This window comes from Myotis myotis, unplaced genomic scaffold (assembly GCF_014108235.1).
Source record: "Myotis myotis isolate mMyoMyo1 unplaced genomic scaffold, mMyoMyo1.p scaffold_m19_p_8, whole genome shotgun sequence".
Lineage (NCBI taxonomy): Eukaryota > Metazoa > Chordata > Mammalia > Chiroptera > Vespertilionidae > Myotis > Myotis myotis.
In genome coordinates this window covers 73,603,912-73,880,611 of record NW_023416390.1, presented here as the reverse complement: position 1 = coordinate 73,880,611, position 276,700 = coordinate 73,603,912, and the positions used below count along the sequence as shown (strand labels likewise).

The following is a 276,700-nucleotide window of genomic DNA, read 5'->3' as shown; positions in this document are numbered from 1 at the left end:
AAGGGAAGTCGCAGACCAGGTATAATATGTGATAAACTAGGGCAGTGATGGCGAACCTTTTGAGCTCCGCGTGTCAGCATTTTGAAAAACCCTAACTTAACTCTGGTGCCATGTCACATACAGAAATGTTTTGATATTTGCAACCATAGTAAAACAAAGATTTGTATTTTTGATATTTATTTTATATATTTAAATGCCATTTAACAAAGAAAAATCAACCAAAAAAATGAGTTCGCGAGTTCGCGTGTCACCTCCGACACGCGTGTCATAGGTTCGCCATCACTGAACTAGGGAAATGGCAGTCAATGTAGTGGTGGGCCTGGTCTAGTCATGCAGATTCAATAGTATGACTGCAAATAAGAGGGCCCTAACTCTTAGGCCCAACTTAATGGCACTCTCTGTATCCTAAACTCCTACCTACCTCAACCGAAGCAGAGCATTGTATAATATTAATGATTAAAGTGGAATTATTAATGTTCATAAGTCCTTCAAAGAGGGCCCATAGTCCCCCAAAGGAAGATTAAGCAGAATGCAAAATCATAGATGAGGAAGTGAGTCCAATTCTCCTGAAACAGGAAGTATCTTTTCTACAACCTTAGAGACGTGTATCCACAAAGTTAGCAATAGACACATGTAAAGGATAGTACGTTTCTACCGTCTTCCCAGCAAAAGTAGCCCATCACTACAACCTGCTTCTGTTTTGCAATATGCTTTGGTCAATATTTTCTTGCTCTTTTTTTAAAAACTGAGTTTATTGGGTGACAGTGGTTAATATAATTATGGGTGTCCAGTGTATATATATATAAAAGGCTAATATGCTAAGTGTCCCTCTGACTGTCCAACCAGTCACTATGACGTGCACTGACCATCAGGGGGCAGACGCTCAACACAGGAGCTGCTGTGACTCGCACTGGCCATTTACAAACAAACGGCACCACAGACCTGGCACCAACAAAGCAACATTCAGCTTCCCTCCAGTGAGAGGCCCTGCCATCACCCCGGAGCAACACCCCACCAAATCGCAGCCAATGCTGCCAACACCCAATGGCACAAAGTGCAGCCCAGCCCCGCAACATTCACTGTGGGTGCTGGGTAATGTCACATATCAGTACCCGGCTTTTTCTCCCTAGTGAGTAGCCCCGAGTTTTTTCAGCCCAGGAATGTGACTTGCTTTATAGCCAGGTGCAAACATTTTACATTAACAGAATGTCTGTGAAGTGTTTTCCCGTGCCTCATCTCATTTGAGCCTCACAGAAGTCCTGGAGTAAGTAGATAGGAGTCTCTGCAGAATCCTTTTTTTTTTTTTTTTTAATTAGCCAGAAAATGGAGATTTAGAAAGTTTAGAAACTTGACCCAACTGAAAAGAAGAAATGGTGGACCTTGAAAATGACTTAAGTTTTTCTCACTGCGCAGAATATAGTCAAACACTGCTGCAGTTAAATATTTTACCCTTTGTTCTCCCTGTGTGATCAATAATAATCTGCTTAGTGTTGATATTTATTGCTGTATTGCTGACAATTATCTGAAAGAGAAGTTGTGGTGCTTCATTGGGCTGGAAAAAGTTTAAGTCAGAAAGCAGGTCTAATTAAGCAAGTCTATTCTATAGATATAAAGCACTAAGTTGATTTGTGCATGTGCAATGCATAGAAAACTCTTGCTGGTGCCATTCACGTGTGTGTTACGATCTGTCGATTGTGAATTTGGTTGACACTTCTATTATAGAGAAAGGGCAAATAGTGATATTAAAATATTTCTTCTAATTAATTTTCTTTCAATGTGCACGAATCCATGCACCGGGCCACTAGTTCTATATAATAAAAGGGTAATATGCAAATTGACCAAATGGCAGAACGACCAGTCACTATGACACACACTGACCACCAGGGGGCAGACGCTCAATGCAGGAGCTGCCTCCTGGTGGTTAGTGCACTTCCACAGGGGGAACACCTCAGCCAGAAGCTGGGTTCATGGCTGGCAAGTGCAGCGGCGGTGGTTGGAGCCTCTCCTGCCTCTGTGGCAGCACTAAGGATGTCCGACTGCCAGCTTAATCCCACTCCCTGCAGGAAGAGGTCCTAAGCCCTCAGTCAGATATCTCCCAAGGGCTCCCAGACTGCGAGAGGGCGCAGGCCAGGCTGAGGGATCCCCCCCTCCCCGCCTAGTGCACAAATTTTGTGCACCGGGCCTCTAGTAACTCTAATACATCATCTCTATACTGTATTGTGTGTCCACCACTTGAAGTCAAGTCTCCTTTCTTCACAATCTATCCCCACTTCACCCTCTTCTACCTCTCCCCGCCTCTCCCCTTCCCCCCTCTCCTCCCCCCCCCCCCCCCCCCGCTTTGATCAATATTCTCTTAAGCTAGTAAGAAAGCTAACGGACATCTGGAATGGGAAATTGGTCTTTGAAACCTGTTGATAAACTAAACTAAAAAAAGGCATGTTTGGAGAGCTGGGATCAATATTTTTTAAATAATAATTTTTAGGTTTTACATAGCTATAGTTTGGTTTCCAATGTTCTAGAAAGTCAATGGTACCTAAGAACATCATATTAGGAATAGTAATAATATGCAGTTTCCACTGATTATGACTTAGTCACGATGTTCATAAAATTCTGACTCCTGCTGTCACTCAAAAGTAGTCTATACAGGTACAGACCCAGAATGTCTGAGTCATATTCTGAAATATACGCTCCTACTAATATTTAGTCTGAATTTCCTTGACATAAATGACATCAAAAGATATCAACATAATGATCAGGTATAAAGTATTAGTGTGGTTTTTTCGATACCTACCAAAAAAGTAACAAAAGTATTAATTGTGTGAGGAAAGCCCATCTTGGTTGGGCAGTCCAACCACAATACTCGGCAGGAAGATTAGGCTCTTCAACATCGCTTAATAGCACACATCATTACTGGCATAAGAACCACTGACTGTCACTGGGTTTGTGGGTTCATGGATCTCTAAGAGGTTATGTTTATTACCGAACTGCATTTTTATTTATTTTTTTAATATATTTTATTGATTTTTTACAGAGAGGAAGGGAGAGAAATAGAGAGTTAGAAACATCGATGAGAGAGAAACATCGATCAGCTGCCTCCTGCACATTTCCTACTGGGGATATGCCCGCAACCCAGGTACATGCCCTTGACCGGAATCGAACCTGGGACCTTTCAGTCCGCAGTCCGACGCTCTATCCACTGAGCCAAACCGGTTTCGGCACCAAACTGCATTTTTAAAAGATTGTTTCCAAAATATTCTTTTAAACCCAACTTTAAAAAAAAAAATTAAAATGAGGTGCCATTTTTCCAAATAGGTTTGGTTAGATAAGTGTTTCTCAACCTGGGGTGCTTTAGCTCCTCCTTTCTCCCACGGGACAGTTGGCAATGTTTAGAAATGTTTTGGTTGTCAAACTGAGGAGGAGGGTGTTACTGGTATTGGCAGATAAAGGGAGAGATTCCACTAAACATACAATGTACAGGGTAGACCCATACAACAAAGGATTACCTAGTCTCAGACGTCAGTAGAACTAAGATTGAGAAACCCTGTTTTAGATGAAGGCTATATGATGCTATTAAACCAGTATAAATTGCAAATGAGAAAAACGTTTGCTACTAACTTTTAATATTACATTTGTTCCAAGAAAAAGTAACTACTGTTAAACCTTGAGTCTCAAATGTTTCCCATCTGGAACAATTCAGTTCTGGGCCTGACAACCCTTTCATGCTCAAACAGCCTGAAAACAGGCATCTCTCAGGCCACAAAGGAGAGAATGTGCCAGTATGAATCATTTTACTGCTAAACATTGCATTATTATCTCAGGAAATTGTGCTGTGAATATTTTGTTAATCCTCACCATTTATTTTTAGAGAGAGTGGAAGGGAAGGGGAGAGAGAGAGAAACATCGATGTGAGAGAAACACATTGATTGGTTGTCTCCCACACACACCCCGACCGGGTCCAGGGATAGAGCCTGCAACCCAGGTATGTGCCCTTGACAGGAATTGAACCCATGACCCTTCAGTCCTCAGGCCAATGCTCTAATCACTGAGAAAACCGGCTAGGACATGAATATTTTAATTTTTTGCATTTGTTGCTGGTGAAATGGGCTATTAGTACAATTTTAAAACTTAAAGAGTCATTAAGAGTGTTATTGTTGCTAAGGGTGTGAAAGAAACAATGATCACGGGCAATTAAAGAGGGAGAGAAACTGTTGTTGATTTGGAGAAAGGAAAAGCAGCTGGTGACAGCATTTTGGAGGCAGTGATATGTGAAAAAGTGAAGATGCTGCATACTGACCTGAAAGACACCCCTGAAACAAGTGCTGAAAGTGATCTTTTTAAGGCTAGCAGGGGGTAGTTAGATAAATTTAAGAAAAGTGTATAGATTAAACAGTACATTAGACATCTATAATAATAAAAGGGTAATATGCTAATTAGACTGGATGTCATTCTGGATGAAGCTGGGGCTGTGAGGGAAGCCCAGGTCCCAGGTGCCTGCTGGTGGCCAGAAGGAAGCCCGGGTCCTGGTGCCAGAGGGAGCTGATGCCAACAGCTGGGGGAAGGAAGGCCTACTCTTGCATGAATTTCATGCATCGGACCTCTAGTACTGTATATAAGAAAGATTAAAACAGAATTATTTGGGGGTCTGGAACAAATTAATTCAATTTACATTATTTCTAATGGGGGAAATGATTCCATTTACAAACAAATCACTTCTCAAACAGCTTTCCAGAACACATTAAGTTTGAGAACCCAAGCTCCACTGTAGTCCAATTTACTTTTATTTATTTATTTATTTATTTATTTATTTATTTATTTTACTCCTCACCTGAGGATAGTTTTCCATTGATTTTTAGAGATAGTGGGAGATATTTACAAAATCCTTTCATGTGCTTTATTCTCATTTGCTGCTCATAGCTCTGATGAAGTCTTTTTTTCCTGTTTTACTGTCAAAGGCACTGTTGTGCAGGAAGAGGCTCAGTAAATCAAGGAAGGTCACACAGATTCAAATTCTGGATGGAAAATCCAGTGACTTTTTTGCTATCCTACAGTTGGAATATTCTTTTGTGTTTTGTTTAATTTGGGGTTAATCCTCACCCAAGGATATTTTTTCCATTGATTTTTAGAGAGAGTGGAAAGGAGGGATGGAGGGAAGGAGAAAGAAATAAAGAGATATGAAAGAGACACAGCAATTATTTGCCTCCACACACGCTCCAACTGGGGCCAGGATCGAATCTGCAACCCAGGTATGTGCCCTTGACCAAGAATTGAACCCATGGCCCTTCAATGTGCAGGTGGACACTATCCACTGAGCACCACTGGCCAGGCCTGTGATATTCTTAGGAACATTATATAAAGAGGGATTTAAAAATTTTAAAATTATTGTGCATCTATGGGAATATGATTCCAGGAGACAGATGTCATATGCTCTAAGAATGAAGAGTGGGAGAGAGCAGGGCATGGGTTGGGCATTATGTAGGTGGGAAGCAAGTATGGGAGGTAAGAAGCAGAAAGAACAATGAGATTAGTCAAGTTACATGGAGGAGCCCACACAGATTCCTAAGTTTAAAGTGACTACTTCCCTGTGAAAATCATTCTTTCCCCTTTAAACAAGATAAGGCCCCTATCTATCAATCTATATATAAAAGCCAAGCAACTGGAACAACCGGAATGACCAGTCGCTGTGACGCAGGCTGGAGCCAGCCAACCAGCCCAATGGGGGCAGGGCTGGCCAGACAACCTCCCGTGGCCCCTCCCCCCCGCTGGCCCCGCCCCTGGCCAGCCCCACCCCAGATTGGCCCCACATACACTGATTGGGGGCGGGGCTGGCCTGCCAACCTCCCTTGGCCCCACACCCTGGCCGGCCCCAATTGGCCCTGATCGGGGCGGGCCAGCCGGACCCCACCCCTGCACTAATTCATGCACCGGGCCTCTAGTGAAAATATAAAATGAATAAATGTACTGAGTCAAACCAGAAAAATAGAAACCACACTCATTTCTTCCAACAGAGAATTTGATAGAAGGAATCTATTGCACAGGGAGGTGTTGGGAGCACAGAAGAATCCAGGCTTTAGCAACCACAGGAAGCCATTACACTATTACACTCTTTTTTCTTTATTTTCCATCACTATCCCTCCATAGTCTCTTCCACCTTCCCCTTCTGCAATTACCACACCATTGTCTAAGTCAATGAGTTTCTCTCTCTCTCTCTCTCTCTCTCTCTCTCTCTCTCTCTCTCTCTCTCTCTCTGTATATTTTTACTGATTTCAGAGAGGAAGGGAGAGGGAGTGAGAGATAGAAACTTTAATGATGAGAAAGAATCACTGATCAACTGCCTCCTGCATGCCCCATACTGGGGATTGAGCTTGCAACCTGGGCATGTGCCCTGACCAGGAATGGAACTGTGACCTCCTGGTTCATAGGTTGATGCTAAACCCTGAGCTACACCTGCTGGGCACTCTTTTGTTTTCCTCAATACTTCCTCTTCCAGCACCACTCCCAACAGCTGTCAGCTTGCTCTCTGTGAGTCTGTCTCAATTTTACCTGTTAGTTCAATTTGTTCATTTGATTCCATCTGAGTGAAATCATATGGTACTTCTATTTCTCTGACTGGCTTATGTCATTTAGCATAATGTTCTCTAGGTCATCCATGCTTTGCAAAGGGTAAAATTTCCTTCTTTTTTATGGTATATTTACACGGTATATTCCACTGTGTAAATGTACCATAGCTATTTTATCCACTCATCTGCTGATGGACCCTTGGGCTACTTCCAAATCTTGGCTATTGTCACTGACATTGCAATTAATATTGGGGTGCATATATTATTTCTAATTAGTGTTTCTTCAGATAAATTCCCAGAATTGGAATTGCTGTGTCATAAGTCAGTTCCATTTTTAATTTTGAGGAAACTCCATAGTGCTTTCCACCGTGGTGGCACCAATCTGCATTCCCAACAACAGGGCACCAGGGCTCCCCTTTCTCCATATGCTCCCCAACTCTAGCCTTTTGATGTATTGAAGATAGCCATTCTGACAGGTGTGAAATGATATCTTATTGTGGTTTGAATTTGCATTTCTATGACGATTAGGGACATTGAGGATCTTTGCATATGCCTATTGGCCATCTGTATGTCCTCTTTGGAGAAGAGGATCTTCAGGTCCTTTGCCCATTTTTAAATTGGATTGTTTGTTGTTTTGGTGTTGAGTTGTATAAGTTCTTTATAAATTTTGGATGTTAACCCCTTATTAGATGTATCGTTGGCAAATATGTCCTCCCATTCATTGGATTGTCTTTTCATTTTGTTGATAATTCCTTTGCTGTGCAAAAACATTTTAGTTTGATGTAATCTCATTTGTTTATTTTTCCTTTTGTTTCCCTTGCCCAAGAAGATATGTAAATATATATATACTAGAGGCCTGTTGCACGAAGAGATTCGTGCAATAGGCCTTCCCTTCCCTTGGCTGCTGACACCAGTTTTCCTCTGGCACCCAGGACCCAGGCCTTCGCTCTGGCTGGGCTCCGGCCAGAGCCCCTCCCCCAACCTCCCCTCCCAGCCATCAGGCTTCGCTGCTCTGCCCATCCCGGGGCCGTGAGGCCTCGCTGCTCGGCAGGCTTCGGGTATGTTTGGCTTTGCTCCACCGCTTGAAGCCTAGTATGCAAATTAACTGCCATCTTTGCTGGCGGTTAATTTGCATATCGCCCTGATTAGCCAATGGGAAGCATAGCGAAGGTATGGTCAATTACCCTTTTTGTCATTTATTAGATAGAATGAGAGATGTCTTAGATTTCCTGCCTATGTTTTCTTTGAGGATTTTTATGGTTTCAAATCTAACATTTAAGTCCTTAATCTATTTTTACTTTATTCTTGTGTGTTGTGTAAGAAGGTGGTCTAGTTTCATTTTTTTTCATGTTATGTGTCCAATTTTACCAACACCATTTATTGAATAGACTGTCTTTAGCCCGTTGTATGTTTTTGCCTCCTTTGTCAAATATTAATTGATATAAGGGCATGGATTTATTTCTGGGATCTATTCTGTTCCATGATCCATAGTTTCTTTTGATGCCAGTACCATGCTGTTTTGAGAACTATGGCCTTATAAATTCATATTAGGTAGTGTGATTCCTCCTACTTTATTCTTCTTTCTCAAAATTGCTGTTGCCATTAGGGGTCTTTTGTGGTTCCATATAAGTTCTTGAGATATTTGTTCTAGTTCTTAAAGTATGTAATTGGTATCTTGATAAGAATTGCATTTATTCTGTAGATTGCTTTGGGTAGTATGGACATTTTAATGATGTTAATTCTTCCTATCCACAAACACAGTACATGCTTCCACTTATTTGTATCTTCGTCAGTGTCTTACTAGTATAAATTTTCAAGTACAGGTCTGTTACATCCTTGGTTAAATTTATTTCTTGGTTAAATTTACATCCTTGGTCAAATTTATTTCTAGGTATTTTATTATTTTTTAAACAATTTTGAATGGTATTGTCTCCTTAGTTTCCCTTTCTAATAATTCATTATTGGCATATAAAAAATGGTTTCTGGATATTTATTTTGTATTCTGCTACTTTACTGAATTCATTTACATTTTTTAAAAATAAATCTTTATTGTTCAGATTATTACAGTTGTTCCCCCTTTTCCCCCCCATAGCTCCCCTCCACCCAGTTCCCACCCCACCCTCTGCCCTTACTCCCCACCCCCACCCCCAATGTCCTCATCCATAGGTGTACACTTTTTGTTGCCAGGTCATACACATGGAAAATGTAGCGATTTCCATCCGCACCGTGTCCCTGTGTTCAGCCACACGGGGACCGTCTCAGCCTCACAAGGGCAGTTGCCGCCTCACAGGGGCCATCTCAGCCTCACAGAGACTGCCTCGGACTCACAGGGGCCGTCTCAGCCTCGCCAGGGCCGGTGCAGCCTTGCAGGGACCGGCGCAGCCTCACAGGGGGCGCCGCATCCCACGTTGGGGGTGAATGTGCGAGACAGAAGCTCCTCTCGCTGTCTCTCCTGCTTCTCCCTTGCATATCGCTGATGTTGGAAGTTTCTGAGAGCAGTCTGCAGGTTCTGGACATCATACTTCAACTGGTCAACACAAAGTTTGGCATTCTGTCTTTTGTTGGGTGGCTCCTTGCTGGACAAAAACTCTAATCGTTCTTGCTGGCTGAATATCTGGTATGCTTGCTTGGATTTTGTTTTCTACTAAGTGCACAGACTGCTTGTCTGCCGTCTCCTGGCGTCCCATGTGAGACTGGATCTGGTGGACCTGCTTGTGCGTTTGCTGGTACAGTGGTTCCATGTTTCCAGCCCAGCCGGGTCTGGTTCCGGCTTCCTCCAAACCTGATTCTGCTTCTTGAGTGTGTCCCTTATGGGTGCGAGGAGTTGAAATCTGCAGTTTGTTGGGTTAAGCTGCAAAAGCACAGGTGGTTCCTTTTGTGCCACTGGCACAGCTTGGGCGGGGATATAAATTGAGTAGGGCGGGGTCTCAGGGAATCACCAGGGAGAGCAAACAGCAATGGCGTCTCCGCGACTCCTCGCCTCTCCACGACTCCGCGTCTCCATGTCCCCGAGTGCTGGCGAGCAGCTCCACGGGAAAGCCACTCTCACTTTCCAACCCACTGCAAGGCCGTCACACCTCTCCCTGTAGGGGTCTGGGACCTCAGAATCCCGCCCCAAACAAGCTCAGTGGATTTGAGAGTTTGTAACCCCTTTCAACTGAAAAAAACCGCACATCCAGTTGCAGCCCGCCTGGCGCGCAACTCTGTACCTCTGTTCTTGGCGCCTCTGCAGATCCTACTCAGTCTCAATGCTCTTCTTTCTTTCCTTCCAGTTGTAGAACTTCCACTGGGTCAGCTTTCCCATAGTTCTGAATGATAGCTATTTTGTCTTATAGTTGGTATTTTCAACGTTGTTGTGGGAGGCAGCATGCACAGGTCTGTACCTTATGCCGCCATCTTGGTTCTCCCTCATTTACATTTTTAACGAGGCTGGAGAGAAGAGGTGCCAGGGTCCAGAGCTGAAACATCAAATTTAGAAGAAAGAAGGAATTTGACAAATGAAGCACAATAATATTGAACTCTTCTTTTTTAGATTACTATGATACTTTGAAAAAAGCCATGTATTTTATATGATAACTTAAAATTATGCAGAGCCATATTTTTTGCAATCTACTAAAGACTTATTTCTTAACTGTTAGGTATTACACATGTATTTACTTTAACATATGCATCAATATTAAAGGAGTTATGTTAATGTCATGTAACTTTAATGTAGCATTTTAAAATCACCTTTCCTGAGTCCTCCCTACACCTTCTTAATTTCAACTAGCAACTTGATCATTTGCTGTTTTCAAAAAGAACTGATTTGGGGCAGTACATTCCTGGACCATCCAAAGTAACAGTAAGACAATTACTGCTGAAAAATGATAGCCAAAGTGGCAGAAGTACACAATGGAAAACCTTTCATATACCCAATAGGAACATATACGTGTACCTTTTATTATTCCCCTTGGAAGAATAAAAGAAAGGTGGGAAAACTTAAGAATATTGTCTATGTGATTATAGTTAAATAGAGGCCCAGTGCATGAATTTGTGCACCAGTGAGGTCCTTCGGCCTGGCCAAAACCAGCTCTCCAACATCCCCTGAGGGGTCCCAGATTGCGAGAGGGCGCAGGCCAGGCCAAGGGACCCCACCAGTGCATGATCGGGGCCGGGGAGGGACGCGGGAGGTTGGCCAGCTGGAGAGGGACCATGGGAGGGCTCCAGGGTGTGTCTGGACCATCTTACTCAGTCCCGATCTGCCGGATGCCAGCAGCAAGCTAACCCAGTGGTCGAAGCATCTGCACCCGATGGTCAATGCATGTCATAACGAGCAGTTGAGCTCGCTTTCTGACCCACGGCAAGGCCGTCCCGCCTCTCACCGTAGGGGAGATATCATTAGCTTATTATGCTTTGATTGGTTGAATGGATGACTGGAGGACTGGACACTTAGCATATTAGGCTTTTATTATATAGGATAGGACAAGTGGTCATATATTCTAAACTTAAAATGAACTATATAATCTTATCCCTTCTACTCTGAAGCAATCAGCAGCCTTAATCATTTATTTTAGAATATTAGAATGTTGTGTTGTCTCTATTCACCACCTCAGAATCATTTGTTTCTAAGAGGAGGCTAGGAGGGATTTATTTTGATCACTGTTTTTAAATAGAACATATGTTGGTGGAAATCTTACACATAATATGTTGTGGCTACTTTTTTCTCTCTTGGTAACAGGGAGGCTTGCATGCATCTGCAGTGGGTAGTGGCAAAAAAAAAGTTTGTCATTCCTCTAAGGAGAGCTTCCTTTTCACCTCTCCTGTCTCTTGCCTTCCACTGTTAGTCCTTTTGTAAAGGATTCAGGTGTAGTCCTGTGAATAACAGCCAAACAATTCCTGTAGTATCTAATCTTACCCTTTTGCCCAAATTCAAGCCAGGCCTTAATAGATATGGTCAAAGAAAGAAAAACATTATAGGATTTAGAAATACTAATTACAGCACAAAAAAACAAAACAAAAGAGCAATCTGCACCCCAATGACTCTGCTTTTCACTTTGCTCTGAAATAGATTTGCCACCACAGCAGAAGGCTTTCAGAATGTATACTTTTGGAGTGCTAAAAAGATGTCAGGACATTATAAAAATTGGGCAAAAAATGAGGAAAATGAAAATAACATGCAATTGAAAAAGAGTAGTAAAATTAGAGGCTTTAAATTTGATAATTACCGGAGATGATAACAGAAGTTTGAGTCAGTAGAAGACAATGTTCAGAAATTGTCCCAGATCACAAGGACAAGAATAGAGAGATGAAAATAAAGGTGATTCAGTTTAACTTCTAGCAATAATGAATTAAGTGGAGTGCCCGGCACTGTGCTGAACATGTTTACAGTGATAAACAAGGTACAGATGTTCCATGTCCTCAGGAAATCTACACTCTTTTTTTGAAAATATGTTTTTATTGATTTCAGAGGGGAAGGGAGGGGAAGAGAGAGATAGAACATCATGATGTTTGCCTCCTGCATGCCCCCTACTGGGGATCCAGCCCATAACCCGGGCATGTGCCCTGACCAGGAGTTTAACCAGTGACTTCCTGGTTCATAGGTTAATGCTCAACCACTCAATTCAGCATGTGAATTGTGCTGCACATATAAGAGCTTCAGCCTTGGGGTGGCGGGGGAGATCCCACATAGCCTCCTGATGAAATGCTGTCTAAATTGAGACAGTGGAAGTCAGGCGCCTAGCGGGAGTATTGTCCAGCTCATTGTGTAAAGCCTCAGAATTTGGCCAAGGATTATATGAAGCACTTACAGGAATGAAAGAAACATGGCTATATCCTACTGTGTGAAGGGAGGAGAAGACTAAACCAGTCGGTGAAGGTCATGCTTTTTTAAAGGCCTTATTAGAGGAGTCAAACTTAACTATGAGTGCTTAGGGATTTTAAGTGGGGTTCTGTCATGATAATCTAAAGGGGAGAAAGTGGGGGGATAGGAATTAAAAAAACTAGATCTTCAGATGGATTGTAGGAGGCTCAAAGAGGGTAGAGAGGCCCTTTGAAGAGGTGAGGAATGATAGTGCTCTGTGCTGGGCTGGAAGCACTGGGCTGGATAAAGGAGAGATCTGAGAAGAAATACTGAGAGAGCTTGGAAATTAACCAACTGCACATGTTAGAAGGGAGAGAGGAGTCAAGGTGACCTCAAGTTTTTTATTTGAGAAATTGGATGGAGAATAGTATGGGTCACTGACATAAGAGAACAAAGGGTACAGCAGTTATGGGAGGAGGGAGTTATTTTGATTTGGAGCCTGTTGAGTTTTCAGATCCTACTGAGCATTTGGTTGGCTATGTGAATCTTCAATGTGGGAGAGATCTGGGTTATGAAGTCAGGAATCCTCGGTATACAGGTGATAATCGGTGTGCGTAGGCTCAGGTGAAGAGAAGCAAGGCAGGGCAGAGACGGACAGGAGCAGCTGCTTGCAAAAGAGGGTGAATGATCCCAAAGGTAAAACCAGGAGAGTGTCCTCAGATGTTGGAAGAGGGAATGTTTCAAGAGAAGGAATGGCTAACAGTGTCAAATGCTTTTGAGCAGTCGAATAAGAAGCTAAAATACAAATTTAATTTTTGAGAGAGGAAAAGACAGGAGTCTTTAGAGAGGGAAAGAAGTAGGATTGGAGTAAGGAAATGGATGCTGCAAATATGAAACATGGGATGTTGGCTAAGATGGCAAAGAGGAATTGTAGCAATGGGACAGAGTTTAGGACTGGTTTCTTGTTTTGGTTTGCTTTCCTTTATGGAGGGAGAAGTGTCAGTATGTTAAGGTAATGATAACAATAAGGTAATGATAAGGAAAATAGAAAGCAGAAGGAATTAGTGAGGTCCTAGTCAGGAGAGAAAAGAAATGGAAACAGATGCCAAACAAGTTTGTCCCTAATGTGTGAGGGAGAAATTCATGAATGCAGAGTGACCTCTCTCTCTCTCTCTCTCTCTCTCTCTCTCTCTCTCTCTCTCTCTCTATATATATATATATATATATATATATATATATATATGCAAATTAGGCCAGGACACTGCAATGGGTCACGACCAGACAGGAGGAGGTTGCCCACGCAGGTGAGGCCCAGAGTGGAGATGGAGACAGGCACAGGGGGGCCCGGAGCAGACACAGGCAGGGGGGCCGAGGAGGCCTGGGGCGGAAGTCAGGTGTGGGTCCCGGCCGCCCGGGCGGGGCACCACCTCGAGTGATTTCAATCGCGCGCTGGGCCTCTAGTTTATACATATGTTTTTAGCCTGAAAGCTAATATATTGATTTTATCCTTTTTATTATTCCTTGTGAAGTTATATATTCAGAATAAAGGGCGTGGGTGATGAATTTAAAACAGGGGTCAGCAAACTTACTTTGTAAAGGACTGAAGTAAATATTTCACCTGCTCAACTATGCCATTTAGTGTGGAAATAGCAATAGACAATATGTAAATTAAATAGTGTGGCTGTGCGCATTGGAACTATGTAGAAAAGTACACAGAGGGATGGAATTGACTCCTGCGCTATATTTAGTTTTCTGAGTCTATAGGTTTGAATAGGACAGAGGAGTTTTGGGAAAATGTGGAGAAAAACTATGAATGACCAGGCTGAGACTGGTGGCCATGACATCATAAAGGATAAGCTGAGGAGACCAATGTTTTTATAATTGATGTTACCACATACATAATTGGAATAGAAGCAGTGATTAAAGATGTCAATCATTTTCCTTAAAAATATGTGAATTTTACAAGTGAGAAAATGTACAATGCTCCAGGTAGTATTCATGAACAGATATCCAAACGCAGGCACGCCAGATCACTGGCAAAATGGAAAGATAAGTGGTATGAGCATCAAAGCAATAAATAAAAATTTAAAAGTTATATATCTCTGATAATACTCTAAGTGAAAAAACATTTTGACTCAAGCACTCTTAGCTATTACCCTCCCTGCAGAGGGGCTGCCTTGCTCCCTGAGGAACCCTGGCTGGTGTAGAAATATGAGCTATAGAATGTAAAATATAAATGTTACAAATATAATTGTGAAAGTGATCATCTATCTATAATAATAAAAGTGTAATATGCTAATTAGACTAGACAGCCGAACGGGGGCTGAGGCAGAGGTGGTTAGAGAGAGAGATAGAAACATCAATGATGAGAGAGAATCATTGATCAGCTGCCTCCTGCACGCCCCCCACTGGGGATCGAGCCCACAACCCACGCATGTGCTGTTGACTGGGACCCTTCAGTCTGCAAGTCGATGCTCTATCCACTGAACAAAACCAACTAGGGCTGTATTTTTATTTTTTTTGAATTTATTGGGGTGACATTGGTTAATACAATTTTACAGGTTTCAGGTACAGAATTCTATAATAAATCATCTGTATATTGTATCTGTTGTGCCCAGATTTCATGATTCCCAAGAACCCACAGGGAGCCAGCGAGTCCGATGCAAAAGCAAAGAGTCATTCATTTCAAACCTAGGTTTGGCTCCCCTGCCACACTCACCGATGCAACGGTAAGCTCCAGTGGCCGAGAGAGAGAAAACTCTGTGTGGAGAGAGGTTTTATAGGGGTTTGGGGTAAGGGGAGGAGAAAGGACTGTGGGCCCTGTCGATTGGCCAGGCACAAGTCGGTGTCTCATCATAGTGATGGCGTGCACTTCCCTTGACTATCTTCCGGGAAGAAGCTTGCTGAGCACATGGCCAAGTTAAGATGGAGGGCATAGCCCTTACCCTGGGGCAAGGTGGAGGGCGTAGTCCTCGCCCTTTCATTCCCCCCTTGTCTTGGAACTTCCGGCTCAATCATGAGACGGACTGCATTTCTATTCCACTGTTGCTAGAGGCCCATACTGGGCACACAGAACTATCAACTGAACTATCCCTATAAGCTTAACAAATGGCCCGGTGGAAGGGAACTGTTGGCATAAAACCTTCTTTCTATGCATAACCATGCCTCAGACCTTCTATTCTAAACAGACTTTTTCCAGCTTTACTACCCGACATGGGCATGGTGACTCAGGCCTGCAAGACAGTATTACAGGCTGCCAACTGTTAGCTGTCTCTCAACAGAGACCAAAACCTGATGGGCACCCTTCCCTGCCCAGCTGGGCACCTGCCCTCTTGGCAGCTAGGCACCCTTTACTTTTGGGGGTCACCCCACACAGCTCCATTCCAGGACAGCCAACCATTTGGTGATGAAGTCTTTCCGGATGGACCCAGGTCGCGACGCCGTCTACCTTGAGAGCGGTGGGGGTCGTCAGCACCACAGTGTAGGGACCCTTCCAACGTGGCTCTAGGATCTCCTGGTGGTGCCTTCTGACGTGGACCCAATCTCCTGGTCTGTGCTGATGAGGAGTTGGGGTTGGGCTGGTCGCGGAGGCGCGGCCAAATGTCCTCGTGCACCCTCTGGAGCCCTCTCAAGGACAGAGATTGTTAAAGAAAAGCCACCCAGTCCTCGCCAGTCTCCGAGTCAAAGTCCTGATGGCTTCTAGGTAACCCTGTTTATCAGCTACAGCGCTCTGCTTTTTTTTTTTGCCTTTCTATCAGTTCCCTTTGTGGCAGAGCAGCAACCAGGCCTCTTTCAAGGGAGTGCATTAGAAGTGGGTATCAGCCCCTCCTTTGCTAGCAGCAACAGGTACCAAACCCTTGCAGTACATTTGACCAGCTTCATTCCTGCCCACCTTTACAGATTCTAAGGCCCATTGTTTTCCTTTAACCAGCAAGCTAAATGACACTGGCCTGTATTATTTAATTCAGCACAGGCAGGGGGAAGGGCCCATGGAATCTCTGCCCTGAGGAACTGTGAGCCCCACCCTTAAATGTCCCAATCAGACTAGAAAAGCCACAAATACCTTTTAAATCTACCCCAGAATTCCAAAATCCCAACCCAGCACTGAATATCACATAGCAAATCAAAGTTCCCAGCAAACAAACAGACAGAGATGTTTACTAGTTAGGCGGGCCTAATCCACCTCTGACAGAGAGCAAGCGCTCTTGGGGCAAGCGTGTGCCTTTTTTTCCCACAGACTTCCACACTTACATGAACAAATAATTATACCCAAGTAGACATACAAACATACACCCTTTCAGTGAACAAGTACCTTTACAGTCTTGGGATCTTGAGCAGATAACAGGAACACCACCCAAGTCCCCTGATGGGGGCCTGACAGGAACAGATGTGGAGGCCTCCCTTTCCCACATCCCAGGACAGGATTCTTGACCTATGTCTCATCCAGATAGAAACGGTACTCATATTGAACAAGGAAATCAAGACTAAATAGGCACGATAACTAGATACATTCCCCATTAAGAACTTCGAGGTACATGCCACATTTATACCACAAAATACCAACAAATCAGTTTCAGTTGTGTCGAGATACAGAACAAGTCCCTAAACAGAGGCAGTAGAAAACTGCTTAGGAATGCTTCTTTTCTACCTTTTTAAAAGATAGGCCAGATTCGAACCCTTAGCCAGTCCGAGCTTTGACTTCCCTCCGGAAGTCCCAGAGATGGTGAATACCATCTAGAAGCCATTCCTCCAGATACAGGACAAGTACCTTAGAGATTCTTGATAATCTACATCAGTAATCCATTCACACAATCCCCCAAAAGTTAAAGAGGAAGGAGAGAACCATTCAATGTCCTTCAAGAGGATTTCGGCGAAACAACAAAATCGACAGATTTAACACATTGGAAAACCAAGGCCAGAAGTACCCTCAGACATTTCAGGGGTACCAAGGAAGGAGAAGTTAGGCCACGTCCAGCCCTTTTCACAATCCACCATCAGTGACCAGTCCCAGCTCACTGGTCTACCATCCATTTAACATTTCTTTTTTCTCCCATCATACGAAGGCCATGCTTTCCAGGTAGCTAGAACTTTTAAACCACAGTTTCTACCTGAAATAATTGTACTTTACTTTAGAAATTGGGTTACTGCTATCCTGGCATAGCTGCTAAATTTCAAAATGGTCACAATTTTCCTGCTGGGGAATTCAAGAAGCAAACCCATAACTATTAAGGCCAAAACAGTCTTGGGTTTTTATTCTGTACACAGCAAAAGGTCAAGTTCAGCTCAAAACTATGCGCACTCGTTTTTAAACTGGCCTTTTCCTTTACATGTGCACAGAAATCCTGGATGCATTTATGAATTTGTAAAAGCTTTTCAATTCTCTATCTACAAGCCCTTTAAGAAATACAAGCTCTATTGTCGGCCCTTATAAAGCCAACTGCTCAAAACATTGGTCTATCATACCACTAAAATTATATTAAGACCATGATTGCTAATTTAGCATTAAATAAATCTGGGAGGCAGGCACACTTTCTGCCCCATCTGCATTTCCTTAGTAAAACTCCGCCTTAAAACTCCACCCCTGAAATCCCATCCTGCCTCAGTGAGCAGACATTCCTTTTGTGATTGACTAAGTCAGAGGGAGGGGCCTGCTGTTCCAAGATGGCGGCCCCCAGGGGCACGGCATGCCATGCGGCCAACATGGCGGCTGCCAAGTCAGGCAGCTCAACATTGTGGCGGTCTAAACTGTTCTCTGACAGAAAGGATGATTTCCTCATTCTCACAATAAACAAGGGAAGAGCAAACCAAAACCCCTAAAAGATAGATGGCCAACATTATATTGCAGAACTTTTTAAAATCTTAGGTAGCAAATTAAATACACTAGCCCAAAACCCTATCCGAAAACAGACGGTGCGCACATTAGTTTTAAGCCAGCTTTTCTCCTAACACGTGCACAGAAATCCCAGATGCGTTTACTTGGGGAGGGGGTGACCTGTTTCCACAGGCCCTCACTCAGGCGGTTGCCCGACCGCCACACAAAGGAGGGGGGAGGGCAATCCCCCTCCCTCCACACTCCCACACTTTCACCAGACATTCATTCAGACTTTAAACAATCCATTCAATTCCTAACAACTTCCCAACTCCTGAGGGAGCTCTAAAGCTTCCCCCAATCTCCTTGAAATGATCAATCACAATACCCAAAGGAGCAGTCTGAGTCCATCCCATAACATCCGTCCAGTACAAACACAGAACACTAAACAGGGCCCGAAAATACAGGCTTCCAACTCCATGGAAGCAACTAGACGTTGGCCTTACGCCAAACCGGCAGGAGCGACCTGCCTCGTCTCAAATCCGCGAGGGGCATATCCATCCCTCGTGAGGGGCATATCCATCCCTCCTGGGGTGAGGGGCATATCCATCCCTCCTGGGGAGCGGAACGTCTTCCAACTCTCCCCTGCCTGTGGTCGTTCACGGCGCGTCCGCCTAGACCCCTCAGGCAATTACAGATTCCAGAAACGAGCTCACACTGAACAGAACATACAACGACACACACATACCGCGGTCAGTCAGACTCTTCGGATCGGGAGTCCCTCGATGGTCTTGGGAATCCCGGACGAGCCCCCAAATGTTGTGCCCAGATTTCATGATTCCCAAGAACCCACAGGGAGCCAGCGAGTCCGATGCAAAAGCAAAGAGTCATTCATTTCAAACCTAGGTTTGGCTCCCCTGCCACACTCACCGATGCAACGGTAAGCTCCAGTGGCCGAGAGAGAGAAAACTCTGTGTGGAGAGAGGTTTTATAGGGGTTTGGGGTAAGGGGAGGAGAAAGGACTGTGGGCCCTGTCGATTGGCCAGGCACAAGTCGGTGTCTCATCATAGTGATGGCGTGCACTTCCCTTGACTATCTTCCGGGAAGAAGCTTGCTGAGCACATGGCCAAGTTAAGATGGAGGGCATAGCCCTTACCCTGGGGCAAGGTGGAGGGCGTAGTCCTCGCCCTTTCAGTATCGTGTGTTCACCACCCCAAGTCATCTCTTTTCATCAACATTTAGCCCCCTTACCCTCTTCCACCTGCCCCAACCCCTTTTCCCTCTGGTAATCACCATACTGTTGTCTGTGTCTATGAGTTGTTTTTTCTTAATCCCTTTACCTTTTTCAGCTAGCCCTGCAAACAATCCCTCCCCCCTTTTTTTAATATCAGTACTGTAACACAAATTTCATCAGCCATGTTTCAGACTGAATTATGTGTCTGTTACTTCTAGAGATAATATATTACAAAATTGTCAATATGAAGAAGTGTTCAAAGGTTATGAAAATTGTATGAAAAAGTTTAGTGTGTGGCAGGTAATTAATAAAAACATTGTGCTTATGTTAATTTTGTGATTTCTTTATCAGTTTTTATAAATTTATAATTTATCATCTCTCATTCAAAATAAATATTGACTTTTCTAACAAATTTTGTATTAATAACTTAGTTCTTTTTTTTCTTTCTTTAAAAATGCCCCTCCACCAAATTGTAGAAACTTCAAACCTCACAAAACTTGAAACCTCCCCAGACAGTGAGATAATACAGGTTAGAACAGTTTTTCAAAAAAGGGATATTAATTCACTCCTAACGCTGCTAAGAGCTTCTGGTTAATCACTAAACTTGAATAAACCATTCCACAGATGCGGCTACTCTCAGAAATTGACTCTTTACTTTTAGTACTTAGCTATGGACTCTTAATTCTCCAAAATGGATCAGCTCTGTCCTAGAGCAGATGTTGGCCAAAGCCTTTGGGTACCCTTATGCTTAATGACTTTTCTCTTTCAAATTAGCGTGAGACCTGTCAAGCTTTTTATTTCCTCCTTGCAAACTGGGGTCACAAGGACACAGGACGCTGAGATACCAAAAGAAAAATTTGTGATGTTCTGGTCCTTTTAATAAGAAGACCTATTGCTTTAAGTAAAGAGTTTGTCTTAATTTGTCTCTTCCCTTTTACCCCCTTTAATATAAGGTAACCCTAGGAAAATCTCTTTATGTCTTACAAATCAGAAATGGGGCTTGAATTATTTCTGAGATAAAAAACAAAGAAACAAACAAACAAACACACACAGGTGTCTTTTGTTTCAGTGATTATGAATGAAATCACTGACATTGTGGAAATTCACAATGCAATATTTCAAATGCAAAACTCTTGTTAAGAATCTGTTCAACTCATTCTGTGTGACAAGCCTTCAAGAATCTTTGTAAACTTCTGTAGATCTGTCATTAATTATACATTGGAAATGGAAAGTTAGGAGCAAACTATATTTTCACTGTGATCTTTTTGTTTTCTCATAATATTGTAAAGAGCAAGCCAGCCCAATAGATTTATTTAATATAAGACCAGTTCTCATTTAAAGACCTACATTGTGTAGTTTCCTGTGACCTTCTCCTACATTCAAAGTTTTGAAGATCAATCTCTACCTTCTTTTTTTTTTTTAATATGGATTTTTTTTAAATTAAATCTTTATTGTTCAGATTATTACATTTGTTCCTCTTTTTTTTCCCCATAACTCCCCTCCTCCCAGTTCCCGCCCCACCCTCCGCCCTCACTCCCCACCCACTGTCCTCATCCATAGGTGCACGATTTTTGTCCAGTCTCTTCCCGCATCTCCCATACCCCTTTCCCCCTCAAGAATAGACAGTCCATTCCCTTTCTATGTCCCTGATTCTATTATAATCACCAGTTCATTCTGTTCATCAGATTATTTATTCACTTGATTCTTAGATTCACTTGTTGATAGATGCATATTTGTTGTTCATAATTTGTATCTTTACCTATTTCTTCCTCTTCCTCTTCTTAAAGGATACCTTTCAGCATTTCATATAATCCTGGTTTGGTGGTGATGAACTCCTTTAGCTTTTTCTTATCTGTGAAGCTCTTTATCTGACCTTCAATTCTGAATGATAGCTTTGCTGGATAAAGTAATCTTGGTTGTAGGTTCTTGGTATTCATCACTTTGAATATTTCTTGCCACTCCCTTCTGGCCTGCAAAGTTTCTGTTGAGAAATCAGCTGACAGTCGTATGGGTATTCCCTTGTAGGTAACTGAGTTTCTTTCTCTTGCTGCTTTTAAGATTCTCTCTTTGTCTTTTGCTCTTGGCATTTTAATTATGATGTGTCTTGGTGTGGTCCTCTTTGGGTTCCTTTTGTTTGGGGTTCTCCACGCTTCTTGGACCTGTAAGTCCATTTCTTTCACCAGGTGGGGGAAGTTTTCTGTCATTATTTCTTCAAATAGGTTTTCAATATCTTGCTCTCTCTCATCTTCTGGCACCCCTATAATTCTGAAATCACTGACATTGTTGGTATGCTTGAAGCTGTCCCAGAGGCTCCTTACACTATCCTCACATTTTTGGATTCTTTTTTCATTCCGCCCCTCCAGTTGGGTGATTTTTTCTTCCTCGCATTTCAAATCATTGACTTGATTCTTGCGCTCCTCTGGTCTGCTGTTGGGAGTCTGTATAGTATTCTTTATTTCAGTTGGTGTATGCTTAATTTCTAGTTGGTTCCCCATCATAACATCGAGGGTCTCATTAGTTTTCTTGTAGATCTCATTAAGTTTATCGGCGGCTTCTAAACAGTTCTTGAGAGACCTTAAAAGTGTGGTTCTGAACTCTATATCTTCCGTTGACAATTTTGTCCTGTTTCTTTGTCTCCGCATTTTGTTATGCTTTCTTGGTGCACCCCCTAGTGGTCTTTGTGCGCAGTCTTGTAGTTAATTGTTGTAGCTAATACCAGGGAGGGTTTGACCTCCAGGCCAAGTAGCTGTGAGAATCAGCTGTGTCTGCAGTGAGAGAACTTCTGTCCTCTAGGGAGGTGCTAATCTAGCCTTTGCCTGAGGCTATCCAGCAAATGGCTCTGCACAGGGCTTGGGCGGGGCGGGTCGCACAGGATCAACAGGGTGGGCCGGAGAGAGCAGTTATGGCGGCTCTCAGTCCTGTCCCCAGGGGCTCTGCCTCTCTGAGTCCCAGCACCCGCTGCAAACCTCGGAGAGAAAGCTGCACTCGCTCTGACCGAAGCCAGACAGTCCCGCTTCTCCCGTTTGAGTCGGGTCCCTAAAGACTCGCCCGTATCTGGAGCTCAGAGTCTGTGACTCCCTCCCAATTGAAAACGCCAACCGCGCCCTCCGCCGCCAGCCCGCTCCGCGCACTCCGCACCTCAGAATTTGACTTCAGCACTGCGCCTCCTCTGAGTGTCCGTATGCGTTTCTCTTTCCTCCTAGTTGTAGGACTTCCACTCAGCCAGTGTTCCTGTGGTTCTGGGTGATGTCCGTTCTGTCTTTTAGTTTCACTTTTGAAGTAGTTGTTCAAGGCAGCAAACTCCGGCGTTAACCTATGCCGCCATCTTGGTTCTCCTCCCAATCTCTACCTTCTTAAGGGAAAATCTCTTAGTATTTCCCTGGGAGAAAAATTGACTTTCAAATGCCATAAATAGTAAGGAAAAAGTAGATGAACGTAATCTGATCAATTTAAGGACGATCTAATTATTTTCAATTTCACTGTCATCTTTATCAAGGCTGAAACAATTGGTCTTTTTAATAAGAAGACCTATGCTCTGATTTCTCAACTCAAAAAAGCACGTTGAACCAACTTCCTGAGCTAGAAGCCATGAGGGTGAGAAGCCAGAAGAGCAAACAGATGACGCGGCAGCATCTTGCTAATCTGTAAATTAAATGTTCCTCACATGGTCTATCCTTCTGCCTGAATCAGACATCTGCTCGCTTGCGTTTTCCAATCAGGCAGTGTTTCATTCCTTCACTTCCTCTAAAAAATGTTTCTTATTTTCAGATTTGTGGTAGGTCTTTAAGTGATGGCTATATTTATTCTTTTTGCAGCTCTTGGTTATAATAAGGGGTATCTTCATCTCTCATCTACATTGAAGTTTAGTGATTTCCTATCTTTCTGGTCAATGTTTGTGCCTCTCAGGGTTTTGAGTTAAATATTGCCAGCTGATTTTACCCCATGCTCCATGGGGTGCTTAAAATTAGTACTACAGGGAAAAATTGCTCCCACCCTTATCTCCATCCAAGCCTAATGTTCCTTTTAATGGTTGCTGTGTCTCCTTCCAGAATATCTTTACCTCAACATAAGCAAATAAAAATATGCATTCAGTTTTCTTTTTCTTGCAAATAAAGGTGTTATACCATACTCACTGTTCTGTGCCTGGCTTTTTGAAAAACGTAATAACTTATTTTATGTCTCATCCTTTAAAAAAAACCCAAGTATATAAATATTCCACTGTAAGAGTATAATATGTCTTATTTTATTGGCCCCGATTGACTAATTTTTCAGGTTGATGATAATTTTAAGATGACTATTAATTCATTGGAAAATACTTTGCTGTTATAAGCAATATTTTAACAAATAAGACTGACATTATAAAAGGTGAACTGGATTAAGAAGAACAAATTGCCATTTATAAAAATAGTTAAGGGAATGTAAAGTACAGTATAGGGAATATATAGTCGATAATATTTTAATAACTATGTACAGTGTCAGATGGGTACTAGTTTTATTGGGGTGATCATTTCTTAAGTTATGTAAATGTCTAATCACTATGTTGTATACCTGAAACTAATATAATATTGTATGTTAAGTGTAATTGAAAAATAAATTAAAAAATAAAATTTAGAAGAATAAAAAGGATAATTGCTAAGAAGAAAAGGACTGACATTATATCCTATGTGTGCAGATTTATGATTAAGATATATTTAAAAATATAGATATATATCTCAAAATTGGAATTGTCCAGTCAAATGGCAAATGTATTGCATTTTTAATTTAAATTCTTTATTGTTTAAACTTTAAAGTATTACATATGTCTCCCCTCCCCCCCCGACCTCTCCCCAGGCCGTTCCCATCCCCTTGCATATGCCTTTACCCCACTACTGTCTGTGTCCATGGGTTATGCTTATATGCATGCATACAAGTCCTTTGGTTGATCTCTTACCCCCTCCCCCCACTCACCACCCACCTCCCCACTTCCCTCTGAAGTTGGACAGTCTGTTTGATGCTTCTATGTCTCTGGATCTATTTTTGTTCATCAGTTTATGTTGTTCATTATATTCCACATGAGTGAGATCATGTGATATTGATCTTTCTCCAACTGGTTTATTTCGCTTAGCATAATGCTCTCCAGTTCCATCCATGCTGCTGCAAATGGCAAGAGTTCCTTCTTTTTTACAGCAGCGTAGTATTCCATTGTGTAGATGTACCACAGTTTTCTAATCCACTCAACTGCTGATGGGCACTTAGGCTGTTTCCAAATCTTAGCTATGGTGAATTGTGCTGCTATGAACATAGGGGTGCATATGTCCTTTCTGACATATGGGAGTTCCAGTTTTAACTTTTTGAGGAAACGCCATACTGTCTTCCATAGTGGCTGCACCAGTCTGCATTCCCACCAGCAGTGCACAAGTGTTCCTTTTTCTCCACATCCTCTCCAGCACTTGTCGTTTGTTGATTTGTTGATGATAGCCATTCTGACAGGTGTGAGATGGTACCTCATTGTCATATTGATTTACATCTCTCGGATGATTAGTGACTTTGAGCATGTTTTCATATGTCTCTTGGCCTTCCTTATGTCCTCTTTTGAAAGGTTTCTATTTAGGTCCTTTGCCCTTTTTTGATTGGATTGTTTATCTTCCTTTTGTTAAGTTGTATCAGTTCCCTGCACATTTTGGAGATTAAACCCTTATCGGAGATAACACTGGCAAATATGTTCTCCCATGCAGTGGCTCTCTTGTTGTTTTGTTGATGGTTTCTTTTGCTGTGCAGAAGCTTTTTATTTTGATGTAGTCCCATTTGTTTATTTTCTCCTTAGTTTCCATTGCCCTAGGAGCTGTATCGGTAAAGATATTGCTACGACATATGTCTGATATTTTGCTGCCTGTGGATTCCTCTAAGATTTTATAGTTACTATATTGCACTTTTGAGAGTTATAGCCATGTTGCCTCCATAGGGTCAGTTTGTGCTCCAGCCAAGCAATGAATGAAAATGCCTTTTTCCTACAGCCTCACAAACATATGTTTGTGAAATGGTTGAATTCTTGTCAATATAATAGGAATAAAGTAATATTTTAGTATGTCTTCAATTTGTATTTCTATTACTATGAATAAAGCTTAGATTTTTTTTTTTTCATTTAAGGAACATTTTTTTCTTTCCCTGTAAAAAGCCTATTTATTCATCTCTTTTCTCCCTTTACTGTTAAGTTGTGGGTCTTGGTCTTATTATTTTCTAGAAGCTCTTTAGGAAGATTAGCAATATATTTCTAATATAAATTTAAATAGTTTCCCCATTTAATTATTTTTATTTTGACTTTGCTTATATTTTTGTTTTTATTGAATAATTTTTATTTTTATGGAGGTGAATATACTCATTTTTCCACCTTTTCTTTAATAGCTTCTAGTTTAAATCATAGTTAGAAAGCCTTACTCTAAGTTTATAAAACATCTTTCTCAAGTTTTCTTCTAGTCAAGTGCCTTTATTTTTAAGAAAACATTTAATTATTTGGTCCTTACGGGATTATCAGGTTGTAGGGTGTAAAATTAAACCATTATTATTTTTAGGTGGCTATTTGATTTCCCAGCATCACGTGCTGAAAGTGCATCAACTCCCCAATCAGATGCCACTGTTTTATAGTCTATTTCGGATATTTATTTTATTCCACTGTCTACCCTTGAAGTAATATCACTGATTTCATCATAAAAGGCTTTATTATCTGTTTTAACATGATAGTTCTAGAAACTTTTCAAAAAAATTTAAGCTATTTTCCTTATTTCCTTTTCCATATAAACTTTAGAATATTCTTTTTTCTTAGTTTGTAAAAAGGATCCTATTGATACTTTTGAGATTATATTATATTTCTAAATTAATTTAGCAAGAATTGACATCTTGTTATTTTTCCCCCCTAGAAGTTATATCTTTCTTGTTGCAATTAGAAATGGGCTTTTTTTCCTATTACATTTTGTAACTTGTTTCAGGTATATATGAAATCTATTGATTTGTGTGTATTAATTTTCTACTCTACTACCTTATTGAATTCTCGTACTGCTTATAGTAGTTTTCAAGTTAATTTTATTTTCCAAGTATATAATCATATCATTTACAAACAGTGATAGTTTTATCTCCTCCTTCCCATTTTATATAAGCAATGTATGAAAATATTATCATTGTATAAAGATGCAAACATACAGAAGTATTTTTAATCGCAAACAAGAATCCTTCCTAACTTCCCCCACCATCTTTCCCAAATGTAACCACTGTTCATCTAAAGCTGTGCCGGCCTGTTTCCATAGGTATGTATGTAAAACTGCCCATAGTTTTGTTTTTTTATATTCATATTTGGAATGTACTTTATATACTCTTATTTTATGTAGATGTCTTAAAAATGTTTTTGAAAGAATTGCAGACTTAGAAGCTGCAAGTACAGAATAAATAACTTACTTTCCTAGATTATTTGAGAGGAAGTTACTGACCTGGTACTCCACAACCTGTATAGAAATTCAGTGTGAATTTCCTACATACAAGGATGTTATCCAATAGAATTATCTAAATAAGGTACTCAACACCAATACATTAAAACTGTAATCTGAGACTGCAGTCTTCATTTTGCTAATGTCCCAATATATTCTTTATGACAAAAGCATCCACTTCAGCATTGCATGTTATACTTAGTTTAATGTTGCTTTTACTTTGTAAAATGTCCCTCAATTTGGAGTTGGTTTGATCATTTTTCCTCACGATTAAATTCAGGTTAGACACAGGAATATACTGGTGGGAATTCAAAGAAATAAATCCATTCTCCTCATTGTTTCTTACCTGGTGGCATGCGACTCCCCTTTGTTCCATTACTGCTTATATTCACCTGGATCATTTCATTAAGGTGCTGTCTGCAGGCCTTTCCACTGGAACGTTACTCTTCCATCCTCGTGTAATCTCAGTTGACCCTTAAACAACATGGGCTTGAACTGCATGGGTCCACTTACATGTGAATTTTTTTTCAATAAGTAGAGTTGGTCTTTCATACCAACGCGTTTTCTCTCTGTGGATTCCACCAACCTGGGATTGAAATAGTATTTTCACATTCCCAACCGCAGTTTCCTTACCGCAGGTTGAAAATACTGTTTTTAATCTGGGGTTGGTTGAGTCTGAGGATGCAGGTGGGAAGAACCAACTATAGATTCAAAAATTATACTTCAGGGTTTCGACTGAGTGGGGCTGGGTGCACCCTTCCCCCCACCTCCACCCCTTAGTGTTCTTCAAGGTTGAACTAGATGTAGGCCATTTGTGGGGAGTTACTTTGAAACCATGCAAGTATCCGCTCTTCATGAAACTTTTTACGTATTCATTTATGTGTTTATTTGCCTCAGTATGAACACGATTTTCTATTTTTATCCAATGGGTTATAATCCATTCCTATCACTTCTTTTAATGGTCACATTGCCCCTGATTTGGTCACCCTGATTACTCATGCTGACTTGTGTGCCTTTTTGTCTCCTGATATTCACTAAGCACTTCCTTGCTCCCTGATACAGCAAGAGGTTTCAGACTTATATTTCTTCTGCCTCAGCCTGAAAATCATTCTTCAAGTAACCCCGCTTCCTTTCAGTGGAGAAGGGTATTTAGAAGCCAGGGTCTGAGAACTTGGTATGCTTAGTGCTACTGGTGTATCCCTGCTCCTGAATATATGTATATGTGTACACACACACACACACACACACACACACACACACACACACACATGCATATACATTTTTATATCTTTACTTCCTTTTTCTATATTTATTCTATTTCCATATGCATATCGAAAACAACGGTTTGCATTGACACTTGCACATCCAATACCAAATCCCACACGTTTGTTTTCTCCCTTTGGTAGTTATAGACCCTTCTTGGCTAGTGAGAAAACTGCTCCCATTATCCTCACTATGTGTAGTTATTTGATCACTTTTCCTGAGTGTAGTCTCCTCTCTCTCCCCCACCCCGAAGTTCACATCTTCCCCCCACCCTGTTTGGACTCTGACCTCCCACTCTGGGCCACTGCAGCTCCTCCTTTCTCTGGTGTGGGCCCCTACCTCGTTCCACCCCACTTGTAAGGTCTTAGTAACATCCCATCTTTATTCCCGAAATTGGTAATTTCTGTTTTATCTCTTCTCATCTTGATCAGATTTGCTCAGGGCTTATCAATTTTATTAATCTTTCCTAAGAGTGAACTGATTTTGCTGATTTGCTACTTTTTGTCTTCTACTGCATTGATTTTGATTTATCCTTATTATTTCCTTTCTTTTATGTACTTTAGGTTTGATTTTCTCTTTTTTGCAGCTTCTTAAGGTAGAAGCTTAGATCATTTGTTTTATATTTATCTCTTTTCAAATATAAGCACTATAAATCTCTCTCTAAGCACTACTTTAGTTGCCTCCCGCAAGATTTGATAGATTGTGTTTTTATTATCTCTTAATTTGAAATATTTTCTAATTTCCCTTATGATTTATTTCTTGAATCAAGTATATTTAATTATCAAGTTGTTTAATTATCAAGTACCTAGGAATTTTTTTAGATATCTTACTGTTATTGCTTTTTAATTTAATTCCTTTGTGATCAATGAACTTACTCTGGTTTCATTTCAAATTTTTCACGACTTGTTTTATGGCTGAGCACATGTCTGTCTTGGGGAATGTTCCATGTGTACTGCGCAGTTATTAAGTGTAGTGTTCAATAAACCAAAATGTCAAGTTGGTCTTGGTAAAAGAAAATTTTCCACAGACAATTTACTAGTAGGCTTTTATTCAGTGATTCATGAATTGCACAGCATACAAACTAGCAGATAGAAAAGAGCTCTAAAGAGCTGCACAAGACAAGAGATTTATAGATCACAGTGAGCAGGAACCAGGATGTTAGTGGGCGTTCGCTGGCTGGAGACGTGGAGCAAAGTTAGGTACCTTGTGCTGAGCAGACGACCAGTGATTGGTCAAAGTAGGCCTTTTTCTGGGAGACCTGAGCATTGAAACATAGTTAAGTTTTGTTTTGCTGGCATTACACTTATTATGAGCAGCACCATCTTGGGCCTACTTCAGATATGTTAACAGTCTATTCCTTATATACTTAATACAGTACATATACATTTTATTTTTGTATTTGTAGGAAGTAGGAATCTATTTTTTTTCAAATGTATAGCTAATTGTTTTAATACCCATCACAATTTATTTGAAATGCCACTTTTTTTTTTCTTTATTTTATTTTTCCATCCCCTCTTCCACCCTCTTCCACCTTCCTCCACGCCCCCCCAACAATCACCATAGAGTTGTCTATGTCCATGAGTTCTTTCTCTTTTTTTTCTTTTTTGCTCAATACCTCCACTTTCCCAGAACCCCCCCTCACCTCCAACAAACTGTCAGCCTGATCTCTCTCTATGAGTCTGTCTCTATTTTGCTTGTTCAATTTGTTCATTAGATTCCATATATGAGTGAAATCATATGGTACCTGTCTTTCTCTGACTGGCTTATTTCACTTATCACAATGCTCTCCGGGTCCATCCATGCTGTTGCAAAGGGTAAGATGTCCTTTGTTATGGCCGAGTAGTATTGCATGGTGTAAATGTACCACAGCTTTTTTTATCCACTTATCTACTGACTAGAGGCCCAGTGAACAAAATTCCTGTACTGGATCGGGGGTGTCCCTCAGCCTGGCCTGCACCCTCTTGCAATTTGGGATCCCTCAGGGATGTCAGGCCTAAACCAGCAGCCGAACATTCCTCTTACAATCTGGGACTCTGCATGCACCAGTGACCATACTTTTCATACAGGTAAAAGGCATCTTGCTGTTGTATGGACAACTACATTTTTTTGGCCTGATTATAAAAAGTAGTACATAGCATGATCCTTCTGAGGTAGTAGTACCATTCTCCCCATCTTATGGGTGGAAAAACTGAATCAGAGAGAAGTTAAATAATTGGCTTTGTCACACAGTTATAAGTGTCAGAATCAGGGCTGACCACAAAATGTGCAAGCTAGAGTCCATGCATGTCATCGCTGCATCATCATGTTTTTTCAGTGTTAGAGTTGCCTTGCCAGGGTTTAATTTTTAAATCTAAGAGACTGTTCCCAATATATAGGGTAGGGTCCCTAGGCCTGGCTGGCGATCAGGGCCATCTGTAGGGCAACCAGTGGGTGAGGTGATTGGGGGGACTCCGCTGGCACCTGCCTTGGCTGGCAGCCTGGTGCTACCCACTGGCTGGCCCCACCCTCTGATCACAGCTGCTGGTCACCTCCCTCTTGGGGGGCCTCAATGCCTGGGGGCAGCTCCTGTGTTGAGCATCTGCCCTCTGGTGGTCAGTGCACTTCATAGAGACCAGCCATTCTGCTGGTCGTTCTGATATTCAGTCAATTTGCATATTAGAGTTTTATTATATAGGATGGGCATTTGGGCTGGTTATAAATCTTGCCTATTGTAAGTAATGCTGCAGTGTTTTTAGTTACTTCAGATATATTCCCAGAATAGGATCAATGGGTCATAGAACAGTTCCCTTTAATCAACATCTCCCTCTTTTCTTCGCTCCCCCATCTCCCCAGCTCCTAACAACAACCATTTTACTCTCTGTTTCTTGGAGATCAACATTTTTATATTCATTTATAAGTGACATCATACAGTATTTGTCTTTCTCTGTGTGAAGTATTTTACTTGGCATCATGTCCTCCAGCTTTATCCATCTTATAAACCACACATAGTTTTCTAACTTCTCTTTCCCTTTCCCATGAAACCTTCAATGTTCCAGGGAGAGGGTGGGCTCTTAGTGGGTCTGAAAGTCAAGTGGAACTGAGCTGGGGTATAATTGTATCAGACATGTAGGAAGAACGATTGGGTTGCTTTCAAATCTTGGCTATTGTAAATAACACCGCAGTGAACATAAGGGTGCAAATATTTTTCTGAATTAGTCATTTGGGTTTCTTTGGATAAATTCCCAGAATTGGAATTGCTGGGTCATAAGGCAGTTCCATTTTTAATTTTTTGAGGTGACTCCAAAGTGCTTTCCGCAGTGGCTACATCGATCTGTATTCCCACTAACAGTGCATGAGGGTTCCCCTTTCTCCACATTCTCCCAAACACTTGTTGTTTGTTGACTTATTGATGATAGCCAATCAGACAGGTGTGAGGTGATATCTCATTGTGGTTTTGATTTGCATTTCTCTGATGATTAGTGATGTTGAGCATCTTTTCATATGTCTAGTGCCCCTCTGTATGTTTTCTTTGGAGAAGTGTCTATTCAGGTTCTTTAAACATTTTAAAAATTGGATTGTGGTGTTTTTTCATTTCGTGTTTTTTTTGGGGGGGGTGTTGAATTATATAAATTCTTTATAAATTTTGGATATTAAGCCCTTTTCAAATGTATTGGGGAATATGTTCTATTCAGTGGGTTGTCTTTTCATTTTGTTAATGGTTTTCTTTGCTGTACAAAACTTAATCTGATGTAGTTCCATTTGTTTATTTTTTCTTTTGTCTCCCTTGCCCAAAGAGATATATCAGAAAAAATATTGCTATGAGAAATGTTCGAGATCTTACTGGCCACTATTGTCAGTCAGGTTCCTATGGTAGTGAGCCCGGGAGCCAGTGAGCTATACTGAACAGAGTCCCAGGGAATTGATGACTATTTGCAGTATCGTACTTATACCTGGGCCAGAGGGGTGTCTCTCTGAGCCTTCTGTATTAGAGGGCCCACATATCATGTCTCTGAGATACCAAATGTCTTACCCCATATCCTTGAAAGCATAGTTGGTTGTGACAATTTTGGAATTGAATAACTGCCAACTTTGGAACCAGACACTACTTTGGAGCTTGAGAAAGATTTGAATTTGAGGAGCACTTAGTTAAGAGAAAAGGCAAATAAATTATTTTGTCCAATCTTTCCTCTCTGCTGCCATGGCATGAATGCACTAGATTTTTGCTGAATGAAGTATCTTTTCCTTGTCATGTCCAGCATTCATTTTTTGGTTTCTCTTGGTGTTCCAATTTGTGGTTTAGAAGGGTCACAAGAATTAGCACTGAATCCATCACAGAAGAACACTTTGTAATATAAAAAAATTCCAAGTGTTTTGTCTACACACACATACATAGACATATACATGTATTTATTTATTATTAAATTCATTAGGGTGACATTGGTTAATAAAATTATATAGGTTTAAGTGTACAATTATATAATACATCATCTGTATATTACATTGTGTGCCCACCACCCAAAGTCAAATCTCTTTCCATCAAAATGCACTCAACCCCTCTACCCTTCACTACTCCCCACCTCCATTTCCCCCTGGTAAGCACTATACTGTTGTCTGTGTCTTTTGGGTTTCTGTTTGTTTGTCTTGTTGGTTCATTTGTTGCTTTTAGTTTTATATCCCACGTGAGTGAAATCATATCATTCTTAATTTTTCGCTGTCTGACATTTCTCTTGACATGATATACTCAAGGTCCACTCACGTTGCAAATGGCAGTGTTTCATCTTCTCTTATGGCGGAGTAGTCCATTATATATATGTTTCTTTTTTTCAGATCTAGCCCACTGGGATTAATAATTATTCAAAGTTTGTATATATATTCTTTTGGGATATCACTGCCGGGATAGCACTATTGGAGAAGTGTCTATTCAGGTTCTTTGAACATTTTTTAAATTGGATTGTGTATTTTTTTCTTTTCTTTTTTTTTTTTTGTGTGTGTGTGTAATATGTAAATTCTTTATAAATTTTAGATATTAAGCCCTTTTCAAATGTATTGGGGAATATGTTCTCCTATTCAGTGGGTTGTCTTTGCATTTTGTTAATGGTTTTCTTTGCTGTGCAAAACCTAGTTTGATGTAGTTCCATTTGTTTATTTTATATGTATATGTATATGTATATGTATATGTATATGTATATGTATATATATATATGTATACTAGAGACTCAGTGCATGAAATGTGTGCATAGGTAGGGTCCCTAGGCCTGGCCAGCGATCAGGGCTGATCTGTGAGGGACCAGCGGGGTGATCGGGGGGGCTCCCACTGGCACCAACCTTGGCCAGCCGGGCGCCACCCAATCGCTGGTCCCGCCCCCCACCACGTGTTGCCTCCCTCTGAGGGGTGACCCGCGGGGTGATTGGGGAGCCCCCTGCTGGCACGCACCTTGGCTGGCCTGGGGCCTGTGGGCTGGGGGCAGCTCCTGCGTTGAGCATCTGCCCCCTGGTGATCAGTGCACATCATAGTGACCAGTCTTTCTGCTGGTTGTTCTGCCATTAGGTTGATTTGCATATTAGGGTTTTATTAAAGCCTAATATGCAAATAGACCTAACGGCAGAACAACTTGTTGCTAATATATATATATATATATATATATATATATATATATGCCATATCTTCTTTACCCAGTCATCTATAAAGGGCCACTTGGGTTGTTTCCATGTCTTGGCCACTATGAATAATGCTGCAGTGAACATAGGATGCATATATCTTTGCAAATAAATGTTTTCAAAATTTTCAGGTAGATGTCCAAAAGAGGGATTGCTGGCTCATATGGTAGCTCTATTATTCTTTTTTTCTGTTGTTATCCTCACCTGAAGATATTTTTTTCCATTGCTTTTAGAGAGAGTAGAAAGGAGGGAGAGAGAGAGGGAGGGAGGTGAGAGAGACACATCAACTGGTTAACTGGTTGCCTCCTGCACGGGCCTGGACCAGGGGCTAAGAGCAAACCCCCAACTCAGGTTATGTGCCTTTGACGGGAATCCAACATGCAACCCTCCAGTGCATGGGCTGTTGCTCCAACCTGAGAAACACCAGCCAGGGCCTCTATTCTTAATTTTTTGAGGCCCCTCCATACCATTTCCCATAGTGGCTGTACCAGTTTACATATACACCAGTAGTGAATGAGAGTTTTTTTTTCTCCACAACCTCTCCAACACTTGTTGATAATAGCCATTGTAACAGATGTGAGGTGGTATCTCATTGTAGTTTTGATTTTTATTTCCATAATAGCTAGTGAAGTTGAGTATCTTTTCATATATCTGTTGGTCATTTGTATGTTTTCTTGGGAAAAGTGTTTGTTCAGGTCTTCTGACCAATTTTTAATTTGAATGTTTGTTTGGTGTTGAGTTCTTTATATATTTTGTATAGTAACCCCTTGTTGGAGCTGTTGTTTGCAAATATCTTCTCCCATTTGATTGTTGCTTTTTTGGTTTGTTGGAAGTTGGTTTTGCTGTGTTGAAGATTTTTATTTTATTTATTTTTAAAATATATTTTATTGATTTTTTACAGAGAGGAAGGGAAGGGAAAGAGAGTTAGAAACATCGATGGGAGGGAAACATCGATCAGCTGCCTCCTGCACATCTCCTACTGGGGATGTGCCTGCAACCAAAGTACATGCCCTTGACCGGAATTGAACCTAGGACCCTTTAGTCCACAGGCCGACGCTCTATCCACCGAGCCAAACCGGTTAGGGCTGTGCTGAAGTTTTTTAGTTTGATATAGTCCCATTCATTTATTTTTGTTTTTACTATCCTTGTCTTTGGGGTCAAATTCATAAAATCCTCTCTAAGACCAAGGTCCATAAATTTATTTTTATTATTAACATATTTATTGATTTCAGAGAGGAAGGGAGAGGAAGAGAGAGACAGAAACATCGATGATGAAAGTCATTGATTGGCTTCCTTCTGCATGCTCCCTATTAGGGATCAAGCCCACAACCCTGGCATGTGCCCTTGATCAGAATCGAACCCGCTGCCCTTCAGTCTGCAGGCCGATGGACTATCCACTGAGCCAAATTGGCTAGGGCCCAAGGTTCATAAATTTAAATCATAAAATGTATTGTTATAATCAAAAGAAAATAAACTATATGTGAGTTACTAAGCAAAGTGACATGTCAACACAATATCAAAATAATAATTAAGAGTCAGAAACAGAAAAGACATTAAGGAGAAGAAAATAATATGTTTAAATAATTTTTAAACCAATTCTTAAGAAGGCTGTCTTCTGGCTATTATAGATTATGATATAGTCCTGTTCAAAGAGATATTTGAACAACTCTGAGAACATACTGCTATTTTCAGTTTTCTTTGTAAACATCTCAATACTAAAATATTTAAAATAAGAAAAACTTAAGAAATGTGGAATAGCTCTAAATATTGCTTTAAATAATGGCCAAAACTGATATGGTATAGCAATTTTTATGATGACATTAAATATAGTATAACTTTTTCTGTAATAATTATACATTTTCATATGTAAATGAATTATGTTTGAACATGGTCTATAAAATTCATGGATCATATCTGAATCTAGGCATTGATTTAAGCATTTTGTTGAAAATACCAGTTGCTCTTGCCTCAGCTAAGTGAAGTTTCTTAAGATTAAAATTCATTAAAACTACTTAAGAACAATACTCACTCAAGGAATTTGGTCTGATTTAGCAATTCTGTCAATAAAACACAAATTATGTGAAAAGCTTGGTAACAACATAATTAGTACATTTTCTGAAATTAAGGCAAGAAAAATAAATTCTATAGAATAAATACATGATAATTTATGGACTATGTATATCTTTATTTCGGTACTTATTCTAACATCCCCAACCCACAGAACACCCAGGCAGATTATCTTTGATATTTTGCTGACTTTCAGTCAAATCAAAACCAAAGCTTTCCAATTTCTCTTTAAATGTTGTAGTAGTGAAGGTATATTTGTCAAAATAGGAGAACCGAATATATTTTAGTTAACAGTTTGTACCATGAAATATAACTTTGAAATAATTAGACAAATGCTGGATGGGCTCTATTTGTATTCTTACCTGAACCCTGCAAATGTTCAGGGCAGGTATTGTGGTTATATTAGTGACCTTTCTGTATATGCAATGAACAAGTCATCTTACACATATAGATCGTACAGCAGAGGGAGGCAGGGGTCTGCTGGGAGTGAAGGCAGGGAGGGGAATCCAGAGAACTGCATTGTTTGTTTTTCTGCACAAGCATCAGGGTGTTTCAAGTCCCATGGCCTGACTCATGATATTTTTTCTCTCAGAAATAGCCTCTCCTCTATATTCTCTTACACGCTTCCTATTCCTTTTTTATGCGCCAATGTTGTGCATTGAATTGTATCTCCCAAAAAGATGTGCTGAGGTGAATGACACGGTATGGTGAAGTTTCCTGTTAGGAAATAGGTCCTTGCAGTGGTAGACAAGGTAAGAAGAGGCCATACTGAATGAGGGTAGGTCCTACATCCAATGCCTGGTGTCCTCATAAGAAGGCCATGAGAGACAGTGAAGAAGGCCCCCTGGTGGGGCAGAGGATGGAGTTTCACTGTCAGAAGCCAAGAGATACCAGGAATCAGCAGAACCAGAAGAAGGCAGCTTCAGAGGGAACATGGCCCTGAGAACACCTTGATTCCAGATTTCTAGTCTCCAGAAATGTAAGACGATGAGTTTCTGTTGTTTTAAGTTACCCAGGTTGCATACTTTGTTAAGGCCACTCTAGGAAACTGCTACAAACATCGTGGTGTTTCAAACGTGTGGGCCTGATTCACGAGAAACACCCTCTCCTCTTTGTCCTTCAGGTCCCACTCCCTGCTCCTGAGTGGACTTCGGAGGCAGCCCAGTCCCGGCTTGGCTTCATGCTGTCAGAGGATGGGGGCTCACAGTAGAGAGGGTGATGCTGCTTCTTCGAACCTGGCATGATAATGTTGGTTTCCCCTTGCAATTAGGAAAGCACATGTGCAGTCTCCTAGCAGCAGCCAGTCCTCTGATATGTCCCTGGTATCACACTGTCAACCAGTCAGACTGCGGGAGCCAGAGCCTGACAGCGGTGGATTCCTTCCAACTCCACCTCTTTGGAAGGTGGCAACCTGGGCCAGCAGCTGCCCATGGTCTAAGGACAGATGTCCTGACACCCATTCACCTGGACAGCAGAACAGCCCGTTGGCCTGTGAATGGCCCACTAGAGGCCCTGGCTCAGCTTCCCTGGGCCCCTGAGGCTGAAGTCTCCAGGCACCTGCCTGCATTTATTTCAGGAGCAGCATTTTCCAAAGGACCCCGGTGTCAGAGCTGCTTGTGTGGGTGACACTAGGTGTAATCGCCCACTCATGTTCTCAGATGAAGTGGTGATTAGGCCAATTGTATCAGATCAGTTTTCGTTTATGAACAATGGCAGCTGCGGAGCATGTCTTTGAAAAGTCTAGTCTAACAGATGACGAAAGGACACTCTTTTATTTTTTTGGGAAATGAGAAAATAGATTTGGACCCACCTCGTGAATTATATTTCATCTCTCCCTGGGTTTCAATGGCAAGCCTAACGGAGCAGTGTGTGGAAAGCAGCATTTTAATCTGGAGGGAAGGAGTTTGTCCGCTCAACAAATTGACATTCTCTTCTCTATAAAGCACTTGAGCTTGAATATGCAAATGATCCTCTAGTAGGAATTATCACTAGTCATTTTTTTTCCTCCACAAAGAAATAATTGAAGAACATTGTGTAGATGACAGACAGCATTAAGATTCATCAAGTTTCAATTCTTTGGATCTGTCAGCTTGTCAGAAAGCAGATGTCTGATTCTGGGGCTCTGCTGGTGAAACATGGGACTCTTTCTCTTCATGCACAATTTAGTCACCTCCTATAATTTGCTTTGAAACGAGCAAGCTCTGGCATGGTACATCTTCTATTTAATGGGCAATATTACAAACAAGATGAAAAGAAATGGCTGTACAGCTCTTGTCTTTGCAAATTGAATTTGGCAAGAAACTACCACAGGCCATTAATGAAGTTACTAGATATATTATCAGGACTGATCACCAAAGTCTGGGATGGCATAGTTTTTTTTTTTTTTTTTACAAGTCTCGTAAAAACGTAGGGGAGAGTTTGTCATTCAGACACCAACAGTAACAGAGAACCAAGGATGGATTCCAGCAAACCATGGGGTCAGTGTTAGATGCAAATGAAAGGAGATCACTACTCAGCATACTGTTCATTGCTAACTTTGACTTTGGGGACAAAGTTGAGATAGAGTTGGAGTATCTTTACATTTGAAAAGTTTTGCTGCTACTATTAATGTTAATAACAGTTAGCATTTACTGAGTGCAGCCATTGTATTTAGTGTTTTTCATTTACTCCTCATAGTGATAACAGGAGAGAAGTAATACTGTTATTTCCGTTTTCAAATGAGTAACATGAGGGTTTTAAACGTTAACTTGCCCAAGATCGACAGCTGGAAAGGGCAGAGCTAGAATTCAATCTGTGCCCCCCTGACTCTGGAGCCTGCCTTTTTAGTCACTGGGCTCAGTAGCTCAGAGTAGGGGTTGGGAGTGGGGGGCGGGAGGGTGGGCAAGGGGGAAGGCTTCTGTGTTAAGAACCTCTGTTTATGAAGCTGATTCTCTCGGTCCCCTAATCTAGATGGAGGGGAGACACACACCTGCAGGAAATGGATGGTGTGCATTTGACTCTCTGGTTTCTGCTCTCTCTGGGGAAGATGTTAGGTGTGTGATAACTGATTTTTAAAAAATCACAATATCAAACAATGTTTTTATTGATTTTAGAGAGAGGGTAAGGGAGAGGGAGAGAAAGAGAAACATTGATATGAGAGAGAGAGATCAGTGGGCTCAATCCTGCATACCCCCAGCTGGGCATTTGTCCTGGCCAGGGAATTGGACCAGCAACCTTTCAGAGCACAGGACGAAGCTCAACCCACTGAGTCACACTGGGCAATATTGTGATTTTTAAATAAATATATGTTTGGTCTTCCTTCACATTACTGGCATAGAGCTACTAACATCTTTGGAATTTCCGAGTGATAAGAGGGATAAAGGTGTTTTAATATTCCTAAGGAACTCTTTTTAGCTACGCTCGGGTTTATGTTAATGAGGTGACGTTTGGAAAGCTACTAAGGGTGGGGGCTGGTTGCCAGAGAAATCAGTCCTGTGATTAGAAGGTTGGAATTTTCAGTCTCCTGCATTCCCAGGAAGGGTGAGGCCCATGGTTCTCAACCTTCCTAATGCCGCGACCCTTTAATACAGTTCCTCATGTTGTGGTGACCCCCAACCATATTTTTGTTGCTACTTCATAACTGTAATTTTGCTACTGTTATGAATCGTAATGTAAATATCTGATATGCAGGATGTATTTTCATTGTTACAAATAGAACATAATTAAAGCATAGTGATTAATCACAAAACAATATGTAATTATATATGTGTTTTCCGATGGTCTTAGGCGACCCCTGTGAAAGGGCCGTTCAACCCCCAAAGGGGTCGCGACCCACTTGGCGACCACAGATTGAGAACTGCTGGGTTAGGGGCTGGTGGTTAGATCAATCACCTAATCATTTAATCGATTATGCCTGTGTAATAAAGACTACAGACACAAAAGGATGGCTTTAGCTTTAAACTTCCAGGTTGGCGAACATGTGGATTTGGGAGAGTGGCAGGCCTGAGAGGGCATGAGAGCTCTGAGCCCTTTCCCACATACCTCCCTCTGCCTCTCTTCCATCTGGCGGTTCTTCAGTTGTATCCTTCAATAATAAACCGAGGATGTAATAAGTACAGTGGTATTCTGAGGCCTGTGAACTGATCTAGTGAATTAATCAAATCAAATAATTGCCTACAAGGAGGGGACCTTTGTAACCTCCAATCCGTAGCTAGTTGGTCATATACACAGGTGATAACCTGGACTTGTGATTGGCGGCAAGAGGGTGGGGGGCGCCAGTCTTGAGGGACAGAGCCCTTATTCTGTGGAAATCTATGCTATCTCTGGATAAACAGTGTCATAATTAAGCTGGTATCAAACAGGAATTACTTGGTGTGAGAAAAAACCCTACACATTGGAAGTGGTACCAAAACTGTAGGTGTTTTGGTTAATTTGACTGTAATGCAAAGTTTTCTATGACAGGTAATTCCAAATGACCCACCTCCAATATTCCCAACTCTCTTCTTCTTGTCACTTGCTTTACCCCCACATATTCTATTTTCCAATTTTGTTTGCACTAGATGAGGGGTAAGCAAGTGGCCCACTTCTGCCCGTGAGAAAGAACTGTAAGTCTGCTAGGGGCATGCTGTGCAAAAGTTTGTGCTCTTCTAATTATAAATGAGGAAGAAAAGACCATTCATTGATCCCTGAACCAACCCCCTTAATTGTCTACGCTAGGGCTTTGTTTTATGAGAAAAATAACCCTGATTATTCTGTCTAATCCTGAGACTAAGTGCAGAGTCTATGTCAGCTCCATATAACTCCCAACTTTGGTTTCTCTTAGCTACATTAAAGATCCGTGCAAGTATGAAGCACCAGAGGTTTACTTTCCTTGATACATATTCTACAAAATGTCTAAACCAGTTGCCAGCTACTGAATGACTTTTGACAAGAAGTGAGTCACTTCCAGACTGAGCGTCACCTGAAACATCTCCCTCAGTCTACAGGAGCAATCCATCCAGTTACTCTGATTTATATAATTGCACACTTTCCTCTGGCTGCAGCAGTTTAGAATTGGCCATTTAACCATTGTAAGCTAATCTATACCTGGGATGTAATCTCTCCCACATCATGACTGCAGTGAAAAACCTAGACAATCATGTTTCCCTATATTTCTATTCCTCATCTTTTTCCTGGATCCCAAACTATATTTTCCAACATTTATCTGGATGTCTTACAGGAATAACAAACCTAAATGTCCAAAACCTACCTTCCCTCACACATGGGCTGCTTCTGACTCACTGTGTTAGTGAAAGGTGAGTTAAAGCCGCTCACTCATTTGCCACGTGCCCTAACTCTTCTCTCTCACCACTCATTTCCACTCTATAAGCAAGGCCAGGCATCTTCCTTGCTGTCTGTCTCTGAAGCTCCTCCCTCTTCTCCCCCCACAGGTCTCCACTAGCTTCCATAGGGCTGAGGGAGGCCAGGGATCGCATGTCACACGGCCCAGGTGCAGATCTGCTGGCTACACTCTGTCTGGACTTGGTCAAATTCTTTTTCTTCTCTACATCGCCTCAGTTTGCTAATCTGTGAACTGGGAATAATATTAGTATGACGATTAAAGGAGAGGATACATGGAATAGGGTTTATAACCGAGTATGGCACGTCATGCGTTTTAGCCTAAAACCCCCCAGAAGCCAAAGGCCTCGTTGGTCTTGGCCTCTCTGTCCTGTGGCCAGTACAGCAGAATGGATATGAGGGAGGGTAGGTGGCAAAACCGCTGCAATTGATAAAAGCTACAAGAACTGTCAGGAAGATAGTAGGGCTACTCCCCCACCAGATTTATGGCTTAAAACCAGTAGAGACCAGCTCGATCCAACATGGTGATACATTTCAGCTCGCAGCCACCCCTAGCCTGTTATCTGCTCATTGTACCTCATTAGCGTGCTATGCGACATGCTCGCACCCCTGGGATCAGAAGTGGAAAGTCCATCTAAGGATCCCTAATGGATGACGGAGCTCCTCTGAGAATCTCCACCCCTTTCCTGGGGAGACCCCGAATAGTGCTCCCCCACATTGAGTACCCCACCTCCCAATTAAATGAACGTCAATGAAGTACGCAAATCCCACTGAAGAGGGCTGGTCTGTCTGTGGAGTAGCCCACTCGCCATCTCACTGAACTCACTGTCCCTTTAAACTCTATGCTGGCCACTGTTTGAATTCTCTCCTGCATGCAGCCAAGAACCGCAGTGGGTCGCGGGCCCTTGGGTCCCTGGAACCCTAGCACATCTTCCGTAGATGGTGTATAACAAGTGCTCAGCACTGTGCAAGGATGGAGTCAGAGTTCATTGCTACTATGATTCCTCTCCAATCTAGTCTCTGCAAGCCTCCTGGGTGTGGACAATTGTATTATTGTTCAGAACTATTTCTTTCTTTCTTTTATTGTTTTCTTTTTGTTAAGGCTTACCCAAGGATATCTTTTCCATTGATTTTTAGAGAGAGTGGAAGGGAGGGATAGAGATAGAGAAACATCGATGTGAGAGAGACACATCGATTGGTTGCCTCTCCCATGTGCCTGGATCGGGGCTGGGAATCCAGCCTGAAACTGAAGTGCGTGCCCTTCACCAGAATGGCACCTGGGACCCTTTGGTCCGGGGCCGATGATCAAACACTGAACCAAGCCGGCGAGGACAGTTCAAACTGTTTCTGCCTATTCCTGAGTGTGGGTGGGATTCTCTCCTGCTCTGGTGTCAGGCTTGGCTGTGTGAGTTGCTTTGGTTAATGAAACGGCAATATCTGGCGACATGTCCAAGCAGGGGCTGTGATGGCCTGAGTGAGTTTTTCTTTCTAGTTACCATTGCTTATGTGTGTGTGATGAGAACATCTGAGATTTACTTTCTTAGCAACTTTCAAGTTTAAAATACAATTGGATCCCAAGAACTTAGGCATCTTATTGCTGAAAGTTTTTGCCTTTAACCAACATCCCCACCCTGACCCCTGCCCCAGTTCCTGACAACAACATTTTTACTCTGTTTCTCTGGGTTTTTTATTAGATTCCAAATATAAGTGAGATCATACAGTATTTGTCTTCTCTGTCTGGTGTATTTTACTTGGCATCTTGTCCTCTAGCTTTATCCATCTTGTTGTAAATCACACATGGTTTTCTAACTTCTCTTTCCTTTTCCCATGAGACCTTCAAGGTTCCAGGTGGAGGGTGCTCTCTTGGTGGGTCCCAGAGTGAAGCCAGGTGGAGCTGAGCTGGGGCCTGATTGTATCAGACATGTAGAAAGAACGGTGGGGAAACAAACCTGCCCCGTTGTAAACCACTGCGATTTTGGCACTATTATCCTCGCCTATCCTGGCTGATCATTCAGACACACACATGTGAATATACTGCTCCCCATTAGCTACAAAATTGGGGCACAATGTCCTTAGTGTGGCATACAGGAAACTTTAACATTTGCTCTCAGATCACTTCCTCAATTTACCACTTCTGCTAGTCTGTCCTGAGACCTACTATGTTTGAGCCACACAAAATTTTTTAATATCTAAACATCAGTCTTAAGACCTGTTTCTACTTCTCTCTGAGGGCCTATCTCTCCTTAGCGCCTGACTTAAAAAACACACACAGAAATGCTCCTTAAAAAAAAAAAATATATATATATATATATATATATATATATATATATATATATAATATTTATTGATTTCAGGGAGGAAGGAAGAGGGAGAGAGAGATAGAAACATCAATGATGAGAGAATCATTGATCAGCTGCCTCCTGCACCCCTCCCATTGGGGATCGAGCCCAGACATGTGCCCCTACCTGCAACCAAACCGTGAACTCCTAGTTCATAGATCTTTGCTCAGTCACTGAGCCATGCCAGCTGGGTCCAGAAATGCCTCTTGACTTTAGTGCGTTTAAGGCAGGATTTATAGCCACTTGTTAAGTGGTTTACAGCATCATTGGGAGGACTAAAGGAACTCACTGTAGGCAGAGCTTCCAGGGGAGACTCACAACACCGCACCACAGACCTGGGCTGACAGGTGAGCTGCTGCTTCAGCCGCAGTCATGGAACTGCCTTCCCGCCTGGAGACAGCCTGCACAGCTGCCCCCTCCAACACCAAGCCCTTTCCTCAGAGAAGCACCAGCAAAACCCAGCTCTTCACTACACCGATTCCTTACTTAGGTCTCCCATAAACACATGTGATTGGCCAAATCCAAATCACACCCAGACCACCAGCCGCAAGGTCATGTGAGAAATGTCATTTTTACTTCTTAGGCCAAACAATATAGGAAGACATCCTGGAAAAAGGTTGGAATAAATGTTAATTGGATACTTGCACATTCTTCAACATGTAGTTTATTAACATCTATAGTGCTTCACCTTTGTTATGGACTGAATGTTTGTGCCTCCCCCAGTCATATGCTGAAGCCCTAACCACTGCTGAAATGGTATGAGGAGGTGGGACCTTTGGGAGGTAATTAGATTTAGGTGAGGTCCTAAGGGTGGAGTCCCTGGGATGGGATTAGCGCCCTTATAAACAGAAAAAGAGACCAGAGTGCGCGTGCTCTCTCTCGCTCTCCCTCCTGCCTCCCCCTCTCCCTCCCTCTTTCTGGCTTGTGAGAGGATACAAGGAGATGACCTTCTACAGTCAGGAGAAGAGCCCTTACTGAGCCCTGCATCCTACTGAGACCTTGACCTTGGACTTTCCAGCCTCCAGAACGGCAGACTGTGAGAAGCCACCAGGTTATGAGCAGATGAAGACAACCTTCCAACATTCAACGAAGAACCTTCATGAATCTTGCCTCATGCAGGCCCCTTGGATACGTAGAACATGGATTGTTATTCTCATCTCCAAGGTGAGAAATCCGAGGCTCAGCAAGTCCCGGTGAAACCAAGACCAGGACTCAGTGTTCCTAGATCCTAGTCCAGTGCACCGCCCTTCCCCTCCCCGCCCCCCCCCCCCAACCCCATGCACTCAGGAATCTGAATTTCACAGAATCTTAGGCCCTGGGAATTTGAAAATTTAGTGACAACTGCAGCTTCGGCATTATCAGCGATGGAGGAGAGCTCCCCGGAGGAAAAGCCAGCCCTCTGACAGGGTGGGGAGTGTCAGCCCAGGGAAAATAATTAATCCTTCAGTCCTCTGATTCCTATTAGGATAGCGTTTCTCTCATTTGTTATCTTTAAATGAGTAAAGTTGGCACTATCAGAAAAGTGGTTCTTCCTCCTCGGCTGGCTGGGAAGTTGGGGGGGAAGCAAAAATATTTTCCACATTTTGATTTTCACTGGAAATTTTTACTGAAAGAGATAAGTCTTTGTGGACCACTCTTACACCTCATAAATCCTATTTGCTGTAATACACATCTAACCAGAAAAGAGAATTATTGATTTTCCTTGGAAATAATGAAAAGCCAGTAATCTATTTATGCCTACATGCATGTGCAGTGTGAGAACCTTTCTATAATATTTTAGATGGCCCTTCCAGAAAATGATTGACTTCTAGGCCAAATAAGAAATGAATTTTAAAATTCAAGAACCTGAAATATTAATTTCAGAGCCTCTAAATCTAGAAATGATTGAGTCCTGGAATGTCAGAGGTAAAGGAAATCTCAGAAATGATCTATCTAGTGGATTTTAACCAAATTTAGAGTAAGAAAGCTTTGTTCAAATGAAATGTTATGGAAAACCTCCCAACCAGATAAAAACAGAGCTGTTCTGAATGAAACGGGGCAAGACGGCCAAGCCTGATATTTGTGGCCACTTTCTCACAGCACTCCCACTGCACCCACATCTCCAAGGAAACTAAGGAAACTGAGGCTTCAAAACACAAGGATTGTCCAGTGCCGGCCATGTAGACAGGACCAGCATTGACATTTGAACCCAGGCCTTCTGATTTCCATGTTCTTCCCTGGAAAATCTCCTGGGACAATGTTTTCTTCTGTGACTGGTGACTTTTGCAGATCTCCCTTTGCCTCCTTCTCAAGCCCTCATCCTACTTCTCACAGTGGCTGAAGGAGCAGTTGCTTTTGCTAGTACATTTACTGGGATTAATATCTTCATGTTGCCTTCCAGGCTCAGCCACTGTGTCAGACAACAGGGGTGCATTAGTGATGAGACATTGTCCCGGACTATAGGGGAAACCCAGAGAGAGCCAGAGAAATGAAAAGCAAAGACACGGACTTTAGAGCAAATTCTAAATACTCTTACCTCCTGGGACATGACTTCTGTGCTTGGCTCACCCTCTTCCTCTAGGGCAGTGGTTCTCAACCTTGGCTGCACGTTAGAATCACCTGGGAATCTTTTTAAAATCCTGATTTCTGGGCCTCATCCTCCGGAAATTCTGTTTCTTTGTTATGGGGTGGGGCCACAACAGAAGTTCATTAAAGACTAGAAAATTGGCAATCCTGAATGCTCTGTGCTATGTTACCCCAAAGTTTATGTTACTCTTTTTCACTTCCCATCTATCAACAATCAAGTTTCATTTAAGCAAAATTAACATAGCTCAGGCTAATCTAAGGAGAACTATTTGGTAATTGGATTTTTCTTAGATATATTACCACACCATGATACTTGGCATGATTTTTACTAAGCCTTACACATTTCCCCCTCAATTCTGAAAACTATGGATTTTTTTCCTCCCTTGTGAATATCCAACTCTACCTTAAAGTTTAAAATCATTAAAGAAACAGAAAAGCATTTCAACCCTTGAATGTGCAATAAATATATAGTTCAAGTACTACCCATTTTGCAAGCAAGCAGGATTCCAGCCATCAATCAACCTGTAGTAACTTTTAGTTCATTGTATTTTAAGGCACATGAAGTGAAAATGGAGCTGAAAAAGTGCCTCAGTAGCCACATCATACTTAACTAATTTTGCCAAAGGACTCACCAGAATTTGCTCCTAAGTTCTCAAGAAGAATAGGCTTGTCCTTTTATAGATTTTCCTCTTTGAATGTTCCCAGTCATCCTGGTGAAATTCTTATAATGAGATTTTTCCTCTTTCTTTCTACAGTGGGGCCTTGACTTACGAGTTTAATTCATTCCGTGACGGAGCTTGTAACTCAAATTACTCGTATGTCAAATCAAAAAGTGAACGAGTGAGACACGTGATGCTGGGCTGATGTTGTGGCATTCACTGTGACGTTCGCTGCGCCAACTAGCGGTGGGGTATCTGAAGCTGGCTCGTAACCCGAATTTTAGCTCGCAACTCAAAGCAAAAAATCTGCTGAGAGACGGCTCGTATCTCAAAAAACTCGTTAGTCGGGACACTCGTAAGTCAAGGCCCCACTGTATTTCTTTTTACTATGTTATAAAAGTGATACATATTTATTACAGAGACTTTTGGAAGAAAAAAATATATATTCAAGAAATCCTTAAAATCACTGTTATATTCTACCATTCAGAGATAACTACTCTCACCTTTGGCCTTTGGGTTCCTTTCCTTTCCTTTCTTCTATATGTAACATATGTTCATACATATATGCTCACACAGTTATAAAGAACATAAGAGCATACTATGTACAGACACCTTTTGTGTTCTGCTTTAGTATTTTAAAATCTGTTGATTAGCATTTGTTTTCTTTTCTCTCTTTTAACATCAATGCCCCAGCTTTTCCAGATCTCATTCTTCCCGTTTACTACAGTGGCCCCCTCACCTTCCCACCCCCATAATCTGTCCTCAATTCTGCAGTCAGAGGCATTTTTCTACAATACGGTGCTAAGCACACCACTCCCTATTTTAAAGCCTTTGGCAGTTGCCTTTGCCTACCAGATAAATGCAAGTTCCTCTTAGTTTCCTACACAATCTTCGCCTCCTTACTCAGACCTATCTTTTAGTTACAACCAGTTGCCCTCTCCTTCCATACATTCTATGCTGTTGCAGCATTTCTCAAAGTGTGGCTCATAGACCATTTGCTTTGGAGTCACAGACATTTTAAACAATGCAGAGTCTTGGGTCACACTCCAGGCATCCAGAGTCAGAAACTCTAGATGTGGGTACCAATATGTTGTGTTTTTAATAAGCTTCCAAGTAATTTTTGAAAATCTACAACATAAAACTTCTCTTCTAAGAACCCTAATAGAAAAAAACACAATAAATTTGATTGTTTAAAGCTATTTCCTATCAATTATATATTTGATCATCATTTTATTGCCTTGATCCCACAGATGAGGAAATCCACTATACAATATGAGGAAATCCACACAGATTATTATTCAATTCATCCCACAGATTATTCAATTCATCCCACGGATGAGGAAATCCACTATACAATATGAGCTTCTTACTCTGCTCTGTAAAGAGAATGACTGCCCTTGGTGAATGGTGGTTCTTCCTAGACAGCATACCCCCCATCACTCACCTCTTCAGTAAACGAGGACTTGATTGGTCAGCACCACATTGCAAGCACCTAAGATGCTCTGCTTAATTACTTCCGTTGGCCTGATCAAGGGTCAGACTGTTAACAGATAGGAGAGGGCCTCTTCTCCCCTAGTTGCTAGTGGCGGTGGATTTCTTGCGATATCCCAAGAAAAATAATTTTCTGAGACTTGCGTGGGATGATGAGATATAGTAGAAAGCTTTATTTCCATGGAATTATACCCCTGGGTTTTCAAAGTCCCATTTCCCTTAGTCCAGTTATAGAAGTGCAGTTGGAGCTTCAGTAGGGCTAAAATCAGAGCCAGTGTTCAGAGTTTTCTTTCCATGTCTGCACAGTCCAGTCCAGCATCAGGCTAGCTTAGCTTGTGTTTGCCCGCTGCAGCCCATCAGTCCATTGCATGTGGTGTCCGCAGAATGCAGAGAAGCAAAGAGTGAGCTGAGCACAAGAGAGAGAATACCTTTGTTTAGGAGATTATGTATTCCCAACTTTCTGGGCACTTGCAATGGCCACGCCCATTCTGGCTAATGATTTTTGTTTCCAGATGAGATAGACAGGCAAGTACGTTCCCTATGTCACTGAACTTTACTGGGCATGCATCTATCTTTTCTTTGTTGGATCCCTTCCTCCAGTGTTTTGCAGGGAATAGGCTGGTAGTTCCCTGGGGAGTGCAAAGTTACAGCATTCTGGTGAAGCTGCCCAAATTACATGCCTATAATGTCTGACCTTCCCCCCTTTGCTCCTTTCCTATGATTAATAACTAGCTAATTACAATGGTATCACGACAAGACGTGCCAGGGAGTTAGAGCTCCCAGGGGCTAATGACTTGTGTTTAAACATGATATACATATATTTCATAAATCACAACATAATTATGCTGAATGAAACCAACTAGATTTAAAAAAGGATATGTGTTTTTTATTCCAATTATAGAAATTGCTAGAAAATGCTAATCTATAGTACTGAAAGCAGAACCATAGCTATCTGGGGTTGGGGGATGGGATGGACAAGAGGGAATGGAGGGAGCAAGTGAGTGATTAAAATGGGCACAAGGAAACTTTGGGGATGATGGGTATGTTCATTATCTTGATTGTGGTGATGGTTTCATGCGTATAGAAATATGTCAAGTTATATTGTGCACTTTAAACATGTGCAGTTTGTTTTAGGTCAGTTTAACTTCAGCAAAATAAAAACACACACACAACTTTTCAAAGGTTTTGATATAGGTACATTCAATTAACATACCAATTAGTTCATTTAATTAATTCCCCTTCTGTTTATAGCAAGACTCAACATAATCTAATTGTGTTATTCCTGAATATGTGCCCCTCAGATAGGTGACTGACTCAAAATTAGGGATCATTTATCTTACTTAAGTTACAAGAAAAAAAAAGGCCACAATCTCCTCTCACTTGCAGCCTTCTTTTCTAGAAGTAATATCTCATATTCATAGAGTGATTTTTATTTTTATTCAAATTCTTTTAAAATCTATTAAGTTTATTAGTTCTTTCTGGGAGAAATCCGTAGTCCACAGATGTTTACCGATTCACAACAAGGTAAGTACAACAATTTAAAATAAGAGTATAGGAACTATTACAGCAAGTTGAGAGAGTAATTTTACATATAATAAATCTAATAATAAAACTGGGGCTGTATTTATATCTTTCCATTTTATTTTTTCTATCCTATTTTTTACATTAGAAATTATTTTAATGAGCAACATATGACTTTTCATTTTGAAAAATAGTTACACAGTATATTGGTGTAGAAAAATGTGGCTCCAAAATAAAAAGAGCAATTTTTAAACATAGTGACCTCTGAACTGCACATGGGAAGGATATACTTACTAATACAGTAAGGAGTAGTTTCCATATAACACAACAGGTCAAGTGTGCTGGGACTGGCATCACACTGTTGGGGCTTTCTTTCTGCCTCTCCCACTTATTGTGATTTTTAAAAACTACTTACTCTGTGCTTTTTTTATTAACTGTTCAACAATAACAATTTTATAGTAGTCATCATCAAACCTGCCTTATAGGGTTTCTATGAATATATGAAAACTAGTGGCCTGGTGCACGAATCCGTGCACATTGAAAGGAAATTGGGAGCCCGTGCCCATGTGCCTGGGGAGTTTCCACATCCCCGTCAGCTGACAGGAAGTTATGTGGGGAATCTGTCCTCCTCCCCACAGCTTCCTGAAGAAATATTTCCAAATGTCCCTTCTGCTGCCAGAGTCGCTCCTTGCTGGCCAGGAGGTCCCCAATGGACACCTTGGGCCATGTTGAACGCTTTCCACCAGAGCCAGATGAGAGATGCTCCAAGGTGAACAATACAAAGTTGGGGATATTAGGGGATCTCTGTTGCCCAGGCCCCCGCCCTTCAGATCCATCTCTGACTTTTAGCCCAATTGTCAGTAGCCACCTTGTGGCCACTGTTGTATTTCTGTCTTCCGCTGTAGCTCCGGGATAATCGGTAAGGGATGAGATTTGATCTCGATGCACGAGGCAGAGTTCCAGGAGCCCGGTGGTGATATTAGGCTCATCCTGGTTACTCTGAGTGTCCACACTTTCAACCGTTCTCAGGAGGTTGTAACTGCAGGCTTATGGGGTTCGAGGGATGTAGCGGTGTGCTAAGCGACACGTAGCTGGGGAGGAGCCCGAACTGGGGCCAGGCGCCCCACCACTTCCACTCACTCCGGCCCTGCTGTGTCCGCTGCTCCTGCTCAGGAGTGCTGCTGCGAAGGTGGGAGAGGCTCCCGCCTCCATATCTGTGCTCCCCAGCCATGAACCTGGCTTCTGGCTGAGCAGTGCTCCCGCTGTTGGAGCACACTGACCACCAGGGAGCACCTCCTGTGTTGAGCGTCTGCCCCATGGTAGTCAGCTTGACTCATAGTGACTAGTCGACTGGTCGTTCCTGTTGTTTGGTCTTAACAGTTGCTTAGGCTTTTATATATATATAGATTGCTTAGAAGAGGATCTGGCATGTTGTAGCTGCTCAATAAAGGTGTTATAAGTTAATAATTTTTAGAAACAACTAGTCACATCAAGAAAGCAATAAAACACCTGGACTCCCTTGCATTAACATGTCCCAATTAATTATGAGTATTAAATAGAAAATGACCTTTTCAGAGGCAGGTGCTGTATCATATCAATCTTGGCAGCCTTAGTATCTACACCAGTGGCTGGCAGTTGACAGAGATGCCTGGAGCACTCCTCCCTGAGCCTTAGCAATGCCCGTCTCTTCTTGCCATTCAGCCTCGACTTTCAAAGTCATTGCACCGCCCTGGCCATGCGGCTTGCGTCAAGACCCCCAGGACCACTGAGTTAAAAGTAGCTCATCATTCCCTATCACTCTCTGATCTATTATTTATTACCTGGTTTATTTTCATCACATTTGTGATCACTGCCCCAAATTATCTTTTCCTTTATGGAGTTACTTAGCTACTTTTTTTCCTCTTGCCACTAGAATATAAAGTGTATGGACTCAGGAAACTTGTTTGTGTTTTTATTTGCTACTTCCTCACATCAGTGCCCAGAACAGTGTTAGGCACATGGTACTTTATTTTGTATTGTATTTTATTTTTTTAATATATTTTATTGATTTTTTACAGAGAGGAAGGGAGAGAGATAGAGAGCTAGAAACATCGATGAGAGAGAAACATCGACCAGCTGCCTCCTGCACATCCCCCACTGGGGAAGTGCCCGCAACCCAGGCACATGCCCTTGACCGGAATTGAACCCGGGACCCTTCAGTCCGCAGGCCGACGCTCTATCTACTGAGCCAAACCGGTTTCAGCTGTATTGTATTTTAAGTGCCTGTTCACTCATAGTCAATCACAAATTAACAAAACAAAATAAAGCAAAATGTCAGACACAAAACTGTCCCTCTAGCACAGATGTCTGAGAGCCTCGTTCAATGGGACTTGTTTACTGTTTTCACATGTATATAAACTGAGCCATGGTGTGTCCCGTGACTTGCCCAAAGGCTAACAGGTAGTCATAAACCTATAAATAGCCTTCAAGAATTTAGAGAGAGGACCTGATCCAGGAAGAGTGATATCATCGTAGCGACTATAGTTTAATGCAGACTTGTGTGTGGTAGACAGGAAGGCATCGGCCAAGGCCATTAGTTCAGTTCTCTCTGTGCTCTATTGTTAAAGATGGCCCTGCAGACATCCATTTACTAAACCTTTGCTTTTCCATCTCCATGTGAGTTGGTTCCCTGCCCTTTGAAGTGCCAAGTCCCCTCTCCTCCCCTCTCCCTTAGCTCCAGGATGGCACGTAAACCTCACTGCCCAGCGCCTCCTTGGGTGTCCATTCTTATGGCACCCTGCATGTATACTCAGATCACAAACTTTGGAAATGTTCTCCTGTTCAGTTGTCTCTATTAAATTTGATTGTTAGCCCAGCTGGAACTTAGAAGTTTGTAGGAAAGTTGTTGTTTTTTTTTGCTTTGTTTTTGGTGCTCTCACAACTGGCATAAAAGCCTGGATCCTGGCTGTATGTTCTTTATTCTCCTCTGTGAGGAATCCCTTGCCTTTAGCAGGCTTACACACAGAGCTTCTTAGATTGTACAGGTGTGTGGGTGTGTGAGTTGTTAAACTTTTTCATCGCAGATGCCCAACAATTTGCCAAGATGCGAAATGTTCCCCCAAACCAGTGCAACCACTGACACCCTGACACTTGTGCTGAAACAGTGGGCTCCTGTCTTCGGCTCTTGAACAAGGCCAAGGCTTTTCATTAGTACCGGGTTTGCTTCGCTAACTAAACATGTCTATTTGGTTTTAATATATCAGGCTTTGCTATGCAGAATTCAATTAAACTGTCAATCATCTCCCCATATTTCATATTGTTTCCTTTGGGTAAGGGCCTGTGTGATGTTGCACACATGCCTCGTCAATAACACAGCCCTCTGGACTGAAATCTGCTCAGGACTTAAAGTAAGATGTCAAATTAATTGTACCGAAATAATGAGTTAGCACCAAATGCTAATTAAATATTGATGAAAGCCATACTTTCAATTATCTTCATTATAGCCCCATGTTTTATGTAGGCATTAAGTGCTTGCAGTGCTGGTATGCCTGGCAATTAGCTGCGCGCTATTAGAAAAAGTGGGAGTTATTGCTCTCCAAGTTAAAAGCACTTAGAAACCACTTGGAACATAGACGCTCAGAAAAAAAAGGCAGAACTTTTCTTTTTCTGAAAATGTTTGAAATTCTATGAATTCTGTGCTGCCCCATTGCAGGATTGGACACTGCGTTAGTTGACTGGGCTGATGAGCAGTCAGCGGCCCCTTGACGTTCCTGATGAGCTCTGCTGAGTCAGGGCTGTTTCCACTCCAGTTCACTTGCGGCAGCCTCTTCTCCTCAGCGCCTGCACAGCCTTCCCCCCTTCCCTGCCTGTAGGTGAAATGCCTGCCCTGGGGAACATGACCATTATTACCACTGATTGAGTGGCGATTAAGATGGGCAGCCCCTGCACCGCCTGCATGGGAATCGCCTGGGTTACTAAGTCATGTGTGGATTCCTCAGCTCCAATAGGTGACCCTGAAGCATAGTAACCTCCATCTTGGGTAAAAACTGCTGTTTAAAATTTTAACCTGCTATTCTGGCTTCTGTAAACGCTTGCTTGCTTAAATAATAGAAAAAATAAGACTACTCCCATTCCAGAGAGGCAGTAAACTATGCCCCAGAGAGAGTTGTCAGTGCTGGTGCCAGGCCAGGGCTTGAGATCTGGTCTCACGGCCCTGTCCCAGCAAACAGGACTTTTTCTCAGAAGGTCCGGAAGTCTCATTCCAAATTTGGGAGACAAAGAGCTGAAAAACGTATAAATAAGGAAGACTTCCAGAATTTGAGAAGCAATAGTTCCTCTGGGCCCACTAGCGCTAGGGAAATGAAAAGGACTCCAAATAAATTTGGCTTATTGATTAAGGCGTCTTCTGATTTACAATATAACAACAACCCCACAGAGGAGGAGGGGGCCGGGGGTGTGAGTGATACAGTTTGACAACAAGTATCTAACCCAGCATTTTTAACCCTGCCTGCCTCGTACCGTGGTCAGCAAACTGTGGCTCTTGAGCCACATGCGGCTCTTTGACCCCTTCAGTGTGGCTCTTCCATAAAATACCACGTGCGGACGTGCATGTACAGTGCGATTGAAACTTCGTGGCCCATGCACAGAAGTCGGTATTTTGTGGAAGAGCTACACTGAAGGGGCCAAAGAGCCGCATGTGGCTCATGAGCCGTGGTTTGCCGAGCCGCAGTTTGCTGACCACTGGGCCCTAGTAGAATAGACCTGGGGTTTTTAAAAACATATTGACTTGATCTTAATTAAGTAGGACCACAGTACATATGTGTATGTGTGGACATGCACACACAGACACACTCACGTGATTCTAAAATGTAGTTAGGGTGGGGAACCAGTATAATGGATTCTTCAGCAGTATGTACACTTTGCCCTTCTTTCTACTTAGATGGTTTTCTCCCTTCTGTGTTTGAGAGTGGTTCTGTTGTTGAAGACTTCTGGCTTCTGGCATCGTCTGAAACAGGCGTGGGGAACGTCTGGCCTGTGGGCAAAATGAGACCCTCAAAATCATTTGGTCTGGCCCTGCCACGGCATTAGGGGTGAGTATATTAAATGTTTGACCAAATATAGCAGGCTAATTTTTAAGTTGATAATTTTGCATGGCCCACGAATGATGTTATAAATATCCAAATGGCCCTTGGCAGAAAAAAGGTCCCCCACCCCTGGCCTAAAACATTCTGCACTGTGGAACATGGCTTTCATCACTCCAACTCCCCCAATGGCTTAGAGCTTATCAATAATTAGAAAAGGTATAAAACATGAAGCTGTATGGCAGTATATAGTAACAAATTAACACAGAGACCATAGACTACACTGAAACTGGAGTAGGGTGGGGACTGGAGGGGTGATACAGGCTGTAATGACCAGAAGCTGCAGGGAGGAGAATGGCCCTGAAGCAAAGGGAGAATTTGCACAGGGAGTGGAGTTATATGATTAAAAGAATGTAGTGGACTGTTTGCTATCTCCAGGTATGCAGAAAAATTTAAAAAAAAATCTGAGAGAGACTAAAGACCTGTGGACCAACCCAAGATTTCATCCAGGTGACAGCAAAGGTAACCTAGTCCACAGAGCAGACTGGAGGGCTTTGAGAAAGAATCAAGTTGGTTTCTGCTCAAATTCTGTTGAGTCTGCAGTGTATTAAAATATTGATTGCATGTGTGTCTTTTGGCAGTGCTAGTGATTTGTGGGGACCTGTACCTCAGGATCAACAACAAATCTGTGGGATTTTATCTACAGCAGAGGTTGGCAAACCACAGCACGATGGCCAAGTCTGGTTCCAAGCTTGCTTTTGTAAGTTTTAGTGGATCATGGCTGCTTTAGCAATACAATGGTAGAATTGAGTAGTTGTGCCGGAAAATTTTGGCCTGAGAAGCTAAACGTATTTATTACCTTGGCCTTTAAGAGAAAATTTGTTGATTCCTGATCTAGAGAAACTGAGGAATGAGAAATTTACTTTCTAGTGCAGCATAACTTTAGAGATATACTGATTTAATTTTTTAAAATTCACAAATATGTGGAGATTAAGAAACATACTTCTAAAAAGTGACTGGATCGAAGAAGAAATAAAAGATGAGATCAAAAGATATACAGAGACAAGTGAGAATGACATACAACATACCAAAACTTCTGGAATGAAGAGAAAGCAGTAATAAGAGGAAAATGTATATCCTTATAGGCCTATCATAGTGAAAGAAATTTTAGGGATAAAATAGGCAGGTTTAGGGGGTTTTAGGAATAAAGAGGGTCCATGGGGGAGGAATGCATAGGTGAGGGCTTAGAGCAGCCAAAAGACATACATTCACAGAGAATAGAAAAGGTGCCACAGGGTATGGGGAAAAGGGAACAAACTTTCATGGAGGATAGAGAAATGTTGACAAATGACAGAAAGAGGAAAACAGATTTTCACGGGAAACAGAGAATTCTACCACTGAAAGGGGAGAGAATGAGGGGTCACCACGTGGGGTTTGGGCTTTGAAGCTGACATTCTGCAAAAAGAGTGACTCATTAGAAGAGCACAGGGTCATAAAGTGGGGAAGGGGCCCAATTAGAAGGGAGCGTGAAGAGACAAAGAATTACAGCATTTATACACCTTCCAAAAAGGGGCTTTGTAGGTTACCTCCTTGGGGTTCCCTCCCTACATGAGAGTTTGTATTTGCTTCCAATAAATTTCCACCCTTTTCATCTACTGTCTTTTGTCTGTGGCTTCATTCTTTGGATCCATCTAGACAAGAACCCGGGAAAGAAATCATCCTTGCATCCTGCTCAGGAAAACAACCCAAATCAGTAAGAAACAAGAAAAATCTCAATTAAACAACATTACATCTTAAAGAACTAGAAAAAGAAGAATAAAACAGCCCAAAGTCAGCAGAAAAAAAGAAATAATAAAAATTAGAGTAGAATTGAATGAATGAAAAAGAATATATAAAAAAAATAATACAACAAAGAGCTCAGTTTTTGAAAAGATTAGTAAAATTGACAAACCAAGAGAACAAAAGAGAAAAGACTAAAAGAAACAAAAACAAAAACAAAAAACCCACAAAAGCAAAATTAGAAATGAAAGAGAAGTTACCACAAACATCACAAATATACAAAGGAGCATACTAGAATACTATGGAGCTCTATATGCCACCAAATTCAATACTAGTAATCTAGAAGAAATATATAAGCTTCCTAGACTGAATCATGAAGAACTAGAAAAATCTAGAGAGCGATCAACAGTGAGAAAATTGAAACTGTGAATGAAAAAAATGGGCCACATGCTAACCTGACAAACTCAGGGAAGGCCTGCATGGCGGTCTTGCAAACTCAAAGACCTAAAGTAACCACAAAGGATGGTCTGAAATTAAACTTTAACTAAAAGCAGTTATGGTGGGTAGTCACAAACTCGGCCGGTATTTTCCCTGACAAAGGTCAACCTTTACGTTATCTGAGCCTATTATCTTTTTGCATCTAGTTCAGTGGTTCTCAACCTTCCTAATGCCTCAACCCTTTCATACAGTTCCTCATGTTGTGGTTACTCCCAACCATAAAATTATTTTCTTTGCTACTTCATAACTGTAATTTTGCTAGTGGTATGAATCGTAATCTAAATATGATATGCAGGATGTATTTTCATTGTTACAAATTGAACATAATTAAAGCATAGTGATTAATCACAAAAACAATATGTAATTATATATGTGCTTTCCGATGGCCTTAGGCGACCCCTGTGAAAGGGCCGTTGGACCCCCAAAGGGGTCGAGACCCACAGGTTGAGAACCGCTGATCTAGGATAACATACCCTTTGAAATGTCTGGGTAACTTGTAACTTCCCTTTTCCAGACCCCTCAAAACACAGGCACTGCTTTGCCAGAATGGAGACCACAAATCCTCTCATTGTTATTGAGCTAATTGTTGACGGTTAACTATCCTGTACCCACCTAAGTAAAAGAAGTGTGTTTCTATCATTTTATTTTTCATCCAATCTCAGAGGTTTTCCCTTTTGCTTCCTCTCCTCCCCCTCATCTATCACCAGTGGATTTCATATAACCCACTGATGTCTCCTTCTTTGATTGTAATGTATAAAAAAAGGTAAAAAATGGCCATTCTCTGGAGCATTATCCCAATACACTGAGATTCTGCTTCCTGGCAATTGTCGACACTTTTGCTCAAATAAACTCACACAAATTCTTTACAGGTTTGAATGTTTTTTATATTAACGAAACCATCATCCAAAACCTCCCCCAAAATAAAAGTCCAGCACCAGATGGCTTCACTAGTGAATACTACCAAACATTCAAAGGAATATATATATATATATATATATATATATATATATATATATATATATATATTTCTTGATTTAGAGAGGGAGGGAGAGTGAGATAGAAACATCAATGATGAGAGAGAATAATTGATCGGCTGCCTTCTGCATGCCCCTATTGGGGACTGAGCCTGCAGCCTAGGCATGTGCCCTGACCAGGAATCGAACTGTGACCTTTTGGTTCATAGGTTGACATCCAACTAACGAGTAACACCAGCAGGGCAGGAATGACTTCTGAATGATAAGTCTGTCAAACTTACTGCCTCAACATCCTTTGGTAGCTCCTCTAGTCTTGTAATACCTCCGTAAATAGTCCCTTTATTAACTTTACTCCAAAATACTTTGGAGTAAAGTATTTACTTTGGAGGGTGGTTTTCGGTTTCCTGCTGGGATACTGACTGATAGATACATCACCTAAACTTTTAAAGCACTGCTAGGAGCCAATTCCAGCATGACAGCAGGGCTGAATCATCTGGAGTGGCAAGGGCATGTCCCCAAACCTGAAAAGGGGTGATTGTGGCTGCCAGACTGCTCAGGACATCTTAATCTACATGTTATTGCCTCCTACTGGCCAAACACCTGACCTGCCATAGGCTAATTCCCCCAATCTGACAATGGATTCTGTAAATGAAACCTGACCCTTTGAAGTGTATATCTCCACCTTGCCTCAGGACAATTTGTGTTAATAAAAAGCATGGGGTCCTGAGACGAGGAGATCTTAGTTCCTTTTAGCTAAGCATCTCTGACCCCCATATGCCTTTCAAAATTATGCTTCGTCTCTGGACTCTTTATTAAGTTACACACAGCCCCTTCTCCAGATTGCTGAACCCTTCTTGATGCTGGAACAAGAACCCCGGCAAGAACCATTTTGAAAGATGAACTTTAGTAATTCTACAATTATGGCTCCAAATACATGGTCCCAGAAGGCAGCCTTTCTCCTTCTCAATTGAATTAAATACATGTTATTGAATGCACCAGGGATCAGGCACTTTGCTAAGTGCTAGGGAAGAACAGTGAACAAGAATAATGAAGAAGAGGCCATGGTCTGAGCAAGCTGACAGTCTAGTAAAAAGGACAACACTTTGCTTATACAAGTTATATACCCATTGTTTATCATTGCATCCACATTGTACCTTGTGTAAGTAAGGTTGCACCTCAAGGCAACATCTATTAAGAAGTACATGGCCTCTAGATATAGTTACTCTACCATAGACCATGTTGTTACCACTTTATAAGAAAATCGAGTAAAAAGAATATTCGATAATTGGTTGTTTTATTGACCTGTGCTTAGACTAAGATGCTAACACTCACCATGGAACCCTCTATGTGGATACTCAGAGAAGAGGTACATGAAAGTCAATTGAGAAAGTGTGGGGATGAAAGAGTTCAAATTTCTAGTTGGGTCACACCAGGGTGTGTTTTAAAATGTTTTCTCCTTCACTCTACCCGCTAGTATCATTTGTGAGCTAATCGCATCTTGCCTGCTTTCCCCCATCCCTCACTGCAGAGAACAGAAAGATCATCATTATTTTATTTGCAGCTGATAGAATTTTATTATATTGAGTTAGAAAAGACCTGAACAAACAACTCCTTTCTGATTTTTGCCAGAAAAAAAAAAAAGGTAACAGCTTATTTCTTAACTAACATTGTTATTTTGGTAAATGTCCTTTGGTAAATGTCCTTTGCTTTATTGCAAATTCACTTTATATATTTTCCTTGGCAGGCCTTTTGGAAATAGTTTGTGTAGTGGCGCCCATCAGGAAACGGCCTCGCTGATAGCCAGGCCATTGAGAGGTGCCTGTTGGAGAGCTTGTTTGGGGAAGGGGAGCAGCCATGTTTCTTCTTTCTCCCACTGATTTTCACGTTCAAACCATTATAACCAGGTTTGTGGAATAAAATGTTGAGGATCCCAAAGTTCACTATTCTATATACTGGAATGAATTTAAAATAACCTCTGTTAACTATTGTTAACCTATCCTTAATAGACTTGTTTCAAAAGGATTTTCTTTCACATCATTTTATGTGATTGCACAAAATTCTATTGCCCAGATGCACCTCGATATTCTTAACCAATGTCCCAAATAAAATTTTCAGTTGTTTTTAGTATTTCCATACTAATAACAGTGCTTCAGTGAATATTCCTGGCACTCAATCTTTGTGCTTATCTAGGACTAGCTTCTTAATACTGCAACAGTGAATAAGCAAAACCTAAAGACTTTTCAAGATACTGCTTTTGAGAAAGGCAGACTATGAAAAGTTTCCTTTCCTGCATACATTTTGCCTTGGATAATAAAAAACAAAAACCCTTTAAACACTTTTCCCCCCTAATTTTTTAGGTGGAAAAGTGTATCTCAATTTATGCTAATTTGGTTAATGATGAGAATGAAAACCATTTTCACATATTAGCCATTTAGCTTCCTAACCTTTGTCCCACTCTCCCTCTTGTACCAGCTTCCTTCTTTCCTCCTGCCTTTTATTCCTTCCTTTTTTTCTCCCTTCCTTCCTCCTAATGGCAGGTTCATGCTCATGGCAGACGCTGTAAGTGGGCTTTCCCAAGGTCCATTCTCCTCTTCTCTTTTAGTGAAACAACTTCATTTTAATTCAGGGCTGTCATCTGCTAAGTAGAATTACAATAACAGCAACAACTGTATTTCTCAGCTTACCTTGCAGCTAGGTTTGGCCATATGTCGCAGCAGTTCTGGCTAATAAGACAGATGGAACCTCTGGAAAGGACTTTGGGGAAAGCCCTCTAGAATGGGGTAGATAAACCAGCTTGTTTGTTCTGGCTTTTGGGCGGTGGCCTTCCTTTGCAGCCTGACATAGACTGCACTGCTGCAGGCCTTTCCACTGTGAGGTGAGGGGTGAGCCACCCTGTAGCGAAATCACACCGGACAGCTGACCTCCAGATTTATTTTACATGAAAACAATAAAACTTCCATTTGCTTAAGCTATTCTAGGTTAGGTGCTTATTAGGTGCCGCTGATAAAATGTTTTCTGTCCATATTTAATTGTAAAGAAAAAATATATATATGAAGAATGTATATGTATTTTTAATCCTTACCTGAGGATATGTTCTTATTGATTTTTTAGAGAGAGGAGAGGAGAGGAGAGAGAGAGAGAGAGAGAGAGAGAGAGAGAGAGAGAGAGAGAGAGAAACATCAATGTGCGAGAGAAACATTGATCCATTACCCTGACCGGGACTGAGCCCTCCACCTAGGCATGTGCCCTGATCAGGAATCAAACCTGCAACCTTTTCAGTGTATGGGATGACACTCCAACCAACTGAGCCATGAGGCCAGGGCTGAAGACTATAATTTGATTATTCACCTAAAAGAGGGCTTTAGACATAAAGTGTATGAACACCTTATTTTATGAGTATTGCCATCATTTCTTCTTATCTTTTTTTGTGTGGTCTATTTTAATATTAAAAAGTTCTAGTATTAAGTTTATCAGTCTTTTGTGTTTTTTGTCTCAGTGTCACATTTGGGAAACCTTCTCCAGTACATGATTATTCACTTACATTTTCACTTAAAACTTGGTTTCATTTTTTTTACATTGAAAAACTAGGATGACATATCTCCTGTTCTCCCCTTCCCGGCTCATGGCACACATTGCTAATTAATTCTGACGCACATTCTTAGTGAGCAGCCAAGTAGGCTGCAAATCCTTTTTAACACCATCTTCCAGACCTCTACTACCAAGCAATAAAGTTTCATGTAGCATAAAAGTAATTTCCCATCCTTGATTTACAGTATTTTTAAAAATTTTATTCATACAAGACACCTTACATACTTTCTTGGACAAGATGGAGCATACATAAATATATAGGTAGACTGATCTACTGGTACCTTTAATAATATTGGTCAAGCATCGTTGAGGTCAGACAACCTGCTGTTAATATTTATAGACTAGATAAGAAGCTGAGAAGAGCCTTTTTTGTAATTACGTAGCTTCCAATCTAAAATGAAAGTCAGTATAATTCAAATGATGATATCCCTCAAGTGACAAAATCACTGACTTATCTAACTGAATAAACAATTATTTAGATAGACACATGTTTTCTTTTGGCCTCTTACTTCCACAATATAGTCTAGTGTTTGGGGATTCTGAATGTTGGTGGAGGAGTCTGGGTCCCTGGCATATTCTGAACCATGCCATTTTAATGGCAGGACTTATGGGGAGATGAGCATCTTTGCACAATAGCTCAGAAATAGGAAGTAGTAATTAACAAATTAGAAGCAATAAGTACAAATCTTTAGGAAGCAAAAGGTTCTTCAGAAAGATTTGAGGAACTAAAAGAAAGTGGAGCATCAGTAGACCCTAAAAATAAGTTATTGGGAATGTGGACTTTACGAGTTATGGAGATTTGTCTTTGACCTTAAACTTGGCCCATTCCTTAATTCTCCCTTTTGTAACCTGCCCACCTCTTAACATGCGACAGGCTGATAACTATTATGCTTTTCTGTTTTGCTCTCTCCTTGGAATGCAAAGGGGCACTGCAGTTATAGTAGATGCCCATCAAATTTAAAGGAAATACTTTTTAAAATATGCATTCTATAGTTACTTTAAGGTTTACTGTATATTATTGGGCCCTGCAAGGAAATGCCTAGACAACCTCTAACAGCTTCCCTTTAGCTAGTGTCTGCCGTGCTGCTAACTGAAATGAGTGGCTGGCTGCTCTGATGTTATCGATGGTGATACCACCGCATAAAGTAGGAAGAAATAAATGGGACTGGGCTTCATTGGTTTAATCTCTAGAAGAATCACCGAGCTAAGAAGAGAGGTTGTGGGAGGGGATCAATAGTTGACAAATGAAAAGAGTCTCAGTCAGTTGGAAAGGGCATTTATTTTCCCGTGACGTAGAGGAATAAATCATTGTGGAATCCCACAACTCGGAGTTGTCTTTTGCAAAACAACAGTCTCTGTTGTGTGTGTGTGTGTGTGTGTGTGTGTGTGTGTGTGTGTGTGTGCGCGCGCGCGCGCGCGTGCCTTTAAAACTTTTGAATGCTCTAGTACAAATTTTCTTACTACATTGTAAACTCAGGAAAATAGAAATATAACTATATAAATTGATTCTGGAAGAAAAGCAGATCTATCATCATCGCCATTGTCCTGACCAAGTATTTAGGTAACATGTAAATTATGTGGAACACTGCTAGGTACCACGGGATGCATAATAAAATGTGATTCCTGTTCCTGTCAAGTATTTTGCCTTCAATAAAGTAGCTTATTGCCTACTAGCAACATATGGTCTCTATGTTCTTTTCTATTGAGAGATTTACCTCAAATCATTATGGTTCTCTCACTAATTCTTTGTATAAGTCAAATTTATCTTCACTTTGGGTTGCATGTACATAAAATACATTTATTTGAACTATATTTTGGGGTCATTCCACATCTGCCCTTCATACTCTCCATCCATTCACTGTATTCTGGCTCGTGGCTGGTGTCTGCCACTGTGTTGCTCTGTGCTCTGTGAGGCTGAGCTCTGTGGACTCCTTTTCTTGGACCATCTTGTTGATTGACTTCTGATTGGGTTTGTCAATGGGAGGTGCCATCAGATGTGAATGAGGGCGAGAAAAGAGAGATCCCGACATTAATTTCTTTCCTCTGCTCTTCTTTGGGCAGCAGCTATATTCCCTTAATGACAGCTTCCCCTAGGCCGGGCAGCATTTTCTCACTGCTCCAGCTCTCAGGGGCTCTCCGTGCACTATTCCTCCCTTTACTTCTTAAGCCTCAGGTGGTAATGGCTTCCAGCTGTTGCTCATTTGTGGGTGCCTCACTGTATTTATCAGTTTTTATTGTGGCAACAAACAACTGCAAATTTTCAGTAGCTTAAAGCAACAGACGTCTGTTTTTTGCTCATACATGAGGTCTATGGGTCACCTGTGGCTCACATTCCAAGTGTCCTCTCCTTCCTGATGCCAAGCTGGAAAAATATGAAGTTTTCATGACAGAGGGCAGAAACTCAAGAAAGCCCAACCGGAATTCCACAATTGTATGCAGAGCCTCTGCTTAGATAGGGCAAAGGTCAAGTCTATTCACCGCTATGTGGCCAAAGCATGTAACATGGCCAAACCTAAAGTCAAACAAATGAGGACCTGGACTTCTCCCATAGGATCTCAGACTATCTGGGTGACCTATGTTTTTGCTAGGATGGTATCACATCCATAGTAGACATCAATAAGCATTAGCTCCCTTTCCCTGTAAAGACACGTTCACTTCTACAATATTATGACTTGAGCTGTTCTTTCAGTGACAGTGGAGTGGAATTATGACAATGATAGGTCTCATTTGCTACCTATAGGTGCCATAGGGGTCCTGAGAGTGAGTTGACTTCCCAGAATCTACTGGGAGCAGAATCTGAGCTTAATCCTCTCCATTAAGATTTGTAATTTCTGCTTTGATTCACCAAATTCTGCAAAATTGTTTTATGTTGCTTGAAACAATTCTTGTCAAAGAGTAAATGACATAAAGAGAGAAGGTGAAGGGTGTCCCATTACTCACACAATCCTGTGTGTATTCCATTTGTGAGTTCCTATGGTCCTATGGAGCCACACTCTATTTCTCATGTAATTTGCTTAGGAAATGTTCTTAGCACCTTTTAATTCCAGTCAATTTTTTTAATACATAAGATATAATGGTATATTTATTATATTTACCTTACTGTAATAATTTCAACTACATGAAAAAATACATATGTGAATCTATATACACATATCCATATATAGGGATAGAGATGAGAAGAATAATATAAGAATAAATATATTTAATTTATTAGTGATGGGACTAACATGGGTAATATTTTTAAATTTTTCACATTAGAAAGTGATTTATTAAATTTAAAAAGGAAACAATAACCAATTAATGCATGGTAATGTTTCAACTAACCAGATACACAAATGGGAGCATCCTGGAAAACTGAAGAAAACATTTTTAGTCATTTAAAACACTTCAAAACATATTAATTTATCTATGTAGAATACATAAGAAAGTTACCCTGTGTTTTTCCTCTGGAGAGGGAATCAAAGTGGCTATAGAAAAGCGGTAGAAGGGTGGTCTTCCTTGTTGGAACCTTTGGAATAATGATTCCATTTAAGTGTGTTACTAACAAAAATAAAGATAGAAAAGAAACATATGCTTCTTCCCTGTCTTCGCAGGTTAAGTAGAATTAGCACAATTCTGAAATTGCTGTTTTATTACCTTTTAAGAATTCTCCACCTCTATCTTACATGGGCCATTTGTAAAATGTATGTTTTTAAGTAAGTTACTCTCTGTGATACTTTTCAATGCAACTTACCATCGTGTATATGTTGCTTAAAAGGCAATAGCTTTGTCTGGGTATATTGTGTATCTGGTTAGTATAATATGTGATCTCAAGCTTTGGTGAACTTCTTTTGCGGGGGCGGGGGGGGGATGTTAGAACACATGGAGAAGTATAAAAATGAGGCAAATTCAAAGTTGTGCATATGAAATTATTACTGCAATGCTTAGCATTGACTGAAAGGAACAATTCAAATAGATGGAGATGAGCATGGGCTAGAACATCGATAGGGAAGACTTTATGCAACATTTGTGTTAGGGAGGTCAGACTGAGGTGCAGTAACAAACCCATCTTAGCAATTCAGTGGCTGAGAGGATATAGCGTTTGTTTATTTCTCATGTAGCAGTCCAAAGCAGGCTTTGGGTTAGCAGCACGGCTCTCTTCCATGGTCGGAAAGACACTCAGGTGGGCGTTTGCTTTGCCTCCTTCACTGTGCAGCATCTCCGGCCCCTCAGGGCATCTCTCTGAGACAGCCGCAGGGGAAGAGCAGAGGGAAGCATGAGGGCACTTCCATATGGGTCTGTAAATACGAGTCCAGGAGGCATACAGAGCGTCTCCTCTCAGATTCCATTTACCACAGCTCAGCAACAAGACTGCATGAGACAGAGGCATGCGATCTAGTTAGCGGGCCATGTCATTGACATTTCTATTGCAATGGGAGAAAGAGGAGGGTCCGTTCTGATGGACAGCTGACAGTCTCTATCACAAATATGGAACATCAGTGACTTGGAAGAAGAGGAGAAAGAAGGACTTTACCCAGGCAGAAAGAACAATAAGAATCACCCGGCTGTTAAATCTCATCAGGTCTCTTTTATGTGATAAACAAAACTTATTCTAGATGTTTTCTAAAATTGTTTCCAGCTTTCAAGTTTCTGTGCTTCTGGGAGCTAGCATTCAACGGGCATTGTGTTCAGCCGGAGCAATGCATTTACGTTGAAAATGGTGCAAGATAGCGTTTACATTACGTGGGTAGATTGGGGTCTTGAATAGTCACTACATTGCACTGGAAAATTTTAAATATCAAGCGACAGATGCTGAACATAGCATATACTTTGCCAGGTGCTATGGAGGTCACGAGGAAGCTAATGCAATGTTTTTGGATAATAGATTTCGTACTACTTGTGGGGAGCTGAGTTGGATAAAAAAAAAAAGGAGATTGAAAATGAAGGATGGGATATGTTCCCAGGGTTCCAGACTTCACAGCATGGCATGGGAGATAGAGGTGAGTATGAAATTACACTCGAATGTCATCTACAGGATTTTTATGAAGAAACCAGTCTCTAACATGAGCTTGTTTCCCTGTGATTTGTCTCCTACAATTGAAAATATTAAATTTCCATCCTTTGGAAGTTCTGATTAATTATCTTGGGGTTAACTATAGTTTTGCTGCAAGTAAAAGTGCATAACTCCATCTCTATTTTATAGACTGATTAATTTAAAATTCTTTATGTGGTAGAATTGGACCTTTAGGGAATTAAGACATTCCACACAATTTACCTATTTCTTTGAAAATACATTATCAGGTGTTATAATCACTTAAAAATTCTGTCAAATGTAGTATTCAATGTAGCTACTGGAAATTCTTAGTGAGATATACCTATAATACTCAGGGTTCTTATCTTTCAATATAATGGCTTCATCCTAACTTTATTTTTCCTTAGTTTTAGATTTTAAAAATTTTGTGTTTTTAAAGAAGTTATGATCCTGAAGGTTTTAGAGAGAGAGCATCTCCAGCCATTTTCATGTTTAGCTTTGGCCTCCGGATCATGTCTTGATATAAGCTCACTGCAATTATTTTTGTTTTGTCTTGAATATCTGCCTTAACTTAGCTTTCTTGTGTAACGTACAACCTGGGACTAGGAGTCGAGGCACCTGCATTTCAGTTGGGTTTGTCACTCACTGCTGGGCGTGTCCTTGACTCTGATGGGGCCTCAGTTTCACTTGCCTGACAAAGGAGAAAGTTGAACTAAGAGACAGTGCAGGCCGCACTCTCTGCAATCTTACTGTTCCACGTGTGATCACTTTTTCCATTTGGTTAACAATCTTTTAGTTTAATTTTTTGTTTCTACTTTTAATTTTTCAAAAATTTTTGTTAATCCTCACCTGAGGATATTTTATCCCATTGATTTTTAGAGATAATGAAAAGGATGGAGGAAGGGGAGAATGAGGGAGAGAGAAACATTGATGTGAGAGAGACACATCAATTGGTTGCCTCCTGAACCTACCTTGACCAGGAGAGCCAGAGATCTAACCTGCAACCCATGTACTTGCCCTGGTCTGGGAATCAAACCCACAATTCTTTGGCTCTAACCAATTAGCTACCGGCCAGGGTTAATTTTTGTTTTTAAAAGTGTCCATTCCTTTAACTTTTTTTTTTTTTTTAACAATGTATTGTCAGAAGTCCATTTGAATCACATACCCTAGGGTGCTTATTTACTATGAAGATTCTTAATTCCTATAACACTTTCACTAAATCAGACTTTCTAGGGAAGTTCTTTTTAATGTTTATGCAAGTCTTACGAGGATTTTGTTAAAGTGAAAACTCCAATTCAGTGTCTGGGCTGGGACCTGAGAGTCTACATTTGTAACAAGCTTACAGCTCATACTGCTGATCTGCCGACCACACTTGGCAAAGCCATAATGGCAGGTCCAACCCAGCAGAACCTCATCTTTAATGCAGACAGATTTAGCTCAATGTGAAATGTTTAAAATGTAGCAAGCATGCCTAAATGTAGCATGCAGCGTCTGGGTCATATAAAGTAAAGAAGAAAAGTGTTTTACAATAAAGATGAAGGACTTGAATGCCATATATATCAAGTGCTCTTAGGAGTGGCCCTACCAGAGAGCCACACTCCTTGCTGCTGTTACTTTAGATCATGAGAATGGTTGAAATGCCAAGTACCATGAAGTAAGGAAGTGCTTCTTCTTTACTGGCTGCAGCCGGCCTGCTGTCCACAGGATCGTTCTCTCATTTCCCTTCTACGGGTTTGACAGTGTGTGTGGCTGGTGTGACCACATTGGACTCGGCCATGGGAACATGGCCTCTTTCTCCTTCTGTGTGGTGATGTGTAGAGACCGTTTCTGCTGAGGGGTGCAAAGGTCTTCAAACTAGTTTGCTCTCTAGTAAAGCAGGTCTGGAGAGCACCTGAGAAGACGCCTGGCGTCACCCTGAGGATTAAATTTCTGTTCGTGTTGTTTTTCTAAGTTTTGAAAATTTTTTACTGAGGTATATTGATGTGTGACATTATCTTCATTTCACGTGTATAATCTATTAGTTTAACTTTTATTTTTAAAGGGTCTGTTCCTTTTAATTTAAACACTTTGTGATTGGGTGTAAAATTTGTCTTACATGAATATCCTTGAATATCCGTTTCTTCCACTGCAGTGTGCAAAGGCAAAAATGGTTTTGTAGAAATGTGTGCATTTGCATGTTGAAATGGAATCTGATTTATATCGTGCCAAGTGCCATTACTGACAATTATGTAGCCTTTGAAATAAAGATATGACTTAAAAATACATGTGGCATATGTTCTACTCCAATTTAAAAATATGCCTAGGGGAACTTTCTTTTTTTTAAAAATCCTGCTGAAATCTAAACTGGTTTAGTGTTTTTTTTCTTTGTATGGATGTAACGTTTATGTCACTCAACTTTGGAACATCAGATAGCTTTAAATTTCATTTCATGTTATAATAATAATATGATTATAATGGCAACTCACACTTAAGGAGTTCTTACTAGATGCCAGGCTATGTGCCAAGCTTTAAAGCAATAATCCTTTTACTCTGCTTTATAATCTCCATAGTTGAGCTGCTCTGTTTAATAAGTACATATGGAGAATCTTAATGCTCAGTTGGTATTACGTGTGCACACACACACACACACACTTTCACACATGCCAACATACAGATGTATATGCACACACAATAAATACTTGTGAGGAAAAGAAACAAGAATATTCTTTAAGAAAATACCCTGAAGTCATGTGACAGATTTAGCAAATTATTTTTATTTACATAGAAATGTGTGCACATACTTTCTCTGTACACAGAAAATTCTAAGTGTATATATACATCTATGGTTCCCACATATCTTACAATAAATAGTATTTTAATCTTGTTTCTAGATGAAAATAAAAGATGCCTCAAAATATTTCACACCAACCACAAAATTACAAAAACACCTGATGAACTCAGAGCAAAAATTTCAAGTCTGCACTACCACACACTAAGCCTAGTACAATTTTTACAGAAAGACAAAAATGAAACACGGCGCCGAGAGCAAGGAAAGGAAAAGGATGGAGATGCAAAATAGACAGCAGAGCTGTTGATTTTTTCAACAATGTGCTGGGAGCAGTTTTGTTGGTTGGGACTGGTTTTCCTTCAGTCCTCAATTTAATGCTTCATTTTAACTGATATTTTACAGATGGGGGGAGGGAGTAAACATCTAAAAATTAACATGTAAAAAAAAGTAACCATTCTATGAATCTTATGAGTTCTAAAAACCTTTTCAATGGTCACCCAGCCCCTCATTCTGTGCTAATTCTGTTCTACCATCCAGGCTGACTGTCCATCCCTCAGAGACGACAGCAAGTACATCGACTGTGTAGAAACATTAAGTTTTAAATAATTTCAAAAGCCTGATGAGTCAGGTATCTTGATTATTAGTGCTTAATAATAATTGGCCGTGTTTAAATAGACTCTTTATTTTCACATGGAATCTTCCATTCAAATAATTAACAATGCAAGGAGAACGTAACCTGGGAGGCTGGAAGTAATGAATCCATAACCCTGTAACCTCCTTCCACTTGCAAGTTTCCTCCTTCTGCAGCCTGAGAAACATTCACTTTCTCCCCATTCCAGAGTTGTTCTACACACGTACAGAAAAATCATATACCAAATGAATAGGAAGAGTTTGTAGGTTAGAGGGTGAATGCAGAGTTATGACATTTTTTACAAGCTCTCACAGCACTGAATTTGGCAAAAGATTCTAAAAGCATCATGATCTTCATTATTGTTGAATTGACTTACAATACCTCCAGGTTTGCTTTCCCAATACACCAATATTACTACTCAGATGAGAATGATAAGGGCGGTGACCAACATAGGGCTGTTTGAATCACACTCACCAACTCCAGCTCCGATAATAATGTATTTAGTTGCACTGTTGGACTGTAACTTCACACACGAGTGTTGAAACAAATTTCACCCCTTCATCTCTCATCTCAGTAACCGCACAGATGGGGGGTGGGGAGTGGGGGGAAGACAGCAATAAAAAAAAAAAAATCCCATGTCAGAAGTGCAAGTCACCTATCAAATACAATCTTCTCAGTGACTTTACTGAATCTGCTATTTTTAAGGTAACCGTCCAAAACATAGTTCAAGGCAGGCTCGTTTCAAGAGCAATGTTTATCACATGCATAATTCGATTCTTTCTCGTTACATGTTGCTACCACTGATGCTTCTTTTAGGGAAACAATATTCAGAGGCCTTCACCATCCTACGTGAAAATGATGGCTTCATAAACAGTTAGACTCTCCCGATTAAGGTACTTATGATCGAAACAAACACACTTTACATTGAAAGATGTTTCATTTCCTTTTCTTTCTTTCTTTTTTTTTTAATTTGTAAACCTCTTGGGGAACTAAGGTTCACTGCCATAAACAGGATCCTTTCCCCTGAAGAGCTGGCGTGGTTCTCGGTCATTCTAATGAAACACAGACCCGTCCCTCCTTTCCATCACTGCGGACGGATTCAGCCAGAGGACAGGTAAGGGGTCTCACTGTGGTAATTGTAGTCGGGGCAGACCTTTTGCACGAGTTTGTAATCGACGCTGTAAAAGGCAATGTAAATGCAAATGACCTTGAAGGGCTTGGAGCACAACCAGGACACGTGGCTCTGCGTCTGCTCCTGGTAGCAGATCTTGGACGGGTCGAAGTTGCACAGGGCCGTCTTCTTCGCCCGGTCTGTTTTCTCATACTCGATGCGGCAATTGAAAGCTTTGGATTCCTTGGTCTCCAGGGAGGACTGCGGGGACACTTCGAACTCCACCACTTTGGAGGGGGGCACCAAGCTCACCGACACGTTGCCCAGGCCCGTGGAGTTGTGTCGGAAGTAAACGCTGAAGGTCCCATTGCCGTGGTCAACGATTTTCCCCGTGATCAGCAGGTTGAGTTTAACGGTTTTAATGTTGGAATGGAAGTCACCCCAGCCAAACATTTTCTTGAATTTTCCCGTTTTGACTATCGGCCTCCGTTTAGTTCTTGCCAACGGTTCCTGGGCCTCGGTGATGTTGGCCAGCCAGTCCCAGAAGGTGTCCAAGCTGTCCGCGTAGGCCAGGTGCCCGGGCTTCGGGGCCGCAGGCGGTTTCACGAACAGGCGCAGGGGGTTGAGGACCCTCGAGTGAACCACGCTGCCCACCAAGGTCCCCGGGCCATCTTTGTCCTCCCAGTCCAGCCCGTCTGTGGCGTGCACCGCCGTCTTGCTGTCACAAAGTAACTGTGGGAAAGAAAAGAGAAGAAGTGCATTTGAGGTTAGACTTGGAGCACACACGTACTAAAAAGCCAGAACACCCGGGAAATTCTGGCAATATAACTCCGATTCCTGCTCAGTAGCACTTGGCGCACACAGCTGGCACAGCGGTGTAAGAGGACGAGCATTCAATTCAAGCAAGTACACCCTCAAGTACAGACATTAAAATGGTGGATCTACGAAGAAGATGCTTCATTTTAACGGGTTGATGTGATTTTACTCTGTTTCCCCATCTTTACAATTCTGTCTTTCCAGACTGGGGGAAGACGTATATTTTGGTCTCTTCTTTAATAAAACCATTATATTTGTGATGCCTTTTCTTTCAGGTAGAAGACAAATCTGGAATGTTGAAGGTTTCTCTCAACGAGCTAGACACCATCTGGATAGAAGATATAGATGTCTTAAATATGTTTAGACATATTAATTAAGGATATTATTATATTCAAAGACAGGTCATATAATCTCATGGCTTTTGATATAATTCCATCTCAAACTCCGTAACAAAAAAGGAGCGTGGCTAATAATAGAGTACTGTACAAAAGTTTTAGCTGAAAAAATATAATTTCAAATTTAGTTGCCTTTATAGAAACATAAATTAGAAATGTATAATCTGAATTAATAGACTGTATATAATGCAATACATTTTATTACAGCTGAATTATACTCTGAAAGATAGAATTGCTAAAGAAGAGTTATATGTACACATGGCTTCTAGACTCCACAGTATTTTGGATCTAATCTACACATACTTTCTCTTTAGGTTCTTTTGTAGTAGTGTAACCATCTCTGGGATTTCTAAAAAGCATTAGTGAAGTTCAGTATAGATTTTGAGGTACAGAATCATAATATATGAAACTGTTGCCTGGAGTGAATATTTATAAAAGAGTTATAAAGCCTGGAAAATAGAGGTTTCCAGTGGAAACACAGATAGCCTCTTATCTCTAATGGCACCAGCCAAGCTGGTGATGATTCTTGGGAAGACTGTCAGCATGATGAAGAGGATGAGACGGGACTGAGACGGTGTGTATGCACTGTTTGCCCAAGCCTTTCAAACGTGGCAAAGCACCTCATGAAACTAGTTTCAGATTATTACAAAAATTATTGCTTTCTACCAATTTTGAAAAAAAAAAAGAGACATAGCGTGGGTTATAAATATTGTACTCAACTGTATGGTAGAGTTTAATAACATGTTATCTTTTATAAGTTCTTAAAGGTTAAGAAGTTCAAATTCTAATAGAGCTTTGTGAAAAGTGTGTTCACCTATGCCTCATCCCCCAAATCACTTTAGAGTAGGAATCCAAGGGCTTAAATGTATGTGTAGGCTTTCTTATTTTTGCTTTCGGAGGAAAGGCTCATAATATATTTTGGCCTCTTTGATTAATTTCCTGAAGACTTTGCTTCCTCAAGTCTAGTATTTTTTAAGGTTCTTTTCACTTAACTTACTGAGGTTTGACAGAAGGGCAAATGGATATGATGTACTTTCTTACTATTTTGAGAACCTAAATCCATACTTCCTCGTCTTAGGGGCTTACACATCTTGAGTTGATACTTCTCTCTGTCTGCTAGTGTTGAAAGGCTAGCATATTCATTAGGAAAAGAGGGAGGGATCTGGCTCAAATATGCTGAGCATTTCTGATACTGTAACCAGCTTTCTGATTTTGAATACTCTTAATTATGATGTGCACAAACCCCGTTCAAATCAGAGGGTGATAGCCTGCGGAGGAGCGCTGGCCCCAGGCATGACTTGAGTTTCCCGAGAACGGATGCAGTCTGGTGCAAGAGATGTGCCCAGGCCTCTCTCCAGCGAGACCCAAGGACACTCAGGCAGATAAGAAACCCCGCGATGATCAAGGTCCAGTTTCTCTTCTCTGTGATGATTCCTGTTGCCCAGTCTGTTATCTATTTTTCACTATTTCCAGTATTCCATGTGCTCTGCCCTGCTTGGTCAATGGTGACAGACACACCTCCCACTTACTGAGAGCCATAACTTTTCCTTGATTCCAACTTCCTACTCTATTCCCTCATGCTTGCCTCACTTTCTGTCTCTCATAGGGTAAATCTTTTTTGACATTTTCCTCTTTTAGCTTGCCTTAAAAAAAATCTAAATTCTTACCTTTGCACACATTCTGCTGATTAAATATTTTTTCACTCCCAAGTATGACAATGTTTGCTGCCAACAGCAAAATGCTGGGACTCCCCTCCAACCCCCTTGTTCTTAAAATTTTTTTTACATTATACATTTTCCTGCCTGGATCACTTTTCTTGACTTAGCACATTGCCCGATTTTCTCCTTACTTTCCTATTATTGAAAACCTATAAACATGGAACCCATCATTCAAGGACAAGTTCACAATCATGAAGAGTCTTAAGTTAATGGGCCTTGGCACATTTTGGAATACAGGACACACCTCTTTCAGAGATAGACATTGTGAGATCCTTCTCTTTTTTTAAAAAAAATATATTTTATTGATATTTTACAGAGAGGAAGGGAGAGAGAGAGTTAGAAGCATCAATGAGAGAGAAACATCGATCAGCTGCCTCCTGCACACCTCCTACTGGGGATGTGCCTGCAACCAAGGCACATGGCCTTGACCGGAATCGTACCTGGGACCTTTCAGTCTGCAGGCCGACGCTCTATCCACTGAGCCAAACCGGTTAGGGCTGTGAGTTCCTTCTCTTATCTCCAGGAATTATGTGGTGGTTCTGAGATTATTCAATGATGATAAAATAAAACATGGCCATTTACTGAGGCTTTTAAACATTTTTTGAAGATTTTTTTTTGTGGTAATTTACTCTGTAACAACTTGACTCAAACATATGTTACTCACCCTAATAAATGAGTGTAAAAAAAAAATTCCAAGTTCATCAAATAGCTCAATTAGATGTGATTATTTTCTTTTAGAAGAGCTCCTGAACTCTTCAAAAAGGATTCTCCATATGAGAATTTAAAACAGAATTTGATTTCTACAAAATAAATTCTAACAGAATACTTTTCAGGTCCAAACCTGCCCCAAAAGCCCTTGATTTTAAGGTTGGCCTTTATAAAAAAAAAATAACAAAATTTAACTATTAACACAGATCTATAACTGTTCTCTGTCCCAGTGAAAATATTCACTGACAGCTCCTATGAAACATGTATGCATATCTAGTTTAATTTTTAAATATGTTTTTAGAGAGACAAAGGGAAAGGCATAGAGTAAAAGAAACATTGATGAGAGAGGAACATCATCGATTGGCAGCCTCCTGCATGCACCCCCGCTGGGGATCGAGCCCGGGGCCTAAGAATTCAACCGGCAACTTCTTGGTTCCTGGGGCGACACGCAGCCACTGCGCCACACTGGCCAGGCTATTTCAATGTTTTTCCTTGCCCTCCTAGACCATTAGATTTCTCACTTGCTTTGACAACAACGTTAAACAAGTTGAGAAAAGCTGTATATAACTTCATCTATTTAATTACTTTAAAGTACATGGACATTTCTCACAAATATGGATTTCCATATCTAGATCCAAATCTCAAGAATCTATCAGATAATGATGTATTATTAAAAGAGTAAATATGTTTCTAGTTGTTTTAAAAAGCTGACAATTGCAGCTCTCTCCCAACTTTCTCTCCCTTTCGTATAACTTGTTCAGCCTTCCCCCCTGGAATATCTCCTTAAAATTTGTGCATCACCACTGCCAGGGCACGCTCTCCTATGGTCGTATGACCCAAGACCCCAAGGCTCATGCTTCACCTCCAAAGACCTCATCAGGGATGACTGGGGTTGGGTGAGCCACAGTCTTGTGCCCCACACAGTCACACACTCCCAGCATGGAAGCAGCATGGGAGAAAGAGCACAGGACTTGGTGCCTGCTGACTCATCACCCCTCGCTTAAGTGTTTGATGTGGACCTCCGTTTTTCACCTATCTGTCCTTCGCTGGTTGATGGTAAGGACTAACCAGAAGAACAGATGGAAATTACGGAGCCTAATGCCTGGCAAAGGCATTCGATGACTGATGGCTCTTGCACGGTCCAATGGACAGCCCCGTGCCTCCTATTTAAGAATTGTCTTCCGGAGGCGTGATGAATTCTCAGGCCTGAGGCCACTGATTATGGTTAATCAAAAATGTGTTCCGCGCCATAGGCTACATTAATGACCGAGTAGAGGTCTACCTGCTTGACCCCGGGGCATCCATCAAGTTTCGCCCTGTTTCCAGGCTCACCGGCACGTGAGGCACACCCAGGCGGCAGGCGCCGCTGGGCACTCAAGGCCAACAAATGCGTTTGTGGGTTTTTGATCTCTGATTCCAACCTATCAAGTTAGTCAGCAAAGGGAGCGGAAAGTACACCATGCACACGGCGAACAGCCACAATGCCCTCATTCTTTGACAATTTCTATGCTACAGCTCTCGGGGGGAGCTGGGGGCTGTAGGTGTTTCTGAACCTGTTGGCAAACCAGCCTGTCCAAGGCGGTTGGCTGTTTTCTTTAAAACGCATGCCTGTATCCCACTGGTTACTTTTGCACCCGCTGAGACTCTCTATGCTAATATCAGCATCACTGCTGTCTTTGTCCCATCATATTACAATAATAATGCAAAAAAACACACATTTAAATGCAAGCACAAAATTCAGTTTCAACAAGGAAGAAAAAGAGGAATTGCTGTGCTTTATCTGTTTGAACATTCCCTGATTTCAACACATTTATCAAAGCTTAAGTAATTTATGTCTTGGCAGGGTGTATCAATTTCACAAAGCACACACATTACCTAGATACAATGATATCATATTAGTTTTTTTCTGCATCTTACAGAAGAGCTCAAAAAGATTAATAAAAGCTCAAACCTTCATCAATTAAATGAAGCAGGTGGAAGGAAGGGAGAATATGAATAAGACTGTATTTCATTTCAGTTCTTTTGTTTTTAGTGGGGGGGTGGGGAGAGCTGACAGGTTCAAATCATTCATCATAACAAGCTGAAGTTGAATTTCACTGATAATTAAATGCATTTTCCCCAAGAGGCAGAGAAGCTGCGATGAATTTTATAGTAGCAGATGTGAGAACTGTCACAAATTATGGAAATAATTTATAAACTAAAAAGCATCTTCTTCTGTAAATACTATGTCAGAAGATCCCTTTTCAACCATATCTGCTAGGCATTTTTCAGTAAATGTTTTATTTCGGAAAAATTTTAGTTTACAGAAAAGCTATATTGTACAAAGAGTTACCATAAACCCCGCACCCAGTTCCCTATCCTGTTAATATCTTACATTATAATACATTTGTCGCAACTGATGAGTCAATCTTGACACACTATTGCTAACTAACGTTCCTACTCTACTTATAGATTTCCTTGTTTTTTCCTTACTGTCCTCTGTCTGCTCCCGAATCCCCTTGAGGACCCCACATTTGGTTCTCATAAATCCTGAGGTTTGTCTTAGTTTCTCAGTCTCTCCTTGTTTTCAATGAACTTTAACGTTTTGAGGAGCACTGGTTAGGGTTGTGTAGAATGCCCTTCGGTGTGAGTTGGTCTGATGTTTTTCTCATGATTAGATTGGAGTTATGGGTTTGGGGGAGGAAGAAAACAGATGTGTCATTTTTGTCACTTCATCTCAACAGCACGCCAGCACCATGACATCATTGTGGGTGTTCATCTCGATCTTCTGATGATCCTTCTTATTTATTTATTTATTTATTTATTTATTTATTTATTTATTTATTTATTTAAATAATTCTTTATTGTTGAAAGCATTACACATGTACCTCCCCGCCCCACCCCCTGCACCCCCCGGCATTGATCCTCTCCAGCCCGCCTCCACCCCCTGTCCCTGCCCCAGGACCTCACTGGCCCATTGTCTGTGTCCATGGGCCATGTATGATGATCCTTCTTTTAAAGTTTGCTTTCATAATTCTCACCAGGCTTGTGCATTGTTGTTATCATAAGCTGAGTTTAATTAACATAAATCCAAAGACACTTAATTTAGGGTTGGTTAAAAATAAGTCAGGAACCTTCAAGCATAACTCTTTACCACGTCACGGAATAATTTGGGATCACCTCATTTTATTTGTTATTTAGGAAATTATACATTACTTATAAATTATGCTGGCAATATTACGTGCAATCACTGTGTCTGTCACCATCGATATTATTATTATTACTTAATATTAATTTCTACAAATTGGGGCCCCTTTGATAATTGGTAGCTTAATAAAGAAAAGCTTATTCTATAAGTTCATACTTAGAGCTGGCATTGCTTTCTGATTGTAGTAGATCCAAGTGCCCCTTTTCTCAGTTTGGAGCGAGTCCCTTGTTCTCGATTCTACACATCCAGTGAGTCAATATCAAACTTCAGATGGGGCATCCTTTGCAGGTCCCCCTGTTTGCCAAGGGGAATGGGGTCAATGAAAGAAAGCCTCACGGAGGGGTGCTCTATACTCACAGTGCTCTGGCTGCAGCAGGACCATGAGTGCTACTTGGTTTCTCTTGGGATCTGGGACAGTCAGACCTTTGCCATAATTATGATAAAACCCTTCGCTATTCATCCATCATCATGATAGCTTTGTTTCTTCCCTGTAGCTGCAAGAGGAGGTGGGTCCCAAACTGTGGGGGAGGAGTGGGGAGAGGATGGGTATTGGGAGAGAAGAGAGCTTTTCTACAGCCAGTGGCTCATAGAGGGGGACTTAAAGGCATTTAAAGCTTTGAACTTCTGAGGTTCTGATTTCATTCAATAGATACGATACCATGGTCAGCCCAGGTAGCTCTATCCTATACCAGCCCTAACAGGTGGTGCTTTTCTCATTTGAACAACACCCGTGGAAGATACATCACCCCCCGCCTGCTGTCCCAGGCCCTGTTTAACGATTCTAACTGACACGTTTCTTTAACACCTATTGACCCCTCACTCCCATGGTCGGGGAGCAGGAGAGGCTTGAACTTTCTCAGCATCTGAAACTTTGCACTTGAGGCTCACGGCCTCTCTTGACTCTAACACCCCTCACTTAAGAAAGTGGGAAGCCTAAAACAGTTGGAAATATTTCCACAAGAATATGATTACGTTTTGCAGGAGTAAGTTTATTGTTTCACTGACGTTAGCCTTTACCCGCAATCATGAATGCTACTGCACGCCTGCATCGAGCTTGCAAATTATCGGACTGGGAGAAAAGGGGGAAGTCTGTGTACAGTAGAAAAGAAACTCCAGTGGCCGAATTGACCCAGGGAAACTGTGCCAAGAGTGAAGGAAGGAATGAAAGAAACAGGGCAAAACAGGTAAAAACCGAAGCAGGAAAGAGCAAGGGACGAAAGCATAGTGACTTGATGTACTGGAAGGAGCTGGGGTCGGAATACTGGCATGGAAACCTGGCACTGTCCCTTGTGGTCCCTCACCCGGTGCGAGCCACATGCCCTCCCTGCATGTCGTCTTCTCAACTGTAACACGGTGGGAGGGGAAGGATGGAGCTGCACTTCCAAAGAGATGAAGGAGGCTGTGGGGCAGAGAGTGAACTAGAGTGAGTCAGGGACTTGCAAGGAGGTGAGTTCTGTAGCTTAGAGAAGTGAGGAGACCCAAACTGTGGTCATAAATGCATGCATTCATTTAAAAATATATATATATATATATATTTATTTCAGAGAGGAAGGGAGAGGGAGAGAGAGATAAAAGCATCAATGAAGAGAGAGAATCATTGATTGGCCGCCTCCTGCATGCCCCCTACTGGAAATGGAGCCTGCAATCCCAGTATGTGCCCTGAATGGGAACCCTTGACCTCCTGGTTCATAGGTCGACGCTCAACCACTGAGTCAAGCCCGCTGGGCTGCATGTGTTCGTATTTAGTCACTGATTCAACACAGAGTTCTCGAATGCCTTCCAGGCGCATTATTTCTGCTTGATGCTCTGGGAGCACACTGCTGAACAGGGCAGATATACTTCCTATCTTCATGGGGTTTGCAGAAGAGCAGGAAAATAAAGAACATTAAGTGAATACTCATCATAAATAATATCTCACTGATTATAATTGTCATGTACAGATATCAGAATAAGAGAGCAGGGAGCACTAGTCCTAAACAGAGAGGCAACAGTGCAGGGGCCGAACAGAACTGAATAATTAATATCTTTATTCTGACGATAGTTGATAATGAATGAATTCATGACAAGAAAACAAATCAATCTTGGTATTTATATTCCTTTTCTCTTGTTCCAAATTGTTTATCGATTTGTTTATAATTACTGATGAGAGTGTGATAACATTATAAGACAGTAGTTATATTTTTTCTAGAGAAAGGCTATTTTTTTTTCTTTTCAATTTTTCCAGCTTTATTGAGATAAATTGACAAATAAAATTGTATTATATGTATTTGCAGTATACCATGTGATGACTTGTTATAGATTCATGTTGTGAAAGGAATCCCACTATCGAGTTCATTAACACATCTTTCACCTTGCCTAGTTCTTTCTTATTTTTGTAAAAACCTTTAAGAAAGGGTTCTTAGCAAATTTCAATTATACAATTCAGTATTATTACTTATAGTCACCATACTATACAGCAGATCCTCAGAACTTACTTATCTTGTAACTGAAAGTACATGGCATTTCTCTTAAGCATAAATCGGCTCCAACATTCAGTTGGTACTTAACCCTGACTTGGAGGTGTAGTGCTCAGAGGTGGCCCCTTAGTGGGCCTTGTCTGTCACCCCCAAACCTCCTAAGAGCTGCTACAAATTTATAGTATCTAACCTTGGGTTCTGGGGAAGTTAGACCTTTGCCATAATTATGGTATAACCCTTTTCTATAATTCTATATAATTAATGCAATAGATATCAGTGCTTCTTGATAATAAACTAAATATGCTCTGGATAAATAACTATATTCTGAAATAATGTAGATTTGTCTTTATGTTTACAGGTGTGTTAAAATATGCTAAAAGACAACAAATCTGGCCAATGTCTAGGATTTTCTGAAGAACTGATGAATGTTGTAAATGAAGGGTAAACAAAACAACCTAACACTTTTCCATAATCATAGCATTGAACAGGCAGCTATGCCTCAAGTGGTGTTTTCCGTTTTCTGTGTTTATAATGATTATAAACAACTTACAGCCTATACTGGTTTACCATGAAACACTTGCCATAATAAACGATGCATAGGTTGAGTAGATCACCTACCATTAACAACGGAAGCCATCCCCATAACTATTTTACAGTATACCAAATATTTAGTCCTCTATTCATCAAATAAAAATATGAGTTTCCAAGATCAGGCAAAATGAGCTGAATGCTCCAAACTTGTAGCTTTGTACCAAGCTGGGAGAGTTGGCTTTTCCTGATAACAAGACTGGCATATGCTACAAGAGATAAATTGATACAGATCTGTACAAATATTTTTAAAGGCAGCTGGCTTGCCCCTCTAGGATATCCTGGAAGCATTTATTAATGTTCTTTCAGTGTGACAATTATTGCTAAGTGCCCATTTGGAAGGATATCTGGTTTGTTTAATAGATCTGTTTATAGTGTTATTCATGATGTAATCTATGGAACTAGCAATTAATTATTTCACTGGGGGTATTCGTTTAAGCCAAGGACCCCCAAAGTGATCACTGTTATACAATCTAGAGGTGGCTTGCAGATCCATTATAGCAGAGGAATTAGAGAACCAATAATGAAAGGCGGTCTAACGCCTAATATGTGTTGCACACAAGTAGCTTATATAATTGGATTGCTTAGCGATTCTGTCCTGTATCCTGTAGTTAAAACTAAAATGACAGCCTACTAAAAAAAAAAACAAACAAACACACAACAGAACAAAACACAAACCCTGTCATGATCGAACTCAGCACCCCATTAAATTTTTTGCTTGTAAACAAATCTTGGAAAGCATTTTCTCTGGGTAGAAATTTTATAGACTATCATCCCCACTGACAAAACAGGAACATGTATCTACTGCACAACACGCAATGCCATGCTGATGATTAGTGGGATGGCTTGTCCTAGGCTCATATTTCTGGGGCTCCATTACAGAACTGTCACGGCAGATTAAAAGAAGAATGGCACACAGGGAATAATGAAGGATGACAGACTCAAACATATATCAGTGCATTAATTGTACCTATTAATATTTTGTGGCATAATATGGCATTGTTTCAAAATTCATTTTGCAAGTTGAAAAACAAATGATTGCTTAGGAGAAGAAAGCTAAGCAGCGGACATCCTTTCTGCTGAGAGTAGCGAATTCATTTACCTTCCAGATATCTTTTAATAGCTACCCTTTACAATTTCCTAAATTGATACAGGAAACATAAATGTGAAGACAGAAGTCTTAGCGGTGAGAGCCAAAAAGCTAGGTTGCAATGCTTGGCAGTAGCTTTATTGCTAAGGTTAAATATGGCAATTCTTATTTTATCTTGATGACAGTAATCTGGAAAATCAATGAAACAACCTCTGCAGAAAATAGTACACACGCACACACAAACACACACACATGCACATGCACACACACTTTGACACACAGAAATATCATGTGCATACACTTATACGTGTACGTGCACATAATTTATATAAACATTTAAGAAAAATGGTGTGAAAGAAACCTTAGATTTCATTTGCCTTAGCAAGCTGAATAAAAGGGGCTCCTTAATAAATTATTAACAGGCTAAATACAAATGTTAAAGATGCCTTGTAGTAGGGGGCTGCTATACTATCATAATATCATAAATATTGTGATACGGCCTTGCTTCCCGAGTAAAATAGGATCAGATTGCAGTCTCATTTAATGCCAGTTTTGAAAGTCAAGCAGAGTACTCTTTTGATAATCCAATAGATGGAAGCTGTCCTTTCGCTGTTAAGGAATAAATAGCTTAACATGGTAAGTGGCACTGTCTGTTTTCACCCGTGTGTCCTTACAAACCCCACTCAAGTTTTCAATGAGTGAGAAGAGCTTCAAGTGACAGAACACAAAAATACCTCTGAAACACAATGGCCCGGGAGAGACAGCATGAGTCTGTGTCTTGACATCTAAAAGTTGGCATTGAAAAAGGAGAGTTGCAACAGAGGGAAGAGCAGTCAGATGAGGAGTGGAAACGACAGGTACTGAATGTCTATTGCGTGTAGGCAGAGTCCCAATGCAGGATGAGAAAGCATGGGTGGGCGTGGTACCATGGACGCAGGGCAGGAGACAGGGTTTAGGAGACCTGCACATGTGTCTATTACCATCAAATCCATCTGATAATTCAATCTTCAGGTACCAGTAATCTGGCAATTACCATATGCTGCCTGCGATGGTTATTTTTAAGTGTCAACTTGGCTCAGTTACTCAAACACTAGTCTAGGTGTTGCTGAGAAGGTATTTTGCAGATGTGGTTAACATCTCCAATCAGTTGAATTTTTTTTAGTCCAAAATGTCAGCACCTCCTGGTTACATTCTTTCACCAAACATGACATTTATTAATTTAAAATATTTTTTCAAACTTTTTTAGATACATAGCATATTTCGCTTAAATGTAAACATTCAGGCTGTGGGGATTTTTACAGAATCCTACATAGATGTGCTGCTTTATTATGACCCAAAATAACTATGTTTTGTAACATCAGGGACAGTTCCCACACTATAAAATACCTATTTAATAAAAAACACAAATGCATAGCACTTGTGCATATGAAACTGATAACTGTGTTACAACTACTTTTGCAATTATCATTCCTGACATGGATACTGAGAATTACAGCATCTTCATAAGCAACCTCAGTGGGTTCTTACACCTCCTTTGAGAGGTGTGCAGGGCAGGAAATAGCTTTAGAGAGCTTAAGGGCTTGTCCACGGTCCAAGTTTTGAGAGGCAGCAATACATCTAGAAATCAGGTCTCTCGTATCAAGTCACTGCTCTTTCCACCCTAACACTCTAATGGGCCTGATACCCAAAACAAAACAAAACAAATCCTCAATCAATACAATATAAATAATATAACACATGTGCCTTATAAATAACTTTTTTCTCATTACAAAGTGAAAAGTTTACTCTAGAAAATGAATAAGAAAACTGAGGAAAATTAAAGGCTGATAACAACTGTTCATATTTTAATATTTAACCCTATGTTCTTCTATGTAATATAAATAACACATATTTTATATGTAATCTTTAATTATTTATAAAGAACATATGTAATATTCAGTTGCATAATAGCTCAAATACTCTATAAGAAAAAAATCTTGCTATTACTAAGAGTAAAATCTAGATTCACGTCAGGGTCAGTTTCCTATAGAGCTCTCCTCCCTAAATCTTGAGAGGACACTCAACTGGTCTCTCATTTGTCACTTAAGTCCAAATCAGAGGGATCTCAGATCATTCTGGGCAGAAGCAAAATCCCTGTGCTCTGGGCCAGCTGGGGAGGCAGCCCCACCCTCAGAGCCCAAGGACTCTGGTCAGCCCAGGTCTTTGCATCTCCAGGTCTGTATTCAGAGTCATTCTTTATTTTGTCCCTCTGCACTTTCCAGTCCAGGCTGGCGACATCTTTGGTATGAAATTCTTAAAATCTTGTCAATATCCTGTGTAATTCACCAGGGTCCAAGCCACCACCAAGGGTGACCTCCACACACCTTCCAGATACAGCATCTCCCTTCCTGGTTCATGCTGAGATGGTTGCTGGGATCCATGTGTCATACACCTGGGTGTCTTTAGCAAAAGTTGTCCAGTCACACCTTTGGTGCTTTTCTCCAGATAACTAGCTGGACTCTAAGTAAAGGAGATTAATCTTAATGTTGTGGGTGGGCCTCATCCCCTCAGTTGAAATGTTTTAAAAGCAAAATTGAGGTTTCCCCAGAGAAGAAGAAATTTTGCCTCAAGACTACAGCATCAAACTGGAGAGTTTCCAGGGCCTGCCCTGTGGATGTGGGACTTGTCCACCCCACAGCTCAACAGCTGCAAGAGATAATTCTGAAATACAGTTCTTTAGATAAGTATTATCCATCTATCTATCTATCTATCTATCTATCTATCTATCTATCTATCTATCATCTATCTATCATTATCTATCTATTATCTACCTACCTACCTACCTACCTACCTACCTACCTACCTATGATCTATGTACCCTACTGGTCCACATCTCTGGAAAACTCTGATACACTGCCTTTTGACTTAATATTTATGTCCATATGTGAATATCTTATATTCATGACTCAAGGGTGCCTCTTGCTTTCTTAGGTTGTACACAGAACCTAGCAGGTGCAAACTTAGGGTCAAGTGGTTCCATGTTGTTCCCAGAATAAACTGTGAAAATTTAGTTCAGCTACTTGTCACATTGTTTACTATTATATTAATTCATTTTTACTTGATTTTCCTCTTGTAAACTCCTGGATGACAGCTACTATGTCTTGTTCACCTTTATGTCTCCAGCACTTGTCACAGAGCTCAATTCACAATCAGTGCCCAATAAAAACTGAATACATCAATCTGACTGGCACTGCATAGCATCCTAGGTCTTTCACAGCCTTTTATTTCCTTAGGCTTTACTCTTAGGCTACTTTGGGAAATGTTTTAAATCTTAAATAACACCTTGCCAATAAAGAAATCAAGTGGGAAAAATAGTAGAGATGGGAAATGAGGAGTTACAAGTTGGGAGAATGGAATGGAATAATAAGTAATACTTTGATAGAATAATGAAACATAAATAAAAACATTTAAAAATAATGTTTGAAAAAGTTGGTATAATTATTAAGAGAATTCACTTGTAGAGTTTTATAAACATGACTGAATTCTATTACTTTCAAGGGGTAATCATTCCCATGATGTCTTCCATGATGTGTAAGCTGACATTAACTCACAGATTTGTACCTTTACCCTAGAGTTTATTTGGAGTTCAAGCTCTATAGATCTAGCTTTCTAACAGACAATTTCACTTGAATTGAACCATGAAAGTATACAACTCAAGTTTTGCACTTTGTAAAACACAATATGATTGTTCCATGATACTGTAAGTAGCAGTTAAAAATGAAAAAGGACATTTTTAAAAATTGGGTATCCAAGAAGGAAGGCTCTTAACTGAAACACTTCCTTATATAATCTCTACTGGGTTGCATTCTGTTTGTACAAGCCCATGAACTTTTGTGCCTTGCTTACAACTGGCACAGTAGCTACACATACTGGAACTTGGCTAACATTGGTTGAGGCTTCTTTCTTGGTGTTCGCAATCATTTGCAAGCAAGTTCAGAATCAGTCTCTTCTGTCTCTCTGGCAATCTTCCAGTAGCCTTCTCCCAACCTCCCACGCCTCTCTTCATACCTGGTGCAGAATCCTAGGGAAGGTCAAACAGGATTGTCCTGGGGCTAGGAGGTAATTCAGAACCGCAGGCAGTGGCCAGGCTCTGTCTTACACACATTTCTTGTCAAGCCACACACATTAGGCATTGGGCCCAGTGAGTGTTCTAAGTTCTGGTTGTGAACCTTTAAATAGCTTCCTATTATCTAGTGCAGTGTTTCCACACTGAGCAATGATACCTTTTCCCCCTTAAAGTAAGCTTTGGTAGAATCTCAGTAATAGTATACAAGAGACACCAATGTTATTTATTAATGCATAATTATGTATGAGTTCAAATGTGAAACAATTATTATAAGCTTCATGAATGAGCAATGAGGATCTTAAACATGAAACCTCAAATTAGAGGTAATAGATGATTGTTGCACTCCTCCACAAAGTGTCTTTGACCATCTGATGGACTTGGTAATTCACTACCTTTGGGGCTCTCACCATTATATTCCTACTAGAGGCCTGGTGCATAAAATTTGTGCACCTGGGGGGGGGAGGTCCCTCAGCCCAGCCTGTGCCCTCTTGCAGTCCAGGAGCCCTCAGGGGATGTCCTTAGCCCTTAGGCCTAAGCCATCAGTCGGACATCCTTAGCACTGCCACAGAGGCAGGAGAGGCTCCCACCATTGCCACTGTGCTCGCCAACCTTGAGCCCGGCTTCTGGCTGAGCAGCGCTCCCCCTGTGGGAGTGCATTGGCCACCAGGGGGCAGCTCCTATGTTCAGTGTCTGCCTCTTGGTGGTCAGTGTGTGTCATAGCGACTGGTTGTTCCACTGTCAGGCTGAAACCGGCTCCCTGACATTCCCCAAGAGGTTCTGGATTGCGAGAGGGTGCAGGCCGGCCGGGGCAAGGGATGCCACCAGTGCAAGATCAGGGCCAGGGAGGGATGTGGGATGTGGGTTAGCCGGAGGGACTGTGGGAGGGCTCCAGGGAGTGTCTGGCCCATCTGACTCAGTCCCCATTGGCTGGACACCAGCAGCAAGCTAACCTACTGGTCAGAGTGTCTGCCCCCTGGTGGTCAGTGCATGTCATAGTGACTGGTCAACCAGTTGACTGCTCCCCGGTGGTCAGTGCATGTCATAGCGAGCAGTTGAGCAGCCTTAGCATATCATTTAGCGTATTACACTTTGATTGGTTGAACGGCTAACTGGACGACTGGACACTTAGCCTATTAGGCTTTTATTATATAGGATAATAGCACTGAACTGGCAAGTCTCCCTTCATGAGGCTGTTAAAGACAGGGAGATTTTCTTATTCTCTGCTATATTACCAAACCCAGCACAATATCTAGAATGAAGGAGACAAGTTTAGCAAACAAATGTTGCTGAAAGAGCATAACTCTCCCCATAAAGTGCCAATATCATTTCAATGTTAGCTAAACAACTTGGTTACATTTTCCCTTGAGATTGTATGTATTGCAAAATCATAAAATATTTTTAAAATTATTGGGGATCAAATTCATGATGAATAACTAACTGGGTTTATTTTTTTCGTAGGGACCCTGAAGAAAAAAAAAAGTTACACTTTAAAAAGAAATAAACAATTCCTGATGGGGTCCTGGCCGCTTTGGCCCTTGGAGACTTGAGTATGCTCCCAGTCTCTGGGATCCAGAAGAGAAGGGTTTGGTGCTTGGTTGAGGTCAGATCCAGGAAGGGATCTGGAAAAGGGATGTTGTGGCTCATCCTATTTAAACAGGGAATGAGAGAGAAAGATTGCTGTGGAGAGTATTCTTGGGTGTCCAGGGAAAAACTTGCACAGCATCTTGTGATTTGCCAGAAAGAGAGTACGCTTTTCCAGGAGTGTCCACATATTAGAGAAGGACTAAGAAAGGAGTTATTCAGAGAAGTTACAGTGTTGTGGGAGAGCTTCATTTTTCAGACTACAACCTAAATCACAGATAAGTGCTCCATTTCGTCCAGGACATGCTTAACAAGCTATCAAATAAGTCAGAATACTTAGTAACCAATGGAAATCTCCCAATGTGTTACTGGGAAGAGGAGCAATCAGTGATGCACTAGGTCAGTGACGGCGAACCTTTTGAGCTCGGCGTGTCGGCATTTTGAAAAACCCTAACTTAACTCTGGTGCCGTGTCACATATAGAAATTTTTTGATATTTGCAACCATAGTAAAACAAAGATTTATATTTTTGATATTTATTTTATATATTTAAATGCCATTTAACAAAGAAAAAAATCAACCAAAAAAATGAGTTCCCGTGTCACCTCTGACACGCGTGTCAGAGGTTCGCCATCACTACACTAAGTCTTTATTTACAAACTAAAGGCCTGGTGCACAAAAATTTGTGCACTTGGAGGGTCCCTCAGCCTGGCCTGTGCCCTCTCACAGTCTGGGACCCCTCAGGGGATGTCCACCTGCTGGATTAGGCTCGCTCCCTGGGGGATCGGGCCTAAGCTGGCAATCAGACATCCCTCTGGCAGCCCGGCAGCCCTCCGCGGATGTCCACTTGCCAGCAGGGAGCAGACCTAAGCTGCAGTCAGACATCCTTAGCGCTGCTGAGGAGGCAGGAGAGGCTTCCACCACCACCGCTGTGCTGGCAGCCATCAGCCTGGCTTGTGGCTGAGCAGAGCTCCCCCTGTGGGAGTGCATTGACCACCAGGGGGCAGCTCCTGCATGGAGCATCTGCCCCCTGGTGGTGAGTGTGTGTCATAGTGACCAGTCATTCCCAGTTGTTCTGCTATTAGGGTCAATTTGCATATTACCCTTTCATTATATAGGACTAGAGGCCCGGTGCACAAAAATTTGTGCACTCAGGGGGGGAGGGGGGGGTCCCTCAGCCCGGCCTGTGCCCTCTCGCAGTCTGGGACCCCTCAGGGGATGACCACCTGCTGGCTTAGGCCCGCTCCCCAGGGGATTGGCCCTAAGATGGCAATCAGACATCCCTCTGGCAGTCTGGCAGCCCTCAGGGGATGTCCACTTGCCAGCGGGGAGCAGGCCTAAACTGCAGTCGGACATCCTTAGCGCTGCTGAGGAGGCAGGAGAGGCTCCCACCACCACTGCTGTATTGGCAGCCATCAGCCTGGCTTGTGGCTGAGCAGAGCTCCTCCCATGTGAGAGCGCCCTGACCACCAGAGAGCAGCTCCTGCATTGAGCGTCTGCCCCCTGGTGGTTAGTGTGTGTCAGAGTGACCAGTCATTACCGGTCCTTCTGCTGTTAGGGTCAGTTTGCATATTACCCTTTTACTATATAGGATAGAGGCCTGGTGCACGGGTGGGGGCCGGCTGGTTTGCCCTGAAGGGTGTCCTGGATCAGGGTGGGGGTCCTGCTTGGGTTCCTGGCCAGCCTGGATGAGGGGATGATGCAGCTTGTCACACACCCTTCAGGGTGGGGGTCCCCACTGGGGTGCCTGGCCAGTCTGGGTGAGGGACTGAGGGCCGTTTTCAGGCTGACAGGTGACTGAAGCTCCCAACCTCTCCTTTTTTTCTTTCTTTTTTTATTCTGGGATTTATTTACCTTCTATGGCTGTCACTGGAACTGAGAGCCAGCTTTAGCTCTGAGGCTTGGCTCCAGCTCTGAGACCTCGGCTGCTGATAGCAGGTATCTGGGTTTGTTTGGCTTCTATAATTGAAACACTGTTTCAGCTCCAGCTCTGAGGCCTGGCTGGCTGAAAGCAGGTTTCTGGGGTTTGTTTAGCTTCTATACTTGCCACATTGTTTCTTAGAGTTGCAGCTCAGAGGCCGGCAGCGGCAGGCAGGGAACCTTGGCTTCCTCCATCACTGGAGCAAGCAAGCCTCCTGTTCGCTTCAGCTGCCTGGCTGCCGGCCGCCATCTTGGTTGGCAGTTAATTTGCATATCACTCTGATTAGCCAATGGGAAGTGTGTCAGAGGTACGGTTAATTACCATGTTTGTCTATTATTAGATAGGACTAGAGGCCCAGTGCACCAGAGAGCAGGGTGGGTCACTGCAGACTGTGGCATCAGGAGGTGGCATTTACACTCATATGAAGAGAATTAGCCAGAGCTCACTGTAGGGACAGTGCAGGAGTCTTGTAGGCAGAGGGGCAGCGTGAGCAAGGCCCTCATGGACAGACAGGGCTCCGTGAATTCCCAGGATTATGTGAAGGCAGTTAGTGGGGAGGAAAGGGCACAAGGTGATATTGGAGAAGTAGACAGAGGTCAGTTCACTGGGGAATCAAGTTGAGCATTGCACTTGTAGGAAGTGTTTAATAAATATTTGTTGTGTTTTCATAAGGTGAATATACTCCAACTGCAGAATTATACAGGTTAAGAAACTGAGGCCCTTAAAATTAAGAAAAAACCTCTAGAAATGAGGTCTTCACATTCGCAGTTGAATGCTCTTTCTAATATCGCTATAGTCTGTTAAGCACAAATTTAAACATGAAGCAGGGTCGAGATGTGATTACTCAGCATCTGAAGATGGTGGTGCCAGCTTCTATCTTGCACAGACCAAATGTAACTGACATGTATTAATTGACAGTCTTTCATCAGAATGTGTGACAGCTATGGAATTTTCCTGAGTCTATCTTTGTTGTAAAAGCAAATACTGCTCTGTGCCTAAATGCTCCCTCTTCCCCACACTCCTTTAGTCTAATTACCCCTTATGTTTTTGACACTGGGGAAGCTTTTCTTCACTATTGGGACCAAGTTATATCTCTCTAATATATTCATTCTTGGAACTTGAGCAGGCTTGGTAAGAAGCCAAACTGGAGAGACCACGTGTAGAGGCTCTGAAATGACAAGAAATGGGAAGGAGCCCAGAGGAGTCCAAATTTCTGGCCAGTCTTTCTAAGGCCCCTGGTGTGTGAGTGACGGCATCTTGGACCCTTCAGACCAATTCAGCTGCCAGATGAGCACCCGTAAGGGATCCCAGGGAATGCCACCGGGAGCAGGAGAATCAGTCAATAAGCCTGTCCACGTTTTGGATCCACAATATAATGAGATGTAATAAAATGCCTGTTGCTATATCACATTTTGAGGGTAGATATTTTAAAACATTTTTTCCATTATTTTAAAAATATGAAGTAGAGAACATACTTATTAACAATGTCCTTAATGATTCTTTTTGCTTGACATTAAACACGTATTCCTCCATGATTTGTGACATTCTTTGTAGATATAGCCAAAATAACCTTTATTGGTTTTTTTTACTTGATATGAGAGTAAAGCATGTTATTATTTATTCAAATAAAAAACCCATTAAAACAACCACTCAGAGACTCACAATTCTACAAATGTTTGCATAAAATTCCATTTTATGTATGTTTCTTTTATTCAAACAATTCCTCACTGTTGGATGTTCAACCTTATTATATTGTTGGACTTAAATTTTTTTAATTTTAACTTTTTATTATAGAAATTTTAACATATACACAAAAGAAAAAAGAATAATGTAATGAATTTCCATGTATCCATCGTACAAGTTCAACAATTATATACATTCTGTCAACTCTTTATGATGATAATTCTTAAAATGAAAGTTATAAAAAATATTGATCCATTTTGAGTTAAACTTTGTATATGGCTATAAATAGCAGTCTAGTTTCATTCTTTTGCTTGTGGCTTTCCAACTTCCCAGCACCATTTATTGAAGAGGCTTCCTTTTCTCCATTAAATGTTTTTGGCTCCTTTGTACAAAATTGTTTGCCCACATACATGTGAGTCTCTTTCTAGGCTCTCAATTCTATTTCATTGGTCTGTGTGTCTGTTTTTCTGCCAGTAACATACTGTTTGATTATTATTGCTTTGCAGTATAATTTGAAGCCTGGTAGTGTGACACCTCCAGCTTTGTTCTTTTTTCTCAGGATTGCTTGGGCTGTTTGGAGTCTTTTGTGATTCCACACAAGTCTGATGATTTTTCATTCTATTTCTTTAAAGCATGCTATTGGAATTTTGATGGGGATTGCAGTATATATTGGTTGGGGTAATATGGCCATTAACTTAATTAAAAATAATATTACAAACTTTTTTAATGGACAAAGCATTATTATGGCATGTGAGTACAAGGTAATATGCTTAATATGCTTTAGGGTCAAGCCTCCAAATTAGAGATTACGGCCTGCAAGATTTTACATGGCCCTGACCTTTAGTTCCCATGGCCTCAAATTCACAGGGTTCACCAGTACTTCCTGTTCAGTGTTGAAGGTAGTTTTGAAAATGCAGTCAATAGTTGAAACATGGAGATCATGTGTAACTCTGTGCAGTGATGGAGTAATAGCCACAGAGCACAGGTGACAGAGACCATCAGAACATTGTCCTGTAGGTGAGACTGTCTGTGTGCAGTGACCTGCAGTCTTAGCCCGGGTGGTTCAGCCCTGAGTCATCCTGATTTGTGGATCCCACACAAAGCCCTGGTGTCTACCTAAACCCTGCCTCTGGGATTTCACGGTCCTTGCTGAGGCAGGACCTTGGAAAGTCCACACCTAACCCCTGGGCTCCCCTGAGCATAAACACCTGAGCCAAGGCTGCTGCCATGACGTCCACAAGATTCTGAGGCTGTGTTCATGCCACCGAGGGACCAGTGCTACCTCCTCAGACACTGCGGGGCTTTGGTGCATTTATGTATTTCAGTGATATTGAGATATGTGTGAGCAGCTTTGATAACTGCCCTTCAATGCTGAGTTACCATCTATCTGTTTTGCTTTGCCTAAGAATTTCTATCTGTCTTCGGTCTTAACAGGGCACCATTTTGCCATGAAGGGAATGATTAAAGGTGAATTCTGAATGGACATCTCAGAGAAGAAAACGCACTGTTAAGCCAGGCCAACAGAGAGCAGGTGAAATTCTTAATTGCTGGCTTTCATTTATTTAAAATACTCAGAATGTATAGCATTTTAATACATAGCTTATTTGATCTTCAGATATATCTCACTTCTCATCTTGAAGTGACCTAATTCTAAAAAGCAACTGCCTCAGAATACGCGGAGATTTGTAATATTCATAAAGGAATCACACCAGCCGCACAGGATAAGAGGAGGAAACACTGAGAGGAGGCCTGAGTCAGTTGTCAAAACCTCAAGGAAGTCTTTTCTCAAATAAATTAAACATGTTTTCCGTCTTGTACTGTGCATGTCAGTGGAAATGTATATTTCCTTTTCATGCATATTCTCTTTTTAAAATAGGTTTCAAACAAGGAGTTAATGATTAATAACATTTAACACCCTTCTTGCCTCTTTTCTGTACCATCTCCTTTTCAATGTCTTTGCTTGATTGGCTTTCATGATTTGCCTCATGACTGTGCTTATGCTTCTCATGCTTCGTCTCTCAATGTAGCTAACACTGCAGAGAGCTCACCTGCTGGCCACCATGGTCAGTGAAAAGATGGCTGAAAAGTAGAAATGCTGCTCGCCACTTCCTCAGCAAGTGTGCCCCTGTAGGAGAGAACTCGCTGTTATGGAAGCGTGGCAGTTTCTCTACTAGTAGCCTTGATTCAGGTAAAAAAAATGCAAGGTATTCATATGCCTGTGAGTATGTTGGCTAATGATCAACTCAGATGCTCTGGCACCATTGACATCATCACTGGAATCAGGAATTACCTTCTGAAACCAACGATGAGAAACAGGATATTCAAAACTCACCTACAGCCTGGCTGCATTATGTGCACCTCTGAAGGATCATCTATGAATGGGTGCTACTGAGACAGGCTAAGCTTCTCTGAAATGGATGCGAACGCTCTTCAGTTATTGGCTAAGCCTCTCCCAGAAAAGTTTAAGGTTTCCATGGAGGCACTCCCCAAAGAGCTCTGCTCTGCACCTGTGCTGTCCAGTGGATGCCAGCCCATGGGCACCTGGAAAGCAAAGGGCTCCGCTCTGAGTCTGCGTGAAGGACCAGCCCTATATAAGCAGGACCTGGCAGCAGTCTGGGGAGCCATACTCTTCGTTAGTGTGTGCTCCCTTGGTGCACCAAGATCCTTCCCCTTCTGCTTCCCCTTCGCCTTGTTTGCAGTAAATCTCTTCTTTTGAATCCGTTTGCCTCTTCTCTTGATTTCTACCTTGAGGTGGAGTAAGAACCCCTTTGCCGATGACAGTATGTGGTTGCCATATAATTTATAGATTCTTAATTGTGGCCAATTCTTGATGTGGTGTTTTTTTCTTTTTTAAATAAAAGATGTGATTTGATAAAAGGAAGGGATTTGTAACCATGATGGCTGCCCACCAACAGTACAGCCTGCTCCTATGATGGTGGATGGGTTGAACTGTGTTCCTCCGTCCCTAAAATGTTGAAGTCTACACTAAATGGAGACGTTGTGTAGACAATGCCTTTGACTGAGAAAGGACAGTGTGAAGATATCGCTTCTGCCCAAATAAATGTATATATTTCATGCAATTTGATCTAAAAATCCTAACAGGATTTTTGTAGAACATGAAAAGGTGATTTAAAGTTCAGTCTGTTTTGACCTCTTTTCTTAATATGTAAAATCTCTTTTTATTATAAAGATGTGAAACTTTTTATTGCCATATTTATTACAAGTAGTATATCACTTTGTGTTAGCATTTTAACTTCAGTAGTCAGATTCCCAATATCAAGAGATGTTTAGTATTAAAGAGGTAAAAACCACAATGGACATACACATTAAGGATAAAAACATGTAATTCACAAGACAAGTCATACAAAAAGCCAATGAATATTGTGATAAATAGGTAACTATCCATTTAAAATAATGACACATGTTTTCCAAAAGCTGGCATAGATTTTTTAAAGTAGAATTACCAATTTGAAGGTGGGAAAGTGCTTGGAAAAATAAACAGAAGCAATCTTTTTAGAGAGAAATTTAGGCACATGAATCAATATCTTTAAACACTGTGATAACCTCAAACCCAATAGTCGGTGTTTAGGAATTTACCGTAAAGCAAAATAATGCCCCAAATTATTGACATATGGAAAGACAAATAGAGCAATGGAACAGAATAGAGAGCTCAGAAATGAATCCACATATATATGGTCAATTGATTTTCAACCACTGTGGCAAAGTAATTAAATGGGGAAAGAATAGTCTTTTCAGCAAATAATACTGAAATGTCTGGATATCTGGATGGAAAAAAAAAATCAACCTCTTACGCCACACACAAGAATTGGATCTAATGGATCTTAGACTGAAATGTAAATGTTGAAACTATAAGACTTCTAGAAAAAAAGTAAATAATCTTCAAGACCTTAGTGTAGCAAAGGTTTCTTAGGATATAAAAAATGGAAACCATACAAAAGTTGATAAATTGTATGTCACTAGAATTAACAATGTCTGCTCTTTGAAAGATTCTATTAAGAAAATGTAAGACAAGCCACAGACTGGGAAAACATTTCCAAATACAAAGGGCTAATATCCAGGATATGGTAAAAAAAAAAAAAAAATCATTCAACTCAATAATAAGAAAAACAACCCAATTTTTAAGTATAGGTAAAACAGTTGAGCAAAAGAAGATATATTGCACTAAAAATATACAAATGACCAATTTACTCATTATAAAATTATCTATCACACTAGTCATATCAGGAACATTAAAATGAAATCCTCATGAGCTAGCACTACATACCCATTAGAGTGGCTAAAATGAAAAAGACTGATACATCAAATGGTGGCAGAGATGCAGATTAACTAAAACTTTTGTGCATTTCTGGAGGGAAAGTAAAAAGTAAAAGGCCATTTTGGAAAAGAGCCTGGCAATTTCATATGAACTTAAAGATAGACCTACACTAAGACCCAAATATTTTATTCTTCTGTATTTATTAATGAAAAATGAATATATATGTCCATAAACTCTTATACAAATATTTATAGTAGCTTTATTCATAATAGCCCCAAATGGAAAAGCATCCAAATGTTGAAATAATGGACAATCAAATATGGATAATTAAAGAATGGGTAATCAAATGGAAAATAAAAGCGATAAAAATTTTAGATGAAAATGCAATTCACTATAGAGCAGTGGTTCTAAACCTTCCTAATGCCGCGACCCTTTAATACAGTTCCTCATGTTGTGGTGTCCCCCAATTTCATTGTTACAAATTGAACACAATTAAAGCATAGTGATTAATCACAAAAACAATATGTAATTATATATGTGTTTTCCGAAGACCCCTGTGAAAGGGTCGTTCGACCCCCAATGGGATCGCGACCCACAGATTGAGAATCACTGCTATAGAGCCATATAAATGGAAATTTCATACAATGGAATACTACTGAGCATAAAAGGAACAAACTACTGATTTTGAAATTAAAAGAGGCAATATGTACTGTATGAGTCAATTGATATGAAATTCTAGAATGGTAAAACTAATCTATAGGCAGATCAATGTTTTCCTTTGACCAAGCGTTGGTTTTTTGTCAACAAAGAAATTGTAGAGAAGTTTTCAAGGTGATGGAAATATTCTATACCTTCATTGTGGTGGTGGTTATACATGTATGTACATTTTTCAAAACTCTTGGGACTGTACCCTTCAGTAATTTAATTATATTTTATGTAAATTATACCCCCTAAAAGTTGATTAAAAATTTAAATGATGCACACAATCTATGTAACAAGCATGTTATGGCAAAAAAAATATACAGTATATCCATTTAATCAAGGTATTAGACTGTATTTTGGGTGGGATTCATTAAAATAATACAAATAAAGAACATTCAATAATATTCTAAGTGAGGAAAATGATACACTTTTGTAAAGAAAGTTTATATATATGTTGAAAATTATTGGAAGGACATATCCCACAACATTAACTGGTTGTCTCAGGATAATGGACTCTTACTGTTTATTAATTTCTTCTTTGATATTATCTTTGTTTCATTTTCTACATTAAATCTACATTAGTTTTCTAGTTTAAAAAATGCATGTATTGAAGAAAAAATAAAAATAATAAACTGATAAATACACTAATTATCTTTAGAGAGAATATAACTGAGTGATATTAACATACAATAAAAAGTTCAACCTCATTACCAACTAAACAAATACAAATCAAAGAACAGATGCTTTTGACTAACAAATTAGCAAACATAAAATGCATGAAACAAAAATTATTTTTCAGAATGAGAATATCTACTTCTGTCCCTGACTGGTGTTGCTCAATGGTTAGAGTGTAGCTTGCAAACCAGAGTCACAAGTTTGATGCCTGGTCAAGGGCATGTTGCAGGTTTAACCCTTGCCCCTAGTTGGTGTGTGTGTGGGAGGCAATTAAATGTTGAGTCTCTCTCACATTGATGTTCCTCTTTCTCTTCTCTCTCTCTCTCTCTCTCTCTCTCTTTCCCTCTCCCCTCCCTTCCACTCTCTCTCTAAAAAAAAAAATCAATGGAAAAAATATCCTTACTCCTTGGGTGAGGATTATATATAAATATAAAAATATATTTATATATTCATAAATAAATATACATATATTTATATAATATATTATATACATTATAATACATTTAATATATAATTGTATATTATATAATTATATTAATTTTACATATTATAATCTATAATATAATTATATAATATACAATTATATAATATGCTTATATATTATAAATATATTGTATCTATAATATAATATAAAGGATATTTCCCCTACTTTGTTATGGTAATATAGATTACTAGAACATTTCTGGAAAGCAATTTATAATATGCACAAAAAGCCTTAAAATTATTGGTTCCTTTTGATGTAATAATTATAATATAATATATATTATAATATATAATATACAATTATATAATATGCTTATATATTATAAATATATTGTATCTATAATATAATATAAAGTATATTTACCCTACTTTGTTATGGCAATATAGATTACTAGAACATTTCTGGAAAGCAATTTATAATATGCACAAAAAGCCTTAAAATTATTGGTTCCTTTTGATGTAATAATTGCACTAGTGAAGTACTAGCCTTTAAAAAAATTTCAAATACCAATAGTGATGTATGCACAATGATGTTCATTACAGTGTTATTTACACCATAATAAACTGCAAACAATCAAAATCCCTAAAATTTAAGAAAGTTGTTCAGTGATGTTGGTACACTTGCTGAAAAGCTTATTAGCCAGCATTTTAAATGATATGGATTTTAATAACATGGTGAATGCTTACTTCTCTAACATTAGGTCGAAATAGCTATAAAATTATATATAAGGTATTGTTTCAAATACACTATATTAAAATGAATCGAAAAAATGAAGAATATCATAAAAATGCTCATGAACTGGGCAGAAAGTTCACTAAAATGTATCACCTATTTTTAGTGCATTTCTGTTTTTCAAACATAGTTAACAGTAAGCAGGTTTAGTAACTATTCCCAAATAAATTCTGGAAATAAAATATGCCCAGACCAAGGTTAATGCATTCAGGCAATTTACTATCAAAGAAGAATCATTTAGCCTCCTAGTGTCTAATGAAATTGAAAAGGGTAAAGAATTTTGGGAATCAAACCACTTCAATGCCGAGACAATACACAATAAGGCATTTAACAAATTTTATATGGTGCCTAGCATAATATCTGGGACATGATGGTTAATAACTGTGCATTACAATGAACAGAAATGAAAAATTTTTTTAAATGTATAGGAATGGGTACATACCTAGTACACAAACATATACAGGTATACATACACACGATACAAAGCAATCTCCCAAATTAATCAACAGCATGTAACAAAGTTTCAACTATAAATAGAGAAAATTGAAATGGATGAGAACTCGTTTTGCAGTTATCAATAAAATACAAATTTAATAGTTTTTAGGCAAAACTGTCTTCTTAAATGCAAGGGCTGTCCTCTAGCCCTGAGAGAAAAGAGCTTTGGAGGGTGCTTCCCCTTACCCACTCAAGGCCCAGGGTGGAGCTGTGAAAACAGGAAGTAAGGAAGCAATACAGGCTGGGTTACCAGCTGCTACCTTGTGAAGAGCCCATTAAAAAGAATCATTGTTAGCAGAGCAGGGGAAGAGAGGGCAAGGCATCCCCCTCTTTGTCAGAGCAGCAGCAAGTCCCTGGGATGCGAGGTGGCCTGCGGACAGCAGTGAGAAGAGATGAATAAAGATCAGGATCTCAGGTGGGGTGAAAAGTGACCATGGATCTTCCTGTGCCCAGTTTTTAAGGAGGATGGATGCTAGCAGGAGGGGGCGTTTTCTTCAGGCATTAGACTGAGTCAGAGTTTTCAGTGAGCAAGTATCCTACCTGATTCAGTTTCTTGGTGGAGTGCAAAGCACCAGCTGTGGACATACTATGTTCATGTTTATTTATTTATTTATTGTTAATATCAACTTTTAATCCAAAAATGTATTAAGACTAGAGGCCCAGTGCACGAAATTCGTGCATAGGGGGAGCTTCCTCAGCCCAGCCTGCACTCTCTTGCAATTTGGGACTGCTGGCTCCTAACCACTGGCCTGCCTGCCTGATTTCCCCTAACCATTCATCTGCCTGCCTGATTGCTCCTAACTGCTCGCCTGCCTGCCTGCCTACCTGATCGCCCCTAACCACCTCTGCCTTGGCCCTGCCGCCACTGCTTTGTCCAGAAGGACATCCAGAATAATGTCTGGAAGGTCGTTCAGCTGTCTGGTCTAATTAGCATATCACCCTTTTATTATTATAGATAGAAATTGAGGCTAGGGTGCCAATATGTGGTAGGTCTCCTCAATGCACATTCTATGTAGTAATGCAACACTGTTTCATTTCTGTGCTGGGTTTGTCCTTGTGCTAGCCTGTGCAGTTTGAGAGCAAGGAATTCTGTTTTCCCTATTTCCCAGCCAGCCATGTAAAGCAAATGGTAATAACCTCATTTTGAGGATGAGAGATCAGGGCACTGAGAGTGTAACCCAAGTTCCCCAAGCAAGTGAGGCTTGGAAAATAAACAGAGCCCCACTCCTTTTATTGTCCCTGCAGGGATGCGTCTAAAAGTGCATTTTAGCCCAGCATTCAAACCATTTTTAACATTATCTATGGCTTCCTTTTAATTGAATAGATTGGATAACAACCAAGCCCTTAGCAAAATACGTACTTAACACTGGAAGCATTTCAAAAACAAACCTTAACAATTTCATCTACTAACATCTGCTTTCTAACATTTCTATTTTGCTACAACGGTTTATGATATAGCTACCAATTACTGCAGGGCATCAGGCCGCATAAATATTTAATGATGCCATTCATTTCTGAAAGGGAAAAAGAGAACCTTGACATTAGGCGTAAATGGATGAGGAATTTATCCTCCTATATTTTGCACTGATATTTAATTTGAGGTTCTTGGATGGAAGCTTCAGATTCATGATTGATTAGAATTTGACATTGCTCTTGTGAAAAAAGAAACAACAGGCCCAAGATGGAGTCACTTGTGCTAAGCCCCACATCAGCACAGCAAGGCTTGCAGTCTTAGCTTCTCCCAGGAATGTGACCCTTCACCAGTCAGTCTGGAATTCCTGGTCAGCACTAGTGAGGTCATCTGCCTGATAGACCCTGGACTTTCCCCAGAGGAAGGTGACCTTGCCTGCAGTCATCCACTCTGTGCTAGAAACTTCCTTCATCCCGCCCCTTCTGTGTATAAAAGCCCTCCACTTCCTAGGGCTCCTTGGAGCTCCTTTCTATTTGCTAAGACGGGATGCTGCCCCATTCACCTGATTCATGAATCATTAAACAAAGCCAATTAGGTCTTCAAATGTACTCAGCGGAATTTTGTTTTTTGAACGCTCTTCAGGCATTTCTGTTCACCTTTCAATACGGACTTTTCCCTGCCTGGTGCAGCGTGTAAACACTGGAACATTCAAGTCTATCAGACCAGCACCCGCTGACCATCCGTCTGGTGGACGTCTTCGTTAATGTCCTCCCTCTTGCTCGTTTCTTGAATGCCTGGGAGATTTCACTTTACATTTGCTAAGAATGGTTCATTAAAATACTAATTTTAAACTGTAATTATCTGTTGGTTCATATCGGGTTGAACCACAGTGGCGCTGATATCTTCTAACTGCAGGAGAATTCCACATCTGTTCTCCCTGGAGCCTCAAGCAAGAGTTACCTCGCAAAGGAAAGCAGGCAGTTTGAAAGAGATGGAGAGAGCTGTGTTTTAAGGAAGGCAACAAAGGCAGGCAGGATGAGTTGTAATATGGTAAATAGGCTCAATTGCAAAACTATTCATGATAATACCTTCTAGCGGGGAGCTGGGTAAAAACAAAAGCAGTTGGGAGGACCTGAGGGAGGCAACAGTTTGTCTAATTCCTGGAGGATATACAATCTGCTGACCCAGGTAGGTGGGAAGAAGGTGGGTGGGTTATTCCTTGGTTTAGGATTAAGGTCAATGATATTGTTGGTCTGGAAGAGCATCATCCAGCCTAGGGAATGCCTGGCAATTGGCAGAACGGAGTACAGTTCTCAGACTTAAAGGTATAAATGTGTGACAAAGGGGGAAAAGGCAAACTAAGGCAAACAGAAAGGGCTATAAAAAGGGGGTAGGAATAAAAATGTGAATAGGATAGAGGAAGACAACAAGAGCAAATAAAACAGGTCCTGGGGAGGGGCCACACAAGTTTTTGAGCTCCAACTAGCTACACAAGTCACTATAGGAGGAAGGTTGTTAAGGAGGCGCATTCACTGATGGTTTATTGTGTGTTTGAGGGTTAGGGTTTCAGGGTCAGATGGAGGGTATTGTCTGCATGTACACATGAGGGCACTAAGGCTTGGAGAGATCAGAATCTGGGTTTGAGGCCCTGGTTGTCTAACTGTAAACTCTCTTTCCCATCAAGTGATGCTGCTCTTCAATATTTCAGAGACATACAGATATGAATGACATGAATCCTCCTTCAACGAGCTCACAGCCTGCAGTATGCGTGGGAAAGCAGCGTCATCCATATGCTATAGAAACACTCCTCAGCCTGGGGGCTCAGGCCTTCTTACAGCCTCTGTCTAAGGCAGGTGGGAAATTCACCAGATAGCATCCCATTTCTGCCTGTGCTACACACAGGCATGCGCAGAGCTAGCTTTGTGGCCAGCAGGCCCTGCAGGTGCCCCTGAGAGGAGAGGAGCGGTGGAGGGCGTGGTCTGTTACTCTGCTGCAGGGTCAGGCTAGTGTAGAGGAATGTGGGAGAATCCTCTGCCACACTGAGGTCACTTTACCATTTTCTAGGGACTGTTTATCTTTTCATATATTCCAGACGCAGCTCCTGACTTGAGTAAAATTATCAAGTTGGCCCATAGTGTCCCGTTGCCTCATGGCTCCCACCCACAGCATCCTCTACCAGGAGAATTACAGAAGATTCAAAATTTTTCTTGAGTTACTCTCCCACTCCACCCTCACATAGCCTGAATAAATTAGCGCGAGGGGGGAAAGTAATGATGGAAGCACAGAAACAGTGAGGCTGGAGGGGCAGATGACTTCTTTGACAGAGAATATTAAATCCTTTACAAATACAGAGTAAAACGCTGCTGCCTTTGTCCACAGGTGAGAAGTCGCCACGAACAAAACAAGTGAGAGATCTTTATATCTGTGAGCAGACAAACAAGAGCTTTAGCAATAGCCAACCAGAGGGAAGGCGGAGAAGTTTAGGAGGGCAGAAGAACATCACCTCTGTTCTGAATACAGAAGGAGGTAAAGCAAATGAGAGCTCAATTAAGCTTGAGAGGTAACCCAAGGATGTTCTATTGACAAACTAATTTGGAAATCATTTAAGAAAAATTGTGCTTCAGCTCTAATTTATATCTGGAGGATGGGCCGTGTCCTCTCCCTTGTGTTCAATAACAGCTGTTTAATCCAGGAACTGAATGTCCATTTTAATTTAATATCTTCAGGACTCAGGGACTGGGTTGTTAATAATTTAGCTAATTGAGTAAAACCTACTGCTTCAAATCTTGAAGCAGGGAAATAAAAATTCAAGAATTCCTGTAGATATGGGATGCATAATATTTAATGCTTCAGAGATCATTAGTAAAAGAAAATATTACAGCTATGCATACCCTCTGAGAGCCTAGCTAATGAATGTCTCCCAGCTGCTGTTGAAAAATCAGCAGTAGCATTGGTACCAATTTCAAGACAAAACGCAGCTGACAGATGTTTGAAGGGATAAATCAGGCTGTACAAGAATTAAGATAATAAGTCCCCAGTGCCTTTTAAAGGCAGAGGTGCCACAGCAAACTGCTTCCAGCCACGTGAGTACAACTGAGAGGTGGATCTTGGTCTTTCTCCGGCAGCCCAGATCCCGGTCTTTCTATACCACCCCATCTGAGTGGTATCTAAAACCTCGCACAGGTTCTAACCCCACCAAGTTTCAAGGAAGAACAGCTTTTACCGTTACTTTTCTTGGGGTCTCAAGGATTCTACTTCCGTTCCCATGTTTGGGATATGATGTGACTAAATGTGAATCAGGCCAATATAATGAAGCACAAATGAGTGATTCTTTACATTTATTGTAAAGGATGCTAAGCACAGTGTTCCAGCTATTATATATAAAAAAAAGGATGGCAAACAACCTCCTAATTGAGAAACATATTCTAATTGGAAATCGATTATGTGTCTATTCCTATTTATCATTGAACAAGGTGTGTTTGGGGGATTTTATATATATACTAGAGGCCTCGTGCATGAAATTCTAAAGATATCCATATCTATCTATCTATCTATCTATCTATCTATCTATCTATCTATCGATCTACCTACCTATCAGATAGATAGATAGATAGATAGATAGATAGATAGATAGATAGATAGATAGATATGGATATCTTTAGACTTCATTCTAAACTTAAACAACCCTTGAGAGCTATAGGCTTCTCCTACAACACTGCCCTGGATATGACTTTACTACCTCACTCACTAAATCACATTGCAATGGTTTGAATGCATGCTCGCGACATTCCCCTTGCCCATATCCGATGTGAACCTATTGAGGCCAAAACCTGGGTTTGTGTCCCTAGGAATTTTCGGTAATGCCTGTGATAAAGCAGACTTGATAAAGGCCTAGTATTTTCCTGTGTGTCATGACTGGGCAAGGGGGCTTAGATATTTGGTCAAACATCATTCTGGGTGTTTCTGTGAGGTTAGCATTTAAATCAGTAGAATGAGTAAAGCAGATTGCTTTCCTTAATGTGGGTGAGTATCATGCAATTAGTTGAAGGCCTGAATAGACTAAAAAGGCTGACCTTCCCCTTAGGAAGGGAGAATTCTTCCTGCTGACAGCCTTTGAATTGAAATATCGACTTTTTATCTGCTTTCGAACTTGAACTGAAATATTGGGTCTTGAGCCTGCTGACTCACCTTGCAGATCTTGGGCCTTGTCAGCATCCATAATCATGTGAGCCAATTCTTTATAATAAATGGTCCTGACTACAAAAATAAATGCCTTCAGGCTACAAAAATACAAAATACAAGTAGCTATGTAAGAAATGACATGGCAGACAATGATTGGCAGACAACCCAGGCTCTCTGAGCCTGTGGTTCATTACTCTGGGTTTGTGTCAGAATAGTGCTCCTTAAAGTGTGAGCCACAAACTGTCACTTGGATAAACACTTCTAGTCCAGGATAAACACTTCTGTGTTTAGGAACTTTTATAGCAATCTGACTTTGCAGCAACATCCAATCATATTATTTTCATTCCACAAAAAATACCAGTTTGTAACTTATAACAAGCAACAATAGCAACAACTGGTCATTCACACAGATGGTTTGAGAAACATGGGCCAAGAAAGCTGGTGCCACCGCTGACCAATTGTATCAGATGAGGGAGATGTGGAGCCTGAGCATTTCTTGGGAAATATGCTCTTCAGGGGGTTCTAACATGGGGATATTAAGCACATCTAACAACTGATTCAGCACAGGTAATAACCAATCAGAATGGATGCTGGTCAGCACCCACCAATCAGAACAGCTGCAGACTATAAACAATCAGTGCTACAATACCAGTAGCCACTGAAGATCAGCCTTCACTTTATTGTGTCTTATCTCCTAACAAGAAAACAAAGGAAGGTCTATGCTATGAGATTTCTATGCTGAGAGTTACAACTATACCAAGTGGATAGTACTCAACAGGGTGGACCCAGCGCCATGTTTTTCAAAGTAAGCACAATTAAGCATTATCAACCTTATATATTTCTTTTCAGATTTGTCATTTTACATTAATAACACATTCATTTAACAAATCTTCATGTAGTAGAGATGCAAAATAATCCCATTCCATAAAATATTATTATTCATTTCATATTAATAAGGTCTGTTTCTTTGTTTTTCTCCATAATTTGAGATATGAAATGTTCATACTGAAAGAGAATGAGTATATATGTAGCATATATTTTATATATATAAAATGTGCATGTTATATATAATGTGTATATTACATATATAATGTGTATATTATATATATGTGTTAGTGCATTTACATACATATATCCTAGTTAGGTTTCAGATATCTTGAGACAATAATCATTCTTTTAAAGAGAAAATATGCTTTTTAAAAGTTAAGATGAAGCAATGATATTTAGGACTGTCCTTACCTTGCCAATCTAAAAGCCCAAAGAGTGTCTTCTGCCTATTCCTTCTTAGATATTCCTCAGTTACTGATTCCCTGTGTTTCCACTGCAGTTAGAGAAGTTGTCTTTATCTAATTGAATTCCCCACAATATCCCGAATTTGCTCTAAACAGTCATTGCCAAGAGAGCCCATGTGGTCTTTAAATTCTTTGTTAAAATTCATACTGGTATGAGTTGAAGTTTGTCTTCTTATAATATTATTCAATGGTCTATGTTTTCTTTGTCTATCTCTCTCTGGAGTCCTAGAGGACCTTCTGTATAATAAACCTTCCAAAAGTTGAAGACATTCATATCATTGAATCAACCCCCTTTTAGACGAAATGCCTCTACTTGTGTTAATCATAAGCCACCTTTTGATTCCGACAGCCACCCTGGTGACTTCACTCTGATTATGATCCTATTTCACGGTACGCTGACTGCTCACTGTGAGTGGGCTCTTCCCTAGTACCCAACCATGTCTCCTGAGCTGTATGTCAAACAGCTGTTTGTCCCATCCTGTTTCTGCCAGTTATACTGGTCATTTTTATTATGTAATTTAATAAAATATTATATAAGCTGATGAAATATGAATGATAAAGGAAAGTTATCATTTATATAAAAATTAAGTTGAATGGTTGGAGAAATGTCACAGATAAATCTTAAAACACTGTTCTTGAGCCCTAGCTGATTTGGCTCAGTGGAGAGAACATCAGCCCTCAGACTGAAGGGTTCTGGGTTCGATTCTGGTCAAGGGCATGTACCTCGGTTGCAGGCTCAATCCTCAGCCCTTGTTGGAGCACATGCAGGAGGCAACCACCAATGTGTCTTTCTCACATTGATGTTTTTTTCTGTCTCTCCCCTTCTCTTCCACTCTCTCTCTTAAAAGAAAAAAAAATACTGCTGTTGAAAGAGAGCAAGAAAATTGTAAAAGGAAAGAACTGTAGAAATTCTAGAAAGATTTAGATTGATTGGGAGATATCTTCAAGTACTTGCTCCATTAAAAAAAAAGAAGCTAATAATCTTAGATAATTCATTAAGAAAGGGGTTTATTTAAGTGAGGAGATGAAAAAGTCTAGTCAGGGGATCCATAATCCAAGGGATGATATTCTAACTAATGTTATTACCAATCAGAACACACTCCTAGCCAATGAGAATGGAGGCCAGTCACAAACCATAGAAACGACCATTCAGTGTGTTCTGAATGCAGGTTAGTTCCACCCTCAAAGAAAAAGGCTTCATCATACACCAAAAATGTTGTGAAAGAATGAAAATTCATGATTCAAGTTAAAAAGTATAATATACATTTGGTATTTTTATACTAAATCTCTCCTAAAGCGATTCTACTACATAATGAGCTGGAGATGGGATCTGAAACACAATCGACTGACCCCAAAGAGCATGTGCTTGACATCCATCTGGGTATTTCGCCTGCACATGCTTTAAGCTATCGTTTGCTTTTACTAAATACCATAGTCTATTAATACAGTCTAGGGTTCCGTAAGCATTCTGGAAACCGTATGTATGCACATTCGTAAAGCTTTCTCCAAATCGATGACTCACAACTTCAGTTTATTCCAACTAAAACTTTTCCATGCCTGATAACCATGTTTCTATTCTTTGGTGGTGTTCTTTTCATATGCAAGTGCCAGATAAGAGGATCCCTTTGAACTTTTTTCTTTGTGGATTTGGCCTATCAGTCCAACCTGCTGAGATCCTTTTGAATGCTGTCAGGTATCCTCCCGCTCTCTAAGTCTCAAGCCACCAGCTAATTGAATAAGACTTGCGTCTGCCCTTTTAAAATCTGACCTTGTCAGAAGGCTCCCTGGGCAGCCCAGCTGATTACTACACATGCTTCCTCCGTTTCTTCTTCACTAGGATGATTTGTGACTGCAGTCACAACGGGCTGTCCCAAGATGCCAGGCTGTCTTCCCGCGGAGCCTCATGCGTGGCGCTGTGCCTGCCGCATCCACAATTACATTTGGCCTAATACCCAGGGCATTTAATAAGTGAGTTTAAATCAGAGGATTTCATTTTTTTTCTGGCATAGGACCACAAGGAACGCCTACCTGGAAAAACACACACAACAGCAAAAACAGCTGCTATTTTCCCTAGCCGTCCTCTCACACACAAACAATTTCACAACGATCACCAAGGCCTAGAACATAGATTTGAGGAAAGAATGAGCATAGATGAATTAAGATGTTTCCAAAATTATCTGAACATATAATTGAGCCAGCGTTATTGCTTACATTGGAATTTGAATATTGCAAAAGACTATTGATTGCCTAAATCTAAAAATAATTTCATCAATGGAGGCAGATGTAATGCAATTTAATATGTAAATGCACTAAAAAAATTAAATCACCCTTTTCACAATTTGACTGAAAATCACAAAATTTGAGACTATTTCCCCCCTTCACAAACTTACTGAAAATTCTTGAAAGACAATAACTGTCTTTCAGTTCTCAGTGCTCCACACAGAAGTCTAGAGAGAAGCCCAAACTAAGGACAGGGTTAGTGCTTACTTATATTCTTTGAATGTTCTAAATTCAGGAGACAAGTAGTAGGAAAGTTAACTCCTGCGAACTGGAAAACATCCAATTAAGTGGTGAGATGCCAACCTCTCCTTGACTCAGACCGGAGAGCATTTATCAAATCAAGACTGAGAGCACGGGCTGCTGTGGATAACAAAACACTCTGAGTCATTCTCTCCATGTTGACAAAACACACTCTCTGCCCACAGACCTAGGCTGTGTCCACACACACACAAACGAATGTGAAACAAAAACAAGTGAGTGTTTAAATTTAGACTAATTATGACAGCAAAAGCTGTGTTATCTGGCATTCTACCAACCACAAAGCTGCCAAAAGCAGAACTTCCCATATTCCCATATTCCCCTGGTCCCCATGTGTGTTCTAGCAGCAGGGACTGGGCTCAGTCTAGTCAATGATGAAGCTTTTTATTTATTTTTTAAAACATTTTTTTTTATTGATTTCAGAGGGGAAGGGAGAGGGAGAGAGAAATAGAAACATGAATGATGAGCGAGAATCATGGATCAGCTGCCTCCTGCATACCCCCTACTGGGGATCTAACCTTCAACCTGGGCCTGTGCCCTGACTGGGAATCAAACTATGACCTCCTGGTTCATAGGTTGATGCTCAACCACTGAGTCAAGGCCGGCCTAGCCAATGAAGCTACTTAGACCCCACAGGACTGACTCTGGAGTCGCTGGGGGCTGCTGGAATGTGGGCTGGCAGTTCCAGGTGAGGCGGGTGAGGAGGGTGGCCTTGCCCGCCTTCTTAGGCAGCAGGAGCAGCTGTGGGACACCGCGTCCCTGAGGAGGGACGGAGGAGCCTCAGGAACTCACAGGCTGGAGCTGCATTTTCTCTCACTCCTAACCCTACAAGCAGTCTTTGTAGCTTCTCTTTCTTAAAAATGTTTTTAAATTGTGACAAAATATATATGACATAAAATGTCCCATTTTAACAGTGTTTAAGTGTACAATTCAGCAGCATTAAGTACATTCATGTTGTTGTGCAACCATCACCACTGTCTTTTTCCAAAACTCCTTCATCACCATATGTCCACGGACACTCTGGAACCATGAGGCAGGAACTCCCTACTCACTCCAAGGCCCTAGTAGCCTGCTTCCTGCCTCTATGCGTTTTATATACAGGGTGGGCAGCTATGGTTTTGAGGATGCAAAACACAGTTTATTCTTCTATTATTTATTAATCATTGTGTTTATTTTCCATACAAGCAATTGTAAACCTACTTTTGTCCCACCCTGTATTTTATAAATAAAATACATAAATATTTTATAGAAGTAGACTAGATATTTTATATAAATGGGCTGATACAATATGTGTTCTTTTGTTCCTGGCTTATTTTACTTAACATAACATCTTCAAGATTCATCCATGTATAACATATATCTGAACTTCATTCCTTTTTATGGCTGAATAACATTTAATTGTTTGTATGTATGTACCATGTTTTGTTTATCCATTCATTTATTGATGGACAGTTGGATTACTTCCACCTTTGGCTATTATGAATAAACTAGGGGCCCGGAGCACAAAAATTTGAGTACTCAGTCGGGGCGGGGGTGGGGGGGTGGGGGGGGGGCAGAGGTCCCTCAGCCCGGCCTGTGCCCTCTCACAGTCTGGGACCCCTCGGGGGATGACGATCTGCTGCTGAGACCTGCTCCCCAGGGGATTGGGCCTAAGCTGGCAGTCAGACATCCCTCTGGCAGCCCAGCAGCCCTCGGGGGATGTCCACTTGCCAGCGGGGAGCAGACCTAAGCTGCAATCAGACATCCTTAGAGCTGCTGAGGAGGCAGGAGAGGCTCCCATCACCACCGCTGTACTGGCAGCCATCAGCCTGGCTTGTGGCTGAGCAGAGCTCCTCCATGTGGGAGTGCATTGACCACCAGGGGGCAGCTCCTGCATTGAGCACCTGCCCCCTGGTGGTCAGTGTGTGTCATAGTGACCACTCATTCCCAGTCTTTCTGCTGTTAGGGTCAGTTTGCATATTACCCTTTTATTATATAGGATAGAGGCCTGGTGCACTGGTGGAGGCCGGCTGGTTTGCCCTGAAGGGTGTCCTGGATCAGGGTGGGGGTCCCGCTTGGGTGCCTGGCCAGCCTGGATGGGGAGCTAATGGCTGTCTTCAGGCTGCCTGCACCCCCTTCAGGGTGGGGGTCCCCACTGGGGTGCCTGGCCAGCCTGGATGAGGGGCTGAGGGCTGTTTTCAGGTGGGCCAAGCCTGCAACTGAAGCTCCCAGTCTCTCCTTTTTTTCTTTTCTTTTTTTTTTAATTCTGGGATTTATTTACCTTCTGTAATTGAAATTTTGTTGCAGCTCCAGCTCTGAGGCCGGTTGGCTGAAAGCCGGTATCTGGGGTTTGTTTAGCTTCTATAATTGCAACATTGTTGCTTAGACTGGAGCTCAGAGCCCGGCTGTGGCACGTGGGGAACCTTGGCTTCCTCCATCACTGGAACAAGAAAGCCTCATGTTCGCTTCACTGCCTGGCTGCCGGCCGCCATCTTTGTTGGCAGTTAATTTGCATATCGCCCTGATTAGCCAATGGGAAGCATAGCGAAGGTATGGTTAATTACCATGTTTGTCTATTATTAGATAGGATGCTTCATGAACATTAATATACTAGTATGTGTTTGAATCCTCGTTTTCAATTTTCTTGTTTTTCAATACCTAGAAGTGGACTTGCTGGATCATTTGGTAATTCTATGTTTAGCTTTCTGAGGAATCACCAAACTCTTCTACAGCAAATGCACAAGAGTGCCAATATGCAGCTTATCTAAGACCCAAGCAGAGTGGTTAGTTCAACCGTGAAGTTACCTGGCATCCTAGCTCCACCGCAGACTCCATGAGGTAAATCTTGCTGTAAGCGATTATAATTCACCAGCCCCAGACCTATGGCTCCTCCCTGGAGTTTGCCTCACTGAGAGCACTTTTTCTAGGGCTCACGCCGATAACTCCCACTAACATAGCTCCATTCATTCACTCACTCTCCATCTCCCTCTTGGCTGAAGCATTCTCATCTACCTCTGACTCATCTAAACAACCAGGCCCAACACCGTTCAAGTTGGCACCCCCACCTCTCTTCCTTAGACTCTGCCTGACCTTCCCTGAGCCACTCAGCGTTTCTTGTCCCTGCTCCTTAGGTAACATTCATCTTACTGCCATCTTCCTAGAGCTAGTTGAAGTGAGGTAGATGCTCCTTTTGACTCTGATATCTGTCCTGTGGCTGGCATTGTTCTGTTTAAAAACCTTACTCAGAGAAAGGAGGCTAATTAATGGACACTTCAGTGGGAATTTTCCTCACCCTTTTTCTAGCACTTAAACTTTTCTTTCAGTCATCCATCTGTCTCCATCCTACTTGGGGGCATAGTTACCTCATCACAACAGCTTCCACCCTGTCCAAACGTGTCTATTTGCCTCCAAATTGCACCTCGGTAGAATCCATCTTGCCAGCTGCAATCATAGAATAGCTCCTACAGCACAAATTCTTTTACTCAAACCCTTCAATTGTTCTGTAGTCCCTACTCAATATGATCCAAACACATGATTTGAGCAGTTCAGGCCTCCAATGATAGTCCACGCCACCTTCCCCACACCATCTGCCCCTACTTCCCAGCAGCTCCTGCTGCCCAGGCTGTGCCTGTCCCCTGCACCTGGCTTATAACTTGGCCTGTGGGTTCCCCTTCACTAAGGCCCTTTGTCTAACAAACCTCTGCATGTTGTTCAAGGATAGAATTTCCTTGGTGATTCCATCTAAGATGAAGTGCATATCCTTCTCTGGTCTAGCATTTTGTTTATGGTTTAGCTTGATTTAAAAAGCATTTAGTGAGCTCAGGGTGTCACTAGAAGAGGGCAGATGGCTGGCTGCCAACGATCTCAATCAGGTCACCTTGAGGCATTCACTAAAGTCAGCTCCAAGCCACAGGTTGGTGGATGGGGAACCTGGCTTTGAACAATGTACTCTGGGCAGAATTATTTCTTAGGAATGGATACCCATTACCTGAGCCCATAGAGCTGGTGTGTGGCTGTACCCACGCACACGCCTGCATTGCAGAATGTCATTATGCTAATTAATTTACAATGACAGCTTTAACCTACATGGATAAAGGCATGCATGTCACATGAGTGGAAGAGTATCTCCCTCATGGATAGACTTCAACTAGAAGCCAACTTATAATCAGAACATTAAGTGAGTGTAGAATCCAAAGAAGTCGCTGGCTCCAAACTGGGGATTCCTGTCACAGGGTCTGAACTGCTCACCTTCTTAGGCCAATGGGCAATGGACTTTGGGGTTCCCTCCTCTTTGGGCTGACGGCCCCTGTCAATTCCACTTACTCCATACAGCCTAAGCATAGTTCCCCACAGTTTTACCCTCCTTCCCCACCCCCACCACACACTCCTTGAGACAGTCAGCCTCCTGTGAGTGTACTAGTAGTCTTCTTTCCCCCCAGATCTGCAGCAGCATGCTGGCTTTGGTTTATCCTCAGGCCAAGTTCAACCCTTGCAGCTGTGTCTAAGTGTATCTGCCTACATGCCCTACCAACACAACAGGTATTCAGCTAACGTTGAAAAAGGAGCAGAGACCATCTAATAAACAGTCTGGGATAAATTCCCTCCAATTCTTCCTTCAGCAGATAAGTCTACCATTAGTGATTGTGTTGAGACAATTTTAAATGATGGTTGTTCATGAAAATGCTCTGAATAAAGAAAATAAAGAAAATAAATCAATTATCCAAATGCTCTCAGGCCTTAAATAGGTGGTTGTGGAGAAATAGTCCAGGAGGGCTCCCTGCTGGGAGAAACTGGATTGGGAGGCCATTAGCTGGCTCTGACTTAGAGCCAGGCCTGGGCACTTGACTGCTGCCCTTCTGTCCATCTGCCCGTGGTCCTCCTTTACCCAGAGCCCTCAGCGTTACAGGAGAGCATGCCGATTTTTCTGGGCTGTGTTGCTGACCCAAGCAAGTCTGAAGCGGAGCCCTTATTCATTGGGAGTTAGCAGTTTATTTTCTTCCTTGGCCATTTTTAGAAGCCTCACAAGGAAGGAAGACAAAATAAAACCCGAGGGAACTTCCTCACAGCTTAGCAGCATGGGCCGGGGTTATCCGGCGCGTTTAGTATTTATCTCCTGATTCCAATGAGGGGAGCAAAACGAATGGGAAAGGAAAAGAAGGAATAGAAAGCACTTTCTAAAGACTGGCTTTAACAGCACTCAAACTCAATGATAGAAATCTTTTTTAAAATATTGCAAAATTGGTGCAAGCAAAATCTCCATTTGTCCAGGATCCCAAAAGATGTGCTAACACGATGTGTGTTCTGTGACGGGGCCACGGCCCCAAACAACAGGACTGGACACCAGTGGGCACGGGCATCCTTCACAGCCTTTTGTTTCTCACAGACTCCAATATAGCCGCAGGAGAATCCACTGTTTCTTATCTAACCTTTCTGTTTTCAGTGTGAATTACTGAACAGTCCCCTAGACAGTGATTCTTATCTCCTCACAAGATACATTTTAGTTTCTATTGGCACATTCCTCTTCAGTGCACCACTCTCAGAGTATGTTAAAACATACAATTAGTGGAACAAAACTGGCCAGAAAAATCAGCGAGCACTTTTTCTCTTATTGTTATAATAGGAGCTTGAATATATGTCCTAATGTAATAGATCACTCATTTGAACTATAATTATTGGTTATTTCTGGCCTCAAAATTTGCACTGGAATAACATAAATTTATTTTCTATTTCAGCTTCTGTTTTGCTGTGTGTGTATGTATGTGATGGCAGTGGGGCCATGCTAAGTAAAAAAGCAAATAACACCTCCCTTTTAGATCACTGCTTGTATGATTGATTTGTATTATTGGCTTCTTATTTTAAAAGGTTCATTCACTCATTCAACTATGTATTAAGTGCCTGTCATGTACCTCACTTGAGGTTGGATATACCCTCATTTTGCTGATCTTCACATCTTGGATTTCGTTGAAGTCCTAGAAATGAAGTAACCCTTCTCACATAAATATAAGACTTCCCTGGTCCCAGCATGGTAGGCAGAGCCGTGGAGACTTTTTGAAGATGATATGCAAGGAAAGTGCTGGACTCCTTTAAATACAGAGGTAGGGAGCAGGCTGTGTTCACTTTCCCATAATAACACACTTTGCTGCTGATATCCTGATAAAAAGTAAGAGGTGAGGAACTGAAGGGCTAGGCCCACCTCTGATATAATGGTGTCAGGTCACCTGAATTACTTTACTTCCACTATGTCCTCCCACCACATTATCTAATTTGTTTCAGTAGATTTATGAAAAATAGCACACGAATAAAAGTCTATCACCTAAAAGAAATTAAATTGTGTCCTAAAACAACTTGAATTCATGCCAAATATTATTATAACACCTAAAAGTATACACACACACACACACACACACACACACTAATAAAAGGGTAATATGCTAATTAGACTGGACATCTTCCAGACGTCATTCTGGACATCTGTCCTGAGGAAGCTGGGGGCCAGGGCGAAGCCAGCCAGGGTTCTGGGTGCCTGCGGGTGGCGGGAGGAGGGAAGCCTGGGTCCCGGAGGGAAGCTGGTGCTGGCAGCCAGGGGAAGGAAGGCCTACTCTTGCAGGAATTTTTGTGCATCAGGCCTCATATATATATATATATGTAGATATACAGATAGGTAAGTGCTGATACTTTGTTTTTGTTTTTTCAAATTGTTGATGCATTTGCTCTGTGACTCCTTCACCCAGAGAAAGACAGAAAGCTGGAGAAAGCATTACATATGTGCAATAGAGCCAGTAAAGTTACCTGCAAAGTTAGTTAAGAAGCTTATTAGCATATTTTTCTCACACTTTTTAATGAAAATCCATAAAACATTGAGACTAAGCAAATTAGTTTAGGGATTAATTAGAGATGTACGAAAAGAGATGTTGGGCGAATACAAAAGAAATCGGAAAGAAAGTTATTTTCACTCTATTAATATGATAAGCAGCTGATTACAGCTGATCCTAATTCATCACACAAATACTTTCATCCAGTGCTCACTGACTTTTGATACGATCACTCATGGCTCCCCAGAATATTGCTATAAACATTTCGTAAAGATAACTGCTTCCAGCCCTGGCCAGTGTGGCTTGGTTGGCTGGAACGTCATCCTGAATACCAAAAGGTGGCGGGTTCAATTCCTGGTCAGGGCACATACCTAGGTTGCACGTTAAAAAAAGAAAAGAGTGGGTCTATCCTTAAAAAAAGATAACTGCTTCCAGAAACATGGTGGACCAGTGTTGCTGTGATGAACCCTCTTGTTGTAGAAAAGATGCAAGTTAAGACATGCTTTCTGATGATCATAAAAACTCAAACCATGAGATGCTCAAGACGGGGAGTATAGGAGAAGGGCAGGGAGGCCTTGAGGTCTTACACCAGTAGTGGTGCAATAAATTAGATATTGAACTGGGCCAACAATGTAGATGAGCTGAGACTGAAAAACTTGTGTTGAATTGTGACTCAGACCAAATAGTCCCAGGTTGATGCAGACTGTCAGTTCACAGCAGAAGCAAATACAAACACTCTCCTGAAGGAAGCATTGTTCATGATCCCCGTAGATGAAGAACAAACAAAAAGCTTGTAATTGGAGATCACCAAGCTCAAGAGAAGCAAGCTCCATGAGTGAGAGTCATAGAAAATGACAAGGACAAGGAGCAGATTTAGATCCCTTAGGACTGTAGAGACTGGAATTGTCAGACATAGAATGTAGAATTATTATGTGTGAACAATTTAAAAATAATATAGGAAACAAACAAGCAAAAAACCATGTAATTACCAAGAATGGCTGTGTAGACTTGTAAAAGAATCAAATAGAAATTCTAAAAATAGAAAATATTTTTGGGTAGAAAATGGCAAAGTACCCTTTTGGATAGAGCTAAAGAGAAAATTAGTGGAAAAAAAGAGAAATCTGAAGAACATATCAGCAGAGAGAGACAAAAAGATGGAAACGTTTTTAAAAATTAAAAAATATGAAGTAAGTAAAAAGTTCTAGCATATGTTTAATTAGAATTGCTGAGAGAAGAAAGAGAATGGAGAAGAAATATGTGAGGAGGCAATGTCTGAGAATATTCCAGAACTGATGAATGACATTAATCCAAAGAGGATGAATAAAACAATTCCGTGAGTGGACATATCATAGTGAAATTCCAATGACAAAGAGGAAATATAAAATCTGGAAGTAAAATTTAAAGCAAAATACAGTGTTGTTTTTCTAATCAATGATGAAGATGTCAATTTTCTATCAACTCTAGGTAAACTCATTCAAACATGCTGAAAAGAATTCTATTTCATAGTAGGTGCACTGCACTCACTTTGGTTTTTATTTGAGTCCCTGTATATCTATATATATAAAAGCCTAAGCAACTGTCTGACCATTCGACCATCCAACCAATAGCTATGATGCACAAAGACCACCAGGGGGGCAGATGCTCAACACAGAAGCTGCTGAGCTGTGGTGACTTGGCAGCTGCAGTCCTTGGGTGATGCACCCAGAACCAGAGAGAAGAGAGCCTGATTCCAGGATATGTCACCCAAGAATTGCCTTCTCGCAATCCGAGACCCCTCGGGGGATGTCAGAAAGCCGGTTTCAGCCTGATTCCCACAGGTCAGGCAGAAGGACCCCACTGGTGCATGAATCTGTGCACCGGGCCTCTAGTTTATTATAATTGATTATAAGCTAATAGCTCTCTTGGCACAAAAGCTGTTGTCTATTAAGTAGATCTAGAATTTGATTTGTCACTCTAAACTCAATTTTAAAAGAGCAGAGGTGTGTTTTTTTTTTTATACTAGACGTATGCAACTATTCAGCTCAGTTGTTTAGAACAGGGCTTTTCCATCCTGACTGCCACTTCGAATTGGCAGGGGAATTTTTATGATGTATATTTTGCACAAATTTTATGTGCATAGTCGGATGAATTATAACAAAGTGACACATTTCTGGTGCAGGTTGGCTTTTGCCAAACACTTTCTCTTCTGAATTGGAGGGCAGAACACATCTGTGACAGGGCTCAAGTGTGTTTGACAGGCAGGCTTCCAGGCAGGGCAGGCTGGCTTGGAGCAGACAGGAGGCTGGGACTCCCACAGCGATCAAGGAAGAAGGGCCTTATTCTGGTGGATGAGGATTTTCCTGTTGCTACTCTTATAGCTGCTTCCTTTATGTTTTCCCTCACTCTCTGAGATGAGGTCTAGGATGACCTGAATCTCCATTTCTTTTCTCTCTCAGGTCCAGTACATTTGCAAGGACCCCCTCAATCTCATCATTCACTAGAGAATAGGACTTCAGTACTAAGGGCAAAAACTTCCCATGCCAGCTATGTAGCAGCCTCTGTACATTGGGGTGAGGTACAGGCTAGGGAAGTAGTTGAACTGGCTGTTCTAAATATAATTAACTTAAGAATCTTGATGTCTGTCTGACAATCTATTTGCTTCGTCCTAATTGACCTTGTATTTGGAGTTTCTTTGGAAGCTATCCTGAGAGTTGCTTTCATCTCTGGTGTTTTTGGCTGTAGTTTTTCTAATCCTGCTTTTCCTGTTCAAATTTCCTTAAACTTTCTGGCCCAGTGCTAACTCCATTTTTATTTTGCTTTGTATTATTGTCAAATCATTGTTGCCTTATCTTCATTTGTAAATTTTTTCAATGAGGCCATGGGGAATGGGAAGTAGGCATTTAGTCTTTTTCCAGACACTGATTCCTGATATCTTGAGTAGCCCCTGATGACCAGTTCCATCAAATTACCTGACAGAGCTATGGACCCTGCTCACAGAACACAGTGAAAGAAGTGAAAGTAGTGGAAGAAATACTGGATGAATGTCACAAGGTAGTGGTTCTAGTCCTCATACTGCCATACACTTGTTATTTATCTATGATCAAGTCAAGTCACCTTCCTGGGCTATTTTATCATGTTTGAAATTGAAGAGCAATTCGTCAATATTTATCAAAATTAAAAATACATTTAACTTTTTAGCCAGCATTCCATCTTTAGAGAATTTACCTTGCAAGTACAACTACACATGTAGAAAATGATAGATATGATTATTTATTATAACATTAGGGGAAAGAATTTTTTGCTCTGATATTTGAAAACATTCAAGTGTTTCTGATCAATAGGAAAATAATTAATTAACCATGGTATGTCCACACAATGGAACATGGGTTTTCCCCACAATTCAAAAGTAGAATGTTTCTGTGAATCCTGTTTTAAGCTGAAATGGCATAAAATGAAAAAGCAATTTATAAATGCATAGTGTTATTACATCCTTAATTACATTCTTCATTTAAAATTTGAATGCTTAAGTATATTATTAAAATTCAAAGTGGTTTTTGTTTTGATAGCCAAATAATGCCAATATTATTTATTGAACAAACTCTTTATTTCCGATGGGAATGCTCTCATGATTGTGTAGTAATTTCCCACATTTTTTATATATGTTTCTCAATTGATTTCATTCCACTGTTCTATTTGCTTTTTCTTGTGCAAATAGCATTTTTTTATTACACTAGCTTTAAAGTAAATTGAATGTCTGGTCTACCTGTACCACTTCATTATTCTTTCTCCCTTTTATATGCTTGAGAATTCTTGCATTTATTTTTCCACATGAACTTTCAAATTATCCAGTCTGGTACAAAAAATAAGTCTATTGAATTTTGGGAGGATTACATGAAACATGTATGTTTACTGTAATAAAAATTTTTAATAAAAAAAGGCAGTATGTTGAAATCAATAGAGGCCATTTCCACCATAGGAAGCACAATGCAGGGTTTCCTATTGAGTGTATGAAGAGCACAAGCAGAGTGTCAGAGAATCCCGCCTTCTTACACAAAACAAAACCCTCTCTACCAGCATATAAGTATGCCTGTACACATCCTCCCCGGAAGACCATACAACACGCGAGTTTACGAACCGCTGTGTTCACAGACCTGTCCTTATCGTAAACCAAACTTCAGTGAAGTGTGGGTGCTTCTTAGACAGCCTTGTATGGGTGGTGAGGGATGGGTCACATGGTCAAGAGCCGGAGCTGCCTGCTCAGGACTGTGGGTGTGCAGATGTAATTCCCAGTCACGATCTTTTTCACAATTAGTCCTATTTATATAACTGCACATTGATGACCCAGGTCACTGAGTCACCATAGCTACAAAGGGAAACAAAATGCTCTGCAGTGAGGGGCCTGCCGCTCTTGGGAGGAGGCCCAGTGCAGGAGGCAGGTGCAAGTGATCGCTTGGCACTGTCAGTGGTGTGAGCGGCAGCTGCCAGCCCTGATAGCCCCTCAGGGCTTCTCCACCTCCCCCTGTTCCTGAGGGGCAATTGGGGCAGCAGCTGCCATTCACACCCACTGATGGCACCAGCCCTGCTCGCACTGCTGCTGGCACTGGCCCCAATTACTCTGCACTATCAGTGGGTGCGAGTGGAGCTGGCACCATCAGCGTGTGGAAGCCGAGGCGGCAGAAGAGAGGCTGCCAGCAGACAGGGAACCAGGAACTGAGGTGCGAGGAGCCAGGCAGGGGTGTGGAGGATGGGCCAAGACCCGCCCCTGTGCCTACTGCAGCCTCATGCCCACAGTTCCTTTCAAGGTGCACGAATTCGTGCACTGGGCCCCTGCTAATGATATAATACAACTAGGGCCAGATGCATGGCCCCCAGCACAGTGGGAAGAATATATTCCTTAACACTGTGGTGAGAAATGTGGCTGAGACTCCTGCACTCCCATTGTCTGGTCATGAGATCTCGAGCTCGCTTAGTTTCAAGGTCTGTATCTGTAAAATAATGATGCAAATGCTGATTAATGGGCCTTAAAAAATATAGAGAGCACCTCGAACAATGTGTGACACATAGAGGGCTCTCAATAGATGCTAGATATCTATATATATATAAAAGGCTAATATGCTAAGCATTTGACTGTCCGACCAGTCGCTATGCTGTGCACTGATTACCAGGGGGCAGATGCTCAATGCAGGAGCTGCCAAGCTGCAGTGACTTGGCAGCAATGGTTCTCGGGTGATGCACCCTGAAACCAGAGATGAAGGTGCCTAATTCCTCACGGGGCTGTGCGATTCCACCTTAGGCCGTGGGTTATATTGTTGCTGGGGCACTGTTGGCCCCGAATCTAGTTTACTGCATACTTGTGTTTGCGTTCTACACCTTGTAGGACAGAAACTTTGCAGAGTGCCCTCTTACACTCCCGGACCCCTTGGGGGATGTCGGAGAGCTGGTTTCATCCTGATTCCCACAGGCCAGGCTGAGGAACCCCACCTGCCGGAGGGATCCCACTCACTCCACAGAAGCCGGGGAAGGACCACAGTAGGTTGGCTCTAGTGTGTGTCCAGCCCATCTCACCCAGTCCTGCCCAGCTGGCCACCTTCTAATTAATTTCCTTTCAATGTGCACAAATCCATGCACTGGGTCACTAGTTAATGATAATCAGAAATGTACAACAGATAGAAATGGGACAGAGAAGGTAGTATTTTGGTGTCTGGAGTAGAAACAAGTGTTTACATGTGAAAATGAATGACATATAGCAGGCATTAAGTATTTTTGTATTGAGAAATTAAAAGATGCTGGAGGGGCAAAGGCTGAGGTTGGGAGGTACACAGGAATTCAATGAGAAAAGCCCTAAATGCTAGTACGCTAGGTCAAGGGATCATGGTCATTAAGTCAAAGCAGTTTCTCTTTTTCAAAATGGAGTAAAAATATAAGGTTTACGTTTTACAACGGCACTCCTGGCAACAGTGGAGAGGATGGACTACAGGATTTTGCAGGTAGTGTTTTGCGGTAATACTGCAGGCAAGGGGGTCATTTTATTCCAAAGGAAGCATTATACCGTTGTTCTTTTTTTTTTTAAGTTGCAATGGGAGAGATAAGGTGTGTGCAAAAAAAGCAAATAAAAAGAAAGTATGTTGAATAGCTAGAGAGGCGACATAAATTCTGGAAGTTAGGGAATCCCTTATTAGGCTCACTCTTGCTCTCTTACCTTTCCTCTCTCTCCCGCAAATTTCAGAGCAGCAAAGGCTTACACTTCCCCAGGCTGAGTAACCTGTAACCTGCAAAACACTACCTTGTCAGCAATGGAGAACACTTGCAAGTTTACAGGATTTAGATGCAGCAGGGAGATATGAAAGTGCGGTGTGCTTTGAACATTCTGTCTTTATTGAGCATGCAGACCCACACTAGCAATGGGTGGAGCATGGCTATTTCTGCTTCAAAATCAGACGCTTAACTTAGCAGAGAGAGCTCAGGCTGCAGAGACAGCCAGGATGAGGGCTGAGGTCTGGTTGCTGACTTACACTATGCGTAACTTAATTTCTCCTGGAGACTCAATCTCATTTGTTAGTGCAGCGCTCATGAAATCCATACACTAGCGGAAGCAGATGAGACATCAATAAACAAACCTATCCCAAAGAAATGTGTGTTGTAAAGAAGAGGGGACCAAAGAACTGCTTTTTGTATGAGGTGGGCCATGGAGGCGTCCATGATAAAGTCCCATCTGAGCACATCCTTGCAGGAAGTGAGGAACCAAGTTTTAAGGATATTTGGGAAAAAGAGAATGATAGGCCTAGAAAACAGCAAGTACAAACACCCTGATGTGAAAAGAAGTAAGCTGGGCTTGGGAATATCAAGGAGGTATGTGTGTCAGAGAAGAAACATGGTGGAGATGAGAGCAGGAGGGTGGTGCTGGTTAGACCACGGTAGCTTCCCCAGCAGATTGGGGACTCACCCAGTAAGCCTGGGGAGGCATCCAGGCCAGCATCTCCTCTGAGTGACCAGAGAGATGGGAAGCCATTCGGAGCAGAATGAAGGCACCATCTGCCTTGCTTGGGGATCGTGAGGGCTACAGTGCTGTGTACAGACTGTAGGGGGAACTGGGAGGAGAGATCATTCCAAAAGCAAAGAGATTCTGTGATGGGCCAGTAGAGCAATGAAGAAGACTAGACTAGACAAGGAGGCTGAGGTGCTATGGAGTAGGTTATACTCTGGATATAGTTAGAAGGTGGTGCTGGCAGGATTTGCTGATGGATGGCCAAGGTGTGATCTTTGGCTCAAGGAATTGTGGCTGGACTTGTAAGAATAAAACGAAGTAAGTAAAATGCCTAGAATTTGATAGTTGCTCAAAACATGAATTCCTTCCACCTTCCTTTGAGGCTCCTCAGTCTGCAGCTCCAGACCTCCCCAGCATCTCAGCATAGGCATGGCATAGTCAAGAGTGGTATGGGGGTGGCGAGAGGGGGGGAGGTAAAGAGTAGTAGAAAATCCCACATCAATAAGCTCTGAGTTTAGATTTTTCACCAAAAGTTCTCTCCTTATCAGATAGGTGCCCAATCATAAGTGACATGGGGAAGAAAGAATAAAATAAAATAAAATAAAACTATTATCTATTGTCTCCTGAGTCCATGATTACTTATTTTCTGGGTAAACAAAAATGAAAATATTGAGCACCACATTATTTTATATCTATCAGTAGGGCAAGCAGATACAAGAACTGCTTTTGATGAGATGTTCTCTTTTCTAGAACAGCACCGATGAGATTCATCGAAGGCTTTCACATTGAAGCACAGTCAAGAAACACAAACAGCCCTAGCTGGTTTGGCTCGATGGATAGAGCGTCGGCCTGTGGACTGAAGGGTCCCGGGTTCGATTTCGGTCAAGGGCACATGCCAGGGTTGCAGGCTCGATCCCCAGTAGGGGGCGTGCAGGAGGCAACCAATCAATGATTCTCTCTCATCATTGATGTTGCTATCTCTCTCTCCCTCCCCCTTCCTCTCCGAAGTCAATAAAAATATATTATAAAAAAAAGAAACACAAACAAACAAACTGTGTTTCTCAAGGCTCAAAGCTTTAATCCAAGTAGATTCAACAAAGCCTTGAAAAGCAACACTCATCAGTGGCAGAGGACTTAGCTCCAGAAGGAAGCCTTGGAAAAAGAAATCACTGGACATGATAAATACTAAAATATGGATAGAGAAACCATGGCTAAATCTCCTTAGCAGAGTATCTAGCATTTGAGGAAGAACCAAGTCATTTGGCTCAAATCTGTCCCTAAGTCTAGTTTTCAATTATTAAGCCACAAGGCCACTCTTGTCCAAGAAGTGCTAAGCCACCTGTTTGGGTACAGCGTTGATTTTTCTTAGCATCCTGCTTTTCTAGCTGTGTCTCCATAGAAAACATTGAAGTTGGCCCTTTCCTGGGGTAAGGCATCTAAAAGGCCTTAGGTCTTACATCTTAAAGGGAAACTAACATTCACTTTGCTTCCTGTCAGGTTCTCGGCACTCAGCTTAGTTCACAGTTCTGCTCTGTGTTAACTATCATTCTTTTCCATGTTCAGGGGGGAGACTTGAGACTGAGAGAAACCAGAACTCTCACCACAAGCCCCAAAACTGTTCCATCTGGAAGCTGGAGTATGACGGAGCTGAGACAGGGTCTAAGGTCCTCGTCTGTAGCCTCAGATGACCTTCCTCCCAGTACTCTTCATCACTGGCTAGTCTTTACACTCTCTGAGCCCCTGGGTGATTTCATCATCACTCCTAAAGCATTCATGTAGTGGTTTCCTAATATTTTATCTGGAACAACTTTAGGTAGGTAGAAAATTTTATCAACTTGAGGGAGTATTGCATTATACTTAGCATGACTGTGTTCCACCAATCTTAGCCATGCTTTCAGAGTTTGCAGTATGTGACAAGGCTGCAGCAAGAAATGATCTCCTATCAAACCTAACTTCACCAAACCAATGCTCTTGAATGGGCTGGTGTGTGTGTGTGTGGGGGGGGGGGGGGGGCGGGGAGGGTGTAGTTACAAACAGTGTATATTACATTCTATATGGCTCTGTGGGGCCAGAGTTCAGCAGATCATTGTTCACTGTTGGAAACCTATTCCTTTTACCCTGACCATTTCCCCCTTATGTTATTTTGTATTTATTTACTTTTATCCTCACCCAAGGATATGTTTATTGATTTTAGGGAGAGTGGATGGAACAGGAGAGAGAGAGGGAGAGAGAGAGAGAGAGAGAGAGAGAGAGAGAGAGAGAGAGAGAGAGAGAGAGAGAAGAGAGGAAAACCTTCCTGTACATGCTCTGACCAGGAATCAAACCTGCCACCTTTTGGTGTATGGGATGATGCTTCAACCAGCTGAGACACCTGGCCAGGACACGCCTTATATTATTTATTGTTATTTCTACCTTTAAGAAGAGCACAGTGTCACCACGGAGGAACACTGAGTAGCTCATACTATATGACTCCTTCAGTGCTAAAGTATTTTGGTGAAATGGTAGAACTTCACCACTAATAATTGTGTGTGTGTGTGTGTGTGTGTGTGTTTCTTGTCCAAATTGCCTTGTAGCTCACAAAGAGGAATAGTATAATTAATTAAGCAAACAGCAGCAGAGTGCCTATTATGCAGCAGGCTTTATGCTCCATGCTCTCTTTGGAACTAGGCTCTCATAACACAATAGATTATACCTGGTTGAAAATCAATTTATGATGGAAGAGGTTACACCAATGAGGGGACAGCAGTTGCTGTGATTGACGCTGATACTATTACTGAGCCCTCCCTTTTTCTGGTGTTCCAGATGATGGAAAACTCATGGATTTTGTGTTAACAAATGGAAGCAGTGAAAAAGATGAGCTAAGATACAGCATGATTAAAATACAATTTGTATTTGCTTTGAAAATGTAGTCTGAAACATAAACATGGATTATGTCTATTCCATAACAAAAGAGGTGAGAGGCTAGCTAATTACTGGAATGTTTTATCTTATTATTTTAAACCTCTGTAAGTTTATAAATGTGCAGGTATCTGAAGTGATGCACTACAAATATTTACTAAATGACCGGTTTTTAAACTTTTCTTCTGATGCTTTGTGTTTAATGGACTCTGCATCTCCAAATAGGTAAGACAAGCTCACATAACTACCCATCTTCTGAACTCAGATTTTACCCTATTTTACTATGTTTCAATCTGGGGTAGATATGGAGTTCTTGGGGAGGAAGAAAGGCGATTAATCCGCAATGCCATGGTTCCTTATATAATATGCGTATCTGACCAGTAATTATCTGTTGACTTGAAGGCAAATAATTCATTTATAGATGCTAAATTGAGACAATTTTAGGTAAAGTTCATGAACGCAAACTCTTTTTCACTGTTCATTTTAATTTAAGACTGAGGCAAAAGGATGTTAGTTATGCTTATGTTACATAATATTTGGCATAGCAGATGTACTGCGTTCTGTTCTTGAGTTTATCCCATTCTTGTCCCACCAACCTAGGTATATAGTTGTTCTTTGTATTTCAAAATAGTTCTGATATGAATTGTATTTTCTAGCTTCAGTGATCAGGGGCTCTCTCTGACAGCATCTCTGTGCTTTTTTTATTTTCCAGTATTAAAAACCCATTTACTGAGTGTAAAGAATTTTCAAAATGCACAGGTAAGAAGTATTATCATTATTCCAGTATGCCTACTTCTATCATTTACTGTCATTCACATTATCTCCATTTATATTCTTCTTTCATGGATGTATGGGTTTGTCCCATCTGTGCTACAATCTCTTGACTGTATCTTAATACTGTAAGTATTTACATATTCATTTTTTCTCCTCAGCACTATTCATAATATCTCCCAAGACATGGCCAACACAGAGTTTAATGAACCATTAACCTAGTGTTGATATATTTCCCTCTAGATTATTAAGCAAGATATAGAAATTGTGTTATTAAATTGGACTGTTATTATGCTATATTCTCCTTAAGGAGATTAAGTATATTCTATCCAACTAAATTGCTTAATTTACATAAATTTTTTAGAAAAGGAACACACACACACCTCTAACATAGCACCAAAAACCAAATTTGATTGGTTGGGTATATAAGACATGTTTTCATATCATTTGACTTAAATAAATTATAAAATTCTGCCCACCCACTGTATTTATTCTAATTTTTAGTACCCTGCCAAGGTTTCTGGAAGACAGAAACAGATGTTACTACAGAAAGCTAAGAAAGTGAAAACAGAAAATAGTAGTTGGAGGCTCAAAGTTCTAGAGTTAAGCTGCCTGAATTCCAAACTGGGCTCCCATACTTCCTGGGTACCTGACCTGGGGTACGTTTCTTAATATCTCTGTTACAGACTCTGTTGTGTTCCCCCAAAATTCATATGTTGAAGCTTCACCTCCAAGATGGCTGCTTTGAAGAGAGAGCCTTTAAAGAGGTAATGAAAGTTAATGAGGTCATGAAATTGGGGCCCTAATCCAATAGGATTAGTGTCTTTTAAGAGGAGGAGACACAAAGGTGCTCTCTGTGTGCACTAAAGGCCAGGTGAGGACATGGTGAGAAGGTAACCATTGTAAAGCCAGTAAGAAGGTCTCATCAGAAACCTATCCTGGGGCACCTTGACCTTGGACTTCCAGCCTCCAGAACTGTGAAAAAATAACCTGGCTGGTGTGGTTCAGTGGTTGAGTATTGAGCTATGAACCAGGAGGTCACGGTTCAATTCCTGGTCAGGGCACATGCCTGAGTGGGCATGTGGAAGGCAGCTGATTGATGATTCTCATCATTGATGTTCCTCTCTCTCTCTCCCTCTCCCTTCCTTCCTCTGAAATCAATAAAAACATATTAAAATAAATAAATAAATTTGTTGTTTAAGCCACCCAGCCTGTGGTATTCTGTATAGTAGTCCTAGCAGACCAAAACACTCTCTAAAACTGAGATTTCAATTTTCTGGTGTAAAAAAATGAAGTGAAAAGTCATTTAAATTACTTACCTGACATATAGAAAAATCTCAGTAAGTGTTAGCTATTATTATTATTAAATATATTTTTATTGATTTCAGAGAGGAAGGGAAAGGGAGGGATAGATAGAAACATCAATGATGAGAGGGAATCATTGATCGGCTGCCTCCTGCACGCCCCCTACTGGAGATTGAGCCTGCAACCCAGGCATGTGCCCCTGACTGGAATGGAACCCGGGACCCTTCAGTCCACAGGCTGATGCTCTATCCACTGAGCCAAACCAGTTAGGACAGTGGTCAGCAAACTGTGGCTCGAGAGCCACATGAGGCTCTTTGGCCCCTTGAGTGTGGCTCTTCCACAAAATACCGACTTCTGAGCATGGGCCACGAAGTTTCAATAGCACTATACATGCGCGCCCACACGTGGTATTTTGTGGAAGAGCCACACTCAAGGGGCCAAAGAGCCACATGTGGCTCTCGAGCCACAGTTTGCCAACCACTGAGCTAGGGCAGCTATTATTATTTTTAATAAGATGGTGCTTAATCTACCAGGAGTCAGACAGATGGCTTTAACTTGAAACACATTATTCCTTAAGGCATATAAAATGCTTTTAAACAAAGTTTAAATAAAAAATTCCTACATGAAAATACTGCCAGAACAACAATGTAAATGAATTTATTCTCTGACAAAAATGTTAGCATTGTCTACACTAATAAAGTCAAACTATTGATTAAAATTAGAAAAAAAAACAGTAAAAATATGAGCTATGGCTTTATAAACACTTAAATGACTTCTGTTTTCATTCTGCAGTCTAAATGTTTGGAATCTTGCAGACCAAAAAGTTTTGCTAAAGAGTTTAAGCCATTTCCTGGTAGTTTTTAAGGTGTCTTATAAATCTAATTAATTTTCTAGAGTTAAATAGATCAGAACTTTCCTTCTATTTCTTTGTATACATGTTGGCCCAATCATGCAACAATATTACCTGCTTTTCAAGAAAGTCACAGATTACCAGGTATGGGTCTATTCTTTTCCTAACATTCAGAACTCTCTTTATGTTTTGCTAAGTATTTCATCAGAGAACAGGTTATACCTGTTGTCCTTAAGAAGAAAATGTTATTTACTCTTCTAAAAATGGATTGTTATCAAATTCTGCTTAAAGTTCTATTCTTTTCTAGATGTATACAGAGTTCTAATACTGTTCCAATTATTTTCTGGGACAAATTGGATTTGTTCCTTAAAGAAGTGATATTTGTTCTTTTATAAAATGAAATTGATACTTGATCAGGTCTAGTTTTATATTATTACTAGAGGCCCGGTGCACAAAAATTTGTGCACTCGGGGGGGGGGGGGGTCCCTCAGCCCGGCCTGTGCCCTTTCACAGTCTGGGGCCCCTCGGGAGATAACGACCTGCTGGCTTAGGCCTGCTCCCGGGTGGCAGAGGGCAGGCCCAATCCCTAGGTGCAGGCCCTGGTAGGGCTCAGAGCAGGGCCGATTGGGGAGTTGGGGCGCCGCCCTGTCATGCACAGAGCAGGGCAGATTGGGAGGTTGTGATGCCACCCTCAGTCACGCTCAGGGTAAGGCCAATTGGGGGGTTGGGGCACCGTCCCCTGTCACACTCAAGGCAGGGTCGATGGGGAGGTTGCGGTGCCACCCCATCACGCACAGAGCAGGGCCAATCAGGGGGTTGGGGCACCGCCCTCTATCACCCACAGAGCAGGACCGATCAGGGGGTTGGGGCGCCGCCACTTTCACACTCAGGGCAGGGCTGATGGGGAGGTTATGGCTCTACCCCATCACACACAGAGCAGGGCCCATGGGGGGTGGGGGGGCTTTGAGGAGCTCCCCCCTATCAGGCACAGAGCAGAGCTGCTCAGGGGGTTTGGGCACTGCCCCCTGTCATGCTGATCCCGGTGCCGGGAGGCATATTACCCTTTTACTATATAGGGTAGAGGCCTGGTGCATGGGAGGGGCCGGCTGGTTTGCCCTGAAGGGTGTCCTGGATCAGGGTGGGGGTCCCCACTGGGGTGCCTGGCCAGTCTGGGTGAGGGGCTGAGGGCTGTTTTCAGGCTGGGAGTGACTGAAGTTCCCAACTGCTCCTTTTTTTTTTTTCTTTTTTTTATTCTGGGCCAGCTTTACCTTGAGGCTTGGTTCCAGCTCTTAGGCCTCCGCGGCTGAAAGTAGGTTTCTGGCCTTTACTTACAGTGTTGCGAATCTGCTGGCTGAAGTCCGGAGGTATTTGTTACAATATTTCTTAAACTGCCTGCTCAGAGGCCTGCAGCCGCAGGCAGGGAACATTGGTTTCCTCCAACGATCCTCTGTCACTGAGGCAAGCAAGCTTCATGTTAGTTTCAAGCTGCCTGGCTGCTGGCCGCCATCTTGGCTGACAGTTAATTTGCATATCTCGCTGATTAGCCAATGAAAAGGGTAGCGGTCGTACGCCAATTACCATGTTTCTCTTTTATTAGTGTAGATTATTTTAATTGAAAGAACAGTTTTCAGTACATACTTGCATACTTGGAACCCACCCTGAAAGTTGGAAGTGACCTTGGCATTTGTCCTTGATAGTTCCAGATAGTTTCTTTCTATTCTCCTTGTGGTAGATGAGAGAAATGTGAATGATAATTAAGGATCCTTTTTCACTCTGGGCTGCTGTTTGAGGGGCAATTTGCTGAACTCCATTAGGGGAAAGTTCAAAAGATGGTTTAAATGTCTAAAATAAAAGCTTTTGATTTGCATTACCCTTTCCTGTCCCTATCTGTATTTCCTCATTTCTCTCAGCCCAGTAATACTTTCAGTTTCTCATGGCAGCAATCTGGTAGTGATCTTTCATACCTTCACTTATGTCTGTACTCATACCCAGATGTTCAAGTCTTGTCAGTTTTACCTTCAAACCCTATTTTGTACCCAACCATCTCTACCTTTAAGATCACTACCCTTCAAGCCAATAGCTTTGTTCACCTGAATTGCTCAGTTGTCATCACAATCACTGCATCCCGTGGCCCTCTTCAGGTAACTCAACCAAAAGACATTTATTTCCTCACAGCTTTGGAGGCTAGAAGTCTGAAACCAAGGAGCCAGTACGGTTGGTTCTTTCTGAGGTATCTCTCCTTGCTTTTAGACAGCTGCCTTCTCACTGTGTCCTCACATGGCCATCCCTTTGTCTGTGTTGTTTCTGTCCTCATTTCTTTTAAGGACACCAGTCACATTGGAAGGGCCCACACATTTGACCTCATTTTACCTTAATTACCTCTTTAAAAGCCCATCACCAAATAGTCATATTCTGTGGTACTGGAGGATAGAACTTCAAAATATGATTGGGGGGGGGGAGGGCATAATTTAGTCTATAACACTTCTAATGCCAGGTCATAAAAGACTGGGCATCATCTGTTCACTCTTGAGGCCCTGAGCCACTACGTAAGAAATATTTCTACTCCAAGGCACCATGCTATGAAGAAGACCAGTGGGCAGACCATATGTAGATGCTCAGGTTCATGGCCTTAAGAAGCCTAGTCTTTGAATTACGTTGACACAAATAATAGACATGGGGGTGAAGTCCTAATGACTCCAGCTGATTTCAGCCCGACCCATCCGAGTCACTCGGGCATTTTGAGTCTTTCCAGATGATGTCTCATACTTTATGGAGCAGAGATAAGCCATCCCAGCTGAACCTAATCCAAAGTCCTGATCCACAGGACCCATGAGCACAATAAATTGGTTGTTTCATGCCATTATGTTTGGTGTGTTTTGTTACACAGCAATAGATAACTGTAACATCATCTCAGAGGCTTCACATATGTCCTTTTCTCTTCCTGGAATGCTCTTCCCTCTAATCTTTATCATCAACCTTTGAGCCTCACCTTAAACATTACCTCCTGAGAGAGGTCTCCTCTCAATACCAACTGTTCCCTTTTAATTGTTTGAGAGTTGCTCCTTCTTCTCAGAGCTTGCATAAACATTTAACAGTATTACTTACTTTTACTATTCAGTTTATACCTCCCCCAGTATATTACTTGCTTTTTAAGAATAAGAACCACTTTTCATTTGTTCACTCTTCAAAGTATATGTTCTCTGTACTCATAATATGAGGCTGTGGAATATCTGCTGAGTAGATAAATCAATACAGGTTCAGTATTGCTCTGTTCTTGTGGGGGGAAAAGTCACTAAAAGTAAATTGATCAGAGCCCTGGCTAGGTAGCTCAGTTGGTTAGAGTGTCGTCCCGATATACCAAGGTTGTGTGTTTGATCCCCAGTCAGGGCACATACAAGAAGCACATATGAATGCAAGAATGGGTGGAACAACAAATTAATCTCTCTCTCTCTCTCCCCCCTTCCCTCCCTCCCTTCCATTCTCTAAAGTCAATAAATAAAAATAAAAAGTAAATGGATAAGGTTGAAAAAGAGGCTCCGTTAAATTTAAGCAGTACACTTTTATTGAGTACCTGTTCATGCTAGCTCTTATCTAGGTTCTGATGGTGCAATGATGACCAAGGAAACCCAAATGTTACATAAATCCTCTAGAGGAGAGAACAGCGGCAACTCACAGATAATCTACTTTTTTGCATAGTGTCCCCAGGGCTCTGGGAACTTAAGCTTGGAGTCAAGTGATGAAACTACTGGGCTAAAAATGCTCATCTGAACTTGGTTTCCACACAAACAACAGGATGAGCCTTCAGAAATCTGTGGACATTACACATTAAAGATTTAAGTGCCCTCATAGATAGATCTGATAGAAACCAGGAAGGTCAACCCATGGAGAGGTCTAGAGGCTTAAGACCCAACAACCAACCTGGAGACTCAAGTCTCAAATCAAGGTTCTGGCTCACAGTGATCAGAGCCATCAAATCACCTAAAGGGGGAGGTGGTAGCATGTCCTTGACAAGTCTAGCTTCCCAATTCCTAAGCCACTTCTTTCTTTTTTAAAAAAAAATATTTTTATTGATTTCAGAGAGGAAGGGAGAGGGAGAGAGAGAAACATCAATGATGAGAGAGGATCATTGATTGGCTGCCTTCTGCACACGTGCTACTGGGGATGGAGTCTGCAACCTGGGCATGTGCCCCAACCAGGAATCAAACTGTGACCTCTTGGTTCATAGATCGATGCTCAATCACTGAGCTGGGCTAAGCCACTTCTTTTTGAAATAGTATTTCTTTATTTGCCCCAAAGCTTTATAGTTATTTCTCCCAGTTCTCATGAGTTATACATCATTTCAACCTATAATCTGCATGTATGCACCTCTGCCAAAATCTGAAAATTATGTCTGTGTGGGCTGCTACAAGTGGGCAGGAGTGGATAAATATGGGGATTAAGAGGAAACAGAAATAATAAGAAAAATGTGACTAATGTAGCAAAGTAGGCTAAGGAACTGGCTGATTGCTCTCAGACATCTTTGTTTAAACCCAGAGTATGTCAACTTGGAAATCATAATCTGTGGACTACTACATAGCTTTCCAAGTTTGCTGATTTCATGCATGCTGTGTTAGCAGTGGGGCTCTATGACTAGGAATATAATCATCTTGGGCAACCAGAAATGTTTTTAGAATCCTGTACAAAAATTTGACCCATGGAAAGTCATAAAGAGGAGGAAAAGGTTGGAAAGATCCTCAGGTGAGCTGTCACGTATAACAGCACTGGAAGAGACCTTTTAAAAAGCACCTGTATGGTTAGTTAAGAAGAAAAAGTAGAAACACTGACCGTGTTAAACCATGAAGGTGAAGACTCTTTTCAGGAGAAGGTCTCCTGTAAACTTATGTCTACGTCAGACTTGTTTCTAAACAAGGAGAGATCCTCAGGCTCTCTCAGGTATGCTGACCCAGCCTTCTGATTCCTGTCCCTCAGAGCTTCATTAGTTAGGTCTGTCCTTCTGCCTTGTCACCGAACTTTATAAGCCTGTGCTGTGATATCTTTGACATCTTTTTCTCAGCCTAGGGCCTTTTCAGTGTTCCTTCTGCTGGCATTCAGCTGTGGCCTTGACCTTTCATTTGAAATCCTAATAACTGATGCTTCTGGATTCTGAATAACATGGCTCTTCCTGGTTCCATTGCTTATTCTTTTTATTCCCCTTTTGGAGGTTTGCTTGCTGCTGTTGATTATACATGTCATGGCATTTTGACTTAGAGACAAAGGCTCCAGGTTAAATGAAAAAATTCTGAGGCAAATCACAAAATGTGATATTGTTCAAAGTAAACTTCCAAGCAATTGACTACATTTCTTCTTCTCATGCAACTTCTATGACGAGTTGCTCTTAAGTTATCTCTTATCCTGTACTACATGACATGCAACTATCTTACAAGGTTTTCTTTTTCTTTTTGCAAACTTGAGAAAAGTGAATTTATTGAAGTAACTTGCATTGTGTGTTCTAAGAATTATTTCTCATTTCATATGTTTACATGGCCTATAATGAAATAATTTGAAGGAATTTTCTCAAAGATGATTTTTCTATTGGCTGAATATTTTCTATGAGATTCTTTAGTATGAATGATCCAGTGGTAAGTGAATTTAAGGAAATCAAGGTAAACAGAAGACCATTTTATTAACTGGAGGTAACTTAGAAAGAATAGAAAGTTACTGAACTTTAGAAAGAACATCTGACTTTAATGGATATTACCATTTTTTATGTTTCAATTATAGTTGGCATACAATATTATATTAGGTTAAGGTATACACCATAGTAATTAAACATTTATGTACCTTACAAATGATCATGACAATAAGTCTGGAACCCATCTGGCACTATATATAGCAGCATTATTTAGAATATCCAAGAACTTCTGACTTTAAATAGAGGTTAAATGAACATCTAGATTTATTTCTGTATAATCAAGAGGGAAATCACTTATGACTCAAGACTGGAAGATGTTATTAATATATCAGATTACAGAACCAAGAATATAAAAGATCTTGAAAGGCAAGAAGGAAATAATTGAAATTAATAGAGAGAAATGTGAAGTCTTGAAAAACTTGAAAAACAATTTCAGCAGAAACTGTCATTTCATGTAAAAAAAACAAACTATGTTTAATTGTTCTGTAATTACAATTAAGCCAATAGGGAATATGACAACTACGAGAGTTCTCATCACTTCTGGCTGCATTATAAGAGCAGGAGTTACTGGGCCCTCAAAGGAGGTTACTGTAACCACGAAGCTCAGATTTCATACTGACATGCATACTTGGCCCGAAAAGGGGCATTGCACAATGAGCTGTCTTCAGAAGATGCTCATCAGGATCTGGAAGGCTCCTGAACATAAGCTCAGAAATAGTGGAAGGACTTGCAGTTATACATCAAGAAGATAGAAGATTTGGGGGAAAATAGGAATGCTGTTTGTAAATATTAGAAGCAACATCAAGTAAAAGAGAATGAGGCATTTTGGGTAGTTGTACAGGTTCAGTCTGGAATGCATGGAAGTTATTAAGAAGCAGGACTCAGCCTGGGAATATTCAATTCCATAAAAGCTTAATCACCTATCAATACAAAGATAAATGGAGTTTATCTCTGCTCCCCACCTTATATTTTAGAAGGGGAGTAAAAGTTCTGAGCATTCAGTTTCAACGTGTGTGGGTTGTTTTACCTCCACCAACAGGCAATGCTCTGGTCCCAGCTGGATGTCATATCATTTATTAGTAACTCAATCCTGATACGATCTACCCAGATACACACCAAAGGTTAAGGGGTCAGTCCTACAAGCCTGCCCTGCTCCTTACTTCAGATGCCAGTCCCAAGTTCAGGTCATCACCTGTGCTTTCGATGTGGTGAAAAGATTTCAACAAGTGAGGAGAAGGCCAAGAATAAGAGCCTGGGGAATTCAGTAATTTAGGGTCTGGCAGGAAAGAGAGTTGTGTCAGGTAATAAACTGTATTTAATAAACATAAACATGTTGCTATTTGGAAAATCCATGATAATGGATGCTTGAACTGGGAGATGTTCGTTTTCCTGACCTAAAATCTCATTAGTCCCCTGCGACTCTGTGAGTATGAAAAGAGCTTACAGGTGAGACTGATTTTTGTGGAAGGATTTGGGTTCTATTCCGGTGTCCTCGTTTCTCACTTTCCCGTGTCTCCAAGCCCCCACATTTAATAGGTATTTCAGAGTCTCTCTGTCTCTGGGATGTCTCAGCCTCTCAAGGGGTATTCTCTCTGAAGTCAAAAGCAGTGGATAGCAGTGTATTTGGATGAGTCAGAACTGGGTGCCCCGCCATCCCTTGAATGGTTAGAATTGTAATCAGCAGCTGTAGAATACTTACACGATTTCCAGGCAACTAATAAGTGGAACACTTCTTTGAATTCTGTAGCGCGCCATCCTTCGAAGAAGGCTGCCAGCCTACGTTGTGGTTAACAACTCAATAACCAACCCAAAGGAGTTGCTCTATTGTCTTGTTGAGCAGGACATCTTCATTCTCAAATGCACTCACAGTTGAGTGCAGTGGGAAGGAAGCAGAGCTTGGATTAGGTTTTGAGTTCCAAATGTGACTTTATTACTTTTTTATCTTCTCTTTTCTTTTTCTTTGTCTATTAACTTATTTTCTCTATCTGTAAAATGGGAGTGATACATATAATAAGGGGGCTGTTCTGGTAATTAAACACAATAATGAAGAAAAGCACATGGAATAATGTATTATACTGCTAATTTTATTTTGGAAAACATATTTTCATGTCTCCTCAATGTGTGCAAAAATCCTATCTAGTCTTTAAAGATATATGTATTATCTAGGTCCACAAGATAAAAGACTCAGAGAAAAAAACACTGTGGTTATTCAAAGAATTGTCATGGCACTGATAAATGGGTCTTTTGTCCAATATGGATTTCCCCGATAACTTCAGTGTTCATTACAGAAGCGCCTCTGTTCTATTCTCCCTTTTACAATTTTGTTCTTACAACAAAGGAAATCAAAGCACCCAAGTTCAATGCTCTGCAGTGCAACTCTGATCTAACTACACAGAAACAAAGGGTCACAGCCGAGGGGGCTGTCTGAATTCGCTTCCCTAGCTCTGCTAGGTAGTCCTGCATTCAGGAAATACGTTATCGCTCATGCCACCTGTGCCACGGCATCAAAGCAGGCAGAATCCGGGCAGAATCGGGTAAATTGGGAATTTTGTGTCTGGTCAGCTTCTTTTGGGGATGGACATACCTGTAACACCATCCTCAGATACCTTGTGTGCGTACGACTCAGATTCACCAGACAGTACAATGAGGTAGACAGTACAATGAGGTCAGCAAACCCTGAAAGACATCTTGCTACTAATAATTAATGAACACCTGGGGAACAGGGTCTATTTTTTTTTAAAAAAAGAAGGAACTTCTTGAAACAATATTAAAGTTCACTACTGGATGCACGATGGTGAATAAAACTGCAATTGCCGTTTCCACAGGCGATGTTCTATTGCCTGAGGGCCAGAAACTCGCAGCCCTGTATCAATGATAAAAATAAAACAACAACAACGATAACCACAACCACCGCCACAATAATAATAATGTGCAACAGGTAATCATCGCATTCCATCTTAGATTTCATGTTAGACTGCCCTACTAGGAGGCACTGCAGAGAGGGGGGCCACAGCCCCTCTGTAAGTGAAGCTAGCAGGCATAGACGCCTACAACATATGACAACAACATGTTACACACAGACACACACATTCTGAAGAGGAAGAGATGATTCCTGCCTGTGATGGTCAGAAGTTTCCTAAGGGAAACACACAATGTGGTAAGGACTACTCGGAAACAGAATATGGGAGGAGCAAATATATGGAGCGCACAGAGAGGAGGAAGGGAACAGCGAGGGAGGAAACGGCAAGAAGTCCCCAGTTCCATGCCACACAGGTCCCCACGGTAGGATCGTGCTGGGCAAGGCCAGGGGAACAGGGAGGAGGCAGGTTACAGCGGGACTTGGATGCCAGGCCGAGGAAGCATGATTTTGCTCTGCAGTTCCGTTGATGGAAAGCCACCTGCTCTCAAGCAGGGACATGATCGGAGGCGCAGGGCAGGATGAACCCAGCAGAAGTGAAGCTGCCTCAGGCCCTGTTTTAGCTGAGGCAGGATCTGTATGTGTGTAAAATAACAAAATAAAACAAAATACATATTGTATTGGCCCTGCAGAGAATGGATTAGAATGAGAACAGAAACAAAACCAGAAACAGGGAGAACGGGTAGGAAGCAGATGGGAGGATGCAGTTCTTGATCCCAGCATTATTTGCACATACAGAATTTGTAATAGTCATGGTCATTTTACTCTAATCCATCTACAGCTGGTCAGTGTGATCTTCTTGTGTAAAGTGGTGCCATTTTACTGCTGTCCTACATCCATGGAAAGAACCATGCATACCTCGCTGCAGTGGCTCAGTGGTTGAGTGTCAACCTATGAACCAGGAGGTCCCGGCTCGATTCCCCATCAGGACACATGCCCAGGTTTCTGGTTCGATCCCCGGTGTAGGGTGTGCAAGAGGCAGCTAATCAATGATCCTCTCTCATCATTGATGTTTCTATCTCTCTCTCCCTCTCCCTTCCTCTTTGAAATCAATAATAATAATAACATATCTATACTATATATGTATGTATGTATATGTGTATATATACATTTTTAAAAAAGAACCGTGCAAACTGGCCCATGCTGGGCTCAAGCTCACGTGCAAGTCTCCGCATTAGGGCCCCACCACATGAATGAACTGAGAGCTAGAGAGCTTGGTTGCAACATTGAAAAGGGTCAGGCAAGTCAGGAATTGGAAAAGATTTCAGTAATTGGGCTCTGGTTACCATAGAAAGAGTCGGTCCTAGAATTACTGAAGTCTTAGACAAAGTCTGTCTTTTGAAAAAAAAAAAAGAAGAAGAAAAAAAAGAATGAAGAGCAGGAGGTGAAGTGTTATTTTTCAGAGTTCTGGCTGAAGGTGCTCATTTTTGGTTTCCTCTCCTAATATGCCCCAGAGATGTCCAATTGTTCTTGAACTTGGCTTGTTTGCTTGCACACCTTTTCAAGAGATTACCATGGTGTGATAGAGGGTTCCACTCATCCTGAAATGAATCTGCTAATTAATTTAATTTTATCTCGGGCATATTACAGAGTCCAATTAAGTTCCTAAGCCAGTCACATCAGAATAAATCAACCATATTGTTACATAATTCCTTTTAATAAACAGAGTTATAATTATGTGAAGGCAATTCTGAGGATACCATATGCCACAAAACAGGGAACCTAATTTATTTCCTTGATTTGGAGAGACAAACTCACTCATGTGTAATAAATTTTATCATCCACATTTTAATTCTTATTACATTATAAAGTTTAAAGTCTCTTGCTTGCTTTATAGATCACAGGAAGAGTTAGTTCACAGTGGGGCTTGCGGAGGAAAGGAAGGCTGAGTAATGGATCTGAAATGATGTACATGAGGCCAGGCTGAACATTCTGCTGAAGCCATGTTGGAGCAGGCCAATGCAAGTGGAGATGTGAGTGGGGGTTGCCGGTGAGGGGATACACCTTGAAACTGATCCTGAAAGAGGAGAGCCATGTTGGGACAACCTCCTTACTTCCCACCTCCTCCTCCACATTTTCCTGGCAAGTAATATGTGCTGTGTCAATTTCTGGAGAAAATGACTGATTTTAAAATATAACAGAACAGAAATCCACTTGGCAGTTCTGAGAAAGGGAGTGAAAACACCTTTGTTTGACGATTTGGCCTGATTCCCCGTGAATGCTGCTGACGCCTCAGCTTTGCTGTGGATGGGAAAGGATGAAGCTGGCGGTGGGAGTCGGTCCACAGAGCATGATGAGCAGAAGCAGTTATCATCTCTGGCCAACATAGTGTTGGCAGAACCGTGGACGCTCTGGCCCAAGAGCTGGATGATCTGCACAACCTCTCACACACTCATTCATCCAGCCACTCAGACAGCGATGAGTACTGGGGAGTGAGAGATGGTCATGGGAAATGTTTGGCCAGAGTCCTAAGAGCTACCGTGTTGCTTACCTTCTCTTTGAAGTGATTTTTCAAAATGGGAGAAAAATAGGAAATCATCCCCCACTTTTGTTTTCATATTTATAATATAATGAAGTTCTGAAATTGTATGATCCAAATCCCAGTAATTTCTGGAAGAGATAAACAACCTAATTTCTCAATTGGGGATGGCATCTCTTGTCATTTAACGAATTTCCCTATCTCCAGAGGTAGTACCACTCATGAGTTACTTTGAGTGCTAAAATGAGATAACCTAGACAAAAATGTCCTAGTTTAACTAGAATAAAAAAATCTAGATTAAAGCACAGAGGTAGCAAAAATGGACTTGAAAGTAAAGTACTGAGTGTATTATGTACTTTCTCTGATGGTTACATCTAATCCCATTCTGGATTGCTGCTAGAAATGACTGGATGCCCAATACATTTATTCCTGTTTCCTTCCTGCCCTTACATAATTAACCAGGTTCAGGACAGAAGTGGAGGAACCCCAAAGCAGAGAAAGCCCTCTATTGCACTCAGTGTGGGCATCTATGGGGAGAATGTTACCGTGATAAAATGCACTATTGCTAATTCATGACACCATGCATAGAATCTAGCATATTGCTCTATACTTCATGGGCTTGCAAAGTCAACCCCCAGCCATCATTCGCCCATAATTCTAGCCAAATGCCAGCATTCCAAATGAAAGAGATCAGCACAAATTTGGCTCCAATTGAACCAGTTCATTACCAACATGTTAATCCCAGGAATAATGAGTCTTAGGCTCAGATGCAGGTTTTTTAATTTATTCTCAACAACTTCAGATGTAAGATACCTCGAAGGTGACACTTGACTCTGTCCTCAGGCACTTAGCTGTAATTAGGGGCTAGAGCCCTGAAGGAGGTGCAGATTCCCCCCCCCCCAACCTGCATAAATTGAAAAACCGAGGAACCCTGGGATGAAGTAAGGGCTTTCAAATAGAGTGTACTGAATAAAACAGTGGTTGCTTTTGATAATTAAAAGATAAATTGGGGTCTTATGAGAAAGTATCAGCATGTATTTTTGACAGAAATTTTCTCACCAATATTTTTGCTGAATATTCATATTAAAAAACTCTGGTGTAACTGTAGAATCAGAGATGAAATTAAAGGTTTCTTCCTATGGTTCCCAGACACACCATGAGTACCTGCTAACAACAGTGGATCCCATGATGTCTGAATGTGACATCTGCGGAAGGAGTGCGTACAAGATGCCAGTGGGACCCCTGGGAGAACAGAGCAAACCTCCCACCGCTGACACTCTATCCAGCTCTAGCAAGCAGGCAGCCTTTGCTACTGGGCCCAGAGCAAGTCAAAGTTATTCAGTGAATTCAAATAACGTATGTATAACCCATGGACATAGACAATAGGGTGGTGAAGGCCTGGGGTGGGGGATAGTGGCAGGGCTAGAAGAGGTCAATGAGGGGGAAAAGAGACATATGTAATACTTACAATAAAAACAATTTTAAAAAAAGGAAATAGTGACCTAATTTAAATCCAGACTCAAGTTTTGCAACGTCAGCAGATGCTGGAAGCCAATTCTAGCATGTCATAATTGCAAGAGTTTCACCAAAAGGTTGATGGAACTTGGGGACTCAACATATGAATCACATATGTTATCCCCTGTTGGGAATGGCTGATGGCATTTCCCCAAACCTGAATAGGATACATTAAATTGATTGTTTGCTGCCAGACAGCTCAGGGCATCTTAATCTACATGTTATTGCCTCCTACTGGCCAAACACCTGGACAGCTGTATACTAATTCTTCCATTCTGACAATGCCTCTGTATAGGAAACCCTGGCCCTTTGAAGTGTATATCTCTGCCTTGCCTCAGGACAATTTGAGTTAATAAAAAGCATGGGGTCCTGAGACTAAGGAGATTTTAGTTACCTTTAAACTAGGCTCCTCTGACCCTCAAATGCCTTTCAAAATTATATTTCGTCTCTGGACTCCTATTTAATCTACACACAGCCTTCTCCAGATTCCAGAACCCTTCTTAATGCTGGAACAAGAACCCTGGCAAGCAGAGTGTTTTTGAGCTCAGGTTCCAAAGGTATCCAGAAGGCCTAGAGACTGAGCTTGAACATAATGGATTACATCACAACAGAGAAATGGTAGTAATTAAAAGTAACAAATATTGCTTGGTCTTGGATATGCAAACACAAACAGCAACAATATTCTTATCATGCATTTTCACTCCTAAATCCATGAATATTGGTATCATTTAGTGAGACCATTTCTTATTTGTAGAACTTTTGCTTTGGTAAATATTTGTAACTCATATTTCAAAAATCTGGCCAAAAGAACGCATTCATAAATATATTACAATATATAGTGTCAAGGTAGTTGTTTTGATTATTTGTGGTGAAGGGAGTTAGTCTGCATCAATTAAATAAGATTTGCCAAAGCAAGGAGAAATGAATTTACATATTCAACCAGCTATCTCTTTGAAGTTGTGTTCATCTGGGCAGAATCTACTTCTAGTTGAAAAAGACTAAAATTAATGTCCATCAATTGATGATTGAATAAACAATGTGGTATATCAATATAATGGAATATTATTCAGTTATAAAAATTGATGGAGTACTAATATCTGCAACAGTATGGATGAACCTTGAAAACATTATGCTAAGTGAAAGAAGCCAGTCACAAATGACCACATATATGATTCCATTTGTATAAGATGTTCATAATAGGCAAATCCATATGAGAAGTAAAGTCTGGAACTGTTAGGGGAGGAGGAAATGGAGAATGACTATGGCATCTCCTTTGGGGTGATGAAATGTTCCAAAATTATAAAATAGTGATGGTTGCACAACTCTGTGAATGTACTAAAACCCACTGAGTTGTACACTCTGAAAGGATGAGTTTTATGGTCTGTGAATCATATCTCAATGGAATTGTTATAAAAAATGACTGAAGCTATCCTGTTATTTTATTTTTTATCATGTCTTTAAATAATCTACTCTTTTTATGAACATTACTGGTAGAGGAGTTACATGGCCATAAGAAAAACTATATACTTTCTGTATGTATAAAGTTATGGATTTATTGTGACTGTTAGACAGTAGTTCTTTTTCTTTTTTTTAATTTGTCTTCAGAAATAGGCACAAGTTTATTTCAGCGGTTCTCAACCTGTGGGTCGCAAACAATGAAAATACATCCTGTATATCAGATATTTACATTACGATTTATAACAGTAGCAAAATTACAGTTATGAAGTAGCAACAAAAATAATTTTATGGTTGGGGGTCACCACAACATGAGGAACTGTTTTAAAGGGTCGCAGCATTAGGAAGGTTGAGACCCACTGCCTAGTACTGATAAATAACCTGTGAACTGTTGATTGGCTTAATAATGGATCTCTTTTCTGTCAAAAGAAAGAAAAGTTAAAAAAAACAACAACAGAAGAACAAAACTTAACAAAAAAGCTTTTTCAGAAGTTAGGAGAGAGGAAGCAAAGTATTTATTGTCATCTTTGATACTGGTCCTACTATTTCACTTCAGTGTTTGCAGGCCTGTATAAATTGGCTATTGTACCACTGTCCAAAACCACCTCTTAGACTAATCTTTCCTTTGAAGAGCTCAGTGTTTTGGCATTGGCTAGGTGTCCATCTGATTCTCCTGCAGTTACTGCTGCCCTTCATCTGCTATTCCTGGCTGTCATCTTCCCTGGGTCTCCCTCCTTCAGGGGTCCACACCTCCTTCCCCTTCTTGGGCCTCCTTTGTTTTACAGAGCAACTTGAATATGCTTCCCAGTTACCTTCCCTTGGGCACAACTCTGTTCCTTAAGGTCTGGCTCCTTCTCAGTGCGTAGAGAAGAGCTCTTCTGGCTCCAGTCTCGCCAGGTGAAAACGTACAAGGAAAGCTCACTTCTGCCCTGGTTGGGTGAGGGATCTAGGTGCAAATTGCTGCTTCTAGAGGGCTCTTCCCATCTCCATGCCCATGTGCAGTGGATAATTAAATGGTCATGATTCCTAAAGAGCCCAGGCCTCGCAGCCACGCAGCCTTTAGGGAAAAATGTAGAAATGTGCACCCAGCTGTCACCTTTCCATGCGTGGCTGGCAAAGCCACAGAAAAACTTGCAGCTGTTGCAATGATGAGACGGAATCTCATCCACACCTCTGCTCTCACTGCTCCAAAGACTAACAGAGAACACTCTCAGATGCCCTGTTTGCTGTTCTGTTGCAACTGCAGCTGGGCTTGCCAGGCACCCAGTTTGCTGGGAAAATGGAATGAATAATAATTCCTGTCTTATGCTAGACAAGAGAAGTAGAGTGAAGTCATTCCCTAAAACAGGACCAAGGAGGTTATAGGGTTTGCACTGCATACTAACACATTGCATTCTAAAATGTTGTACCAATTTACACCCTCACCAGTAGTGCAAAGAGTGTCAACCTACCTAATTCTCCCAACATATAGTTGGATATGGAATAGAACATTTTTGCTCATGATTATTAGTGAGGTTGACCATGCTTTCAAATGTTATTGGTCATTGAGGTTTCCATTTTTGTGGACTGCCTCTATATAGCCTCTGACTTCTTTTTCATGGATTCTTTGTAACTTTTTCTCTTATGGATTTGAAATCTTATACAAGGAAGTGAATTATATAATCCTTTCTAATAACAGGGAAAAAAACAGAGAAATCTGAGTACATCAAAAAGAGAATGGATAAATAAACGGTGGTATATTTATAAAGTGGTACACACTATAGCAGTCAAAATGAAATACATGTTTCGAAATGGAAAGATCTTGGCAGTATAATGTTGGGTTAAGCAAACAGCTGCAAATGGATGCCCATTGTGTGATATGCTTTGTCGTTTTTAAGTGAGAGTAGTCCTAAAGACTATATAAATTTATTTACATGTACTTAAGTATGTAGAATGGCAAAGAAAGCTCCTCTATGATTTCAGGATAGCTATTACCTCTGGGGTGGGAAAGAGGAGAACTGAATTGCAGGGTTTGGGGAGGACAGGCAAGTGCTTTCATTGTATCTAGAATGTTTTATTTATTAAATTTGCTATACTTCACAATTACACAATGATTGAAGGATCATAACTCCACTTGGTGACGGTTCAGGCATTCCACTCACACATGGGACGACATGGCTGTGGTCTCGTCTACAAAGAAATGGTCAAAATCACCATACACAGACTGAAATGCTGGGGGCAGTGCTCATAGTCATGAGGAAGAGGTGAGGAAGATGGCAGCACACTATCGCTCTTCCTGCTTTTATCAAATGACTGGACTAAGTTGGCCCTTTAAGCCCATTCCACAACGGTGTGAGGGGATGCTGCAAATGGAGCACGCAGCCACTGAACCTTAGCTCAGTGTCCTTTAGCCACGCTACAGACCAGCACTGCAAAGAGGCAGCCTACTGCCCAACGAGGCCACTTTGGGGGCCGTCTCCCCATCATGGTCCAAGCTGTGGAGAAGAATGACAGTACAAATGACAAAAATGTGTGCAGAAAGTATCCTACCAACAGTAAAGACTCAATGGTGGTGAATAGAAAATGGTCCAGAATGGAAAATGCCAGCATTTGAGGTTTAAACACACACACACACACACACACACACACACGCAAATATACTGTGGGAAATGTATGTATTATGAGAGGAAAAAGAAATCACTATACTTTTACTTACAGGCTACTGGATTTGCTTTTAGAAATCAAAGATGGCACATGACTACAAACCTAAGACTTAAGAGGAATCAATAAACAAAACAAAGCACTTGAAGTTAGACTAAGAATGACATTAAAAATATTCATTGTGATTGGCAAGCTTAAGGGCTATTCTGCAATTATATAATAAAATGGAATAAAAGAAAAGTAGTTTTGCATTCTCACTTCCACTTCTACTTCTTTTACTTAAAGACTACAGTTTGCTATTTTTATTGGACTTGTAATTTCTTGCTGGACTTAGTTTATCCAGTACTAAATTTTCAGGTTTGATTAGTAAAGTTATTACTCCTTTATGTTTATAAAATTACTTTCAGATACTTTTCCTGTACTACCAATGTGTTTTTAAATTTTTATAATGAATACTGAACATATAAAATATTAAAAATAAAATCTTAAAAAGATACAATTTAACACAAGTTCAAGAATTAGATGTTTCCCTGCACTTTATCTTTCACCTGCCTCTTTGTCCCAAGCAGAATTGTTAGTTTAAAAAAATAAAACAGCAAAAACATTCAAGAGTTTGAGGACAATTGCTTGAAGTAGAAACAGAAAAAAAGTGATCATTTTAAATCACAAATAGTTAAAAGTACAGTTTATAATGTCAGGATAAAATAATAAATTCACTGACATGAAATATTTCTTATGAAAAACCACAGACTAAGTTATGTTCCTCATAAGAGATGAATTTAAATGAGCATTCTTCTACCAACTTAATTTAAGAGCAGTGCAAGAGGTTTCTGATATCTAAATCAAAGGAACAACAGAATAGCAGGGAGTGTGTTGCTTATATAAAGGATTTGTTTTGTTTTGAATTTCAAAGAGGCTCCTTAGAAGTTAGGCTGACACCAGGAACCCAGGGTATGGGTGTCCATTACCTCTGACTCTTGGGAAAATTTCTCTGATTAGGAAGCATTTCAGTTTAAACATTTTTTCTCTTGGTCTTAAACAGAAAACACAAAGTGATACACACCCATTGATATTCAGGGTGACATGAGGCTCCTACAGGAGGAAAATAAGAAGGCAATCTTTTGTTGCATCCAAAACACAGTTCTCATTTTATTCCTTTCCACTGTAAAGGCTGAAAAGATGTTTCTTTTTAGAGTTCACCATTTAGTATGTTCCAAAGAAGCATTTTGTGAATGTGAAAGGTCTTGAGTGTTCTGCTTTTGATGTCTTTCCTGGAGTAAAAAAAATCTTGAAACATATGCAAATAATTTAACTCTAAACATTAACCTATACTCCAAATACAGTCAGTGACATAAGCAAATGAAGAATTAAACCATTCATCATTTTTGGATATAAAAAAAAGCAGCTCATGAAATGAGAAAAAAAACTTATCTAGGTATTCTAGATATCACAAACACCATGAATCTCGCTCAGCAAGTAGGGCTATAAATGTGTAGCAGCAGTGTGGGGCCCCATTCACCTGTCTAGTCATTCATTCAGTCATTCGTTCATTCATTCATTCAACAAACATTACTGAGTGCTGCTACAAGGTCACAATCTATGTAGTTTTAGGGATGCAAAGGTATGAATAAGACACAGTCCTTACTTTTTTTAACACATTACAAACAATTGGATGATGACAAATCTACTAGACAATAGCTTCAAAAATTAAATTAAAAGAAAAGGGAGATGTATGCACAGCCCCAGCCAACTTCAGACAATTTTTAAAATGTCAATATTACAGGCTAGAGTAGAGCAAAAGTGTGGGAGCCCTCCTTGCAAATGGCGAATGACAGCAGTGGTTTCTATTCCACAGACTATGCTGTGGCTTCTCACATAGCATGGCCCCTGGACAGATCTTTTGGCTGAAGGAACGGGCAAGTCTGACTGAGTGAGAGTATTTTGTGGCCAGACAAATGCATCCCTTGGTTTCTAAACCAAACGAACAGCAGAGCAGCGGGGAGTGTGTTGCTTATATAAAGAATTTGTTTTGTTTTTCATTTCAGAAATGCTTGCTTAGAAGTTAGGCTGACACCAGGAACCTAGGGTATGGGTGTCTAATTATAAAAATAATTAGAAAAAAAGAAAAAAAAATATGTTCTAGGTTGTTGAAGAAGCATACATAAGAAAAGTAACCAAGAGTTAGTTGATTAAGTTAAATGATGAGTTTATTTTATTAAATATTTTCTAACAATTGCTTTTATACTTTAAAAAGTATAAAATAAAACCACACCGGAGGTACTAGTTTCAACTCTTAGAATTGTGGTAAGTTTGGGAATAGACTTACTTGGTGAACAGTGTGTGATGTAACCTTAGAGTACTAACAAAAAGCTTTCTATGCTAAGCGAAATAAGTCAGTCAGAGAAAGATAAATAACACATGATCTCACTCATTTGTGGAATATAATGAACAGGATAAACTGATGAACAAAAAAACAGATCCAGAGACAGAGAAGCATCGATCAGACCATCGGGCCTCGGAGGGAAGGTAGGGGAGCGAGCAACCAAAGGACTTGTATGTACGCATATGGGCATGACCAATGGACACAGACACCAGGGGGGTGAGGGCATGAGCGGGGGGTGCGGGGCCAAGGGGGGATAAGGACACATATGTAATACCTTAATCAATAAAGAAAAAAGAAATAAAAGCTTTCTAGTTCTAGAAAACATGCTTCCAAGCCTAGGGCCCGACTAAGCCTCTAGCTTGGTAAGACCTCCTTAAATCCTTCGTTCTGATAACATCGAAACCCTGCCATTGGCCACTTACAGATGATTTTACTCATTTTACTCTTCAGCTCAAAGATGACTCCCTGTAGGTAAAAGTGTGATAGAATTAGCCTACATTTTATGTCTTACAATGGTAGGCCCATTGATTTACCAGATTCTTTCAATATTGCATTCAATATTATCCTTAGCTTTAAAATCTTTAATAAATAGAAAATTTATGTCTCTCAATCCAATGTTTTTTGGGAGAAGCAAGCTTGTTCTCATTATAACCTTTCTCACCTTAGGAAAAATAATCCAAGAAAAATGTAAGTCTATTAACATCTTTTGAGGATACAGTCCTCTGTTTTATTAAACTACTCTTTCAAAAGCTGCAATGTAATAACACCACCATAATCAGGGGAGGCAAAAAGCCTTTTTTCCTGAACCAGATAATGTTAAATGGGGTAATACCAGGATGGGCCTTACCATCCTTCCTTTAAAATTTATATCTTATTATTTCAACCTTGTTGTTATTCAACCTCCAAATACCTCAGTTGGGAAATAAATGGGCATCATTGCACCTTCCATTCTCTCTAGTGATCAGATGACCTTCCCTCAGTTACTCCCACGTCTGGCTTCGTCATTTCACTCTGGTCTCGGCTCAAATGTGACATTAGGTAGGCTTTTTCTTACCAGCCTCTAAAAGGCTTAGCCTCCCTGCGCAACCCACACCCCTTCACCCCAACCTCTCTCTCTCATTACCCTGGATTTCTTCCTGCATGGCACTTCCTGTCTGGAAGCCTCCTGAGGATGCATTTTCTTTTTATCTTCTGTCTCTCTCATAGAACAGATGCTCAGAAGAGCAGGTACCTGTTTGTCAAATGAGCCAGGGTAGCTTGGGACAGAGAAGGTACTTGAAAAGAAATATTTGAGGAAGGAATCCATGAGTGCAAACATCACAGATTAGAGGATGTACCACCATGCGCTCCCGGACACAGCTATTCCTGGAAACCCAGAAGAGAAGGATAATGTTTAGAGAACATAATTTCAGGAGCAATGGCTCTCTAACACATTCTCCAAGTGAATTAGAATTTGGAGTACAGTACAATATACATGGACTACATCACAATATCACCCCAGATAACTATGTGCATGGAATTGCCTTTTATTATTATGGCTTTAATATTTTAGTTAGATGCTCTGAGCAACACTCATATAAATTTCATTTTCATTTGGCGGCGAAACTATTGTGAACAATTCTTTTATTTTACTACCTTGAAATACCCTGAATAATACCTTTTTTTTTTTTTTCAGAATCTGGAACAAGGGAGAGTTTTGCCTCTCTGAGAAATTGCTGTTTCCTCTTCAAAGGAGACATATAATTTCATCACATTTCCTGTTTTTCTTGGCTACCAGATAAAACAGTGGCAGCTCTCACAGTGAATTTTAACAACTGTATTTATTAGCTTTTATGGGTAAAGTATTTGTTTATCCTCTCATAGTTCTGTTTAGATTTTTCAAGTTAATTTTCCTGTATGTTACTTTCTAGGGTATCTTCATTTCTTATTTGAAAGGCTGTGAGGAATATTGCATTTAAACTGTAACGCTAAATATTAAATTTAATACTCAACACTAAGTATGAAATACCAAATTGAGTAATAGGCATCAATGAGATTCTGGGGAGATAACTTTAGAAATATTTGAGATGCCTAAATTACTTTGAGTTTGGTTTCAACCATACATTGAATTATGAAATGGAGGCCTGGAGGGATTAAAAAATAAATTTTAAGAACAGAACAATAAAGAATGGTGTCATTCTGGAGACCAGCATAGTTTTAAGGGCCTCCTGTATCTAACTGTGTGAAAAAAAATGTGAAGAGAAAAAGTCCACTCAAATCTTTCCCACTCAAATCCCACTTACTAGGCATAAAATGCGGACCAGCCCCTTTTCTCAGCATCAGACTCCTATTCACAGACTTGAAGACGAGCAGCATCCCTGTGAGGCCTGGTGGGGCCTGGATGAGAGAATAAGACATCTAGTGGGATCCTCCTCCTGATTTAATGGCAGAGGTTGCCGGGGAAGGCTTCTTATCTGAGGAGATGAGGCCTGGCACTTGGCCACTTCAAAAGAGACATCTATATCCGAGATGTGTACATTGTACATCATACATGTTATGCCCAGATTTCAAGACCCCCAAAGACAGACCACTAGGGAGCCGAGTCCGATGCAAAAGCATAGAGTCTTTATTCAAGCCCGGGCTTGGTCCCTCTGCCTCCTTTACCGGCGCAGCAGTAAGATGCGAGAGAGTAAGCCAAGTCCCGAGAGAACAAAGAATTTATAGGGCTTGGGGTCGGGGGGTGGGGGCACACTCGGACCACTGATTTGGCCAATTCCGGTTGGTTGAGTGAGGGCCGGGGGCTAGTGATGCAAGGGCAGGGTGCAGCTAGGGTCTAGTTACACAAAGACAGGTGGGTGGTCAGCATACTTTTGGCCTTGAGTTTGTTTTCCCTTGCATTGCTATTGGCTGAGATAAGGGCAGGCTGAGTAACTGATACATTCTGCGGCTTTTTCTTGGAAAAGGAGTTAGGGACACAGCTATCAGTCCCGTTCTGTCCTTTCAATACATACCTTAAGCAGTTTTTAAATTTTTTTTAACTTTAGAACAGCTTAAAATTGTGAGGGTGGTACAGAGTGTCCATTTACCCGATATCTGATTTCCCCATCACTAACATCTTACATCAATATGGTGTATTTGTAATTAATAAACCGATATTGAGATGTTATTGTTAACTAACCCGCATACTTTGTTCAGATTCCTTTAGTTTTCCCCTAAAGCCGTTTGTCTGCCCCAGGATCCCATCCAGCATTCACACTGCATTCAGTCCTGTCTCCCCAGGCTCCTCTTGGCTGTGACAATTCCTCAGGCTTCTTTGTTTTTGATGACCTCGGCCGTTTTGAGGGGTACTGGTCATGGATTTTGTGGACTGGCTCTCCACTGGGGTTTGTCTGATCATTTGCCTGAGATAGTACTTGCCACGTGTTTCCACTACAGAGTAATTGTTTACCCTTTCCATACAGCTCTGCATGGACGGAAGTCACTGTGCACAGCCCAAGTTTGAGGAATAGAGGCTCCCTGCCTCCCGGCAGGGGCAGCATCTATATAAATCAGCTGGAATTCTCCTGTGTGGAGACTTATTTATTCATTCCCTATCCAGTAATTTAGGTCAGTAAGGACACATAGATATTTATTATACTCCTTTGATTATAATGCTAATTTACTTTTTTTGCTCACATTGTTCAGCTATGACCTTGCTATACTGACTGATTAGTTCCATGAGCTTTTTCTATTGCTGTTGACTCTTTGGGACTTTCTAGTTATACAATCATGCCATTTGTCCATAAGGAGAGTTTTATTCATTTCTTTCTAATATAAACATCATTTATTTATTTTTCTTGCCTTACTGTGCAAGCTAGAATTTCTAATACAAACATTTTTTATTTTCTATCAAAACATAGAAATACGCCAATCCTTTATTGTAAGACCAAGATCATTTCTCTGAGGACGGGTCCACTGATAAAAGTTATGTGTCATATTTCTTACAAAACCTGCACTTTCTCTAAGATTTCCAGTGCCAATTCCTTTAAGCCACTCCCCCAAATGAACATACTTGCAAAGTAATCTGGGTGTAGAATCTGCCTAGAGAATTAGGAAACTTTTTTCGCCAATTGCCTTGCCAATACCTACTTCTCCAGAAATTTTTTAAAAAAATAATTAGCCTTTATTTAATCTCTTAGAGACATTTATATGAATTTTTATAAATGAAAATGTCTTTCTCTTCAGAATCAAACTTTTTCAATTCGTGTTAATAATTAATTCAATTACAGAATCACAGTAACAATGAAAGGCAGCATAAAGAATTTGGTTACAAATGTAACCTGACTTGATAACAGCAACTCTTGTGCTCAGAGAGGTATCTAATGGCCTCAAACTCTCAGTGTTCCACAGGATTCATCAGTATGTTTGACAGAGAGCGTCAAAGCCACTAGTTAGGCTGACAAACCAGTTAAATGGGTTAAAGATAATTTACTGTATTATTAACTTATAGCTTTAATTTTGGATCAATGCCCAAATGAGGTAACACTCAGCAGGTATGGGACCCACTCACTTAATAACTAAACTCTCCCACTAAGCAAACTGACGTACCGCCGTCTTCTTTTTCATTTTGTGCAAGTGTGACCATCTGTAAGCAGTATGACTTTAATGGAAAAAACTGAACGTGAGTTTAAATCCACCACAATACAATGCTACCTGGGAAAGGGAACTAGCGGCTTAAAGGAGTTGTGCTGAGTACTTTACAAAATCTTGATGAGAAGCCATAGGAACCTAACTCTTGTTTACTGCAATTAGCCCCTAGTAAATTTTGGTTTTGTTTTACATTGTTTTGCCACAATTCCAAGAACCTATGGACAGCATGAAGTGAAGGCTTACTGTATGTATGTATCACATATGTGTTTATGGTTTCCTATATCTATCTACCTACCTACCTACCTACCTATCTAATCTAGGAAATATGCAAATTGACCCTAACAGTGGAATGAGTTCTGCTTGTCTAGTGGAATCCTGACTGGCACATGTACCAATGGCCTCTCTCCCAAAGTCCTGTTTGAGTGACAGGAGTGGCTTTCACCAAGCTGTGTGATGAGAGAAGAGAGAGTGCCTCTATTAGACTCTCAAACACACTCAAGTTTTTAGGGAAGTTTCTGTCATCTCCTAAATCCACAGACTAAAATTTATAAAAGCGGTCATAACCCTTAAACAGAGAACTCCAGAAAAACAATGATAATTGAATAAGACTGCAGCTCTCTTGAAGAAGCTGGTCACTAATTTTAAATATTATCTATCTATATATATAAAAGCCTAAGTGGCTGTCACAACTGAAACAATCGAACCAATGACCAAACAGGCTGCATGGGGCAACCAGGCCGGCAGGGGGGTTAGTGAGGGATGACCAAACAACTGAGCAGCAGGCTGCAAAGATGGCAGCACCCACAGCCAATAAGGAGGGAATATGCTAATTGACTGCCATGCCCTCAAAGATGGTGGCACCCACAGCCAATAAGGAGGGAATATGCTAATTGAATGCCACGCCCTCAAAGATGGCAGTGCCCACAGCCAATAAGGAGGAAATATGCTAATTTATGCCACGCCCTCTAAGATGGTGGTGCCCATAGCCACAGGATGGCGGCGCCTAGTTCCCTCAGCCCCCCAGCCGCCCAGGGACTCCCGAGACTCAGGTAACCAGGGCCGGCTGAGGCTTGAGCTGTCGGCAGTGGCAGCAACAGAGGTGTGATGGGGCATCGCCTTCCCCTGATTGCCGGGTCACCTCCCGCCCCTAAGGGCTCCCAGACTGTGAGAGGGGGCAGGCCGGGCTGAGGGACCCTCCTCCAGTGCATGAATTTTCATGCACCAGGCCTCTAGTCTATAATAATATTAAATAACATTATTAAGGATCTATCCAGGGTCCTAGGAGGCCTCTGCTTAAAATCTGCTCTGACCCAAAGGACCATATTCCTCTATCCTTGTGAAATTACTAGATATTCATAGAATTTAAGTCTGAGCATAATTTTAAAGTTCATATAATATTTACAGGAAAGAACAGGGAGGTTCATTACAGGGGAGAACACTGAGGTTTAGTGTCATTGTGACTTGCTCAGAGCCACACAGCTAGTTAATAGGAATTCAACTTTCAAGTTCTATTTCCTGCCCCAAATCCACAATTCCCTGCACAAGACTTTTCCTGTGCCTGCCTCTGCCTATCGCACCCTGTGAACTCCCCACAGAACCCTCTGGCTGAAACAGGCCATGCCTCACTGTCAAGCATCCTAAGTTTGTTAAGCCAAATGCTTACATTTGCAAATTTCAGAGTCTCAAACTTCAAAGACTCATAATTAGACACTGTGGCCTTCTAGACCTATTTCCTGAATGTTTTACTGTGTCTAAAGAATTCTGAAGTCATCAGACTATACTTACATCAATTGGACCTCACCAAGAACACCTTGAAAAGTTCATTCAGAAGTGGTTCCCAAACATTTCATCCTAGTCTCCCATTCGGAGAGAATGATGTGTCGCTGGAAGTGCAGACATTATGCCCACCACCTCAAGTTACAAAGCAAGGTATGGCCATGTGTGCTGGGGGAGCAATTGATTGCAATTTGAAGCTCCTTGTAACTCCTTCTGAACCCCATTAGACTCTGATGCATGGTTTTAAAGGACATATTTCTTTCTTTTCCCTTTCTTCATTTATTGAAACCATTGGGGGTTCCATGTATAATGACTCATACTATCCTATCTAATAAAAGAGAAACATGGCAATTAGCCATACATCCGCTACCTTTCCCATTGGCTAATCAGGGCGATATGCAAATTAACTGCCAGCCAAGATGGCGGCCAGCATCAGGGCAGCTTGAAGCGAACATGAGGCTTGCTTGCTTCAGTGACGGAGGACTCCAACGTTCCCCGCCTGCCACTGCCGGCCTCTGAGCTTGCAGTTTGAAACATTATTACAAATATAGAAGCTAAACAAAACCCCAGAAACCTGCTTTCAGCCAGCCAGGATCTCAGAGCTGGAGCTGAAACAGTGTTTCGATTACAGAACCCAAACAAACCAGATACCTGCTTTCAGCAGCCGAGGCCTAAGAGCTGGAGCCAAGCCTCAGAGCTAAAGCTGGCCCAGAATAAATTTAAAAAAAAGAAAAAAAGGAGCAGTTGGGAGCTTCAGTCACCCGCCAGCCTGAAAAGAGCCCTCAGCCCCTCACCCAGACTGGCCAGGCACCCCAGTGGGGACCCCCACCCTGAAGGGTGTGTGACCAGCTGCAAACAGCCATCATCCCCTCACCCAGGCTGGCCAGGCACCCCAGTGGGGACCCCCACCCTAATCCAGGACACCCTTCGGGGCAAACCAGCCGGCCCCCACCCGTGCACCAGGCCTCTATCCTATATAGTAAAAGGGTAATATGCCTCCCAGCACTGGGATCAGCGGAGCCGCGAGGCCTCCCGGCACCGGGATCAGTGTGACAGGGGGCAGCGCTCAAACCCCCTGATTGCCCTGCGGCTCTGTGTGTGACAGTGGGCGGGGCCACAACCTCCCTATCCACCCTGCTCTGTTTGTGACAGGGGAAGGCACCCCAACCCCCTGATCTGCCCTGCTCTGTGCCTGATAGGGTGGAGCTCCCCAACCCACAGATCACCCTGCAGCTCTGTGTGTGACAGGGTGCGGTGCCCAAACCCCCTGATCGGCCCTGCTCTGTGTGTGACAGGGTGTGGCGCCCCCAACCACCCCCCACGGGCCCTGCTCTGTGTGTGACGGGGTAGAGCCATAACCTCCCCATTGGCCCTGCCCTGAGTGTGACAGGGTGCAGCGAGAGGGCACAGGCTGGGCTGAGGAACCCCCGACTCCCTCCCGAGGGCACAAATTTTTGTGCACCGGGCCTGTAGTTTTTTATAATGGTCGTTTTTATGAAGGTGGTGCATTTCACAAAATGTTTCAGTGTCCGGTATCAATTAAGACAGTATGTGGTTTTAAGTAACAAAAGTTGGATTACCACAGGGGCTTACAGAGGCAGAGACCCAAGAAAAGAAGCCCCTGAGGCAGGCTAGGGCTGGCACGGAGGCTTTGCCGTCATTCCTCTCTGCCATCCTCAAGGTGGAGTTCTGCCCATGCCTGCTGCCTCGTTCACAGGATGGCTGCTGCACCCCTCTGCTACACATCTATAGTCTGGCTGGAAAGGTGGAAAAGGGGAAAAATGCCAAAGGACAAAAGGCAGTCCAGCCACGTTTATCCTATTTTAATGGAAAAAGCATAAGGTTTCCTGTAAGTGACACTCAGCAAATTTCTACTTGCATGCTATTGACCATACCTATGTCTCACAAGCCACCATTGCTTGGACTATATCACTTTAATTCCTGTATCTCAGTATTGAGTTCAGTGCCTGTGGTGGGCCAGGTTCTCAATGCTTGGATGAGTTACAAAAAGAGCCAAGACCAGCCTTTTTCCTGGGTGGGCTGGACAGAATTTCTGTATTGTTGGGTCACCATGAAGTCCCTGGTCTTCAGCTCTGCATTTCCTGCAATGCAGCTTCACCCAGTTATCCTCAGGTGAGTGGTGAGACCCTGGGAAGCTGATTCATGGCAGTGTGGCTTTGTAATGTGTCGCCTTGAATAGTCTATGTTTCCCAGGACTCCCTTTCCCATGAACTTCCCATTAGGATGGGCTACTATTCCTATATAAAGTGTTTAAATCAACCATCATTCTGGAAATGGCTTTTAAGACTCTATTTTCCCAACTCAGAAAGTTAAAACTCATCTATAACTTGTTTGTTCTCAAAGATAACTGGGAAAACGAAGAAACCTGACCCTACCTTGGACAAATACCCGTACATCTAGGTGACACAGCAGTAAGATAAACGGGCTACCCACTTCCCAACTACTAGATGGAAATAATAAACTCATCCACAAATCATTCTCCCTTTTTTGCTGAAGCATATTCTGAGTCTGTCCACATACTCAATATCGGCTTTGGTTTGAAGATCACTCAGCTCGACCTGACAAGTTATATGTAGCATGTGGGAACCACATCTCAACCACTGCAAAAAGATCCCGGCTTTGGACTCCTCCATCAAGATCCTTAAGTCTTCCCAGTCAGGGTGCTTGCTGCCTGGGTTGCAGGCTTGATCCCTGGTCAGGGTCTTGCAGGAGGCAGCCGATAGATGTTATGCTCCCTCACATAGATGTTTCTCTCTCTCCCTCTCCCTTCCTCTCTCTTTAAAAATCAATTTAAAAAAGATCCTTAAGTCTATCGTTAAAACCCATAATGTTCTTAGAGGAATATTTTACAAAACAAAGTAGAACCAGCTCCTTTAAGCTAGTGTTTCTTCCCCCTCCCCATTTTCTTTCTTTCTTTAGTTATCTATTTATTTATTTTTAGAAGAAATGGGCTTAGGAAACAAGTTATGAAGGTAAAGGAGAGGCCCTTGGAGCTTGGAAGTGAGGATGCTAATGGTAATGTGCCTGGGGCAGGGAGGGGGAGGGGGAAGGGAAAAGCACAGGCATGCTCTCAGGAGGGAGAGCGCCGCTGTTTCTCAACGTGTTTCTAAAACCTGCATTAGAAGCCCTTTATATGCTGTTTAAAATACAGGCTCCCGGGCCCCACCTAAAACACATGGTATCCATCCCCTGGGCAGCAGCCCATATAGGTGCATTTTTAGCAATCTTCCCAGGTGGTTGCACACTAAAGGTTGATAGCTACTTTCTTAGATGAATGTGCCAGACTCAGGACTGAGAGGACAGGCTGGCAGAGCAGATGTGGGCCATATTTCAAAACTCAAATGCTGGCAGGAGAAGAAGAATTTTAATTCTTTACAGGAACCGAGCTCAGGACAAAGGCCAAAGCTCCTTTTGCCAAGCAAATATCTAGGACAAGAGCAGCCACCTGACTCAACCAGATTCTATACATACAAGCCTATAACTGGGTAATACTGCTGCAGGTTCACATCCATCCTGAGGGGATTTTAAGGACTGGAGCTGGCTCTATCTGAAGCTCAGAGATCCATAAAGGTCCAAAGCTTTTCTCCTCCTGCCTGACCTACGGCCACAATTCATCCCAACCTTCCCCTCCATTTGAGCCTATCCAGGCCATTCCAGACTTCCCTGTCTGTGCTTTCCTACCCTCAACTAATCCGTTCACTAGAGCAGTCCATGGCTAACCCCTACGCCAAACATTTTTCCTCTGATCTGTATGACCTGACCTCACCAATCACCTCTGCCTGTCAATTGTCCTAACAATGGGGCAACCTTGACCGCCAGTTTCTTGGCCAGGTCCCCAATAGTCAGGGGATCATGGGATCATGGCATACTCCATTTATGCATCACAGCCTTTCAAAGGCATTTGGATGTATTTCTTTGTGGTTTTGAAATTTCTGTGATTTACTAACACATCTGCTGTGCCTCCTGTTGGTTTTCAGCAAGAAGCTAACGCATGTTCTGTGGCACAGGAATGATTGCTATTCTGAGAGAGTATGTTGAAAATCTAAGGGAGTTTCTGTGCCATTTGAAGCTGTGAAAGGAGGCTTGGGCTATAGTACCCAGACACATCTTCCTCCACCCCCAAAGTTCACTAAAATAAAGTTGGGAGAGTGGTTTTCTGGCCACTTGGAGATATGTGAATATTTAACTTTCAAAGAGTCTGATTGAAGTACATTATCTAAAGCAAAATGTGTTTCATGGTAGGCATTCAAATGTAGGTATTATCTGAAGATAAAAAAGAAGGTTGGCAGGTTCAGCTAAAGAGAAACCTAGCAGCTCTGAGATGGAGAAAACGAAAAGCCAGGCGTCTGAAGCTCCCCGTTTAAAGTACTGGTAGGTGTTCAAAGAGGGTGGCATGGGAGTAGAGCTGAGCAAACAAAACGTCATCCCTCTTCAGAACACAGGGTGACGAAGGTGGAAAGTCTAGATGAGGCTTGTTAAAACCCAGAGTAGCATAAGGGTCAGGCACAACTGAAACTTAGAGACTTTCCTTCCTCGATAAGAACTCAGGCATATGGAGAACTGGGAAGTAGCCAGGACAACATGGGTCCCCAGAGAAAGAGCTTAGATGGAGTTTCTGTTGGAAGCAGATTCAGGTGTAAGTGTATGTGAGGGGGAGAAGAGAGACGTGAAGACAAAATTCAGGACTTCTGCTTCTTTTGTAGCGTTCTAGCCTATTCGTGACCAAAGGAGAGCCTCAAGCTACTCTTTTATATCATCAAGGTCGACTTGAGGTCATAGGAGAACACGCGCCATTTTGTTACACCACCAAAGGAACCAGATTTCACCCGAGTACTGGCATCGTTCTCCATGATTTACACTTTACCCAGGAGCAACTCAGAACTCTTAATAAAAAGTCTTCAAATCTCTCATTAAAAACACTCAAAGATGACAAAGATGGCAGCCTTTGCCCACTGCTGGCCCAATAAAATGCTATTCTTCCATTGCAGGCATTTCAATTAATAACAACTTGGATACAGTTGCTTTGGTTCTACATGTCTTCAATATAAATCCAAAGACAAACAAGTCAAACCCAAATATTATAGAAGAAATTTGCTCAATTACTTGGTCTACTCATTTAAATGTTGTATAACATATAAGAAGTTCAGCTTGTTATACCCTAAATTTTCGTTGTTCAGAATCCAGAAGAAAAGTTGTTCCTGGATAAAACGTCAAGTACTGTTCCTTCCAGCCCATGTGAGGATGCAGTAGATAAAGAGGGAAGATCTTTATCACACAGGAGGGGGCATGTGGCCTGCGTTCCACTTATATCATAATGTTTACTGATAATACTCTTCAACTGAAAGTAGGTCCACTCCCTGAGTTGCTGAAAATTCGCTTGTTTAGTTTAACGAGAAGAGGAACCATCCCTACAGAGCTCTGCATGATTCCTCGGGTCAGGGCGCACCTGGTATGGGCACCGTTACTTTACATTACATTTACTTTATACAGACGGTGGGAGAGTTTGGGGATATCTCACTGTTACAAAAAAAGTTACAGTGCTTATTGATAGGTAAAGTGATGATTATTAAAATTACATCAGGCCTTTGAAGTTTTAAAAAATCTCAATAATGAAATAATCACCTGATTCCCACTAAATAAAAATCTGATGCATGGTGATTATAATTTGTAAAGACAGTAAATTAAGCTATACTAAGAAAATGCCCTTAGTATATAAATAACATCAAATTAAACCCATTACCTTACAAAAAATAATACATAAACTAAAGAGATTAATGTAGAAAGGCACTAAAATCTCAGGATTACAAACCAGATTATGAATCTTGATCATAAATTTAAAATTGTTAAATGCCTAAATCATTATTTTCTAGGTATTTTTCTTTCAAACAATTTACTTTAAACTTTAGAATTAAATTTTCTGCCCGGCTGGCATGGCTCAGTGGTTGGCCTTTGAACTAAGCGGTCATGGTTCAATTCCCGGTCAGGACACATGCCAGGGTTTCGGGCTCAATCCCCAGTATGGGGCATGCAGGAGGCAGCCAATCAATGATTGATTCTCTCTCATCATTGATGTTTCTATCTCACTTTCCCTGTCCCTTCCTCTCTGTAATCAATAAAAATATATTTTAAAAAAGAAATGCATTTTCCTATATAAATATCAATGTTAAAAAGGACACCAGCATGGCATATTGCACTAGAAATACCTGAGTCAATAATAATGATAGGAAGAGATTATAAAGCATTATGAAGCGGCTGTGAATAAACATGAAGTTTTATTTGTGGCTATCTGTATTTACTTCTAAAGGGTAAACAGCCCTAACCGTTTGGCTCAGTGGATAGAGCGTTGGACTGCGGACTGAAGGGTCCCAGGTTCAATTCCGGTCAAGGGCATGTACCTTGGTTGCGGGCACATCCCCAGTAAGGAGTGTGCAGGAGGCAGCTAATTCGATGTTTCTAACTCTCTATCCCTCTCCCTTCCTCTCTGTAAAAAATCAATAAAATATTTTTAAAAAAATAAAGGGTAAACAACCAGCTCCTTGGCTATGGTAAATATCTTTTCCTTGTCCTAATAGAAGAAAACAGACTTAGACTTGAGAGAATCAGGTCAACCTGTTTATTTTAGAGCGGTGCTTTAACCTAGGCATAGAAATCTCGTCCCAGAGGATACTTATGATGATATTGTCAATACTAAGAAAAGTTAAGACCTTTTCCTATATAAATCCATCGATCCAAAACAAAGGGGCTTCAGGCACCCTGTGAAGGAGGTCAGTGACACTGAATTAGCAGACTAAGGGCTTAGGTTAAATATACCCAGACTTCTTCCTAATAATCTGTTATTGGTAGTTTTCTACTGGCTTTCAAGTACAACCTATGCACAGGGTGTTACTGCGTTATTTCTTTCAATAGTTCATTCGTGGTTGGCTGTGGTGTGGTAGAGACTGATGTCCGTAGATTTCAACTGAGTTGCAGCGGTTCCCAACCTCTGGGCCGCGAACAATGAAAATACAACCTGCATATCAGATATTTACATTACGATTCATAACAGTAGCAAAATTAGAGTTATGAAGTAGCAACGAAAATAATTTTATGGTTGGGGGTCACCACAACATGAGGAACTGTATTAAAGGGTCGCGGCATTAGGAAGGTTGAGAACCACTGGTTAGAGGAATATACATAAGATGTGCACCCACAATCACAATGCCATGAGTAAATGCTACAATGAAGTGTGCCCTGGGGGTACAGGAGCCCAGAGAGGAGCACTCAACACACCTTTGGAGAGAAGTCTGCAAAAGCTGTGAAAACCCCTTGTGACCTGAGGCATTCTCCTCCCTCTGACCCTGGCAATGTGATCAGTGCCACTGCAGCTCTTTCCCTAGAGACAGGCCAGTGCTCTGACAGCATCATATATTCATAAATCCAAAGGACCTCTGAGAGACCGTCTGATCTAGGGTTTCCCAAATCTGGCCGGTCCCAGCATCGCTTGTGCATTGGTCCCAGCATTGCCTGGTGCATTGGCCCTACCCAAGACACACTGATGTAACATGGAAAATACTCTCACTATGGCTGTAGCCCATGGACCAGCACTTGAAAATCACAGAGTCCAACCACCTCAATTTTCAGAAGGAAAATTTTAGAGAAAATTCATACCCACATAATTGAAATTAAAATGAATCCATCAGATTTCAGGCACATCAGGGCAGCAAGGTGAAAATCCAGCGAAGACATTTAAGATGATATTCTTTCTAAAAGTATCTCCAAGGTACAAGATATAAGCTATATAGGAAAGAACCATGTGTAAAAGAATACTCACATGATCAAGAACTATATAATAGGAGAAAAAATTGGGCTTAGGCACAGGATTTTGTCACAGTTGAGCTCTAAATTAGCTCTGCTCTTCTTAGTAGGTAAGTAAAAAAAGAAACATTGAGTTGAAACTCTCATTATTTAAATAAGGTATTTGCTTTATCTAAAAAATATATTTTTGTTCCCTAAGAGCACATTCAAGGAAAAGCTTAGCATAGTGCCATGCCTACAGCAGCCATTTAACTGTTGAATGAAGAGATGAGTGAAAGTATAAATATAAGTGTTACCAAAAAGTGTTTTCCTGTGGCCATTTCCCACATTAGTCTTTGATGAAAGTTAAGAGTCTATCAAATACTGGCTTGTTTAGGCATTTGTACAGAGAGAGACAGTGGCATAACATAGGCCTACAACTTTCAAGGTAGAGACAAGACACCCTCTTGCCAATGAAGAGATACTACTTTTGATGTGGTTAATGTTATTTGTGGGCCTGTATGTGTGTATGTCTAAAGGCAGGAGCAAGAACATGCTACAGGAGCCTATGGCAAAGCTCACCTTCCATGATATAAAGGGACAGAGTGACAGCCCAGGTACAGTCCACTGTAGCTCTCACTTTATCCCAATAAGTAAGGTCATTATGTATGCAAAGCTATAATGTCATAAAAATACATTTTAAGTTTTGACATCAGGAGATATTCCATTTCTTTATTTTTTACCATGTTTATCTCTGGAGGAGAGGATGCAACTCTCACAGTATACTTTCACAGATACAAAGGAGAAAATTAAAAATGCGTTCCAGCCCTGGCTGGTGTTGCTTAGTAATTAGAGCATTGCCCCAAGCACTGAGGGATCATGGGTTGGAATCCCAGTCAAGGGCATGAACCTGGGTTTTGGGTTCCATCCCTGGCCCCAGTCAGGGAGTATACAGGAGGCAACCAATTGTGTGTCTCTCTCACATCGCTATTTCTCTCTCTTCCTCTTTCTCCCTCCCTTCAACTCTCTCTAAAAATCAATGGAAAAATTATCCTTGGGTGAAGATTAACAAAAAACAACAACAATAAACTGCATCCCAATGTAGAAGAAAGTGTTTCATCCCATTTATAAAATTAGAGTAACACACAGTTTACGTTTCAGTAAACTTGAATAACCCCATTTTTTCTATAAAAAGGACCTGCATTCTAGTTCCCACGAGTGGACTTAAGAATTTTAAGCTACTTTTAAAAATCTTAGAGGAAAAACACTGGATCAAATTTTCCCCTCTAAAGTGGGACTCTCTAGTTTTAATAGCCATAATATAATCTGGGTTTGTAATAAACTCTTTGAAGAATGTAACCCACTATATTATTAATTTCAACAAATATGCACATCAAGTGTGACTTAGCTAACATTTTTGTTAACCAACTATTATTTGTAATGGTTATTTTCTGTTTTATTTGCTATGTTCTACAAAGTATTTTCTCATTACTGCATCTTAAAATATGGAAATTTGAAGGCATTACTAAAACTCTCTGAGCCATCCCTAACAACAGGTGAGATCTGCACGGTACCTAAGGCAAAACAAAATGTGTGACTATCCTTTGGTGAGGGACAGCAAGAGAATCACTCATTCATTTATCTTAGAAAGGAAACATTGCCAAATAGAGATATGTGCGCTGGGCACAGTGCCTCACAGAGTTGGCACTCATACATATTGGTTGAATTGAACTGAACCAAAGGAAATTTGCCTGAGATGGAAAAAAAAAAGTATTAAGAAAGAAACTAGGTCTATGCAAAATGCTGACCCCTTTCCAACAGTTCAAAGACAAAAGCATTTAATTAGGAGAGACCCAAGAGGTCACTTGGTTCAGCTTCTCACAGCCAAGAATCCTCTACAGCTGTGGTTCTCAACTGGGGTGTGTTTGCTCCCCAGCGGGCATTTGTCAATGTTGGGAGACATGTTTGGTTGTCACAACTGGGAGAGTGTGGTACTGGCATCTAGTGGGTAGAGGTCAGGGATGCTGCTGAACATCCTACAATGCACAGAACACTGCTTCCCTTACCCCTGCCCACCCTACCCCCCACACAAGTAATTACTTGGCCCCAAATTCAATAATGCCAAGGCTGAGAAATCTGCCCTCACAGCATGAGCCAACAGATGACCTCTGCTTACCCACTTTTTCACCACATTATTAATGCATGATTGGCATATAAAACTCTGTAAATTTTTAATATATACAACTCGATGAGCTTAAAGACAAGTATACAGCCATAAAATTGTCACCACAATCTATGTCAGGAGCACATTCATCATTTCCTAGTGAGGGGAATCCATGGCCTCATGAGCATGTTTCTACCACTGCCGGGCAGCTCTCCCTGCTAATAAGAGCTTCTTTATTTTGAAATTCATATAGAAATAATATTTGTCAAAAACACTACAGAAAAAGATATACACAAATATGAACTCACATTTTAAGATCAAAATGCCTTTTCCAGATGCTTATTTTAAATTTATTTTTCTAATCTATTTAAATAATAGAAGAAATAAAAGAATATGGTAAATAGTTAAATTCACATGCTAAATTTTTATTGTTGAATTATTTTTAATTATTCTATTATTTGGTAGTTTTTAAACCTTTAAGTCTATTTCTTAATTTATTAACATCAGACAGCTTCTTAGCTTCTTACTATGAAAGATAAGAAAATTATCATGCTTGACTATCCTCACCTTTTGTATTCCCTTTACCTTCAAAGTTTTATTTTATTTTAGGTCATTAATATTTATTATAGTTACATTCCATTCTTAAACTATATGTAAATCATTCATGCTGGGTATAGAAATGCATTTCAAACACAGCAAACTAATAAACAGCATTTGTGAAACTGAAATGATTTAAATGGAATTCTCACTAGAGCCACAGTATGACTGCACCGCAGAAAAGGAAATAAAATCCCACACCTTCCCAGGGTCAGAGGCTAAGAGATCCCTCTCTAGTTTCCTTCACTTCTTCTGAGTCATACTAAGATGCCACTGTACCCCACACCAGCCCCTGGCCCCCAATTCTTTCTTGGTTTGAGGAAGTACTTCCCTGTGGATTATTTTTTAATCTTTATTGTTGAAAACTTTACATATCCTGTTCCCCCCCACACACACTGACTCCTTCTAGCCATCATCCCCCCAGCCGCCCACCCCAGGCCTTCACCACTCTACTGTCAGTGTCCATTGGGTTATGCATTTATGCATACAGGTTCTTTGATTGATCTCTTCCCACCCACCCCTGGTTTTTCCATATGGAGTGAGTGGTAACTCCCCTGAGATCCTTGCATGCACCAAATACCATTTTCAATTTTCTGATTTTCTCTTCCTCTTCTTCCTCCTCCTTCCCCCTTCATACTTGATTGATAATTTATCTGTCAGTTCAATACTCCTTTCCCCTCAGAACCTTGAAGACATCACTCCATTGCTTCTAATATCCAGTGTGGTGAATGAAATGTGTGTTTGTTTTGTCAGTAATTTATTTTGTTTTTCTGAAAGCTCTTAGTATTTTCTGTTTCTCTTTTGCGTTCAGAAATTTCTCCAGAATTTTGTTTGTTTGTTTTTCAGCCTATTCAACTCTGTTTCTTTGATTACGTTCCTTCCCCTCATAGCCTATCATCTGTTTCTGGGGCTCCTCACGGGAGACTAATCCTGTGTCTCTTCACTGTCCTCTCAGATTTCCCATTTTGGTCTTTTGGCTCTGTTATGTCCTGACTTCACCTGACACTTCATCAGCAAGGGCTTTAGCCCTATCCTTTCCCATCTTCTCCCTGACTTTTAAATTTTGTCAGTCATATATTTGATTTCTAAGAATTCTTTCTCGTCACCCAGTTGCTTTCTTCAAGATGCAGCCTGCCCGTCTTTTCAGGATGCAATATCTTCTTGTCTCTGAGAATACTAGTTAGGAATCTTTAAAATTAAAATATGTCCCTTGTACTACTTATTCCCTCCAGGATAGGTTCTGTTAGTTACTCTTTGTCCATCTTTTTTGATGATGAGTTCTCTTAAGTGTCTCATGATCTTTGGTTGTCTATGAGTGAAAGGCCGTGCTGATTAATAATATAAAGACCTAGAACTGGTATTCTCTGTAGGTCTTTTTCTAACAGAGGTCTTCTTTTAGTGAGGGCTTTGATAAAAATTTCTCTAATTGGAACATACAGTTGATTTCTCAAGATATGTGGAACTGTTCATCAAAGTGTCCCACCCTTCTCAAGCCAAGATATATGACCCAAGCCAACCAGGCTCTCTCAACAAGAACATGACATCTTAAATGAAGTGAAACAAGGCCTAAATTTAAAAAACAATAACATCATATCAAACAGTTTGGTATTTATTCATCATTTTCATCATCTTGGCTAATTGGTATTTTCCTGACACCTAGACTCTTGATTCTGCTCTAGAAATGCCTGATTCTTCAGCTTTTTCTGTAAGCTGCCCTATTTTCATAAATTTCTTCCTTAAATTCATCAGAGTCAGTTTCTGTTGCTTGCACACAAAGAACTTACGCTGTTGCAGGTGAAAATAAAAACTGACCTTTATTAAGCTAATGCTAGCTACTAGGCGTTTTACACTTTTACATATAGGGATCATAAGAGATAGCTACAATTATCATTATTTTCTGAAGAAAGAAACTGAAATTGAGATTTATTGGGTTCATCAAGATGCTCAAGATAAAACTACCAAGTCAGTCTGACATCAAGACCTATGCTTTCCCTGTCCTCTGAAGTATTTGTGGAGTATTAAGAATGAAGACCTGGCTGCCGTTAAGAGTATGTGATGAATAGTAGATGAGAGATTCAAAGCTGAAAAACCAGAAAGAAAAATTTAGACTCAATGTGTTAAGAAAAAAGGAATCACACTCCAATTCTTAATAGTAGAGTGGCATTATAAAAGAGAATTTAAAAAAGATGATTCTATGACATGTGAAATTAATTTAGAAGGCTCATATTGGAATAAAGTCGGCCAGTGAGGAGGCTGCTGTAGTGATGAAATGGCAGCAGCTAGAGGGAAGAGACAGTTTACAGAAGGATTTGGAAGAAAATTTTCATAGGATTTTGTGACTGAATGGATATTGTAGAGGATAAAGAAAGATGAGCCAGAAATGACTAAAAGATTTCCAGTTGCAATAAAGAAAGCTGAGTGAATATATTTACCTTGCCTCTTTCCCAAATTTCCAAGGAAATGAACTAGGAATGTGAAAACCAGAATGAATGCCCAGAATCAACACAATTTGAGGACCTCTAGAAGATATAAAGAAGAGTGAATCAGATGGTGGAAAAACCAAGTGTGCTCAGCAGTCTGTAACCAAAGGAAGGTGAGCACAGTAAGCCAGGGTTTACCCCACCACAGAGTACCTTCCTCCCATCCCCAAGCTTGGCACAGAGGATCTGGCAGTGCCTTGCCCACAGGCACTGACTAGGGCAGCTACCAGGATGCTGCAAGGTCCGCCATTGAATAGAAAGAGGGCTGAGGCTTCATTCACATTGGAATTAACTATGGAATCTGCAGCTGAAAGCTTCTATTTACACTGCTAGACCTGTAGAGAGAATAAAGGCAGTACCTTAGCTACTATTGTCCCAAAACAATTAATACAAGCCTAGGGAGAAAATATGGGGAATTTAATTCACAGGAATGGAGTAATCTTTTTTTAAATCAAGGTAATAGTATATACAAATGTATGCTAAATAAATTTGAAGATACACAAATAATGCATAATTTTCTTTTAAAATTAATAAAAGGAATTCCATAAAGGTTGAAGAAAAATGTCTGAATGGATAAGTAACCATAAAGGAAATGAAATGTTTATAAAAGATCTCCTTGCCTAAAAGAAAATGACTCAAATGAATTAAAATGATTCCCAACAAACTTCCAAGGGAAAAACAATTCTTAATTATTTTAACTTCTCCCAGAATTGAGGGGGAAAAACAGATTTTTTTCTAATTGTGATCCTAGAATAATCCCGAGGCAAAACCTGATGTTTCACATTGCTATATTTTACTTATGAATATAGAATCAGTGTTCCTAAATAAAATACTAAACATAAAAACACAGTTATCAATGTATTAAAACATAGATAGTTTAACTTTGTTTTAAGCAGCTTAATTTTAGGAAAACTATTTTAAATAAACATAAACAAATTAAAATTTTAAAAACATAGCACCATTTTGAGGAATGATAAAAATGTATCTGAAATCAACTTCTATGATCAACATAGGTTTATTCTAATATGGAAAAAGTACATTCTTTTTTTTTTAAAGTATATTTTATTGATTTTTTACAGAGAGGAAGGGAGAGGGATAGAGAGCTAGAAACATCGATGAGAGAGAAACATCGATCAGCTGCCTCCTGCACATCTCCCACTGGGGATGTGCCCGCAACCCAGGTACATGCCCTTGATCGGAATCGAACCTGGGACCCTTCAGTCCGCAGGCTGACGCTCTATCCACTGAGCCAAACCAGTTTCGGCATACATTCTTAATTTGATAGATTATTTATTAGAAATGAAAAGCAAATATCATAGTTAGTAAACTTTAAAGTTGGAATCATAAAAAAAAAATCCACTTTCACAGTGTTAGTCAATAATATTTTGAAGGTTCTAACCAGTACATGGGCAGAATAAATTTGAATTTAAGAGTCATCAAAGTTCAATACAAAGAACAAACATAAAATTACTTATAGATAATATGATTGTCTATATATAAACCCAAAAGAATCCAATTAAAAATTATTAAAACTAATAATCCAGTTCAGAAATAGAACTGATACAAACAAATGTAGTAAAATAAATAGCTTTCCTCATATTCCAGCAAAAAATAATTTTTAAATGTCAGGCATAGAAATGGTATCCACAACAATGCCATAATACATAAAGTATTCAGGAATAATTAAATAAACAATTGTGCGAGAATAATATAAAATGTAATTAGAAGTTTAAAGGCTGTAGAAAAAAATGAATTAAAAAATGGGGAATTATTTAAAAAGGAAAACCATAAAGAAATACAAATTGTTATTATGAAAACACACTTCACCTTCCTAATAAGTTATATATAGTACATTTCTTTTTAAAATCTCACCCGAAAGAAGGGAGGAACGATGAGACAGAAAGGGAGAAGAAAAGGGAGAAGAAGAGGGAGACAAAGAAAACATCGATGTAAGAGAGAAACACAGATCCGTAGCCCTCCGTATGCTCCCTGACTGGGGATCAAACACGCAACCTTTCAGTGCACGGGACTACGCTCAACCAACTGAGACACTTTGGCTGGGCTTTACAGGATTTTTTAAAATAATGAGGTGTTTTTCTCTAACAGATTGGCAAAATTTTTAAAATACACTAACTATCTGGATAAAGATATAGGTACGCATATACACTGTAAGTGGTACTGCATTTCAGGGAAAATTTATATTTATCCAAATTAATACTGTATATTCCCAGCACTGGATTAGTATTTTCAATTCTCCGAATTCATTTTATAGATTAAAATTTTTTAAAATACTTCAACACAATTAGGAAATTAATAAGGGACTGATTAAATGATTATGGCTCATCAATGCCATGAAATACTAAGGCTTCTCAAAGATATGAATTATTCTACATTGTATTAAAATGGCCACAATATATTATTACATTAAACTATGTTATAGAACATTATGTTGTGCTGATATAAGAATGATGATAAAAGCATACATAGCCATAATTTCTGGAACAATACACATTGTTAAACTATTAACAGCGAATACCTCTTACTGTGAACAGGCAGGGGTGAGAATGGCTATTATAAACATTTCTGAATACTTAAAAATAATAAACAAAAATCTCTGGTTGGGTTCGCCAGAAGCAGACACCAACCCAGACTGGTGTTTGAGTGCAAATGATTTATAATGAACTGCTCCAGAGAAGTCTGCTACAGGGTGGGGCAGTAGGGCACAGAATGGGAGGACGCCATGGAAATGTGTGATGTCAGGCCAAGTTCCCTTGAGGGTAGCGTCAGCCTCCTCCCACGGGGACCCTCCAGAGTATTAGTTGAATTTGGGAGCGAAGGAGCAGGGCTTTTCTCATCCGGGCCCCCATCAGTCATGTGTCAGGAACCACCCTGGAGGGAAGGAAGCAGCAGTCTGACTCCCGGTGCTTTCTGGTGAGGTGCATCCAACACCTGAGGACATCCTCTGAAGGAAAGTCACAGGCGCCTAGTAGTAAAATAAAAACGCAAAAGGGGGCATAGAAATGCCAAAAAGAGGCCCAAAAAGGACTTGAGTAGAGAGCCAGTAACGTCCACTATCATATACTACCTTTATAGTAAGACACATATTTTTATAAAACGTAAGAAACGGAGAGAGTGTGAGAGCAAGAACAAGTATGTTACTGGTAAAACAAAGCTGTACATGAATGCTCACAAGGTCTGCACATGTGTGTGAGCTCCTGCAGTAATAGATGGCCTCCCCCACCAGCTAGTCCCCACCTGCCCATTAGAAAATAAGAATTGCATGGCCCTTATTAGAAATTAGGGCCTTTCTCTCTCTCTTTTTGTCCATGTCTGGCCAGGTCCATGATTTTACTCTGAAGTGGTAGAGGGTGAGATCTTGAGAAATCAGGGGAACTCTCAAATCCTCTGCTGGTCCTAAGTGGAATTACATTACTTGCCATCAACTTACCCTTCAAACTACAAAGAAGCTGGAGCACTGGGCTTCAAACTCCGTGAGACTAAATTCTAAATAGAACTCCTAAATAAGGAGCACATTCCCAGAATCTGTTTGTTCCGTTTAACTTGTTTGATTTGATGACAGACTTGTTGAACACATTCCTAAAATGAATGAGCTGAGGTCCACCTCAGCATAGCCCACCATTCTGGGTGTCAGTGACGGTCTCACAACGTTCTGTCACAAATGGGTGCTGTCTTGACCCAAGGGCTGGGCTGGATGGGCAACTCAACTGTCCCCATTTGTGTGGTCTACGGTCCATCTCTGAAACCTGCAGTGCTTTGTTTCTTCACCTGCAAAATCGATGCAATAACTGCTCTGTTTACCTTTCAGAGCTGATGTGAAGATGAACCACATGATCGCACACGTGAAAGAATCTTTACACCAAGTCACTTGTCCGCAAACAAAGATACCAGACTAAAAAGAAGGAGGTGGTAACTTCAAGATCTGAATCCACGAATGTTGGAAGCACTTGTTCAGGAGGATGTGTGTGGCTTTGGTAGTAAGACATCCAGGTAACAATGAACAGTAAGCTATGGCGATGTGGCCTTGAAGCCACAATAGGGTAGGAACTGGGGTACCAATTTGGAAGTAATCAACAGGGGAGCACCAGGTAAATTCACAACTATGGAGTGCACACCTTTGGAAACTTCACCTCCCTTTTCATTTCTGTGACCATATTCCTTACACTGATCCCCAATGTATTCTTTTTGGATTACCCAAATGCAAAACTCTATTCAGAAAAATGATCATTACTACAGAATGTTATGAGGTCGGTGGGAGTCCTTATTCGCTTGTATCCATAATTCCTTCAAAATACTGTGCAGATTTTCATACTCAACTGCTTTCACTGACTAAGCCACATACACACAAAGGTAGGAGATAGAATTCTGGAATGGAAATCATATGGGCTTTTAAAAACCATGTAAATTATACATGCAGTCTCCCCCCTCAAATAATCTAGTGAGGCGAGAAGCTACAGCATTTGGACAGGTTCAAGCCTGGGCACGATCCCCTCATGGCAAAGCCATGTGCGAGTCCCAGCACAATTATAGCCAAAGGCTATAGTTGTAAACTTGGCCTTAGGGTCCAAACCTGTGGTCCCACATGGCGGAGTGATATGGGCTGTGGGAAGTGCAGCAAGTAAAAAAAGCTTCATTAGGTGCATGTAATTGAGTAGATTCGAAACTCGAAACAATGTAACCACGCCCTTACTTTGCCTCGTGGCATCTGGCTATAAAATGAAGACTCGGCTTACAGGCCGTGGTGCTGTCTCTCCATCAGAGAGGGCAGTGTCCTACCTAACCCCGGCTTTATTCTCTTGTCTGTCTTTTCTAAATCCTTCACTGCCCCCTCTCAGGTTCACCCGTGGCCGTGCCAGCTTGGCACAATCTAGACTATTTCTTTAGCTACCTACTGTTTTGATTGACTAAATATACATCTATGTAACTTAAGGGTAAAACAGATGAGATTTTAAAATGGTCAGTATTTATGACAATGCTTGAAAGTCACAATTTTATATATTCTTCCATGAAGAGATTTACACGAGTGTTTTTAATGACCTTAGAATCACTTATTTGGCCAAAAACAGCAATATCACATAGTCAAGGTTGATTTTTAAAGACATTTACGTTGTTTAAAGCATAGCTGGACTGCACCCAGGAGTCAGGCTATTTCAGTTGGCTTGTTTCCTCATGTTAAGAACATTAACGATTTTCTCTACCTTTGATGGGTCTCACATGCCAGTTATTTGTTGGTTTTCTTTAAAAAATGTTGTACCATCTACCTCCGAACTCCTGAAAGCTTTGGCATTAGTTTATAAGTATTCCTGATTTAAATAGGCTAAATTCCACTGAGGCATACAAAGGTCACATACTAATTTTCTGGTTGAAGTATAGTATTAAACAGTAATGTTCCTTATTTTAATAATTAGAACTTAAGTAAAAGCCAATCTCCTTTTTATTCCAATTAAAACAATGACTTAATTGTTACTAGTTTACAATTTAAAAATTGTATAGAGGAAGCAAAGTCCTGAATGCACCATTTTAATAAAATTTTATTGATTTTTGTTTATTATGTGTTAAATAAGTGTCAATTCCTTTTGCCTAGTGTCACTAAATTTTCCTTTTATATAATCAGGGATAAAATTAAGCAGTTTTGCAGTTTTAAATCTACCTCTAAACATATAATGTTATTTCTGATGTAAAATTTATATTTAAAGCAATTATGTTTATATAAAAGATATTAAATTGTACTGTAACTTAAGATGTAATTCATAAAAAATAAAAATTCAGAAACACTGTTTAAAAAGGAATAAGTTAGAAATAATTTTTCATCTACTTTATCACTAATGACTTCATTTTACAGATGAGGGGTCCAGGGCTGTGACATGACCTGCCAAGATACGTACACACCCATATGTCCACACTCGCACGCACACCCTCGAACCTGTTATATTCTCTTTACTGCTCTGTCCTCATAAAGACTCAGTGTAAGGCCTGGGTCAAAACAGTCAGTAACCACTGGTTGAATCTGCAATTTATTTATAAATAGAACCCAGATCTTTTTTGAATTGTCACCCAAGGACATGCTTTTATTGGTTTTAGAGAGAGAGGCAAGGAGAAAAAGGGAGGGAGAAAAGGAAGGAGAGAGGGAAGGAAGGAGGGAGAGATACCTCAATGTGAAAGTGAAATATGGATTGGTTGCCTCTGGGGATGGAACATGCAACCCAGGCATGTGCCCTGACTGGGAATCGAACCCGCCACCTTTCGGTGTATGGGGATGCTCCAACCTACTGACCCACACGGACTAGAGAAGAACCCAGGTCTTTTGACACTACATGCATTGTTCTTTCCAACACACACCTGGAAACATTTAAAATGGCCTTCTCTATCTTGTAGTTTTATTGGAGAACAGTATGTGATAAACTGTGTGAAAGAACTTGAAAAATGTAAGCGTATGAAATCTAAGACAGCATTATTATCATTGTGGTTTACGTTCATAAAACTCCTCACTTCCCTTTCCATAGATCCATAAATCTAAGAAAGGCACAATTTACAACAATGGCAATTTTAAAGACAACTATTTTAATTTATTGAATAACCTGTCTAGGAAAAGATATCCTACAGCTTTTGGATTTGAGTAAGAAAACTTTTGTTTTTAATAGTAGTTAAAGAAATAGAATTCTTTACTATATACTAATCTTACAGCATAAAAAACAGTTACTTGAAGGTTTTTATCTAGATTTTCATACATTAAAAATACCATAAAATGGAAGTTTTCCATCAACAATATCTTAGAATACCTTCTATAATATAAAATCTATACTGTAAATTGCTTTAGATCCATTTTATTGAGCAGGATAATGAACTAAGAATGGAGTTGTCATCAACACCACTGTTCATATCACAACAAATAAAAAGTTCAAATAGGTTCTTAATAATAAAGACTCATAAAAACAGTGACTAGGATATCTGAATTTGGCACAATTAAAAATATTCATGATGAAATAGTGTTACAAAATCTTACAGATGTGCAATAACAAGGTTAAGTGGAAAAAATAATTTAAAATAATTTAAACATATTACAATTTACATTATAACCACTGTGCAAGAATAGCATAGAAATTACTTTATTAAATCATCATCCTGTGTACTACAATAATACCTGGAGAGTAGCCTCACATGGATGAGTGCTCAAAATCATTTGGACCAATTTTTTAAAGCAGCTTTAAAGTAATTGATTCTCAAATCAAGATATTAAATGCCAGCTTCTAACTGGCAATAATGCTTATGGCTAAGATAGAAATGAGATTCTTTACAGAAACGCTGACACAGCCCTAACTGTAAGCACTTGACTGTGCGGCTGTAATTATTTTTTCAAATCTTACCCAGCAAAGCTTCAGGTAAAGAAGTCTGCAGAATATGTAAACAGTAAGACAGTCCTAGAGCTTTTACAAAACCACAAACCTGTGACACATTTACACTCATCTTTGATTGCTGCTACTAAATGACTAAATCATGAAAAATGTATTGATTAGCTCTTCAATAGGTAAAAGGTGGGTAACATTATAATATCAACATTTCTTAATTCATTCGATTTGCAAGTGCTACACATTTTAAGCTGACAATGTAAAAACCTCTAAAAGGTTTTTTCAAAAGAGCCTTCTGCCTTCTTTAGCGTTTTGACCACTAGTCAGAAACAATAAAAAATAATTAAGAAAAATATCCAGAACTAAGCTATAAAATAAGTTCCCATGAGGAGTCAGTTCCCGTGTGGAAGGCATTTAAAACTGAACCAGGTAACATAATCTCAGAATAGGCCAAAGGAACACAATTTATGCCAGGTGGTGAGGGGCTGGAATAGAAGACTTAAATGTCTAACCCTAATTCTCATTTTTTAAAATGCCTAAGATCATGATACTTTAAAGGAGTTAATTTGAAAGCCCAGCCAACTTTAAATTGTAACCATGAAATGATGTTTCCTCTCCTTCAAACAGACATCTAGTCAACAGATGACTATTGATCCTACACTGGGAAATACCGATTTGATGTTTATTGATCAAAATTGTATGAGGGAAATTGTGATTTTTGAATGAAAAACAGTCATGAGTTATCTATCACGTCGTGTACAGAACTGGCAATAAATAAATGTTATAATACCACACTAAACAAAAATAAAAATTATTAATTTGTTAAGATAAACAAAAATATCCTTAAGTTTATGTGGCATGGTATTATGTAACGAGAGTCAACTTAGAATTCTAACACCTGCTTCATAAGTATTCTGATTTTGTAGTCTCCTCAAAATTTTCTAACTTGCATTACTTTTAATTGCTATTTTACTTTATAAACTAATCATTATATCACAGAAAAATAAGTAGAAATGTATAATGAACTTATTTTTAAAATCGTAGCTAGATTTTATCTTAATGTCAACCTAATCGTTCATTTAAATTTAATCTTTTCATAATTTGCATTTTACTTAAAGGCAAAAACCACACATATTATGAGTTATAAATTATGCAAATCTGTAAGAAGCTGTCATTGGAGAAGTCTTTATTCTGGACTATGTCATGAAATAACACTCAATTTATTATCATATTAATTTCAAATGGTAATTTTCTCTTCATTATATGGCAGAAAAGAAAGAATGCACTGATAGGTTGCTAAATAAAAATTTCTAAGAAAATAATACATTCAGGATTGATATTTAAATTTTGCAGGTGCCTAGTAATCCTATTAATTAAGTATTGCAACCTTTCTAGTAAAACACTAGACACAGTCCAGGAAAACCCAGCAAACAGGTAACATACACACATATGTCATAGGCTACCTGCAATATTTATCAATTCAGTTTATTGTTTTCTCAAAAATTTGAAACATCACAAAAATAAGTGAAAACATTATAGTTTTTGTACTAGTGTTATGGGGTTAGTAGCTTATGGGGGCCCAACTCCCAAATAAGGCTGCTTTCAGATGAAACAGGTAATTTTCTTAAAATTAAATTTCAATATCCCCAAATGAATCCACTACTCATTAAAAATATTTAACATTTTTAAAAAGTATATTCTTCAGGCTGGCAGTGCAGATAGCAGAGTAAAATCCAATTCCAACAATAACTCAATTTCACCCCTGCACTTTGCCTACAAGGACAGATCTACTAAGTGCATATGGTTCTTAGAAAATTAAAAAAAAAACCAACTAATTTCAAAATCATGAAAACATTTTATCCATTTGCTGTTGGGACTTAGCAAAGAAGTTCAACATGAGCTGAAAAGGGTACAGTAAAACTATAAGCCATCTGAAGGGCCAAAGTATGACTTGTCCTTTTTGATACTTGCTGGGGTGGGGCACATGGTGGGACTGGGGATGTTTTAATATAGACCTACCCTGCCCAGCATCTCCCCTTTCCCTTCAGATCCTAACCCCTGGTGTGGTAAAGCTGGAAACAGCTCTAAGAATGTGTAAACAGCCTTTATTGTCCAGGATGGCAGTGTAAGTGATGTGCGCTTATCACACAGTTGCAGCTCCCCACCTCACTTACCGTGATAAAGTGCTCCCGGAGCAAAAGCATTACAACCCAAGCACAATCCAAAATGGATTAGAATTTGACATAAGCTTCCTTAAAAACTAATCAATCAATCTGTGCTGCAATTAGAATCCAGCTCTTCAGGGGTGCATGCAATACCTTCACGATGTAGTTCCTATTCCTTACTGACTATGGAGGTGTAGAAAAAAAATCTAGTATTTGCAATATGGTATCTGATAGAACTTTTTCCTAACACATGCTGAAATATATCTCCTCATCTCTAAGAGCCTCACACAGTGGAACAGAAACACAGTCCATGGCCACTAAATGCAAAATTAAATGAATGAACTAAGATATTCATGAAGATATTCTGAAGACCCTCCCTAAGTCCCTGATTTCCCCAAGCTTTTAGAATTTTATTTACATATACCATTCAAATACTGCTCTATTATATCGCCTTTTATTGGACTCAAGAGGAAACATTTTTAAAAGCAAGTGATGCTAAAGACTAATGTGACATATATGTTGCTTGCATAATGCCTGGCTTAAATGTAACATTTACTTTAACATGCAGTGTTGCATATAGACAGTATGTGCTGGTTCACTCAAGGACACTTTGGAGCGTTTCTTCTTGACGCCAGTGAAGACTTTCTTGGTTAATGCTGAGCAGGTGACGCTAACTCCCATGTAACAAGAGTGGACCGGCCCTTCCTTGCAGCAACGTCTCCCTTTCTAAGACCTTTTGGAGTCTCTTCCACCCTCAAAACTTGCAAAGTATCTCTGCCTCTCCAATATCATACATTTCATAAAGAAACTTTCATAAGTTAGTTGATCTTTCCCTGAAAATAATAGGAGATGGAGGAGAAGGAAGGAAGGAAAAAAGGAAAGAAAGAGAAGGAAGGAAGGAAAGAAGGAAGGAAGGAAGGAAGGAAGGAAGGAAGGAAGGAAGGAAGGAAGGAAGGAAGGAAGGAAGGAAGGAAGGAAGGAAGGAAGGAAAGGAAGGAAAGGGAAGGAAGGAAGAGAAGAAAGGAAGGAAGGAAGGAAAGAAGGAAGGGAGGGAGGGAGGGGGGGAGGGAGGGAGGGATCATCATTCTCTAAGTGCTTGGGTTCCTTCGTCTTGCTTTCACAGCCCTGAGCGAACTGTCTCCTGTATGAGCGCCCAAGAAACCGTGCATCTGGAGAAAACCCAACAGCACCCTGTCAAGACCGGTGCCAGCAAAGCAGGAGGAATCCATCACAGACGCAGACCGAGCCCAAATAGTCCCCTTCTGCGATTTTACTTTAAAAGTTGCCTTCCTGGAGGTCTGATTTGGGGATCTCCCTCCGATGCAATTAACTAGCAATACACACAGTACGCAGGTATATTTCAGGAGGAGGAAACTGGGCGCCACGGGGGGGCGGGGGGCAAAGAGCAATGAGATACAATACCCACAGTCGCCTCAGCCTCGCGGGAGACCCTGACCCACCTCCCAATACCCTCCCTCGGCGCCCCCGAGCCGCCCAGACCCGGCAGGAAAGGTCTTGGGGGGCATACATACGGCGTGGAGATGCCAGAGGGGCTCTGCGCGGAGTTGGGTGTGAAAGTTACATCCCGCGTCGCCGCCAGCACCAGCACCAGATGCCAAGGGAAGAGAAACGCAGTGTACCCCCCACCCCAGTCGGCCTTTTAGCCGAGTTCCCCCCAGAAAGGTGCCACTAACTGGCCGCGTAAGGGGGATGCATGAGGCGGTGGTGTGGGAGCGGTGTCTGCGGGCATCCGGACAAACACCACGTGAAGGATAAGAACCACCAAGCCCCTCGCTCTGGGCTGGGGGCAGGTCTGTCAGCCCATCCTCGCCACATCCCTCTCCTCTCCACCCCTCGCGGCCGCTTCTCAACAAACCTCGGCTCCCCTCGCGCCTGCTTCCCGGCCACTTTCCGCCGACTTTGCCCCCAGCCTTCAAGTCCCAACCCTCGCTACGCCCTCACCTGCCCGGCGGCCCCCCGACTGCAACCCCGACTCTCACCTCCAACTCCGAGAGGCAACCCCAACTCTCTCCCCTGCGCGCTCTCCCAGCCCCGGGTCCGAGCAGCCACGGCTCCGCTGCCGATCGGCCGCCGGTGCGGTTTTCCCGCCGAAACGCGGCCGGGCGGGCGCGGCGGGCACTCACCAGCGGCAGCAAAAAGCCGGGGACCACGACGAGGGGCAGCGGCCGCAGGCGCATGGTGCCGGCTGGCGCGGCGTCCTAGGAGCTGCGCGCCCGCGCCGGCCTCTGGCGCATCTCCACTTCGGGCGACGGACTGAGGCGCCGGGGCCACCGCGCGCGCTTCCCTCCCGGATCCGAGCGCAGCGCCGCGCCGGCCGGTGGGCGGGCGGGAGGGAGGGCGGCGCTCCGGTCGGGCCCCGCGCGCGCCCCTCCGTGGAGCGGGCCTGGGTCTGGGTGAGCGCCCGCGGCGTCCGCGGGCTGGAGGCGGCGTGGCGGGCGCCTGGGTGCCGGGTTCCCGCGCGAGGCTGCTCAGGCGTCCGGTCTCGCCGTGCGGGTGCGGGTGCGGGTGCGGGTCCGAGCTGAGCGCGCCAGGGCACCCGGCGAGGCTCGGTGCCTCCTCCGCCCCTGCCCAGCAGAGGGCCGGCTGGGTGGCTGGCGCCCTCCTGCTCACCCGCTCGCTTTTCTGGGCGGTGAGAGCGGGGAGGTCTCCTTGCGAGGATGCGGGAAGGAGGGTCCCGGAGAGCACCTGGGGAGTTGCGGGGGGGGGTGGGGCGAAGACTGGGTCCTCGGCGCGGCAGGGCGGGCGTGGGGGCTGAGAACTTGAAAGGCTGGGGCTGGGAGCCGGGCTGGAGCGGGACCCCCGGAGAGCGCCCGCTCCTAGACAGCCCTGCCTGGGAGAGCCCTGAGCAAGGGGTGCAAAGTGGCTCTGGCGCGGCTGCAAAGATCTGGGAAGTGGAAACAGTGGGAGTCAGGAGGGACCTGGCGGTGGGGTAGCGGCAGGACCGTGAGCCAGGAGTGGCGTCCTGGCTCCCTCGGGTGAGAGAATTGTAGAGACAGCTGGGTGTCCCGGAGACCCGCGGAGTTGCGCTGCTAGGACCCGGCGCCCGGCGAGGGAGAAGAGGAGAGAGGAGACCCCGCTGCAACCTCCCTCTTGGAGAGGGGCGTGGTGAGGTGGCAAACCTGCTGCTGGCGATCCTCAGCCCCGTGTTAATAAACTCTCCTCTCCTTCGAAGAGATCCTTAACCGTTAACTATCTCTGTGCTGGACACTCGAGTAGAAAAGTGAAAAGGCAGTGGGGCTCGCGGACTCCCACGTTTGCGGTGGGTGAGGATGTAGACATCGTCCATCGGCCCCTTTATTGAACAGATGGGACATCCAAGGTCCGGAGAGGTAGTCACTTCTCCAGGGGTGAGTCCCTAGGCAGCTGCTTCAATAGAATAAGCAAAACAAAGCTAGTTCCTACACCCAGAATCACAGAGCTTTCACGGGGGAAAGATATGTTGAGGAAAGGGAGTTGAATTGCGATTGGTTTCCAGCCTTTAAAAAATAAAACACAACAAAAAGTGAAGCTTTTTTTTGGAATTTCAGGGGGGAAAAAAGAAGCTTCCTTCTCCTCCTCTTACTATTACCCCAACACAGAAATGAGAGAGGACTTTGTAGGTAGTCAAGGGCCAGGTTTGAAGTAGAGCTGCCTGGGGCCCTGGGTCCTAAGAGCAGGACTGACTTCCATCCGGCCAGGCCCACCCTTTCTCTCCCTGGGTGTGCCCAGGCTGTGGCTTTGGGGAAGGAGGTTATTCCAGAGTGTTCTGGGGCCCCAGTGTGGCTTCCAGATGTTTTGTTCCTGAGGCTGCAGGTGGAGTATCTCTCTAATACAATGTCATTCTCTGTAAGTAGAGCAGCAATCCAGGGCCAAGTGTCCTTCCTAAGTCCTTGCCAAGCCTGAGTGAGGGGCTCTAGGACCCTATTGCAAAGGATGCACCAGCTGTTCCTCCTCTGCTTATCCGCAGACTTCTATTCCTTGCCATAGACTCTTAAACACAAACAAGATCACTATTTGCATCTCTAAGTCTATCACAACGCCTATCCTACCCTCGCCTCCACACAAATTCTCTCTTTACCAATGTCTAGATCCCACTTCCAGAAAGTGGTTATATCCTAGACCTAGAAGCATACATAAAATCATTTCAGAAATTGGAAGAGCTGACTATAGGTTGATCTTCTTGTCCAACTTTAGGTCCCGGGAGAGGGCTGCATTTTATTTACAGACAGTCTTTGGGAAACAGAGGACTTGATGTGGAAGGGCTTGGAAGACAGAGAGGATCCCCGTTTTGGAGAGGAAGGAGGGCAAATGGCTTTGCAAAGTGCAATACTCATTGAATGGGCTCAGTGTCCTCAATGCCTGAGCCCCAGCTGACTCATCTATGAAACCAAAGGGTGTGGTCCTTCTTGATGGAATAGGTTCCAATTCTGTTATCCCTCACTCTGAATGAGAAGTGGATAGCTTACACTATTGAAATAAATAAGCTATATAATGACTGGAACACTTCACTGTGTTGTTGTTGTTTTTAATTCACATTTCTTAGACCATTTTCTGAACTTTGGGGAAACTTACACATAAAATTTTAAAGTGGAACCTAAACTTGGATGTGTACACTAGTAATACTAAGTGTGCTCCCAAAGGAATGTACTGAAGGATGTTGAATTTCAAGCTAAAAGCTAAGGGACACAAGAGAACTTGCCTGTACGTTGATCAAAGAGAGAAGCACCAAGGATGCCATCAACTAAAGTCTTGGAATACTGTTTGTGTATAAGGTGACTACTGATAATTTATTGTATTCCCTAGATTTTGGTGTAGATATTATGGGAACGTGGAAGGAAGGGAGGAAGGGAAAGAGAAAGGAAGGGGGAAAGAAGCATAGATCAAAGCAGGAAACATGCAGCAAACATGTGGGGGGAATGGAGAAAGCTACCCCAGGTGGGAGGAACAACAGAAGCAAAGCCACAGTGGAGGGACTTTGTATGACATAACTGAGGAATGGACAATAAGCGGACCAGACTGGCTGGAGGAAATGTGATAAGAAAAAAGTGAGAGGAAAAGGTAGGTTATGGGCTAGAGTGTAGAAATCTGGGAATGCCAAGCTAAACATGTTAGCTTCATCTGCAGGAAATAAGGAGTCCAAACATTTTTGGAGTAAAAAGGTCATACATCAAGTGGCATAAAGAAATATGCAGTGGTAACGGCAGGATGGTATTGAGGAGGAGGTTGTATGAGGAGACAGTCATGGTAGTTGGAAAGAAAGGGATGGAGAGAGAGATGTGGGTGCAAGAACTATTATAAAGGAACAGTGAATTTAACTTGGTGTTGGAATATTTTAAATCATTCCTGAAATGTTAGAAGATTTTTTTAAACATTAGAACTTATATGCATATATGCATCGCCCATGGACCCAAACAATAGTGTGGTCAAGGCGTGGGAAGGGTGGAGGGGGCAAAAGGGGAAAATGGGGGACATCTTGTAATAATATCAACAATAAAAAAATAAAAGTTTCAAAAAATAAAAATTAATTTAAGAAAACAGCATCATCACTTTCTCTCTTAGAGGCAACTAACAATCAGAAAATCAGATCTTTGCCTTTTAATTTTGCAAAGGTGGTTTTTGCAGTGGGAGGCGAGTGAAAATGGTCTTTTATATAGAAAAGTAGCAGAAAGGGAACCTACCTAATTTTACTACCTGATGATTTCATTGCAGTACTTAAGGAAGGCAGCGTATAGGAATATTGTCAATGTTTTGAGAGCAAATTTGTCAACCTCTATCAATGTCTCAACTGGACCATTAGCTTTTTTCGTGTGCTTCTCTGTATTATTTGCCTCACCCTTAACTGTTCATCACGTCATTACCAGAATGTGGATAAGAACATAACATTTCAGAGCTGCAGTGCGTATTAGACATTAACCAATTTCTCGCTTTGTACTTAAGGGCACAGGAGCTATAAAGGCTCTGTGACTTGCTTCAGGTCAAAGGGAGAGAGGTGGGGGCTAATCTGAAACTTGATTCAAGGCCTTTGGCTTCTCAGTGCAGTGCTCTTTCCAATTGCTCACTCTATCTCTGGCATTTTTCAACTGGCCAGCAGTTATACAAGTTTTGATGTAGTGAATGAATGAACCCTTCACTAATAAGGGTTGTGGGAATGATCTATGGATGCTAAACGCCCCAGAGTCTATCTTATTATCAGGAAAAGAGGTCTGATGGTACTGAGCCTGAAGCATTGATCCGGTCATAATTTTAGAAGCATGAGAGATAAGGAGAATTACATGGCACTTGGCTACTGTGCAGCTTCAGAGAAGTGGGATTTGGGACTCGAGGCCATGGCAGTGCTTACCCCAAGGAGAGGGGGAATTCTCACGGGGATTTTGGTCTTCTTAGACCTCTATAATGACAAGCTGGTGGGCTTTTGGCTAGCAATTCTTAACTACTGAAATTCTCTTGAGTTACCCTACTTGTTGACTAATTCAATATTCTTGGGTCACTATCTAATAAAACATGATGCTGGATAACATCAGTCTCAACCCTGGTTGCATATAGAATCACTGGGGAGTTTAACATCTCTAAAGGGGGGCTTGAGCATGGGTATTTTCACCCAGAGGATTCCGCTATACAGCAGTGATTGGGAAATACTGCTCTCCCAGAAACTTACATTTTTCCTTCCTTCTTTTCCTCCTTTTTCTCTTCCTCTCTCCCCCCTCCCTCTCCTCTTCCTCCGTCCCTCCCTCCCTCCTCCTTTCCATCCCTCCCTCTCTCCCTCCTTCCCTCCCCTTTCCCTTCCTTCCTCTCTCCTTTTTTTCTCCTACAGAACTGTAGCTCCCACATCTGCAATGCACTGAACCTCCAACAGAATATCATTAGAAAATAATAAAAAACAACATCATCACTTTCTCACTTAGAGCCAACTAACAACTAGGAAATCAGATCTCTGCCTTTTAATTTTGCAAAGGTGGTTTCTGCAGTGAAAATGTGAGGCGAGTGAAAATGGCCTTTCATATAAACAAGTAGCAGAAAGATGGCATTCTTAACTCTATAGGGCTTTTCAGGAGAGAACTGGCTATTTTCTTTATAGGTATAAATTTTATCACATAAACTCATCCTTTGTTCCAAGTTCCAAGACAAATCAAAGGATTCCTTTGTAGTGAACTTGTTTCCTCTCAGCCTTGGGTGGCCACAGCACTCTCTCTTCACCATCTCTTCACATGGATGCCAGAAGGTGCGACCAGGAGTGTGCTGGGGGTTGATGCCAATGTCAACCGCCAAGGGGAGAGGCTAGAGCAGTGGTTCTCAACCTTGGCTGCACATTAGAATCACTTGGGAATCTTTTTAAAATTCTGATTTCTGGGCCTCATCCTCCAGAAATTGTTCCTTTGTTACTAATGTTGTGGCCCCACCCCATAACAAAGAAACAGACTTTCTGGAGGACGAGGCCCAGGAATCAGGATTTCAAAAAAGATTCCCAGGCGATTCTAATGTGCAGCCAAGGTTGAGAACCACTGTGCTAGAGGGCGGGAAAGAGGCAGCCTGGGGTTCCCAGTGAATCCTGTGATGAGAGGGTGACTGGGTGAAAAGAACATCACTCACGATTGGGAAGCAGGAGAGAGCCTCCCTGAGTGCTCATGCTCCATCTTTGCCACCCTCATCGCACTGATTGGATAAACCTGCCACTCTCTTTCCATGTGTTTCCAGGCAATTGTCCTGTTTGACTGACTAATCGCCTTTTCTACTTGCACATGACATATGATGAGTGTCGTTACTAGGAAGTCATTTAACCTGCTTTAGATGTTGCTTCATACATGCAAGCAAGGCAGGAGAACAGAGCCACGGACAGTCAGAACTGGAACATCTTGCTTACCCCTCCGCGTAGAGGTGAAAAACCTGAGGCCCAGAGAGGGCGAGTGAAGTTCCAAGGTCAGACAGCCGGGCAGTGGCAGAAGAAGACTAAACCCCAGAGTCAGTGGCTCTTTTGACTTTACGAGGCTTACTCTGGGGAGTGCCAACTGTCTCTGAGCCACAATGATTAAGAAAGGGCACATGTAAGAACACTATCTTAGCTAATCGGATGGAAATTTTCCAATCCAAGAATGCTTAGCGTTTCTAGAAGAGGGGGACAGAGATCTGGGGTGAAAAGAGAATGGAAATGGCCCTCTCACCCCTCCTGCTCATTAATAGGGCACCTCTCGGTGCAAGTGCCCAGACACAACTCAAATAAGTCAAACAACGACATCAGAAAGGCATTTAATGGCTTACATGAGTAGGAAATTCAGAGGCTGGAAGTCATCTCAGGCAATTTGAGGCTAAATGAAGAAATTTTTGAGCAAGATCCTGGGTCAGTCATCCTGAGGATGTAAATCCATTCAAGTGGGGTGGGGGCAGCAGCTGCCAAAGCTTGAGGCCGGACCCTCCAGAGCAGGGAATGCAAACCTATCCTCCCAGGAGCTGACTTTTTTAAGGAGCCTGAACACCAATTTTCTGCAGGAGGAATTTGAAGTTGTTTCTCTCGTTTTTTTGACTGATTCTTTTTCAGAAGCTTTTTGCCCTTGACATGGTCTCTCCTCGCTCAGTTACCTCCAATTTCTCTTTAATAGATATTTGAATGACTCTCATCTCCTAACCCCTCACACTCCAGCGTTCTGTATCTGCTTGGGTAGCACCGTAGTATCCATCACCTTATTTAACACAGACCAATACTTGCTGTATCAGATGAACTGAGGTCGTGACATGCAGAAGATGGTTCAAAATCCCGGGATGGTTCAAAATCACCGCTTGCTTTACCCCTTCCTACCTCTAAAGGAACACAAGTTGCTCCTTATACACCATGGAGGCCATCATTTATCAAATCACAGCAGCAGCTACACATACTTGCAGGTTGAACCACTCCAAGGCACTGTCCACCAGCTTTAAGCCATTCTAACTCGTTTTTTGTTCGCAGCCAGGTTCATGGTTCAGCATTGCATACTGAAATACCTGTGGCTTCCGAACTGTGCTCCTCAGCAGCGTGGACGAGCACTACAAGGTGTAGTGTTTTGAGTTTTTGTGTGAAATGCAGCTGCTATGTCTCACTCTGTGGTCTCTCTGGACCTCAGCATTACCATTTAAGTGTTGGTTCCAGGTTTTATTTCAGTTGTGTCAAATGAGCAGTCCTTTCCTTGCCTTCAAACAGAGATTGTGGAAGGAAACAAGAGGGCTAATTTTCCTTCCCTGATAGACTACAAATTTACATGAGAAGGCTGCTAGGGTTTGGTACAATAAATAAATAAATAAAAATCCCAGCTTCTACGCATTTGGGGACATCTATTCCACCCCTCCACTGATCTAAAATGAACTTGACTTGTTTCCCTGACAGAGTAACAATCACACCAAGATTCCTTCTCTCCAGTTATTGAAATATCTTGAGTGCTATCTACTGGCCAAATGCGGCGTTGCCTCACGAAGCATGAGCTTCAGGAAAATTGTCATGGCTCTTTTAAGGATAACTTGCAGTGGTTCTCAACCTTCCTAATGCCGCAACCCTTTAATACAGTTCCTCATGTTGTGGTGACCCCCAATGTCATTGTTACAAATTGAACATAATTAAAGCATAGTGATTAATCACAAAAACAATATGTAATTACATATGTGTTTTCCGATGGTCTTAGGTGACCCCTGTGAAAGGGTCATTCGACCCCCAAAGGGGTCGCGACCCACAGGTTGAGAACCGCTGGTTTAGGGGGTGATTATATGCCGCATGTTTTAGCACATCCTGACTGAGGACCTGAGTTCTTGGATGTTATCACTTTTGGCATCACTCATTACCTTCTAGGTCAGGCAAGTTGTAATGTAAGTGAAATGTAATGGGTGGGCTGGTGCCCACTTACCCTTCCTTGCAATGGATGACTATGAATAGCTTAAATCTGACTCTCACTTTGCTGGGTAATGTGAATAGATAAAAATAAGTTATTAATTTTAAATGAGCTATACAGAATCAGTCAATAATCCTCTGTCTTCATGTGTATAAAAAAAGAACAAGGAATTAAAATCCTTCCCAGTTAATGTGTGCTCAATACTAGATAAAAAGCACATGCAAATACTAATAGTATTGATCAAAATTCTTGAAAGGTAACAGACAGCCAATATTCAGTATGAGTTAAAAGTCATCTAATTTATGCTAATCAACTTGTATTTTCTTCCCAGGGTCTTTTCTTTTAAAGTATCTTGTAAATTATCCAGAGAAGGGCATTATGCTTTAGTCAGGAATGCAGAAAAGGGCATATCGGGAGGGAGCACAAAACCATGAACACCTGAGTCAATGCCAAGCGATTTGGGAGACGCGGTCAAAGAGCTGCCGGGTCATATTTATTGTAGCAAAATGAATGATTGTCCCACTTTGGACAAATAGTTATAAAGGAAAAACCAAGGACAGGAGATCACTATTGGTGATCAGGAAATAATCAAGAGAAAGGCTAATGGTGTTGACATTAACCTAGGCAAAGATCCAGATTATGAAGCTGTAATTAACAGAAACCTCATGCTGACATATAGATTTAATGATATACAGGGAAATAGAATGTCCTATTTTAACTTTTAAGATATAAAAATGCAACTTGAAAATTTGAATATCCTGAATTCCGAGATTATTATATTACATGTGTAATATATTCAGTTATGATGTTGTTAAGTAATTAGAGCTATAAACATTTCAATTGATGATGAAAAGGAGAAAACAAAAATACATAAATATAATTTGAATCCATTCTGTTTCAGTAATAGAATATTAGTGAGAGTCCTGCTTTAGGCACAAGCAGGACTCTGGCTAATATTCATTTTCAATCATCCCTAAAGTGAGCCCTCTATTTATTTTTAACCCTAGGTGCTCTACACATATTATTACAACAGTCCTATAAGTAAGGTGGGTATTACCTGAGGTTTGCAATGACAAGCTGAGGAACAGGAATTAAGTATTTTGCTCGAGGTCACTTAGCTCTCATGTGATAGGACCCAGAATTTGGACCCAGAAACTGGAGCGTCCTCCCTTAGCCATTGCACAACATTGTATCCAGCTGCACTGCTGTTTACTTTTTGTCAATAAAGTTCCAGCTCACCCAAACTCCTCTTCATGGTTCTCTCTTTGGGACCAACAGAAGTGGAAATGGTAGCATACAGTGTGATGCTACTGACGAAGTTGTGAGGCGCTGGCTGGTGTGGCTCAGTTGGTTGAACATCATCCCATGCACAGAAAGGTCGCCAGTTGGATTCCCGGTCAGGGCACATGCCCGGGTTGAGCGTTTGGTCCCTGTATGGGAGGCAACCTGTTGATGTTTCTCTCTCTCAAAATCAATAAAAACATTTTTTTTTTTTTTAAGAAAAGGAAGTTGTGTGTGTGTGTGTGTGTGTGTGTGTGTAAATATCTGGTATAACATCTGACACTGAGTGAGAATTCCCCCCAAGCTTGTTAAACCCGAATCAAGTGAATGCTGCTTTCAACCAGGAAGGACATAGTTTTATTTTTTCATTCCGCTAGTTACCCCTGTGATGGAATGCTCTGTGTGACTAAGCTGGAAACCGCGTTTCCCAGCTTCCTTTCCCCTGCACAGTCTGTGCAAGAATGGCGGGAGATCTAGATCTGTGTGAGATCTAGGAGGCCCTGGCCGCCATTCCTCTCTCAATCTCTTTGACTTTCAACAGAGACACAGATTGGCCCAGCACTTCCCACCTTGCCTGGCTCTCCTCCATCTGTGTCCGGTTCTTCTTCCCAAGTGCTGTCCTTCCGGCCCACAGCTGCCCGGGCCGCCACTAGATGCTCGGTGGGGACCCACAGGAGTGTTGAGCACACAGATGTCTTCCCTTTCAGAGGTTCTCAACCTGTGGGTCGCGAACAATGAAAATACATCCTGCATATCAGATATTTACATTACGATTCATAACAGTAGCAACATTACAGTTATGAAGTAGCAATGAAAATAATTTTATGGTTGGGGGTCACCACAACATGAGGAACTGTATTAAAGGGTCGTGGCATTAGGAAGGTTGAGAACCACTGCTTAGATCCCCCATGGGTTCCCCTACAGGACCCCACTTGGCTTCTCAGAATGTCCGGACTGAACCTTCACTGACATCATCTCTAAGTTTTATCTTCCTTTTCTTTTTACTCAGGTGAAAATTGACCCCAATGGTCACCAGTGGTCAGTGAACCCTGGGGTTCCCCAATATTCATTGCCTGATCACTTGTGCCTGAAGTGCCTTCCTCTGGGAGGACTGTGCCCCCTTCTGGTATATAATGGACTAAACACCCCCCCTGAGTATTTCCTGGCTTTTCCTTTCTCTGCCTGCTGAAGGGACTCTGCCTGAACCTGCTGATTGTCTCCCCTCTTTTCCTCCCTAAGAAAGTCACTTTGCCCACTTCTTGGCTCTCAGTGGTGGCGATTCAAGAGTAAATGGGGACTGATGCAGAAGCAAAGGGGACGAGGTGGCGAGGGTCTGAGCTTTTCAGGAGTGGTGGAGGCTCGAGAGGTGGAATAGTCTCAGTACGTAAGTGCAGTAGAAAGGAACAAAGGAGGATTCGAAACAAGGCTGCAGGAACTATGCAGCCTTTCACGGTATTCAAAAATGTAAGGTAAGGACCTGAGTTACTTTGAAATTTGTTTCCATTGCATGGATCGAGTTCTTTAAATTGTGACACTGCTCTGGGACTGGACCGTGTGGACTGTGGCTTTGGAGGGTGGTATGAATAGAATAGACTTCAGGAATACCACATGGCCTCTAAGTCGGCAGTAAAAACAATTCACCCAAACCTGTCAAACTTTAAGATCTCAACACATTTATGAATCCAAAATTAATATCTTATGTATTATCCAAAAATGTATTCTAACATCTTATAAGTGTTTCACAAAGTATATTTTACTAAATCACCTCTGTTAACTTGAAAACATTCAAACCTGTAAAGAATTTTTGTGAGTTTATTTGAGCCAAATGGTTGACAATTGCCAGGAAACAGAACCTCCATGGATTGGGATAATGCTCCAGAGAACAGTAGTTCTTCACCTTGTTTTATACGTTACAATCGAGGGAGGAGATGTAAGCGGTACATGAAATCCATTGGTGATAGAAGAGGGAGGTGGGAGAAAGCAAAGGGGAGTGGGGGACCTCTGGGATTGGATAAAAAGTAAAATGATAGACACATACTTCTTTTACTTAAGTGGGTGCAGGATAGTTAACAGTCAACAATTAACATGATAACAATAACAATGAAGGAATTTGTGGCCACTGTCCTGGTGCCCAGGTGTATTTGGTTGTGCCCTGAAGGGTCCAGAAAAAGGGAAGTTATAAGTTACCCTGACATTTCACAAGGATGTTATCTTAGACAAAAGACAATAGGCTCAGTTAAGGTAAAGATTAACCTTTACCAGGGAAGATACTGGCCGAGGTCATGACTGCCCACTATAAATTGCTTTTAGTTAAAGTTTTAATTTCAGACCATCCTTTGTGGTTACTTTAGGTCTTTGATTTTGCAAAACCGCCATGCAGGCCTTCCCTGAGCTAGTTAGGTTAGCATGTGGCCTTTTTTTTTGTCCACACCTCCAAGGAAAATGAATAGATATTTGCATGAAGAAAAAATTCTCAGTTTGGGGGAGTCACTAGATGAAACAAAGTTAAACAGATTGATTTGTTCAAGGACTATTTAAAGCCCGTAATTTTGGGGGAACTTTTTGAGTGCCTCTTTTGAGGCTAGTGTGATAAAAATAGAATTTGAGGGACACAAAGAGAACAGCACAGGAGAGATTCAGTGGGACAATGGGAAAAGTCAGATGCGTCTGGATTTTTGTCTGCATTGATCATGAGGAAGGAAAAAATGAGAGTAAGAGTTGTGAGTCAGGCTTGTGTATTTGACCTGGTAAGAGACACACCAGCTTTCATAATATTCGATTTTATCTATTAATTTCAGTTAGCATATTTCTGCTTTGAGGAAGTAAAAATCAGTTTGGAATAGAAGTTGGTGTTTACTTCTGTTGCCTTGTTTTGTTTATTTATTTGTTTGTTTGTTTGCCTACAGTAGACTTCCCCTTTGTGGTATCTAGCTTCTTGGGTTTGGGCAAATGTTTACAATTTCAATTCCCTCAGAGTGTTCTTACACTATCTCTTCGTAGTTTACCCATCCCCACAATCCCAAATCCTGGTAATCAGTGATTTATTTTCCATTCCAATAGCTTTCCCTTTCCCTGGACCTATAAAAATATGTGGCCTTTGGGATATGTTTTGTGTGTTTTTTTCCAACTTGGCAAAATGCCTTTATGTTTGATCCATGTCGTTGCACAAATCAATAGGTGCTTCTATATTTTCTGGTACAGATGTTGTGCCCAGATTTCAAGATTGACTATCTTCCGGGAAGAAGCTTGCTGAGCACATGGCCAAGGTAAGATGGAGGGCATAGCCCTTACCCTGGGGCAAGGTGGAGGGCGTAGTCCTCGCCCTTTCACAGATACTTTGGAATTTGTTCATCCATTCGCCTTCCTGTTGAAAGGCTCTTTCTAGTTTTTAGAAATTATGGATACAGCTATGTGAACATTCACTTTGCAATTCCCTTGAGTTGATCCCCAGTAGTTGCAATGCTAAGTTACTTGCAGCTTATATTTAACTTTAAAAGAAACCAATAAACTATTTTACAAAGTGTCTGTGACATTTTGAATTCTCACAAGAAGTACATAATAGAGTTGTTCAACATCCTCATTTGCATTTGATATTGTCAGATTTTAAAATTTTAAACCACTTTAATAGGTGCGCAATGACATGTCATTGTGTTTTAAAATTTGCTTTTCCGTAAACCTAATGATATTGAGCATACTTTCACGTGTTTATTTGCCTTCCACATATCTATCTTTTTTTTGTTGTTAATCCTCACCCAAGGATATTTTTCTATTGATTTTTTAATTGTTGACAGTATTGCAGATCTTCCATTTCCCCTACCCTTTCCTATCCCTCTGCCAAGCCCCTAACAACCCTCCTCCCTCCAGGTCTTCACCATCCTATTGCCCATGTTCATGGGGTATGCATAGAAGTATATAAGCTCTTTGGTTTATCTCTCCTCATCTCTCCATCAGTCCCATATGGAGGTTTGTCAACAGGTCTGTTCCATGACTTCATTCTTCAGGCCTTATATTGTTGATCAATCCATTTTGTTCATTAGATTCCACAAATAAGTGAAATCATGTGACATTTGTCTTTCTCAGATTGGCTTATTTCACTTAGCACAGTACTCTCTAGGTCTGTCCATGCTGTCCCAAAAGGTAAGTGATCCCTCTTTTATATAGCTGCATAGTATTCCAATGTCCCACAGCTTTTTTATCCACTCATCTACTAATGGGAAGTTGGGCTGATTCCAAATCTTAGCTCTTGTAAATAACACTGCTATAAACACAGGGGTGCATATATTCTTTCCAATTGGTGTTTTTAGGATATATTCCTTGAAGTGGGGTTGCGTATGGGCACACACAGAGACACACACACAGACATACAAGTCTGCACACTGGCCCTCTCACTCATATTCTCACCCTCTCTCTGGTCCTGCTGGCTGCCATGTTGGAGTGTCTCCCATTGATTTTAGATAGAGTAGAAGGAAGGGAAAGAGAAAGGAAGGGAGATAGAGATAGAGAAAGGGAGAGAGAGGGAGAGAGAGAGAGAGAGAGAGAGAGAGAGAGAGAAACATTGATGTGAGAGGGACACATCAATTGGTTGCTTCCCTCATGCACCCTGAAAGGGCTGGGGATGAAACCTGGATCCCCGGTACCTGTCCTTGACAGGTAATGGAAACTGTGACCCTTCAGTGTGTGGGCTGATGCTCTAATTAACCCTGAGCCACACCAGCCAGGGCCCATCCGTGCATCTTCTTTGATAAAGTCTCTCTTCAGATATTTTTCCTAATTTCTATTCTGGCGTTTTATTTTTTTTTAATGATTGAGTTTGGGGAATGTTTATATAGTGTCTATACAAGCCTTTTGTCAGACATATAATTTACAAATATAGTGTCCTATTCTGTGGGTTGTTTTTATTGTTTTAACAGTGTCTTTCAAAGAGAAAAAGTTTAAAATTTTGGGAGTCCAATTAATCAGTAATTTCTTTCATGGGTTATGCTTTTAGTGTTGTATCTAAAAGTTCTTTGACAAACCCAATGTATAGCAGATTTTTTCTAGCAGAGTTTTTTTTTTAGACTTTTACCTCTAGGTCTATGACCATTTTATTATTTTTTAAAATATATAGTGTGAAGTTTGGATTAAAGTTCTTTTCTTTTTCCTTCTTTCTGCAGGATGTTCAATTATTCTGTCACCATTTGTTGAAAAGGGTTTCTCCATTGAATTGCCTCTGAACTAGTGTCAAAAATCAGTTTGGCTATATTTATGTCATCTCCTTCTGGGCTCTCTATTCTATTTTATTGATCTATGTGTCTATTTCTGTCATAATACAACATTGTCTTGATTAATGTAGCTTTAGAATAGATCTTGCAAATAGTGTGAGGGCCTGACTTGCTTCTTCAGGATTTCAGAATTGGCTCTTCTGGTTCCTGTGCCTTTCCATGTACATTTTAGAACTGGCATGTCAATATTTTAAAAAAAAATTTTGGAATTTATGTGGGATTACCTTTTTAGTCTATAGGTCAAACTGGGGAAAAGAGATGAGGAATGGAGTTTTTATCATCATTACTTAACTAACACAACAAACAAACCCAAACCTTAATGGCTCCTTCTGAGAAGAAAGTAAAACACATAGCCTGACACTTAAAGTTCTCTATCATTCAGCAACAACCTATTTTCTTCAGCCTTATATTTTATAACTTTTTAGCCTTGATTCTCATTTCCAGCCAGAGAAAATCGCTGTCCCTCCAACATTCAGTGGTATCATCATGCCCATTAATTCACTCCCTTGTCTCCTCCCAAGTTCTGCTTCCCCCTTTATTTCAAATCTATTTTCAAGATTTAACTCAAGTGAAGTTCCCCCTGGCTTATCCCACTGCCAGTCATATCTTGGTTTCTGAGTTTCTTCCATAGATATTGTGAGCACCACTCAGATGCTTCTAAAATCTCAAATACTGTGGTATATCTTTACTGTCATTTTTATCTGAGAATGTTTTATCACAAGGACTACCTGGTAAGCTGCCTGAAAGTAAAGACTGCATTTACATTTTTTTTTCTCTATATATAGAACTTGAGAGTATGCAGTGTACATGACTGACAGCCCTAGCTATTAATTAATTAGAATAAACTAACTTTCAATGTTTGATACACTAAAAAAAAAAAAAAAAAAAAAAAAAAAGAGTAAGACTTTTAATATGGCTCCAAATTTAAATATTGTTTCTGAGAAGTGTTTGGATTTGAATAAGGAAATCCATAATAGGGGGTCAGTGGTGATCACATGGGTCCAGGTGTTGTCCGGGCGAGCACACAGGGTCTGGGGTGGCGTCCTCCATGGATGCCTGCGGTCTGGGGCTGTGTTCATCTCCATAGTTCTAAATTGTCTCTTATTTTTTCTCCACTCCTTTTCATCTCTCCCACTCTCTTGCTGTCTGGGTGAGCTCATCTGGTAGTTGGGGTCCCCTGCATTAGATCCCTTATGTAGGGCCAACTTTTCTGGGGCTTTGCTTATTTCATTCTTCTGATCAAACATTTTCTCTCAGCTGTACCATGTCCTCAAAGGTCTTTTTCTTTCTAAGTGGCGTGTGGAGATCAGAAGGAGAGAAGGGATTTTGATCTGATGGATTAATCTTTGATGATACACTAACAGAATTCAGGTTGGAAATTTTAGTGGAAAGTGCATGGCCTTTGAAGTCAGATAGTCCTATACTCAAATCCAAACTCTTCCATGTACCATCTATGTGACCATGGTGGAATTTTGATGCTTAAATAAAATTACATGTAATATTTCTAGAACATGAAGAGCATAATACACATTGGTTTCTTTGCCCCTGTTTTTCTATAATCCTTCCCTGAGAATACAATAATGGCTACTATTTATTTAACATTTTCTGTATGCCAGACACATTGCTAAGTGATTGACACACATTTTCTCACAATCCTTAAAGCAATCTAACTTTTTGGTTTTACAATACCATTTTTCACAAGAACAAGCAAAGACTTAGTTTAGAAAACATTTTTTTAATAGGGAAGTAGTGTAGTTGGCACTTCACTGTCTAAGACCTGAGCTCTACATACTGATAAAGAGTGAATTTGAAGATCTAATTGGCTTTGTTAAGCAATTCATGAATCAGGCAGCATCCCATCTAGCAAATAGAAGGGCTCTCTAAGGGGTTGTGCAATATGGAAGGGTTGTGGCAGGGGAGTATTAGCAAAAGGCAAGATTATTTTTAGGCTAGGTCATCTTTTTTGGGGGGAGACGGAATGGCAGGGGTTTTATCTTGCAGATTACCTCACATATTGATCCAGAAATTCCAGATTGATTGGTTTAAAATTCCACTTCTAGGAGAGGCTGAAACTGCAATTAAATTAGTTATTTTTAAGTTTTGGTTTGGTGACTTGGATTAACAAGAGTGACTCCATTTTTGCCTGTTTGTTGTTGTTGTTGTTTTTAACATTATTATGCAACTAGAGGTCAAATTTGTGCACCGGGCCTGCAGGATCAGGCCAAAACTGGCTCTCTGACATCTCAAGGGGTCCTGGATGGGAAGAGGGTGCAGGCCAGGCCTAGGGACCCCATCAGTGCTCGATTGGGGTCAGGGAGGGGCCTGGGAGGTTGGCCAACCAGGGGAGGGACTATGAGAGGGCTCCAGGGAGTGTCCGTCCTGTCTTTCTCAGTCCTGATTGGCTGGACCCCAGCAGCAAGCTAACCTACCAGTCAAAGCGTCTGCTCCATGGTGGTCAGTGCACGTCATAGTGTGCGGTCGAGTGGCCTTAGCATATCATTAGCATATCACTCTTTGATTGGTTGAATTGATGATAGGATAACCAGACACTTAGTATACTAGGCTTTTATTATATAGGATGGATAGTAATGTCCTAGGCCTTCACATTCATTCACTGGTCACTCACTTCTGGTCACGAAAGCTCCATTCATGGTAAGTCCCTTCTACAGGTGAACCATTTTTTATCTTTCACATCATATTTATATTGTACCCTTTCTAGGTATAGATACACAAATATTTACCATGTGTTACAATTGCCTATAGTATTCAGTACAGTGACATGCTGTACAGACTTAAGAGCAATAGGCTACACCATATAGCCCAGGTGTGTGTGTCGTAGGCTGTACCTTCAGGGTTTGTGTGTCAGTGCACTCTGATGATGTTCACACAATGATGCAATCGCCTAAGGGTGCATTTCTCAGAACATATCCCCCTTGGTAAATGATGCATGACTATATAGCTTTTTTTGTTATTTCTCACCCTCTTACTCTTTTAATATAGTCATATCAAAGCCTTGGTTGCATATTCCATTTTTATACTATTATGACTATTTTAAATGATATACATGGATAAGCTACATGGAAAAATATAATTACTTTTTATTTCCTATGCATGTTGTTTCCCTAGGATTAATAATTGTCTCATATTTTTATTTGTTTAAATTTCTATGTACTTATTGGTAGTCCAAACACAAACTTTCCCCCAATTGTTTAGTCTTTTTTCAGTACAAAGACAATGAGCAGTCATTCAGTTTTAATGAGGGCGGAGGTGTGCCTCTCCAGGGGTCTTCTGACCTGCTCCATGGGCTCTGGTTCTTTCATCTTCTCCCGCCACAGCCACAGAGAGTACATCCTGGTATACCCCTTCCTATCAGATTTCTTATTTTGGTTTGCATTTCCTGGATGCTTTAAATTTTTCTATTTGTCTTCAGCATTTCATGATGATGTGCCTTTCATGTGGGTTTATATTTGCCCACTCTGGAGAATTCAGTAGTTTCTCTCCTACTGAAAACACCCTTCACGGCTGGAAACTTTTCTTGAAGTTTACTTACTATTTTCTCCCTTCTTTTTTCTGTTTAATTTTTCCCCTTACTGGCCTATTATTCAGATGTTGGTCCTTTTATGCTTAGTTTTTAATCTTTTCAATTCTCTCCTTTGTCTTTTTCCCTTTACTCCTTGAAAGATTTTCTTAATTTCATCTTCCAAGCCTTCTATTGGATTTTCAGTTTATGTTATGATCCTATACAGGAGCTCCCAGCCTATTCTAGTTTATGGATGAAATTCCTTCTTTTATCTTTCTAAGAATATGGCTTTATTTTTTACATTTTCTTCTCCCTGTGGCACCTCTGAATTTTTTTTCAAATTGTTTAGTCTTGGTCTTTCATGTGAGGGCTTTCTCAGTGGCAGAGTGGCCCTTGGCTATCTACTCATACTGAGAAATGAGTCACTGAAAAGGTGCTTGGAACCTCTGTATGCACGAGTGTGTCAGTTCTGAGCTTCCATGAACATTAATTTGCCTTGACTATTTCCTCAAAGAACCCAAAAGCCAGTACTGTTAGCATTTTTCTCTTGGCCTGATCAGAATGCTCTGAGGAGAATCTTCCAGTCTTCTGGAAGGTACCAGTCTTGCTTTTGTAGTTCTGGTAGCTGACTAGTGATAGCAGCCTCCAGGGAATGGTGTCAAAATTCAGTATCTAAATTTTTACTTCATCTCTCTGTGTTGATTATGTGTCTCAAAACCTTCAGGGTGTCTGATATATTTCAGTTTAGAGACTCTGTTTGATAATGTTCTAGGATAAGGACGGGCAATTTATCCATCAATAGGTAGTTGGGGAAAAGATTTGGGGAATATCTGTTTCTTAAACACACTTTCATTTGACCTTCCTGTTTCGATTACATTTCCCAGAGATGTCTGAAGTCATCTCTTTCTGAGTCTTTTCTGAGAGCAGCAAATTGTGTTTTGTTTTGTTTTGTTTTGTTTTGTTTTTCTTACCTTGAATACTATTGGTTTAGGATTCAGCTTTCTCAAGTCTGCTGCAACCATTTTTACAAGTCCTGCTTTTCTCAATTTGTGTTTGTAAGCTTTTGTCTTCCTGTTATTTTTTATACTATGAATTTAGCCTTTGAAATTTTCAAAAAATTACTAAAATTTCCATTTATGATTATTTTAACACAGGTCTGGGAGGAAGCATAACTAAATGAATATTTTCTGTTTGTCTTTTTTTGGTTGTTCTTTTTTGTTTTTGTTTGCCATTTTTAACTAGAATTCACTTTTATTCTTTCCTGTCTCATACCCTCTTCTCACCTGAATCTGGACATACTATTCACTTCAAACCCCAGACCAGCTCCTTAGCCTGGCTCACTCTGTGAGACCCCTTTGCTGCTCTGACTGTTTCAGGGGCCCAATTGTTTCTCCTTCTGGTGCAATTTCTTCTAACTCTGTCCACGTATGAACCCCAGTGAAGCACTGGGTTCTTTTCCTCATCCTCAAGGTTCCTGGGTTCAGCAGATCCAGAGGTGTGCCTGAGTGATGTTTCTAGATCTCTCAGCCTTCTAGGATCCATATAGTGTCCCTGTATTCCATGTTGGGCCTCCCAAACAGCAAAGGAAGTCTGCCAGGGCACACAGAGCAAACCTGCCCCAAAGAATCTCCTCTCCTCCCAGGCAAACATCATTTGTTAGGTAGTTTTCACATATGATGCCTTTATAATTACTACCATTACCATTTACAAGTCTACGAATGTGTTTTCCTCTTGGTCACATTTATTTCTTTACTTTTTTTTTTCTTTTCTATTATTTTTTGGGAAAAACTTTTGAATGTTGCCCTTTCATTTTTGGTCAATATCTCATTGTTCAAATAATTATAACTTTTATAAGTCTAGCAGCTTACCATATTTTATATGTTCTTAGGAATAGCTACCCAGCTCTTTACATAAAGCAGAGTTTTTATTTTTAAAACTTATTAATATTTTTCTAAGTATGAAACTAATGTACATTTATTGTGAAGCATGAAGTTCAGAGAGGTTAAGTAATTGGCCTAAAGTCATCCATTTAATTAGTGTCAAATCCAGGATTCTCACTCACTCACATACAAACTATTAACTACTCTGCTATACTACATTTCATTAACCTTAACTGTCTTTTGCAACAAAAGAGCCATTTAAATGGGAATTAAATATAAATCATTATAAAAATGTAGCCAAATTATTTCCTTCTGGTTTTATTGATATCCCAGTTCCAAGCTTATAATAGTTATCAGTCAGTAGTTTCTCAGGAGTAATTAACTTATGAAATGCAAAAATTGAACTGGAACACGTGATGTTCCTCTGGGCAGGATGATTCCCAGGTCCTTGTCTGGTGGAGTCTAAGAATGAAACCATGGACAAAAGGCGGTTTAGTAAAAGGTGGAAATTTATTGAGAAACAAGCACAGACTCCCACAGGGGAAGGGGGAGAGAGTCCCACCAAGTCCCTTTTTCTTAGGTTTATAAAGGCTGCAGGTTTTGTGTCCTGATATCCCTCTGATTGGTCACTATCCCCTTTGATTGGTCACTATAGCAACTCTAGAGCTCAAACCTCATGTGAGGTGATGAGGTACGTGAGATTCTCCTCTTCTTCTCCCTTATTGTTTTCCTATTCCCTTTGGCCTTCCTATTCCCTCACTGAATGAGGGGTCTCTTCCCTTTATTCTATAAATGTATACCTTCTGTGGCTCCCAGCTCCCTTATTCTATGGAAATGTACCTTCTGGGGCTCCCAGCTCCTTCGTTCTTTGGAAATGTGTACCTTCTGTTCCCAGCTCCCTTATTTTATGGAAACATACCTTCTGCAGCTCTGTAGCCCTGTGCTTTTTCCATGGACCCCTTAATTCCTAAAATTTCCTAAAACCTGCCTATTTCACCCCTAAAAACTTCTTTCACTTATTTTTTTTAATTCAACGGATATTGCATGAGCACCTACTCACTATGTTCTAGACTCTGTTGATTTTCTTATTTGGATTTTGTATGTGGGCTCATCCTTACTTTTTCTGCTCAGTAGAGAGATTCTTAAATGCCAAGAGTTCCTTTAGCTGTGACAATGGGTGGCAAGTAGTGGTTCAGTCTCCCCCGTCTTGCAAGCCCACGATGGGCATTCTACCAGCAGGTGCAGTTTTAAATTGCCAGCGAGGTCTCGCTCAGGACATCAAACCGCTATCTTAAATCAACAGGTTTTGGGCTGATTCCCAGCTGTACAGGACGTGTTCCAAATCATCCTTGGTAGTCGCCAGTAGGAAATCAATGCGCAGCTCCCTGGGATAAGTAAGGGGGAAAAGGCATCAATTGAAAGGAAAACAAACTTAGGATGAAAAAAAACCCCACTACTATACTTGCAATGTTATCAGCTATTTATATTCTTCAATTTATGCACCCTCTTGATATTTAAATTATTGCCTTCCCTTAAAAGCTAAAATAACAAGGTCATTCTAAGTTTAGTAAATTTCATCCTGAGGACATAAGGAAGTAGGCTTAGTTTGTGCCTTTGTTTCTATTGTTTTGTCCTCCCTGGGGCAAGGGCTCCTCCAGTGCTGAATACACTCTTTCTTCCATTATTTGTGAAGCAGTAACAGAAATGCCTAACTGACTATTAGATGTCTTTCCTACTGAGCAACTGTGTCATAGTTACATTTCGCTCTAGCATCCACCTTTGGGAACTTGGACTTGAAGCAGTAATCTGTAACTGGCTGCACCTCAGAATCATGTGTGGAGGGTTGTAAAACTTCAGGTGCCTGGGCTCTGCACCTGTAAGCTCACAGGTGAGGGATTCCGTGGGCCGCCAGGATTGGGAGGCTCTGGGCAGCGGTATGAGCCTAACGGGAGGGGCTCGGTTAGGGCTCCTAGAGGCCCTGTGAGTGGGGAGAAGATTGAGCTGGGTACACCCAGGTTAATAGGACCAAAATGAAGAGCTCAGTTCATGGAGGGAATGGAGAGAAAAGATACAAATATCTTTAGTAAATGACTCAAAGTGTTGATTTAGTATCTTTAAAAAAGGGTCTAGGTCAATGCTATCTAATAGAAATATAATGTGATAACATATGCAATGTAAAATTTCCCAGTAGGTACATTTTAAAAAGCAAGATGACACAGGCAGAATTAATTTTAATAATATATGTTATTTGACTCAATATATCACAAATATCACTTTAAAAGTGATCACTATGGCCCTGACTGGTTTGGCTCTTTGAATAGAGCATCGGCCCATGGACTGAAGTGTCCTGGGTTTGATTCCGGCCGAGGGCATGTACCTCGGTTTCAGGTGGGATCCCTGTCCCTGGTTGAGGTACGTACAGGAGGCAACCAATCCATGTATCTCTCTCATATCAATGTTTCTCTCTCTCTGTCTCTCTCACACCTTTCCACTCTCTAAATATCAATGGAAAAATATCCTCAGGTGAAGATTAACAAAAAATTAAAAGTGATCACGATGAAAAATTGTTAATGAGGTTATTTTACTTTCATTTTTATGCTGACGCTTAGAAATCCAGGATGTCCAGCACATCTCAGTTTGGATGCATCCCATTTCAAGTGCTCAGCAGTGGAATTTGGCTTCCATGTTGGATGGTGCAGGTCTCGGTGGATGATGGCTCTGAATCTACTGAGGGGTAATTGTCAGAGCTCCAGTAGAGAAAATGATCTGGGCTAGGAATTAGACTTTCCTATGGGGAGTTTTCAGTGATCTGGGCTTGGTGTAGAGGTATGGAGAATTATGGATTCCGTAACAAATAAATTGCTGAGGAAATCGGTGTATGAAAGGGGCAACTGGTCACTACGCAACCAGGCGTAGAGAGGAAAAACAATTGGGAGATAAAATAACCAGAGGTTGTTTGCACATTAACCATGTGCCAGGCACTATTCTGTACAGTTAACTCTTTGTGGTAGCTTGGAGACAGACTGTGTGGCTGGTTTGAGTTTTACCCCCATTTTACAGATGAGAAAAATGAGTCTTTTCTTCCCATTTTCTTCACTCTGGTATACCTTCTCTCCTCTTCTTCTGCCTTTGCCATCACTTCACCCCGATTTAATTGTTGTTTTTCCACTTAGAAGAAAGGGGAGAAATAGAATACTATATTCTTCATCCTCAAACTCTGCTTCTGCCTCTCAACTATTCACACCTCCTACTTCTTAAATCTGGTGAGTTTCCATCTCACCACAGTGCTCTAGGATAGCAGTTATTACTAAAACCAGCTAGTTATTGATAAATTTTCAGGCCTGAAAACCCAAACAAATGGACAGCAACAACAACAAAAAAACCCACTTAAACAAATAAAAATGGCTTTCTCTACTTTATATTATAAAAAAAGTTGATTTTTTCTTCTTCTGAATTCGTTATGCTTGAAGCCAAACAGAGTCTTCAGGATTCCTCATTTTAGTATTATAGGTAGTTTGTACCAGATCAAACTCTAGCCTAAAGGGGAAGACATGCCAGGCTCTAAAAGGATTTTTGCTCATTCTCGAGTGGTCCTTTACCTCTAATTTGAAGACAAAAGAGTAGATCTCTTTGCACAACCTTGCACTAGCAATAGCATGCTGGGCATGTTTTGAAGGGTGTGTCCCAGTCATCTCCTCTAAACATATTCTCATGGATCCAAGAGCTCTCTTAAAATACAATGGATGTTCCTGAGCTACTGCATGCAATCAGTGGGCTTCTTCAGATCACTCTTGGAAAACACTTCAAGAAAGAATAAAAGTGTGTGTTTGTAAAAGACATTTTTAGGGGTAAAATAGGCAGGTTTAGGAAGTTTTAGGAATTAGGGGGCCCATGGGGGAAGACCACAGGGCTGCAAAGCTGGGAGCTGCAGAAGGTATACATTCACAGAATAAGGGAGCTGTAGAAGGTATACATTCACAGAATAAGGGAGCTGCAGAGGTATACATTCACAGAATAATGGAAAGGAGGCCACTCATTCAGAGAGGGAAGAGGATGGCCCAAGGGAATAGAAAAACAAAAGGGAGAAAAAGAGGGGAACCCCATATGGGGTTTGGGCTCTGAAGCCACTATAGTGGCCAATCAGAGGGGATATTAGGACACAAAGACCTGCAGCCTTTATAAACCTTAGAAAAGAGGGACTTGGGGGACTTTCTTCCTCTCCCCACATGGGAGTCTGTGCTTGTTTCTCAATAAATTTCCACCTTTTTCTGTACCACCTCTTTCTTGTCTATGGCTTCATTCTTCAAATCCACTTGGACAAGAACCCAGGAAGACACCTTTGCATCCTGCCCAGGGGAACACCACACATTCCAGTTTAATTTTCGTGTTTCATTTGTATATTAAAGAATGGAGAATGCAGTGAAGTGAAGAAGCAAAAGTTAAGCTTTTAAAAATATTGTGGAGGAAAAGGAAACAAGAATTTGCTCTGATTGTTTGTTGTTTGCTCTTATAGTTAGTTTTAAAGATGTTTAAACCAATATGCATGTTTTTAATTTCCATGGTGTGATGGTATATTTATGACTTGCCAGAGTATAACTACGCCTGATTTTCAATCACTCAGTCAATCAGTTATTCAGTAAATACTTAAGGAGTGCATGCTCTCGGGCTGGTACCACAAGCCAATCATTGGCTCTCTTGCATCTTACCAGTAGATCCCTCATGTGCAAAGCAGGTGAATGATGCTAGAATGACAGGATTATTGTGAGGAGTAGCGGTAAAATGTACCCAGTGTATCACAGTACCTGGAAGGCTGTAATGCTCAATGGGAGTTTCTTTTCTTCTTTTTTTTAAACAAAGATTTTAAATCTAGTTGGACAAAGTAGACATATGTACCAGGAAATAAAAAATATAATCTAGAGTAAGTGTAATATAAGAGGTACATCTAAGACCTCAGAGGGGAGGAAGCTTCAGCTTGGTCCCGATGACATGTATCTCACTGTAGTCTACCAGCCCCCTGAAGGCAGAAGCCTGCTCTGGTTTGCTCACCACTGTATCTCCAGCACCCAGCACGAGGCCTGGCTCATGGTAGATGTTCAATCAATACATTTGGACAATAATGCAGGTGAGAATTCGTAATGCTCTAGTTATATGTGACCTCATATCAGTCAGTGCATTGGGAATGCAGACAGGGCAAAGAGGCTAAGGAAACCCCGGGGAGCTTCAGGGAGGAGGCAGCTTAAGGAGTGAATGGAATTTAAAGAGCCATAGCAAATAGCAGAAGGGCATTTCATGCATGAACGAGGGTATAAAAGTTAGAAAAGTATCATTTGTTGAGATATTAAATAAATCAATTTGACCAGAAGAAGTCTATATTAATACTAGAGGCCTGATACATGAAATTCGTGCAAGAGTAAGCCTTCCTTCCCCTACCTGCCCGCACTGGCTTCCCTCTGGCACCCAAGACCCGGGCTTCCCTGGCAGCCCTGGCTTCATCCAGAAGATTGTCCAGAAGGTCGTCTGGTCTAATTAGCATATTATGCTTTTATTATTATAGATTTATGAGGAGGTAAGACTGTTGGATTTTTTGGGTAAATTTCAAAGGGCTTTTGAGTGGCAGGTTTTTTTTCCAGCTAAATGCACTGAGTAACAAAAATTACCCTTTGAAACGGCTCTACTCAACAACACCCTCCTCACACTCTAGAAGCCACTACACGCAGGAGAGACCTGCTGTGGAGGCTTCGCCTGCCTACATTTACATCGGAGAACCATCGCTGACGGTTTGTGAGCAGACCTGGAGATTCACTGTCTGTTCTGCATGGGGTGATGCCAGAAAATCTTCCTGCCCAACTGGGAAGTCCTGGTCAGAACAGATCGCCTTTACATGCACAGTCAAAGCCAGGTCAAATGTGTTCCAGAACAGACCGAGAAATGCGAAGCCAAATTTGAAAAACCATGTGAGGCTGTGAGAGAATTTGATTCTGCTGCTAAACAGCACATGGTTGGGGGAGGGGTTGCCTATATTTGTTGGGTGCATTTTAAAAGCAAATACTGCCAATGACTTTTGCACGTATGCCATGGTATTCCCCACCTACAACAAGGGGCCAGTTAACATAAGCATTAGGTATTGTCTGGATTGGTTGCAATGAGGTGCAATCCAATTTCTGGGATATTAACTGGCAACAACTCAATTATCCCTTTACCTCCTTTAATTCATTTTCTTAATTTCCTTTTTATTTTTCTGCTGTGATTTGAGGTCCTGAGTTTTCTCCTAGATACCATATGCTTCCAAATTCACTTCATTCTACATACTTGTTTTGTTTTTATTTTTAAGTCATAACTGTATTTGTGTGTATGAAATGGCTCTTTAGGTGAGAGTTGCAGAACTTGATTCTTAGGTAGAACACTCTGATTTTCTATTTTATCTAGACCTTGGTTGGCTTATCATGTAAAACTAAATAGAAGGAACATAATATGTTCAAAATACAAGATGCTACAGCCCCAGGGACACTTTGCAGAGTGTGTCCTGAAGAAGGGTATTTCATTTCATTGAAAAAATTCTTTTACTCTAAGAATAAGTTGATCTGGGATAGATGAGCTCATCAACCTGGCATCTACCTTTCTTAACAGCTGGGAGACCCTGGCAGGCTTCTCTGGATCATTAGAAGTATTTAAATATCCAAGGATGCCAGGGCCCCTGTGCTTCTCCACCCCCATCTCATAAGCTGATATTTTGCACCGCTGCTACTCTTTTGATAGTAGGATTTAAAATTTTTCAACATTGTAAATGCAGAGAGAAAGAGAATAATTTATAATAGAAAAAGAAAACTTTAAGAACACAGAAACAAAAGTCAAAGACTAGAAAAGAAAGGGAATAACCTCAAAACAGTATTTAGAATATTTACTTATTTTTAATGTGTATAATATTGTTAATCATTAAAAAAATATTTGAAATCATTCTAAGGAGTGAGCTTTATTTTCGACATATATTTCTAGATTTTTAAAAATGTCCTCTACAATAAGAATATATTTTGTAATCAGGAACATGAAATATTAAGTAAGGCATTAGATCTATAAAACTTGTGTTAGGGTTGGCAATCTACGTTAGTACTATTCCTCACCCATGCATGATATTGGGGGCAGGAAGTGCTAAGACTAGTCATGATTAGATGACCTGGGTCAAGTCATTTAAACATCCTGAACCAGAGATACATCATCTCAAGTCACCCAAAGCTGTCCTGTCCCCAAAGTAGACACATGTGACCAGGGGACATTTGAAGTGTGGCTAGTCTGAATAGAGATGTGTTGCAAATGTCCCCTTTGCTCATCTTCCCACGCTCCCTTGGACTAGAATCTTCTTATCACTTCTTTCTTTATTTCTTTTTTAAAATAATTATTTATTGTTGAAAGTATTACATATGTCCTGTCCCCTCCCCCCCTCCGTTGATTCCCTCTAGGCACCCTCCCCCCAAGCCCCAGGTCCGCAGCACCCTATTGTCTGTGTCCATGAGTTATGCAGATATGCATACAAGGTTTTTGGTTGATTACCTCCCATCTACCCATCTTCCCCCGACTTCCCTCCAAGATTCCACACTCTGTTCCATGCTTCATGTCTCTGGATCCACTCCGTTCATCTGTTTATTTTGTTACTTAGATTCCACATATGAGTGAGATCATGTGATACCTGTCTTTCTATGACTGAATTATTTCACTTAGCATGATACTCTCCGGGTCCCTCTATGCTGTCTCAAAGGGTAAGAGATTCTTCTTTTTCTACTGCTGCACAGTATTCCATCGTATACATGTACCACCACAGCTTTTTTATCCACGCATCTACGATGGGCACTGTTTCCAGATCTTAGCTATTGTAAATGTGCTGCTATGAACATAAGGGTGCATACATTCTTTCTGATTGGTGCTTCAGGTTTCTTAGGATATATTCCTAGAAGTGGAATCCTGAGGTCAAATGGCAGTTCCACATTTAATTTTTTGAGGAAGCTCCATACTATTTTCCATAATGTTTGACGTGTCTGCATTCCCACCAGCAGTGCACTAGGCCATAGTGACTAGGGTTCCCTTTTCTCCGCATCCTCCCCAGCACTTGTCATTTGTTGATTTGTTGATGGTAGCCATTCTGACAGGCGTGAGATGGTACCTCATTGTCATTTTGATTTGTATTTCTCAGATGATTAATGACTTTGAGCATTTTTTCATATGTCTTTTGGCCATCTGTATGCTCTCTTTGGAGAAGTGTCTATTTAGGTCCTTTACCTATTTTCTGATTGGATTGTTTGTCTTCTTTTTGTTAAGTTGTATGCGTTCCTTATATATTTTTGATATTAACCCTTTATCATATGTATCATTGCCAAATATGTTCTCCCATACAGTGGGCTCTCTTTTAGTTTTGTTGAAGTTTTCTTTTGCTCTGCAGAAGCTTTTATTTTAATGTAGACCCATTTGTTTATTTTCTCCTTAGTTTCCTTTGCCTCAGGAGATGTATCTGTAAACATATTGCTACGAGAGATGTCTGAGATTTTGCTGCCTATGGTTTCTTCTAGGATTTTTATGGTTTCACGACTTACATTTAACTCTTTTATCCATTTTGAGTTTATTCTTGTGTATGGTGTAAGTTGGTGGTATTTCACAGAGCTAGAACAAATACTCCAAAAATTATATGGAACCACAAAAGACCCCGAATAGCTGCAGCAATTTTGAGAAAGAAAAACAAAGTTGGAGAAATCACAATACCAGATTTCAAGTTATACTACAAAGCCACCGTAATCAAAACAACCTGGTACTAGCACAAGAGCAGACATATATAGATCAATGGAACAGAACAGAGGACCCAGAAACCTGGCCATTACGCTAAATTAATATTTGACAAAAGAGAGAAGATCATACAATGGAGTCAAGACAGTTTCTTCAATAAATGGTGTTGGGAAAAATGGACAGATACGTGCAAAAAAAAATGAAACTAGATCCTTTCTTTTTTAATCAGGATTCTACCACTTCTTGGCTGTGTAATTTTGAAATCATTGCCTTTCCTATCTGGATAGGATTGCTATGGGAAAGAATGACACAATGTGTATACTTCACCTAACACAGTGCTTGGTATGTTGTGGTGTTCAACAAATATTATCTCCTGCTCCTTTTTGATGAGCGTTTCCCAATGGAAGGAATTAACTCCCTGTCAACATAAGAGATGTCCAAACCTGTATAGAATTTTTATGAGTTTGTTTGAGACAAACTGATGACAATTTCTGAGAAGGAAGATCTCAAATGCTCTAGAAAAATAACTGTTTTGCAGTGTTCTTTTTTTGTTTGTTTATTTATTTATATTTTTTATGCAGTTGAAATTAGGAAGATTACATGAAGGTTGGAAAAAGCAAAGTTATGTGCTTAACAAGATTATGTGCTTTCTTGAGGGTGGTTACACTTATTTTAAACATGTGTTAATTTAGATGCACAAAAACAATGGACAGGGCTGGCCTAAAAAACTTTTACTGAAGAAGTTACAGGGCTGGGGCAGGGCTACCCACCATGATCTGCCCAGTTAGGAATTTATGATCAGATCACCCTGTGAGGTTACTTTCCAGGGAAACTCTTTTTCATCCAAACTCCCTTAGCATTTTATTTGTACTTCCCTTAAGGCTTTTAGATTGCATGTTAATTTTATTTGCTAATGTGCAATTTGCTTCTCACTTAAATGTGGCAGAAATTGCTAGTTTCCTCTTCCACATCTATTCTCCCTCCCTCCCTTCTTAGTAATAGAACCCCACATTATTCAGGAATTAGTGTTTCCACCTCAGGGATAAGCAAAAGCTGTAACTGGTCATTTGACTAAGTTCTGTCCAAAGACTCATGCACAGAAACATTGTGAGAGACATCTGGGAATCTTCGTTAGAGCTGGGAGGCCTGCCATTCTCTGTCACTCTTCAGCTGTGCTGCCCGGGGTGCAGGTAAGAGCTGAGGAACACTAGCCATTTGGGGCCAGGAAATGGCTTGAGATCTATTTTGGGTAAAACACAATTATTTTGATTTTGTTCATATGCGGATGAATTTATCTTAGTTGACAGATCCATTAAACTCTGTTGCAGGGAAATTCTTGGTGTAACTCACCTTGTAGATTTAACAGCAGTGTTTCTCTAATCATCTCTGTGAGGTATCCACTTTCCCCACCCTAATCAATTAGGGGCAGGCACTTTTGTAAAATAAACTAAAAAATAATGATCAGAATAATGAAATAAATAAAACATACAAAATGCAGCCCCCAATTCTTCATTATTCAATGTAATTGACAAAATTATAGTTTAGTAAATATAATTGAAAAACAGATAAGAAAAATTAACTATATACATTGTTATTTAAAAGTGTGCAGATAAAATGATATATAGGGAATCACTTTTATATTCCTATCTTTTGGTCATTCTGCAATATAATTAAACAGAAGGTAATGAATAAAATGCTGACTCCATATATTAAACTCCTGTTTGCTCACTTTGACTGGACACCATGTATATCAATATTTAAAGTTTTCAACATGAAAACTTTATGAAGAATCTTGCTTGTTAATTTATTCACTCTATATTGGATTGATCACATTGCAGTTTCAGGGGATAACATAAAGAAGATTGTTGATGGGAATGAAAGAAGGCCTTTAAAGTATATTCCACTTCAATTTCCACTCTATTTATAAGGGAAGCTTTGCTGCTTACTGCTTCTTAGTGTAGTTAAAAACACGGGCTCTGGAATCAATCATACCTTTGTATACTGTTTACTAAATACCATGTACTGGGTTATTTAAGTTATATGTCTCATTTTCCTTGTGAGTAAAACAGGGCTTATAACCTTCATAGGGCTGTTGTGAGGACTAAATTACTATGTACAAAGGGTTCCATTAGTGCTCCCAAAGGGTTACTACCATTTAGCAGAGGCTGCAGACAGGAAACCACATCTGATATTCTTAAAGAGGGTGGGCAGGAGCCAGAAGCAGTTCATTGATGAAGCACTTCCGCGTGTCGCCACACGGCGGCGGAGCAGGGAAAGCCTTCCCTCCTGCGGCCTCCTGTGTGCTGGCCGACCAACCTTGGCAGGACTCTGCTCAGGTCAGATGTCCCTCAGCGAAGGTACTAGGGGGCCTGCGGGGTCTGCAGATCATGACAGAGATGGTCCTTGCCCCAGAGCCCTTGGCCTGGACCATCTCCAGACGCCTGCCTAGCTCCAATTTGCTGCACTCACCAGGAAGCCTCTGGTTTCACTTTGGTTTGCCTGGGATATCTTAAAATACAATTTGCTCTTGGCTGAGGCTTCACCACGATGACCAATTTTATCAGGACTTCACGTCTCCTGTTTACATGGTCACCGAGTGCTTGGACAGCTGGTGCTGAGAGACTACACTTTGGAGCCCTGACGAGTGTTGGTGAATTTCTCATTTTCTCTTCCAACCTGGACGATGCTCTCCATATTCCTCAGGTGTCTGCTTCTCCCCTGTCTCTGGCTCCTCAGAGAGCAGGTCACCGGCGTGGTCGAGTCTGAACGCCCCTCCACAGTCTCTTCTCCCCACTCCACTCAGGGCGCACCTGGCTGTCCTCAGGCTCTGCTCTCTTGGTGAGTAGTGGTAAAGGATCGTCCGGCTAAATGCAGATCTCCCCAGATTTGCCCGTCTGCCTAATAAGAAGCCCCTTTCTCCCTGAGGATACTTGAAATTTGGAAACCTCTGGCAAACTTGTACATTTTTTTTTTGGGGGGGGGGGGAGGGGGGGAAGGTGAAGGCTACAAACCAGTATCTGTAGACCATGCATGCCGGCCGAGAATTACACATGGCCTGACATTCATGGAATTGTGGTAAAGTCTTCTCTGAATGTGGGTGGTCACACGGTGGCTGGATCTGAGGTTTCTTCACTCACGAAGCACCTGCAGCTCCTAAGGCCCACTTGGCCCAGCCTTGGCTGGTGGTCCAGGCCTGGTTGTGTTGCCTCTGGCCTCTGCCTCCTGTCTAGCACCCATCTCATACGTGATTATGTTCTGATGACCTTGACCTCTATCTATAGACATGGGAACAATCTTCTGCTTAACTCAGTCCCCAAACCTGGCCACTTCCATGAAATACCTGTCAGCTAAGTTCATCTAGGTCCTCCAGATTTCCACTTAGTGAAGATACTTCTCATTCATACGGTGGTTTTAAATTTATAAGTACATAATATATATATTTGAACCAAATGTGGTTAAAATTCAACTTTTTATTTAGGGATGAGGAAGCTGAGACTTTGAGAGGCTGTATGATTTACCTAAGCCCATACAAATAGTAAATGGCAAGGCCAGAACAAAATTCATGTTTCTAGTAATAATAGTTAAAATATATTGAGCAGAGAAAACAGACTACATATATTGTAGTCTTATAAGCTAGACCTATATTGCAGTGAAGATCACTGTGGCTTACAAGCTTGAGTACAGACAGTCCTCAGGTTACGTCGGACTCGACGTATGTCGTTTCGTGGTTACGTCGCCATCTCCCATTTATTTATAAAAAAAAGTTCCATCATTTCGACGTATGTACATATGTGCTTTTTTTTTTTTCACTTCATTACTGCTGTGAATGTGCTCCATGTGAGTGACGTAGGTGCTCATGTAGGTGAGTTCCGACTTACGGGGAAAATCATGTTACTTTGTCCCGTAGGAATGGATCTCCGACGTGAACTGAGGACCTATTGTACTTTGTCCAAATTTGAACAGTTAATGGCATGGGGCTGGGTTCAAGCTCTTGCTGGTAGCTGTAGAGTCTACCATTGTATTCTTGGATTCTGTGCCTCAGTGTATCTCCTGACACCTGGTATGTGCTTTGAGCTACCTCTAGTCCCCACCACAGCTCTGTAAAGGAAGCAGAGTAGAATCTGTTCTTGAAATTTTATACATCACATAATTGAAGGTCAGAAAAGACGGCTACGAGGGAACAAGCTGGAAGTCACCCCCTATGGACCCTGGAAAGCAGACTGCAGGGCTCTTGTTATTTTGAGGAATGGAGCATGGTAAGTGGGTGAGTCTCTGTATACGATGCTGGCTGGTCAGACAACTTTCGGATGCCTAGGGGCCCTGTTCTCTTACTGGCATGTAACTCCCTTTAACATCAATCCTGGTAACAGAGTAATCAGCATGAAGCACTTTGGCTCTTAGTGTCTTTCCCATAAATGGCAAAAAAGGAATATGCAAACTCATAAATGTTCTTTTTACTGCTTTCCAAATGATATAAGAACCATCCAGTATGTAAGAAGTACATTTATTTTCCTTTTCTTTGCTCTTTGCAATTACAGTTTTCACTCTGAATGCCCACTGGCTGATACACAGGAAGTTTGGAGATGTAATATTTGTCAGTTGGGTTGGGCTTGGCTTACTTGCCCAGCTCAGGGTCTGTATCAGGGACTCACAATTTATGAGTTGATTCTGCTCAGCAGAACCTAAGGCACATCCTTGGGAGAACTGTAGCTTGATGCTGCCATCTACTGGGCATCTGGGGAAGAAGCGTTCTTGTGTATTAGAAAATGCTGTAAATGTAATTATTTGACAGAGCTAGAAACACACACACACACACACACACACACACACACACACACACACAAATGTTTGAAGCTGGAGAAGTAAACTTGAGGATATTATTTCAAAACCAAATAACTGTAAATAAAAGAAATGAGGTTATGCTATACTTTCATTTTCTTTTCAACATTGCTACACTTGCTGTTAGAAGTTTTGGACTGAAATCAAATATCTGCTGTAAAACTGAATCAGACTGAAGTTGAGCATTACCTCCTGCAGATGTGCGACTTTCTTCCTAGTTCAAACCCATTTATAAATAAGAAAGGCAGTAGGGACAACTTTTCCCACGTTTCAGCAAAAATCACAGTGAAAGGGAATTCTTGAGATAAAATGGTATTTATAATTTCCAAGAATTACTGAAAAAAACATTGTACTTACTAGAATTCATGATTTTACTAGAGGTGTCACCTCCTAAGTCTGCAGATTTCAGAATTAAGAACTTAACTCTTTTCCAAGACACCAAGAATGGCAAGCACTTGGGGTGCCCTTGTGTTTTCAGGCTCAAACCTCAGACAACTGAAAATGAAGGTAACCAGAATTTTAATTTTTTAATATTTTTTAAAAGTGTAATAAAACATTAAAAACTTAAAAATGATCCATGAACTCAACATTGTAAAGATGACTATTCTGTCCCCAAATTCAGTTAAGTTCTAATCAAAATCCCAATAAGGTGACCCTACAATGTATATAGAAGAACAAAATATCTAAAATTAACTTTAAAAAAAGTTGAAGAACAACCATTTTACATAGAATTACTTATTATAAAACTAAGCAGATGAAAGTAAAGGGAATGAAGGACAGAGTAGAGAATCCAGAAATATAAAAATTTGATGTGACAAAAAATATTTCAAATAAATGATGTTTTCCAAAAATGATTCTGTGGCGATTGGTTGACTGACAAAAAATAAAATAAAATAAAATAAAATAAAATAAAATAAAATAAAATAAAATAAAATAAAAGAATCTGCCTTATTTATACCCAACAACAAATTAAATGCGGATTACATATGAACAGTAAACCACTAAATTTTATTTAAAAAATACAGAATACTTTTACAACCTTATAGTAAGCAATGGTATCTTAAGCCCTAAAACATAAATAACTTTAAGAAGATTATTAATTTTGCCCATGTTAATATTAAAATCTCTACACAAGATAAAAGACCATAATCAAACTAATAACAGCAGGAACAGAGAGATTTGCAGGTTATAAACAAAGTGCTCATGTCTATAACAGGTGAATTCCTCCAAATCAATATAAAAAGGACGAAGTTCAAAGAATGGCTCTATCAGTGCAGTGGTTGAGTATTGACCTCTGAACCAGGAGGCCACAGTTTGATTCCCAGTCAGGGCACATGCCCTGGTTGTGGGCTCGATCCCCAGTGGGGGGCGTGCAGGAGGCAGCCAATCAATGGTTCTCTTATCATTGACTAGAGGCCCAGTGCATGGATTTGTGCATGGGGTGGGAGTGTGTGTGGGGAGTTCCCTCAGCCTGGCCTGCACCCTCTCGCAATCTGGGACCCCTCGGGGGATGTCCAACTGCTGTTTAGGGATCTGGCATAAACCGGCAGTCCGACATCCCCCGAGAGATGTAGCAGTGCACCAGGTGGCAGGCAGCCAGGGAGGAGCCCAAGCTGGGGCCGGGCACTGTGCTGCTGGTGCTCATCTCGGTGCACTGTGCCTGCCGCCGCCACTTGGTAGTGCTGCTGTGGTGTTGGGAGAGGCTCCCACTGCTGCAGCTGCGCTCACCAGCTGTGAGCCTGGTTTCTGGCTGAGCGGCGTTCTCCATGTGGGAGTGCACTGACCACCAGGGGGCAGCTCCTGCATTAAGCGTCCGCCCCCTGGTGGTCAGTGTGTGTCATAACGGCTGGTTGGCCGGTTGTTCGGTCATAACCTCACTTAGATTTTTATATATTTCGATAGATATTTCTCTCTCACCCTCTCCCTTCCTCTCAGAAATCAATAAAAAATATGTTAAAAAAAAGTAAATGAAGAATACAAATAAGATATTGAAAAGAAGCTCAGTCTCCCAAATAATCAGAAATTCAGATAAAAATAACTTTTTGCAAATATTTTTTACTAATAAAGTATGCAATTTAGATGCAATATTTGACTATGGAAAACATTTTTATTGTATTTTTTCACAGCTTATATTTAAAAATTAAATAGATATTCGGCTTCAAAAATAATTATAAGTGCTATTTTTTCTGCTTGGCATTCTTAACGTAAAAACATTCAAACTTGTAAAGAATTTTTGTGGGTTTATTTGAGCCAAACTGTTGACAATTCCTGGGAAGCAGAATCTCAGTGGGTTGTGATAATGCTCCAGAGAATGGCAGTTCTTCACCTTGTTTTATACATTACAACCAAAGGAGGAGATGTAAATTGGTTACATGAAATCCACTGGTAATAGATTAGAGAGGCGGGAGAAAGCAAAGCAGGGAAACCTCTGGGACTGGATAAAAAGTAAAATGGTGGACACTTCTTTTACTTAAGTGGGTACAGGATAGTTAACAATCAACAATTAACAGTAACAATGATAACAGTAACAATGACGTAATCTGTCCTGCCACCGGGTTATCCGGAAAAAAGGGAAGTTACAAGATACCCTGACATTTAAAGGATATGTTATCATAGATGCAAAAAGACAGATAGGTTCAGTTAAGGTAAAGATTGCCCTTGTCAGGGAAGATACCGGCATAGTACATGACTATCCTCCAATACCGTTTTTAGTTAAAGTTTTAACTTCAGACCATCCTTTGTGGTTACTTTAGGTCTTTGAGTTTGTAAGACATACTGCCATGCAGGCCTTCTCTGAGCTTGTCAGGTTAGCATATGGCCCCTTTCATCCACAGTCTTAAGGTAAATATCAGCTTTCCAAATAAGCATTCCTTAACTGCCAGAATAATGGACCTCTTTTTGGAATTTTCCAATTGCTCACTGCTTTTATAGCATTGAAGACAGCTGTCTGTAATTAAATATTTATTTATGTAATATTTTTCCTTCTCTCAGGCATATTTGTTTTTTTTTTCTTTTTCTGTTCATCAGATTTTTTTATTCACTTGATTTATAGATTCACTTGGTGATAGATATGTATTTGGTGTTCATAATTTTTATCTTTACCTTCTTCTTCTTCTTCTTCTTCTTCTTCTTCTTCTTCTTCTTCTTCTTCTTCTTCTTCTTCTTCTTCTTCTTCTTCTTAAAGAACACCTTTCAGCATTTCATATAATACTGGTTTGGTGGGGATAAACTCCTTTAGCTTTTTCTTATCAGTGAAGCTCTTTATCTGACCTTCAATTCTGAATGATAGCTTTGCTGGGTAAAGTAATCTTGGTTGTAGGTTCTTGGCATTCACCACTTTGAATATTTCTTGCCACTCTCTTCTGGCCTGCATAGTTTCTGTTGAGAAATCAGCTGACAATCGTATGGGTACTCCCTTGTAGGTGACTGGCTGTTTTTCTCTTGCTGCTTTTAAGATTCTCTCTTTGTCTTTTGCTGTTGGCATTTTAATTATGATGTGTCTTGGTGTGGTCCTCTTTGGATTCCTTCTGTTTGGGGTTCTCTGTGCTTCCTGGACTTGTAAGTCTATTTCTTTCACCAGGTAGGGGAAGTTTTCTGTCATTATTTCTTCAAATAGGTTTTCAACATCTTGCTCTCTCTCTTCTTTTGGCACCCCCATAATTCAGATGTTGGTACGCTTGAAGTTGTCCCAGGGGCTCCTTACACTATCTTCGTATTTTTAGATTCTTTTTTCTTTTCCGGTTGGGTGTTTTTTGCTTCTTCGTATTTCAAATCTTTGACTTGATTCTTGTGATTCTCTAGTCTGCTGTTGGATATCTGTATATTATTCTTTATTTCAGTCAGTGTATGCTTAATTTCTAGTTGGTCCTTTTTCATATCCTCAAGGGTCTCACTAGATTTATTGAGGGTCTCACTAAATTTATCAGGGGTTTCTAGAAAATTCTTGAAAAACCTTATAACAGTGGTTTTGAAGTCTATATCCAGTAGTTTGCTTTCCTCCATTTCTGTCATCTGTGACCTGTTTCTTTGTCTCCGCATTTTGGCTGCTTCCCTGTGTTGATAGAGTGGCTTTCTGTGCTAGGTGTCCTATAGGGCCCAGTGGCTCAGCCTCTCCAATACCCTAGGCGGACACTCTTGGTGCACAGTCTTGTTGTAGTTAAGCCTTGATTGTTGTTGGTATCACTGTGAGGAATTGACCTCTAGGCCAATTGGCTGTGAGAGTCAGCCATGTCTATGGTGGGAGAACTTCTGTGCTGGAGACACTCTTATGGGGCAAGACTTACTTCAGTGGGGCTTTGGTGCTCACTGCATCTTCTCCCTGAGTGTGTCCCTTATGGATCTGAAGAGTTGTAATCTGGATGGTCCCACTTTGACCACTGGGTACACTGGCTCTTGGATCTCTAAGGAGGTGCTAATTTAGCCTCTTCCTGAGGCTACCCAGCAGGAGCTACAGAGAGATCTGAAGATTTCTCTTTGTTGTTTGGGGTTTGGAGGTGCACAGATGAGGCCCAGCTGTGAAGCAATGCAAGCTGCTGTGGGGCCTTGGGCCTTCTTTTGGATGTTCTGGGTCTCTCTGAACCAGCTGCAGTTTGTTAGGTAATTTTAGATTGCAAAGGGCCAGGTCATTTTTATGTAAAAGCCTCTGCACACAGCTTGGGTGGGGCGGGGTCTCAGGGAATCAACAGGGCCGAGCAAATAGCTATGGCTGATCCTCAGTCCTACCCTAAAAGGCCCCGGGTCTCAGTTTCCCCTGGTAATCGCTGCAAGCACCTCTGAAAGAAAGCCGCCCTCAAGTTCTGACCGACCGATGCCAGACAGTCCAGTTTCTGTCTGTATGAGTCTGGGTCCCCAGAGACTCGCCCGGAACTAGAGTTCAGAGCAGTCGGAAGCTTGTGTCTCCCTCCCGATTGAAAAAGACAACCGTGCCCTAACTGGTTTGGCTCAGTGGATAGAGCATCAGCCTGCAGACTCAAGGGTCCCAGGTTCGATTCCGGTCAAGGGCATGTACCTTCGTTTCGGGCACATCCCCAGTAGGGAGTGTGTAAGACGCAGCTGATCGATGTTTCTCTCACATCGATGTTTCTAACTCTCTATCCTTCTCCCTTCCTCTCTGTAAAAAAAATCAATAAAATATATTTTTTTAAAAAAAGAAAAAGATAACTGCGTCCTCAGTTGCCAGCCCTTTCTGTGTGCGCCTCCATACCTCTGCACTTTACTTCCGCACCTCCTCTGACTCTCAGTGTGCTTTTCTCTTTCCTTCTAGTTGTAGAATTTCCACTTAGCCAGCCTTCCTGTGGTTCTGGATGATGTTCGTTTTGTCTTTTAGTTGTAGTTTTGAAGTGGTTGTGCCAGGCAGCAATTTAAGGTGTTTACCTATGCCGCCATCTTGATTTCTCTCCAGGCATATTTGTTTTTCATGCCTGGCAAAAACTAGATATTTAATAATTATATTTTAAATAAATAAATGGCCTTTTGGTGTATGTCCAGGGATCAGTATAAATAATAAGTTCCTCATCCATATCTATTAACAATTCAAATGTCTGTGCCAAATTCCTATTCACTAGTTCAGTTATGTTCATTGCACTCCTAAATATATACTGAGATGAGAAACGGATTCTTCCAAATTCAGAGAATTACAATCAGAAGTGTTAAAAAATCAAGGGTTTTTGGGTAACCAAAAGTTCAATGAACTGAAGCATCCCATTCTCCGGGTAATTTGGTTTTCGTGATTGTTAAGCGGATACTCTTCCCAGTCTCAATAAAACAATATATCAGCCTCAGTTGACAAACCAGTGTTAGATTGCTGTCAGCTTCCAGCAGGAACTACTTGTGTCTTCACTTCTCCGTGGTGCCTTTCTCCTGGGTCCATCATCTGTCATGAAGAATCCTTACTATTTGAGGAAGAGATGTCATTTGAGACAGCATTCAGAGACCCTCTGAAAATCTACAGTACACCAAAAAGACACACCTCCATGTGTTAAATTTAACCAGTGCAATCAGCTATCTTAACCAGAGGCAGTGTGGTAAGCTGCCGAAAGATAAGCTTTATCCTTCTGCAAGATTTGTGTCTTGGTACTCAGGGCAGCAGGGCCATCGACTCAGGTCATGCCTGGGTGTGTGTTTTAAGGTTTCTGATCACTCTGAGTCTGTCTGTGTGACAATTCTCATTCAGCTTCTGTGTGCACTGCCACTGGGAACTGAATGTACATTGAGAGTTTCAGAGCAACATTTACTTCTGCTCTTTGAAGAGCATGACAGGGACATTTGAAACTTTGGGAACAGTGAGGCCCAGAACCCCTTTCACTTAAGTCCAAAGCTCATTCTAATATTAGTCTGTTTTCTATTTGAATTTTAGATATTTATTGAAGTGAGTTGGTTGGGGTGTTTTCTGACTCAGACAGGAAAAATAAAGTGGAGTTACTGTCTAAATAAATTTTGCTACTTGAACAGCCATCATGTTTTGACATTTGAAATCCCTTCAAGGAACATACTTGACCCTGTTGATGGGGTGCTATATCACCTGAGTTTCCAGAACTTAAAGTACACCAGATAGCTTGTCCACAAAGTCTAAGGCCAAGAGGAGGCTAGGCTATGACTTTATACATTTGTGAAGACATTGCCTAAGAGAATAATAATAATAAAAATGATGCAGGCAGAGCAAAATAGTGCTTCATAGTGTTTTTGTTTGTTCACTAATGTTTTTTTTTCTGAAGGGAATAATCCCATTTGTCCTAAATGTTCTAAAGCGGTTGTCTATTAAGACTCAGTTCACTGGATAGTTGCTCCTCCAATGCAGTTTAGGTGATTGGGGTTTGGTCACATATCACTGCCTTCTCTTCCAACAGCTTAGCGAAAGCTAGCAGTTCCCTCATCGGAACTCTGTTTTTTCCTGTACTATCTCCAGTCCTGTCGTGTTTAATTTTATGTGTCAACTTAAGTGGGACACGAGCTTTCCAGATATTTGGTTAAATATTATTCTGCCTATAAGTGTGATAGTATTCCTGGATGAGACTAACATTTGAATCAGTGGACTGAGTAAAGCAGATTGCCCTCCCCAATGTGGGTGGGCCTCACCTAATCCCTTGGAGGGCTGAATAGAACAAAAGGTAGAATAATGAAGAACTGTATCTCCCTGCCTGTTTTTGAGCTGGGACATTCATCTTCTCCTGCACTCAGACTAGAACGTACACCACTGGCTGTCCTGGATCTGGGCCTTCGGACTTGGACTAGAACTACACAGCGGCTCTCCTGGGCCTACAGCTTGCCAGCTTGTCTCCATAGTCATGTGAACCAATTTCTATCTGTCTATCTATTTACCTGTCTGTCTATCTACCCATCTAGCTAACTCTATAAGTCCCTCATCCAGTAGTTGCTGGTCAGTGGAGAACCAAAGATAGCTATCAAAAGAGAGCCAGATCACCTATCCCTATCCTGTATAAGCAATGGGATTTTTATAAGCAATTTTTGAAGTTCTTGAAAACTCTCAGACTGGTGATTTCTGTTTTTATTCAAGTCTGACCTGCCCAAGACTAACAAATGTCTTGTGACAAACACAAGGAGATCATCTTTGATCAAGGGAAATTAGGTGGGAGACACTTGGGCCTAAAAAGGACATTTCTTTTGACATGAGATAAAAGCATATCCACATTAGATAAAAGAAAGACCCACTTTAAATTATGATAATGTAAAATGATTTATAATCATGGATATCATAACAAATAACTGTGCAGGAAAAAAAATAAAAATGCAAACTCACTTTTGGTGGGTTGTCTACAAGTGCAGACTATGCAGTTTGTCAGTGTATTTATAACAATGTCCAAAGGAGAGGATATTCTAAATCTGAACCCTGGATTAGACAGGAATAGGATGATGTCCAATAGACTGATGACTTTCCCTTTCCTTCATATTAATATAAGGTTAGATCACCACAGTGATTTTCAACATTTTTTATCCTTTGGAGTACATAAACTAATTACTAAAATTCTGTGGCACACCAAAAAATGTATTTTTTTTTGTTGTTGCCAATCTGACAAAATATAGGTATACTTTTAAAAAATAATTTCTTTATTTCTCTCTCTCTCTTTTTTTTTAATTTGGTGCCCTCAGTTACTTATTTTTCTTATTTCTCTTGGTGAGTTCCAGCACATTTTGTTTTCTTCTTCTTCTTCTTCTTCTCCTTCTCCTTCTCCTCTCCTTCTCCTTCTCCTTCTCCTTCTCCTTCTCCTTCTCCTTCTCCTTCTCCTTCTCCTTCTCCTTCTCCTTCTCCTCTCCTCTTTCTCCTTCTCCTTCTCCTTCTCCTTCTCCTTCTCCTTCTCCTTCTCCTTCTCCTTCTCCTTCTCCTTCTCCTTCTCCTTCTCCTTCTCCTTCTCCTTCTCCTTCTCCTTCTCCTTCTCCTTCTCCTTCTCCGTTTTTGTTTTTGTTTTGTTTTGTTAATACTCACCCGAGGATATTTTTCCATTGATTTTTAGTGATAGTGAGAGGGAGGGGAAGAGACAGGGCCAGGGATTGAGCTTGCAACCAAAATATATGCCCTTGACTGGAATCAAACCGGGACCCTTCAGTCCACAGGCCAATGCTCTCCACTGAGCCAAACCAACCAGGGCAAAAAAAGGTATCATTTTGATTCATTTACACTGGATGGCTATTCTTATGTTGGCTATTGCCATTTTATCAAATTTGATAATCTAAGAGAAAGAGGTCAGTGCCCCTGACTGAATAGGTATTGCATATTTCAAAAATTCTTGTGGCAAACCAGTGTGTTTTGGCACACCAGTTGAAAATCGCTGGCTTAGTACATGCCACCTGAACCAAAATACACATTTTTAAAGCATCGTTGCAGCTAGTTGTGTTATGTGTCCAAGTGTTGGGCAATGGGACAGAAGTGTGGGAAAATTCTGAGACAAACATTTAAAAGCAAGGTGGCCCATCTAACTCGTATTTTTCCCCTCTTCCCATCATCAGAAATGCAGGCCTGATGGTGGGAGTTGGAACAGCCATATTGTATTATTACATGAAAGGTGTATATAGAGAAAGGTGTATGGATTTTTACACAAAAAGGTGTTATAGCAGCAAGAGAGAAGGGGCCTGCATTTCTGATGCATATGGGGCTGCCATTTCAGCCCTAGACCACCTCCCTGGACTTTTGCATAATTGAGAAATCAAATAACTTTGAAGAACCACCATGATTTTGAATTTCTCTGCTCTCTGTTATAGTACATATCCAAACTAATACATGCAAATAATTTTTCATGAGGGTATCTTGTCTTACTGAAAATAGATACTAGGGCCTAGGAAGGTAGAATTGTATAAAGGTTAATGATGTGGAAAAGACATAATCAATTTCAGCTCTATCACTTGTTTGATCTCTAAAGTTCAGCAAAGCACTAAATCTCTCTGAGCCTCAATTTATCTTATCTGTGAAATGGAGATAAGGGTCATGCCTAATTTACAGGTTTTATATAAGATCAAATGCTACACGAGAAAACACCTTCATACATAGTAATCATCCAATTGATATTTGCTGTTATTACTACTTTTAAACCAATTTTTAATGACATTCAAACATGCATTGATATATAATTTTTGTCTAAGCACAGTATTGTCCTCTTTGTATAGCCAATTTCTATTTTATTTAAAAGGTTAATAATCTAATATTTAAACCTACCATTTGTTAGTTTGGATAGTGTGAAACAGCTACATTTTAGAACTTTCTGCAAAGATGAGGATCAGGCTGAGAACTAGGTGATTTTCCAAAGGTGAACCAATGATATTGTGATTAACACTGATATCCAAAAATCTATATATACAAAAGCCTAAGTGACCATTCGACCATTCGACTGTTTGGTAGACCGATTAACCAGTAGCTATGACGTGCACTGACCACCAGGGGCAGATGCTCCCACCAGCAGGTTAGCTTGCTGCTTGGGTTCGGTCTATCAGGACTGGGCAAGATGGGCTGGGCATGCCCTGGAGCCCTCCCCGGCCCTGATCATGCACCAGTGTAGTCCCAGATTGTAAGAGGGTGCAGGCCTGGCTGAGGGACCCCACTGGCACATGAATCTGTGCACCAGGCCTCTAGTGTAATAATAATAATAATAATAATAATAATAATAATAATAATAATAATAAACAATAATAATAAAAGTAATACTAATAAATACAATCAATTGAGAACTTTTATGTGCCTGACTTTGTACTTTCTTTGTTTAAAAAAATACATTTTTATTGATTTCAGAGTGGAAGGTAGAGGGAGAGAGAGATAGAAACATCAATGATTAGAGAGAATCATTGATCAGCTGCCTCCTACACGCCCCCTACTAGGGATTGAACCTGCAACCCAAGCATGTGCCCTTGACCAGAATCGAACCTGGGACCCTTCAGTCCACAGGCCAATGCTCTATCCACTGAGCCAAACCAGACAGGGCTGTACTGTCTTTTTAATGTATCTCCAAAAATCTGCACTACAATTGCATAACACAGACATTATTATAGTCATTTTAAGGATGAGAGAAACCAAGGAAGTTTGTTATGATCTTTGCTTCAATACACATAAGCACCAGGGATTAAATGATGAGGAATTCAAATTATTATTATCATTATTTTTTAAAATTTCAGTCTATTTTCCATTTATTTATCTTTCCTCTTTGAACTACTGCCTAAGGAAGCATTCAGTATGTATCCATGGTTTCCATTTAATATATTTACTTAGATATACCTATTATCTACTTTTATGTTAATTAGAGATCTAGAGGTTGATTTAGGCTCATCATTTTACCTTATTTATTAAGTATGCCTAATTTTGTTTTTAGTTTTTATGAGAATAAAATTATTTTAATTTGCAATTTTAGTAAAATGAAAAGAGTTTTCTCTTTTTTCTAGAAGATGATAGGTTTATTAGTTTTGAGGATATGGTAGCATATATTTAATGAGGCAGATAGTAGTCTAATAGTGAGCAGAAATATAAGCAAAATAGCAAGCTACTTCAAACCTTGGGCCTCAGTTTCCCTGCTGACAAATGAATTTGGTTGGGACAGATCATCCTCGGCTACTCTATAAGTATTATTTAAATGAAACCTCTCTGTGTTTTTTCCTCCCTCTCAGCTTCTCACTTTCCTTCCTTCTTTTTCTAAGTTAGTGATATTAAAATACTTATTTAGCTTTAATCACCCTGAGTGGCCAATTTGTTTCTGTATAACATCAAAAGGAAGAATATGATCATTGCTGCTACAGAAGAATATTTGCAGTATTTATGTTATAAGCAAATGAATCTGACATTTATACCTCTGTGGCCTAAATTCTAAATCTTGTCTTATATGTGGAATATGAATGATGTGTAGAGTCTTAGAAGCTCTTAAGAAGGTTTTCACAGTTGAACAAATCTCTTTGATCTTCTCAAGCCTTGAAGGCTGCAAATATAGGATACATAGATATTTCTGAAGTTCTCAAAATTACATGTAACACAATTTTAGTCTAAGGATTTTAATATGATCCATGAGTGATGTGCAATATCAAGTGAATGTCATTTCACTGTTAATGCAATGCACTGAATCTACGAAATTAATCCTGTGAACATTTAGTTATTTTACAGAATTAGAAAAAACTCTCCTTGCAAAGTGAATTTTTAAAAACATGATACATGCAAATCTATGTCTATTCACCTCCATTTGAGAAATGGTTGTCTCCTTTTAATGCAATTATTTTAATACATTTAATAATTCAATATAAGTGTAATTCTATTTGGTTTATTTAATATCTCTTACATAGGGAATAAGAATTTATTGAGAAATGAAAAAATTAAAAAGAAAAAAAGAAAAGAATTTATTGAGAACCAATCCTGAGCAGGATCTTTTACAAAATTCTACATGCATTTGTGAAGCAGGTGGAAAGGGAAGAGACTGACAAAAACAATTTGTCAGCGCTGTTCCCCAAGTACTTATAAGCGGTCAAAGAGGAAAAAACACGGCAAGCAAAATGGCAGAGAAACAATAAAAAGAAACATATAAATACCACTAAGTGCAAAATAAGCAGAAATATTCTACAAATGTAAATGGATTCATACTTATGTGTGATTTGAATATTCAAAAGATAAAGGAAGAAAGAGAGGGAGGGAGAGAGAGAGAGAGAGAGAGAGAGAGAGAGAGAGAAAGAGAGAGAGAGAGGAAGAAGAAAGAAGCGAGGCAGGAAGGCAGGTAGGAAGGGGGAGAGAAAGAGCATTCATACAGTCACTCATATCAAAGTCATACTATATAGTCTGAGGTTGAGGGTGCTTCCCAGGAAAGCATTTTAGAATGAACTCCTTGCCTAAAAATTACCCAAAGACTAAACTTGGTCAGTGGACAGTCCCTGCCTTTTGACATGTTTCTTTTTCCCTTCTCCTTTCATTTCTTCATCTTTAGAGTAGGTTTTATTTTCATGCTGAACTTCATAAATCTATTAATTCCAAACATCCTTAGACCTTGTATATCCAAGCACTAAAAGCATTCTTGGTGTCCTGAAAAATATTTGGAGACAAGGTCAGTAAAGAATCTAATAGCTCCTTAAATTGTGTTAAATAAATTACTTTATTGGTAATTCATTTTGGAGGTTAATTTTCTATGAAAATCTATAGATGGCTGACACAGAATTATGTATGTGTTTCTGTAGATTGCTGCTTTTTTTGGTTAGTGAGAAAATAAAGATAAGAACATTACCTGGTGTGTGTGTGTGTGTGTGTGTGTGTGTGTGTGTGTGAGTGGGGCGGGGGGTGGGGGGGGTGGGGGGGTGGTGAGGATCAGTATGTGGATAGGCTAGAATGTTGGTCAAAGGGGAGAGTCCAGGGAAACCCTGAACTGCTAGAAGCTGGTAGGCTCCATTTTGAAAGCCTGGTCATATTATCGCCTCACATATATATTTCTCTTTATTTGCCACCAATTTTGTATATCTTTCTAGGTTTCCAATTTTCTATTTTGTGAATTTTAGGCGCTTTAGTGATAGCAATTTTCACATACTAGCAAGTTCGGATCAGGGAATTTAAGTTGGTTGAGAGAGGGCATTTGAATAGTAATTTTCTAGGTTAAACATACTTCTGAAAAGAGTAAGAGGAACCAGCATTTTTAAGTTATTTTTTCATGTTTGTTACTTTTTGAAATTTAATCAGGCGTACAGATTTGGCTCCAAACCTAAACAGTGTTCCTTAGCTCCTGTCCTAGGAAAGATTTCTACAGAACTTTCCAGCATCTGTGCCTTCATGTAAAACTGATCCCCATGGGCTAGGAATCAGAAGAGATAGCAGCAGACTGCACATTTTCTAAAGAAATCATGCACTCTGATGGTCACTCTGAGCTCCTGCCCATGCTGGGTTGAAAGCATGCGAAAGCGCTAAGGGCTACTCTTGGTATGTGAGTTGTGGGTAAGGGAGGGCAGGCCATAGGGCGATTTCAGTTCTCCTCTTGTATTGTCTGTACTATTGAGAGGCACAAGGAAGAACCATATGACGGAGATGATGTTACTACAACAGCTGGCCAGTCATTCTATGTTTTTATTCCCAGCGTTTATGAACTAGGACTGCCTTTGAAAGCACTTGGTCAATTAATTTTATTTTTTAAATAAAATGTCTATTTATTCCTTGTTTCTGCCCTTATAATTTTCAGTTGATTGGGATATTTTTACATACAGAGAAGCTCTGAACAGGTATTTCTAGATCTGAAGAAAAAGAAAGGAGGAACAGTTAAATTAAATGAATGTTTAAATACTGCTTATGGTGCTCAACTCTAAGCATCTAAAAATTTTAAATATTTTCATGATAGACTGATCTTTTTTTTCACTCTTTGTGAAGATGTGTAGTTTCCTGTGTACATGGCTTATTAACCCTGACAGAAGATGCCAGCACACTCTTATTTATAGCTGTTGTAGACAGGTTACCTGGGAGAAGGGAAAACGGCAATGGAAAAACTAGGTAAAATATATTTTGAGGCCTAAATTTTGACATTTATATTACAGTGAAGTTTATTATTATTGACTATTGAGGTATAATTTACATACAATCCAATGCACTTCTTTTAAGTGTATGCAGTTGAGCCTCAAACAGCACAGAGGTGAGGAGTACTGATCCCTGGCACACTCAGAAATCTGTATAACTTTTGACTCTTCTAAAACTTAACTGCGGTTGACCCTTCATATCTGTGGGTTTCACATCCTTGGATTGACCCAACTGCAGACTGAAAACAATACTTGATCCAGGGATGTGGAGGGCCAACGGTACTAGTAGCCTACTGTTGACTGGAAGCTGTACTGATAACATAAACTGCCAATTAACACAGTTTTGTATGTTATATGCATATTATACTGTATTTTTACAATAAAGTAAGCTAGAGAAAAGAAAATGTTATTAAGAAAATTATAAGGAACCCTGGCCCGCTTGGCTCAGTGGTTGAGCATTGACCTATGAACCAGAAGGTCAACGGTTCAATTCCAGGTCAGGACACATGTCTGTGTTGCAGGCTTGGTCCCCAGTGGGGGGCGTGCAGGAGGCAGCTAATCAATGATTCTCTCTTATTGTTGATGTTTTTATCTCTCCCTTTCCTTTCATCTCTAAAATCAATAAAAGTATTTTAACAAATTATAAGGAAGATAAAATACACTACTGTCTTGAAAAAAATCCATGTATAAGTGGACCCAGTTCAAACCAGTGTTTCTCAAGGGTCAACTCTAGTTTAATGATCTTTGACAAAGGTATATAACTTATAACACCACTAACAATCAAAATACAGGACATCTTGATTACCACAAAAGATGCCTTTGATCTTTCCCAGTCAACTCCCTTCACATCTCAGCTCCAAAGCAACCATTATAGATTAGATTTGCCTTTTTGAGAGTTTCAAATAAATGTAACAATATATATTCTTTTGAGACTGGTTTCTTTCACACTACATAGCAATTGAAGAATTATTCATGTTGCATGTATTTTCAGTATGTGGTTCTTATTGCTGAGTAGTTTGTCAGCAGGACATATAGACATGTCACAATTTGTTTTATCCATTTACCTGCTTATAGACATTTGGGTTGTATCCAGTTTGGAGATATTATGAATAAAGCTGCTGTGATAACTCAATTCTTTCAGATGTGCTAAAAATCAAGCCCACTTCATACCATTTTTGCTATTTGCACTAGCCCATGGGTAAGTAACGATCCATTTACACCAACTAAAATACTAATGCATTTGTGAATTATTCAATAAGAAAAGTTTTCTATTGTTGTAAAAAACTCAATAAAGAAGCTATGAAGCAATGCCTCAGACCAGCTTTGATCAATTTATAGAATATTTCCAGCCAGAGCTTGCTCTATTTGGTCAGAAGTTTATTTATCTGACTTATTTGAAGTTGAAGTCAGTAGTACTCGGGTTTGAATGACCCCTATTGTTTCTCCACATTTTGAAGCGAAGCCTGCAGGCGTCCACAGATAGACCAGCTCCTTATAGTAGCAAGCATAAAAGTTTTCAAAAGGTGGTGTTTTTTGGAGGCGGTGGTGGGGGGGAGGGCGGGGGGGGGGTGGTGGTGGGTGGAGATAAAGGAATGCTAAGCAAGTCTTCTCAATTCACAGCTACTTGTAGCTTATTGTCTATCTAGAGCGGAGACTATTGATTTACATAAACTTCCTCTGAATAATAATAATGCTAATAATGAATAGCATTTACTGAGCATTTCCTAAGTCCTGAGCTCTCTGAATGACCTGTTTTGTTTAATCTTTACAACAGTCCTATGGAGTATGTAATTTATTATTTCTTCTTCTCAAAAAACGACACCGAGACTTAGAAGTAAGTTACCTATAGACATCCCGAAAGTGGGGTCCCAGGGTTTGAATCCAGTGATTCAACACCCAGAGCTTGTCCTCCTAAATGCTATACCACCCTTTGTAGACTGAACAAAAGGTCCTGTAGTTCCCCGTTCATCCAGATCAGGATAATCAGTCTTTTCCAAAGTAGTGGAATAAATTAGTGGGATTATAATGTTAAGATATATATGGCCATAGAACTAGACATGAAATAGTACTTATAGGGTGTGCCCCTACCTCTGTCACTCCGTGGCCTTCTAGGCATGGACTTGTGTCTGTCTCATGACTTACTTCTGTCCTCTTCATGTTTAGGTGGTTAACTTCTGTACAGATTTGGGGTTCAGGTAGAGCCCTCTGTAAACTTAAATACAAGTAAGATAAGTGAAGAAAGACTGTTTTCCTCTCTCTAATATATGATTTTAAAATTAGGGATTTTTGAGGTTGGACATGAGCTACAAGGTTTTATTAAAGGGAGAGCTCACACATCTTCATCATTTTCACATCTCTCCACCATTTCCTCTTTCTTACAGATGTGGCCATAAGGAGGCTGGGGGACCAACCATCCCACCTGAGCAAATTTTCTGAAAATAATTTTTAGTTTAAGACTATACTAGTAAGTCACATAGAGTGGTTAGTCAAAGAGTAGTAAATGTTTGGAACTGTTTGCCTTCTCTGGTGGTAAAATTTGAAATTCTATTGGAGTCAGTCTTGACAAGAGACTGGATTCCTTTGAAATGGACATTATGTGTCTAATGAACTCACAAATATTGTGCTTGTCAATAAATTCTTTTAAAATAGAAATTATGATAGAATTTAGGAGTCACGGCCAGTAGAAAATGGAGAAATTGGATAATTATTTTATAATGTTACGTGTTGGTTTTCTCTTGGGTGCAGGGTGAAGGCAGTTTTATGTTTTGCTGATCAGGTATCTTCTCTGTAAGCATCCCCTTTCTATTAGTCAGGAGTCTCCAGAGAAACGGAACCAATAGGATGTTGGCTAATAATTTATATTCAATTATGGAAGCTGACAAATCCAAAATCTGCGGGGTGGGCTGGCAAGCTAGAGACCCAGGAAAGTGACGTTCTGGTTTCAGTCCGAGGCAGTCTGAGATAGAACCGGAAGGGCTGATGCCACAGATAAAGCCTGAAGGCCATCTGCTGGAGAGTTCTCTCTCGCTCCAGGGAGGCGGTTGTTTTATTCAGGTGTTCGACCAATAGGAGGAGGCCACCTACATTATGGCAGGCAATTGGTTTTCCTCAAAATCCACGGATTTAAATGGTAAGCTCACCCAAAAACGTTCTGACAGGAACACCCAGAATAATATTTGACCAAACATCTGGGAATCCTGTGGCCCAGCCAAGGTGACCCTTAAAGTTAATCATCACACCTTCTAAGGCAGGAGTACACCTGTCACCTGACAGTACCTTGAACACCGGCCAAACACACAACAGCTACAGAACTGGGTGTTCATACATTTTCCCAAAATGAAACCCTTCAGCCAACACACCCTGCTCTCTCTTCTATCTGGGCTCATGTGGTGCCCACCCTGCTTTCCCTGCCCGGTGCAAGATGACAAATCAGATCATGATTGGTTGCTCTGCTCTGGGCACTGCTCGTAATGCCCTTTAATGGCACTAATCCTCTTTCACTTTGTTGCTCTATCTGTCTCTGAGGCCCTAAAGCAGGAGCTTACATTCACATTGCCCTCATCAAGGCAGGGATACAGAAAGGGGAGATAGACTGCTGTTAGCGCAGGGGGATTTACAGATGCATTATCAAATAGCTCCTAGGGACCCGAATTCCTAATCATGAGGAGATAAGCTGAAGAAGGTTTGGATTTAGCTCCTGGGACCCCAGCCCTTATCACCACTTCCACACCTGTGCTTACCCAGCCAGTGTTACAAAGTCGGATGGAGGATGGTTACATAATGTAGATGCAATTGAAAGTAGAAATGTAATTTTCTCTCAAGTTCCTCTTTTTGATTCTATACACCCATGTGTGTTGCTTCATCTTGCTTCTTAGCCCACCCTCTTTTGCAGTGCTGGGCTTCCTAGGGCCCCACACTGTGGCTCCCCAGCAGGTTATGTGGTCCCTAGGCTCCAGAAATCACCCCTTACTCTGTCCTTATTAACATATACCTGCTCTGTGTGTCATTCCTTCAGGGTACTGACAAATTGATTTAAAATGAAAAATGAAGTGTTAATAGCATATAACAGCTCTGCTCCCCTTCATATATATCCCTAATAAGTAAATAGACCAAACGGCAGAACAACAGAACAACTGGTCACAATGACGTGGGATGACCACCAGGGGGTGTGCGTGGAACACGGTGGGCGTCGGCCATGGCAGGATGGTGGAGCAAGTGAGCAGGGGTGCCAGACCAAGGCAGGGTGCCAGTTGCTGTCATCAGGGTAAGCCTCTGATGGTTACTGAAAATTCTTTTCCCTCCCCAGCTCTCGCACCTGCTGCCAGCACCGGAGCTGCCGCTCCCACCCACTGATAGCGCCGAGCAATTGGGGCTGCCGCCGAGTGCCAGCAGCAGGTGCGATCAGCAGCTCCGGCGCCAGCAACAGGTGCGAGCGGCGGCTGCCAGCCCCAATTGCCCTTGAGAGCTTCTCCACCTCCCCCTGCTTCTGAGGGGTGATTGGGGCAGCAACCACCATTCACATTCGCTGACAGCACCAGCCCCACTCACACCCACTGTTGGTGCCAGACCCAATCACTCTGTGCCATCAGTGGGTGCAAGCAGGGCTGGTGCCGTCAGTGTGTGGGAGCTGTGGTGGTGGGAACAGGGCTGCCAGCAGAGAGGGGACAGGGGGCTGTGGCAGGAGGGGCTGGGCGGGGGCATAGATGATGGGCTGAGACCCACCTCTGCGCCCACCACAGCCTCACGGCCCACAGTTCTTTTCGAGGTGCATGCATTTGTGCACTGGGCCCCTAGTGTGTATATATATAGTATATATTTATATACTTGGTGGGGAGGAGGGTCCCTCAGCCTGGCCTGCGCCCTCTTGGAGTCTGGGAGCCCTTGGGGGATGTCCGACTGATGGCTTAGGCCAGCCGTGGGCAAAGTACGGCCCGTTTGAAATGAATAAAACTAAAAAAAAAAAAGACCGTACCCTTTTATGTAATGATGTTTACTTTGAATTTATATTAGTTCACACAAACACTCCATCCATGCTTTTGTTCCAGCCCTCCGGTCCAGTTTAAGAACCCACTGTGGCCCTCGAGTCAAAAAGTTTGCCCACCCCTGGCTTAGGCAGTCAGACATCCTTAGCGCTGCTGTGGAGGTGGGAGAGGCTCCTGCCACCACCACTGCGTTTGCCAGCCATGAGCCTGGCTTCTGGCTGAGCGGTACTCCCCCTGTGGGAGCACACTGACTACCAGGGGGCAGTTCCTGCATTGAGAGTCTGTCCCCTGATGGTCATCACAACCGGTTGTTCCATTGTTCAGTCAATTTTGCATATTAGCCTTTTATAATATAGGATACTGCATTCAACCTGGCTTTGTCTATTTGCATCTCTCTCTATTTTTTTAAAAATGTTTAAAAGTATAGTACTTTTGGCTTTGGATACAATCTTTACCAGTTTCCTTTCATTCTCTATAATTTAGCACATGTTTTGAGTGCTCAGGGCATATCAGCCATCACCTTACCAAGGGCTGTTTGGACTCGGAAGGTGAGAACACAAAAGCATGCTGTCAAGAAGGTTTGAATCAAAAGGAAATGCGGACGTGCATGTATATACAAATTTATAATCCGAGAGGAGGTTTAGTGCCGTGTTAGAGAACAAATAGCTTTGAGAGTCCCGAGGAAGGAGTAATTTATTCTGGCTGGGATGAAAGCTCCAGTTTTACATGTTCAGTTTATTAGCGCTTAAAACGTGAGAAAATATCAGCCAGGTAAGGATGTGTCGATTGCAGAGCGGCTCCCTGTTCACACCCTTAATAAGCACTTCTTTAGAGGACACACTCTTCAGTCCTCAGAGACTGAACATGGTCCCCACCACTTCCTGGGCTATAGGACTAGGTTATTCAGGTCAATCTTCCTGCTTAAACAACAACAGCATGCTGGTTAAAGCCACTACCATCATCAACAAAAACAATGCCCATTTCTTTAAAAAACTGATAAGTTAGTTCTCGCCAGGTAGCTCAGTTGGCTGGAGCATCTTACCTTACACCAAAAGGTCGTGGGTTTGATCCCAGGTCAGGCCAGCAGGTGAGGCGATCTATTGATGCTTCTCCGTCAATTGATGTTTTTCTCTCTCTTTTCAAATCAATAAAAATCTATCCTCAGGTGAGGATTAAAAAACAATTTAAAAGTTGGTAAGTTAAAAAGACAGTGGCTAGCTGCCAGAGCAGTATGGGAAGATAAGCTGAATCAGTTTGTAAGTGGAATACCCATCACCAAAGCCTTTTGTCCGTGCTGTGTGCTTAGGCTCTCTATGCAGCCTGCTGGGCACAAGGGAGAAAAGTCAAGGCCTGCAGCCCGCCCAAGGGGGGACCATCAGGCTAAGTATGGACATGACAAGGACTCTATGATCTTACTTATATGTAGAATCTAGAAACTTTGAACTAATAGAAACGGAGAGTGGAATGGTGATTGCCAGGGGCTGATTGATGGGGGAAGTGAGGAGTTCTTGGTAAACGGGTACAAACTTTCAGTTACACAATCAATAGCTTCCAAAAATCTGTTGCCCATCATTGTGACTGTGGTTACAACATTGTATTGTATACTTGCAAGTTGCCAGGGCAATAGAGTTTAATAGTCTCACCATAACAACAAGAACAAAATGGTAATCATGTGAGTGGAAGGATGTGTTAACTAACCTAATTGTGGTAAATATATTGCAATATACATGTGTGTCAAATCACTACATTGTGCACCTTAAGCTTACACAGTGTTATATGTCAATTTTATCTCAGTAAAGCTAGAAAAAGGAAAAAGAACCAGCAAAAACAATAGGTTTTAGAAAAAGGCTGATGTATAATCCAAGTGTTGAAATTATCATACGCAGATGACTAAGGAAAAATTGATGAGAATTAACAATATTTTTAAGGCGACTTAGAATTTTTGGGTGAAAAAACCAAAGCACCCACAAAAAAACAAAGAGAACCTCTGTAAATGAAAGAACATAGTAGCCAAAAGTAAAAGTGGTTGGACAGCAGATTGGATTTAGCAAAATAATTAGAAAACTCAAAATTGGATTATTGAATTTAGCACAAACCCCACATGTATTCTCATTTATCCATTAATGTGACCCTCAAAAAATGGGACACATTTAAAAGGTAGTGCCTTTCCTCCCCCAAAGGTTAATTTATACCCAATTTTAAGAAAACTCTTTCACAGTTGAGTAATTTCAACAATAGAAAAAATTAATGAAGCAAAATTTTTATAAAGTTGGAGGCAAAATTATCATTAAAGTGGTGTGATCCTTGACCTAGAAAAGCAGGAGAATCTGCTGAGACCATTATACATAATATGAGATTCCAGTAAAGTGATTTTCTCCAAGTTAACTGTCCTAAAATCAAGAGCTTTCTTGATTTTTAGAAATAATATATTACATGTATATTAATATAGTTAATATGATATTTGCAAGAACTATATATAAAAACTACTTAGCATCAGCATCATACATTTTATGTGTTTGGATAGAAAAAAATAAAGAATATAAATATTAATTTTCTACAAATGAATCAATATCCCATATAACCTTAATCAAAATTCCAATTTTAATTGAGGAAAAGAAGGCTATATCTAAATATAAGCTAAATATAAATATATATATATAAACTAAATATGTCTACATATATACATACATATATGAAATATATATATATATATATATATATATATATATATATATATATATAACAGTGTTGCAGAAATATGTGGAGGAGGTTAGTATATGATAAAAAAGTCTTTTCAAGGAGACAGACTGAGTTTGCCATTAAATGGAATTGGCACAACTGACAAAGCATTTGGAAAAAAAAATTGTTTCTCTGTCTCACAGTTTTCCATACATGAAATGAAAGTGTGTAAACTTTTTTTGAAAGTTATATGAGCTTTTCATTTTTATCATACATGATGTAAAACTTTGTATAACCTTGGGGTTAGAAAGAACTTTCTAAGCATGACACAGATATTAGAACAAGAAGAACCTTTATAGGTGTTACTATATAATAACTTCATGAGTCAGAAACAACGTTTACCACACAGATAACAAAGATTATTATCAGTAATCTGTAAAATCCTTTTCTAACAAACAAAAAGAATATATACATGTCAACTGGAAATCTTTTAAAAAAAGAAATATAGGTACGTTGATTAGCATAAAAGAATATTTAAATCCACTGGTAATCAAATAAAAATCTTTTATAGACTGGCAAAATAGGAAAAGTTGGGTTGGTGGCTGTATTGAGGTATTGCCATTTTCATTCACATGGTGACAAAACCTGTCTGGGAGTCTCTTAGGTGACATGTATCAAATTATTAAATATACACACAATTTGTTCAGGAGATCCCACTTCTAGAAATATGAATTCTATAGGACCTGAGGCATGTGCTGAAGCCTATGTACATACATATTCATAGCCAGATAATTTGTGATATGAAAAACTAAAAATTAATCTACAATCAATACAATTGTTTAAATAACAGGGCAATTTAAAAAAATAATTGTTCAATGTCCGTTATATGATGGTTAATATAAAAATATCCATGTGTGTAAAAATGTCTGTATATATTTAAAGTGTTATTAATACTTAGGTAATGAGATTTTGTGAATTTTTTCTTTTACATTTTGTTACATGATTTGACTTTTTTTTTTTCTCACAGTAACAATGCCTTGCTTTTACTAGTATATTTGGTATAAAAAAATTCTAAGATAGAAAATTAGAAACAGGTCTTTAGGAAGGAAGTAGGCCATAGTTATCTCAAATATTTATGTGCCAGAACTCTTGTTCAGTGACAAAGATTAAATTAATAAAGCATTACTGTATCTTGTGTGGACAGAACTAATTGCTGAAATAAAAATTAATTGCTTAAAGGAATATTTTCAAGTAAATAGGTTAACATCTCCACAAATATTTCTTGTCTTTTCTCTTAGAATAATCACTTCAATTAAAGACCTCCAAGAACTTTTTGCATATTCTTTTTCTAAAGTACATGTGAAGTCTGATTTGTCTCAAGGTTCATTGTATTTGTGTCTTTCTATCTCATTGAAATCTCACTTCTACACCTAATAAATAAGTAAATCATAAAATATATAATCAATTCCCCCATTGTATTCTTTCTGTTAACCCATTTGCCTTCGAGCTGAAATGTATGGTCCATGGAAGTGGAAGATGGATTCTACACAGAACAAAGCAGTCTGTGTAGTCTTTAGTTTCAAAGTAGAGTTTTTAAAGTTTTAATGTTCATAGGCAGATAATAGTCTACAATTAATGCTTTTGATTTTCAGTAGCCAAGTTTTGATGGAAGCTGGAGTTTATATACTAAAAACTAAGCCAGAGGGAATGGAACTTGGATATTTTCTAGACATCATAGTGTAGGAAGGAACAACATTAATCATACTTTAAAAAAAAAATATTTTGTTGATTTTTTACAGAGAGGAAGGGAGAGGGATAGAGAGTTAGAAGCATCGATAAGCTGCCTCCTGCACACTCCCCACTGGGGATGTGCCTGCAACCAAGATACATGCCCTTGACCGGAATCGAACCTGGGACCCTTCAGTGCCCAGGCCGACGCTCTATCCAGTGAGCCAAACAGGCCAGGGTGATCACACTTTATTTATTTATTCCTTACCGCTTAAGAAGGACTAAAGGCATTTTTGGGATTAAGGAGGAAATAAAAAACTTATTCAATCTCAATGTTTGGCTTCTTTTTTCTTCTGAATTGCAAATACCTGTCATGATATTTCCTCTTTTTCCTTGAGTGCATTATAGGTGATCCAGGGTCCTAATGTTCTCTGGGCCCTTGGGGGGGCTGGTCAGAGATGACAGTGGCAAGATCCCCAGATCTCTTACCTTTGGCTGTGATCAACCTCATCCAATTACTCAATGTGCTTTATAAATATGATTATTTTCAGTGGGTGACATGGTCCAAGAAGAACTGGGAAACGCCATCCTACAGATAAATGAATGTGACCTGGATTAATTATGTGGTTTACTTTTTACTAGTAAAGAGGTCAGTCTGGCCCAGCTGGCATGGCTCAGAAGTTGAGCATTGACCCAGGAACCAAGAGGTGGCCTGTTTGATTTCGGGCCAGGACATATGCAGGCTCAATCCTCAGTAGGGGGTTTACAGGAGGCAGCCGATCAATGTTTCTCTTTCATCTATGTTTCTCTCTCTCTCTCTCTCTCTCTCTCTCTCTCTCTTCCTCCCTCTCTCTCTAAAAATCAATAAAAAGATATTTTTTAAAAAGTCAGCCTGCCAGCCCACTGCCACACTGGCTGATGTCTGAATCATTTGGGTGGCTTATTAAAAATGACAGACTTTTGCTACCATACTGGGATGAAAGGTCGGAGGTGGGCTGAGAATTCCTCTACTTTGATAATTTCTCAGGTGATTGACGTCCTATCAGGTTAAGAACTCTTGACTTTAACTACCTAAAAATTAATTTTCACCTGATCCCAACCAAGGATGAGATCATTCTATTTTTAATCTGAAAGGAACCATAGATATCTTCAGAGGGTAATTTTCAGAGCACCGACTGAACGTTTTACTAGAAAGTGGCATTGCATTAAATCTTTCTGCTTTGTTATAGTCTGGTTCAGGAGGGGTTAAAGGCTAGATTCTTTTATTTTATTTTTCCCCCCAATAAAACCCTGGCTTGGGGTCTCAGCCAGGAGAGCTGCAGACTCACATGGGGCGTGCAGACATTCACAGCTGCACGCGAGGCATCGTGGGCCTCGAAATCACTACTCTGCTCCCCTGCATATGTTCACTCCCCTCCAAATGTGTGATTCTGGAGACCATAAAAAGCTCTTCTGAAGTCTGGTTTACTGCCACTCTGCGAGGGAGTTTCTTTATGGCACGGGAGAGTAGGCATCGGTGGCTTTGTAATAGCAAGATTAAAAAGCTCTTTACCTTGTAAAGCCGGCCGGAGATGGTGATCAGTAACTGGAGGCAAGGTTTACTGTTTTCTGGGGATAGATACTCTTTCTTAAAATAACGAAAACCAAGCTAAAATCCATAAGGCACAGAATTTTATTCTTTCCTCTTGTTTGCCTAAGGAGTATACTGAAGTATCAACTCAAAACTGTTCCCATGTGTGACATTTCTGACTTCTTCAGCCACAGCTGAAGCTGTCTCCTTATTCCAGACAGGGCAGACCCGGTGCAGGCTGTGTACTGCAGGCCTCCAGGGATGCTAGTTACATCGTCGTGCTTGTAGATGATACTCGGCATGTGTGGTTTTTATATATATTTTATTTATATTATTATTTTGGGTATGTATAAATAGCAGTAACCGTTTGGTGGAAGATAACAATAAGATGTTTTGTGGAACAGGCACACTTTTCCAATTTGCAAAAAGACAGAATATGGGTTGTCAATGAGGCTGCCTTATTCTGTGTTTTATAGTATTTATAGTGTGGATTTTGGGATGTTACAATACATTGCTTATTTTAAATCAATAGAGGTGCAGCAACATATGTTTACAGTTGTGAGTATGGGAAAAGTTTATTCTTGTGTTGTTATTATTATTAATTACTGTATTATTTTCCAAGTGAACAACTGTTAACTGACTTTTGCCCCACCCTATATGTTTACATGTTTAGTTTTCCAATAAAAGTGTAAACTTATCATATTAGGAGCTTATGTTAGACATCTTTCTTTCAGCACAAGTAAAAGCTGGGCATATAGTATGTTCTCAATAAAATATTATTGCAGTGATTCACAGGCACATAGAATATTAATGGCAGAAGAGACATTTGTGATGCCCAGGCATCTGGTTGAGGACCTTCCAAGTGATCTCACTCTCCTGAGATCAAACAAAGAGAAATCTGTAGGATATTATTTTTACTTTACTATCTTGGATTCATACTTAGAAAACAATGTAGATTTAATTTGAAGGCTATAATATTTTTTCCTAGGACTTTAATAATAAGGGTCACATTTTTATTTTTTATTTGGGGCATTAAATAGGGCGATATATCAGGGATTGCTTTTAGCTCTATATAGCAAAAATCTCACCACAATAGCCTATTAAAATAGAGATCCGTTTTTCTCACGTGATAGGACTGGGGTGTAGGCATTTCACAGCTTGTCAGCTGTGTAAGGAACAAGGCTCCTTTTCTTTTCCTGCTCTGTCATCTGTAGTTTGTGGCTTTTGTCTCCTTGGTTGCAACATGGTGGTTACAGCACTAGGTATGAAGCAGACCATACAGGAAAAGGAGAAAGGAAAGACCAACATGAGTTGGAAAAGTGCTGCTGGTATCCTTTTTCAAAAGCTTTCACTTAAATTTCATTGGCCAGGACTATGTCATACGGACAACCCATGGGGCATGAGAGAGTCTGGGAAGGTGAGGATTTTAAATTAATCCTATTGAAGTTCTGCTTGGAAAGAGGAAAGGAAAATGGATGTTGGGGAGGCATTTTTTTTTCCATACCTGATATTGCAGTTTTTAAAGGTATTTTGTTGATGTGATTTGGGCTTATCCTCCCAACCACTCATTTCATGTTGGGCTAGACACTTCTCCACAGGGAATTTGGATGACTGGGGGTAGAACCAGGGGTAACAGAGCTGAGACAAGAAAAACAGTGAAACAAATCATGAAATGATTTGGGAATTCCAGTGTAAGCAGTGGGGCCCCCGGGCAGGCCAATTCAGAGAACTCTCAGGAGACCTTGTGTGTCTTTCTGTAACGTGGCTTCAGCTGCTTACTTCATTGATGAGGAGATCCAGGTCTGATGGCAATTTCCCATTCCAACTCACTTTTCAGCTTTAGTAAAAAAAGTCCTAGGATTTGAAGCTGATGGACAGCTGGCCAGTGGAAATCACAGCAGGTAAACCTGGTTCTGCTGCTTATAAGACAGGCAAAATCTTTTCTACTACATACAAATTTCAATAATTTTATGTTTACATAGCAAATAATACTTGACTTGTTATTTTATTTTTAACTTTTACAAATATATACTTTTATTGGTTTCAGAGAGAGGAAAAGAGAGGGAGAAGAGATAGAAACATCAGTGATGGGAGAGAATCATTGATCGGCTGCCTCTTGCAGGCCCCACACTGAGGATCGAGCCTGCAGCCCGGGCATGTGCCCCCATTGGGAATCAAGCCATGACCTCCTGGTTCATAGGTCGACGCTCTACCACCAAGCCACACCAACTGGGCTATTTTTACCTTTTTAAGATTCTATGAAAAATTTCAAATTCTATGAAAAATTTCAAACACAAAAGTAAAGAGGTAACATAAAACCCCATGCGCCCATCACTCAGTATCAACTATTGTTAACTCATGGCCCGTCGTGGCCTATCTTGTTTCTTGTTTCAGCAGCAATACACATTTTTCCCCAAGATAATTTTGAAGCAAATTTGTAAAATCTTATCATTTTTCATAAATAGTTTAGTATATAGCTCTAAAATTTAAGGCTCTTTACCCTGTCTGCATTTAGATTTCCCCAGAGTCTAAATTTTGTCCAGGTTTCTCAAGCAAGGATTAGAATAAGAAATATACATTATAATTCATAACTGTGTTTCTTAAATCCCTTTAATCCACACAGTCCTCTCCCTCTTTCTTTTTCCTTGCAGTTTATTTTCAGAAAAATCCAGGTTCAACAGCATTTCCCACATCCTGCATTTTGCTGCCTGTATCTCCGCATCTCTGTGGCATCCTATTTCTCTGTGGGTTGTTTATCCTGCAAGCTGATTTCGAGAACTGAAGGCCTGATCTGATTTAGGTTCGAATGGAATGATTTTTGGTTTTAAGGAATTAAAATAATTCTATAAGAATAAATTTAACCTTTTTTTTTCCTTATGTAAAAATGTCTTGGCCAATAACACCTTAACTCAATGTTAAAGAAAAATACTTTGAAGGAAAGGGTAAGCACCTCATTTTTCAGTTTGAAATTTTAGGTCCATGCAGTTCAACTTTGTTGTTAGATTTAATATTCTGTTTCATAGTCAACATATATTTTCCAAATAAAACAAACATGATTATGATCATTGTTTTTTTCATTCCTCCATTTCAGGCTCCTTGACACATTATGGTCACTAATATCAGGCAGTTCTGATTCTGTCTATATGATTATATTATCTTAGCTATTTTTTTTCTATTATCTAATTTAGCCCATGCTTAGGCATAATTACTTCAGACTGAATTGAAATAAAGTTACTTTCAGTAATTAAAAAATATCCTGTATTAAACATATTGACATATTGTATAATTTTATATAAGCCAACTAAATATTACTGCTTACTAATAATAAATAAGGGCTCGTTTCACTTGATTTAATCAGAATCACTTATAAGTATCAAACTGTAGGCAAAGTTAGCTTGAAATTGGGTCACTGTCTTAAACCTGCCTCTTGACAACTCAGTTCTTTTTCTTGCTTTCCTATTACCACCCCCCCCCCCACACACACACACACAAACAGTGAAAAGGTCAATGTGCTCATGACTTAGGTCTAAATTATTATAAATGATTAATTTATGAATTCTCAATTCATCCAACTTACCTATATTTAGGTCTTACCTATAGTTAGGTCTTACCTACATTTAGGTCATACATACAAGTTATGATTTGAGCTACCATAGTCTGTAAACTTTTTTTTTTTAAATCATGGGATTATTTAATTTAATTTTATGTAAATAGTTTGTGAAAAGACTCTGTACAAAAATAAATAAAGGTCTAGTTGAAGTAAAGGCTTTGTCGAAGGAGGGGCCTGGAGTCCTCCCCCTGTCTCACAGGTTGTTCCCATGTAACTACCCTGCGCATCTCCCATAATTCCTAGAGTTCAGTGAAGCATCAGGCTCCATATATCTTCATTATTAAGGAGGGCCTCTGTGTTGAATATGAGAATGAACGAAGTTGGAGGTGATGGGATCAGTCAATGAAACAGTAAAGCGTTTACAGCTTTTTGTCTGGGCTTGTCTCAAGCCTGCTCTTCTTCCTAAATGTTCTTTCATAGGATTATAACAACCCCATAGTAATATCTGGTTTCTAACTTCAGCTCTAGAGTTCATTATGAAATGTATACTTGAGCTCATAAGTCTTCTGAGATATTTTATGTAAACTTTAAAATTAGTTGTGATTCAGAAATCCTTGCTTAATGAAATGTTTTGAATGCTCTTTAATGAAGTCATCCTGTAATGCTCTAGAGAACATCGCCATAACCTGGTTGTCACTGTGCATTGTGAGTTTAAACACCCATCAGAAATCTTTTGGTCAGCAGGCACACATTAAATTAAGTGTCCTTTCTAATTAAGACAGAAATAAATAAAGCACACTTCATGAAATCAATGAATTGGAACTGAAAAGGGACAATTACGTTTCAAGCTCATCATTTTAAATTGAACTGGTAAACTTGGATCCCCACAATTTGAATTTAATATATTTGGATTCAGACCTTCTTTATTTCCAGGTCTACTCTCCTCCCTCCTTATTTTTTATTTTTAATTTGTCTCTCAGATTCTCTTCTCTAATTTATCCAGAAAACCAATTTCTAATAAACCTTACCTTTAGTTAGTGGCATTCTTTCATAGGATTCCTTTCAGATTCTTATACACAATCAGACCAAATTGAAGCTCTTAAGATTTGTCAACTGGCCCTAAATATGAATCTTAGCTTCCCTCAACATGGCCCTACCTTTCCATCTTGACTGATATTCTTAATGGTCCAGAGTGATATTAAAAATGCTTAACAATTGGTATAGCAGGGACACTGGTCAACCAGAACCGAGTCATAAGCTTAGATAATTTTTGGAGGTCCCAAATGCTGGGGAAGTCCATGCAGCGGGGCAGTGCCTAGCTATTCTAGACAAAATAAGAACATTTCAATATTTGAACAACTGGTGTGGTAGATGCTCTGTTAGCCTCTTCAGGGCTAGTCTCAGTTGGAAAGAACCAAGCCTTTCTGGGATTCTCTGCTCTCAATGACTGATGGATGCTGGGGTTTAAATGTCTGGCCTTTTCACTCCTACTTGGGATCACAGTGGGTGGCCATTCTAATTCCAGAGATCCAATGGGTTTAGATAATGTTGTTATTTGGCCTGGATTACACCTTCCTATTTTTTTAAAATTTTGTTTTATTGCTTAAAGTATTACAAAGAGTATTACATATGTCTCCTCCCCCACCCTTGACATTCCCCTGGCCTCCCCTACCCCCCAATATCTTATGTCCATTGGTTATGCTTATATGCATGCATACAAGTCCTTCGGTTGATCTCTTACCCCGCCTCCTGCCCCCCAACCCTCCCCAGCCTTCCCGCTGTAGCTTGACAGTCCGTTCGATGCAGATACAGAGGCAGAGCAGCATCATCGTACACTTTCCTTTATTACTCCCGCAGCTCAATCCTGCTTCCTTCCCCTTTATTCCATAAACATGATCTCAATGGCCTTTCTAGTGCATAACCTGCCTGTTTAATTCAACCTACCAGTCTACTTTCTCACGGAACTTGACCTGAGACAACTAGTATGGCCTGCCATGTCTACATAATATTTGGGCTGAATATAATCTTGTGCATATTTTAGTGTGAAAAATAGGTATGCAACAAATATGTGTTGACTATTCAGTTCTCTTGGAATAAATCCTCTTTACAACAAAAAGGCTCATTATTTTGTTGCTGGATGACACTCAAGTATTCTCTTTGCTGATCTCCATTTGTGCTTTTAGCAGATCATCCTATATAATAAAAGGCTAGTATACAAATTGTCCCCTCTACTGGGAGTTTGACCAGGGGATGGGGCCAGCTGGCTCTGCCCCCAATCAGCTCCCCTAACCCCGATCAGGGGTGGGCCCGGCCCGCCAGCCACCCGCTGCCCCTCCCCCTGGCCAGCCGGGCACGATAGGCCCTGATCGGGCAGGCCAGCCAGACCCCACCCATGCATGAATTCGTGCACTGGGCCTCTAGTCTATACTAATAAAAGGCTAATATGCTAATTAGACCGGAGACCTTCTGGGAGACTTTCCGGACATCCTTCCAGACAAAGCCATGGTGGTGGGGCCAAGGCAGAGGCGGTTAGGGGTGATCAGTCCAGGAGGGGAGGGTAGTTGGGGGTGAGCAAGCTGGCAGGGGGGGCAGTTGGGAGTGAGCAGGTTTGTGGAGGGCAATTGGGGGTGATCAGGCTGGTGGTGGGGCAGTTGGGGGTGATCAGGCATGCTGGGGGGGCAGTTGTGGGTGATCAGGCTGCTGGGGGGCAGTTGGGGGCGATCAGGCCAGAAGGGGGGTAGTTGGGGGTGAGCAGGCTGGCAGATAGAGTGGTTAGGGGTGATCAGGCAGGCAGGCAGGTAAGCGGTTAGGAACCAGTGGTCCTGGATTGTGAGAGGGATGTCTGACTGCCAGATCAGGCCTAAACAGGCAGTCAGACATCCCCCAAGTGGTCCCAGATTGGAGAGGGTGCAGGCCAGGCTGAGGGACACCCCTCTCCCTCATGCACAAATTTCATGCACCACTAGTTTAAGATAAAGACTATAGTGGCATGATTAATGTGATTATTCATGGCTAGAGATAGGGGGTGCAATTTGGTATAATCAAACCTTTTGTTTCTAAGAATCCTCCCAGTTGACTTTTGGGAGAAGTGGCAATTCTGCCATCTTGCATTCTATGATCTTGGGTAAATTCAGTTATTCTGGGAGACATCCTCATTGGCATTATCAACTTTTTCCCCCCTAGTGTGAACAAATGGAGTACAATCTGGCCAAGTTTTAAAGAAAAAGTTATATTAAGTAGGGATCTTCTCTGGAGAGTCTGGCCTTTGAGGGATATCACAAAGGAAGATTCAAAACAATCAGGTAATAGCAGAGAATAACCAGCTTCTGGGAGTTGTGGGAAGGAGTTCAAGGGGGATAAGAGAGCTGGACCCAGAAGACACTGTTTATAAATGTGCTGAGGACCTGCCTAAGGTGTGGGTATAGACTGAGTCTAATTGGAGGATTCAACCAAGAAGGAATATGGGATTCGAGCCTGGAAGGATGAGTGTATCAGGGCCAACTTCTTAGGAAGTCTGCATAAGACCCTGAGTCAGAAGGGCCCCATGCTTAGATTAATGCTCTTCTCAACATGTGAAATTCTTAATGTTTTTTTTGAACAAGAAAACGGCCCCACATTTTCATTGTATACTGCCCCTCACAAATTATATAGCATCAGCTCTGCTCTGTGGGAATGAATGAGACTCTGTCCCTTTGGACAATGGCCATAAATACGCCCCAACACACACTCAGACATTGACAAGTACAACAATTAAATGCCTACTCCAAGATCTGGAACATCTCCTACCAAGAGGCCATGTGTGATCATTTAACTTTTCATCACAAAAATGAGATGGGGGCCCGGCCAGCTTGGCTAGGTGGTTGAGTGTCAACCTATTAAACAGGAGGTCACTTGTTTGATTCCTGGTCAGGGCACATGCCTGGGTTGCGGGCTTGATCCCCAGTGTGGGGCGTGCTGGAGGCAGTCAATCAATGGCTCTCTCTCATCATTGATGTTTCTATCTCTCTCTCCCTCTCTCTTTCTCTCTGAAATAAACAAAAACATTTTGAAAAAATGAGATGGGAAATTGCAGAATGCCTAGCTTTATTTCATTTTAAGGTGCCAAAGCAAACAAGAAAAGTTTTAATCCTTGTTATCCAAACATGGGACTACATCTCTGCTTCTCTACTTTAAGCAGGAAATACCACTTTCTTTTGGGATATGGCCAAATACATTAGTTTTCACAACTAAAATACAACACATTAACCTTACACTATCTCTTCTCCCTTTCCTCAGAGGGGTGAAAACACCCCACAGTCATCTTTTGGCTGTACTGAGTTATGGGGACACAGTGCTACTAGGGATACTCCTGTCTCTCTTGCCTGCCTTGGTTGCTTGGGCACAGCTATCTATGCCCACAGTGCAGAGTTTATAATATATTTCTCACTTATGTCTAGCACATCAAGTTTACAAAAAGTCTTAATGCTATCTAATAAATGCTTCTTAAATTGAATTGGAAAATATTCATAAACATTTTAGAGTCTGAACTTTCAGGAGAAACATATCTAAGTTCTACTGAAATTACAGCTAAGGTCTATAAAGCAGCAAAATGTTCACACTCCAGAATTATTTATGACTTGCTCTCAGCCTATGAAATAGTGTGATGATTTAGAGCCCATCTGTCTCCTATTTCTCAGAGCCTCTGAACTTTTACCAAATGCCTGGAGTTTTTGTTCAATGACTTCATAGTTCAGCATTAACAGGCCACTTTTTAGTTTAGGCCCAATTTAGAGAAAGACACTCTACTTCCCATTGGGTTTAATGTCCAAACAGCTTTATTTGGATTCTCTCTCCCCTTCCCCCCAGTGAAATGATTAGATAAAATGATCTCTTTTCGTTTGCCAAGGTGATGTATTCTTGGAGGCTGCTTGATTATATGATAATCAAGGTAAGGTGTGAAAGGCTGTACTCATTCTTTAAAGAACAGGAATGACAATTATCGTATAAATTTGGAAAGAAAGAAAAGTCAGAAAAAGAAAATTATTTGCTGGTAGTTCAACCATCTAGCTATCTAAACATTGTTGATATTTTTGTGGTTTTGTTTCTAGCCTTAGTTTCCCTGGCATAGATTTTCATTTGTATCACATAATTGTAATTGTGATTTCTCTATATGATTTGTATCCTGTATTTTAATTTGTCATTGAAGTACAAATATTTGCATATTAGAAATTATTTATAAATATATTTTATATCACTACATAATATTCATTAGGTGGGTGTACCAAGGTTATCATCTATATTTCTATTGTAGGACACTTAAGTTATTCCAAAATATTGCCAGTATAAATAATTATGAAATAATATACTTTTTCTTTTAGTTTTGTTCTCTGTACATGTCAAGTAACTAGCTAAGGATAGATTTCCCAAAATGGAAGTTATTGTGACAAGAATATTGGCACATTGATCTGTATTCTTTGAATTTTTTGAAAAAATTAAATTTATTGGGGTGACATTGGTTAGTAGGGTCATATAGGTTTCAAGTGTACATTTCTATGATACATGATCTGTATATTACATTGTGTGTCCACCACTCAAAGTCAAATCACCTTCTATCACCATATATTTGGTGCCATTCACCCTTTACTATCCTTCACCCCTTCTCTCTGCTAGCCACCATACTGCTGTTTGTGTCTGTGAGTTTCAGTTTTATATCCCACATGAGAATGAAATCATATGGTTCTTAGCTTTTTCTGACTGACATTAGCTTAGCATAATATTCTCAAGATCCATCCATGTTGTGGCAAATGGCATTTTTTATTACTTGTAATATCCTCCACCCATCTGACTTTCTTCTCCAGTCTAGGTTCTATTTTTGAGAAGTCTTCCTTGGCCCATAATAATAGCCTTTGCCTGAAGACCATCCACATTGTTACAAATGCCAGTATTTCATCCTTTCTTATGGCTGAGTAATATTCTACAGTATATATGTGCCACATCTTCTTTATCCAATATATTCTTTATATCATAGTTACATTGCTGTATTGTTGATACACTCTAAACTATAAAATATAGAAATATAGCCTTCATAATTCACTTTAATTTTGAATATATATTTTTAAATTTTTGCCAATTTGCTAGGGAAAATATTAAGAATCAAACAAAAATGAAAATATTTCACTGAGTATTCTAAATGATAGCTTTTTTGGGTAGAGTAATCTTGGTTGTAGGTCCTTGCTATTCATCACGTAGAATATTTCTTGCCACTATTTTCTGGCTTGCAAAGTTTCTGTTGAGAAATCAGCTGACAGTTGTATGGGCACTCCCTTATAGGTAACTAACTGCTTTTCTCTTGCTGCTTCTAAGATACTCTCTTTGTCTTTAACACATAGCATTTTAATTATGATGTGTCTTGGTATGGGCCTCTTTGGGTTCCTCTTGTTTGGGACTCTGCACTTCCTGGACTTGTAAGTCTATTTCTTTCACCAAGTAGGGGAAGTTTTCTGTCATTTCTTCAAATAGGTTTTCAATATATTTCTGTCTCTCTTCTCCTTCTGGTACCATAATGCAAATGTTGGTATGCTTGAAGTTGTCCCACAAGGTTCTTACACTATCTTCATATTTTTGGATTCATTTTTCTTTTTGCTATTCTGATTGGGTGGTTTTTTTTGCTTCTTCATATTCCAAATCATTGATTTGATTATTGGAATCCTCTACTTTACTGTTGAATCCCTGTTAATTATTCTTTATTTCAGTTAGTGTATGCTTAATTTCTGAAAGGTTCTTTTTCATGTCTTTGATGTTCTCACTAAGGTTCTTGAAAGTTTCCCTAAGTCCCTTGAAGTTCTCATTAAGAACATTGAATAACCTTATGTTTTGAACTATATCTAGTAGTTCACTTACTTCCATTTCATTTAGTTATTTTTCTGGAGATTTCATCTGTTCTTTCATATGTGACATGTTTTTTTTTGTCTTCACATTTTGGCTTCTTTCTGTGTTCGCTTCTATGTATTAGGTAGAGCTGCTATGGTAGAGTGGCTTTGTGTAGTAGGTGACCTATAGGGGTCTGTGGTTCAGCATCCCCAGTCACCTGAGCTGGGTGCTCCCGCCTATGTGAGCTGTGTGAAAAGTCTTATTGTAGTTGAGCCTTGATTGTTGTTGGTGTCTCTGGGAGGAATTGACCTCCAGGCCAATTGGCTGTGAAGACCAGCTGTGACTATAATGGAATAGATGCTGTATAGGAGACAACCCTATGGAGCAGAACTTGCTTCAGTGGGGCTTTGGTGCTCACTAAGTCTGCCCCTTGAGTGTGTAGCTTGTAGAGGTATAGAGTTGTAATCTGGTATGGTCTGAAGCTTTCTACTGGGTACACTGGCTCTGGGGCCTCCTGGGAGGTGCAAAATCAGCCACTACCTGGGGCCACCTGGCAAGAGCTACAGAGTGATAGGCAGATGGCTGCTACTTTTATTGGGCTTGTGATGTGCCCAGATGAGGCTCAGCTGTGAAGCAAGGCAGGCTGGTGCTAGTGCCAGGTCTTGGGCCTTTTATTGATAGGTTTGGAGCACGCTGGCACCATCTACTGCTTGTTTAAGAGATTTTAGCAAAATGTGAAGCCTGAGACAAGACAGGTCATTTATATGGAAAAGCCCCTGTACACAGCCTGGGTGGGTGGGGCTGCAAATTGGATGGGGTGGGGACTCAAGGAATCACTAGGACAGAGCAAACAGTGAGAGCCAGGCTGATGAAAACTCAGATATGGCTGCCTGTCAGCTCTGAACAGGGGAGGTTTCAGCATAGGAACAATGCCCCTTATGAGCATCCCCATCTGGGAGAAAGCTGCCCCCAAGCTCTTGCTCTGATGCCAGATAATCCAGTTCCTCCTCATATGCCCCTGAATTCTCTCCTTCCCCCCTGAGTCTGCTGCCCCAGCACTAGAGCCCAGAGGGAGTGAGTCCAAGTAATTTCATGTGCTGGCCCATTAAGAGGAAATGTTTGGGTCTCCAGCAGCCTCCCTGTCACAGCCATAATCCCTGCTGGTTTTTATGGCCCAAAGTATGAGGACTTCTCTTCCCAGCTCTGGAACCCTGGGCTGAGAGTCTGGTGTGGGTCTGGGACCCTTTGCTTCCTATGGGAGGCCTCTGCAATGGAGATACCCCTCCCAATTATAAAAACAACCAGCCCGTTCTGTGCCTCCACCCCTCCTACTAGTCTTGATGTCCTTTCTTTTTTACTTCTCTAGTTGTAGGACTTCCATTCAGCCAGATTTCAGGTGGTTCTGAATGATAGTTGTTCTGTATTTTAGTTGTACTTTTGCTGTGGAGGCGGGGAGTATTGGAGTTTACCTATGCTGCCATCTTGGTTCTCTCTTAACCAACATCTTTCAATGGAGAATCTTCAAATCAAAAATCTCTAGATTTTTTTCTTGTGGGCAGGTCACTTAAATAATTGTCATGGAGACGAAGTGTGGCAGAGTGGCCCTTGGCATTTCCCACCAAGGGAATATTTCAAATTTTATTTAAATAACATTAACTGAATCTCTGGCTTCAACACAGCAACCTTTATATTCATCACCTACTGTATTTTACCCACTCCAGATAACAAATGCCTGGTATTCTGCTAGGTTTATAAAGACCAATCTCTTAAAATATTTGTATTTTCTAAGGTTTCAGATAGAAGAAATGCCTCTTTGTGATCTGAATACTTACAAAATGGATTTACACAGTAAGGGTCAGGACAAATTTACTTTAGGGCAAGGCTGGGATAAGAAAGGCTTTAAGGAATAATTTTAACTGTCTCCAAGAATGGGTAGTAATAAAAGGACATTGAAGGTAAGTGTGAGACTAGGAGAAAGGCCATAAAAGCAGTTAAAATCCTTGTGTTTTGGGTAGACTATGAGTAAAACACTTAGGATAGAATAAAAGAGTTATAAACGTGACTCATTGAGGCTAAATCTAGCAAAGGTAGTTGTTTTCCAATGCGTGGTTAAAGATGCCTCTGAATGTTTTTTAGTAGAATATCTCATGATAAAATACATGCTTTAGGGAGATTCATCTGGTGATAATAAGAAATCTAGGTGCAACTGTGGAGTGAGGTAGATAAACCATAGTCACTCTATTTCCTCATCCAAATTAAAGTGACAAAGGTAGGGTGATGGCACTGGGAAAGGACAGTTGTGAATGGGAGAGTTATAACAAAGAAAGAATTGACAGGATGTGGTGAGTGATTTCTTATGGGGAGACATGACCTTTCCTGCCTCCTTGCCCAGGGAGGCATCATTCTAGAGACATGCCACCCTTGAGTTATTGTGTGCTGAAGGCTGGGTAAATTCCAGCTAGAGGTGAGTTTGTCCTCCAATGGTCTGAGGCAGATTACCGCAAATTAAATTTCATGCTAACCTGCTCTAAGCCAGGAACACATCATTAAGCTTCAGGGTTATCTAGTTGATCACACTGAAAAATCTATTTCCACTGTTCCCTTGATGACAGTTGTGAAAATATTTTAATCACAGTATGAAATCATTTTGTAATATTTCACCAAAGCAATTATGCATCCTCTGAAATGCAATACTGCAAAGAGGCTCATGGGATGAAGCCATTACTTCTTGGTTAGCAAATGCTCTAATATCTAGAAATGGCCTTGACAGGGCTGCTAAAATCCAGGTCCACTCTTCAAGCCAGGTCTATACCAGCTAAGTGAGGTGGAGAATTGAATTATTTTGGTGGAAAATTAATACTGTCTACCCTCTCCTGCCTCCTTTGTCTATATTGATCATTCAATTTTTGAGAAAATTTATACTCCTGTGCAGGGCCAGAAATATTGATACCAATGTCAGTTCAAATTTGGCCTGAAGAAGACAGAGAAGAAAGGAAACAAGTGTGTGTATGTGTGTGTTTGTTTATCAGAAGATAACTGAAGAATGCAATAGGCAAGCGATAGCCTCTCCCTCTTTCTTTTTTTTAATCCTCACCTGAGGACATGCTTAGAGAAAGAAGAGAGAGAAACACATTGATTGGTTGCCTTTCATATATGCCTGACCATGGATGGGACTCGAAACTTAGGTATGTGTCCTGACTGGGAATTGAACCAGCAACCTTTCAGTGCCTGGGATGATGCTCCACCAACTGAGCCACTCTGGCCAGCAACAATAGCCTTCATTTAATCAGGGACATATGAGTTTACCAAGTGTTTGGATTAATGCCTGGAATTCAGTGTTAAGACTTTATCTGAAATCTAACTGAAAGAATGCTATGGGGAAAATGTATGCTCTTGTAAAACTATACCTGGTGAAGATAAAGCCAAGTGATTACCAATGTGAGGATCAAGAAATCAAGGTTTACCAATGTCAATCTAATCAATTTAATAAAACCTTAAAAAAAGAAATCAAAGCCATATAATTCAAAAGGAAAAGAGAAAATCTGAGTTATCTAATGAGAAAGACACCTTTAGAAGATGAAGCTTTTGTATCCATGCACCCTCTCCTCAGGATGTCATGGATGTGGTGGCAAGCACATGTGAACAAGTGAACAAATAGGGAAACATCAAAATTCATTTAGCCTCTAAATGACTGTAAATAGTTCCTAAAGTTAATATATCAAGATGACTTAGTCTTCTAGGCCTGCTGAAACAGACTTCCATGGAGTGGGTGACTTACACAATAGAATTTTCTTACAGTTCTGAAGGCTGAAAGTTCAAGATCAAGGTGGTGGCAGGTTTTGTTTTTTCCCAGGCCTCTCTCCTTGACTTGTTGATAGCCACCTTCTTGCTGTGTCTTCACATGCCCTTTACTTTGTGCATGTTCAGCTCTGGTGTCGCTTCCTCTTCTTATAAGGACACCAGTCAGGTTGGATTAGGGCCCCACCTTATGACTCCATTAAACTTCAATTGCTTCTTAGAAGCACCTCTCTCCACAGTGCAGCTGCAGCCAGGAGGCACCTGAAGTATGTCGGCCCCATTTGAGGGGCGCAGTGGGGTGGTTCTGTGCAGGACTCTGTGGAGCCAGTGATGCCAGATCTTGGAGGAGGTGTTCATTGAAGTTCAGGTGCTGCCAGGCACTTACACCCACCATATCCAGTGCGACCTGCAGAGCTGGCATGTGGTGCTGGCAGTGAATGGCCATGAAATTTTCAAGGGCAAACTCTTTGATTCCACAATAGCTGATGAGGGAACATGGACTTTGGAGGATAGAACAAATTTCTATAAAGACAAAGAGAGATGCAGCAAATTATTGGACTTCTAGAATCTGAATATGCAGCTGATCCTTGGGTGCAAGACCAAATGCAGAGAAAACTTACATTGGAGAGATTTCAGAAAGAAAATCCTGGTTCTGACTTCAGTGGAGCAGAAATCTCAGGAAACTATACTAATGATGGACCAGATTTCTCAAATCTGGAGAAATAACGGCTATTTTTTTTTGCTGCATTCTGTGGACCCTGGCAAATGTTGTCAACTTGATCAAAGGAACAGATTATGCATGCTAGGTCCTCCCAGAAAGGAGCCAGACCAAGAGATGTTGTGAGAGTTTAAGAAATTCTATTCCATTCTCTCACAGCAGCTGAGACCAGTGTGCTGGTGTCAGCCCCAAAGGCATGGTTAGATTCTCTTATATAAGGTGGAAGTGTGCAATGTAGGGTCAAGGTGTGGGCGGAAGAATTGGTCAAGCAGAGGGGAGGGGATGAGTGGGTCAAGGAGTCAAGGTAGGAGAGTGTGGAGGTCAGTCAAGTGAAGGGGACTCGTCTTACCTTGCTTCTGCAGGCGCCAGCCTCTGCTCCAAACTATGGGAAAGGGCTTAACCAATATCTATTTCAGAAAACATGTCCAAGCAGGAGAGATTAAGGGAAGTTCATTCTAACAATGTGGTGGAAGAAAAATGTGGATGCCTACAGTTAACAAATTGCAAAATATTTAAATATGGTTCTAAAAATTGCATTAAAAATATGATTTACATAGAAAACCTCTTAAATACAGTGGGAACTATTCTATTGATACATGGTTACTTTTTTTTGGACTTGGTTTTGCTCAGCATGAAGTTTCATATGGTGCATTTTGTTAATTTCATTTTTAATATAGGGTATTAATTTAAATTTTAATATGGATCATAATGAAATGACAGGATGACTTCAGGGAAAATTTAGTTTTGTCTTTCAATAAACTTTTCTAAGTAGGAGAAAAAAAACAGTTCCTGTCTCCAAATACAGTTACATTCTAAGGTATGAGGAATTAGGGTTTCAATATATGAATTTTACCTATAACTCCAGAATTGTTCTTCTTTCTTCCCCAAACTAGCTCCTTTCCTAAGCTTCACTATCTTAATTAATGGAATTTTATCCTTTCACAATTTCCTTGTAATTAATTCAAACTTTAAAAAGTCATGTAAGTTTATAGAATACAGTCACATATTTCTAATATAAAATAGAGGAATCACTTTACCTTATGCTTTACCAGAAAAAGGAACAAACAGCTAGTTTTTATTTGCAGATATCCTTTTTTTAAAAGCTACGAATATAAAAATATCCAAATGAACAAACTGTATAAAAGTATGAAATAAATTATAATTAATTATAAATGCATTAACTATGAATATACATAATTATTTTTTTTACAAAATTTGATGATATTGAAGGTATTTTTCTATAATAAACAAGGCAACAACTTTTTTTATTCTTAGAGATTGTATTGCATGTGATATTTTGACTTTTTCAGCTTTTCATCTCTTCCAGTTAATGTTGTATTTAGTGTAGATTCTCAATAAATGTTAGTGTAGTTGAAATTAAGTGACAGTAGACATGTTTCAAGTCACATATGAAAGAGGTATTTTGGTATTTAAGAAGCAGTTACATTGTACATAGTACTTAGAGAGTAGAATTATGGTCTTTGACTTATAAATAGGAAATAAGCATAATGAGAGATAACAGAAGTCATATAAACCTCCAATGAATCAATAACAATGATAATATCAATGGAGGGTGGTGTATGTTTTCAGAATATCTAGTAACAAACACCTCCATTTGATCCTATAGGATAATAAACAACCCCATTTTAGAGATCAGGAAAATGAGACACAAGAAAATAATCATCGCCTGTGGACAAACTGATAATTAATAGAATGAGGTGGGGCTGTGTGAGGCAAACAACATTGTTCTTCTGATATGAACTTTATCCCTCTTTCCATTGGAGCACATTACATCTTTTGACAAACAACATTTCCAAATAGCGTTCTTTTCATTATTCCATCCTCTCTTTTACCCTTTCTCGCAATAGTATTCTGCATTCCTGAGGGTATATAAATTAAGCAAAGGCAATATTGTTGTTCCACTTGTATTTTCCTCAAGTTAGGAGTCATTTAAAAGTACATGCCATCTAAGATTTTCAAAAAGGTGCCAAGACCATTCATTGAGAAAAGGAGAGTCTTTCCAATAATTGGTACTAGGAAAACTGATAATTATATGCAAAAGAATTAAATTGGACTAAAAAAAACAATATGTGAGTGTTAAAACTATAAAACTCTTAGAAGAAAATGTAGGGGAATGATTCATGATGTTGGCTTGGCAGTGATACCTTGAATATGACACAAAATCACAAGCAACAGAAGAAAAAAATAGAGAATTTGAACTTTATAAAAATTAAGATCTTTTGCACATCAAAGAACACTATCAACAGATTAAAAAGGCATGGGAGAAAATATTTGAAAATCACATATTTGATAAGAATTAATATCAAGAATATCTACAATTTAACAAAAATCCCCCAAACAACCTAATTTGAAAATAGGCAAAGTACTTGCATAAACATTTCTCAAAAAAACAGATATGCAGATGGCCAGTAAGTACACAAAAAATGCAGAACATTCTCAATTACTATGAAAATTTAACTCAAAATCACAATGAGATAACACTTCACACCCATCAGAATGGCTGTTAAAAGGCAAATGCATACACAGAAATAACAAGTGTTGAAGAGGATGTAGAGAAATTAGAACCCTTAGGCATTGGTTGGAATGTCAACTGGTATATCCACCATGAAAAATAATAAGATGGTTCCTCAAAAAATTAAACATTGAATTACCACATGACCCAAAAATTCAATTTCAGCAAATTAGTAAGCATTGAAGAACAGAAAGCAGAGACTTGAATAGTAATTTACACCAATTTTCACAGTAGCTAAAAGGTGTAAATAGCCCGAGTTTTCATCAACTAATGAATGGATAACCAAATGTGGCTATCTTGGGAGCACGAATAATAGAAAATTATTCAGTGTTAAAAGGAATGAAATTCTAACACATGCTACATCATGGATGAGCCTTGAACACATTATTCTGAGTGAAATAAGCTAGGCACAAAAAGGAAAAAATCATATGTTCTCACTGATATAAGACACCTAGAGCAGTTAAATTCTTAGAGACAGAAAATAGAATGGTGGTTGAAGGAGAGGAGAGTTACAGTTTAGGAAGATGAAAAGTTCTGGGGATGGAATGTGGTGATGGTTGCACAATAATATTAATGAATGTACTTAATGCCACTGATCTGTCCTCTTAAACATAATTAAAATGGTAAATTTTACATTATGTATATTTTACCATAATAAAAAATGTCATTACAAAGGAACATATTCCTATGTTCAGAACTCTATACCATACAGACCAAAGGTAAATCTCTAACTCAGAAAAGGCTACTTTTACAATCAAACATGAGAGTATATTATTATAATAAAGACAGAAAATATTAAACGGATCATGTCCAAAGTCATGTGGCCAATAGGGGGAGGAGGAAAGAGCAGCTGTTGCTGGTTGAAGGTGTGAAACAGTTACAGTTTATTCCTTTTCAACTGGTTGATTCTTATTTATTCTCTTTATTTCTGAATCCCAGTTCCAAGGGGCAAAATGCAGCATGTTCCCTTGCTTCCCGCTTTGCAGCTGGGCTTTGATCCATGTAGCGGTGGTTAACCCCCAGGCCACCCTTTTCAATGAAGAGCCTAGAAAGATTCTTATAGGAGTATAATCCATACAAATATGGGCTTCAGTCCATCCTGTGTCTGTAATTTTTATTCAGGCAGAAAGAGTGAAAGAGACAGGCATGGAAACATGAAGAGAAATACGCATAAAATAAAGTATAGTTGTCTCTCGATGTCCATTGGGGAATTGGTTCCAGGAACTCCTGTGAGTACACAATTCTAAGATGCTCAAGTTCCTTATATAAAATGGTAGCATATTTGCATATAACCTATATACATTCTCTCATATTTTAAATCATCTATAGATTACTTTTAATACCTAACAATGTAAAGTTATGTAAATAGATTTTATACTGTATTGTTTAGGAAATAATGATAAAAAAATAATAAGGTTTGTAGTTTTTCAGCACAGACACAACCATCATAGGACTAATTACATAGGATGTGCCAGCAACAACATAACATTTTATTTTACAAATATTTTCCAGCCATGGTTGGGTAGCTCAGTTGGTTAGAGCACCGTCTCAATATGCGAAGGTTTCAGGTTCGATCCCCAGTCAGGGCACATACAAGAATTAACCAATGAATGCATAAATAAGTGAAACAACAAATCGATGTTTCTCTCTCTCTCTTTCTTCTTTCCACTCTCTCTATTAAATAAACTTAAAACGTAAAGTAGAAATAATTTCCATCTGCTGTTGGTTGAATCCGTGGATTGGGAAGCTTTGGATATAAGGAGGGATTGCAGTACCTTCAAGCCTTCTGTCTCACAATCTGTTTTCTACATTTCCCCTCCACATCCTGTCTAAATTGCATATTGACTTATGTATTTTTTTTTCCTTTTGGTAGATGGTGTCCAAATTCTTTAGCACAGGCTCTAAGCCCCTTCGTGAATGGGACTCGTTCTGCCCAGGCTAATCTCTCACGGCTGTCCAGGGCTCTGGTGATGCTAAGTGCAGTCCACCTCTCTAGGTGCCTTACGTACTGTAGCTCCCACTTTGCCTCTCTGTCAGTGCTATTCTCTCTGTGTAGAATATTTGTCCTCCTCTAATACTCAAGTGTCACCTCCTCTGTGAAGCCCACCTTGCCTACACCAAGAAGAATCAGATGCATCCTCTCCAGTGATTTCTCAGCATCTTGTATGTCTTTATTATAATGCTGATAACATTGCTGTCATTTGATGACATGTGTATGGTACCCTGCTGGAAAATAGAGACTTTCCTGCTTGTCTCATCAGACACAATAGGCTGACACACTTCAATAACACAGTATGTTTTTGAACACATGGATATGTAAACATGTAAACTTTCAGTAACCCAATTCTTTAACAATAGGAAAATATCACGGAAGCTTATGGACATCTCATAGCCAAACAATAAGAATGAAATCTGAAAGCTGCTGATGAAATTTTAATAATTGTAGCAAAAATTCTAAAGTGATGGCATTAGTCAGCCATCAACATTTATTCATGGAGTGTTTGCTATTTACTGGTTTGACCAGTCACCTCATCTGTGCCAGCTGTGCTTCATACCCCTCCACTAGTGGGGGACTGAGAGAATAGAGACAGACTTAAGAATGCACTGAGATTCTTAAGATTATAGTAGGAAACCAGGTGATCATGTTACTAAAATAATTTTCTGACTTCTGAAATACAAGCTTTGAGCAAAAGTGATTTCCCTTCTCAGTTAATTGGCTGCCTCTGCTCCCAAGGTGATCGCTCAATCATACTAACCTACTCAGTGACTTTAAATGGACTTGCACTAGCCTGAAACCAGCTCCATTACCTCCTCAGACTCTCTGGGGTCATTTCAGTAATTCTGGGACTATTACCAACAGGTACTGTGTGGTTTTGTCTTGGTCCAGTTGAAATTTTTTTTTTCAGGACAGAAACTTTGGATAATTTGCGGATACATATAATGTCAGCCCTGGAAAGAGTCCATGGTGATCCTTTTTGCTCGATGCTCTCATTTTAAAGATCCTGAGTCCAGGCTGAGACAAGTGACTTGCCGAGAGTCCCTAAGCCAGCGGGTGCAGGCCTGGTTTACAGCTCTGGTTTCCTGCCTGTGAGGCCAGCGTTACGCTCCCTACCTTGTGCCTCTCACACACAAGCTACTGCTTTACGTATTTAATCCGGGGCAGGGCAAGCACAGGCAGCCATGTGTGCATCGAAGGCTTTCAAATCAGATCTTCAAAATTGAAGTTAGTGTAAGCACAGGCTTTGCATTTATTCACCATTTAGGAAAATAGATGTATGCAATATTTTCAACCCACTGAACCATAATCTTTATACAAAATACTAATGAAGTAAACAGTGTGATCCAGCTTCTCATTTCCCTCCTCCCCATGTGCCCTCCTTCCATCTGCAGCACTTCACTTGAAGACAGTGTCTGCATGCAGTCCCTTCCAGGGAGCCTTCATTAGAGAACGTGCAAGACGAAGACCCCCTTTGTATGGGAGCATCAACCAAAGGATTTAAGAATAAGAGTCCATTTCATAGACGAACTGAAACAAATGAGCAAAAAGCATGCCCATTTAGAAATTCTCTTCTAGCCAGAGAGCTGAGAGGAAAACGAATCCAAGAATATGTATCATTTCAGTAGGCAGATAAAATATAAAGTCCACAGTGTCCCAAATCAAAGGAGAAGATGGTAGCTGAGTTGTTGCAAGACCCTTAGAAACTGAGGCTTATTGGATTTTTTGGGAGCACTCTGAATTTAATGAGATGGGGAGAAGAAGACAATGGTCAATGGGAGGGTGTGATGGCGGGGCTGAAACCCAGAGCTAGTACGGCTCCTGATTCACGGATCGACCTAGGCACCGGAAAGGTATGCCGCTGATAGCAGGAGCAGGGAGTCTTGAGTCGGGAGAGGGATGGTTGAGGGGAGCACTGTTTATTTTTCCCATGGTAGATGACTCATCTGGAAGATACTGGCGCGGGATCAACCATCCTTACAGCTTTTACATTCTGGACTTGTAGAGATTTTATATTTTTTCGAGTTCACACTACAAAGAAACATGTACAAAAAATACACTGCAATTGTTGGTTTGATGAATTCCGGGTCTTGGACTCTTTGCTCTATTTAGTCCTTGGCTTAATGGACAGGAACTGACTGGGAATCACAGAGGAGTGTGGAGTAGCAGTCCCTTCCTTCTTCATCCTATGGATGATCTAATGAAGTCCTTCCTCAAATAGGCTGCTGAGCGCAGTCAATAGCTGCTCAGGGCCAATAAGTCAAACTGCCTTGATTGAAGGGTTGGTACACCACTTACCAACTGGGGACCTTGGACAAGTCCCTTTTGGATCTTTAGAGGCAGGTGACTCACAATTCGTAAGACTTCTGCTTTCACAGATGACCTACCGGTAACCAACCCAGAATGTTAGTGAGAGCTACCAGCAATTCCTCCCAATTTAAAGCTACTGCATTGTTAGTATTTATAGAGGCCCAGCATTCAGGACTTTGCCCAAAGCCTTGTTGCAGTTTCTGGGCACAGACATATGTGCAGAAAGTGGGAGGACCTCTCAGAATTCATGGGACATCATCAGTTTGCCTTGCCTCAGTGATGATTTTCAATGGCTGTTTTACTTTGTAATTATAAATTACCATTATATCATCACCATTTTTTCACATGTAGTTAATCGTTCAGCGTATATGCTATATATTTACTAAATAACATTTAAAAATATATTTGCTCTGCTGCTCACATGACTAAATTTCTATGTTCCTATACTTTGCTTCTATTATGTGAGTCCCTTGGCAATGGACTGGCTGTGAACTACCTTGCAACAAGCTACTAAGATAAATCTTGTAGAACTTATCAGTTACTTTTAAGTTCATAACACTGCTATTCATATACGAACAATGTATATCCTGCTATATTTTTTTTAAAAGAAAAAATTGTTTTTTTTTTTTTTATAAAGGGCTGGATAGTAAATGAGTTAAGCTTTGCAAGCCATGTGGTGTCTATCGCCATTCCTCAACTTCGATGTAGCACAAAAGCCACCGCAGACAATATGTAAACAAATGAATATGGCTATGTTAAAATAAAAACTTTCTATACAAAAGCAGTTGGTGAGCCAATTTGGCCTATAGACCATAGTATTCTGGCCCCTGTTTTAAAAAGTAAATGGTAAATAATTTATACATGGTCTTCTCAAATTTTTTTTTCCCAGATTGCTCTTTTGCCACTGAATTGTGAAAATAAGTTTGGTATTGGACCATTTGGTTATTGCCCAATTTAAATCTATTATGTTAGAAAATATTTGAAAACTACTAGTAAAAAAAGGAAAGTTAGAGCTATTAGTATTATACAAAGAGCCAACTTCATTCCGTCACCTGAGTGTTAGATGCGGGCATTTGTAAATCCAACAGGAGCATTTCTTTACAGATTTTTTATAAAGAAACCATGAATAGCAGGTGTGGGAAGGCAGCAGGACAGGCTAAGTAATACTCAAAGCTTAAATATCTGTTTACCAGAGTACAGCAGAACACTCAAATAATGATAGGATTTCATAAAGAAACTGCTTATTAAAGAAAAATGAAACCATATCGATTCTGTGGGCAAGAGATTGGATTAAAAACTAATGTGCATCTTTAAACTAAGAATTAGAAATATTTATTGTATTACTATCATCTGACTTTCAACAGAGAACATTTGTAGTTTGTAACCCATACTTAAGTCCTAAGTATATAAAATTGTAGGTTTTCTACTCTTCATAAGAAAATATTAATCATATGATATTACTAGTCACTTAGTGTTGCTTTAAATAGAAGTAAATGCAAGCCATTGTACTGTATGATATTAGGCTCTATATTAAACAATAGAAAGAATTTGATTTCCATCATCATAAAATTGTTTTAACCTTGAACAACCCTTATTTATAATTGATATAATAAATTAAAAAAGGACTTTTTAAAAGATTCAACAAAGGTTAAATTTTTTTTAAATGCTGAGTCATATTTTTTTGGTTAACCTGTAACAAAGAAAAAATAAAAAATAAACATTTGAAAGTATTTAATTAAAAATATTTTACAGAATAAGTTTATTAAAACTACAATATATTTGCAAGCACCTTCTAAAAGTCCTTTCCACCTTCAGCAATCAGATAGAAAGCTAGTTAAGGGTAAAACGTAGTTATTATGGTGATTTTTCACAATTGCTATCTTTAAAACAGCATTGTAGCTTTGCTAGGTTAGAAAATTACCTTTCCAAGCATCGCACATTATTTCCATCCCACTGGATTTCCAGCCCACCACTCCCCGGAGAGAACACCAGTGGAGTACACGGATCAGTAACAGGTTAGGGCAGTGGTTCTCAATCTTCCTAATGCCTTGACTCTTTAATACAGTTCCTCATGTTGTGGTGACCCCCAATTTCATTGTTACAAATTGAACATAATTAAAACATATTGATTAATCACAAAAATAATATGTAATTATATATGTGTTTTCCGATGGTCTTAGGCGACCCCTGTGAAAGGGTCGTTCGATCCCCAAAGGGGTCGCGACCCGCAGGTTGAGAACCGCTGAGTTAGGGCCTCCGCAGCTCCAGAGACCAGGCACACTGCCTGGCCTGGGAACAGCTCAGACAAATCCGTACTTGAGCCAAGACATGAGGTGCCATATAGGAAACACACACCAAATTCTAATAAATGCTGTGAATTCTTACAGAGAGACTCTGTCTTAGTTTCTATGCAACAAACCTTTGCTTATGCCAGGTATTGCAGAAGATTGGATTTTTTAAAAGTGAAAATTAGTGATTTGATAGAGATACTATTTTTTTGATGTGTGCATAATCTCTCCAATCTGCTTGAGATTTTCTCTTATCTTTTGTCACCTTTTTATTAAATTTATTACTGGTTAACAAAATTATACAGGTTTCAGGTGCACAATTCCACAACACATCATCTGTACACTGTATTGTGTCTTCAGCATCCCAAGTCAACTCTCCTCCATCACTCCCATACTCTCCTCCGCCTCCCCCACACCTACAATCACAGCGCTGTTGTCTATGTCCATGAGGTTTCTTTTTGTGTATTGTTTGTTTATTTTCTTTTATTCTTGATTCATTGAGCATCATTTTATCTTGCATGAAATGTTTTGAAAGGTTCAAGTCTCACAGAAGAAATAGTCTAAAAACAAAATAAGGTTTGTTGGCCTGGTCGGCGTGGCTCAGTTGGTTGAGCATCGTTCCATTCACTGAAAGGTTGCCAGTTTGATTCTGGCACACACCCTCGCTGTGGGCTCAATCCCTGGTAGTGGGCATACAGGAGGCAGCCGATCCAGCTTGTGCTCACACACCGATGTTTCCCTTTCTTCCTCCCTCTCCCTTTCTCTCTCTCTAAAAGTCAATTAAAAATAAAAAGAAATGTTTGTTTATGCATTTCTTATAAACAACTATAAAACAAAGTGCTAAAAATCTGGTCAGAATTTAATAATTTAGTCTTCCTTATTTATTTACTCTCTCATGATTAAGTTTGTATGTGCAGAAAGTGGTGGATCCTTCACTCCCACGTTATAACAATGTACCAAACTCTGCCCTGAGTTTCCATAGCATTGGGAATATATTTAGACTTAGGTTTTGCCATTCTTAAATATGATCTAGTTTGGTTTCATGCATGTTAGTTTTATTTATGCAGCTTAATGGTAAGGCCCTTAAAGCTAAAAATCATGTTTAAAAAATTTATAGCATCTCCCAGAGCATTCAGCATAGCGCCTGCCCCACAGCGAACATTAAGAACCTATTTGTTGATTGACAGTATTCTAAACCTAGCCAGTATTCCCAACCTGTGACTGCTTATGTGCTACTGCACAAACACAGATCATCAGCTTAGCCAAGTATCAAATAGAAACAGGTTGAGTGACACAACTGGGTTGAATCTAAAATTTTGGATTTTACAATTTTAATATCTCTCCTCCTACTCATCAAGATTCACCAGAATACATTCACATTGGAATGAGAAACCCCTTTTTTCATTCCTTATACAGAATTAAATCTAGGCTTAATGGTTGAGGAAAGAACATTTTTTCTCAAACTTTCACTGATAAAACATCCTCTCTCTTTGTCTGTTTCTGCTTCTCTCTCTCTCTCTCTCTCTCTCTCTCTCTCAATGGCTAAAAGAATTACAGAATTTTGATCTGTGATGCATCATAAGCATTTTGGGTTAGAAGAACGAGGGCTTTATTTTTCATTTTAGCTTCTATTACCTTGTTGTAGTGCACATCTGATCATTTGGTATGTCCTGTATTCCTTAATCTGCTAACAGAGTCATGTTTGTTATTTTGGAAAAACTCCTACATTTTCAAGACTAATTTTGCTTTCCCCTTTTCTCTAGAAAAGACTCATGACCCCAGCCTGGCCAACCACAGGCCTGTGACTGGTTAGGGCAAGGGCATAGGGTCTTCACCCAGGGAATGCTGGCCTGGGCTTCAGCTTGAACCTTCAGGAAGGAGGTGGTTTTCTGATAGGGTTGCTGAGGTGGAAGACTCTATGCCTTGATTGGCTTGTGTCAGTCTTTAACACCTGGAGAGAGGTTTTCTGAAAAAGAAGTTAATGCTAAAGAAAGAACTGAGAGTTAGCAAGACACAGATTTGATATGACTTAGTTTGAACACTTTTTCATTAAAAGCAATAAACTGTTTTTAGGTGAGGCCTGTTTGATTTTGTTATTCACCACCAAGAGTTCACCAGAGTCTAAAGAAAACCTTAGAGTTCTCATAAAAATAGCCAATTGAGTGTGTGTGTGTGTGTGTGTGTGTGTGTGTGTGTGTGTGTGTATGTACGCATGCTATGTCCTTTCCCCATCATGTTATAAATAACAGGTTTATCCTGCCCAGCACTGCAGTGGATAGGACAGATGCTCCACTTGGAAGTTCAAGTTGTGTCATAGAGCACAGCTTTAGCCGGGCTGCTTGTTAGGTTTAATATTTCTGGCACCATGATGGCTGCCACACCAGATGTAACAATTGCCTGATGCTCAGTTTCATTTTCAAGACACCATTAACAAATTTCTTACACTAGGAAAATAGGACATCAGTAGGTTTTTTTTCACTAAAATATACAATATTTTTACATGAACATAATCTGAGTAGAGCAGTGTTGCCTAAAGCTGCTCACTTTTCAGTACAATGCCTTTTCAAATTCTTATTTTGAATAGCTACATACCTTTTATTTATTTATTTTTATAATTATTTTATTTATTCTTTTGAGACTGGAGTCAAGCAAGGTGTGACTACAGGCACCTGGGAAGGGTGGCTCCAGCCTGACCCCTGCAGGAGACTGGGGACTGTGGTTACCCCTTGTGTAAAGGCGGCCCTAGAAGATTCCTGCTCTCGGTAGCAGAGGGCAGAACAGCTTTAGTAGCAAGGGCGGTGCTCTGAAGAGTCAGAGATGTTGGAAGTAGGAAGAAAAAAGTCACCAAAACTGATGAGGGACACATGGAATAGGTAAAGGGTGTCCAACAGTGACCACTACGTTTAGTGCCAATGATAGTGTGTAGGTAGGTAGAGGTGAGTGGCGGATTGTTTATTATGACATGCAGAATGCAGCTCCTCACTGTAGAACCAAGACATGCAGATTATAGAGTGAGAAATGGATAGTGGGGTGAGGGTACCACCTTGTACCAGCAGCCACTAGGCCACAGGCCCCAGCCTTTGGCCTCATGGCAAGGTACTGAAGCCTTTTCTAATGCATCCCTTTGTACTGGGAGCGCCTCCCTGTTCTCTAAGTTATCAAAGTACAACACATGCAGAGAGTTAGAGTGTCCCATAATTCTAATACCAAGTTTACTCCAGCCTCAATCCATTAATTCTTATACCAATTCTAATCAACACAAAATGTTAAGCTTATCCCATCCCCTCCCCCCCTTTTTCTGACTTCCCCTTCCCCTGCCATTAGTCTCTTCGTCTCTATTAAAATAAGAACCATAACGATGATGATGATAATGACAATGATACTGATGATATAAACTTATTGAGCACTTATTCTGTGTAAGCTATGAGCTAAGCATTTTATGTAGAATGCCTAATTTAAATGTCAACCCACTCTGTAATTCAAATAGGATTATTATCTTCATTTTATAGCAGAGAAAACGGAAACTTAGAGTTGAAGTAATATTCTTAAAGTCACAGCACTGCTAGCATGAATTCAGCCTCAGTGATTCCAGGGATCATATTCTCTGTACTCTAGTTTTTCCTTGTAATATTGTGTTTTGATCCAGCATAACTCTTACTCCATGTGATTGAATGTGTAAAGATTCTCTCTTGCCTTGGTCTCTGTGATTTCTTCTCCTGGTTTAGCTCTTCTCCTTTAGGGACTCTTCTCTTAGACCATGTAGTACAGATGAAGCCATCTCTCCCAAACCTTCCCATGTGTGGAAGGTGTTCAGAGCATGTGAACTAAGCTGGTTAGTGACAACCCTCTTCTGGGACATTAGTTGGAGTCCTTTGTAAAGAAGCATTTCTCCTTGAAAGGCTGAGGGTTCTAAGATCCATATTACCTGGATCTGTGAAGAGACCATTCTAGCATCTTGAGAAGATATCATGCCCTCAAATAAAGGCAAAAAAGAGGAAAACGGATCCAAAACACTGCTACAGTCCTGATGACATTGCTTAAGCTCCTTTATCCAACCTTCTGTGGCAGAAACTGGCTGCATCTAGCTTTGTTGCCAATACATTCTGCCCCCTCCAAACATACGCATTTTGCTTGTACTTAAACTAGATTGCTGACTTAAAATTGAAATAAAATGATCATACTTAAATTTTATTTTCTGCCACTAGGTTGTAAATTTCTTGATAGGAACCATGTCATTTAGTTTTATACTTCAAGTGGTTAGTGTAGATTCTAGTACACAAAAGTTGCTCATATTGCTTGCACTGAATGACTAGTTTGGGTTCAATTCAAGAAAGAAATTACTTGAGTATAATGTGAATTAATCTATCAGGAACATCAATGATAACTCATATTAGGCATCATAGCTTTAACAGGTAGATTTCTTTGACAGGCATACTCAGATGTCTTCAGAGCATCTGAGCTAAATATATGGACACCTTGAACACATGGGTTTGTGGCTTGGTTGGCCTCTGAGTGGTTTGATGAACACCCCACTTTCTCTGTAATGTGGACAACCTGAAATGGATGAAGTTGCTGTTCTTGCTGGTGACTTGAATTTGAATTTGGCCAGGTTTCTCTGGAAAGGTGATGATCAATGGCAGCCATGTGGTAAAACATATTATCCCACTTTGCCTTCTGAGTGGGACCTAATGATTGGTAGGTTCCACACCGTGGTTAAGGTGGGAATCTATTATCAGCATCCCTGGTGCTCAGCAAGCCCAGCTTTCCAGCAGTTACAGCTGAGCTGCATGTGTGCTTTCTTCTGCATCTGGGGATCCTTTCTCTCCAAATTCTCATTCAGTCATTGAAGCCAAAGGCACTTAGTTTCTCCCAAGTGCTGTTCCCACGTAGATGAAAACCAGCTCAAACTCCAGGCAGCATATGACAAAAAGAGGGTCTGGTCCACACTGACAGAAGGTCAGAGTTAGACTTAAACATACTCTGAGAGTCTTTTCTCACCTTATTATTTATGTTATTCTCAGTCTAAGCCAGTGGTTCTCAACTTTCCTAATGTCGCGACCCTTTAATATAGTTCCTCATGTTGTGGTGACCCCCAACCATAAAATTATTTTCATTGCTACTTCATAACTGTAATTTTGCTACTGTTATGAATCGTAATGTAAATATCTGATATGCAGGATGCATTTTCATTGTTACAAATTGAACATAATTAAAGCATAGTGATTAATCACAAAAACAATATGTAATTATATATGGGTTTTCTGATGGTCTTAGGCGACCCCTGTGAAAGGGCCGTTCAACCCCACGGGGGTCGCGACCCACAGGTTGAGAACCACTGTTCTAAGCCATGGGTTTATGTTCCCAGCAATGTAACTGTGCTGTAGCTGAGGCCTGTTGTTCACTTGTACATGCCTGTGTGTTTACCACTCGCTCTGCATTTCGGTAGAATTAATGACCTCGTGGCACAATTTATGTTAAAAATGCAAAGACAGCACTAACATATCACAATTTCTTATAAACTCTCTGGATTAACACCATTGTTTTCATAAAGACTAGTTATATATTCACTCAATGTGCTGACAGACTAAGAATAAAGTGGTCACTTCAATCACTTTCTTAGATCTGGGACAATACCTGGAATATCATGTTGAATCTTAAGATCCCTGCCTTAAGAGGAACATTTGCAAAGGGACGTGAATCCAGAACAGAATTAATCCAGACGAGTTCAAACAAAGTCTGATAGAACAAATACAATGAAACAAAATAACAGGAAAAACAAGGGGAAGTTTGGGGGAAATGCATTTGTCTTCAGGAATTTGAAGTGCAAGTGCTGAAGAGAAACACTCTTTGTTCTCATCAATGGCATAAGGCAGAGCTAGTGGTTTAGTAGAAATACCATGAAGGCAGATTTCAGGTGGACATAGGAAAAAGTCAGCCTACTATTGGATTGGTTTGCTCTTGGTTGTGGCAGATTTCCTTGTCAATGGAGATGATCAGCCAGAAACTGGGTGACAATTTGGTAGAGGTATGGTATAGTAATGGCAGCTCAAGGTTTATCTATTCTCCTCTTCCATCTTATTTATGGGATCTGGAATTATTGTTTCAGATGAGAAATTATATTACCCTGTTTCCCTTGCAGATAAGAAGCAACGGGGTATAAAGACCAATCATTGGATGGAACTTCTGGCAAAGTCTTTTTGCCCTTCCTCTTTCCTGGCTTCATGCCTGGAATGCAGATGTATTGGCTGTAGCTCCAGCTGTTTTTAGGGTGATGGCATGAGCTTAAGGGTGAAAGAAACATACGTGGTATGGTGGAGCAGAAAGGCAGAAACAGCCTCAGTCCTTGATGGCCTTATCAGCCTGGACCACTGACTTCCTTTTGTTTGTAATCTGAAAGAAAAAAAATACACTTTCAACTTTTCATAGCCTCTTGCATTTCTAATCTCACTCACAAACAGCTAAATGTGATTCCTGTCAGAAACATGTATGGTCAACCACCCAACCTTGCGGTCCTTTTCAATTTTAAGTATCCATGCATATAAGAATTCGTTATTTCACTTCTACCTATTATCTTTATAACCTACTAGAGGCCCAGTGCATGAAATATGTGCACTGCGGGGTATGTCTCAGCCCAGCCTGAGCCCTCAGGGGATGTCCAACTGCTGCGGAGGCTGGAGAGGCTCCTGCCACCTCAGCTGTGCTCGCCAGCTGTGAGCCTGGCTTCTGGCTGAGTGGTGCTCCCCCTGTGGGAACGCACTGACCACCAGGGGGCAACTCCTGCATTGAGCGTCTGTCCCCTGGTGGTCAGTGCAGGTCATAGCTACCAGTTGTTCTGCTGTTCTGTCGATTTGCATATCAGCCTTTTATTATATAGGATTGCATATAACAATTAAAATATTGGACGACATAATGCAAAAATAATATTGAGATATTACATTCATATATTTTTATTTGAAATTGTCTCTAGTACCTAAATAACATCAATTCAGGAATAATTATTTGTTTCAGGGAAGCCTAGAACAAAGAGATCATTGTTCAACTCTAGCTTCAAATTGGCATTTTATAGGTTCCAAAGAGACAGTGTCTTCAAGAGCAAGGCTTTATTGAGAGAGAAGAGGTTTTTCTAAATTACAACAGCATCCTTCTTCTAACAAGAACCAGGCCTGGCTGACTCAGATAATAGAGTTTTCATAGAAGTTATAGAATATAAGAGGAGAAGGAGAAGAATATAATGAAGTGGAACTATTCTTTTCTCCACTAATAAAAAGAAGGTCATACCGACAAGATGTCAGTGTGGGTACATTACCTGATCCTTGCATTCAGGAGTCACTTTAAGGGGACATTTTAATGAGTATTCTCCCAGAGTCTATTTTTAAACTGGAAGGAAACAGGATACCTTTAATTGCCAAATCTAAGTGTGTTTCAGTGCATCAGTCAGGGTTCGATCAAGTCCTGTGCAATTATGGGAGCAGTTTAAGCCAGGTGCTGGGCCTGAAGGAACTCTGCATCAGCTGGGCTGGCAATGGAGAAGATCAGAACATGAAGTTGGGAAGAGCAAGGACGAACTACCGTCTTCAAGGATCAACTAGAACCCATGAGGACAAAGTGGAACTTACATCTGAAGGTCACTACCTCCAGTCCTCACGATGTGGTGACCGGAGATTCTGGTGCAGATGCACAGGAACTTCATTTCTTTAATAGGATGCTTTCCTTCATTAAAGTTAGTTTTGTCCAGTCTAATAGCACCATGATTTACTTGCTTCCTTTTAATCAGATCCTTACACTTTTGCACACACTGCCCTTCCATTCCTGTAATCATTAAGGCCTTAGAACTTTAGGTTCTAGTCAGTGTCAAGCTGTCTTAAGAATAAAGTCTCAGATCTGTTGATCCAAGGAACAGAGGTTCAGTCAAACTAAAGATAACATGTTGACCTCAGTTGTGTTTTAGTCCCAGGCTCATAAAACTGGAAGAAACCTACCTTCAGGAAACTAGACAGAATGAAGCATTGCTGACATCAGGACCTGATGCAATGATCAACTACTCCCTACCCTGGCCCCAACCAATCAGTGGAGCCCATGACCTCAGCATCCTCAATCACCATGACAAATGATTTCCCCCTAAATAATCTAGCCCCTAGAGCAGCAGTTCTCAACCTGTGGGTTGCGATCCCTTTGGCGGTTGTACGACCCTTTCTCAGGGGTCGCCTAAGACCATCCTGCATATCAGATACTTACATTACTATTCATAACAGTAGCAACATTACAGTTATGAAGTATCAATGAAAATAATTTTATGGTTGGATCACAACATGAGGAACTGTATTTAAAGGGCCAGAAGGTTGAGAACCACTGTCCTAGAGGCTATGGGGGAGCCAGGCCTTAGATGCTAAATTACCCGTGTATATAGGCTTGGTGTCATTTTCTTAAATAAATCTTTACTTTCTTTGTTGCAAACTTCTGTTTGAGTCTTATTGGGCTTTGATATGTGCAAGCAAACAAACCCCTCTAGTTTGGTAACACTGGTACCTTCACCATAAAAATACACACACACATCCAGCCTAGGGCTTGAAAAGTCAGAAGAGCCTACATCGCAGGAGTTGGAAGAGCTGAGGCCTGGCTTGTCTCCTACCAACAAGGTGAGCTACAGATCAGTGATGGCACTAGTAGCTGATATTTTAAGTGTAAACCTTGCTCCTATGTCACCTCTATCTTCTAACTCTTATGAATATTTCTCTTGTGACCAACCATAATCCAGAACCACATAGGCAAAGTCTACTGGCAAACACAATGTCCACTTAACTAACATGACACAATATGAAGCCACCAAAGATAGTAATGGTCATTTCAGAATAAAGTTTGTTTTTGAAAAAAATTTAGATATTTAGCCATTCTGAGTTTAAATGTATATATTTCAACTTCATTCCACAAAATTTATTTATCAGATTTTTTATCAGAAAGAAAGGCTCTTAGGAATGGCACTTGGATCAGGAAATTTTTGGTAATTTGGAGAAATTTTCAGAATGTGGTGTGGCCCTAGATAAGGCAGGGATATAATAATGTAACAGAAATTCCTAATGGAAGGTATCAAGGACAAGATGATGAAAACAAGTACTTTACAGTGTTTTCCAGGACTGATGAAATGTTTGCATGTTAAATCTTGACCCCATTCTTCCTGGGATCCCAATAAATAGAGGAGATAATGTTTGAAGCCTGACAAGTTCTCTTTACCAAAGTACCAGAGGCTTCTCCCACTTATTTTTCCTGCCCCTGGGAGGAGGAATGGAAGGACACACCTATCTTCTTAATGAAGGTTCTCATTGATAGAGCTGTAAGGCAACACTTCCACAATTCTTTTACACAATTTCCATAATGTAACCATAACTGAGGTTCAGCTGCCTGCTGCCACAAAAGCCAAACTTGTAAGACAGGTACCAGTAAGAAAAAAGAAAGAGGTTTATTCAAGTGCCGGTCACCTGAGAAGATGGGGAACTCTTGTCCAGAACCCATCTCAACATCGCAGTGGAGAAAGAGGTTTTTATAAGAAAGAAGAGGGAAAGCAGAACAAATAAATCAAGAGGAGGATATTTCAAAGTTCTCCATGTGCAGACCAGCACAGTCCATTCTGATAAGGATCATGAAACTGGTCAAGTGATGGTCTGATGTGCATCATCTTGATCTTTGTCATCTTGATCTGGTTCTACATTTGAGGATCAGCAAATCTCCTGGAACTGGGATGATTGAAGGTCAGTATCTGTACCTTTTGAAGTTAGTTCCTAGGATTCTTTTTCTTTTTTTGCAAAGACTTAAAAATGTATGTATTTAGAGATCACCTAAGCCCTCTTTGAAAGCAATTTAGTTAAGCTCATTGATTGGGAGGAAAATCACGCTATTAAAATCAGAAACAGAGGCACCAGATTGGTGTAGAATATCCCCTCCATTGAAAGTGGCACAGTATAGAGACGTCCTTCTTTTATGACTCCCACACATGACAGAGAAACACATGGACGAAGGTTCAGTTCAAAATCCGGAACTAGAAATAGGTCAGCTCATCATGTTAGGTCTTGGCCTGATAATCATGCAAGGCTGAATTCTTGTTTTCATGTGGGAGAATTTAAAACACTTGAATGTGTACAAAGTCATCATTTCAACTTGAACCTTTATAAAGTAGTTAGTCTCCATGACGAACTGACTCTTGAACTCCGTGGCCTTGAAAATGGGGTACTTCTTGTTTTCCTTCTCCTCCAGCTGGAAATTCATCTTGTCAGTGATGGCCTGGACCTTGGCCGTGGTGGGCTGGGCGGTGGAGCACCCCCCCCCCACATCATTCTGATAGCACTCATTACTGAGCAGTGGACACAAAGGTAGGAGTAGCAGGCACAGAAGAGCAGCGAGCACGGAACAATGGACTGAAAATGAGATTAGCAGTGATGACAAAGTGAGTGGTTAGCTGTGAGCAAGGCCCTCTGTCCTAAGTCTGCCAGGTCAGGTGACCAGTTCCTAGGATTCTTATGTAAACACTAGAGGCCCAGCGCATGAAATCATGCGTGGGTATGGTCCCTAGGCCTGGCCTGCAATCAGGGCTATCTTCCCCGGCTACCCACAGCTGGCCTTGGCCCCTGCTGCCACCCACCCCAGTTCCCTGTTCACCATCAGGCGATTGGAGCCTGCCAGCTGGGGAAAGGGGCCACGAGGTGGTCAGTGTACCTCATAGTGACTGATCCAGCAGTCGTTCTGGTCATTCTGCTGTCAGGGTCAGTTTGCATATTATCCTTTTATTATATAGGATAGAGGCCTGGTACACCGGTGGGGGCTTGCAAGCCTGCCCTGATGGGGGCACCGGATTGGGGTGGGGGTCCCTGCTTGGGGGTGGGGTCGGCTGGGGCGAGGGGCTGCGGTCATTCTGGTCTCTAGTTGTTCTGGTCGTTCTGCCATTTTGGTCTCTGGGCTTTTATTATATAGGATGCTGTTTACCTAAAAGCTACATGTTAGGGTCAGAATTTACATAAAAAAGTCAAAAAGGGTGGTAGGGTGGATTACAATTTCTCACTGTTACAAGGGCTTTTCATACTGACAGACTCATTTGGTTTACTGCTTATATCAACTTTAAACAGATTGGACAAACATTAGAACTATATATTCTTTCAATAGAGAAAACTCCAATGATGAAGAAGACAAGTTTCTAGTATGTCTACAGCCCTCTATGATTAAGATGCCATTTCTTGCTTTTGTGGATATGATATTGTGATGTATAACAAGAAATATATATTTGCCATTGTTCCATTCCAGTTCCTGGCACAGAGCTCCTAAAACCTTTGGAGTTTTCTTTTGTTATGTTAATGAGGTAACTAAGCTCCTAAAGATGCAAACTTGCTGCCTAGGGAACCAACCTTGTGAGTGGAAGGTTGGAAGTTTAGTGCCATCCCCCTTGAGGAGGTGGATATTGAGTTCAATCATCAATAGCAAATGATTTTATTAATCATGCCTATGTAATGAAGTCTCCGTAAACACACACACACACACACACACACACACACACACACACACACACACATGGGGATTTGGAGAGCTTCCAAACTGGGGAACTTGTAGAGTTTTGGGGAGAGTGGTGTAGTAAATTGCATTATGTATTTCTTCCATCTGGCTGTTCCTCCTTTTGTAATAGATGGGCGATCTATTGAGTAAATGTTTCTCTGAGTTCTGTGAGTCACTTCAGAAAATGAATCAAACCCAACATAGGGACCATTGGAGCCTCCAGATCTATAGTGCGTTGGTCAGAAACACAGGTGACAACCTTTACTTACCACCTGTGTCTAAAGTGAAAGGAAGCAGTTTTGTAGAACCAAGCCTTTAACATGTGGGATCGTGTCAGACTGTAGTTGAATTGTAGGACACCCAGCTGGTGTCTGAGAATTGGTTGGTGGTGTGGAGAAAAAACACACACATGTTGAATTTGGTGACCAGAACTGTAGTGGACCAGTGGCAAGACTGTCCTTAATTCTTCCTCAGGCTCTATCATGCCAGATAAAGAGACACTCAGTGGGCTTGATTGTTCAATCATCCACACAATATTCTGTGGTATTCAGCTTGGGCTAAATATAACTTTTTTTAATGCTGCGCAAGCACAGAATGGGTAAGTAAAGCCAGAGGGGACCAGGAGTCTGTGCCTGGGGCATTCATAATTCTGTGGATGTGTGTTGGGTGAGGGTGGGGATAGAGCAGGTATGGGCGGCATTAGTTGTGTCATATCTTTCTAATTGGAGGCATTTCTGCCCAGGTTGGGCAGACACTTTGGCTTTTGCGCTGGGTGCCTGGCCCTCCTGCCACATGACACGGCCCCTGATGATCTTCCCTCCGTTCATCTGTCAGAATGGTCCTGGTTCACTCCCCAGTCACTTGGCTCTTTCTCTTTCAACATAGGCGCTAAGCAGCAGTGAACTTACAGGACACAGCTCACAGAGCCCTACCCACCCTCTCCCTTTTATTCTTTGTAGCAAGTTCTGTGTCGGGAGTTCTTTGCCTTATTTTTTCCCCCTTTGCTGTCATGGGCTCAGACTTTGGTTCATTAACTCAGACAACTTTCTCTGGGTTCCCACTTCCTTCTTCCTCAGCTTTTTTGTCTGCTTGGCAAATTGCTACTTACTCACTGAGAATGATTTCTCCAAGCTGTACTTTTCCAACTCTCATCTCCAAGCTCCTGAAAAGGCTAATGAGCACTGGTGCTTGGATTGTAGCACTAGACGTTTGCCACAGAGCTAATGCAAAATGCATGGCATGTGTCCAATACCAGAAAGCAAAGTGCTGCGGCATGGTGGGGAAGAGGAAATGCTTTCTTTCTTCTGTGTGACATGACAACCTGGAGATTTGCTTTGAAAGACACAGTTAAACCGTAGAAAAAGCCAACTGTTGTCAGGATGAACTTGGAACAGAATTGAGTCCTAAGCATGTGGTAGGTACTTGGAAATCATGTAGAAATTCATTTATAATCAAGGAAAATTATAAAATTAAGTTTACATATATTAGACATGGTCAGCTTAATTGCCTGGCAGAGAGAGAATCTATATTGTTACCTAATTTATAGGTTTTTATTTGTTTTCTCTGAAAGGCAAATATTTCATCTCCCAGGAGAGAAGATGGTGATGGGCATGTATGCTGCACATGTTTTTCATTTGGTCATATTTCAAAATGAACTTGTGCCAGGACACTGTCTCACATCCCTAATCCTTACCCTTTTTCATCCTGCTCTCTGATTCCACAGCCACATCAATGGATACCTGCCACCTGTCTGACTTCCCAATATGGAAGCCCCAAGAGGAGATTGGAGAGGGGAACGGGAAGTCATGGTATTTCTTCCTCTAGCTCCTTCCCTCAAGGTCACAGTGAGCTGGATGTGACACTTGACCTCTCACAGTGGCTCCCTTCACAATTGTTCCCCCTTCTTGATTCCAGAAACTGGCCTGCCCTAGTCCCTACAGATACAGGGGGTGATTATAATTCAGCTGCTACTAAGGCACAGTTATAGCACTGTTTCTCATAATGCCCCCATACTTTCAATTCTGTAAATAGTCTTTATGTAAATATATCTTCAACAATTATCCTATTTTGAGTGTGCCCACTGGTTCCTGTTGGGACTGTGACTGACACACATTTTTCTCATAAAGATGAGCCCTATGAATAGAGGTTTTATTCACTGGGAATTTTGGTTAGTATTATTTTACACTGTGCAGAATCTATAATAGACCACACCATTGGAAGGCAGGCTAGCACAGTGGTTAGGAGCACAAACTTGGGAGCTGGCCTGCCTGGTTGCTGTGAAGATTCCATTAGCTAATACATGTAAGTGTCTAGCACTTATTGAATTCCATACAAGTACAAATTATTATTACTACTACTACAACTGCTATGTTTTAAAGGGTGAAACTTTGTAGAAGTTTGGAGGACCTTATTGGGGGTTGGCATCTATACTAATAAAAGGGTAATATGCTAATTAGACCGGATAGACCAAACATCTTCCGGACATCCTTCTGGACAAAGCCACAGTGGTGGGGGCCGAGGCAGAGCAGTTAGGCTGAGATCAGGCTGGCAGGGGAGAGCAGTTAGGGGCATCAGGCAGGCAGGCAGAAGGGTTAGGAGCCAGCAGTATCGGATTGTGAGAGAGATGTCTGGCTGCTGGTTTAGGCCCCATCCCACCCAGCAGTTGGACATCCCCTGAAGGGTCCTGGATTGGAGAGGGTGCAGGCTGGGCTGAGGGACCCCACCCCCCACCTCTGTGTACAAATTTCATGCACCGGGCCTCTAGTGTGTAAATAAAAATGTATCCAAAAAAAGCATCTGACAGTTAACAATAGGAAGCATTGGTCCAGAGTTTATGTGCCAAGCTTTATGATAATAGGTGTCAGCAATAGGATATGCAGCCTTCTGCCCACAAGAAGCTTAGCTGACTTTGATAAAATGGAGAATAACATACAAAATGAAAAGACATGAAGAAAGTTAGGATTTAAGGAAAGTAGAACCACTAGTAATTCTATCTATCTATCTATCTATCTATCTATCTATCTATCTATCTATCCTCTATCTATCTATCCATCATCTATCTATCAATATCTATTATCTATCTATCTACCATCTATCATCTATCTATCTATCTATCTATCTATCTATCTATCTATCTATCTATCTATCTATCTATCTATCTATCTATCTATCATCTATCTATCAATCATCTCTGGATTTATTATAATAGGGCTTTGACCTTATAGACTGTAGGAACTGGCTAAACAGTCATGTTTCTTCTGAGTCAGCATCCTAAAGTCAGGGCCTACAGTCAGGAAGGGAAGATGGGTGTGAAATGAGGGAATGAAGAACAAACTGGAAACTTTTGTTGCAAATCACTTATGATTATAGCTAATACTTAGTGAATCTTTCCATAAGCCTGATTTCTTTAACACTTTCAAGTTTCACAGTAGCCCTCTATGGTAGGTACTATCATTGTCTACCTTTTTCTGGTGAGAAAACTGAGCTTTTATGCTGATGTCACAAAGTTCATGGCCATAGCCCTTTGTCTTTATTTCCCAATTTTCTGGGTAAGGGGTTAATATGGAAGCACTACCCAGATTCTACTTTATTTTCCCCCCCATTGGGTGGGGCTATCAACATTGGGTCTACCCCTTTGGGCCTATGCTCATGAAGGCCGTGTCTTTCTTTAATGATGGCATCCCCTTACAACCTGAATAATAATAATAAATGCATAAAAAACAGTGTGCTTCTTTTTATCTTTAATTTCAGCCTCAGATCCACTGAGAACCCTATTTTATATATAAAACACTAACCATGCTTATTTGTGCCACTTCTGATTTCCAAAGGTCTGGATCTGAACTAATCTATAACAATCCTATCTAATAAAAGACAAAAAGGGTAATTGACCGTACCTTTGCTACGCTTCCCATTGGCTAATCAGGGTGATAAGCAAATTAACTGCCAACTAAGATGGCAGCCGGCAGCCACGCAGCTGAAGCAAGCAGGAGGCTTGCTTGCTCCAGTGATGGAGGAAGCCAAGGTTCCCTGCCTGTCGTGGCCCAGCTCTGATCTCCGAAAGCAACAAAGTTTCAATTATAGAAGCTAAACAAACCCCAGATACCTGCTTTCAGCAGGCGATGGCCACAGAGCTGGAGTCAGCTCTCAGCTCCAGTGACAGCAGCAGTTTCAATTATAGAAGGTAAATAAATCCAAGAATTTAAAAAAAGCAATAAAAAGGAGAGGCTGGGAGATTCAGTTGCCGGCCAACCTGAAAAAGGCCCTCAGCCCCTCACTCAGACTGGCCAGGCACCCCAGTGGGGACCCCCACCCTAAAAGGGGTGTGGCCAGCCTGAAAACAGCCATCATCCCCTCATCTGGGCTGGCCAGACACCCCAGTGGGGACCCCCACCATGAAGGGGGTGTGACAAGCTGCAAACAGCCATCAGTCCTTCACCCAGGCTGGTCAGGAACCCAAGCGGGACACCTACCCTGATCCGGGACACCCTTCAGGGCAAACCATCCAGCCCCCACCCATGTACCAGGCCTCTATCCTATATAGTAAAAGGGTAATATGCAAACTGACACTAACAGCAGAAAGACTGGGAATGACTGGTCACTATGACACACACTGACCACCAGGAGGCAGACGCTCAATGCAGGAGCTGCCCTCTGGTGGTCAGGGCGCTCTCACAGGGGGGAGCTCTGCTCAGCCACAAGCCAGGCTGATGGCTGCCAGTACAGCAGTGGTGGTGGGACCCTCTCCTGCCTCCTCAGCAGCGCTAAGGATGTCCGACAGCAGCTTAGGTCTGCTCCCTGCTGGCAAGTGGACATCCTCCAAGGGCTGCCGGGCTGCCAGAGGGATGTCTGATTAAAAGCTTAGTCCCAATCCCCTGGGGAACCGGCCTAAACCAGCAGGTAGTCATCCCCCAAGGCATCCCAGACTGCAAGAGGGCACAGGTTGGGCTAACGGACCCCCCCGCCGAGTGCACAAATTTTTGTGCACTGGGCCTCTAGTAAAAGTATAATATGCTAATTAGACCAGACATCCTTCTGGTTGTCCTTCTGGACAACCTTCCAGATGAAGATGGGGCTGTGAGGGAAGCCTGG

General features: G+C 40.8%; 1 protein-coding gene and 1 pseudogene across 1 annotated transcript; one reads left to right on the top strand and one right to left on the bottom strand.

Annotated features, from left to right (window-relative positions):
• Nucleotides 1-69,409: 69,409 nt before the first annotated feature.
• On the bottom strand, nt 69,410-178,100 carry NXPH2 (neurexophilin 2). The gene is made up of 2 exons (XM_036320095.1): nt 177,876-178,100; nt 69,410-71,842 (listed from the first exon to the last, which is right to left on the bottom strand). The coding sequence occupies exons 1-2, from the start codon at nt 177,927-177,929 to the stop codon at nt 71,099-71,101; spliced, it is 798 nt and encodes a 265-aa protein (XP_036175988.1). The 5' UTR covers nt 177,930-178,100; the 3' UTR covers nt 69,410-71,098.
• Nucleotides 178,101-250,503: 72,403 nt separating this feature from the next.
• Nucleotides 250,504-250,961, top strand: LOC118661162 (annotated as a pseudogene).
• The last annotated feature ends 25,739 nt before the right edge of the window (nt 250,962-276,700 follow it).

Excerpts from the sequence above, each read along its gene's own strand:
- NXPH2 (XM_036320095.1), bottom strand. The coding sequence starts at position 177,929 with ATGCGCCTGCGGCCGCTGCCCCTCGTCGTGGTCCCCGGCTTTTTGCTG. Across the intron at positions 71,843-177,875 it reads CCGGCTTTTTGCTGCCGCTG|TTACTTTGTGACAGCAAGAC; the intron begins GTGAGTGCCCGC and ends TCTTTCCCACAG.